We start from the raw sequence: 249473 nt of genomic DNA on the forward strand, positions 1-249473 counted from the left end.
TTCATCTGAATTATTTATTCAGGTTTTTGCATTTTAATCAACCACATTGTAAAGTTACACAGCATTTTTCTTTGCTGTGGGAATTGCAGTAAAAGAAATAAGATATGTATATTGAAAATGGGCGCAAATTGCCTGAGTAACTCAGCGGGACAGGCAGCATCTTTGGAGAAAAGAAATGGGTGATGTCTTGGGTCGAGACCCTTCTTCAGACGGTGCCGCTGATTTTACATTAGCATTTTGTGTCTCTCTTCAGTTTAAAACAGACACAAAATGCCTACACAAGACATTTATATTACTGAGATGTACCTTGTAATTTGATGAACCTCAGTGGGATGTTTTATTTCCCATATTTAAAGGTGCAATTTTAAAGCAATTTTGCTCTTATGTTCAAAACTACAAGTATTTGCAGTGTACATTTAGCTAAGGAGTGATGCATAAAACATCTATTCTAAAAATAGTTGCAGAACAACAGTTGAGGTGGGTCACTCCGCCCCTTAAACCTGCTTCCCCATTCCACTTGGGTAACTTACAACACAATGGCATGAACTGAGCACCTTCGTTGTACACCTTAGCTCAGTCCGCCTTGGCCTATGCGATCTCCCGGTTGCCAAACATTTTAACTCCCCTTCCCATTCTCATCCTGACTTTTCTGTCCTGGGCCTCCTCCACTGTCAGAGTGAGGCCAAACACAAATTGGAGGAACAGCACTTCATATTTGGCTTGGGCAGCTTACAACCCAGTGGTATGATTATTGATTTCTCTAATTTCAACTAACCCATGCATCCCCTCTCTCTCCGTCCCTCCCCCACCCTTGTCGTCCTACTAGTTTCACTGTGTCCTGCTTGGTTTCACTGTTTGTATCTACTCTTTATGTCCTTTTCCGCAACCAACAATGGATCATTGTGGGCTCCACCTTTCCTCTGCCATAGTTTAGTTTAGTTTAGATTAGAGATACAGTGTGGAATCAAACCCTTCGGCCCACCGAGACCGTGCTGACCAACGACGACCCTATACACTAGTTCTATCCTGTGGAAGGAAAGCGGAGCACCCGGAGAAAACCCACGTGGTCACAGGGAAAAAGTACAAATTGCATACAGACAGCACCCATAGTGAGGATTGAACCCAGGTCTGTGAGGCAGCAATTCTACCACTGCGTCACCCTGATCAAGAACCAGGAGACATAGGTTTTAGGTGAGAAGGAAAAGATATAATCAAAGGAGAATGGAAAATAAAAGGTTCATTAAGATTCATATTTGTGCTGCGTGAGTCCTCTCCGCACTCTGGACTCAACTAAGTTACCATAAGGTCATAAGACATCAGGGTGGAATCAGGCCATTCGGCCCATCGAGTCTGCTCTGCCATTTGATGATGCTGATCTATTTTTCCCTTTCGACCCCATTCTCTAGCCTTTTCCCGTTACCTGTGACACCCTTACTGATCACGAACTTTTATATCTCCGCTTTCAAAATACCCAATGACTTGGCCTCCACAGGGCAACACAGTGGTGCTGCGGCAGAGTTGCTGCTTTACCGCACCAGAGACCCGGGTTCAATCCTGACTACAAGCACCGTCTGTACGGAGTTTGTGCATTCTCCCTGTGACCGTGTGGGTTTTCTTCGACATTTCAAAGCCGTGGAGGTTTGTAAGTTAATTGCCTTCTGTAAGTTGTCCTAGTGCGTGGGATAGAAATAGAGTATGGGTGGTCGTTGGTCAGTGAGGACTCAGTGGGCCGAAGGGCCTGATTCCACACTGTATCTCTAAACTAAACACAGCCATCTGCGGCAATGAATTCCACAGTTTCTCCACCCTCTGGCTAAAGCAACTCCTCCTCATCTCCTTTCTAAAGGTACATCCTGTTATTGTGAGGCTGTGCCCTCTGGTCCTAGACTCTCCCACTTGCGGAAATATCCTCTCCACATCCACTCTATCCCACCCTTTGATTATTCAGCCGGTTTCAATGAGGAACCTCGTTATGTCCTTACAAACGAGCAGTGAAATCTCAGCAATTTGTGAATGTGAATAATAAAATAACAGAGTATAATTCAAAGCATCTGAGTTCTTAAAATATTTACGATTTCTGAGGTGGTGTTAGTGATTTTAATGGATTCAGAATGGTTCAGAATGTGTGTGAATTTAATCCCAGTGTAATCTATCTATCTATATTACTAAAAGTCTGTTCTTGACCGGTTTTGGCCATCTGTGCTGCGATTTCCGAGAGAACGCCGCCACCTACGGCCGTCATTTTTGGCCACCTTGCTCAGAGCCCCCCTCCGCCGCATGTGTGCCGAGGAATTTTCCCGTCAATTAAAAATGACAGAGATATTAATGTTTTTACAAAATTCCCCATTCTCTCTGCTGCCCCCGCTGGCAGCAGGGGGGAGGGACTATAAAACCAGGAAGTGGTGTGCCACACAGTCTCTTCAAGATGGAGGAAGGCAGAGGGTCACGTTTCTCTGAGCTGTGAATAACACTGAACACATGTCAACTCAAATGTAAGTGCCCTTAGTGGTTCTAAAATGCTTGCAGAATGTGTCTATTGGTTCTAAAGCTTGCAAAAAATGTCTATTGATTCTAAAGCGTGCAAAAAAAATGTCTATTGGTTCTAAAGCTTGCAAAAAAATGTCTATTGGTTCTAAAGCTTGCAAAAAAAATGTCTATTGGTTCTAAAGCTTGCAAAAAATGTCTCTATTGGTTCTAAAGCTTGCAAAAATGTCTCTATTGGTTCTAAAGCTTGCAAAAAAATGTCTCTATTGGATCTAAAGCTTGCAAAAAATGTCTATTGCTTCTAAAGCTTGCAAAAAGTGTCTCTATTGGTTCTAAAGCTTGCAAAAAAAATGTCTATTGGTTCTAAAATGGTTCATACAAGCGCTCCAGAAAGCGCGCCCACCCCCCCCCCCCCCCCCTCCCTGGTTGGCTTGGCTTGGGTGTGTCTTGAAAGTGAAAGGCACTACTTACTGCAAATGGTGGCATGAAGTTGAAAGGCACTACTTACTACAAATGGTGGCTTGGGAGCTTTGGCTTGAAGTTGAAAGGCACTATTACTGCAAATAGTGGCTTGGTTGCTTTGGCTTGAAGTTGAAAGGCACTACTTACTGCAAATGGTGGATTGGTTGCTTTGGCTTGAAGTTGAAAGGCACTACTTACTGCAAATGGTGGCTGGGGAGCTTTGACTTGAAGTTGAAAGGCACTATTACTGCAAGTGGTGGCTTGGGTGCTTTGGCTTGCAGTTGAAAGGCAGTACTTACTGCAAATGGTGGCTTGGGTGCAATGGCTTGAAGTTGAAAGGCATTACTTACTGCAAATGGTGGCATGAAGGTGAAAGGCACTACTTACTGCAAATGGTGGCTTGGGTGCTTTGGCTTGAAGTTAAAAGCACTACTTACTGCAAATGGTGACAGAGCTTTGGTTTGAAGTTGAAATGCACTATTACTGCAAATGGTGGCTTGGTTGCTTTGGCTTGAAGTTGAAAGCACTACTTACTGCAAATGGTGGCTTGATGCTTTGGCTTGAAGTTGAAAGGCACTACTTACTGCAAATGGTGGCTTGGGTGTGGCTTGAAGTTGAAAGACACCACTTACTGCAAATGGTGGCTTGAAGTTGAAAGGTGGATGTGGCAAGGACTAGAGTGCATCACTTTAAGGTGCGAATGTTTAATAGAGACGTGTGAAGCATAGAGAGTGCCTGGAACACGCTGCCAGAGTAATGTTGGAGGCAGAGGAGTTAGTGGCATTTAAGTGTCTTTTAGGTAGATATGGATGTGCAGGGAATGGAGGGATAGGGATCATATGTAGGCAGAGGAAGTTAGTTTAACTTGGCATTATGCAGGGAATGGACATGGTAGGCCGAAGAGCCTGTTCCTGTGCGGTATTGTTCCATGTTCGTGAATAGAGTGCATAGATAGCATCGTTGTAAGCTCTTGGCAAAACAAATTTGACAACTGATCGATGTTTCTCTTCTGGGAACTGTTTTGCAACAACATTATTGCATCTGAGGAACGGTTCACATTGTCGTTTGTGATTTGAGATACTTAATGTTAATCACGTTCTGAAATCTGTTAATGTAATCTGGTGACTAAAGCTTGCTATAAATATTGGTTGGATCACCTGCTGTAAACTACTGTTCTTGCCCATGGTAGTACATTAGTTTGCTTCTAATTTTACCCTTAATTTGGAAAGAGCTCCTTTGAAATGGATACTGTTACATTGTACGGTTGGATCAAACTCTTTATCCCGTTACTAAAACAAAAATCAAGTATTTTTCTCTTTTGCTTCATCAGACTTCTAAGACGGCAGCGACATTAAATATCCATAGGAACAGATGCAGAAGACTGCACAATATTTTTGACTGTGATGTCGTTATTTCTGTGCAACGAGGCTTGTTCTTTTTTATTGAAGGTCCAGATATTCTTTATGAAATGCCAATATAATTGTATCAACTCCTTTGACTCCAATTTGTGGGTCATAATCAATGAAAATGCATACGTTAATTCACCTGTTAATGGGCGGCGCGGTGGCGCAGCGGCAGAGTTGCTGCCTTACAGCGCCAGAGACCCGGGTTCGATCCAGACTACTGGTGCTGTCTGTACGGATTTGTACATTCTCCTTATGACAACGTGGGTTTTTTCCGGGTGCTCCGGTTTCCTCCCACAATCCAAAGACGTAGAAGGTTTGTAGATTAATTGGCTTTGATAAAATCGTAAATTGTCCCTAGTGTGTAGGATAGTGCTGGTGTACGGTGTGATGACTTGTCGGTGCTGACCCGGTGGGTCAAAGGGCCTGTTTCAGTGCTGTATCTCTGGAGTCTAAAGTCTGATAGAAGTATATAAAATTATGAGAGACACAGATGGGGTAGACAGTCAGAACCTTTCTCCCAGGATGGAAAAATCAAATACTAGAGGGCATAACATGAAGGTGAGAGGGGCAAGGTTTGCAGGAAATATGCAGGGCAAGTTTTTTTACAGGGTGGTGTGTGCTTGGAATGTGCTGCTGCGGGTGGCGGTGGAGGCAAATATGATAAGAGACTTTCGGATAATTTAGCGTAGAATTACAGCATAGAAACAGACCCTTCTGCCCACCGAGCCTGCGCCGACCAGCAATTACCCATACGTTAGTTCTAACGTGCATGCCAGGAACAATTTGGTTTTTACAGAAGCCAATTATCTGACAAACCTGCATGTCCTTGGGAAGAAACTGGAGCACCTGGAGAAACCCCACGCATAGGCATATGGATACGGACGGATATGGATTACATGCATCACCGGCTTTGACCTCCCCACCGTCGAATTGATCTATCGTAGTCGCTGCCTCAAAAAGGCAGCCAACATCATCAAAGACCCACACCGTCCTGGCCACACACTCATTTCACCATTGCCATCAGGAAGAAGGTACAGGAGCCTGAAAACTGTAACATCCAGGTTCAGGAACAGCTTCTTCCCATCAGGCTATTATACACAACAACGAATAAGCTCTGAACTGCAAAAGACTATATTATTATTGCACTATATTTGTTATATATTAAGCTTGTTTTTTCTCTTCGCCCATTATGTACTATGTTTACATATGTTTACATATTCACATATTCTGCAGCAAGTTAAGAATTTCATTGTCCCATTCGGGACATGTGACAATAAAATACTCTTGACTCTCTTGACTCTTGACTCAAGTAGATAAGAGTTGGCCTTGACACCATGTTTGTCATGGACACTGTGGGCCGAAGGGCCTGTTCTTGTGTTGTACTGTTCTATGTAACTACTAAGGTATCAGAGTGGGTTCATCTAATCTGTTAGTTTTTCCTCTCGAAAGGAAAATAGTGTCAATATTATCTGTAATCACTCGATTCTAATGTGGTTATTTAGGTGTTAAAACTGAATATAGGAATTACTAGATGATAAAAGTCTATAATCCATCTGTCTCATTTCGTAACTTCCTGATAATGATAGGTTGCCATGACAACAGAGTTGTTGACTATTCAAGGCAATCAATTTCTATCAATTAGTCTGCCACAGATTCAAACATTGGATGAAAGGCCCCAGAGATGCCAAGTTTTGGGAACGATAAACCCGTCAAAGCCTTCTGTCTTCCCAATCTTTCCTCACTTTAATTATCTTGCATCTGAAATTGCAAAATCTTATTGTTTGTGAAATAAACCCACCTGTTGTCTATAATTAGAAATTAATATTCATAAGCCGCTAATATAATTCCATTTCAAAACTCAAGCTCTGGTGCAGGTTTTCATTGGGGGTAGGGAACAGGGGGAGGGGCAAAGGGAGGGGGGAATGGATAGGGGGCAGGAGACAGGGGGAGGGGGAGGAGACAGAGGGAGGGGACAAGGAACAGGAGGAGGAGAAAGACGACAGGGGGAGGGGGAGGATTGGATGCAAATCCAGGTGGGATACAGCCTCTGGTATCTCATAAATTTTCCCAGTTGTTACAACAGCCTCTTTTGCCTAAATGTCTGTACCCTAGATCCTTCTTGCTATACCTGCCCCTTTTAGCGCAACAATCCCTTCTCCAACTGATCATTTGCTTCAGTTACCACAGAAGATAGAATAGTACATCATAGGAACAGGCTCTTCGGCCCATTATGCCTATGCCCAACATAATGCCAACAATCTTCTCTGGCTTCACATGATCCATATTCCTTCAATCACTACATATCTATGTGCCTATCTAAAACCCTCTATCATAGCTGCAGCCACCACCACCCCTGTCAGTGCGTTCCACGTACCCACCACAATCTGAGTGAGAAAAGTTGCCCCGCATATCCCCTTTAAACTTTAAAACGCTGCCTCGACAAACCCACCAGCATAATCGAGGACCAGTCTCACTCCCACTTCTCCCCTCTCCCATCCGGCAAGAGTTGCAGCAGTGTGAAAACGTACACTTCCAGATTCAGGATAGCTTCTTCCCAGATATTATCAGGCAACTGAAACATCTTCTCATCAACTAGAGGTCCTGACCTGCCATCTATCTCATTGGAGAACTGCGAACCATCTTTAATCGGACTTGACTGGAGTTTATCTTGTACTGAACATTGACCCTATTATTCTGTGTCTCTACACTGTGGACGGCTGCATTGTAATCATGTGTTGTAGTTTTTCCGCTGACTGGATAGGGAACAACAAAAAAGCTTTTCACTGCACCTCGGTACACATGACAATAATAAACAAAACCTAAACTTAAAATGGTTATTAGGTTGTATGCCGTGACTGAGTACTGAATCCGCACATTCCTTTTAGGTTTTTTTACCTAGGACCCACCAAGTCCACGCCAACCATCGATCACCTATTCACACTAGTTCTATGTCCTCTCACTTTCTTATCCATTCCCCACACACCAGAGACTAAGCGTAGGTTGGGCGATCGTTTCGCCGAACACCTCCGCTCAGTCCGCAATAACCTACCTGAACTCCCGGTGGCTCAGCACTTCAACTCCCCCTCCCATTCCCAATCCGACCTCTCTGTCCTGGGTCTCCTCCATTGCCAGAGTGAGCAACAGCGGAAATTGGAGGAACAGCACCTCATATTCCGTCTGGGGACCTTGCGTCCGTATGGCATTAACATTGAATTCTCCCAATTTTGCTAGCCCTTGCTGTCTCCTCCCCTTCCTTAACCCTCTAGCTGTCTCCTCCCACCCTCCCATCCGCCCGCCCTCGGGCTCCTCCTCCTCCTCCCTTTTTCCTTCTTTCTCCCCCCCCCCCCCCCCCCACCCCCCATCAGTCTGAAGAAGGGTTTCGGCCCGAAACGTCGCCTATTTCCTTCGCTCCATAGATGCTGCTGCACCCGCTGAGTTTCCCCAGCAATTTTGTGTACCCTATCACCTCCCGTCTGGCTGCCCCCTTCATCTTTCCACCTGACCACCAGCAATATTGCAGGAAGTTCACACTACCCAATTAAGTCAAAAGGCAATAGAATAAATTTTCAAATAAAGTTGCCAAAAATAAACTTCAAAATGTATTGAATTTGGTGGCAGCACGGCGGCATGCCGGTAGAGTTGCTGCCATACAGCGCCAGAGACCCGGGTTCGATCCTGACTACGGGCGCTGTCTGTACGGAGTTTGTACTTTCTCCCTGTGACCACTTGGGTTTTCTCCAGGAGCTCCGGTTTCCACCCATTACCCAAAGATGTACTGGTTTGTAGGTTAATTGGCTTCTGTAAATTGTCCCTAGTGTGTAGGACTCACTGGGCGGAAGGGCTTGTTTCCACACTATATCTCTAAACTAAAGTTAAGAATAGAATGAAATTGTCAAGTGTAGGATTGTGATTGGGTATGGGGATTGCTGGTTGGCGTAGACTAGGTGGACTGAAGACCCTGTTTCCACGGTCAGTCTCTAAAGTCTGAAGACTAAAATGGTATGATTATTTTCCTCCACTTTCTCTATATGTACCATCTCTTCACTTTATTAACAAACGCTCATATCATAAGGAAAAGGGTACAGGCCATCAACGAAAATATAATAACTGTAAGTTTGTGATCGGGGTGAAGAGAAGTGCCTGCTTTGCTGCCCACATAGTCTGGAATTAAATCCCACTCTTCTAGCCATCGTCATTATCAAGTTACTTTGCACTTCTGGGCAAATAATCACATCAAGGATTTCTCACCCACAGGAAGAAAACTTTCCAACCTTTAGGAGAGAGACATACAGCACAGAAACAGGCCCAACTTGCCCATGCCAACCAACATGCCCCATCTACAGTGTAGGAGCAAAGAGGTCCTTCTGCAGATGTACAGGGCCCTAGTGAGACCACTCCTGGAGTATTGTGTGCAGTTTTGGTCCCTTAATTTGAGGAAGGACATTATTGCTATTGAGGGAGTGCAGCGTGGGTTCACAAGGTTAATTCCCGGGATGGCGTGGCTGTCATATGCTGAAAGAATGGAGCGGCTGGATTTGTATACTCTGGAATTTAGAAGGATGAGAGGGTATCTTATTTAAACATAAGATTATTAAGGGTTTGGAGGCAGGAATCATGTTCCCGATGTTGGGGGTGTCCAGAACCAGGTGCCACAGTTTAAGAATAAGGGGTAAGGCATTTAGAACGGAGATGAGGAAACACTTTTTCACACAGAGAGTTGCGAGTCTGTGGAATTCTCTGCCTCAGAGGGCAGTGGAGGCAGGTTCTCTGGATGCTTTCAAGAGAGAGCTTGATAGGGCTCTTAAAGATAGCAGAGTCAGGGGATATGGGGAAAAGGCAGGAAAGGGGTACTGATTGTGGATGATCAACCATGATCACATTGCGTGGTGGTGCTGACTCGAAGGGCCAAATGGCCTACTCCTGCATCTATTGTCTACACTAGTCCTACATGTTTTAGCCCATATCCCTCTAAACCTTTCCTATCCATGTACCTGTCCAAATGTTTTATAACTGCTTTTATAGTACCTGCCTCAACTACCTCCTCTGGCAGCATGTTCCATATACCCACCACTTTTTGTTTGAAAAAGGTGCCCCTCAGTTTCCTATCAAAACTATCCCCTCACAAACCTATGTCATCTGCTTCTTGATTCCCTACTCTGGGTAATAGGCTCTCCACTGCCCTTTCACCTATTTTCGTATCATCCGCAAAGTTGGCCACAAAGCCTTCAATCCCCTCGTCCAAATCATTAATTTACAAAATGAAGAGTAGCGGCCCCAGCACCGACCCCTGCAGAACTTCACTAGTCACTGGCAGTCAACCAGAAAAAGACCCCTTTATTGTCACTCTTTGGCTTCTGACATCCAGCCAACCTGCTATCCATGCCCTTTGATGCCATGGGCTCTCATCTTCCTTAAGGGCCTGTCCCACTTTCACGACCTAATTCACAACCTTTTTTACTCGTTGACATTTTTCATCAAGCTAGAAAAAACGCCCCGACCTCCTTGATGCCACGAGTACCTACGACTAACATTCACTGACTCTTCTTTGTCTGTCCTGCTATTTACTTCTTCAAAGAATTCCAGCAATTTTGTAATAGGCTTACCCTAACTATTCCCCTCATGATCTTACACATCTCTTTAAGATCACCTCTCATCCTCCCGCACTCCAAGAAGTCCTAGCCTGCCGAACTCCCTATATCTCAGTCACTCGAGTCCTGGCAACATCCTCATACATCTCCTTCCAGCTTGACAACTTTCTTTCTACAGTAAGGTGACCGAAACTGAACACATTATACTCGAATGGCTGTCTTGACAAGGTCTTGTACAACTGTAACATGTTTTAAGCAAAGGCTAATTATTTTTTATTATTTTAAATCATATACTCGTGATAATTATGAGTTAATGACAATCCATGCATTAAATTATTCTTCTCAGGCCAGCGAGGTTATTAACGATGATCTGTGGCTTAGTAAGCTGCTAAAAACTTGGTTACACTTCATTCCACAAGATGTAACATTTTCAGGGCAACACAAAATGTTTTATCTGAATACACAAATAAACAAGGAAGGTATGCTTATGATATGCATTACATTTTCCATCAGTAGGATAATCATCTAAAGAGTCATGGAGTCATCGAGTGATACAGTGTGGAAATAGGCCCTTTGGCCCAACTTGCCAACACCGACCAACATGTTCCAGCCACACTAGTCACACCTGCCTGCATTTGGTCCATATCCCTCCAAACTTGTCCTATCAATGTACTGGTCTAACTGTTGGGATAGTCCCAGCCTCAACTACCTCCTCTGGCACCTTGTTCCATACACCCATCACCCTTTGTGCGAAAAAGTTACCCCTCAGATTCCAATCAATTATTTTGCCCTTCACCTTGAACCTATGACCACTGGTCCTCGATTCCCCCACTCTGGGCAAGAGATTCTGTGCATCTACCTGATTTATTCCTCTCATTATTCCAGGGATGAAGGATTTTAGCAGTAGAGTTAATCGAAAGAAGCTAGAAAAAAAGGAACTGCAGATGCTGGTTTACAAACAAACACAAATTGCTGGAGTAACTCAACGGATCAAGCAGCATCTGTGGAGGACATGGACGTGATGTTTTGGTTTGGGACCCTCTGAGTCTAAAGAAAAGTCCCGACCCGAAATATCACCTATCTATGTCCTCCATAGATGCTGCCTGACTCCATGGTTACTTTAGTTTAGTTCAGTTTATTATTATTATTCACAGTGTAACGAGGTACAGTGAAGGTTTTTTCTGTTGCATGCTACCCAGTCAAGGAAAAGACTATACATGATTACAAACAAGCCATCCACAGAGTATGGACAAAGGATAAAAGGTATAACATTTAGTGCAATATAAAGTACAATAAGGTTTGATTAAAGATAGTTTAGAGGTCTCCGTTGAGGTAGATGGGAGGTGAGTGACCGGGGTGAGACTGGCCCTTGATTATGCTGGTGGTCTTGCTGAGGCAGCATGAAGTGTAGATGGAGTCAATGGAAGGGAGGTTGGTTTATGGTTGGTGATGGTCTGGGCTGCGTCCAAAACCCTCTGCAATTTATTGCGGTTCTGGATGGAGCTGTTCCCAAACCATGCTGTGATGCATCTTGATAAAATGCTTTCGATGGCGCCTTTGTCGAGGTGGGTGAGGATTGTTGTGGAAATGCCTAATCTCCGAAGACTTCTAAGGGAGTAGAGGCGTTGGTGTGCTAGCTTGACTGTTGCTTCAATGTGGCTGGACAAATTGTTGGTGATATTTATTTCTCAGAACTTGCTCCAGCACTTTGTGTTTTTTTTAATTGGTATTGTTTTCTATGGAGAAAGAAAGTTTAATTGAGTGTACAAAATCAGGAGAGGAATGGGCTGGGTAGACACACTGAGTTTCTTGCCCAGAGTAGGGGAATCGAGGACATAGGTTTAAGATGAGGAGGGGGGGGTGGAGATTTAATAGGAACCTGAGGGGTAACCTTTTCACACAAAGGGTGGTGGGTGTAGGGAACAAGCTGCCGGTGGTAGTAGTTGAGGCAGGGACTATCGCAAAGCTTAAGAAACATTTAGGCAGATACATGGATAGATCAGATTTAGAGGGATATGGTCCAAGCGCAGACGTAGGACTAGTGTAGATGAGAGAGGTTGGTTGGTTGGTTGATGTGGGCAAGTTGGGCTTCCACACTCTATGACTGTGACTCTACTTGACAAAGGTGGATAATGTCAAGATCACTTCAGGTGGAAAAGGGTAAATAGATGGGAGATGCTCCCGTAAATAGACGACTCAACACCCAGAGCTTTGTCAGACAACAGACGTGAGTGTGTGCATTCCATTTTGAATGACCATGGAAATCCCTGCAGGCCCTCGAAAATGATCACTTTGAAAGGATCACTTTGACTTTAAGATCACACGAGCAAATCATTAAATTGGTGGAGTTGATAGAATTGGTTTTAAACGAGAGAACTGCTGCCATGGCTTGATATGTCCTCAATTTTATAAATTACTTAAAAGTATAAGCTGGGGGGAGAAAAAAGAGAAACCTTGATAAGAGCTGAAAATGGTGGTCTGACCCAAACAACAACATGCTTTGAAAAATGTCTTCATAACTCAGTGGAGAATAGGAATGGTACAATAATAAAATAAATTGCTTCAGCATTTGACTGTATTTTAGTATTAACAATCTCTGAAAGTTTTTTTTGTAATCTATGTTTTGTAAATGCTTCTGGTACAGCACAGCCCTGCATCAAAGGATTGGAAGATAAAACTGGCAAGTGAAGTCTCAGAGCTCATTGCCAATGATATTAAGTTTGTTATCGTAAATTTTATGATTTGTGTTTCTTTTTGGTGAAAACATATACTTTAAAAATCTGTGAAACGGTTTGCAATGTTCCTCTCAACTGGGCATCTGCAAACCTTTATCCATTAGCAGTATCCATTACCGAAACATTTTGGAATAGAAGGGGGGGGTCTAAATCACAATTAAACACAAGACAAGTCTCCATTTTTGGAAGGAAAGGCATCAACAAATGGGCCTTTCCGTTTTGCTTGCGTTGGTAACTTGAAAAAAACTGATAAATACTTTAATTTTCAGTGCACCTGAACAATTGTTAAGTGCCTTCAGCTGTTAATCTTGCCGTCTTGCTTAATTGCATCTTAATTAAACAATTTTGGATTCTTTTATGCTGGTTTATACACACCAGCTGGCACAAACCTTTCATGATTAACACTGAAGATAGGCACAAAATGCTGGAGTAACTCAGCGGGTCAGGCAGCATCTCTGGAGAAAAGGAATAGGTGACGTTTTGGATGGAACCCTTCTTCATACTCAGTCAGTACTTGTAATCTGGATTAGGTTCAGAACGTCACCTAATCATTTTCTCCAGAGATGCTGCCTGACCCGCTGAGTTACTCCAGCATTTTGTATCTATATTCCTTGTAAATCAGCAACTGCAGTTCCCTCCTACACATGCTTAACATTGTTTTGGTTTTATTGTTGTCCTGTCAGCAATTTGACAAAGTCTAGATGAAGGGTCTTGAACCAAAATGTAGATTGGCCATCTCCCTCCACAGATGCTGCCTGACCCGCTGAGTTCCTCCAGCTGATCTACCTTTTTATTGACAAAGCAGCACCCTGGGGGAAGTAAATCATCTCGTATTCTCTTTATAGATTAATCTTGACGTCAGTCCTTACTTATACTGGAAGGCAAAAGAAGGCAACTGTTTATGACAAAGACCAGTCAAACAAGTCACGATAATTTGAGTCGGGTCACTTAGTCATTAGTGTCATTCATCACAGAAACAAGCCCTTAGGTCCAACTCACCCATGTCAACCAGGATACCCCATCTACACTAGTCCTATCTTCCGACATGTGGCCCAAATCCTTTTCCTAGCTGTCTATATGTCCAAATGTCTTTTAACTGTTGCCATAGTACCTGTCTCAACTACCTCCTGTGGCAGCACGTTCCATATACCCACCACCCTCTTTGTGAAAAATTGTCCCTCTGGTTCCTATAAATCTTTACCCTCTCACCTTATGCTGTACCTATGCCCTCTGGATTTTGAGTCCCTTACACTGGGTAAAAGACTGTGCATCTAATCTATCCACTCTCCTCATGATCTTATTCACCTGTATAAGATTCCCCTTCAACCTCCTGCACCCCAAGGAATGTCCTAGCCTGCTGCACCTCTCCCTATAGCTAAGCCCCACAAGTCCTCGTGAATTTTCTCTGCACCTTTTCCAGCTTAACAAAGTCCTTCCTATAAGTAGGGTGACCAAAACAGAACACAATACTCCAAATGTGGCCTCACCAACGTCTTGTGCAACTGTAACGTAACATCCCGACTTCCATTCTCGAGTGATGACGGCCAATGTACCGAAAGCGTTCTTGACCATCCTATCTCCTCGTGATGCCATTTTCAGGGAACTATGTACCTGCGCTCCTATGTCCCTCTGATCTACAACACTCTCCACGGTCCTGTCATTGAAAGCGCTGCGCTGGTCTGACCTTAAAAATGCAGCATTTTGCACTTAAACTGCGTTAACTCCATCAACCGTTGCTCTTGGAGAATCTTCTTAATTCTATCTGAGCAGCACCAGAGGAGCAGCTTGGTACTTTCACAATAGACAGTTGTGTTTGGCTGCATTTGTGTAATTGGCATTGCTGTTTCCCAAACGTTGAGTAGAAAAGTGTCTTCTCTTCCTTATCTCTCCCAAGGTGCTGTTTCATAACGCTAGAAATTGTTAGGTTGCCGACTTGTGGTTGGCCTTAATGTTAGTCATTGGTTGGGCCCGATGTAACTTAACCAAGAACTTAGGCCCCTCAAGTCCGCCATACCGCTCAATGCAATTATGGTTGATCTGTCAAAGGCCTTATCTCTTCTTCCGTGCCTGTTCTCCAGAGCCTCTCATTTCCCTGATCTTTCAAAAATGTATATACCTGATCATTAACATTTATAATCTAGTCATAGAGATATACAGCATTTGGTCCTCGAGTCTACACTGACCAGCGATCACCCATTTACACTAATCCTACACTATTCCAACCCAATTTTATCCTCTGCATATTGTTATCAATTTCCCCCCCCAGATTCAACCACTCACCTACACACTAGGCGCAGATTATAGTGGCTAATTAACCCACTGACCCACACATCATTGGGGTGGCACAGCGGTAGAGTTGCTACTTTACAGCGTCAGAAACCCGGGTTCAATCCTGACTATGGGTGCCACCTGTTAGGAGTTTGTACGCTCTCCCTGAGTTTTCCCCTGGTGCTCCAGTGTCCTTAGGTTAATTGGCTTCAGTAAAATTGTAAATTGTCCCTTGTGTGGGATAGAGCCAGTGTATGGGGTGATCGCTGGTCAGTGTGAACTCCACACAGACAGCACCCGAGGTCAGGATCTTGGGTGAGGAGGGTCTTTGAAGGACGTGTCTGGGCAGGTGGGTGGGCACTGTGGGTGCAACTTGGAACAGGCTTTAGATTTTAGAGATACAGCGCGGAAACAGGCCCTTCAGCCCAGCCAGTCTGCGCCGACCAGCGATCACCCCGTACACCGGTTCTATTTACCATTTTACCATTTTACCGAAGCTAATGAACCTACAAACCTATACATCTTTGCAGTGTGGGAAGAAACTGGAGCACCCAGAGAAAACCCACTCTGTAGGAGGACGTGCATACTCCGTACAGACAGCATCTGTAGTCAGGATCGAACCCAGGTCTCTGGCACTGTGAGACAGCAACTCTGCAGCTGCGCCACTCTCCCACCCTGGGACAGCAGTCCAAGTCCCACCTAATTCATCTCCTTCAAGAGCCAAGAGAGTTTTATTGTCATGTGTCCCAGATGGGACAATGAAATTCTTACTTGCTGCAGCACAACAGAATATGTAAACATAATACAGAATGGGAGAGAAAGTTCAGTGTGTCTATAGACCATAGACCATATATATACACAATAAATAAACAGATAAAGTGCAATAGTAATAATAGACTGTTATTGTTCAGAGCTTATTTGATGTTGGGTTTAATAGCCTGATGGCTGTGGGGAAGAAGCTGTTCCTGAACCTGGATGTTACAGATTTCAGGCTCCTGTACGTTCTCCCCAAAGGCAACGGAGAGATGAATGTGTGGCCAGGATGGTGTGGGTCTTTGGTGATGTTGGCAGCCTTTTTGAGGCAGTGACCAATAGATCCCTTCGATGGTGGGGAGGTCAGAGCCGATGATGGACTCGGCAGTGGTCACATCTTTCTGCAATCTTTTCCGCTCCTGGACGTTCAAGTTGTCGAACCAAGCCACGATGCAGCCAGTCAGTATGCTCTCTACTGTGCACCTGTAGAAGATCGAGAATGTCCTCCTTGATATACCGACTCTCCGTAATCTTCTCAGGAACTAGAGGTGCTGATGTGCCTTCTTTATAATTGCATCAGTGTGCTGGGACCAGGAAAGATTTTCGGAAATATGCACACCCAGGAATTTGAAGTTTTTTACCCTTTCCACCATCATCCCGTTAATATAAACGGGATTGTGAGTCCCTATCCTACCCCTTCCAAAGTCCACAATCAGTTCCTCGGTTTTGCTGGTGTTGAGAGCCAGGTTATTGTGTTGGCACCATTTGGTCAATTGGTTGATCTCATTTCTATACTCTGACTCATCACCATCAGTGATGCGTCCCACAACAGTGGTGTCGTCGGCGAACTTGATGATGGAGTTCGCGCTATGTCCGGCTACACAGTCATGAGTATAGAGTGAGCACAGCAGGGGGCTGAGCGCGCAGCCTTGAAGTACTCTCATGCTGTTTGTTATCGAGGATGACATATTTCCACCAATACGGCAGAATGTGGTCTGTGGATGAGGAAGTCAAGGATTCAATTGCAGAGGGATGCGCAGAGACCTAGATCCGTGAGCTTGGTAACCAGCTTGGAGGGGATGATGGCATTAAACACCGAGCTGTAGTCAATGAATAACAGCCTGACATACGAGTTTCTGTTGAAACACACGGAAGGTTTTTGTTGGGACGCAGTCCCCCGCACATTTCCTTATGAAGTCTGTAACGACTGTGGCATATTTGTTCAGATCCATTGCCGAGTCCTTGAACATTGCCCAGTCTACAGACTCCAAGCAGTCCTGTAGTTGTTCCTCAGCCTCTCCCGACCAGCTCTGTACTGTCCTCACCTCTGGGGGTGCTCTCTTCAATTGCTGCCTGTAGGCAGGAAGAAGCAGCACCACTGAATGGTCGGATTTACCGAAGTGAGGGCGAGGGATAGAGCGATAGGCGTCTTTGATGGTCGTGTAGCAGTGGTCGAGGGTGTTTGGTCCCCTGCTGCTGCAGGAGACATGTTATGGTGGAAGTTATGGAGTGATTTCTCCAGGTTGGCTTTGTTGAAATTCCTGGCAATGGTGGTAAATGCCTTGGGGTAAGCCGTCTGGTGCTTGTTGACCACGGCGTGCAGTTCCCCCAGTGCCAGACGGACGTCTGCCTGGGGTGGGATGTAGACAATGGTCAGGATGATGGAGGTGAATTGCTTTGGCGGCACTTCACCGGCAGATGTTCGTGGTGTGGAGAGCAGGTGTTTGATAGGACTGCCACGTCTGAGCACCACGCAGAGTTGACCATGAGTCAGACGCCCCCTGCTCTCCCTTTCCCAGATGCCATGACTGATTAATATCATGACCAATTTTCTACACATGCATGGCTTCCTTATATCTTTGATTCCTTTGATATCCCAAAATCTATTAATCCCTTTTGCGAATAAACACAGGAGACAAGGGTGACGCACAGTGAATGATTTAAAAATAATATGTCATACATTTGAAAGCTCCTTTCCTTTGTTTCACTGTGTTAACTGTGAAAATATTTTATGCTTGTTGCTGTCCAAGACGGTGACATAACGGAGTCTGCAAGTCTACATCTAATAAATTTAATTAAATCAAATGATGGGATACCCGATATTTGCGATACATCTTAAGATTCAAAAAAGTATTCAATATAATTGGGTAGCAAGAGGTCAGATGTTTAACATATTTAATATCTGAAGTGAATAAGTTGGCAACAAAGGAATACATTTGCAGCTTAATATCTCCATTTAGACTTAAAAATTGCTAAACAACTTTTTTTTTACCATTGTGGCAATCATTGCTAAATGTTGGCAAAAAGATGGAAATTCTCAAGTTGATGTAATCTTGGCATAAACACTGCAAATGTCACGATGATAAAAAGGTGGTACAATTATTTCTATGCTATATATCTCTGGAGAACATGGACATGATATTTTGGGTCGGGAAACTTCTTTAAACTCTCTTGGTAATGTTTAGGGATTAGGTAGAAACAAGGAACTGCAGGTGCTGGTTTATAAAAAAGGACACAAAGTGCTGGAGTAACTTAGCGGTACAGGCAGCAGCTCTGGAGAACGTGGATACGTGATATTTTAGAGTCGAGACCCTTCTTTAGACTCTATAGGTAATGTTTAGGAATTAGATAGAAACAAGGAACTGCAGATGCTGGTTTATAAAAAAGGACACAAAAAGCGCTGGCAGCATCTCTGGAGAACGTGGAGGCATGATATTTTGGGTCGAGACCCTTCTTTAGGAATTAGATTGGAAATCAGATTTATGGGGTCTATGCATTATGCTAAGTTAACATACATCTTTCATCCTCTGAGCCTGTTTTTGAACCTGACAAGCTGGTGTGATAAAAGTCTGCATAGTTGGGAAAATTGAAGGAGACCATGAGATGAGATTATGCAGGACCAAACCTGGTGAAGTAAACAACATGAAACTGACTTCAGTTGAATATTAGCAATTGGGAATCATGTACAGAGAGGCACTGTGAGTATGCCAAGAGCAAAAATATACACTTGCATTAGTTGGAAGTGGACAACGTGGGTTTAAAATGAGAGGGGCAAGATTTAATGGAACCTGAGGGGCAACTTTTTCACGCAGAGGGTGGTGACTACATGGAATGAGATGCCAGAGGAGGTAGTTGAGGCAGGCACCATAACAGCAGTAAACAGATAGGAAAGGTTTAGAGGAAAATCGTGGACGGCACGGTGGCGCAGCAATTGAGTTGCTGCCTTACAGCGCCGGAGTCTCGGGTTCAATCCCAACTACGGGTGCTGTCTGTACGGAGTTTGTACGTTCTTCCCGTGGCCGCCTGGGATTTCTCCGAGATCTTCGGTTTCCTCCCACACTCAAAAGAAGTGCAGGTGAGTAGGTTAATTGGCTTGGTATAAGTGTAAATTGTACCTAGTTTGCGAAGGATAATGTTTATGTGCGGGGATCGCTGGTCGGTGGGCTGAAGGGCCTGTTTCATAGAAACATAGAAACATAGAAAATAGGTGCAGGAGTAGGCCATTCGGCCTTTCGAGCCTGCACCGCCATTCAATATGATCATGGCTGATCATCCAAATTAATATCCCATACCTGCATTCTCTCCATACCCCCTGATCCCTTTAGCCACAAGGGCCACATCTAACTCCCTCTTAAATCTAGCCAATGAACTGGCCTCAACTACCTTCTGTGGCAGATAATTCCACAGATTCACCACTCTCTGTGTAAAAAATGATTTTCTCATCTCGGTCCTAAAAGACTTCCCTCTTATCCTTAAACTGTGACCCCTTGTTCTGGACTTCCCCCAACATCGGGAACAATCTTCTTGCATCTAGCCTGTCCAACCCCTTAAGAATTTTGTAAGTTTCTATAAGATCCCCCCTCAATCTTCTAAATTCTAGCCCAGTTTATCCAGTCTTTCTTCATATGAAAGTCCTGACATCCCAGGAATCAGTCTGATGAACCTTCTCTGTCAAGAATGTCTTTCCTCAGATTAGGAGACCAAAAATGTACGCAATACTCCAGGTGTGGTCTCACCTGTACAACTGCAGTAGAACCTCCCTACTCCTATACTCAAATCCTTTTGCTATGAATGCTAACATACCATTCGCTTTCTTCACTGCCTGCTGCACCTGCATGCCTACTTTCAATGACTGGTGTACCATGACACCCAGGTCTCGCTGCATCTCCCCTTTTCCTAATCGGCCACCATTCAGATAATAGTCTACTTTCCTGTTTTTGCCACCAAAGTTTCCGCGCTGTATCTCTCAACTAAACTAAGCTAAACTAAACAAACACCAGCAAATGGGACTAGCTCAGAGGCATCTTGGTCAGCAGGGATGGATGGGCTGAAGCAGTTGTTTCCGTGCTGTATAACGATGATTATGGTTGGCTTACACTCGCCGGAGTTTCTGAAAAGCAATTGCAATGAAACACACACGATTCTGAAAGGGATGGATAAACTCTATGGGCTGAAGGGCCTGTTTCTGTGCTGTATGACTGTAAGATCTTCTGCAGTGTGTTAGACGCTGTGTAGGGATGTGATTGTAGTGGTATAAGAGGCGAGGGAGGTCCATAACTTATCTGGCTATGGATGCTGCCAAAAAGCTTCGTTTTCCAATACTTGATGACTCTAACCTGGAGCACAAAATGTAATCCAAAAAAATTTAAATTAAAAAATGAAATTGCTTTCTTTATAAGGAGTAGATAAAAGTGAACCGAGATGTGAACCATTTTGCAGTCGTTCGGTCCTGACAGCGGTATGGTATTATAGGAGGTGGCAGTGGTTGTTTGCTGGATTCAGTCTTAGTATATAGAACAGTGTAGCACAAGACCAGGCCCTTCAGCCCACAATGTCCATGCCAAGCATGATGCCAAGACCAACTCTTACCTGCTTGCACATAATCCATTTACTTGCATATCTATATGCAAAAAGTCTCTTAAATGCCACTATCGTATCTATCTCAGCCACCACCCCTTACAACATCTTTAAACTTTGTCCCTCTCACCTCAAATCTATGCCCTCTAGTGTTTGATGTTTTCCATCCTGGGAAAAACGTTCTGACTATCTACCCTGTCATAATCTTATATACTTCAATCAGGTCTCCATGCAACCTTCGGCATTCCAGAGAAAACAATCCAAGTTTGTCCAAAGAGAGACAGATTTCAGAGACAGACACAAAGCGCTGGAGTAACTCAGAGGGTCAAGCAGCATCTCTTGAGAAAAGGAATAGGTGATATTTCGAGTCAAGACCCTTCTTCAGACAGTGGGTCTCTGCCCGAAATGTCATGTATTCCTTTTCTCCAGCGATGATGCCTGACCCGCTGTATTACTCCTGCACTTTGTGTCTATCTTTGTTGTAACCCAGCATCTGCAGTTCCTTCATCTACCAAGCCTGTCCAACCTCTCCCTGTAGCTAATACCCAGACATCATTCTGGTAAACCATCTCTGCCCCTTTTCTAAAACCTCCACTTTCTTCCTGTAATGGGGCAACTAGAAGCTCATGCAGTACTCCAAATGCAGCCTCACCAAAGTCCTTTCCAAATCTTCCATCTCTCCGTATTGATCATAAGTGACAGGAGTAAAATTAGGCCATTCGGCCCATCAAGTCTACTCCTCCATTCAATCATGGCTGATCTAACTTTCTCTCCTTCCTAACCCCATTCTCCTGCCTTCTCCCCATAACCTTTGACACCCGTACTAATCAAGAATCTATCTATCTCTGCCTTAAATATATCCACTGACTTTGCCTCCACATCCTTCTGTGGCAAAGAATTCCACAGATTCACCACCACAATTTTTTGGAAGAGCGTATGGTAGATAGAAAGTTTAGTCTTTACACAGTTAATTATTGCTTTCATTTGTGGAAAAAATTATCTTTGATGTGTAATGTTTTGAGCCTTTCAAGTTACTGCCTTTTATTAACAGTACTTTTTTGTTTTTATGTCATTCCCACCAGAGCTATAGCAGCAAGAATATTGATTGAAGTCATATATTTTAATTTAATGGCAGACTAACTCTATCACCAGTTATCTGACAGATTTGGCCACAGTAAGGTGAAGTAACTATATGGATCTTGGGTAGGAGATTACAATACTAATGACCTGAATTGTGAGCTGATGTTTAAAACGATGAATCAACATCCTCCTACACCCTTGGTGATGTTCATGAAATTTATAAATCATTGATGATGGCTGGCGTTTGTAATATAGGTCAATTTCTGCAGATTTTTTTCTCTCTGCAGCAGTTTTTTTATGCAGAGATCCCTGATTTTCAAACTATAGTCAACTCCTGCGACTGCCCCTTAACAAATAACATCTGTAATCTGTGCAAAGACATGAACTGCTGTTCAAAAACAAAGTGATTAAAACATCTAATCAGAGAGAAGTAAGTTCATGTTCATGTTCTAGGAGCAGAATTAGGCTGTTCGGCCCATCAAGCCTACCCTGCCATTCAAGCGTGGCTGATCTACCTTTCCCTCTCAGCCCACATTCTCCTGCCTTATCCCCATAACCCCTGACACCCGTACAAATCAAGTATCTGCCAATCTCCGCCTTAAAAATATCCACTGACTTGGCCTCCACAGCTGTCTGTGGCAATGAATTCCACAGCTGTCTGTGGCAATGAATTCCACAGATTCACCACCCTCAACTAAATAAATTCTTCCTCATTTCCTTTCTAAAGGTACGTCCTTTTATTCTGAGGCTGTGGCCTCCATTCCTAGACCCTCCCACTAGTGGAAACATCCTGTACACATCCACTCTCCAGGTCTTTCACTATTCGTTAAGTTTCAATGACGTCCCCCCTGGGACCTCTATGGGCCACTGACACTACTATTCGCACTATGATACCTCAACTACTTGAGATTGTGCCTCACATGAATGCTGTTGAAACTGTAGATACAAAGCTTTATTCTTGTCACAAGTGCCGAGGTGCAGTGAAAAGCTTTGTTTCGCATGCTATCCAAAGAGATCGGATATACCATGCATAAATACAATCAAGGTACATTCAAGTACAATACATAGAGCAAAGGGGAAGATACAGAATGCAGAATATAGTTCTCACATTGTATTGCATCGGATCCACAGACAAAGGCCACAATGTCCACAATGAGATAGAGGTGAATCGGACGGTACACTAGCTTATGGAAGGACCATTCAAAAACCTGACAACAATGGGGAAGAAGTTATTCCAGTGTCTGGTGGTGCGCGCTTATAAGCTTCTGTACCTTCTGTTGGATGGGAGCAGGAAGAGGAAGGAATGACTGGGGTTCGACAAGCGAGCAAAATGTTCATTTTTATAATGTGCATTTAAATTGTAATTAAATTGTAATAATGAATGCTTTGGTACCTCGAAGATCATAATGTTGGAGTATTGACCGTTGGGTTGTTTATTTCAGTATCTGAATTGCAGTCAGTTTTAATACACATATTCCTCATGTCTCTGCCTACCTGTGATGCAACTTTCAGGGAAATATGTACCTAAATCCCTCTGCTCTACAACACTCTCCAGGGACCTACCATTCACAGCCCTGGTTTGACTTCCTAAAATGCGACACCTGACATTTCTCTGCATTAGGCTCCATTGGCCATTCCACAGCGCACTTGCCCAGCTGATCAAGACCTAGCTGTAATTTTTGATAACCATTGTCACTGTGTACGATACCACCTACTTTAGTATCATCTGCAAACTTACTAATTCTGCTTTGTACATTCTCATCGCGGAAAACCTATAAGGTTATAGGGAGAGCCTGCAAACTCCACGCGGACAACACCCAAGGTTAGATTTGAATCAATATTTACTTTACCTAAGTCTTTAGCGATACGGTGCAGAAATGGGCCCTTTGCCTCACTGAGTCCGTGCCGACCAGCGATCACCCTGTATAGTAGCACTAGCTACACACTAGGGATAATTTTACAATTTTACTGAAGCCAATTAACCTACAAACCTGCATGTCTTTGGAGTGTGGGAGGAAGCCGGTGCACCTGGAGAAAACCCATGCAGTCACAGGGAGAATGTCCAAACACCATACAAGCAGCATCCATAGTCAGGATCGTACCTGAGTCTCTGACGCTGTAAGGCAACAACTCTACTGCTGCGCCACCATGCCACCCTGTCGCAGTTTGGTTACCACAGGAGTTTCAATTTCTATCCAATTCACTATAGTGCTTTAAAGATTACTTTGTTTAACCCAGGATAGAGTACAAAACATGAAAATACACTGTAGTTAAGGTTGGATTTGATTAAACTCAATTAAGTTGGATGCGATCCCATCTTAAAAAAGCCCAGATGTAAAATTCCCAAATAGTGGAGCTAGATCCGAGGGAAGTTAGCAGGATAAACAATGAGGAAAGTGTGTAGAACGGAACTGCAGATGCTGGTTCATACCAAAGGAAGACGCAAAGTGCTGGAGTAAATCAGCAGGTTAGACAGCATCTCTGGAGAAAAAGGATGGGTGATGTTTCGGGTCGGGACCCATCTTCAAACAATAAAGAAAGTTGTTATGACAAGAAATGAGATTTTAAAAATGCGGAGGGGCACCGGGAGGATAGCAACAGAACTCCAGTCATGTGGAGAATGTCTGTCAGGCAGAAAAACAGAGCAATCAGCAAGTGTTGGCGAGGAAGTAGATACCAACAGCAATGATGAATGAAAAGACCAAAAATGGAACAATGTTTTTTTAAATGTTTTGGCAACTTCAAAATGTTTAAGTCTAATTATTTAGACTATAACATAATGGGTTTATTGCTCAGTTCATAATCCAGTGAGTGTTCCAAGCAAATAATTTGGCTTTAAACCAGTTTCAGACACTTTTGTACTTCTGCTTTGTGTAAATAAGGAATCACTGTGATATTTTGGAAGCTTCTGATGCTTATGGACGTGAAGTTAAATTTAGTCTGTCTTGCCAATGCAGAGAAGGCACAAGGCTATTTTGGCCATGTTTTGACCAAAATCTCGTTGTTATTTTTCACAACATGTCTCTGAAAGTTACGTAAAATCAAGATTAAGAAACCTGTTGTTGAATGCAGGAGGAAACTCGTTTTGGTTTACGTGCTTCAATTTGTAATAGTTAAGTCATATTCTTTCAGCGGTCGAAAGGAAGAGCACTGGAAAGGTGAAATAAAAATACTCAACAGGTCATGCAGCATTAGTGGAGAGTAAAATAGTGTTTAGTTTACGAAATGTGTAGGAGGAACTGCAGATGCTGGTTCAAACCAAAGATAGACGCAAAATGTTGGAGTAACTCAGTGGGACAGGCAGCATCTCTGGAGAGCAGGAATGGGTAACGTTTCGGGTCTCGACCCCCTCCCCCATCACCCCCTCCCCCACCCCCCTCCCCCACATCCCCTCTCCACCAGACCGCTCCCACACCCCCTCCCCCACACACACCCTCCCCCACACACACCCTCCCCCACACACACCCTCCCCCACACCCCCTCCCCCACACACCCCTCCCTTACACCCCCACTCCCATGCCCCCCTCCCCCACACCCCCCTCCCTTACACCCCCCCACACCCGTCCTCCCCCCGTTCCCCACGCCCCCTCCCCAGAATGGTGGGACATTGCTTTGGGGGAACGGGTTGCGTTTGGGGAACAGGTGAATGGTGGAATATTGCGTTGGGGAATGGGTTGCATTGGGGGGGGGGGGGGGGGGAGAACCAGGCCTCCCGTGTGACTGGGACTCAACGGGCCCCACTTGATCTAGTAGTACAGACTAAATCTGTGAAATCAATACCATCATCCATCTTCTGATTCTCTCTTTAATATGTTTATGAATCCATAGACAACTTAGCTTTTGTGAAATAACTGCTTGGTTGAACTTTGTCTTTTAACTTTGCTTTGCTTTGGAAGATTATAAGATGCTGTCACCATGGAAACCAGAGTGAACATTACATTAGATGCTGGTCCATGTATGCATGGCTTAGACATTATCAGAATACATTTAAATTGACAACAAAGTGTAATTGTCAGTAGTTGGCAATTTTTTCCCCAAGCCCGTTGATGTGAATCTTCAGGTCTTGTCAATGATAACCAATGCTAGTTATGCTTGCAGATCTTATTCTATTCAGTCCCACAATGGTGCAGTGGTAGAGTTGCTGCCTTACAGCGCCAGAGACCTGGGTTCACTCTGACTACGGGTGCTGTCTGCATGAAGTTTGTTCGTTCTCCCTGTTACCCCTATTTCTCTGGGTGTTCCGGTTTCCTCCCACATTCCAAAGACATACAGGTCTGTAGGTTAATTAACCTATAAATTGTCCCTAGGGTGTGAGATAGAACTATTATACAGGTGATCATTGGTCGGCATGGACTTGGTGGGCCAAAGGGCCTGTTTCCGCGCTGTATCTCTAAACACATCAATGCAGTAGCAATGTATCCTGAGGGAAATAATTTATTTATATTGTTCTTATATTACACAGTGGCATAGGTTGGCACAGTGACACAGCGGTAGAGTTGCTGCCTCTCAGCGTCAGTGACCCGAGTTCGATCCTGACTACAGGTGCTGTCAGTGTAGAGTTAGCGTGCTCTCCATGTGACTGCCTGGGTTTTCTCCGGGTGCTCCGGTTTCCTCCCGCTTCCCAGAGACATGCAGGTTTGTAGGTTAATTGGCTGCTGACAATTGCCCCCGTTTGTAGGGAGTGGATGCAAAAGTGGGATAGAATGGATGAGCGATGATCTGCGCGGGCTGAAGGACCTGTTTCCATACATTAATCTCTAAACATAAATTATGATTTTTACATACATTATAAATCATAAATTGAAGATATTACCGGCCGTGGAGGAAACGATTCACGGTTTGCTTTCAAAATCCCCATGAAAAAAATGTTACATCCCCGCTAACTCCTGAAATCACCAGCCCATGATTGCTGAAAGTGAGGAAGGAGCTTTAGGGAGGGTGATAAACTTGGAGAGAGATACGGCACATAATGTGGTTAACCCAGAAAGGGTGCAGAGAAGATTTACAAGGACATTACCAGAACTCTCAGCCCGAGCTATAGGGAGAGGCTGGGATTCCTTGGAGCGCAGGAGTTTGAGGGGTGATCTTATAGAGGTGTATAAGATCATGAGAGGAATAGATGTGGTAAATGCACAGAGCCTTTTACCCACAGTAGGGGAATCAAGAACCAGAGAACAAGTAGATTTAAGGTGAGTGGGGCAGAAAGATTGAATAGGATCTGGAGGGCCACCATTTTTTACAGAAAGTGTAGTTAGGTAAATGGAAGAAGCTGCCAGAGGAGGTTGTTGAGGAAGGTCCTATCAGAATGTTTCAAAAACATTTAACAGATACGTGGATAGGTTTAGAGGAGAGCTCTTTTGGAGAGGGCCAAATGCAGGCAGGTGGGACTAGTGTAGATGGGACATGTTGGGCGGCATGGGCAGGGTGGGCCAAAAGGCCAGTTTCCACACTGTATGACTCTTTGACTATAGAAACAGGCCCTTTGGTCCATTGACTGTGCTGATCATCTGTTTTAAAATTAATTCTCTGATGACCCCGCGCTCCCATCAATCCCACCCTCTTAATCCCAGATCCCAGATTCTATCACTCACCCACACACTGAGAGTGATTTACAATGCATAATTAATTACAAAGCTGCAGCGTTGGGATGTGGGATGAAACCTGGAGGAAACCTATGCATAGGGAGAATGTGGAAACTCCACGCAGACAGCACCACACGTCAGGATCGAACCCAGGTTTAGTTTAGAGTTTGGAGGTACAGCATTGAATCAGACCTTTCGAACCATGCCAACCTTTCGAGCCTAAGCCAACCATTGATCCCGCTTTTGCACTAGTTCTATGTTATCCCACTTTCTCATCCGCTCCCCACACACTAAGGGCAGTTTATAGAGGCCAGTTAATCTACAAACACGCACGTCTTTTGTACCCGGAGGAAACCCACACGGTCACAGAGAGAACGTGCAAAACTCCACACATAGACTGCACCTGAGGTCAGGATCGAACCCTGGCCTTTTGCACTGTAATGCAGCAGCTCTACCAAGTGAGCCACTGTGCTGCACTGTTCAAGGAAGAATTACAGAGCGGGGCTGATGACTGTGCTAGCTAGTACTTCAGTAAAATGGAAAAGAGCAAGTAAGTAGAATATGTCAGGTTACAATTACATCTGCAAATTGGATGGGAATGATTGCCCTAACCCCATAAAGGCATGGTTAATTAAGGAAAACATTCAGAACATTGAGTTAATAGCCTTCACAAATATCAGTGGGGATTTCCACTCTCAGTGTTATTGCAGGATGAAGCTTCTGACATTAGAGCAGCTTCAATTGGATTTTTAGTTTAGTTTTTAGATATAGCGCGGAAACAGGCCCTTTAGCCGAGCGAACAGGCACCGACCGGCGATCACCCCATACACTAGCATGATCCTACACACAAGGGACAATTTACAATCTTTACTGAAGGCAATTAACCTGCAAACCTGTATGTCTTTGGAGTGTGGGAGGAAACCTGAGCACCTGGAGAAAACCCACGCAGTCACGGGGAGAACGTCCAAAATCCATACAGTCAGGATCAAACCGGCGTCTCTGGCGCTGTAAGGCAGCAACTCTACCACTGCACCACCTTGCCGGATGGTGAACTCCAGAAGATGAAGTCAGTCACTGTCAATGTCCCTGTGCAAGTTGTTATGTTGATGAACTTGCAGAAACATCACTTTTGTGATGTGAAATTCCTGCCATTCTCATTCTAACGATGGATGATAAGTTTGCGTCCTGAACCACCAGGAATAATTCCCAAGATGGCGTCCAGGCCAGGTGACTCTCCGCATGCTGGTCACACAAGTGGATCTGCAATCATTCCTTACAACCGCTCCACTGTTTTAAACCTCTCCTCCCACAGCAGATTCTCTTCAATCTTTATCTCTACTCTGTGGATGGCTTGATTGTAATCATGTATAGCCCTTGCACTGAGTGGACGGCACGCAACTAAACTGCTTTTCACTGTACCTCAGTACACGTGACAATAATAAACCAAACTAAAACTAATCTCATCTGATTACACGTGATTCATCACGCCCATCATACCATGTGCCGATCCGAAAGACCCTTGGCAACGAAAACAAACCCTTTAGTCATTATAGGTTTAGATCTATTATTGGCAAATGTACCGAGGTCCGGTGAAAAGCTGTGTTTGCCATGTCATCCAAACAAATCAAATAATACTATACACAAATACAGTCAAGCCAAACTCAAGTACAATAGGTAGAGCAAAGGGAAAGATACGAAATACGGAACATAGATCTCAGCATTGTAGAACATCAGTTCCATGGACAAAGTCTACTGACAATAAACTAAACTGAAGAATAAACTATAATTATTGCTGGAGTACCTCTCTACACTGGAAAAGTACATTTACAAATGTGGATTTTTTTCAGAACTAGACTAAGTGGGACCTGTTGGGTCCCATGTTCACACGGGAGGGCTGGTCCCCCGACGCAATATTCCACCTCTCCACCAATTCCAATATTGGTGGCCAGTGGGGGGGCTTTCTGGAGTGCTGGTATGGGTTCTTGGGGTGGCAGCTCAGTCCCTCAAGCCTGATCTGCTGGCAGCTCACTCACGGCTGGTGGACTGGCAGTTGACATGACTATTCCTTGAAATTCCATTTAAAACAGGGTGCAAGGCATCCAAATTTAAATCCATGTTCCTACCATTTCAAGCAGGGTGCAAGGCCACCAAATTCAAGTGCAGTTTCTTACCACTATGAGCAGGGTGCAAGGCCACCAAATTCAAGTGCAGTTTCCAACCACTTCAAGCAGGGTGCAAGGCCACCAAATTCAAGTGCAGTTTCCAACCACTTCAAGCAGGGTGCAAGTCCACCGAATTCAAGTGGAGTTCCATATCACTTCAAGCTGGATCCAAGGCCACCAAATTCAAGTGCAGTTTCATACCACTTTCAGCAGGATGCAAGGCCACCAAATTCAAATGCAGCTTCATACCATTTCATGCAGGGTGAAACCACCATAAAACCACACAAAACACCAAACTCACAGTTCAGTAGACATTCAGTGTGTGCAGTTGATTCACAGCTCAGACAGAGTCGTGACCTCTCCCTCCCCCATCATGCAGAGACTGAGCCACACCACACTTCCAGGTTTTATAACCCCTCCCCCTCCCACAGGAAAAGGTGTGGCTTTCATGGTGTGATTGACAGGAGAGAGATTCTCAACATTTTTTAAACACTAATAACACTTCTATTTGTCATTGACGGGAAGAATTCTCTGCACCTGCTCAAGCCAAAGCACCCAAGCCACCATTTGCAGTAAATAATGCCTTTCAACTTCAAGCCAAAGCTCCCAAGCCACCATTTGCAGTAAGTAGTGCCTTTCAATTTTAAACCAAAGCTTCCAAGCCACCATTTGCAGTAAGTAGTGCCTTTCAACTTCAAGCCAAAGCACCCAAGACACCATTTGCAGTAAGTAGTGCCTTTCAACTTCAAGCCAAAGCACCCGAACAACCATTTGCAGGCAGTGCCTTTTTACTCAAACAAACCATATTTTCATTTTCAAACCACACTAAGGGGACTTACAGTTGTGTAGACATTTGTTCAGTGTTATTCAGAGCTCAGAGAGACGTGACCCATGGCTTCATCCATCTTGCAGAGACTGAGTGAGGCACACCACTTCCTGGTTTTATAGCTCCTCCCCCTCCCTCCAGCAAGGGCAGTAGAGAGAATGGTGATTTCTTTTAAAACATTGAAAACTCTCTGATTTTTCATCGATGGGAAAAATCCTCCACACCCGTATTGCGGAGGGAGGCTCTGAGCGAGGTAGCCAAAAATGACGGCCGCAGGTGGCGGCGTTCGCTCGGAAATTGCAGCACAGTGGACCAAAAGCGGTCAAGATCAGAGTTTTAGTAATATAGATATGTTTGGTCACAATTTTAAATATATATGCTTTTTAATGTTTTTCTCTGTTATCATTTCCCTTAATCTCTCTTACCAATTTTTAGTTTGTTTCCTCTATAATGGTTGCACAGAGGTTTAGAGGGTAGAGTTGCTGCCTCACAGCACAGGAGATTCGGCTTACATCCGGACTACTGGTGCTGTCTGTGTGGAGTTTGCTCACTCACCCTGTGACTGTGTGGGCTTCCTTCGGGTGCTCCGGTCTCCTCCCACATCCCAAAGGCAAGCGGGTTTGTAGGTTAATTGGCCTCCCTAAAATCGCCCCTAATGTGTAGGGAGTGGACGAGAAAGTGGGATTGCATAGAACTAGTGTGAATAGATGATCGATGGTCGGCGTGAACTCGGTGGGCCGAAGGGTTAGTTTCCATGGTGTATCACTGGCCTAAATTAAACTAAACCATCCAATCTATCTGCTTCACTGACAGGATGAGCTTTTGCCTTGCTGTTTGTCTTCCCCAGATGTCACATCGGATTAGAAGCTTGCCTGTTGACAAGACTATAGAAATCCTCCAGATAGTTGCATGCGATGTGCAAGTGAAGCTCACAGCAAAATCTATTACATTAGCCCTGTTTCTCATTCCATTGCAACAGTCAATTAAGTCAAAAGATTTACCAGTTTTGTTTAAAAACTTCCTTTCCTCTCGCTTCTGCGCAAACTCTTAAGTGCTTGCTTCTTTTGACTTATGTGGGGCGGCACGGTGGCGCAGTGGTAGAGTTGCTGTCTTACAGCGCCAGGGATTTGGTTTTCAATCCTTACTATGGGTGCTGCCTGTACGGGGTTTGTACGATCCTCCCCATCACCGAGTGGGTTTTCTTCGGGTGCTCGGGTTTCCCTCCACATTTCAAAACATACAGGTTTGTCGGCTAAGTGGCCTCAGTAAAATTGTAAATTGTCCCTAGTGTGCAGGACAGTGCTAGTGCAGGAATCGCTGGTCGGCTCGGACTCGGTGGGCCGAAGCCTGTTTCCGTGCTGTATCTCTAAACTAAACTAAAATGTGAATGTGAAGCAGTTTGAATTATTTAATTGAAGGGAAATGATGAATACAGTGATCCCTTCTGTGAATTTATATAAATATTAATGATCATTGTCAGGAAAAATGGTTTAAAGGAGTTTTGGAAATTGAATTGTGTAAAACACCTTGTTTTCATTTAATTCAGCACAATTTTCCAATAAACTATGGTATTACAAGTTCGATTTTATTATTTAATTTGTTCTTTTTGTATAGACAACAAATTAAGCATGACACTAATCAAAAACCCATAAATAATATTGATATGTTCTTTGATTATTTTACTATCATGAAAGAGAGCATTAAAAGTAATGAGTTCACTGCAGAGTGTTTATATTCTGTAAACTTCGATAACCGTATTAACAAGATGGTCAAATGAATAAGATTTCATGAAATTTGAAGACTGCTGACAATGCACCTACAGTTAGCCGGCCATTGGGAAAGGTAATTGCAAATTGACACTTAGTGACAAAGTTTGGCTATTAGTCTGAGTCTATTAGAGTTTTAGATAAGGTGGTTAGTTTTGTCCATCTAAAATCAAAGAAGGTGATGTTGCAAAAGTAAATAAGGTAGCAAGTAATAGAAATGAATATTGACGGTAAGTGTAGCTTCATTGTAAACCATAGCTGCAAGACAAGTGATGTTGGTAAAAATGAGTGAATGAAGATTTAGGACAGATGATGGAAAATTCTTTATCAAGGAAGTATCAGTACGTGGTTTGTGCTTTTGGTGCTGATAGAGTTCCTGTCTCACCACGCCATGGGTTCGATCCTGACCTCTGATGCTGTCTGTGCAGATTTTGCACATTCTATCCGTGGTGGGTTTCCTCCGAGTTTTCTCTCACATCCCAATGACAAGCAAGCTCTTAGGTTAATTGGCCGCTGTAAAATGGCCCGAGTGTGTAGAGAGTGGATGTGAAAGTGGGCTAACACAGAATTAGTGTGAACGGGTGAGTGATGGTCAGTGTGCACTGTTTCAACGCTGTATCTTTCAATCAATCTGTCAGTTGTGGAACTGCAGTAGTGTATAAACATATCTTGAGATTATTTAAAACTTTTGAATACTCTGATGCTTGAAAGGTTCTTCTCAAAGGAGTGAAGGACAGCTAATCTTCTGATCAGTTAATTAATCTACGCTCTCGTAACATCACATTTTGTTGCTCTCATTTTCGTTCAGCAAGAGCTCGTCACGTGGGTAAAGGTTTGCAGTTCTTTCTGCAAGTGAACAGCTGTTATAATATGGCTTTGGAGGTAGTGGAGTATGATTTCATATCCCCTCTCTCGCTCCCCATTCTGTGCCCACTTGGACTCCCAACAATTTAACTCCACCCCTCTTATCTCTGGTCTTTACTTTAGCACTTTGTGTCTTTTTTTTGTAAATCTGTAGATTCTTGTTTCGCCAAAATTTGGGTGGGTGATGGATGATGTTCTGTTCTTCAGACATATCCCTTCTTAAGGGATAAAGCAGGGCTGCCAACATTGGGTGAGAGTTGAGAGTGAGAAATTGCGACGGTGTGGGGGCAGGGTTGTCCCCCCTCCCACTGTAGGGAGCTTTTGCATTTTTCAGCTTGAAATTGTGCAATCTGGTGCATACTATAGCAAGTCTTTTAACTTACACTTGAATGCAACATTTACGCTTCAAATTGGATTAAGTATGAATAGGGTTAGGCTAAATTACATTTCTAATTACATTCCACAGTAGAGCCAGGCTCTGATCAACAGGTGCAGCACATGATGACCTTAGTATATTCATGCATGGAAATCAGATTATAATTCATGCTCCAAAGCAATTGCACCCTTTCTACAACGTCTTACAGCATGGAAACAGGCCCTTCATCCCAACTTGTTCATGCAGATCAAGATGCCCCATCTAAACTAGTCCCATTTATCCACATTTGGCCCATATCCCTTTAAACCTTGTGTGCGTCAGTGTGTGTTTGGTTGTGTGTGATAGTGTGTGTCAGTGAATGCTCCCCGGAGTGTCCGGGGAGCATTTCCCTCACTCCCACCCTATGATTGCGGGCTGGTCCAGGTGCTCTGTGTTCAGCTGGCATCCAGGGGAGGGACCCTTCCCCGGGGGTTCGGGGAAGGTCAGTGACCCAGGGGTCGGAGCGGAGCTATAGCCCGAGATTCATCCCAGCGGCTCTGGAGGCAGCACCGACGCCCCCACTCACCCGGTCCGCTCCTGGCTCCGGGCTGGGGTTAAAACTCATGGGGTATGGACAGAGTGGCCGCCGGACGCAGAGCCGCCGGAGGTGAGGGTGGGAGGTGTGAGCGGTGCCTCGGGGGGGGAGGTCAGGGGGGGGGGGGGTTTGTGCTGGGACCACTGCCGTGTCTCACCTATCACACCATCCGCACAGGAATGTGAATGTGGGTGAGGCAGCATCTATGGAGCGGTGGGCAAAAATGCTGGACAAATGCTTGAGTCTGAAGAAGGGTCAAAATCAGACATAGATGCTGCCTCACCCGCTGAGTTTCTCCAGCATTTTTGTCTACATTGCCATTTTAAATAGTGTGCAATGGGCTTAAGCCAAACAAATTGTTATTTCTTTACGGGTAACCCGTCGACAGAAAACTATTCTCATTGGTGAGTGTGGAGGAGTCTGTCTTATTTATTTTTATATATATTTATTTTTTTTAAACAATTTTTGAGCGTGAGAACGTCTGTCATCAGCGTGAGAGCGTGAGAATTTCATGAAATGCGTGACTCTCACGCACAATGCATGAGAGTTGGCAGCCCTGGATCAAGTAAAAAGCCAGAGGAGGGGAGGGGCTGGACAAAACATGGCAGGTGGACTAGGCGAGGGATGATTGGAATAAAGGCCAGAGGACACAAAGTGCTGGAGTAACTCAGTGGTCAGGCAGCATCTCTGGAGAACAAGGATCCAGGTGATGTTTCAGATCAGGTTCCTTCTTCAGACTGAAGATCTGAATGCTCGATTGTAATCTGCTAACTGGTTAGCATGCAATAATAGCTTTTCACTGTGCCTCAGTACACATGACAACAAACTAAACTAAACTAAGGGTGTCTCAACCCGAAATGTCACCTGCCCATGTTCTCCAGAGATGCTGCCTGACCTGCTGAGTTACTCCAGCACTTTGATTCCTATTGTGTATTAACAAACATGTGCCTTTTTTTTTGTTTCTGCACAGGCTAGAGTATTTTATTTGGGTTGGTTGTGTTCCCACAGTTTCTGGCGTTCAGTTTCGTTTGATAAGTTTGTTCCTTGAATCGTTTTGTTTGGGGTTTCCCAACCTACTCTCCAGTCATTCTTTGTTCATTGTCATCCTTAATTTAATGATGTACATGGTTCGAGCACGTCAGTATGCTGGTCATTCTTTTGAATTGTGTCACGTTGGGAATGTTTCAGCCATGTGAGGATGTCGAGTGTCAGTCTGAACGATGTACAATACTTCAGGTAAGAGATCCCGTTTTAATTTTTGGCAAATAAAATTCAAATCATATCATAACAATTCAACTGGAGATGTGACTAAATACTGCTTATTCATGTTTTGTAAGTTATAGGAGCATAATTAGGCCATTCTGACCCATCAAATCTGCATTAAATCATGGCTGATCTATCTCTCCCTCTCAACCCTATTCTCCTGCCTTCTCCCCATAACCCCTGACACCTGTACTAATCTAGAATCTGTCAATCTCGGCCTTAAAAATATCCATGGACTTGTCCTCCACAGCCTTCTGTGGCAATGAATTCCACAGATTCACCACACTCTGACAAAATAAATTCCTCTTCATCTTCTTTTTAAAGGTACGTCCTTTTATTCGAAGGCTCTGGCCTCTGGTCCTAGACTCTCCGACTAATGGAAACATCCTCTCCACATCCAGTCCATCCAGGCTTTTCACTCATATAATTCTCAAATGCAAAGAAAAACATTCAAACATTTTGGTCAGATGAGGCAAAGTTTCTAAAAAATTAAGTTGTGATAATTCTACATGTTGCAATACTTTTGTAGAATAATATTACGTGTTATATGTGAGGAGAATGATTCATTTTCTTACAAGAGTATTACATGATGAGAATGTGTTCTTGCATGAATTTAAATGTCTTTTTCAATTTTGAATAAAAAAATCTGTTTTAAACCATCAGGCCTTTGATGACTTTATTTTTGCATTCTTTGCTGTGGAGATGGTCACAAAGATGATTGCGCTTGGGATATTTGGGCAGAAGTGCTACCTGGGGGATACGTGGAATCGTCTGGATTTCTTCATTGTGATGGCAGGGTTAGTAATTCACTTTCCCGAATAAAAAAATCAATGTACTGCAAGTGCATGCGTTCATGGAATCTTGTTAGGAAGGTTGGACCTACCATGTGGAGAGCTGGTGGCGCAGACAGAGTTGTTGCCTTCAGAGCGCCAGAGACCCGGGTTAGATCCTGTCTTCTGCTGCTGTTGGTACGGAGCTTGTACGCTCTCCCCTTGACCACGTGGGTTTTCTCCGAGTGCTTCACTTTTCTCCCACGTTCCCAGGACGTGCAGGTTTGTACGTTAATTGGTTTTGGTCAAATTGTAAATTGTCCCTTGTGTATAGGATTAGGGCTATTGTATGGGATTCGCTGGTTGGTGCGGACTCGGTGAGCCGAAAGGCCTGTTTCCGTGCTGTATATCTAAACTAACTTAAACTACCAGATTGTCTTTAAAACTAAACCAGTTCACTAATAGCCTTTATATGACCCACCAATATCAGCTGTTAACTGCCCTCTGGAATGGCTAGCAAACCAATTGATTCAGAAGCACTAAGGAAAGGACATTAAATGCCAACAATGCCACGTCTCATGAACACATTCCTACAAGCCCACATTTTATGCTCTTCACCATTTTTAACTAATGGATTTTAATTCTGTGGAAGGTTCAAAAAGGCAACAGACTATAAATTACATGTTGACAATAATAGCAGAAGAACGATTAACATTTTTGTTTGACATTCCTCTGTCTGGCATTTTGGTGGGAGGACATTAAGCCATTTATTTTGAGTTATTAAATTTGTATTTACAATTCCCTACTTAAGTATCTGTCTCTCTCAGCAAAAGTTTGTTTTTGCCGCAAAAGGCAATATATCAAAAATGCCAGCATATGCAAAAATATAAAATGGACAAACAACTATCTTTTTCTTTATAGCTCCATCAGTATTATCTAAACATAGAAACATAGAAACATAGAAAATAGGTGCAGGAGTAAGCCATTCGGCCCTTCGAGCCTGCACCGCCATTCAATATGATCATGGCTGATCATCCAACTCAGTATCCTGTACCTGCCTTCTCTCCATACCCCCTGATCCCTTTAGCCACAAGGGCCACATCTAACTCCCTCTTAAATATAGCCAATGAACTGGCCTCAACTACCTTCTGCGGGAGAGAATTCCACAGATTCACCACTCTCTGTGTGAAAAAAGTTTTCCTCATCTCGGTCCTAAAAGATTTCCCCTTTATCCTTAAACTGTGACCCCTTGTTCTGGACTTCCCCAACATCAGGAACAATCTTCCTGCATCTAGCCTGTCCAACCCCTTAAGAATTTTGTACGTTTCTATAAGATCCCCCCTCAATCTTCTAACTTCTAGCGAGTATAAACCGAGTCTATCCAGTCTTTCTTCATATGAAAGTCCTTACATCCCAGGAATCAGTCTGGTGAACCTTCTCTGTACTCCCTCTATGGCAAGAATGTCTTTCCTCAGATTAGGAGACCAAAACTGTACGCAATACTCCAGGTGTGGTCTCACCAAGACCCTGTACAACTGCAGTAGAACCTCCCTGCTCCTATACTCAAATCCTTTTGCTATGAATGCTAACATACCATTCGCCTTCTTCACTGCCTGCTGCACCTGCATGCCTACTTTTAATGACTGGTGTACCATGACACCCAGGTCTCGTTGCATCTCCCCCTTTCCTAATCGGCCACCATTCAGATAATAATCTACTTTCCTGTTTTTGCCACCAAAGTGGATAACCTCACATTTATAAATGCTGACCTGGTTGAAAATCACAACAATCAGACTATCACACAAGCCTGACTTCCCACTATTGACTCCATCTATACTTCATGCTGCCTCGGAAAAACAAGCAGCATAATCGAAGAAGGGTCTTGACCCAAAACGTCACCTATTCCTTTTTGCTGCCTGACCCGCTGAGTTACTCCAGCTCTTTGTGTCTATCTTCAACATTATCAAAGACTTGTCCCACCCCAGTCATTCTTTCTTCTCCCTGCCCCTGCCCAGCAAAAGGTACAGAAGCTTGAAAATGTGCACCACCAGACCAAGGAACAGCTTCTTCCCCTCTGTTATCAGACTTCTGAACGGCTCTTCTATAGCTAGGGTCCCAATCCACCTCTACCTCTTTGAGGACATTGGACTTTGTTTTTGGAACCGATGCACCACAATGCTGAGAACTATATTCCACACTCTGTATCTCAAAGATTCAATGATGATTCAATTAACCTGCTCATTTCTTGTATCAACTGAATAGTGCTGCACAACAACAGGCCCGTCGGCCCACAATGTCAATAGACAATAGACAATAGGTGCAGGAGTAGGCCATTCGGCCCTTCGAGCCAGCACCGCCATTCAATGTGATCATGGCTGATCATCCCCAATCAGTACCTGCTCCTGCCTTCTCCCCATATCCCCAACTCCGCTATTTTTAAGAGCCCTATCTAGCTCTCTCTTGAAAGCATCCAGAGAACCTGCCTCCACCGCCCTCTGAGGCAGAGAATTCCACAGACTCACCACTCTCTGTGAGAAAAAGTGTTTCCTCGTCTCCGTTCTAAATGGCTTACTCCTTATTCTTAAACTGTGACCCCTGGTCTGTGCCGAACATAATGCTAAGCCAACCTTTTATTCGTCTGCACATAGTCCATATCCCTCCATTCCCCGCACATCCACGTGCCTATCCAAAAGTCTCTCAAACGCCACTATCGTATCTGGCTCAACCACTACCCCGGCAGCATGTTTCAGGTACTCACTACCCTTTGTGTTTATAAAACATGCCCCGTACATCTCCTTTAATCTTTACCCTACTCACCTTAAAGCTACTCCCTCGAGTACTTGATTTTCCCACCCTGGGATGAAAGATCTGACTGCCCACCCTATCTATGCCTCTCATGATTCTACATACTTTGATCAGGCCTCCCCACAACCGGGGACAAAAACATCCTACTTATCTTTGAAATGCTGTATTAAACATTCCTAGTAGATCCACTTTGATTTTTGTTTAATAGGGGGGAAAAAAATGAAATTGACCTTAGCTTAGAAGAAAATCAGTGTATTCTTTTCTTGTGGTGACTTTTACTGGCATCATTATCCTGAGTATCTGAAACGTTACCAGTCCTATTTATTCATTGTTAAGGAAACAAATATAAGCGACTGCAAAAGTAAATAAACTTTGACTGTCTGTGATCTTGGCGTGCGAGGTCCAAACTGGGTACAAAGTGCCAGAAAATGACCCCTGATATATGGATAAACTTTATTCCCGAGCATTTTAATGGCCAATTATAGCTGCAGAATATCTTGTTAAAAGAAAAGTATTGTTATTTTCTTGTAACTTACTGCATTGTTTGAATGATCTCAAATCTGTGTATTCTTGCTTTTAGGATGCTAGAATATTCACTAGATGGACACAATGTGAGTCTCTCTGCAATACGGACCGTCCGTGTCCTCAGGCCACTAAGAGCCATTAACAGAGTTCCTAGTAAGTTTAGCATCTTTGTTTATTTTCATAATTGATGTAAATTGTTTATGCCTGTTCTAGTTAATAGCGGAGATGCCATTAATTTGTTTGGAAAGTTTTGTTTATGTGCAGCTCACAATACGGGATTAAGCACCAAGGCTGCATTTTCTTCCTTTTGAGGAATAAATAGTACATTTGGCAGTCTTTGATGCAAGAAACTATTGACCCCCGACATTCAATGGCATTGCCCTCTCTGTATCCTCCACCATCTATATTCTCAAGATCACCATGTAGAAACAAGGAACTGCGGATGCTGGTTTACACAAAAGGACACAAAGCTCTGGAGTAGCTCAGAGGGTCAGGCGGCATCTCTGGAGAACATGTTTAGTTTAGTTTAGAGATACAGCGTGGAAACAGGCCATTCGGCCCACCGAGTCTGTGCTGACCAGCGATCCCTGCACATTAAAACTATCTTAAACACACTACGGACAATTTACAATGACACCAAGCAAATTAGCTTACAAACCTGTATGTTTTTGGAGTGTGGATAAAAACTGGAGAACCCTGAGAAAACCCACGCAGGTCACAGGGACAAAAGTACAAACTCTGGATGCGTGACTTTTCCGAACTGGACACTTTTCAGACTGAAGAAAAGTCCCGACCCGAAACGTCACCTATCCATGTTCTCTATTGATGCTGCCTGTTCTGCTGAGATACTCTAGCACTCTGTGTCTATTTCCTAAAGGTTTCCAATGACCAGAAACTCCAAGAGTAGTTTATAGGTTGGGTGAGAGACTCATTTCTTGACCCTCCCTCAAAAATATTGCAACAAATGAATCCGTCCTCTCCCTGAACAACATCTCTACGATCTTCAAGCACGAGCGTCTCCGCTGGTTTGGACATTGCAGACAGGATGGAAAATGGACGCATCCCCAAAGATGTGCTCCACGGGCTGGTCACCAATACACAGAGGCCAAGTGGGAGCTGCCTCCTCACTCGGCCCCGAGCCACTGGTGTCGATGGATGCGGGGTTGTGCAACTCCGACAGGCTTCTGGCCATGGAACCTGACCGGAGTGAGTCCGAGGCTCATCTCCCGCTCATCCATGAAGACCAGGAACCAGAAGGAGGAGATAGTCACTGACACCGGCGGGCACTGGACAATGGGCCAATAGGAGGAGGTCCGGGGGGGTTCATAAGATCATAAGTGATAGGAGCAGAATTAGGCCATTCGGTCCATCAAGTCTACAATGCCATTCAATCATGGCTGATCTATCTCTCTCTCCTAACCCTCCTTGTCTCCATAACCTCTGCACCTGTACTAATCAAATGGGTCTAACCTCGCACACCTTTGCGCAAGACAGCTGGCCTTGAGCACGAAGGGACCTGACAGGGGAGGGGGCTGTCGAGATTAAAGAGGAACCCGGTGTGCAAGAACATAGAGGGACCATCGGGACTAAAATGGGTATTTTGTAAATTTGTTGATGCCACATAGTCATTGAGTCATAGAGTGCCACTGTGTGGAAAACAGGCACTTCGGCCCAACTTGCCCACACCGGCCAACATGTCCCAGCTACACCAGTCCCACCTGCCTGCGTTTGATCCATATCCCTCCAAACTTGTCCTATCCATGTATATGGATATTGTCTTTTCCACATAAATGGTAACTCTTTGCGTACTTTGTGTATTGTATGCAAAACAAATGATTTCACTATACCTTCGTACCTGTGACAATAACTTCGCTACAAGGATATGATTAAAATAAATATGACAAATTTTGAAGTTGGCACTGAGGTGGTGGTGGAGAAAGGACCTCTAGGCGGGTATGAAGCTCCACTACGGCACATGGTTCATGATCCTGGAGGCAAGACACCAACATCACAAAATGGCCGACAGCAACAGCAACACACTCCCCAATCCAACGACCAGCGACAATTTCACCAGTGGCAGCTGTGGGAGAGCCTGCCTGCCTGCCTGCCTGTCAAGGATAGGCCTAGTCAACCGCAGCAGGAAACACAACCGCAGTTGAAACATTCCCCTCTCCAAGCAGAGCAACGTCAAAGCCGCATCATCATCTCTCACAGATGAGTGGATGTTAACACAAAAAATCCAAAGTATTTCATCCAAGTACAGGGTACAAGTCAGGACAGTGACAGGATACTCTCCACCTATCCAGCGTCACAGTGGTAGAGTTGCTGCTAGAGTAGCGCTAGAGACCCAGGTTCGATCCTGACTATGGGTGCTGTCTGTATGGAGTTTGTACATTCTCCCGCATGGGTTTCCTCCGGGTGTACCGGTTTCCTCCCACAATCCAAAGATGTACATGTTTGTACGTGAATTGGCTTCAGTAAAATTGTAAATTGATTTTAGTGTGTGGTATAGTGTAGTGCTTGGGATGATTGTCAGTCGGCACAGACTCGGTGGGCCAAAGGGCCTGTTTCCGCACTGTATCGCCAAAGTCAAAATTCACCTCTCCATATCTCCAGAGATGCTGCCTGACCTACTGAGTTACTTTGTGAATTTCCTCTTAAACATGAACCCTGTAGGAAGTTCCCTTGTGTAATTTAGTACATTTGCTCTGCATGAATCCAGCTGTGTAGGAAGGAGCTACAGATGCTGATTTATACCAAAGATAGACACACTATGCTGATGCAACCCAGCAGATTAGGCAGCATCTCTGGCCAAAAGGGAATGGTGACTTTTCGGGTAGAGACCCTTCTTCAGACTGAGTCAGAGGAGAGGGAAAACTGTTTAAGAAGGAACTGCAGATGCTGGAAAATCGAAGGTAGACAAAAGTGCTGGAGAAACTCAGCGGGTGCAGCAGCATCTAAGCAGCGAAGGAAATAGGCAACGTTTCGGGCCGAAACCCTTCTTCAGAGGGAAAACTGAGTGGGAAACTATAGACAATAGACAATATGTGCAGGAGTAGGTCATTCGGCCCTTCAAGCATGCAACAGAAGCCAAGAATTACTTTGTTTTGAAATTATTTTGAAAAGCAATTTGGAGTTTAATGAAAAAACAATGCAGTCATAATGTTTCTGCTGCAATCTTTTTAGTCAGTTTCTTTATTGTTAGTGAAAATTGTACATGATTTTCATTGTTTGTGGAAATACTGGTAATTATGTTATCCCTTTGATCATTGGTTATGTTAACTAAAAAATGGGCTTCATTTGCAGTGAGAAATGCAATTAAATTGTGGGGCACATGGCGAAATTACATTCAACTTAGAACTTAGTACAATAGAGGACAAAGGAATAAATGAAACATGGGAGATTTTAAGTGTGTGGTTTCACACTTTATGACTAGAATTTGACCTTTTGGTTGAAAGTATATAAATTGTATGTAATTACTACCATTCCAGAGTATTTAGAAATCCGACTCGTTTTACAAGTCTCTTTCACTACCTTATAAAGTAATCAACTTTACCACAGTTCTACACTGGAAAACTGTTCTTCAGCCAGTTTTAGTGATTACAAGCCCATTTCCTGGCACATTTTCAAAAATCAATCATATCATGAAAGGAAATGTAAGGGTTTGTGAGGTTTAATGGTTGTTCAGCCATATGTTCTGTCGGTATGGTTAAACAAGTAGAGATAGAATAATACAGCATGGAAACAGGCCCTTTGACCCACGAGTAACCGCTGACCATCGATCGCCTGTTCACAATAGTTCCGTGTTATCCCATTTTCTCATCAATTCCCAACACATCAGGGGCAATTTATAGAGACCAATTAACCTGCTCACAGGCACATCTTTAGGATGTGGGTGAAGACCAGAGCACCCAGAAGAAACCCACATATTCACAGTGAGAACGTGCAAACTCCACACAGACAGCATCTGAGGTCAGAATAGAAAAACATGGTTTCCTCCCATCCTCCAAAGATGTACAGGTTTGTGCATTAATTGGCTTTCTCCACTACAAAAATGCAACGCATCTTTATAAATGTCAGCGTCTCAAAGGAATTGGCAACAGTACTGTATAAGTACTTCAAGAAGTAAATTAAGACCAGTTTTAGAGCATTTTAGTCCATAGGATATCGGTAAATGTGTAGTTTTTGTAATCTTTCACGCTGTACAGCCAATGACTCCTTTCACAATAGGACTGATTTTTTGCTGTCCACTTGCTTTTTTCTTGTGTAAACGGTCAGATAGGGGGCAGTGGATGGCTGACATTAATCTTTTAAAATAAAGTAGGAATTTTTCTTTTACCATTCCAGTCTGTCGGGTTTCATCTATCCAGTGTAGTAGTGGAATAAATCACATAAATAATGAGATTTAGAACATCTTGTTTGCTTGTGTTATGATTGGACTGAAAACGAGAGCTTCACTTAGTCCTGGTCATTTTAGCCTATAGTTCAAAGTGATCAAATAACCACTCCAGCCTCTGCCTTCTCTTGTGTAACCATTTACTTTAGTCTTCTCCAAGAACCTGGGTTACTGGATGATACCAAGATGATTTGCAACTGAACTGTCCTCTTCATAAACTAGAGAGCGGTCCTGACCTCCCACCCAGACAGTATATGGATAGGGCAGGTTTAGAGAGATATGGGCCGAATGCAGGCAGGTGGGACCATTGTGGATGGGGCATGTTGGTCAGCGTGGGCAGGTTGGGATGAAGGATCTGTTTCCACACTGTATGACTCTATGACTATCAACCTCATAGAGACCATTGAACTATCTTTAATTGGACTTTACTGGGTTGGGGAAGTGTTAGAGGTTTAATGGTGGTAGCGTGGGACTTATGGTGCCATTCAACACCAGGAATGACCAATGATGCTCATCCACCTTCCCTGCCCTCGAGCCAGCCTCAGTCCTGGTGCCAACTTAGTTTAGTGCAGAGTTACAGTGCGGAAAAAGGCCCTTCGGCCCACCGAGTCCATGCCGACCAGCATCACCTGTACACCAGCACTGTCATACACAATATGGACAAATTTACAATTATTCCAAACCAATGAACCTACAAACCTACACCTCTATGGAGTGTGGGAGGAAACCGGAGCTCCCAGAGAAAACCGACGCAGGCCATGGGAAGAATGTACAAACTCCGTGTCACAGTACCCGTAGTCAGGATGGAACCCGGGTCTCTGGCGCTGTAAGGCAGCAACTTTACCGCTGCGCTGCTGTGCCATCCTGTGGATGCCCCAGTGAGTTTCCTGTGGTGTCGGAGACATTGATCGCTGAGAAATATACAGAGGGAAGCCCCCAATCAAAGTTGTTATGTGAAAATTGCCAGACAGTAATGACGGGCCCTTGATTTCTTTATTGCATGTAAAAACTTAAGACAACTTTTCTTTGCTTGGAAGTGTGATGTGCATTCATGTGCACCATTGATGATGAGAATCTGGTGTGTGGGTGCTTGTGAAATGTGGGCATGGATGATACTTTGCCTTGAGGGTGTTGTTTGGAACTACCTATTGAACTGGAGCTTCTGTTGTGCTTAACTTGGCGCATCAGAGCTGTCAACAGTTGTGATTTAATAAACTGGCTACTTTTAAAACATAGACCATACAGTGCTGCCAACATTGTATGAGAGTTGAGAGTGAGAAATTGTGAGGGAGCGTAGCGACTGAGGGGGGGTGGAGGGTGTGGGAGGGGGGTGTACCCCCTCCCACGGTAGGTAGGGAGCATTCGCATTTTTCAGCTTGAAATTGTGCAATCTGGTGCATACTGTAGCAAGTCTTTTAACCTACACTTGAATGCAACATTTATGCTTTAAATTGGATTAGATATGAATAAGATTAGGCTAAATTACATTCCTAATTTCAACAATAGAGCAGGCTCTGATCAACAGGTGCAGCACATGAATGACTATATTCATGTATGAAAATCAGATTATATTCATGCGAAGGAAATAGGCAATGTTTCGGGCCTATACGTTGCCTATTTCCTTCGCTCCATAGATGCAGCCGCACCCGCTGAGTTTCTCCAGCACTTTTGTCTACCTTCGATTTTCCAGCATCTGCAGTTCCTTCTTGAACATGGTGAATATGATGCCAAGTAAAACTAATCTAATCTCCCCTCTGCTTGCACATCATGCATATCCCTCCATTCCCTGCATCTCCTTGTGCCTAACTACAAGCCTTTTGACCACCACTATCGTATCTGCCTCCACCACCACCCCAGCAGTGTATTCCAGGCACCCATCACGTTCTGTGTAAAAACAAAACTTGACCCGCACATCTCCTTTAAACTTTGCTTCACCCGTGGTAAAGCTATGTCCTCTCGTCTTTGGCTTTCCATTTGGAAAAGATAGAAATTCAAATAATTATTTTGCCAAATTATTATTCTGCCAAATGTACCACGGAGTAGCAACCTCTTTATTATCTGATCAAACTTGGGTTCAGAAAATATCGTATGCTTCAGTGCACGCTGTATCTTTATAGAAACAAAATGCTGATAGCTAATTGCGTGAGAGTTAAATGGGATTGCATCAATTTTACAGAACAAGTCCTATCATTAAAGACATTTTCCAAGTAGGTTGAATTCCTGGAACATTTTGCACTTAAATATATTCATATCAATCATCTAGCGATATGTTAACAGTGCAGATCTCAAGGCTTTTCTAGCTGGTATTTTGAAAATTATATATAAACCTCTTTGAGATGACAGATATATTATGAACATTATTGTATTAAGAACATAAACATAATGATCCCGAGTAAATGTCTTTCTGTTTTATTTTTGCAGAATGATTAGTTTATTTTAATATAATTGAGTTCATGACAGCACTGAAATAGAGATCGTGTGAATCCTTTTGAAGTCCAACTTTGTCAAATGTAGTTAATTGTTAACTTTTGAACTGACTGGCCTTGCTGAACCTTGTTCAACCTGAGCGTGTCCCTTTGAACTAAAATCATATTTCAATAGATTCAGCACCACAGGCATAAAAATCATCACAATTTGCTATTGTTCACAAAGCAACACCACTATTTTATACCACGCTGAAAGAAAACGAGGAAAAAAAGATTACGTTTAGAGCCCAAAGGTGTGCGGGTTTGTAGGTTAATTGGCAGTAGGAAAATAGTCCCAAGTGTGTCAGGAGTGGATATGAAAGCGGGATAACGTAGAACTAGTGTGGAGAGACTCGAACACTGGAGTAACTCAGTGGGCAGGCAGCATCCCTGGAGAACATGGATGAAGGGTGACTGCTGAAGAAGGGTTCCGACTCAAAACATCAGCTATCTATAATCGACACAAAATGTTGGAGTAACTCAGTAGGTCAGGCAGCATCTCTGGAGAATATGAATAGGTGATATTTCACGTCAGAATCCTTCTCTAGACCATATCATCACCTATCTGTGTACTCCAGGGATGCTGCCTGTCCCGCTGCGTTACTCTTTTTGTGGCTTCTCTTGGTAAACCAGCACCTGCAGTTCCTCGTTTCTACTTAGAACTAGTGTGAATGGGTGATCGATGGTTGACGTGGACTTGTTGGGACAAAGGGCCGGTTTCCATGCTGTATCTTTCAATCAAGTGGCCAATTCATCTACAGGGTAACTTAATGTCAAATAATGATGTAAATTATACTGATTATGCTTCTCATTCCTATGTTTTACAGGTATGCGAATACTAGTGACGTTACTATTAGATACTCTGCCTATGTTAGGCAATGTTCTTCTCCTGTGTTTTTTTGTTTTCTTTATATTTGGTATCATCGGAGTGCAGCTGTGGGCTGGGCTGCTGAGGAACAGATGTTTTTATGAAGACAGCTTTGCAATGTGAGTAGTCTTTCCAAAGTCACTTCAACTGTGAAACTTCACCGAATAGTGAAAGACCTGGATAGATTGGATGTGGATAAGGTGTTTCCACTGGTGGGAGAATCTAGGACCAGAGGAAACACAGCGTGAGAATAAAAGGATATGCCTTTAGAAAAGGAGCTGAGTAGGAATTTCTATAATCAGAGGGTGGTGAGTCTGTGGAACTCATTGCCACAGACGGCTGTGGAGGCCATCAATGGATATTTTTAAGACTAAAATTGACAGTTTCTGGATTAGTTCAGGGGTTATGGGGAGAAGGCAGAAGAATGGGGATGGGAGGGAAAGATAGTTCTGCCATAATTGAATGGCACAGTAGAGTTGATGGGCTGAATGGCCTAATTCTAGAACTTATGAATTTATGAACGCATGAGCTGTGTGTGGAATGGTTTTTGAAGAAGTTCTGAATTTCTAACATAGACTTTTCCAAAAATCAGAGCCTCTGGTCCAAAATCAATTTGGTTTCTACATGCCTAAAATAATCGATGACATTTCCTCACAGAAATATGTGGGCAGCATCATCTGGTTTGGTTGAGTATTTTCTTCATGATGCCCAATAATCTGTTAATATATATGCATGGAAGTGATGGAAGACTGATTCAGAGTGTACTGAGTTGTACTTAGAACTCACACCATAGAACAGTACAGCACAAGATCAGGCCCTTCAACCCGCAATGTCTAATCCGAACACGATGCCAAGGCCAACCCTTATCTGCCTACACATAATCCATAATCCCTCCATTCCCTGCATATCCATGTGCTTATCCAGAAGACTTGGATTCATGTAGGATTAGTGAAAATGTGCATTGTTGATCCTTTGGGACTTGGATGGTTGCAGTCCCTGTTTTGTGTGGTACCACTCTTTGACTCCATGTCTAATAAATAGTGACCTTGCTCATGTTAAAGTTACACCAATCAATGGGCCATGACATAGATAGGACATGTAATCCTGTAGAAAAAGTTATATTTGAAATGTTACACGATGGAGAGAAAATTTGAACGATAGTTTCAGCGACAGTTTCCAACTTCTGTTTTAAACTTCTTTGGGTGTTATATAACAAAGCTTGTCTTATAAGATTATGTGTGAAGAAAAATTGACTGTCATTATTCTGCTGCAAAATGGGCCATGGGTAGTAAAATTGAACTAAAATGTTTAAAATTTCTCTTTGGAACCTCAGTTGATGTAATTTTTTTTATGAAGCCAATTCCATCATTTTGGTTGAGAAACCATTGGGGAAATTAACTTTGAATTAATTTGCTTATCGTCTTGAGTGAGATTCTTGCTTGGAATCTCAGTGAGCTGTTCCTTCCTATCTTTCTGTCTAGCCTTCGTGTTGGTGGTTACAATTAAAAAGAGTAAGGGTGTGAGGGGCTACGGGGAGATGGTAGGAGAATGGGGTTGAAAGGGAATGATAGATCAGCCATGGCATAGGGAGATTGACCAGGCTAGGACTCTATTCCTAGGAGCGCAGGAGGATGAGGGGTGATCTTATAGAGGCGTATAAAATGATGAGAGGAATAGATCGGGTTGACGGACAGAATCTATTGCCCAGAGTAGGGGAATTGTTGACCAGGTTTAAGGTGAGGGGGAAAAGATTTAGTAGGAACTTGAGGAGTAACTTGTTCACACAAAGGGTGGTGGGTGTATGGAACAAGCATGCAGAGGAGATAGTTGAGACAGGGACTATTGCAATATTTAAGAAACATTTAGACAGGTACATGGAGAGGACACGTTTCGAGGGATACAGGCCAAATGCCGGCAGGTGGGACTGGTGTGGATGGGACATGTTGGCCAGTGTGGGCAAGTTGGAGCTGTTACCATGCTGTAAGACTCTGTAACTCTATGATTGAATGGAGGAGTTGACTTGATGGGCCGATGGACCTAATTCTGCTCCTAGAAGTTATGAACTTATGAAGAGCAGTTATGCACATTAGGCATCAGACCTGGAAGTAATGCATTGATTTTCACCAACAGATGTTAATACACTAACCAGGATCCCAATAGTCTGGCCGACAGTGTGAAATACTTTGACATGTTTTGTTTACCTTAAGGTGCCACCAACCCAGTTCGTGTGTGGGGGCTGAAGGTTTAATTCAATCCATATTTGGAATGACTAGGCTTCGATGAACAGCGTGACTCTGAGGACAAAGGGCAAAATCAGGGACGTATTGAAAAAACATTCACCAACATAACAGATCAGTTCTTCAACATAAACCAGGCTCACGTTAGAAACCTCTTAATGGAGCCATCTATCATAAGCGGATGTTTTAAACATCCATTAGTAAAATCCATCATTGCTGTTCAACTAGTATCTTGCAAAATAGGCATCATTTTTGTTGATCTTTAAACATTAACCATCAACCATCAGACTAGCACGTGAGGTTAGATTTACTTATACCCAAATCCTCATATTTCACTTGGGTAGCTTACAACCCAATGGTATAAAAATTGAATTCTCCAATTTTGACAACTCCCCACTATCCCTTTTCCCCCCTCTCTTCTCTCTGTCCCATCCGGGTGCTCACCCATTTCTCTCATTGATCTCCTTTCCCCCATTATACTGCCCCCTTTCCCCACCCCCATTCTCTTCCACCTATATCTCTTCCCTTGGCTTCACATTCCATCCCCCTTATCTTACACCCTTTTGTCTCCTTTTCATCTCTAGCCTTTGTTCACCCACCTGCCATTTAAGATACTCCTCAACAGTATCCATCTATCACTTGCCAGAGTTTGTCCCACCTCCCACCTCTTTTCCAGACAGGTGGGACTAGGGACCATTGGCGACTACATTGAACACTTTGTAACCATCGTCCCCTCATCCTTCATCACTCCAGCGAGTTCAGACACAGAGCCGCCAAACGCTCATCATACGTTAACCCAATAATCCCGGGATCATTCACGTTAACCTCCTCTGGACCCTCTCCAACAGAAGCACGTCCCTTTTTAAAATTGTTGGATTATTATTTAGTTCAGAATGTGTAGGAACGAACTGCAGATCCTTTTTTACACCATAGATAGACACAAAATGCTGGAGTAACTCAGCAGGACAGACAGCATCTCTGAAGAAGGGTCTCGTCCAGAAACATCACCCATTCCATCTCTCCAGAGATGCTGCCTGTCCTGCTGAGTTACTTCAGCATTTTTTTATATTTAGTTCAGAAAATGACTTAAGGCTAGTGGTATAAAGTAAATTATTAAGTACTCTGCAAAATCCTTCCGAGAGCCAGTCAGAACCAAGGACAAGGCACTCTTCCAGCTTGGACCAGGTGAGATAGGCAGATAAATATATATCTTGGAAATCACATCATTACAGTGAGAAATCGCTGTGAAATTTGAAATGACTGTTTCTCTCTCGATTGATTAACCTCCTCCTTCGTCATCTGAAATGTCAGAATTGGCTGTTGATGTTATCAGAAGAAGAATGCCTAAAATAAACCCAACAACTTGTCAAAATAGAGAAACAATTGAGCGCCAAGCCGATGCATTATGTGTCACTCTGCCGATATGTGTTTGGAGCGCAGAATATGCTGAGTTCATTGCTATTTATAGGAATTAGTGCCTGGGCAAAGCAGAACAACTTCTTTCCTTATAAAGTGGAATCAAGTTTCTTTTGATTTACCGAAGATACAAACATTGCCACGGATAAAAGTTTGGGCAGCGACGTTGAGTTCTCCAATTTGAACGGAATTATCATTGAATTGCAATTTTAGATAACATCCCACCCTCTTTTTTTTTTTCTTTCCTGTTTTTCACCCCTTCGTTCCCCCCCCCCCCCCCTCCCCTGTGGTCACAGGGTGATGTACAAACTTCATACAGACAGCACCCGTGGTCAGGGATGAACCCAGGCCTCTGGCATTGTAAGATAGCAACTCTACCAACTAATATCCTCAATGGGGTAGGGGAAAATTGGACAGTACCCAAACTTATGGAAAGACCATTCCGAAGGCTGATAACAGATGGGAAGAAGCTGTTCCTGAGTCTGGTGGTGCCGATTTCAAGCTTCTGTACCTTCTGCTTGTTGGGGATGGGGAGAATAAGGAATGAAAGTCTTTGATTGTGTTGGTTGCTATTTTGAGGCAGCGTGAAGAGTAGATGGAGTAAATGATGGGAAGTCTAAACTGTGCGACAGACTGGGCTACATCTACAACTCTGCCATTTCTTGCAGTCTTGGGCAAATTTGTTCTCAAGCCAAACAGTGATGCAACCTGGCAGTATGCCTCCTATGGTGGATAGGGTGGAGAAGAAGGCATCAGTCAGGGTATTACGTACAGGAGTTGGAACATCATGTTATAGTTGTACAACACATTGCTAAGATCATATTTGTGTTACCGTGTACAGTTCAGGCCGCTCTGCTGTAGGAAAGATGTCATTAAACTGCAATGGGTGCAAAAAAGATTTGTGAGGATGTTACTGAGTCTGAAGGGTTTGAGTCATAAGGAGAGGCTGGATAGGCTGTGTCTTTCTTTTCTTGAAGCACAGGAGGTTGAGAAGTTGCCGTACAGAAATGTATAACATCACGAGGGCAACAGATAAGTTGAATAGCCACAGTTTAGTTTAGAGGTGCGGCATAGGAACAGGCCCTTCGGCCCTCCGGGTCCATGACGACCATCGATCACCCATTCACACTAGCTCTATCCTACACATTGGGGACAATTTACAGAAGCCAATTAAGCTATAAGCCTGCATGTCTGTGGGATGTGGGAGGAAACCAGAGCACCCGGAGAAAACCCACGCAGTCACAGGGAGAATGTGCAAATTCTGTACAGAAATCACCCATAGTCAGGATCGAACCCAGATCTCTGGTGCTGTATGGCAGCAACACCAATGCCTCGTCGATGTGCCTAAAACAAGAGGCCAGGTTTAAGGTGAAAAATGTAAAAGGCATCTGAGGGGCATTTTTTTGTACTAGAGGGTGATGTGTACCTGGAACAAGTGGCCAGAGGGAATGATAGTGGTGAGTATAATTACACCATTTAAAAGACACTTGGACAGGTACATGCATGGGAAATGTTTGGAGTGATATGGACCAAGTACAGGCAAGTGAGACTGGTTCAGTTAGCCTAATGGTAGCAGGCTTTCAGTTCTGTTCAGTTCCAGAGCGGTCCCTCAAGAATGTTTCCTACTCAGTTTGAGTTTAGTTTATTGTCATGTGTGCTGAGGTACAGTGAAAAGCTTTTGTTGCGTCAGTGGAAATATAACACATGATTACAATTGAGCCATTTACAGTGTGTAGATGCCATAGTTAAAGTAAGAAATGCTGCTGCAGGAATAGAAATTTAAGAGTGTGAAATGATTGGAATATGTGATTGCAGATATGTTTCTGCGGCGGCCAGCAAAGAAATAGTTGCCTAGGTTGGGCGCCATCTTGGAAGCCTTGCTTAAACCGCCATTTTGTTCCGACTTGGAAAACGTATTATTTGTGTAACTTGTGGAAACAATTTATCTGAGAAAGAGGCAATTTTGCCTGAAAAGAGAAAGTAGCATAAAAGATTCCAAGTTTATTTTACATTGGCTTCTAATGAAACGTGCGAGTTCAAATACAGAAGAAGCCTTTTTTCATTTAATTATTGCTGCAGGACTTAGTATTTTCAGTTAAATGGGCATACCGTGCTCCAGGGGGTCTTAGTGTTCTTTCTCAGCATGAAGGACAATTCATCACAAGGCAAATTGTTGTGATGTATCTCTTATATTTTCATTGCATTAGTTCAGTGAAATAGCCGCATGGGACCTGGACCCCTAGGTAGACTTTTTCTACTTAGTTACAAATAGAAACAGCTTAGTTGCAGCTACAGCCATTTATCTGATGGGGTGTATAGATGTGGGGTGGGGGAGCCACTCAAACTCAGGAAACAGGATGTGAGAGGGGTCGTGAAGAATCCTGCGTGTTAACTTTACTGACTGTTGGTCGCATAGGGCAGTGAGAGTTCGGACGGGCAGCTCAATGATTTGTGAGCAGACTTGACCACATTCAACAGGCGGTTTCTGTTTTGCAGGGTGATGGAGTGGAACCAGCTAGTGAAAGAGAAGGTTATTACATTTTCAATGAATGCGTAGTAGAATGTGGTGAGAATGTCTTTGTTAATCCCAAATGACTTCAGCTTCCTGAGTAGGTACTGTCTCTGATGGCACTTTTTAAGGATTTCCTCTGTGTTAGAGGAAAACCTTAGCAGGTTGTCATAGGCTGTTCCCAGGTATTTGTATACCTCCACTATCTCCACTGGCTCCTGCTGGATGATAGTGGTGGCTGCCTCAGCCATCTGTCTCTGTTGGGGGGAAAAGGTCACAATCATGTCCTCGGTTTTGCTTATATTTAGCTCAAGACAAGACTTTTCACACCATACTATAAAGTCCTGCAGGGCTGAGCTGTGATGTTGTGTATGGCTGGGAAGCAGTGGGGTGGGGTGAGGTGAGGTGAGGTGAGGGGTGAGGTGAGGAGCAAGATAATAAAAATGTGGGGTGATTAGGTTTGGGTTTAATACTGTCACGTGTACCGAGCTTTGTACTGCACACTATCTAAACAGATCAGATGTACCATATGATGCTCTACGATATGATAGAACTTTATTAATCCCAGGAGGGAAATTGGTCTGCCAACAGTCATAAAATACAACAAGATACATGAAACTTGAAATTAACTTGATGAGTGGAAAGTCCAGAATTGGGGATGGGGTGGGGAGGGGGAAGGGGGAGGTGGATGGTCACTCTACCCTATGGCAGAAGGGGGGAGTAATTGTACAGTTTAATAGTCACAGGGAATGAAGGATCTCCTGTGGCGTTCTGTGCTGCATCTTGGTGGAACCAGTCTGTCATGTGGGGAGTGAGCTGTATAGTCCAAGATGCTTCACAATTTGAGGAGCATCCTCTCCTTCAAGACCATCTATACATAACTGAAACTCTCATCTTGTTCTTCCGGTTTGCATTGTTTTTACATTTGCACAAAAACGGTACCCGATAGCACTACAAATTTTGCCACCTTACTCACCGTTGTCCTGTGCTGCAAATGCACCAAGTTTTGTTCCGATCGGTGAAATATTTTAAATGTTATTAAGGTTAAAAAATCTTAAAAATCAGGGTACACACATGAAGGGAGAGGAGCAGCAACCTCTAGACCCTGGGGAGGTGAGGAAGGAGAGTGGGGGAGAGGGAGATAGAGGGAGAGGAGGGTGGTAGGGAGGGGAGGAAGGTGTTATGGAGGGAGGGAGTGACTGAGGGTAGGGGAATGGAGAAGGAGAGAGAGGTGAGGGAGGGATTGGGGGAGGGGTGGAGGAGAGGGGAAAGAAGAGGAAGGGGATGGAGTGCTGGTGGATGAGGGGAAATGAGCCGTGCCTGCGCAGTTGGGGGCTATTCAATTCTATTCAATTCAATTCAATTCAATTCAAAGCACTTTATTCGTCCCCGAGGGGCAATTTAAAAAGGCGCATTACAGTAGCTTTTTAAAAAAAATAGGGACACAATCAACAAACATAAGCAGCACGCATACTGCACAATCACACAAGCACACGCATTTCACAGACACACTACACAATCACACAACACACACCGCACATCAACATTCAACACATAGTAATAGTTTTAAAGTGCTTCCTTAGTGCTTCAATTAAAAAGTGCATATAAAAGGTTATTTCATTTCATATGTTCATGAGTCAGTGATCAGCATTAAGAAGCTGGACAGCCCTGGAGATGAAGGTTGCCTTCCTCCTCTGTGTCCGGCAACCCGGACAGTGGAGTCTGCGTCCTGAGGGGAGCCACTCAAACTCAGGAAACAGGATGTGAGAGGGGTCCTGAAGAATCCTGCGTGTTAACTTTACAGACTGTTGGCCGCATAGGGCAGTGAGAGTTCGGACGGGCTGCTCTATGTAGCAATGTTACAAAATTTTGAGATTTTAAAAATCAAGTCTGTAATTTATCCCATCAGATAAAGCATAAAAATAAGTTTAATTTGACACCTAATTCACTTTCATATCTCAAGTATTTAAAAAGTTATGGCCATTTTCATACTCGGAAATGAGCATCTTGTTCCCTATTGATTTTCTATGGACATAACAAAAAAGTTGTGATCGTGAACAGTCAAAAGTCCATAACTTTCTTAAAAATTAAGAGAACTGAATGAAATTTTCAGTTATCATAGATTGAAGCATTCTGAAACAAATATAAAATAATCTTACTTGGATGACCTGAAATTAAAGCATATAATTAGTTAGTTACCTAATTGTAGCTAATTTCAGACTTCAATTACTAGATCTAAACATCTATCCATTTCTTAATAAATTATTAACATTTTTAAATAGCCTAAATGTCCAAATAATATTCACAAATAATTCACAATAAAACATGATTTTTAAATCTCATTTACATTAATTTATAGACCAAATGGAAGGAATTTAGTGTTCAATTGCTGTAAATAAATGCCCATTTAAATCAGCTTTCCAGTGGGTCCCTGTGGAACGCGCTGGTTTAGAACGTTCACATTGCGGTAGATTTGTGCCTCAAATGCCGAGAAAAATACTGCGCGATATAATGGGCCCAAATTGAGCTACTCGCAATATTAAACTTTGTATAAAGGGATCTTTAGAAGCCCTTTTTAATGTAAAAATATACAACCTAACTTCTGCTATTTGCTTTATGAGACCCTGCGGTTGCTGGCGGTCGCGGGTTTAGAGATTGATTTTTAAACTACTATAACTATTATACGAGGCCTTTAAACCTAATAATAGCTTTTGCGACGGGGTCTTCCAGCGATTTTTCGTTAATAATTAACTAGGCTGATCATCTTCGATTTGAACAGCCTAGAGAAAATCGCGTTTTAAACCCGCCCCCTCTAAACGGCGCCAAAATCGCGCACACACGCAGCGGCAGATTTTCAAAGACGCTTCAGGTAGGCTTTGCAACATACCTACTCTATGATTTTTGAGCAGACCTTGACCACATTCAACAGGCGGTTTCTGTTTTGCAGGGTGATGGAGTGGAACCAGCTAGTGAAAGAGAAGGTTATTACATTTTCAATGAATGCGTAGTAGAATGTGGTGAGAATGTCTTTGTTAATCCCAAATGACTTCAGCTTCCTGAGTAGGTACTGTCTCTGATGGCACTTTTTAAGGATTTCCTCTGTGTTAGAGGAAAACCTTAGCAGGTTGTCGAAGGCTGTTCCCAGGTATTTGTATACCTCCACTATCTCCACTGGCTCCTGCTGGATGATAGTGGTGGCTGCCTCAGCCATCTGTCTCTGTTGGGGGGAAAAGGGTCACAATCATGTCCTTGGTTTTGCTTATATTTAGCTCAAGACAAGACTTTTCACACCATACTATAAAGTCCTGCAGGGCTGAGCTGTGATGTTGTGTATGGCTGGGAAGCAGAGACAGGAGGACTGTGTCATCAGCAAATTTTACAAAGTGGCAGTTTGGCTGGGTGGATCTGCAGTCATCAGTGTAGAGAATGAAGAGAAGGCTATGGGTGAGTGGTTGAATATTGCGTTGGGGGATCGGATTGCGTTGGGGACCAGGCCTCCCGTGTGACAGGGACCCCCCACTTAGTCTAGTAAATACATAAATATAACTAAATCGTCACAGTGGCATAGCAGTAGAGTTGCCTTCTTGTCTGTGGCTTCAATAATGTTGGTCCGTGACTGATCATTAGTAACGTCAAGGAAGTTGACCCTCTCAATTATTTCCACCTCCGCACCACTGATACTGACTAGGACATGCGACTCACCACGTCCCGTTTCGATGCTTTTGATGTAGGGGAGGGCTGTGTCTGTGATGGATCGGGCTATGTTCACCACTCTCTGCAGCTTCTTGCATTCCTGTGCACTGCAATGCCGTACCAACCCAGCGTTACACATCCATGATGAAACGGAGACAAGGCCAGCAAACACAAAGCTGTTAAAAGCAATGAATGGCATCAGAAGAGTCGAGGATGTCGATGGTCAGATGTAGGAGACAAAGATATGGTTCAGTCATGATGCAGGCCATAAAGTACACCAGTTATAGGAGCAGAATTAGGTAATTCGGCCCATCAAGTCTACTCTGCCATTCATTCATAGAATCATAGTCATACAGCGCAGAAACAGGCTCTTGGCCCCAACTTGTCCACGCCGACCAACATGTCCCATCTACACTGGTCCCACCTGCCTGTGTTTGGCCCAGATCCCTCGACATCTATCCTGTCCTTGTACCTGTCTAAATGCTTCTTAAGTGTTGCGATAGTACTTGCCTCAACTACCTCCTCCGGCAGCTTGTTCCATACCCATCATCCTTTGTGTAATAAAGGTTGCCCCTCAGGTTCCTATTAAAGCTTTCCCCCCCTCACCTTAAACCTATCTCCCCCTCCCCCTCCCATTCCAGCATCATTCCTTCCTCTAGCTTCACAATTGGCAACTCTTCGATCCTATTGGTCACATCAGTCTTTTCATCTCTGGCCTTTGTTCACCATCTGCCTTTCAAAAATCCCCCTCATCCGTATCAACCTGCCTAGTTTTGCCCTGCCCCTGCTCTCTTCCAACTATCTACCAAACTTGAGTCGCAAACCGAAAATGTCGCCTATCTGTGTCCTCCAGAGATGCTGCCTGACCCGCTGAATTGCTCCAGCACCTTGTGTCTCTTTTATCTCAGCATCATGTTTGGCACAGACATTGTGCACTGAAGGGCCCGTTTCAATGCTGTACTTTTCTATGTTCTATGAAAACAATCCTGACTGTGGTGCATCAAATGTTCCAAGTGCCATGTTCAGCTTGTATGCATTTTTACGTTTATAAAAAGCATTGTAAATTTTTATTTAGCGAACGATGAACGTTATCTGAGGTTTATCTCCTGTCGTGAACGAGGTTCGGTGGAGGATAAATTGTGTGAAAGTAATGCAAATTCATGCATGGTATTAAGATAATTGGAGGAGGGTTCCCATGGTGTGTGAAAGCTATGTCTGAGAGTGGAGCATCATCTAGTAATGAGTCATCTGGTCTGAAGATGCAGCTTGCAAGTGACTTGATATTGGATATTGTTCTCCAATTAATGGGACACATGAAGTAGGTTATCATGATTTGCAAAGACACAAGCACTACATTTGCCTCGAGTAAAAAGCTTCCTTCAAAGGATCTAATATGTAGGCAGGGAATGGTTTAAGTTCACGGACGGATCAGTGACGTATTGATTAATCGAGTGGATATCATCTATCTAGAGAATTTCTGAATTATCGACAAAATCATGAGGGGAATTGATAAGGGTGAACGCACAGAGCCATTTACCCAGGGGAGTAGGGGAATCAAGAACCAGAGGTCATAGGCTTAACGGGTGAGAGGGGAATGATTTAGTTGGACCCTGAGGAGTTACCTTGTCACACAGAAGGTGGTGGGTAGATGGAATGAGCTGCTAGAGGAGCTTGGTGAAGCAGGTACAGTAACAGATACATGGGCAGGTATGGATAGGAACGGTTTAGAAATATATGGGCTGAATGCAAACAGATAGGACTGGAGTAGATAAAGCATCTTGGTCAGCATGGGCAATTTGGGCCAAAGGGTCTGTTTCCATGTTGTATGACACTGTGACTCATCAAATGCTCCAGATTACAGCATCTTGTGTCTTTGGGTCAACTCTGTTTCTCTTCCCACAGATCCACAGAGACTTGTGGGCCAAATGTGGCCGAATGGGACAAGGTTATATAGGGCATCCATGGTGATCCTGGATGAGTTGGGCTGAAGGGCCTGTTTCCGTGTTGTATGACTCAACTGAGGCTGCTGTATATTTTATACCGATGTTGGACAAGGGGCTCCGTGGGTGTTTAAAGATATGGAAGATTTTACTGTGTAGGAAGGAACTGCAGATGCTGGTTTACACCGAAAATAGACACAAAATGCTAGAGTAAATCAGCGGGTCAGGCAGCATCTCTAGAGAAAAGAAATAGGAGACGGTAAGGGTAGAGACCCTTCTTTAGGCCACCTTTCCTGGGGTCATCGGTGCCAGCTCTAATTTGTGAACCGTCTGAACCGTCTCAAACCTCTAGTTTCCATCGCCCCTGACTCTCAGTCTGAAGAAGAGTCTCAACCCGAAACATCACCTATTCCTTTCCTCCAGAGACGCTGCCAGACCCGCTGGGTTACACTAGCATTTTGTTTCTATCTTTGGAAGATTTTAACCCTTGTCTCCGTCAACTTCATTGCTTAAAATGGCACCATTTAGCCTGAGGAAAAATTGTTTAAGATCTTGGTTTACGATTTTTATCAAAACCCGCCTGCTGGAGGTATATGAACAGCGAACATCAGGGACTGATGTTGTCATGGGACCTACACTCAAACAGACTGCACCTGCGGCCGAAGATATCTTGCCCTAACAGGGAACTAAAAGCATATAATTTCAAGCTTCATCACAGACACATAATGCGCAGTGAGGCAGTTTATGCATATTCTTCAATTTCAAATATGCTTTTGTAAAAATCAATGGGGTTTCAGAATTAAAATTCAGTGTACAAATGGTGAAAAAAAAAAGTTATATATGTAGGTGCCTGCACTTTATGACAAAATTCCTATCTCAATGTCTTCAAGACACCGTGGCCTTCGCATTAGTTCGATGTTATCCCACTTTCCCACCCACTCCCACACCACTAGGGGAAATGTACAGAGGCCAATTCACCTACAAACCCACACGTCTTTGGGATGTGGGACAAAGCTGGAGGACCCGGAGAAAACTCGCGCAGTCACAGGGGGAACGTGCAAACCACACAGACAGCGCCCAAGCTCAGGATCGAACTTGGGGTTCTGGCGCTCGCTGTGAGGTAGCAACTCTACGACTTGAAAGAAACCCCAAGCAGTTGTAGTAATTATCATTGCCAAGCACAAAAGGTAGTTTAAAGATGCTTGGAGTAAATGTGAACCATATTGTAGGTATGTTGCAAAGCCTACCTGAAGCGTCGTTGAAAATCTGCCGTTGTGGGTGTGCGCGATTTTGGCGCCGTTTAGAGGGGGCGGGTTTAAAACGCGATTTTCTCTAAGCTGTTCCAATCGAAAATGTTCAGCCTAGTTAATTATTAACGAAAAATCGCTGGAAGACCCCGTCGCAAAAGCTATTATTAGTTTTAAAGGCCTTGAATAATAGTTATAGTAGTTTAAAAATCAATCTTTAAACCCGCGACCGCCAGCAACCGCAGGGTCCCATAAAGCAAACCACAGAAGTTAGGTTGTATATTTTTACATTAAAAAGGGCTTTTAAAGAACCCTTTATACAAAGTTTAATATTGCGAGTAGCTCAATTTGGCCCCATTATATCCCGCAGTATTTTTCTCGGCATTTGGGGCACAAATCTACCGCAATGTGAACGTTCTAAACCAGCGCGTTCCACAGGGACCCACTGGAAAGCTGATTTAAAATGGACTTTAATTTGCAGCAATTGAACACTAAATTCCTTCCATTTGGCCTATAAATTAATGTAAATGAGATTTAAAAATCATGTTTTATTGTGAATTATTTGTGAATATTATTTGGACATTTAGGCTATTTAAAAATGTTAATCATTTATTAAGAAATGGATAGATGTTTAGATCTAGTAATTGAAGTCTGAAATTAGCTACAATTAGGTAACTAACTAATTATATGCTTTAATTTCAGGTCATCCAAGTAAGATTATTTTATATTTGTTTCAGAATGCTTCAATCTATGATAACTGAAAATTTCATTCAGTTCTCTTAATTTTTAAGAAAGTTATGGGCTTTTGACTGTTCACGATCACAGCTTTTTTGTTATGTCCATAGAAAATCAATAGGGAACAAGATGCTCATTTCCCAGTATGAAAATGGCCATAACTTTTTAAATACTTGAGATATGAAAGTGAATTAGGTGTCAAATTAAACTTATTTTTATGCTTTATCTGATGGGATAAATTACAGACTTGATTTTTAAAATCTCAAAATTTTGTAACATTGCTACATATTGAATTGCAGATATGAGTGTTCACTTTATGAAGCATAAGTTATTAAGTAATGATGTGATTGTTGGTCATGGCATTGTACACAGCATACACCGTGTGGGCCGAAGGGCCTATTCCTGTGCTATACTCTTTCACGTTCTATGTTCAATGTTCTATTGTGGATCTTTTGAGTTGAGTTTAGTTTATTGTCACGTGTACCGAGGTACAGTGAAAAGCTTTTGTTGCGTGCTAACCAGTCAGTGGAAAGACAATACATGATTACAATCGAGCTATTTACAGTGTACAGATACATAATAACTGTGAATAACATGTAATAATCTTTTTCTCCTGTCTGTGAAATACATGCCTTTTGTACTTGAATTTATGCTAACGGAGTCACAGGATATGGGGAGAAAGCAGGAACGGGGTGGTGATTTTGGATGATCAGCCATGATTATATTGACTGGTGGTGCTGGCTCGAAGGGCCGAATGTCCTACTCCTGCACCTATTTTCTATGTTTATCTCTGTAAACTATAGTGCGAAGAGACTGAGCATTGCCTAATTGTCCTCTCGTTTTATTTCTAGGTATTACAATGTTTCTTTACCTCAATATTACCAGAATGTTGGGGATGAGATGCCATTCATTTGCTCCCTGCCGCGGGATAATGGCATGCAGAAATGTCAGGAGCTTCCAAATATGAAGGAAAATGGAGCTGAATGTTTTCTTAGCTTAGATTCTAACAACCACCCAAATTACGGTGAGGAAGTGAAGAACGCCAGTGGCTGCATAAACTGGAATCAATATTACAATGTGTGCAGAACAGGAGACGTCAACCCGCATAAGGGCGCCATTAATTTTGATAATATAGGATATGCCTGGATCGCTATTTTTCAGGTAAGGTCCTGGATCGATATTATATGTATTTGTTTGCTTGTCCAGTTCCATTTCAGGCAATAAGTAGAAAAATTATTCATGTTCCAAATTAATTCATTGTCTTTGTTTGAAGCTGTTAGCTACAAGGAGATGCTGGACAATCCTGGATTGTTCTCTCTGAAACGCCGGATGTTGAGGAGAGACCATTAGTTTGGTTTGGTTTAGTTTAGCTTAGTTTAGTTTGGTTTGGTTTAGTTTGGTTTGGTTTGGTTTAGTTTGGTTTAGTTTAGTTTAGTTTAGAGACAGAGCACGGACACAGGCCCATCAGCCCACCAAGTCCGCGCTGATCAGCGATCCCCACACATTAATACTATCCTGCACACTCTAGAGACAATTTACAATTTTACCAAGCCAATTAACCTTCAAACCTGTATATCTTTGGAGTGTGGGACGAAACCGGAGCTCCCAGAAAAAACCTACGCAGGTCACAGGGAGAATGTACAAACTGTATACAGGCAAACCCATAGTCAGGATTGAACCTAAGTCTCTGGCGCTGTAAGGCAGCAAATCTACCGTGGCGCAACTGTGCCGCCCAGTCTAAAGTCTAAAGTAAAGCCAATTAGCTACAAGGAAATGTTGGACAAATGGATTGTTTGCTCTGAAACATCAGAGGAAAGTTCATGTTCATAGGTTCACAACATCTTGAAGCAGAATTACGCCATTCGGCCCATCAGGTCTACTCCACCATTCAGTCATGGCTGTTGTATCTTTCCCTCTCAACCCCATTCTCCTGTCTTCTGGTTGAAGTATATAAAATTATGAAAGGCTTAGATCGGGTAGAGAGCCAAAACCTTTTCTCCCAGGGTGGAAAAATCAAAGACGAGGGGGGCATAATTAAGATGAAAGGGGCAAAATTTCAATCCTGACTATGGGTGCCATCTGTACGGAGTTTGTACATTCACCCAGTGGGTTTTTCCTTCCACACTCCAAAGACGTTCAGGTTTGTAGGTTAATTGGCTTCTGTTAATTGTAAATTGTTCCTAGTGTGTAGGTTAGTGCTAATGTAGGAGGGTCATCGCTGGTCGGCGTGGACTTGGTGGACCGAAGGGCCTGTTTCTGCACTGTATCTCTAAACTAGGCTAAATTACCATCAATTTGAAGAAAGGTCCTGTCCCAAAACATCGCCTGTCCATTCCCTCTCCAGATGCTGCCTGACCCACTGAGTTTCTCCAGCTCTTTGTGTTTTGCTCAAAGCTCCAGCACCTGCTGTTCTTTGTGTCTCCAAGAGATGACCACTAGTTTAGTACAGGCCATCAGCTCATATTGCTTCAACTCCCTGAGTATAACCTTTCCCAAGGTCTTGAGTGGTGACCAGAGAAAATACTGTAACATTGCATGGCAACATCCAGTGCTGTCTCACAAATTCTGTTGCTTCCCAATTAAACTCTCAGCAATGTGTTCTCTGGCAAGTTTGGTTTGGTTTAGTTTAGTTTAATTTAGTTTAGCAATACAATGTGGAAACAGGCCCTTCAGCCCACCAAGTCTGAGTCAACCAGCAATCACCCCGTACGTTACCACCATCCTACACACTAAGGACAATTAATAATTTTTACCAAAGCCAATTAACCTACAAATTCCGTATAGACATCACCCATAGTCAGGTTTGAACCCGGATCTCTGGCGCTGTAAAGCAACAACTCTACCAGCTGTGCCACTGTGCAAACGTAGGGGGGTGAAAGCTGGAGAAGAGAAATAGCGGAGTTAGTGTTCAACTCTTAGCAGAAACAAGGAACTGCAGATGCTGGTTTACGCAAAAGAACACAAAGTGTTGAAGTAGCTAAGTTGGTCAAGCAGCATCTTTGGAGAACATGGATATGTGATATTTGGAAAGATTAACAGCAAAAGGTTGTGTGACAGGGTTGATGAGTTGCGAATTGTGAAGTCAAATGTTTCCCACTGTGAGGGAAGGCACCAAAGTCGGTCATCTTCCTCTAATGTTCCTGATGTTCACCCATGGTCAGGGGCTCCCGAGCCCTCTGCTCTCGCTGCTCTGGGCGGCCCGATGTTCAGGCCCGCTCGCCGAGATGATGGAAGTCCGACATCGGGACTGGAGGACCTCCTCAGCGGCTTGGACATCCGAGTCGGGCACCTCCTCTCTTAATGCCTGACTACAGAGATAAGAGAAGTCTGAAGGAGGGTCTCGACCCGAAACGTCACCTATTCCTTCGCTCCATAGATGCTGCCTCGCCCACTGAGTTTCTCCAGCATTTTTGTCTACCTTCGATTTTTCCAGCATCTGCAGGTCTTTCTTAAACAGAGATAAGAGAGATTACTTTGCAAATTATTTGTTCTCCTTCAACATGTGCGATAAATAGTGAAAATGAGCTTCTCTGATCCTTACCTCTGGAAGATTACAGCAGTTAATGTTCTATTCTGACCTTCCGTACTGTCTGTGGCAACACAAGAGCTCAAGAAAATAGGGGTTGGAGTTGAGTGCTTGTATTCCTTGTGATATATGGATGCACTGGCTTCCTCCCACACGTGCCAGAGATGTGCCGGTTGGTTACTTTGCTTCTGTGACTAGTCCCGAGTGTAGGCGGTTGTAGAAGGATCAGCGATGACGTTGAAAGAGTTTAGATCTTTAGAAATACAGCGTGGAAACAGGACCATCGGCCCACCGAGTCCGCGCCGACCAGCGATCACCCCCTACACACCAGCACTATCCTACAGACCAGGGACAATTTATAATTTTACAGAAGCCTATTAACCCACAAACCTGTATGTCTTTGGGATGTGGGACGAAACCGGAGCACCCGGAGAAAACCCACGTGGGCACAGGGAGAACGTACAATCTCCGTATAGACTTCATGCGTAGTCAGGATCGAACCCGAGTCTCTGACACTGTAAGGCAGTAACTCTACCATCGCGCCACTGTGCCACCCCTAATAATTCATGGTTATCAGGGGAAAAAAGGTTACAGGGAAATAAGTGGTAAAACGGGTTCTGATGGGATTGTTCTGCTTGACTGATGGTCTGAGTGGCTGATTTATTTCATAAGAACACATGTTCCTGACATTAATACTGGTTGCTTTTGACACAGAAGTCCTTAGAATTTCTGTACTCCAGTGGCACGGTGATGCAGCTGGCAGAGTTGCTAACTCATGGCGCCAGAGACCCGGGTTCGATCCTGACCTCGGATGCTGTCTGTGTGGAGTTTGAACGGGCTCTTTCTGGCCACGTGGGTTTCCTCGGGTGCTCCAGTTTCCTCTCACATCCCAAAGCTGTGTAGGTTTGTAGGTTAACTGGCCTCTGCATATTGCCCCTCATGTGTAGGAATGGATGCAAAGGTGGGATAACATAGAACTACTGCGAATGAGTGAATGGCCTCTTCATAAGGGAAGATGCTACTGATATAAATACTGGTTGTTTTTGATACAGAACTTCTTGTAATTTCTCTATTCCGAATGGCCTGTTGTCATGCTGTATCGCTAAATAACTAAATAAGCTAAACAAATTGAGTAAATTTGATTCAGATATTTGCACAGAGGAAATCAACTTCATCAATGGTTGAGGTTGTGTTTACTTCAAGTAAAAATGGGGCAGCACAGTGGCGCAGCGGTACGGTTGTTGTTTTACAGCGCCAGAGACCCGGGTTCGATCCTGACCACGGGTGCTGTCTGCACGGAGTTTTGTATGTTCTCCCCGTGACTGCGCAAGGTTTCTCTGGGTGCTCCGGTTTCCTCCCACACTCAAAAGATATGCAGCTTTGTAGGTTAAACGACAGTCTGTAAATTGTCCCTAGTGTGCAGGAGAGAACTAGTGTATGAGTGATTGCTGCTCTAATTTGTATTGCACCTTTCCATACCTCTAGTCACCCTCTCCCCTCAGTCTGAAGAAGAGTCTCGACCCGATATGTCACCTATTCCTTTTCTCCAAAGATGCTGCTGACCCGCTGAGTTACTCCAGCATTTTGTGTCTATCTTCGACGTAAACCAGCATCTGCATCTACACACAAATGGTGATCATTGTTCGGCGTGGACACGGTGTGCCGATGGGCTTGTTTCCACGCTGTATCTCTAAAAAGATACTAAAAAAAGTACAAAGCACTAAAAAGATTGGTTAAGGTAACTGAGCATGAAAGTGATCAAAGGTACACAAAAATGCTGGAGAAACTCAGCGGGTGCAGCAGCATCTATGGAGCGAAGGAAATAGGCGACGTTTCGGGCCGAAACCCTTCTTCAGAAAGTGATCAATGTTTAAATTCCCCTCAAAGGGCCCTGATTGTGAGTAGCTGCATTGAATAACACTATCGGTGGGGGCGCTGCAATGGCGGCAGCCCTGTCAGCAGCGCGTTAGTTTTTTCAACTTTTTTTATTTTTTTTAGTATGTTTTAAAGTATGTTTTTAATGTTTCTTTGTGTGTTTTGTGTGGGGGGTGGTGTGGGGGGGTGAGGGGGAATCCGTTTTGGCCGCTTCCTCCATGGAGAGGCGACTTTTTCCAGGTCGCCTCCCCCGTGGCCTAACAGCAAGGATCGGCGCGGCCTTTCCCGGAGACGCGGCCGGGGCTTCAGCGGCGGGCGCAGCGTGGACTCTCGGCGTGGAGCGGGTGAGCCCTCGCTGGGGCTCGCTGGAGTGGAGCGCTCCGTTTCGCTGGCCCGGGGCAGCCGGCAGCCTGAAGCCATGCGCGGTCTGCAGAGTTCCAGCTGGCGCGGCGTCTACAGCCCGGGATCCCTCATGGGGAACCCGGGGGAAGAAGAAGCCATCACTGCCGGCCCACGGCCAACTTCTACCGCGGGCGCGGTGGCGACTTACCATCACCCCTGGAGGGGAGCTTCGACCGCCGGCCCTGCGATCTGCGGTGCTTCTGGCTGCGGCGCGGCGGGAACTTTAGACTTTAAATCTCGACCGCCGGCCTGCGGCCTACACCAACTTAAAGCCACGGTCTCCGGTGGGGAAGAGCCGATCCTGGACTTACCTGGACTTGTACCTTGTCCTTTTACCATCTGGACGCCCGCAGCAACGGCTGCGGAGGGTTGAGGTCCCGACCACGGGCGAAAATGGAGGAGGACTGGCCAAATTGCGTGCCTTCCACCACAGTGATGAATGCTGTGGTGGATGTTTATGTTACATTTTTATTGTGTTTTTGTGTGTGTTCTTTATCATTGTACCGTTGCTGACATATTCATTTCACTTGCACTTTATGTGCAATGTGACAAATAAACCGTATTATATTGTATATTGTATTGTATTGAAGGGAGCAGGTCCCCAATTGGGATCTTTGTTGATTCTGAGCTGCAGTGACAAGTAAACTACTTCACCTTGGACTGGCCACATGAGGAATTAAGATTAAAATACTGGGGACGGTTCTTCAAAGAATTCTTCCCTCTGAAAAGCACCAAAGCACCATGAATGGTCAAAGGCGTGTAATCCATGTAAAATTTAGAATGTGAGTTTGTTTAACATTGACAGTAAAATGTTGCTGAGAAAAGACACAAAGTGCAGGAGTATCTCAACACGTCAGGCAGCATCCCTGAAGAACATGGAACGCTGACAATTTGGATTGGGACCCTTCTTCAAACTGATTGTAGGAGGAGGGGGTGGGGGGGGGGGGGGGACTCTATTCCTTGGAGCGCAGAGGATGAGGGGTGATATTGTGGAGGTGTGTAAAGATCATGGGGGGAATAGATAGTATAGTACAATCAGTATAACATAATCAGTCTGAAGAACGGTCCCATCTCAAAACATCATCCATCCATGTTCTCCAGGGATGCTGCCTGGCCCGCTATGTTACTCCAGGACTTTGCCTCTTTTCATGGTAAACCAGCATCTGCAGTTCCTTATTTCTAAATGCTGCTCAGGTCCTTGTTGAATTTGAATGCTCCTTGGATCACTTTAAACTCCAGGCAACAAACCTGTAGTCTTTCGAGGTAGTCTCCATCCATGTGCCAACTATGTCTATATAAGTTGGGATGTTATGTTACAGTTGTACAAGGCTACATTTGGTGTACTTCTCATTTACGACCGAGATGAGAAAAACATTTTTCACACAGAGAGTGGTGAATCTCTGGAATTCTCTGCCACAGAAGGTAGTTGAGGCCAGTTCATTGGCTATATTTAAGAGGGAGTTAGATGTGCCCCTTGTGGCTAAAGATATCAGGGGGTATGGAGAGAAGGCAGGTACAGGATTCTGAGTTGGATGATCAGCCATGATCATATTGAATGGCGGTGCAGGCTCGAAGGGCCGAATGGCCTACTCCTGCACCTATTTTCTATGTTTCTTTGTTTCTATGTTAAGTTTTGGTCGCCCTGCTATAGGAAAGACATAGTTAAGGTGGAAAGAGTGCAGAGAATATTTCCGAGGACAGAGGGCATGAGCAGGCTAGGACTTTATTCCTTGGAGCACAGGAGGACATGGGGTGATCTTATAGAGGTGTATAACAACACGAAGGGAAGAGATACAGTAGATTCACAGTGTCCTTTACCCAGAGTAGGGGAATCGAACCAGAGGACATAGGTTTAAGGTGAGAGGGGAAAGATTTAATCAGATCCTGAAGGGCAACTTTTTCCACACAGTGGTTGGTGTGTATATGGAACGAGCTGCCAGATGAGGTAGTTGAGGCAGATACTATAACAATATTTAAAATAATTTGGACAGGTACATGGATAAGAAAGGTCCAGAGGAATATGGGCCAAATGTGGGTAGGTGGAACTTGTGTCGATGGGGCTTTTTGGTCGGCATGGACAAATTGGGCCGAAGGGCCTGTGTCCACGCTATATTGGTGACTTAAATATTCATATGGACTCCCCCACCTGCAAGCTCGCATCTGAATTCGCCTTTTTACTTGACAACTTCTCTCTCACTCAGCACGTCACCTTTCCCACCCATGACAAAGGTCACATCCTTGACCTGGTCTGCTCCACAAATCAACCGGTACTCGACCTCCATCCATGCCTCTTCCCCCTCTCTGATCATAAGCTTATACGGTTCACCATCCCTTCTCCGACACCTCGCCCCCGCTTCCTCCGAGAAATCACCTTCCGTAATCTAAAATCCATTGATCCCCACCATCTCTCTGACCTGCTCTCCACCACTCTCCCCCTGGACTCAACCCATATCTCACCTGATGATCTCACAAACCATCTCAACTCCACCTTGTCTACCTCCCTTAACACTCTGGCCCCCCTCAAAACAAGAACCGTAACTTTCAACACATCCTCACCCTGGTACACACCTGCACTTCGTAAGCTGAAACAGACTGGTCGCCGACTTGAACGACTCACAAATAAATCATCTCTCACAGTCCACCTTGAAGCTTACAAACTCCACCTCACTGACTACAAAGATGCCCTCATTGCTGCAAAATCTGCCTACCTCTCCTCCATATTCACCGACCCCTGCCAAAACGCAGAACCCTCTTCTCCACAGTGGGCAACCTCCTCAAGCCTCGAGCCAACACTCTCCCTACCTCTACTCCGGATCTCTGCAACTCATTCCTCCACTTTTTCGCTGATAAAATCAGCACCATCTATCAATCGTTATCCCCTGTACCCGACTCCCCAGCATTTACTCCACCACCTACCAAGGCCCCTCCTTTCAACATCTCCACTGACCTCCTTACCCCTCCTCCACACTGCTTCCTCTCCCAGTTTGACCTGGTCACCCCTACTGAAATCTCCAAACTCATCAGCTCTTCCAAACCCACTACCTGCTCCCTCGACCCTCTCCCCACTCCCCTGTTGAAGTCCTGCCTCCCCGTTCTCTGCCCCTACCTCACTAATCTCTTCAACTCCTCATTGTCCCAAGGAATTGTCCCCTCCGCTTTCAAAACTGCTGCTGTCACACCAATCTTAAAGAAACCTGGTCTTGATCCCTCCTCTCTCATTAACTACCGCCCAATCTCAAACCTCCCCTTTCTTTCAAAAACCCGGGAGCGTATCGTTGCGTCACAACTTCATTCCCACCTCCTTGCGTATAACCTACTTGAACCCCTCCAATCTGGCTTTCGCCCCTCCATAGCACAGAAACTGCTCTCCTCAAAGTCCTCAACGTCCTCCTCACCTCTGCTGACACTGGTTCCCTCAATATCCTCATCCTCCTCGACCTGAGCGCAGCCTTTGATACAGTGAACCATAACATCCTGCTCACCAGACTCAAAGACCTCGGCATTGAAGGCTCTGCACTCAGCTGGCTCTGTTCCTACCTTTCCAACAGATCCCACTTCATCTCTCTCCATAACCACACCTCTGCTACAGCCACAGTCACTCAAGGCGTTCCCCAAGGCTCCGTACTCGGCCCCCTCCTCTTCATCATCTATATCCTCCCCCTTGGTCAGATACTCCGCCACTTCAACCTGGACTTCCACTGTTACGCAGATGACACCCAGATCTACCTCAGCACCAAATCCCCCCATAACCCCCCCCCCCCCCCCCCCCTTCTCCCATATCAACTCCTGTTTGTCAGCTATAAAAATCTGGATGCAACATAACTTCCTCAAACTCAACAGCGATAAAACAGAATTCCTCCTCATAGGCTCCAAATCCACACTCAGCAAAATCAATAACCCCACTCTCACCATCGACGGCACCACTGTCTCCCCATCTCCCCAGGCCCGCAACCTTGGTGTGATCTTTGATTCCACCCTCTCCCTTGAGCCTCACATCCGCCATGTCATTAAAACCTCCTTCTTTCATCACCGCAACATCGCCAAACTCAGACCCTCTCTCACACCTCCCGCTGCTGAAAGACTCATCCATGCCTTCATCTCCTCCCGACTGGACTACTGCAACTCACTTCTCCTTGGCATCAGCTCCACCTACATCAACCGACTCCAACTGGTCCAGAACGCAGCCGCCCGACTCATCACCCACACCAAATCCTGGCATCACATCACTCCAGTCCTCAAACAACTTCACTGGCTTCCCATCTCCCACCGGATACCTACAAAATCCTGGTCCTCACCTACAAAGCCCTCCACCATCTGGCCCCCCCATATCTCACTGACCTCCTCTCCCCCTACCAACCCTTACGGTCCCTCAGATCCACATCAGCCGGTCTCCTCTCCATCCACAAGTCCAACCTCCGCAGTTTTGGGGACAGAGCCTTCTCCAGGGCAGCTTCCAGGCTCTGGAACTCCCTCCCCCAATTGATCCGCAATTCCGTGTCCCTCACCATCTTCCAGTCCCGCCTCAAGACCCATCTCTTCACCTCTGCCTATCCTTAGCCCCACGTCCCCCTCCCTTTTCATCTGTGCTTGAATTGCCTCATATTGTGTTTTGAATTGAATTCTGTCTTTAATTTGTGTACTAGTCATGTCTCTACTATTTATTTCATTCCCCTTACATGTTTTTCCTCTACTTGCTAAATTTTTGTAAGGTGTCCTTGAGACTCTTGAAAGGCGCCCATAAATAAAATGTATTATTATTATTATTATTATAATTATTATTATTATTATTATATGATTGAAAGAAACATGGCCAAAAGGTTGCATATTGACTCGATGGGTTTGCTTCACGATTCATTAAGATTACAGCTGTTCTAATTTTGGCTGTGATCGAATGGCGGAGTAGAGTCGATGGGCCGAATGGCCTTATTCTGCTCCAACGACTTGTGAACTTACTTCCATCCTGTCAATTCCTTAGGCTTCAATAAGGTCACTTCACATTCTTCTAAACTCCATTCGGTATAGACACAACCCCCTCAGTATTTCTACATCTGACAACCCCTTCAACCAAGGAATCAAGCTCAAGAACCTAAAAAGGACACAAAGTGCTGGAGTAACAGTTAGATCAGGCAGCATCTCTGGAGAAAATGGATAGGTGACGTTCTCCCAGAGTGCTCCAGTTCCCACGCACACTACAAAGGTTTGTAGGTTAATTGGCTTTGGTAAAAATTGTCCCTAGTGTGTAGGGTAGTGTTAACGGGGATCGATGGTTGGTGCGGACTCGATGGGTGGAAGGGCCTTTTTCAGCGCCTTATCCCTAAACTAAAAACAAAACTAAAATATTGGCAGCAACTTGTGATAGCTTTATCACGACTGCAACAGCTCCAGAAGACAGCTCACAGCTACCATCTCACAATGAGTAATAGTAGCTAACCAGGAATATCCAGAAAAAAAACCCAACTGCATAAAGTGAACTTAGATTGAATCCTTTTTGTTGATTCCTGGTGTTGGAATGTTACTTTTATCCTTTGAAGGTGACAGAACACACAGTGAGATAATGGCGTGCAGAAATGTCAAGAATGTTCGAGTCTGAAAGAACTGTTGAATCTGTCTGCTTTCTTTTCAGTGAGTCTACATTTGTCTTGTCTGTTTTTGCACCGTAGGGATGAAGTTTATTCGCCCCACGTAATAAAAAGCCCGAATAAATGCTCCTGCGTTGGCATCTGAACTCTGAATCCCACAACACACTTGAACTCAGGCCTGGTTGACTGTGAGAGACCGATTCCGTTAATGTAATCATTCACAAATACCCTCAGCGGTCGAAAGCAGACAAATCGTCTACCAGATATTGGTGTTTTTCTGTTAGCCTTGTTTATCTCAGGTTAATAGAGGACATTCCAACCTCTGAAGACAACAACAGGAGATGCAGAGAGAAAGAAAAAAAACTATATCCCTGCCTGCAGAATAGCAAACGCTTACAACAGGGCTAATGATATCTCTAGAACTAAAACAAAAAAACAAAAATAATACCTTCTATAATTCCAGCCTTCATAGACTGCACAATTCAAAACTGACATTTAATAAGTCCTAGTCGTAGTTATGTTCAGTTGTTGGTTTGTTGCGCTGTGAAAAATGAATACCTTGAGTTTCAGTCTGATATGGTTTATGATGTGAATACGTATGTGTTATCATCAAGGTCAACATCCCAGTCGGGGTCACAGGAGACTTTAACGTAGAAATTGAACATTTTTAGGTTGATTAGTGGCCATCGGGAAAATGGCTACAGTAGTTCCTGATGCTCTTCCCTTCTATGTTGTTCACCCTTGCCCTGTGCCAGTTCCTTGGAGATGCAGTCCGCTGGTAGCTGAAATCAGTGCTCCTGTCAGAAAGAGGTAGCCCAGACTGTCACACAAACCAAAGGTACACAAAATTGCTGGGGAAACTCAGCGGGTGCAGCAGCATCTATGGAGCGAAGGAAATAGGCGACGTTTCGGGCCGAAACACTTCTTCAGACACACTGTCACACAAACCAACCTCCCTTCCATTGATAGTCACAAAAAGCTGGGGTAACTCAGCGGGACCGGCAGCATCTCTGGAAGAGAAGGACTGATTGACGTTTTGGGTCGAAACCCTTCTTCAGACTAATTGGGGAAAGGGGAAACAAGAGAGATATAGACGATGATGAAGAGAGATAAAGAACGATGAATGAAAGGTATGCAAAAAGGTAAAAGCCCTGTCCCACGGTACGAGTTCATTCCAAGAGCTCTCCCGAGTTTGCCCTGATTCGAACTCGGAGATTTACGGTAATGGACGCTCGGCGGTACTCGGGGCTCTCGTGGACATTTTTCAACATGTACAGATACAACATGTTGAAAAATCTTCACGAGTCTTCCCGAGCTTACCTGCCGTAAGTGAGTCTTCCCGAGTACCTGCCGTTAGCGTTACGAACCGCTAAGAGACGTCCCCGAGCTCTGACGTACCCTCTATGTTCATTCTCCGTGCTTACCACGAGTTTGATCTTTTTTTAATTCGGGAGAGCTCTTGGAATTAACTCGTATCGTGGGACAGGGCTTTAATGATGATAAAGGAAACAGGCCATTGTTGGCTGTTTGTTGGGTGAAAACGAGAAGCTGGTGTGACTTGGGTGGGGGAGGGATAGAGAGGGAGGGAATGCTGGGGTTAGTTGAAGTTAGAGAAACCAATATCCATACTGCTGGGCTGTAAGCTGCCCAAGTGAAATATGAGATGCTGATGCTCCAATTCTCCTCCCTTCCATTGACTCTATTTACACCTCACACTGCCTCAGCCATGCTGCCAGCATAATCAAGGAGCTGTCTCACCCCGGCCACTCCCTCTTCTTCCCTCTCCCAACAGGCAAGTGGTACAGACATTGAAAACGCACATCTCCAGATTTGGGAACAGCTTCTTCCCAGCTGCTATCAGGCAACTGAATCTGGTTCTCGATTCCCCTTCTCTGGGCAAAAGACTCTTTCCCAAGCTATTGCTCTCATGATTTTGTACCCCTCATCTTCCTGCACGCCAAGGAATAAAGTCCTAACTTGCTCAACCTCTCCCTGTAGCTCAGGCCCTCACGTCCTGGCAACATCCTGGTAAATCTTCTCTGCACCTTTTCCAACTTGACAACATCCTTCCAATATCATGGTGACCAAAAACTGAGTAAGTGATTTGTCTGTGACACAAAGAATGTTGCTATCTGCGTTCTCACAGCCGAACAGGAGTACCGGTTACAAACTAGATGGACAGCGAATCATCATCAGTTATGTGGAATGGCAGTAATTTCCGGCCTGAATCCCTCGGGTGGCAAAATCACTTGGGGATGAAGTGCGTACAGTGTGCATGTTTAGCTGTACCTTCATTCTGTCTTGCCAGCTGTGGTACTGGTTGAATTTCCATCCAACAAAACTACAGAACGGCTTACATGTTCTCAGTGAGAACTATTTCCTGGTTAAAAATAGAATCCAAAACAAACTTTGGAAGCACTTAAGATGGCATGTTTAGTTTAGAGATACAGCGCGCAAACAGGCCCTTCGCCCAACCGAGTCCGGGCCAAGCAGCAATCCCCGCACACTAACGCTATCCTACACACACACACTGAGGACAATTTTACAATTATACCAAGTCAATTAACCTGCAAACACATACGTCTTTGGAGTGTGGGAGGAAGCTGGAGCCCCTGGAGAAAACCCACGCAGGAGAACGTACAAACTCCATACAGACAGCACCAGCAGTCAGTATCAAACCCGGCTCTGTGGGGTTGTGAGGCTCCAAATCTATTGCTGCACCTTCAAAGAGGTATTCATAAATGAAGATTATAAAATGGAATATTTTTGAGCAGTGTTTATTTTTGTAGGTAAGAAGGTACCAGTCTGTATATTGTTATTTTTCCCCTTAACGAGGAGATTTTATTCAGTTAATCACCAGTACAGTATGATTCGGACAGAACCCTTAACTGACCTGGACCCATGAATGGCCACCTTGACCAGGCCCAGGACCGACCCTCCCCTCTCCATACTGGGTGACCAGATATCAGGAACGTGGGGCTGAAATGCAGCCAGAATCTGAGGAGCAGCCCCTTCAGATACACAAATGAGGAGTTGCACACTCCATATACACATGGAACACGGTCTCTCCTACGTCACAGAAATGAGATGAACGCTGGCTCATTCCCTTGCTGTTGGTGTCCATGGCAGATCATTGTCCATATGAGCTGTTGAAGGGCCTGACCGCCTAACAATAAATAAATCTTACTTTTTAAACTTTCCACTGGATTTTTAAACTATTGTTTTCTCTGGAAGGTCGGAGGTTGAACCAATTAGAAGTATATAAAATGATGAGAAGCAAAGACAGGGTAGACAGTCAGAACCTTTGTCCCAGGGTGGATGGGCATAGAGGATATGTGCGGGGAAATTTGTTTTTAATCACAGAGGTTTGTGGCGGCCTGTAACCTGCTGCCATGGTCGTGGTGGAGGCAGATTGGCACAAGGCGTTTGTATAGGCATGTGGATCTGCAGGGAATGGAACGATATGGATGATGTGCTAGCAGATGAGATTTGTTTATCTTAGACTAATACAGCACGGAAATTTGCCCACATCAGGTTCATATCCCTCAAAACCTTTCTTATCCATGTACCTGTCCAAGTATGTGTTGAGTGTTGTTATAGTACTTGTCTCAACTACCTCCTCTTCCAGCTTATTCTATATATCCACCACCCATGTGTATTGGCATCATGTTCGGCATGGACATTGTGGGCCGAAGGGCCTGTTCTTGCGCTGCACTTTTCCATGTTCTATGTTTAGTAATCTTTTTGTAATATAAAAAATTCTAAAAATTTGAAAAACTTTGAAAAGGTACCCGTACACCATACAAGTGTTAACCATCATAATAAAAAGCACTGGTTTTCAGCGCAGATGCTGTTATAATATGGGCAGTAAGCAGCCATTTTATCTTATGAACACCAATACCATATAAACCACTACAAATGGGGGTTAAACTCAGAGCCCCTGAATGAAGCAAGGATGCGATTGAAACATAACTAATGTTTAACTATGGTCATAAACCTAATGCATCAAACAAACTAGCAGCTTTAGTTTAGTTTAGTTTAGTTTAGTTTAGACATACAGTGTGGGAACAGGCCCTTTTGGCCCACTGAGTCTGTGCTGACTAGCAATCAACCATACACTAGTTCTATCCTACATATTAGGGGCAATTTACAGAAGCCAATTAACCTACAAACCTGCATTTCTTTGGTATGTGGGAGGAAACCGGAGCACCCGTTGAAAACCCACACGGTCACAGGGAGAACGTACAAACTCCATACAGACAGCACGCATAGTCAGGATTGAACCTGGGTCTCTGTAGCAGTAAGGCAGCAACTCTACTGCTGCGCCACTGTGCTGCCCCAAATCCCAGAGGTTAAATGAGGATCCTTTAAAGCAAGGATCTGTTTACTCAAATCCCACACGAATTCCTTTGTAGTTTCAGATTTTACAGTTAATTAAAAACACTATTGTTTGTGTTAAACCCAATGACCTGGAAATGTTTACCTAGGAAATTCGGAAATAATTGACTTTGGTAATGCCACATTTAGCACTGAATGTTCCAGTGAAGATGGAATACCAACATTTTAATGACCTCTGGTTAATAAAAATAAGGATAAACATCACCGTAAACTTGACTGAGCAAGAGTGTGAAAAAATACATCAGAATTGATTAAATCCTACTCATAAACAAGATAGTAGAGATTGGCCAATATTAACAATTATTAAAGTTATAAAGTGCATTGATCTAAAGCACCAATTTTATAGTAAATGCAGAGAGTGCTCAAACAGCAACTTTCATAGAATCATACAGGGTGGAAACAGGCCATTCGGCCCCACTTGCCTACACTGACCACCATGCCCCATCTACAATAGTCCCACCTGCCTACACTTGGCCCATATCTCCCCAAACGTATCCTATCTATGTACTTGTCCAAATGTTTTTTTAACGTGTGAAAGATTGTATTGTCTAATAGAGCCATTTTAATCAGGTCCTTAAATGAAATGAAACATTTAGACTGGTACATGGATAGGATAGCTTAAGAGGGATATGGGCCAAGCGTGGGTAGGTGGGACCAATATATATGGGGTAAGATGGTCGGCATGGGCAAGTTGGGCCGAATGGCCTGTTTCCGTTCTGTATGATTATGGCTCTAAATATTTCTAAATGACAGTAATGGATGCTCATGTTGGTGTTGGTCTTGTACGGTTTTATACACGTGCATTGTTTTAAACTTCAAACACTCTATTTCACGTGAAGAAATGTAAATTTCCTCCGACTGTGTTTGCTGAATATTCAGCAGTTTTATTGCATAATTACACTTGCTGATAAATAATTAGTGACCACCCACAGGGTGCCATAATTCAACTTGATTTGTTAAATAGTGTTTGCGAAAGTTAAGAAGATGTGTTTCCCGTGGATCTTAAACATTTTACAAACCAGCAGGAGGGAGTGATGCTCATACAGAGGCGGGAGCCTGTAGGTATTTAGGAATAATTCACTTCTGCACAAGTTGGATAGATTCCACCGAACAGCAAAAAGCGTCAGCGTGTCGACACAATCACCTCCTCTGCTGGAGACTCCAAAATCATCTGTTTAATTGTTTGGCTTTTCCCTTGCCTGTAGTTGGCGGCGCTGCTTCAACTCTCCGGCACGATGGCGCAACGGTAGAGTTGCTGCCTTACAGCGCCAGAGACCTATCTCTCCTTATTGTTAATGCCCCTGATCCAGGCAGCATTCTAGTAGATGGGGACGAATTTCTTCACCCAGGGAGTGATGAACCTTTGGAATGTACTCTCAGAGGATCATGTCAGCTCAGCGCTGAGTACATCCAAAATATTTTGAGATATTAAGGGAATCAAGGAATAAGGGGTTTGTGCAGAATAGTGACACCACGGCAATCATTCTTGAATGCCAAAGCAAGTACAAAAGGTCCAATGGCCTAATCCTACTTTTATTTCTTATAGCCCTTGAGCAGTCTTAAAACAAACTAGAACTCAAAGTAGAGTCATCGAGACACATAAACCTACACAGCATCACACAGGCCCTTCTAGGAAATCAGGGAACATCACAGTGGGTGGCACAGTGGCGCAGCGGTAGAGTTGCTGCCTTACAGCACCAGAGACCCGGGTTCAATCCGGACTATGGGTGCTGTAAGAATAAGGGGTAGTACCATTTAGAAAGGAGATGAGGAAACACCTTTTCACCCAGAGAGTTATGAATCTGTGGAATTCTCTGGATGCTTTCAAGAGAGAGTTAGATAGAGCTCTTAAAGATAGCGTAGTCAGGGGATATGGTGAGAAGGCAGGAACGGGGTACTGATTGTGGATGATCAGCCATGATCACAGTGAATGGCGGTGCTGGCTCGAGTGGCCGAATGGCCTACTCCTGCACCTATTACCTATTGTCTGTACTGTTTTTTACGTTCTCCCTGTAACCGCGTGGGTTTTCCCCGGGTGCTCCGGTTCCCTCCCACACTCCAAAGACGTACAGGTTTGTGGGTTAATTGGCTTCAGTAAAGATTGTAAATTGTTCCTAGTGTGCAGGATAGCACTAGGTGTACGGGATGGTTGCTGGTCGGCGCGGACGCAGTCGGCCAAAGGGCTGTTTCCGTACTATATCTTTAAATTCTATTGTCTGTTGTTTATTTGTATATATACTGATATATATATATAAGCATGCTGCCTCACTAAAACTAAACTAAGCTCAATCTCTCGGTAGCTGCTAATTAAGGTGCAACTCAACGGCAACCAATATTCACCGAGACTTGAAAGCACCCTGTGATGTTTCTCTCCTGAACTCCTTGCTAATGCCGACAGAAAATGTGTGAACTATGAAGTAGGCTGTGGCTTTCCAAAACCCCAGGTTTCAGTGCCGCCCACTAGGGATTAGAAACATGACAGCAGACCCACTGAATAAATAAACGCAACCTGCTGTGAGGATCTGAAGTGGTTTTTTTTTAGCAAGAGCTGTAAACAGAATGTAGGCACCTGTAGTGACAGCCTGAATGGTCTCCATCGCGATGAAAGTGTGCTGGAACAGCTTTGACATTATTTCATCAGTGGTCCTTATTTTTTGTTTAATATGCTATAAACGAAGGGATTGGCAGTTTATTGTACAGGGGATGGATTCCCTTATAAAACTGAGTCAGAGGATATCCGCCATTGAATTGAATTGAATTGAATTGAATTGAATGACACAGCATGGAATTAGGCCCTTCGGTCCATGCCAAAAATCCATCACCCGTTCGCACTAATATTGGATTGAATTAGTTTTTAATTTAATTTAGTTTAGTTCAGTTTGCTTTCCTATACTTTATTATTGTCACATGTACTGAGGTAGAGGGAAAAGCTTTTGTTTGCGTGATATCCAGTCAAAGAAAAGACTACACATGAATACAATCAAGAATTAAATTAAATTGAATTGAATTGAAAGACACAGAGCCAACCGAGCCCACGCCGACCATCGACCACCCGTACACACTCGTTCCATGTTATTCCACTTGCCCCCCACTCCCGACACGCTAGCGACAATTTACAGAGGGCCAATTAACCTGCAAACCCGCACATCTTTGGCATGTGGAAGGAAATCAGACCACTTGAAGAAACCAAGCGGCACGTTCACAGGGAGAACGTGCCAACTCCACACAGACAGCACCCAAGGTCAGGATTGCACTTGTGTCTCTGGCGCTGTGAGGCAGCGGCTCTACCAGCTGCACCACAGTGCCACCCTATTATTTGCCACTAATCTGCACGCCATTATATTGGCAAAAGGAGTTGGTTGGGAAAGAGTTAGGTTATAACTTCACTTCATGGATTGGTAACTGGTTCTGGTTTGAGAAAGGAGTTGGTGCATAGCAGGAAATGTAGTAGCCCAAGGCTATGGTTTAATGATGTGAGTTACTGCAAAAAGGTGGTACTTCTCAAGGGTATGTATGTCCTAAGGTTTTAAATGTCTTCTGTGACCAATTTGAAAAATGCCACCAGAATTCACTTTTAAGATCTTGCCTTAGCTCATGTAGCAAGCATTTTCTGCTAATATTGTTGGTTTCCTGAGCTCTCGATTTGTGTGCTACTTGAAGCTTTTCTCTCTGCAAGTTATAAAGAGGGGGGTGGAGGTTACGGACAATTGATCACGCCCCTCTTGCATCTTCATTGGGTGTTATGTAAAATAACAACAGCAAATTACCATAGAACATATAGAAGAGTGCAGCACGGGAACAGGCCCTTCGGCCCACAATGTTCCTGCTGAACAGGATGCCAAGATAAACTAATCTCTGTCTGAACATGATCTAAATCCCTCCATTCCTTGCATATCCATTGAAAAGCCAGCTACCACCGTACTGTATTGGCCTCTCCCAACATCCCTGACATATTCCAGGCACCTGCATCTTTCCAAAATAATCCTGCCTTGCTCATCTCCTTTAAACGTTGCCCCTCTCACCTTAAAGCTGTGCCCTCTAGTCTTTGACACCGTGGGAAAACGATTCTGACTGTCTACCCATGAAACATTTGTATATTTCATTGGAACTTGCAATGTAGATTGCTTACAATATAGTAAGATACAAATCTACTGCCATAATTAAGTTATCTCTTAAAAGAAAGCATGAACACAGCTGGTAACACACTAACTTTGCAATCTCGATCACTGAACTGAAATTGCTCAGTCTTCAAGGAATAGTGGAATGTACTGATTGAACCAGTCTGTCGTGTGTTTAATACTTGTTTGTGTTGCTTGAATCTACGGACATTCCATCAGCTAGGGTACAGTCAGATTCACTTCGACTCCATTGGACTTTGTCTATGAACTGTGATGGTATTTCTGTATACTATCTGAACTGATTGACTGTCAGGCAAAACAAACCTTTTCACTGTACCTCGGTACTCGTGACAATAATAAGCCTAAACCTAAAACCTAATATGAGGCGGTACAGTGGCGCAGCGGTAGAGTTGCTGCCTTACAGCGCAAGGGATCCGGGTTCAACCCTGACAATGGGTGCTGTCTGTACGGAGTTTGTACGTTCTCCCTATGACCAGGTGGGTTTTCTCCGGGTGCTCCCGTTTCCTTCCACATTCCAAAGATGTACAGGTCTGTAGGTTAATTGGCTTCGGTAAAGAGTTGTGAAGTGTGTAGGATAGTGTTAGTGTACGGGGTGATCGCTGGTCGGTGCAGACTCGGTGGGTAGTGGGGCTTGTTCCCATGCTTTATATCTAAAGTGAACTGTTTCACCACTATATTATGCACTCTGTATCTTCCCCTTTGTTCTTGATGTGATAGATTATTACCTGATTTATTTGAATAGCATGCAAAACAAAGCTTTTCACTGTACCTCAGTACTCATGACAATAATAACATAAACCTAATCCTTGCAATTACACTCAATTGAGAAAATGGTCAGTTTAAATGTGCTACTGATTTTGAAGATTTAGATTTTTAGTCTGAAGAAGGATTCCAAACTGAAACGTCACCCAACCTTTTTCTCCAGAGATGCTGCCTGACCCGCTGGGTTACTCCAGCACTTTGTGCCTATCTACTGATTTTCCCTTAATGTGATGTGGTGTTAATTCAGATTCATAGACTATGGAAACACATTGAAGTAGAATCTCATTGTCAATGTCATGAAAGCAGGAACTCTGATTGAGCTGATGGTTTTCAATAATTTAATATTACATTTTCTTTCTTTGTATTTTATCGTCAGTCTGTCTAACAGTCGCCTCCTAAACCGAAACTGCTGATAAATTGAACTGTTACCTCATTATAGGTTGAACAGTGTAGTTTGAATAAACACTTGATTTAATGAACTACTAATTGTATTTCGAGGCAAGTTTTTGTTTTCATTGCTCTGGTTTCTTATTCACTGAGTGTTCCACTCAATTACTGGCCTGTAAATCAGATACATTTGTCGAGAACAGTGGAATCCCTGGGAAGTTTTCTTTTCCCATGTTGACAAACTATAGAAATCTTGAGTGATGTTCAAACAATGTTACCATTTGAAAATCATTTTAAAAGTGATGGCTCAATGGTAGAGCTGCTGCCTTACAGCGCCAGAGACCCGGCTTTGATTCTGACAACGGGTGCTGTCTGTATGGAGTTTGTACCTTCTCCCTGTGACCGCGTGGGATTTCCCCGGGTGCTCCGGTTTCCTCCCACACTCTAAAGATGTACAGGGTTGAAGGTTAATTGGCTTCGGTAAAAATTGTAACTTGACCTTAGTATGTAGGATAGTGTTAATGTACGGAGCGATCACTGGTTGGCACAGACTCGGTGGGCTGAAGGGTTTATTTCCACACTGTCTCTCTAAAGTCTATTGTCTGTTATTTTATATATAGACGGAACTATATTTTGTTGTTTATTAAGGGTTTTACAGAGTAATATCTGCTACAATTAAGAATTCTATTGTTCCATTTCGGGACATATGACAATAAAAACATTAACCCTCTTGGCTCTAGAACGATGCTTGGATTAAGGAGTATTAACTACAGAGGGTGCTTGGATAGACTTAGACTGCTTTCTCTGGAATGCCAGAGGTTGCAAAGAGTATATACAATTATGAGAGGCATAGATAGGGTAGACAGTCAGAATCATTTTCCCCCCAGGATTAAAAGATCATATGCTAGACGGCATAGCTTTAAAAGTGAGAGGGGCAAGGTTTAAAGGAGATGTGCAAGGCATGTTTTATACACAGAGGGTGGTGAGTGCCTGGAAAGTGCTGCCAGAGGTGGTGGTTGAGACAGATATGATAATGGCATTCAAGAGACTTTAACATAGGCACATGGACATGCAGGGAATGGAGGGATGTGGATGATGTGGAGCCAGATAAGGATTGGTCTTGGCTTCATATTTAGCACAGACATTGTGGGCCGAAGGGCCTGTTCCTTGTGCTGCAACTGTTCTTTGTTTGCAAAAATGTCACCGATCTTTCAAAAATGCTCATTTCCACCAGAATGATTTATCTTACCTTATTTTGATCATAGGTGAGTTCAAATAGGGAATTGTCAAGTGGATAAAAATGAGGCAAATTCACAGTTCACATTCTGCCCACTTTCTTCCCCCACTGTCGGTATCAGGTGGTCTTTATCTCATTCCTCAGTTGGCTCGCTCTTTCTTCAAATAGAACACTGCTACTATTGCAGCAGGTCAAGATTGAAACTGAGTTATGGAAACCATACTTTTGATGGGGTTGTTTCAATTAATTGGTTGAGAGATTCAGGGATAGTTGCTTCCCAGCTGTTATTATGCAACTGAACCATCCTCTCACCAGCTAGAGCGTGGTCCTGATCTCGCATCTACCTAATTTGGGACCTTTGAACGATCATTATCGGAGTTTACTGAACTTTATCTTGCACTAAACATTATTCCCTTTATCCTGTCTCTGTACACTGTGGATGGCTTGATTGTAATCACGTATGGTCTTTCCGTTGACTGGATAGTACGCAACAAAAACGTTTTTCACTCTACTGCACATGACAATAATAAACTAAACTAAACTAAGCTCTGTTTTGTCGTGTGAAGTGACTCAAAGATACCGGAGATACCTATTTGATCAGCACGTGTGGAGATTCCTTTGCAAGTCATTTTCATGAGAAGAGCAAGAAGAAAATGGCAGGAATGTTTCACTGTTAAAGTACGGAAGGAGTGTAAGGTTGAAGGTGAGAGGGAGAAGATTTAATAGGAACCTGAAGGGCAACCTTTTCATTCAGAAGGTGGGAGCTATTATGGAACGAGCTACCAGAGGAGGGAGTTGAGGCAGGTACACCAGGTACTGTGAAGGGCCTGTTTCCACACTGTATGACTCGGTGACTCTATTGGCAAAACGCTTGTAAACAGGACTAGCGGAACGTGAAAAAGTGTAAAAGACTGAGGAGGAATAACATGTCAAAAACCTGTATTAATCACATCACATTTTTCATAAATTTATGCAAAATTGAGCAGTTAATAAAAATCTGTGGCTGATTTACATCAGATTATTAATTATCTTTGCCTTCATCTGAAGATATTATACAAAATTGAATATGAAAGTGACCGTTATATATTGCCTAGGTTATTTTTCTCAAACGTTATTTAAATAGTGTCAGAATAATGTAACATGCGTTTGTTTCCTTCACAGGTGATTACTCTGGAAGGATGGGTGGATATCATGTATTATGTTATGGATGCACATTCTTTTTACAATTTTATCTATTTTATACTGCTTATAATAGTAAGTATCTCTCATTTAAGGCCTTACATTTCTTTTGTTTCTCTGAATAATGAAGATTTCCATATTGTACCATGTCCAAAATGTGACTTCAGTTTAGAATGTTAATGTGGGCTATAAACTTCAGATGATTTTTTGTGACGTCCAATTAAAAAAATGACAAATCATTATTTTAATTTTAAAAAGACTGTTAAGGTTTAAAGTTTCAAAGTGCTGGAGAAATTCGTAGAAACAAGGAATTGCAGATTTAAAATTAAAAAAGTGCTGGGGTAATTCAGCGGGTCAGGCAGCATCTCTTGAGAATATGGATAGATGACGTTTCGGGTCGAGATCCTTCTTCAGACTGTGAGGGTGCTGATGGGTCCCGAGCCGAAACGTCACCGATCCATGTTCTCCAGGGTTGCTGACTAACCTCCTGAATTATTCCAAATAAAAATAGCGGAGTCAGGGGATATGGGGAGAAGGCAGGAACGGGGTACTGATTGGGGATGATCAACAATGATCACATTAAATGCTGGCTCGAAGGGCCGAATGGCCTACTCTTGCACCTATTGTATATTGTCTATTAATCCTAAAATGGTTGTGTGTTTTGTCTTTAAATATATTGTTCAACGAAACTAATGGCAATTCAATTTCCCATGCAACAATGTGACCAAACATGGGGCGGCACAGTGGTGCAGCAGTAGAGCTGCTGCCCTACAGCGCCAGAGACCTGGGTTCGATCCTGACTATGGGTGCAGTCTGTACGGAGTTTGTACGTTCTCCCCATGACCATGTGGGTTTTCTCCGGGTGCTCCGGTATCCTCTCACATACCAAAGAGGTACAGGTTTGTAGGCTAATTGGCCTCTGTAAAATTGCCCTTAGTGCGTAGGGAGTGAATGAGATATTGGATGACCTAGAACTAGTGTGAACGAATGATCAATGGTATCTGTTGACTTGATGGGCCAAAGGGCCATGTTTCTATGCTGTATCACAAATCTAAACTAAACTAAACTGAACTAAAGCTGTCACATATTATCCAGTTTCCTGGAACTCTGAGGTACTAAGAATCATTCCATATGTTGTGCAAGGCCAGCAGTCAGCTAAGTTTGGCCAAACATGCCAGAAACACGCAAAAAAGGATAAGCATCATGCTCAACAACAATTCATTGTTCAGTTCGAGTAGGAATTCAATTGTGCTGATCATAGAGTCATAAAGCCTTTCTACCCATCCCTTCAATGCAGCCCAAGATACTCCTTCTACGCTAATCCAATTTGCCTTGCTTTGGCTCATACCGCTCCAAACCTCTCCTATCCATTTACTTGTCCAGTATTCAAAAATATTGTAATAATACCTGCCTCAACTACCTCCTCTGGCAGCTTGTTTCATATACCCCCCCCCCAACCCACTAAGTGAGAAAGGTAACCCTCAAGTTCCTTTCTCCTTTCATCTTAAACCTATGTCCTTGATTCTCCTACTCTGGGTAAAATACATTGCACATTCACCCTGCATATTCCCCTTATGGTTTTATACACCTCCATAAGATATCCCCTCATCCTCCTGCAATCGTAGGAATAAAGTCCTAGCCTGTGCAACCTCTCCCTATAGCTCTGGCCCTCGAACCCATCACAGATAGTTGGATGCAAACATTTATTAAAATGAAATCGGAAAAACTGGAGTATCATAATGTTTAATATTTCAAAGTTGGTAACCTGAATAAACAGAAATGTATAAATGGAAAAATAGCATATTTAAGTTTGAAGCTATATTTCAGATGCAAATGCATTCATCCTGCTGAAAAATCAATATGAGGCCAATATAATTAAAATAACACATCTTATGAACTTTAATACAAAATACTTCCTCCATTCACAAAACAGTCAATGGAAGAACTTTTCTAGCTGCAAATTCAATTCCAATAAAATAATATTCGTTGAATATGCTGAGTCAGAAATTATGAATGTAACATTTGTTCAATTTAATTTTATGAGTTCAATATTTTTTTGAAGGGCTTTTATATTTATAGAATGCATTCTGCTATAGTGACTAAAATTGCCTTTTAGCGTGATGGTAGTAATAATAATCAGTTTTAAATGTTTCCTATAAAGAACTGATCTTGAATTTTAATGCTCTGTATTGTTCTAAGACACTGCAACTCTTGGTCTGCAAAAATAGAGCTTATATTTTAAGTTCTATGAGAAGCAAATTGAGCTCATTTTTCCTGTGTCGTTTAGTTGGCTTTAGCATGGAGATTTGCTGTCATCAAAGGTCCATTTTTGGAGCTCTTTGAGTATCTGGATTCTATTTTCTGCTCTGTGGATTTTTAGACTTTAGTCTTTAGAGATACAGAGCGGAAACAGGCCCTTCGACCCACCGAATCCTCGCCGACCAATGATCACTCCGTACACTAGCACTATTCTACACATTAGAGACAATTTACAATTTTACTGAAGCCAATTAACCTACAAACCTGCACGTCTCTGGAGTGTGGGAGGAAACCTGAGCATCCAGAGAAAACCCACGCGGTCACAGGGAGAACGTACAAACTTCATACAGATATCACCAGTAGTCAGGGCCAAACTTGGGTACGTGGCGCTGTAAGGTAACAGCTCTACCGTTACGAGGGATATTGAACTACTGTCCTGCAGATTTCATGCAGATTTCTGTGGACATATACAGGCAGTCAAAGCCCAAGTGTAAAAGTAATTCCAAGAAAGGACCGAGAAGTATAAGAGAGGAAAGGAAAGGTTAAAAGGGATATGGGCCAGGCGCAGGCAAGTGGGACTAGCTCGAATGGGCTATCTTGGTCCACGGTATTGGACGAATTGGGCCGAAGGGCCTGTTTCTGTGCTCTATAACTGTACAGGCAGGAAGACAACTGTGGAGGTCTTCACAGACAGGTTGAAGCATCCTGAGGTTTGGGTTATAAATAGGAACAATAAGATTAGAATTTCGGCAGCACAGTGGCGCAGCGGTAGGGTTGCTGCCTTACAGCTCCAGCGACTCGAGTTGGAGCTGTAAGGCAGCTCTTGCATTTTCTCTGGAGCTCCAGTTTCCTCCCACATCTTAAAGACATGCAGATTTGTTGGTTAATTTGCTTCTGTAATTGACCCTGGTGTTTAGGATAGAACTGGTGTACAGGCAATCGCTGGTTGGTGTGGACTGGTTGGCCCGAAGGGCCTGTTTCCATGCTGTATCTCTGTAACTAAAACCTAAAAAGATGCTGGAAATACTCAGCATAAACCTTAGGTAAACTGTGACACTCCTTTCCTCACACTTTAATTTTAACCCCCTATGTTATCTTTAGCAATACCCAAATACCCTAAGATACCAGGAATTAAATTAAAAAAGCAAACATGTTTCCTTGATTCCATTGGGCTTATCCGTCACTGCTTACCATTTTCCTATTCTTTAAGGATATGTTTGAGATATATCATTCTCTCTTAGCAAAAGCTTGACAAGTTTTTAATTTATTCATTCTCAAGACATAGGAATTCTGCCAAAGCCTGCTTTAATAGTCCATCCTTAATACCCCATGTTGGGAAAGTAGGAAGAATCAAATAGGATTAGTGTGAATGGGTTTGATGGGCCGAAAGTCTTGTTGGCATGCTGTACGACATTATGACTTTATATGCACTTGAGTAGCTGGTGGTGAACTTTCTTTCTGGGGTGGGAGATTGCAACCTTCATGTGGTCCGCCCTGTTTCGACGAATGCAATCAACCTGGCGTGCACAATCAAGTAAGATCAAATAGAACAAATTGTCCTACAACTTTAGGCTGTGCACGCCATACGCAAGAAGAAGAAGAAGAAGAAGGACTTTCTTTCTTGAATGCCTCCAAATATTTTCTGTAACCGTGCTCCTTGGTGTTGCCATATCAAATTTAACTCAGAGTCAATCACATTATTGTGGGTCTAGTTTCACATATAAGGGAGATGTGCTCAGTTTGACAGATGAAAGAACATAAAGAAAAGAACAAAAACGTGCAAACTCCACACAGACAGCACCCTAGGTCAGGATCGAATCAGGGTCTCCGGCACTATTAGGCATCAACTCTACTAGCTGCGCCACTGTGCCGCTCTGAATATTTATTCCCTCTTGAGAGTGTTTGATCATATTTTAGTTTTTTGCAATAAAAACATTTGAGCTTCAGAACACAATGGGGGGATTGTTGTAATTGTACATTTTCCTTTTTACAACTTTAAGACTGATTGCGTGTATTTTTATCTCCTAAAAAAAATTTCTTCAGGTTGGTTCATTCTTCATGATTAACCTGTGCCTGGTTGTCATAGCAACGCAATTTTCAGAAACAAAACAACGCGAAAATCAATTAATGCAGGAGCAGAGGGCTCGTTTCCTGTCAAACGACAGCACGATTGCAAGTTTCTCTGAGCCAGGAAGCTGCTACGAAGAGCTGCTGAAGTACATCTGTCACCTGTACAGGAAGGTAAAGCGACGGGCCTTGCGGCTGTACAACACCTGGAGGAACAAGCGGCGAAAGAAGGTCAGCTCGGTCAGCTCCAACGGGCAGGAGAGGACGTGCCGGACCAAGGGGCGGGTGAAGTCAATCCATCATCTGATTCACCACCACCACCACCACCACCACCATCATTACCACATCAGCAATGGCGCTTTGAGGGGACAACGGGGAAGCCCGGAGCTCTACGACATGGAGATGAAGACGCTACGAGTTGACAATAGGCTCGTGGTCCCTTCGCCCGCGCTCAACCATCAGACGCCACTTTCGGGAGCCGAGTCCGTCCACAGCATCTATCACGCTGACTGCCATTTAGAAGGTCTTCAGGTGGCGTGCAAGTCTTCCACTGCTGCGAACGTCAAACTAATGGGCAGCTTTATCAACCAGCGGGGCATGAACTACCCAACCATCGTCCCATCTGTGACCGGCAAGGACAGCTCCACGCCAAAGCCAAAGGACAAGAGAAGTGGTAACACATCCTTCACAGTGGACAAAGCAAAACCGAAGATGAAGCTCACAGATTCCTTTGGCAAACTGCCCTACTTAGTGGGAGACAATGGTAAGAAACGTACCTGTTCCATCGTCACCTCCAAACTCCCTCAGTTGTGTTAAAAGCTTCACGATTTCGTTTTACGTAGGCACAAGGAACTGTAGATGTTGGTTTTCCAAAGAAAGACACTAAGTGCTGGAGTAACTCAGCAGATCAGGCAACATCCCTGGAGAACATGGATAGGTGACATTTTGGGGTGAGACCCTTCTTTAGACTGATTGTGGTTGGGGGGGGGGGGGGAAGAATGCTGGAAGTGAGGAGGTGCAGGACAAAGCCTGGTGAATGATAGGTGGATACACGTGAGGTGGGGGTACTCCAGCACCTTGTGTCTTTTTTGTAAACCAGCATCTGCAGTTCCTTGTGATGTGCAGCACGGGCTTAGAACAGAGAACGTAGAATAGTACAGAAATGAAGGACACGGGTCTCCACCTGAAACGTTATCTATCCATGTTCTCCAGGGATGCTGCCTGACCGGTTGAGCTACTCCAGCATTTTGTGTCTTTTCTAAATTAGCTTTACAATTGCTCAGATATTTAAAACCCATTAAAACTGGATAAACAAGGAGATTAAGAATATTGCTATATTTACAACTGATTTCCTGCATTAAGCAGCTGTTCTGATGGGATGAATTGATTGAGAAAAGTTCAACAGTAAGTGAAACTCATTGTGCCGCAGATGATGGAAAATTTAAATAATGACTAAAAATGCTGGAAGCGACCAACAGATCTGGAAGGAGGAACAGTTAATGTTCAGGTCAAAGGCTTTTCTGGAAAATCGAGAAAACAAATTAGTTTTAAGTTTGATTGAAAAGCCCTTCGGCCAATTGAGTCCACGCTGACCATCGGTCATAAGGAATGGGAGTAGAATTAGGCCATTGGGCCCATCACGTCTACTCCGTCATTCAATCATGGCTGATCTATCTCTCTCTCCTAACCCCATCCTTCTCCCAATAAGCTCTGACACCTGTACTAATCAAGAATCTATCTATCTCTGCCATGAAAATATCCACTGATGGCCTCCACAGTCTTCTGTGGCAAAGAATTCCACAGAGTCACCACCTTCTGACTAAAGACATTTCTCCTCATCTCCTTCTTAAATGAGCGTCCTTTAATTCTGAGGCAATGACCTCTAGTCCTAGACTCTCCCACTAGTGGAAACATCCTCACCGCATCCACTCTGTCCAGGCCTTTCACTATTCTGTACGTTTCAATGAGGTCCCCCGGAGCCCCCTCATTCTTCTAAACTCCAGCGAGTACAGGTCCAGTGCCGACAAACGCTCATCATAGGTTAACCTGCTCAATCCTGGGATCATTCTTATAAATCTCCTCAGGACCCTCTCCAGAGCCAGCACATCCTTCCTCAGATATGGTGCCCAAAATTACTCACAATATTCCAAATGCGGCCTTTACGAGCGCCTTATAGAGCCTGAACATTACATCCCAACATTACAACATCAGATCTAGTTATCCCACTAACAGAGATATTCCCTGTATTCTCTCCGCCTGTCTGCACCCTGCCTGCCATTTAAAACTAACTCGTCTTGTCTCCAATCCCATACATTAATTCTGTTTCGCTTTCCACAGTGGCTGCCTGACATTCTGAGTGTTTCCTGTATTTTCTGTCTTTAGATCAATGTTCAAATTGTTCATAGCAACTCTAAACAGAACCCTCCTACCAACAACTAGAGTGCGGTCCTGAACTAGTATCTACCTCATTAGAGACCCTTGGACTATTTTTGATCAGACTTTATCTTGCATTAAACGTTATTCACATTATCATATATCTGTACACTGTGCACGGCTCGATTGTAATCATGTATTGCCTTTCCGCTGACTGGATAGTACGCAACAAAACTCTTCACTTCATGGTGCACGCAATAATTAACTAAACAAAACAAAATTAAACAAAACTAAACTACACTTTGAAAATATCAGTATTGTTAATCATATCCTGCACTGTATAAAACATTTTGATTTCAGTGAAGTTAGCTTAGCTCATCCAAAGCTGGGTATAGGTCTTGTCGCAGATATGTGTAGCCAGCATTAGTTACCAGCTTGTTAAATTATAACGGTATTGGTATTGGTTTATTATTGTCATATGCCTCAAGATGCAGTGAAAAATATTGTTTTGTGAGCTATCGGAATATACAGAAGCTTGAAAGCACACACCACCGGACTCAGGAACAGCTTCTTCCCCTCTGTTGTCAGGCTTCCGAACAGTCCTTCCATAAGCTATGGTACTGTCCGATTCACATCTATTTTATTTAGTTTAGTTTTGCTTAGAGATACAGCATGGAAACAGGCCCTTCAACCAGCGATCCCCACACATTAACACGATCCTACACACACCAGGCACAATTTACATTTATACCAAGCCAATTAACCTACAAAACTGTACGTCTTTGGCGTGTGGGAACGTACAAACTGCGTACGGACAGCAACCGTAGTCGGGATCGAACCCGGGTCTCTGGCGCTGTAAGGGCTGTAAGGCAGCAACTCCACCGCTGCGCCACCGTGCCACCCTTGTGGACTCTGTACTTTGCCAATGGAATTGGCGTGCAGTAATGCAGAGAGTTTTATTCTCCCCTCTGTGTCTTTCCCCTCACTCCACCTATTGTCCTTTGAGTTTGAATTAATTGTTTTTATGTATAGGATTATCTGATTTGGTTGGATAGCCTGCTAAACAAAGCTTTTCACTGTACCTCGTACACTTGACAATAATAAACTAAACCTAAACATTCATGTACTACACAAAATAACTTACAGAGACCAATTACCAATCCGCACTTGTTTGGGATGTGGGAGGAAACCGGGGCACTCGGAGGAAACCCAAACGGTCACAGGGAGAACATGCAAACTCTGCATCGACAGCACCTGAGGTTAGGATTGGAGCTGTCTCTGGAGCTGTGAGGCAGCAGCTCTACTAGCCACTCCTCATGTCATCATTCTATTTTGACCAAAGCACAAAGACCTTTCCCCCACTATATCCACCACTGTGAGAATCAGATTAGATTAGATGCTGAATGGGTTTTACAAGGACGGAGCTGAAAGCCAGATAAAGAAAAATGGAAGACTCGAAGCGTTAATTTAGACGTTATCTTCGAGTTTAGAGATACAGCATGGAAACACATCCTCCGATCCACCGAGTCTGACCAGCGATCGCCCCGTATATTAGCACTATCCTACACACTAGAGATGATTTACAATTTATAGAAGCCAATTTAACTACAAACCTGTACGTCTTTGTAGTGTGAGCGGAAACCGGGACACCCGGAGCAAACCCACGCGGTCACAGGGAGAACGTGCAAACTCCGTACAGGCAGCACCCGTAGTCAGGATTAAACCCGTGTCACCATGGCCCCCCTCCCCTCCCCCCCCCACCCCCACCGTATAACTAACAGTGAGAAACAAGTTCGATTATTTGCTGTTTGGGTTTTACAAGGATGTAGCTCACAACAAGATGAAGAAAAATGAAAGATCTGAAAAGTTAATTAAAAAGTCAACTCAATTGGAAAAAATGGAACATACAGGGACAGAAGACGAGCCCTTTTGTTAACAAAAAAAGGCTTGAGAAAGAAGAGAACCAGCATTTGAAAAATAATTTTATGATTAGTATTTCAAAGTAAATCACCCTTGCAATAGTCAACTCTGGTGTTGCGAGGATCACCCATTACAATTAATCCATGCAACCAATTGTTTGGCCTTTGAACATACCACAGGAAGCAATTTAGGTTAAGTGCTGTGTGGATCTTACATAGTTTGATTCTGCTTTTAGTACCGTTGCCTCAAATAGATGAAATGAATACTCCATAACACCCCAATACTCCGTCAGTTATAACTTCACTGCAATCTGGGATTATTGACTAATTTCCCCGCTTTTCCGTGATTTTAGTTTAGTTTCGCGATACAGCGCGGAAACAGGCCCTTCGGCCCACCGAGTCCGCACCGATCAGCGATCCCTGCGCACTAACACTATCCTACACTAGGGACAATTTTTACACTTATACCAAACCAATTAACCTACAAACCTGTACGTCTTTGGAATGTGGATGGAAACCCAAGTTCTCAGAGGAAAGCCATGCTGCCACGGGGAGAGGGAAGAAACTCTGTACTGACAGCACCCGTAGTTGGGATCGAACCCAGGACTTTGGTGTTGTAAGTGCTGTAAGGCAGCAACTCTACCGCTGCGACACCGTGCCGCTTCTACGGCATATGATGCGTCTGCTCACATGCACATCGTAAGCACACTTTAAAACTAGACAATTTATCTTATCGACTTTTCAGGCAACTGATCCATCCTACCAACAGCTAGAGAGCAGCCCTGAGCTACTATCTACCTCACTGGAGATCTGTGTTCGGGCTTTATGAACTTTATCTTGCACTAAACGTTTTTCACGTCATTCCCTTTATCGTGTATTTATACAACGGATGGCTCGATTGTAATCATCTATTGTCTTTCCACTGACTTTCCGATCCGTTAACACACAGCTAAAGCTTTCCACTGTACCTCGGTACATGTGACAATAAACTAAACTCAAACTCAAACTAAACTGCACTAATTTAAGGAAGAGAGCTCTATTGTCAGAGACAATGTTGAAATCCTACTCTTGTTCCCGATAAAATGCTTGACCATTTTGTCATGCATTTATGCAGTGGATTCTCCCTGATTGAAGTATTCAGTATTTAAAGATTTTCTTGGCTGTATAGTGACATGTATATTGTGTTCTGTGGAGGTGTAAAGCGTGTTCTGTTCAAGGATGTAATGCTGAGGCTTTATCGGGCACAGGTGAGGCCACATTTAGAATATATTATGCGCATTTTGTGCCCCATATCTGAGGAAGGACCTGCTGGCGTTGGAGAGGGCCCAAAGGAGGTTTACGAGAATAATCCCAGAGATGATTGGGTTAATGTATGAGGAATGTTTGAAGGCTCTGGGCCTGTAGTCGCTGGAGTTCAGAAGGATGAGGGGACACCTCATTGAAACCTACAAGATAATGTAAGGCCTAGATAGAGTGGACATGGAAAGAACCAGAACAAAGAAGAGTCTAGAACCAGAGAGCACAGCCTCAGAATAAAAGAACAGACCTTCAGATTGGAGATAAGGCGGAATTTCTTTAGCCAGAGGATGGTGAATCTGCAGAATTTATTCTCACAGACGGCTGTGGAGAGCAAGACATTTGGGTATTTTCCTAAGGCGGAGATTGATGGGTTCTTGATGTGGAAAAGCATCAAAGTTTATGGGGAGAAGGCTGCAGAATGGGGTTGAGAGGGAAAAATAGATCAGCCATGATCGAATGGTGGAGAAGACTCTATGGGTGATTGGACTAACTCTACTCCAATGTCTTATGGTCTTATGGTGAATCAATTTGTGAGGCCACAATTATGGGGAGAGTGAGCAACTGTTTGCCGCTTTTGTTGAACGATAGCGTAACTGTATTGAAGGAAGGATATCTGGTAAATCTGCAAATGTTGATCAACAACAGCCAGGAAAATAAATCTCAAAAGTGGTCAAATTTTTTGCCAAATTTGGGATTGTCGCTGATAAATCTGAAATTCTCTGCATTCTCGCTTCACCATGCGGCTCACAAATGCATAGATTTAGCGTTTGTGGACGAAGTATGATACCAGATGTCATATTTTACTACTTTCCCCTAATATGGAGTGATTTTTCAAGGAAGAGATTATTTTAGCTTTCTGTTGCAACTAAAGATTGTTAGAAGTCCTTTAAAATTGTGCTTAAATACAATGGGGCCAAAATAGGACCACTTTATCGCCATGGTAATTCTATCTTTCCACTAACAAAGATGTTCTCAATATTTTATCTGTTTTCACTTTTTAACTGCAGTCAAAATTGTACGTTTAACAAGACACAAGTCCATTCCTATTTTTCATGCAAGGAACTTACTGAATCAAGTCGCAAATAATTCTTAAGGAGATACAATTTAGGTTTTATTAATTGTATATTTTAATTAGCTTTCTTGATATTCACTGCATTGAAATGAGCTGTTCAGTCATACCTGCTCATTTGGCGAATGGATTGTCTGCCCCATAAGACTAAATGAATGATAAGAGGAATATAATATTCAAGAATTGCTTTTGTCTAATTTCAACTGTGCTTCTGAAATAGATGAACAATTGATGCCATTAAGTTGGCAGTCTAAGTGAATTCTAGATGTATCTTGTTACTGCCATGTCTTAAAAATAATGAGCTAACTTTATTAAGATTTGCAGATAAAGGACACCCCAGTGTTGCAACTGGTAGAGCTGCTGCCTCACAGGGCCAGAGACCCGGCTTAGATCCCAAACTCGGGTGCTGTCAGTGTGGAGTTTTTACCTTCTCCCTGTGACCGTGTAGGTTTCCTCCCCGTGCTCCGATTTACTCCCACATCCCAAAGACGTGTCAGTTTATAGATTAATTGGCTTCTATAAAATTGCCCCCAGGACATAGTGCGTGGGATAAGACAGAACTAGTGTTTAGTTTAGTTTATTGCCACGTGTGCCGGAGTACAATGAAAAACTTTAGTTTGGTCAGCGGAAAGACTTTGTCAGTCTTGTCCGTAGTTGAGGGAGGTATTATCTTGATGTTTAAGAAGCAATTCGACAGGTACATGGAAAGGGTAGGTTTACAGGGATATGGGCCAAACACAAACAGGTGGGACTAGTGTAGATGGGACATATTGGCCGGTGTGGACAAGTTGGGCCAAAGGGCCTGTTTCCACACTGTAAGATTCTATGACTCAATCCATGACTACAATCGAGCCATCCACAGTGTATCAAACGTTTGCGCCCAGCACACAAATAGTCACCTGGCTTGGGTGCCATCTTGGATCAAAGTCCGGGTGTTGATGGGTGATCAAAGGTCAGCGCGGACTCGGTGGGTGGAAGGGCCCATTTCCACAATGTGTCTCTGTAATAAACAAGTGATGAATTTGCAGTTATGTACATTCCACTGTATTTGATAGTGCTGTCTGGGTGTCTTTCTTGCAGGAATCTTTCGGGCTTCAAGCAAGTTATCAGGCCTCAATATACCGTGTTCAAGTTCCGGCCCACAGGTTGGAGACTTCACCTACGAGCTTCAGAACTGCCCGTACTGCGCCCGTTTGTTGGAAAACCCCGAGTTTGAGCTCCGCGATTCGGAAAGCGGCGACTCCGATGCCGACGCCGTATACGAGTTCACGCACGACGTCAGACAAGGCGACCAAAGAGATCAGATACAGAAGAACAAAAATAAACCAAAGCAAAGGAATAAATGTGTGCTGCTCGGAATATTGGTGTCTGAAAAGATGACGAAAATAGTTGAGAGCAAATATTTCAATCGTGGGATTATGATTGCCATTCTCATCAACACACTGAGCATGGGGATTGAATATCATGAACAGGTTAGTGTTGATCTATCTTGTGGCTGGAATCTCCTGCGGCTGCATGCTTTTTTGACCCGGTCATACTTTTGTGCTATTTTGCTAAGTAAGCTTTGAAATTTAATTGGAATTATTTTTTTCTATTAATGCTGGAGTAGCAGTTGAGTTGCTGCCTTACAGTAATTCACCTGACTACGGGTGCAATCTGTTCTCCCTGTGACCACGTGGTTTTTCCCCGTGTGCTTCTGTTTCCTCCCACACTCCAAAGGCGTACAGGTTTATAGGTTAATTGGCTCCGGTAAAAGTTTGTAAATTGTCCCTAGTGTGTAGGATAGGACTACTGTATGGGGATCGCTGGTCAGTGTGGACTCGGTGGCCCAAAAGGCCTGTTTCCGCACTGTATCTCTAAACTAAGCTCAACTAAACTAAACATTATTTGAATGGGATCACTTGCAATTGAAACCCAATTGTCTTGCCAAGGTAATTGCTGGAGAAACTCAGCGGGTGCAGCAGCATCTATGGAGCGAAGGAAATAGGTGACGTTTCGGGCCGAAACCCTTCTTCAGACTTCTTCTTGCCAAGATTGAGTGCAGGAGGAAGCGATTGAGGTTTAATCTTTTTAAACCAGACATTAACTGATTTATGATTAGTAAGGGTGTCAAAGGTTGTGGGTTGAAGGCAGGAGAATGGGGTTGAGAGGGAAAGATAGATCAGCCATGATTGTATGGCGCAGTAGACTCGATGGACCAAATCACTCTGCTCCTAGTATAACTTATGAACTTATCTTATCGAGGTCTATAAGATTATGATGAATATATGGGGTAAATGCAGTCTTTTCATCAGTCTTGATCACAGTGAATGGCGGTGCAGGTTCAAAGGGAGGAATGGCCTATTCCTGCACCTATTGTCTATTGTCTATTTTAGCCAGAATAGGGGAATCAAGAACTTTAGAACATAGGTTTAAGGTGAGGGGACAAAGATTTAACAGGAACCTGAGGGACAACATTTTTCACAAAGGATAGTAGGAGGTAGTTGAGGCAGATACTTTCAGAGCATTTAAGAAACATTGGACAGAGACATGGTTAGGATAGGTTTAGAGGAACACGGGCCAAACAAAGTCAGGTGGGACTAGTGTAGGTGGGACATGTCGGTCGGCATGGGCAAGTTAGGCCGAATGGGCCTGTTTCCACGCTGTATGACTTCATGACTCAAAATGCTGCAGAAATTCTGTTCTCCACAGATGCTGCCAGACCTGCTGAGTTACTCCAGCACTTTGTGTCCTTTTGCATATTAACCAGCACCTGCAGTTCTTTGTTTCTCCAATCTGTTTTGCCGAGATCGTTGACCATTTTAAGTCAAGTAACCTTATAGACAAGCCAGTAAAATTATCTTTCGGAGTAACACAAATTTGTTTGGGCCACTGTTACACTGCATTTAGAGTGGGGTCTCGGTGTGGAATAATGATAGAAAATACAAGGAACACTCAGTAGGACAGGCAGAAACTGTGCAAAAATAAAGTTAATTGATCAAGTGAAGAAACATTTTCCTTTTTGCTTTTTGTCAGAAATCTCGAGTGGCACAGTGCTCCCACATCCCAATGACGTGCGGGTTTGTAGGTTATTTGGTCTCTGTAAACTATCCCCAGCATATAGGGGGTGGATGCATAAATGGGATGACATAGAACGAGCGTGAATGGGTGATCAATGGTCAGCGTGGACTTGGTTGGGCTGAATGGCTAGTTTCCATGCTGTAGCTCTAAACAAAACTGAGTGATGTGAGTTGTTAAAGCACGAGAAGAAAATATGTTTGGTCATCAATTCTTAAAATATATCAGAGATGACAATACAGCAGATTGATTTGTGGCTGAGATATAACATGAGGCCTTCAGTAAAAATAATTTCTTTGATTTTAAGTCTTGTTTATGGTTTGGTTGTCAACTTTATTACAAATTTCAGATTGGCGGAGCAGTTCGTATTAAGACTCAATTTTAGGAAAATGTTGCCTTATATTTGGTCACTATTATAGCAAGTTATCAGGATCCAAGTGGAAAGTTTGTTGTAATATTATATTTCCTATAATGAGATCCAACTGTAGAATACACAGGGGCAGCACGGTGGCGCAGCAGTGGAATTGCTGCCTTACAGCATCAGAGACCCGGGTTCGATCCTGACTGCGGTGGTATCTGTATGGAGTTTGTACGCATAGGAAAGAACTACAGCTGCTAGTTTACACTGAAGATAGACATAAAATGCTGGAGTAACGCTGGACAGGCAACATCTCTGGATAGGATGAATGTGTGACGTTTCGGGTTGAGGGCCTTCTTCAGACTCAATGGGTGAAGAAGGGTATGAAGAGCAGTCTCGACCCGAAATATCACCCATTTCTTCGATCCTGAGATGCCGCCTGTCGCGCTGAGTTACTTCAGCATTTTGTGTCTACCTTCAGTGCTTGTACGTCCTTCTCGAGTTTTCTCCGGATGCTCCGGTTTCCTCGCACACACCAAAGATGTGCAGGTTTGCAGGTTAATTGGCTTTGGTCAAGGTTGTAAATTGTCCCTAATGTGCAGGACAGTGTGAGTTTACGGAGTGATCGTTGGTCGGCTCGGACTCGGTGGGCTTAAGTGCCCTTTTCCTGGTGAAATATCGCTAAAATCTAAAGAACATTTCAAGTGTTAAGATACAGAAAAAATCAATACTAGTTGTTCTCCACAACCTTACGAACTTGGTTTAGGAAATGACTTTATGATAATCCACTCAGTATTGTCTTTGTAGGATGTTAAACCATTATTAATATGTTGCCAATTGTAAGCAAATGTTTTATCAGGAATATCCTTTTGTCTCCAAACTTGAATTGGCTTTTTTGTGCTCAAGTATACTTACAGTAACATGTAGACTGATAAAGGATAATGGATTAATTCTGCTGGAAGGAGATAATTTTATGGTAATTATGTTTTATGGTAATTATGTTTAATGGTTTGACAACTTGCTTTAATAAAGTATTGTACAGTATTTCAAAGTAGGACATATTCATTATCTTTCACATATTGCAGTTCCGTGGAGAAAATCACCAAGCAGTTTATTCCATTTTTTGCAGTATTTGTCGTTTCAATTGACTTCCTCTTCCCATCTATTATCTTTAATGTAACACCTCATATAATCCAAAAATTTAATTTATTTTAGAATGTAAACTTAAATTTAAATACAAACTTTAATGTAATGCATGGCAAAATTGGATTATTAAATGTTCAACATAGCAACTAACATGTCGAGTGAAGGTGTTATGGGACTGTCCCACTTAATGGCCTGTCCCACTTTCACGACCTAATTCACGACCTTTTTACTCATGGACATTTTTCATCATGTTGAAAAAATGCCCCGACCTACTTGATGCCACGAGTACCTATGACTAGCATCACGACCTGCTACGACTTACCTACAACCTCCTACGACATCATGACAACCATGCTGCGATTATGAGTCAAGGGCAAACTCGGCAAAGATCGTGAATTAGGTCGTGAAAGTGGGACAGGCCCTTTAGGCGATTTTTCAGCGGACTGCCGGCGACTGTCAAGTTGCCGACAGTTGCCTGAAAAACCGGGAACGGGAACGGCGACTGTCAGAGTGGAATACACACACACACACACACACACACACACACACACACACACACACACACACACACACACACACACACACACACACACACACACACACACACACACACACACACACACACACACACACACACACACACACACACACACACACACACATCGCAAAGGCAGGGGCCAGGGCAAGCGGGGGGAGCGCTGTCTGAAATTCACACGGTGCAAAGCCAAGGTGATACAGGCACACACCGCGATGAACAGGAAGGTTAAGACGGGTAGCACAGTGCACGGTAAGTACTTTAAAAGAGGAGTGGGGGGAGAAGGGGGGAGAAGGAGTGGAGACACTTTTAAGAAGCCAGACAACTTTTAATAAGCCAGAGATACACAGCTGTGAAGTTCGCCGGACATTTAACATTACCGGTCGGTTATCCTTGGTTCTGAAAACACATGCTTACGTTTTTTTCCCAATGAGCTAATGAAAATGACCGGTCAGCAAAGCTGATTAACTAAAACTACCTACGACTACCTCGACTATCCATAACTACATGGCAACCCCACTACAACTGCACCTACGGCTACAGGATTATCGATTTTCTCCATGGCGACCAATTTTTGGGGCAACCATACTGAGGCCGCGACTAGTTCCCAGAATGCGGAAACTCCTTGCGACCATGAATGAGACTCACCAGAGATCACCAGCGAACATGTGGCGACCATGTGGCAAGCGCAGAGTCTCCTGCACTCGCTTAAAAAAGTCACCTAAAGTTGCCAAAAATTGGTCGGCATGGAGAAAATCGGTACTTTTGTAGTGCAGTGATAGTGGGGTCGCCATGTTGTTGTAGGTAGTCGAGGTAGCCATAGGTACTCTCCTTTGCTGACCGGGCATTTTAATTGGCTCAATGGGGCGAAAAAAACGTAAGCACGAGTTTTCGAAACCAAGGAAAACCAATGTTAAATGCCCGCTAAACTTCACAGCTTTGTATCTCTGGCTTATTAAAAAGTTGGCTGGCTTCTTAAAAGTGTCTCCACTCCTTCTCCCCCATTCTCCCCCCCCCCCCCCCCCCCCCCCCCCCCCCCCCCCCCGCTCTTTTAAAGGACTTACCGTACACTGTGCTAGCCGTCTTTAACCTTCCTGTTCATCGTGAGTATCACCTTGGCTTTGCACCATGTAAATTTCAGATAGCACTCCCCCGCTTTCCCTGGCCCCCGTCTTTGCGATGTGTGTGTGTGTGTGTGTGTGTGTGTGTGTGTGTGTGTGTGTGTGTGTGTGTGTGTGTGTGTGTGTGTGTGTGTGTGTGTGTACGTGCATGCGTGCGTGCGTGTGTGTTCCGCACGGACGGTCGATCCAGCTCGCGGTTTTTCAGGCGATTGCCCCCGAGCTTGAAGGTTGTAGACAGTCCGCTGAAAAGTCACGTAAGTGGGACAGGCCCTTAAGGACAATTTACAATTTTACCAAAGCCTATTAATCGACAAATCCGTGTGTCTTTGGAGTGTGGGAAGAAACCGGGACACCCGGAGAAAACCCACGCCGTCACATGGAGAATATATAAACTCTGTACAGACAGCACCCAAAGTCAGGATCGAACCCGGATCTCTGGCGCTGTAAGGCAGCAACTCTACCGCTGCGCCACTGTGCTATTTTTTTTATGTAGCTATCCCAACTAAACACACCATACATACAAAGTTATCACATTCACCTCCAATCCTAAAACATTCCAACTAACGAATTATTTTTGACCAGAGATGCTTTAAATTAGAGTGTAACTAGGTACTGGCCATTTTCTCTTCACATACTCTGCATTTGAGTATCTTGGTGAATGATACTAACATTATCAGAGATTTTATATCTTTTGACTAGTAATTCTAATTACAGATACCATTTGACATTTCAATATCTGGCATCCTGAACTATTGTGCTGAACTGCGTCAGCAAATAATTGCAGAGGCCAATGTGCATTGTGCAACCAAATAATATAGTATTTAGTCGAATTATATGTCTGATTTTTTTCCCCCTTCGCTGTAGTCTCTTTGTGTGAGACATTGGCAGTCGATTATTGGTATCAAAAATGATCTTTGTTGGATCTCAAAATAATCTTCTCGTTGTCTGAATAGACACAAAGAGTGCACAGAGTCTTTTGCCCAGAGTAGGGGAATCGAGAACAAGAGGACATAGGTTTAAGGTGAGGGGGGGGAGAAGTATTTAATGATCAGCCATGATGCTGGCTCGAAGGGCCGAATGGCCTACTCCTGCACCTATTGTCTATTGTGTCGGGACCCTTCTTCAGAATGAGTGTGTGGGGGTTCTAGAAGCAAGTCAGAGCTGGCAACAGATGACTTCAGGCAGGGTGGTTCCCTCCTATCCCAAAATACAATATAGCAATATATACTGTACTATATATACTATACAACAACACTGGGTTTGTAGGTTAATTGGCTTTGGTAAATTGTCCCTGGAGTGTGGGATAAGGCCCGCTTTCACCATGTATCTCTAATTTAAGCTAGACCAAAACAAGCTTAAACTAATATGCGGGGATGGCACAGTGGTGCAACGGTAGAGTTGCTGCCTTACAACGCCAGAGACACGGGTTCGATCCTGACCACGGTCACTGTCTTTGTACATTCTCCCTGTGACCAAATGTGTTTTCTCCTCCCACGCTCCATAGACCTACAGGTTTATAGTTAATTGGCTTTGGTAAAATTGTAAATTGTCCCTAGTGTGTGTAAGATAGCGTTAGTGTGCGGGGATCGCTGGTTGGTGAGGGCTTGGTGGGCCGAAAGGCCTGCTTCTGCGCTGTAACTCTAAACTAAACTAAATGAAAAGATATTTGACCATATAGTGTGCATCAAAAGTGCTTGCTATAGTTGAAATATTTCAACATAAGTCCAAGTTATTTCTCTCCACATATAAGCTGGTTATTTGTGGAGTTTAGACATAAATATAAAATATATGTACCTCAAGTGAAAGTGAAAATATGACAATGCTTTCTGCTGAAAGTGTCGAACGTGTGGAAGAGACTCTCATTAGAAGTAAATAACTCCATTTGAAGTTCCCTTGCTCTAAGGAATGTTGCAAGCGCAAAATATTTTAACTAAACATAAAGCATGCTGTAAGTATCCTGCGAATAACATTATTTTTTTCAAAGTGATTACTGAGTCATCGAGTCTTAACACATGTACCCTGATTAAAGGTAACCCTATTTTTGTGATTTAAGATATCGATGTACCTGCTGTTTATTTCAAACTCTATTCCTCAATGCAGGCTATTTTTCACTTGAGCTTTTGGGATTTAATGGATCAGCTATCCTTACTAAAGGTTATCCTTATTTATAGAAGATGTGCAGTATTGTACTTCCTTTGCATTCCCCCCATTGTGTCTCCTTATTGAAGGTTAAAGTATCATTGAACTGACAGCAAAAATTGTCCATTGTTGGTAGAAATATTTGGAAAATTATCCCCGTGGATTTTAATGTAAAGAGCAGACTCGGATGTTTCCAAAGTCCCATTTAATGGCTTCAGTTATTGTCAATGGTTTGGGAAGACCCAGGACAATTTGGGATCACCAATTAGCTCTGACTAAAGCACACTAGAAAAGATTGATGGTATGTGGCCAATGATTTTTTGCAATTTGTGAAAAGGAAGAAGTGAAACATTCACTGATTCGCCACATGAAAATTATTAGAGAAACAAGGAACTGCAGATGCTGATTTACAACAAAAAAAAGTGCTGGCTTAACTCCGCAGATTTAATTTAGATTAGTTAGAGATACAGCACGGAAACAGGCCATTCGGCCCACCGAGTGCGCGCCAACCAATGAAGCCAATTAACCTGCAAACTTGTATGTCATTGGAGTGTGTGGGGAAACCGGAGCACCAAGAGACCACCCACGCAGGTCACAGGGAGAATGTGCAAACTTTATACAGACAGCACCCAGGTCGATCACGGGTCGCTGACGCGGTGAGGCAGCAACTCTACCGCTGCACCACCGTGCCGCCCCTTGATGGCCATTGATTTTCTGTACTTTGTGAAAAGGAAAATGTGAAACAAAAAAAAAAGGGAACCAAGTGCTGGAGTAACTCAGGCAGCATCTCTGGAAAACATGGATAGGTGACTTTCGGGTCAGGACTCTTCATCGTTTTCGGTCAGGAGCCTTTAGGCGATGTTTCCGGTTGGGACCCTCAGACCACATTTCGGGTCGGGATCCTTTCTGAAGAAGGGTCCCAATCCGAATAGCGTCACCTATCCATGTTCTCCAGAGAAGCTGAATTACTTCAGCATTGTTTGTGTTTACATAAAATTATTATGTTTTCGTTCCAGTTGTTGCCTTCCATTGTTTCCCAATTTCTAAAGGTTTCATTAAAAAATAAGAAATGTTAATTGTTGGTAGAATAATATTAAATCATCCCCATGGATTTTACTGCTAAACTGCAAATGTTGGTGTCTGAGGATGATAAGATCATTATTAAGGTACCTGTTGTGCTTTTGGGAAGATTAACAACAGTAACTTGCTTAACCACAGTAAATATGTGTCTTTAGTAATTGAATTTCCTGGAAGACATCTTTATCTTCCATTTGACAAAAACCACATCAGTAAAATCACCGCTGGCTTTGAGGATAAACTGAAATATCATTTAGCTACTATCATTCTCCAGACAGTGGGAAGCTGTGGCAAATGCTATGACCATTATTACAAAACTCTTTCATCCAACATGAAAATGTCACAAGCTATTTGGTGATATACTTAACCTGCGTATGCTTCCTCCAAACAGTAATGCGCCTTAAAAGCTGAAACGTCAAAATAAATTACTCCGTATTTCTCCCAGGAGATGACCTTATCTGAACATTAGGGAATGTTACTTCCTTGCAATGAGCCTAGCTTTGGTTTATTGCACAGTGTGCAGTACTTTAAAGCAATTGCTATTCTTATAGAGGTGATGCATCACTTAATTCTAATATGGAGCGGCACTGTGGCGCAAGGGTAGAGTTGCTGCCTTACAGCGCCAGGGACCTGGGTTCGATCCTGACTATGGGTGCTGTCTGTATGGGGTTTGTATGTTCCTCCCGTAACCACGTGTGTTTTTTCCAGGTGCTCTTCCCACACTCCAAAGACGTATGGGTTTGTAGGTTAATTGCCTTCAGTAAAAATTGTGACTTGTCCCTAAAGGGTCTGTCCCACTTGGCTGTCATTTGCACGTCACACAGATGGCGCGCAAAGACTTTGTACATCACAAAATCCTGCGACGCCGCACGCAGCCACGCGTCACTGCCTATGTCATCACGCACCATGCGCGCGTCACTGCCTATGTCATCACGCACCATGCGCGCGTCACGTGCGTGTCACGACACACGCGTCGTGCATTGTGGCGCGTAAATGATGTCGTGTAAATTACGCGCAAATGGCGGCCAAGTGGGACAGGCCCTTAAAGTATTGGACAACGCTAGTGAAAAGGGGTGATCAACAGTCGGCGTGGACTCGGTGGGCGAAAGGGCATGTTTCCTCACTGTATTTCTAAAGTCTAAACTCTAAAGTGTTCTTTGTTAATCTATTGGACTAATTCATCACTTATTTCCAGAATTACAGTACAGTAGCACAGTACAGCACAGGAACAGGCCCTTCAACTCACAGTGTATGTGCCAAACATGATTCCACGATAAACTAATCTCATCTGCCTGCACATGATCCATATCCCTCCATTCCATGTGCCTAACTAAAAGCCTCTTAGTCGTCACTATCGAATCTACCTCCCCTGCCACCTTTGGCAGTGGGTTCCAGGCACACCCTGTGCCTCACCTGGACTCCCACCTATTTCTCCCTCCAACCCCACCCCCCTCCTAACTTTCCTCCCTCTGACTTCATAATCCGCAACTCTTCAAATCTGTCTCGCAGCTTCCCCCCTCCCCACCTGCATGGACCTATCAACCCCCCCTCCCCACCTGCATGGACCTATCAACCCCCCCTCCCCACCTGCATGGACCTATCAACCCCCCCTCCCCACCTGCATGGACCTATCAACCCCCCCTCCCCACCTGCATGGACCTATTTATTACCTGCCATGCTTTGTCCTGCCTCTCCTGTTTTCCAGCTGTATTCACTCCCCCTACAATCAATCTGAAGAAGGGTCACGAGCCAAAACGTCACCTATCCATGTTCTCCAGAGCTGCTGCCTGACCCGCTGAGTTACTCCAGCACTCGGTGCCCTTCAAAATGTTGTAGATCTTTTTAAGACTTTTTTTCACGTATTTTGTTAAATTAAATGTTAAAAAAATGTCCAAAAAATGTTAAAAAATCTTTATTTAAGAGGTAAAATGTGATCATGTAGTTTACTCAGTTTTCACTGATGGTTTCTAAGTCACCCACTTCAATGGATGTGACAGGTAGCCTCCAGCACTGTAGGCGAACTGCTATTAAATAGAGGTTGACTTATTGAGAGTGGGTGTTTGTCATGGAAACAAAGCAGGACGTATGGCACTAAAATGACTGTGTAAGTCTTTCTTTTGTAAAGTTGCCTGATCTCAAAAGAATGAATAAAGTGACATCTCGTCCTTTAGTTTAGTTTGGTGATACAGTGCGGAAACAGGCCCTTTGGCCCACCGAGTCCACACCGACCAGCACATTAACACTATCCTTCACACACACTAGGGACAATTTACACTTATACCAAGTCAATTAACCTACAAACCTGTACGTCTTAGGAGTGTGGGGAGGAAACTGAAGATATCGAAGAAAACCCACGCAGTCACGGGGAGAATGTACAAACTCCGTGCAGACAGCACCCGTAGTCGGGATCGAACCCGGGTCTCTGGAGCTGTAAAGGGCCTGTCCCACTTTCACGACCTAATTCACGACCTCTTTTACTCGTGGACATTTTTCATCAGGCTAGAGAAACGCCCCGACCTACTCGATGCCACGGGTACCTACGACTAGCATCACGACCTACCTACGACCTACCCACGACCTCGTGCCGACCATGCTGCGAGTATGAGTCAAGGGCAAACTCGGCAGAGGTCGTGAATTAGGTCGTGAAAGTGAGACAGGCCCTTATATCCTTATCAGAGGTTTCATGAGATTTGTTTTGTGGATTTAGATGCATTTATTTTGTCAAGGAAAAAAAATGTTTTATTGAAAAATATTTTGATTTGTTTTGTTGCAAGATGTTGCCCAATGTTCCCCTCAAACACACAATATGGCAAGCTTTATTCTGTTAATATTGGCATCAATATTAATGTTGGTGGGACAAAGCCTGGCAAGTGATAGATGGATACAGGTGAGGGGGTGGGGAGGGGGGGTTGATTGGCACCCCTCCCCACATATACTAGAGATGAGAAGGAGACAAAGGGAAGAGAAGATAAGGGAGGAGAAGAGGCGTGAAATGTAAAAACCAGAGTAAGGGGTGTACGTGGAAGTGGATGGAGGTGGGGAAAGAGGGGCAGACAGTGGGAGAAATGGATGTCCATCGGACTGGGGGTGGGCACAGGGAAGAAATGATTCTCTCTGTTCGCGAACACCAAAGCCTTAAAAACTGAGAATAAAAAGAAAATGTATTCCACTGAGAAGAATGAGGAGCAGTTAGGAATTTCAGAGACAGACACAAAGTGCTGGAGTAACTCAATGGGTCGGGCAGCATCTCTGGAGAAAAATGACTCATCTTCAGAAGGGTCCTGACCCGAAACGTCATCCGTCCTTTTCCTCCAGGGTTCCTGCCTGACCTGCTAATTTACTCCAGCCCTCTGTGTCTATCTCTGAAATTCATAATTGCCTCTCCTTCTTCCCAGTGGATTCTATATTTTTCGTCTATTTCAATCATTTCAAATCAATTATTTAATTTGATTTCTCGTGGTCTCTTCTTGCTTTCAGTCCACCCCCCACTCCCTCCCCTAACAATCAGTCTGAAGAAGGGTCCAGACCCGAAACATCACCTAAACATGTTCTCCAGAGATGCTGCCTGACCTGCTGAGTTACTCCAGCACTTTGTGTCTATCATTTACCAACCATTTGCGATCACAGAAACATACCGGGCAAAAAGACAGTCGGCCCATTGCACGTATCTTCTAATTAAATAGGGCCATCCAGTTAATCCCAACCCGTGCCTTCTCCCCAAAGCTAACTTGAAGTGTCGTAAAAGAGGCGGCACGTTGGCGCGGCGGTAGAGTTGCTGCCTTACAGCGCCAGAAACCCGGGTTCGATCCTGACTACGGGTGCTCTCTGTACAGAGTTTGCACGTTCCCCCAATGACTGCGTGCGTTTCCTCCCACACTCAAAAGACGTACAAGATTGTAGGCTAATTGGCTTTGGTAAAATTGTAAATTGTCCCTAGTGTGTGTAGGATAATGTTAGTGTGTTGGGGATCACTGGTCGGCATGGACTCGGTTGGCCGAGTGGCCTTTTTTCCGTGCTGTATCTTTAAACTCTAAACTAAATTAAATAAAGTTAACTGTTGTACCAGTCTCCAGGCAGATCACTACAAGTTGCAGCTTTAAAGGTTTCTGCCACATTTGCCTTCTGCTTGTTTGCCACTTGGCAAGGATTTAATTACAGCAGTGTGAATCTCGAGTGCATCTTTCAGTTCCGTACCTTCCAAACGATGTGCCGTCAAAGTGAAGGAAAAATAACTCCAAACACTGCATGAAGCAACCAACGTCTGTTACCAGAATACTCAGCTATGATCTCCACTAAATATAACTGTTTTGGATAAGGCACAATTATAAACCGCCAGCTTCACTGACAGCCATTGTTTTAGCGAAGTGATTGTCAAAGGGGATGGCTTGGATTCAGATATAGCAGGATATTTATTAAGATGATCATAACTTGATATGTCATTTTATTCTGATGCGTTCAAAATGTGGCATAAAATAAACAATAATCTATACCTCACGCTGCCTCGGCAAGGCCACCAGCATAATCAAGGACGAGTCTCACCCCAGTCACTCCCTCTTCCCCCCTCTCCCATCAGGCAAGAGGTACAGAAGTGTGAAAACGCACACCTCTAGATTCAGGGACAGTTTCTTCCCAGCTGTTGTCAGGCAACTGAACCGTCCTATCACCAACTAGAGAGCGGTCCTGACCTCTCATCTACCTCATTGGAGACCTTCAAACTATCTTCACATAGATTTTACTGAGCTTTACCTTGCACTAAACTATATCCTGTATCTGTACACTGTAGGTAGTCAAAAGTGCTGGAGAAACTCAGCGGGTGCAACAGCATCTATGGAGCGAAGGAAATAGGCAACGTTTCGGGCCGAAACCTTTCTTCAGTCTGAAGAAACGTTGCCTATTTCCTTCGCTCCATAGATGCTGCTGCACCCGCTGAGTTTCTCCAGCACTTTTGTCTACCTTCGGTTTTCCAGCATCTGCAGTTCCTTCTTAAACCCTCTGCACACTGTAAACGGCATGAATGTAATCGTGTATAGTCTTTCCGCTGACTGGATAGCACGCATCAAAAAAGCTTTTCACTGTACCTCAGTATACTTGACAATAGTAAACTAAACTAAACTAAGCTAAATCAACTAGTGGGATTGGATCTGGTGAACATCTTATGTCCTGCCAACTGAGACTAATTTCCTCTGCCAATTTTCACGTACCTGAGTATGCAGTGAATTGTTTATTTAAACAGAAACGATGGGAGAAAGCTCATTGTTCATTGTGATGAACAGAAGTGTGTTACATGTGTGTTTCAAGCTGTGCTTCAAAATGTTATTTCTTGAGCAAACCATTGATTGCAAGAATTTTTGGCATTCTTTGCACTTGTACTGTGTGTGTACCACCATGTCAGAAATTCTGCTTTTCATTTAATTGAGGCCCTGGTTGCTTTTGGAAGTGAGCAGGAGAGATCCCATGCATCAGTTCACACTGCAGTAGCTGTGTTATGCCCTGTGTTTTGCATTAGTTTAGAGCTACAGCATGGAAACAGGTCCTTCGGCCCACCAAGTTCATGCCGGCCAACAATCCCCGTATACTATTTTTATCCGACACTCTAGGTACAATTTACAGAAGCCAATTAACCTACAAACCTGCACGTCTCTGGAGTGTGGGAAGAATCCAGAGCACCCGGAGAAATCCATGTGGTCACAGGGAGAACGGGGTGGAAGATTGCAACCTTCACGTGGTCCGCCCTGTTTCGACTAATGCAATCAACTAGACGTGCACAAACAGAAGATCAAATAGAACAAGTTGTCCTACAACTTTAAGCTGTGCATGCCACATGAAAGAAGAAGAAGACAGGAAGAACGTACAAATTCCGTACAGAGAGCACCTGTAGTCAGGATCGAACCCGGGTCTCTGGTGCTGTAAGGCAGCAACTCTACCACTGTGCCACACTTCATACCCATTGTAGGATGACCACATTACTGCCACTTTGACATGATGAGCATATTTCTGGGTTTGAAGTTTTGAGATGCAGCGTAAAAATAGGCCCTTCGGCCTGCTGAGTCCATGCCAATCAGCGATCCCTGCACATTAAATCTATACCACACACTCCAGGGACAATTTTTAAGATTTTTTTATACAAAGCCAGTACCTGTACATCTTTGAAGTATGGGAGGAAATCAAAGATCTCGGAGAAAACTCACAGGGAGAATGCACAAACGCCGTACAGACAGCACCCATAGTCGGGATCGAACTCGGGACCCCTGTAAGGCTGCAACTCTACCGCTGCGCCACCGTGCCGACCGTGTTCTTTGAATAGTCTTTCCCTCAGATAGTCAAAGCTTTCATCTTGACATTACTTGAGCCAAAAAAGTATTTGGTTGGCTGTAAGTCCTGAGAAGGTGAAAGGCATTAATTAAAATGTACATTTGTAATATTCTGCTACTTTGCACTTTAAAGAATGTCATTCTACCGAGACTTGTTCTGCATTTCCAGTGTACTTCCTATAATCTATATAAACATAGCACAATCATGACTATTGGCCTTGGCTTTGGTTCCGCTCCACAATAGACTATTATCAGAAAACAACTGTTAAGTATCTCAACTAGACTATCCTGATAAGATATAACGATTTATTGCATAGTTCTCACTGAATAATTTATTGATGAACCATACAGATGTTTGTTTGTGTGTGTGCGTGCTTGCATGTGTGGTGTGTTTAAGTGCGCGCTGTGTATATATTCCCATTGCATGCCAGAGTAACACAGTAGTGCAGCAGGTAGAGCTGCTGCCTCGCAGCGCCAGAAAACCAGGGTTCAATCTTGACCTCGGGCATTGTCTGTGTGAAGTTTGTATTTCTGTGACTTCATGGGTTTCTTTCGGGTGCTCCGGTTTCCTGAGGAAACCAGACAAAGTCTCCTGCAGTCGCCTAAAAAGTCACCTAAGTTGGACAGGCCCATAAGGGTGATCGATTGTTGGTGTGAACTCGGTGGGCCGAAGGGCCTGTTTCCATGCTGTATCTCTAAAACTGCAAAACTAAGAACAGATTTTCCACCAAACCTCCTCGACTACAACCCAGACTGGTAACCAACTTGCTTTCTCTCATTTACCTGCTAATGGCATAACATGAAGAAGAGCGGCACAGTGGGGCAGCGGTGGAGTTGCTGCCTTACAATGCCATTGACCTGGGTTTGATCCTGACTTCAGATGCTGTCTGTGTGGAGTCCTCCCTGTGACAGCCTGGGCTTCTTCCGGGTGCTCCATCTTCCACCACATTCCATAGACATGCAGGTTTGTAGGTTAATCGGTTTCTGTAAATTGTCCCTAGTGTGTAGGATGGAACGAGCGTAAGGGTGATTGTCGGTCGGCGCGGAATCGGTCAGCCAAAGAGCGTTGCCATGCTGTATCGCTAAAAACTAAAACAAACTAACTCTCCATATTAAATAGGTAAAGCTGATTCTATTGGATGCCTCATGGATGCTTGAGGCTTATAATACAAGATTAGGGAGATGGTGCTCAACAGACAAGAGACGAGATATTTATTGTCACATGCACCAATTGGTACAGTGAAATTTGTGGTCTCCATACAGCCATACGAATGAAATAATGAACACAGAACACGATAATCTTTAACATAAACGTCCCCACACAGCGGTATCAAAGTTTCCCACTGTGAGGGAAGGCACCAAAGTTCAGTCCTCCTCCTCTGTTGTCTTCTGTTGTAAACTATTTTTAAATACAAGGATCGACCACAGTGAGAGTTTAAGAAGGAACTGCAGATGCTGGAAAATCGAAGGTACACAAAAATACTGGAGAAACTCAGCGGGTGCAGCAGCATCTATGGAGCGAAGGATATAGGCAACGTTTCAGGCCGAAACCCTTCTTCAGACTGATGGGGGGTGGGAGGAGAAGAAAGGCAAAAGGAGGAGGAGGAGCCCGAGGGCTGATGGAGAGGTAGGAAGGAAACCGCAAGGGCTAGCAAAATTGTGAGAATTCAATGTTCATGCCACTAGGATGCAGACTCCTCAAGCGGAATATGAGGTGCTGTTCCTCCAATTTATGGTGTTGCTCACTCTGGCCGCGGAGGAGGCCCAGGACAGAGAGGTCGGATACGGAATCCAGCAATAGATGCTGCCTCACCCGCTGAATTTCTCCAGCATTTTTGTGTACCTTTGATTTTCCAGCATCTGCAGTTTCTTCTTAAACATAATGTTGTAGGCGTGTGGAATTCATCAAAGTACCTGAATGAACATTTGAGGGGCTGTAATCATCCTGGCTATGGACAACAAGCTAACGCCAATTTTTGGCTAGCATGAATGCGATGGGCCAAATGATCTTTTCTATACCATAGTTTTCTATGATTTTATGAACACCTTGGGCATTGTGTGAATAGAACACTGTAAACAGGCCCTTATACTAAGCATGCAATGGTACATCTAACACTATGTTTAATATACCCAGTAGCATTGTATTAAGTGATTGGCATAATTTTGTGATTCGTATTTTATTGGACGTGTTAGTATATCAGTAGGTGCTGAAACCATCTTTCACATGATGCATAGGAAGGAACTGCAAATGCTGGTTTAAACTGAATATAAACACAAAAATGCTGGAGTAACTCAGCGGGACTGGCTGCATCTCTGGATAGAAGGAATAGGTGACATTTCGGGTCTTGACCCGAAACATCACCCATTCCTTCTATCAGGAGATGCCCTGTCTCGCTGAGTTACACCAGCATTTTGTATCTATATTCATATAATGCATTCCTCAACCCTAATCTTCAGTTGTGATCGTTACACTAACAAAACATTGCCGTTCGATTTAGCTTAATGCTTTCATTAGTCAATAATCATTTACCTATGCTTAATCTTGGCAGTTTCCTCCAGAACTACTTCTGAAATGGAGTTTGCAGAAATTAAATTTGTATTCTAAATATAATATGGAAAATAAATCAATTATCCTCTGTGTTAATTATGATGAAGTTGTATATATAACTTTAAGGTTCCTCAAATAGCCTACGCCAATTTGCACAGCAACTGTAAATATAGCAATGTAGTGTTGAAGAAAGCTAGAAATATAGCAATAACTCTAAATATAACTTGCATCAGCATCAATGTGTTAATATGGTGAACAATCACTCCTCCCTGTTGTGGTTCATGATTTTAAAATCAGTTTCAAAACTGTTTTCATCACACCATGTAATTAATAATTATGAGGTTTATTTTTATATGTTAAGTTATTGTTTCAAAACCTTCCTTTCCATGGTCACCTGACCCAGTCAAACTTCGCGGTGAGTTGGTTGCTGCGCCACGGATTATGAGTTGTTTTCATTATTTGTTACATTCTTTATTCAGAATTTGTATGTCAGCATTCAATGATGAAAATTGATATAACTTGCAATTCTATTAACAGTTCAGAGTCGTACAGTCGCCTTTGGCCCATATCCTATCCACGTAACTGTCCATGTGTCTTTTAAAGAGCAAAGAAAGACTAGGAGTGACCAAATGCCTGGGAGAAGGAAGAGTTTTATATGGAATCTTTAAAGAGCGCTTTGCGGAGTTTGCTTTAGATTTTAGACATATGGTGCGGAAACAGACTCTTTGGCCCATCGAGCCCACGCCGATCGGCGATAACGTCTTTGGAATGTGCAAGGAAACTGAGCACCCTGAGAAAACCCATGCGGTCACAGGGAGGATGTCCAAACTCCGTACAGACAGCACACGTAGTCAAGATTAAACCCAGAACTCCGGCGCTGTAAGGCAGCAACTCTCCTGACCATGTGCCGCCCCAGTTAGGGACCATTAGCTGTCTGAACTATTTCAGAGGCTAATTTACACTCACCCAAATTTCCACGGATTTGGTGTCACATATAAAACAAACCATCATGATGGCAAATTTCATTCCTTCGTAATAGATGATGACATGGGTGGATTTTTATTGTATTCCATGATGGGATCTTAATAGACAAAGACACAGCCAGATTTTCCAAAATAAGGGAATTACTGTAGCCCATTTCCAGTGAATCCACCACTGCTTTGCCTGGATCCATTCCTTGGGAGAAAAGGTGCTCTTCTATCTACACAGTCACAATCCTGATGTTGATGTTTGGAAGTAGCTTGCATTGGTCATCCGGATTACCCCTTCCACATGTATAGCTAAAGCAGGCTGTAATTTAACCCCACTGGATATTTTCCTTTAAAAGACACCCACCCTCCCTTCTGAGCAACTTGTGGGAATCCACAGACTTTTCCAACTACAGTAAGTCAGTTTCAATGAGCAAAAACTCAGAGGCCAAGGCAAGAGTTTTTGGTCAAGAACCAAATTATCCGCTGTTTATGAACTGCCTTCAAAATCTTTCAAATGGACCTTTCAAAATTATGGAACTATTTACAAATGATGTCAAAATCTGAACATTTAAGCATCTGACATCAAAGGTAGCTTCCTCACAGTGCAAAGATGAAAAGAAAGCTTGAGGTCTGAATATGACTCATTGGTAGCCAGTGAGGATGAACCAATTATAAATAAAGCCAAGTATTAATGCTATGAATCTTCCCAAGGACCTTTAACTGCAGGACCTTTAACGTGGGTTTTCTCCGGGTGCTCCAGTTTCCTCCCACACTCCAAAGATGTACAAGTTTGTAGGATAATTGGATTTGGTAAATTGTCCCTAGTGTGTAGTATAGAGCTAGTGTATGGGTGATCGCTGGTTGGTGGTGACTTGGTGGGCCGAAAGGCCAGCCTCCATGCAGCATCTTTAAACTAAACTAAAAGCATTGGATAGTTAGATATAAAGTACATACATAACAACCATCAGTCTGAAGGGTCTCGACCTAAAACGTCACCTATTCCTTCGCTCCATAGATGCTGCCTCACCCGCTTTGTCTACCGGCACCTGCAGTTCTTTCTTAAACAACCATCTTAGTTTAGTCACCACAGTGGGACTATAGTGCATGATTGGGAGGAGTGTTATCTGATAATCTCTCCCTGGTCATTACGTTGTTATTGCATCAACTAAACCAACAGGAAGGAAAAGTTGTAGCTGATAAAAGTTAGCATAAAGCAAAAATATGTAGAATTTGAAACCATGAATCATGAAAACTCTAGAAATAAAATGCAGAAAGATATGCGGGCGGGACAGTGGCGCAGCGGTAGATTTGATGCCTTACGGCGCCAGAGACCCGGGTTCAAATCTAACAACAGGTGCTGTCTGTACGTTTACCCTGTGAACGCATGGGTTTTCTCCGGATGTTCCTACACTCTACAGATGTGCAGGTTTGTAAGTAAATTGGCTTCTGTAAATTGTCCCTCGTGTGTAGGATAGTGCTGATGTACGATCAGATCGCCGGTCAGCACGGGCTCGGTGGGCCGAAGGGCCTGTTTCCACACTGTAAATCTAGAACTCAAACTATGAAGAGAGAAATGGGAAATTAAAGTGCCACTTGAAAATAATCAGATGTTGTCGACGTTCAGGAAGGCATTTAAAAATAAATCAGAACAGAGTGAAGATTGCATGCAGAGTCTGCATTAAAATCAGTGTTAAGCCTCCTGACTCTCACAATTACATCAATGACATTTCCTCCCACTCTGTGGCCTATTAGGTCACCAATCTTCCCTCCCTGTGACTGCCTTCAGTTCTGGTGGTGCCTTCAGTTCTGGTGGTGCCTTCAGTTCTGGTGGTGTCTTCTTCCATACCAATGGTTCTGACATTTCTTCACAGAAAGATAAAATGAAAATAACGAGAAACATTGTGCGCGCTTTAAATCTGAGATAAGAACACAAAGTACAAGAAACACTCAGCAGGGTGAGCAGTCTCTGGGAAAAGAGTTTGTAAGTCACAGGAACAGAATTAGGCCATTTGGCCCATCTAGCTTACCCTCTCAACCCCATTCATAAGGCATATACAACACAGTGGCACAGTGGCCATATCACTGGCACACCAGAAACATGAGAACCACAATCAGGGTCTGGAGCAATCTTACACAACCTGGGTGACACAGTGGCACAGTGGTAGAGTTGCTGCCTTACAGCGCCAGAGACCCGGGTTTGATCCTGACCACGGGTGCTGTCGATACGGAGTTTGTACGTTTTCCCTGTCATCACGTGGGTTTTCTCCGGGTGCTCCGGTTTCCTCCCACACTCCAAAAACGTGCAGGTTTGTAGGTCAATTGGCTCTGTAAATTACCCCTGATGTGTTTGATAGAATAGAATGATCACCCATTCATTAGTTCTATCCTACACACCAGCGATCATTTACAGAAGCTAATTAACCGACAGTCCTGTGCATCTTTGGAATGTGGAAGGAAAAACGGAACACCCGGAGAAAACCCATGCAATCACTGGGAGAACGTACAAACTATGTACAGACAGCAACTGTAGTCAGGATTGAACCCGGGTCTTTGGTGCTGTGAGGCAGCAACTCTACCACTGTGCCACCCCAATATGGAATCCATTCGGGCAGAGGAGAATAGTACAACGTTGCATCATGTTCAGCATGGATGTTGGGGAGTGAAGGGCCTGTTCCAGTGCTGTCCTGGTCTGCATTCTGCTCTAAACCCATCATCTAAGCAGTTTTCTCTAAAATTATGCCTTTCATGTTTGGTCGCTGCTCAAGTCAATGGTCAAGTGTCAAAGAGTGTTGAATTGTCACATGTGTGAAAACAAAACAATGTGATTCTTACTTACTGCAGCATAGCAGGTCTGTAAACACAATACGCAATAGATAACATCATAAAACAAACAGTAAAAGGTTCAATAAATTAAAAAAAACAATATTAGTACAAAACAAAACAAAAGCCCCACCTTCCTAGTGCAACCAGGACAGTTCATCATTCGGAATTTAATTGGTGTTTGGTGTTCAATAGCCTGATTGTTGATGAGAAGAAGTTGCTCCTGAAGCTGGAGCTCACATTTTTCAGACTCCTATACCTTCTACCCCATGGCAGGAGTGAAATGAGACCGTGGCCAGGGTGGTGCGGGTCCTTGATGATGCTGGCTGCCTTTTTGAGGCAGTGCCTCTTATAGTTCCCCTCAATGGTGGGGAGGTGAGTACCCATGATGTACCACATTCATCCCTGGACGTTCGAGTTGGCGAACCAGGATGCCATTTGCTTGGTTAGTTGTGTGATGATAATAGTAGGAGTTATAGTGGAGCTAAAGATAAGTTCATAAGTTATAGGAACAGAATTAGGCCATACTGCCCTTCAGGTCTACTCTGTCATTCAATCATTCTCCATTCAATCGCGCCATCTCAACCCCGTTCTCCTGCTTTGAGGTAGGCCATTTACGACTGAGACGAGGAAAAACTTATTCGGCCAGAGAGTTGTGAATCTGTGGAATTCACTGCCACAGAAGGCAGTTGAGGCCAATTCACTGGATGTATTCAAGAGAGAGTTAGATATAGCTCTTAGGGCTAATGGAACCAAGGGATATGGGGAGAAAGCAGGAACAGGGTACTGATTCTTGGTGATCAGCCATGATCATATTGTATGGCAGTGCTGGCTCAAAGGGCCGAATGGCCTACTCCTGCACCTATTTTCTATGTTTCTATGTTTCTCCCCATTACCCCTGATAACTGTACAAATCAAGAACTTGTTAATCTCCGCCTTAAAATACCCAATGACTTGGCCTCAACAGCCTTAGGTGGCAATAAATTCCACAGATTCACCACCCTCTGACTAAAGAAATTCCTCCTCATCTCCTTTCTAAAGGTACGTCCTTTTATTCTGAGGCTATGGCCTCTGGTCCTCGACTATCCCACAGGTGGAAACATCCTCTCCATATCCACTCTAGTCAGGCATTTCACTATTCGGCAAGTTTCAATGAGGTCTCCCGCTCATGCTTCTAAACTCCAGCGAGTACAGGCCCAGGGCCGTCACACGCCCATCATATGTTAACCCAATCATTCCTGGGATCATTCTTGTAAACATTCTCTGGACCCTCCCCAACGCAGATTCCAAAGGTTTCTAACAAACCATGGAAGGTTTACCCCTGATCATTCACTGTTAAAATATCAATGAACTGTTGCCAAGTTTCAGTCCAGAAGTGGAGATTGTAGGGGTTGGGTGGTTTGGACAATAACTATTTCACTAAATGGATTGCAGAAGTCTATAATTAGCAATGGTTCAATCGATAGTGTTTGGGAACTGTAACTTGGTTACACATAACTACTTTTCCTCCCATGGGGTATTAATCAAGCTTTTAAAAAGATATCCACTTAAAAAGAAAGATGTCCTTGCTTCCAATTCTGTATATATTTGGACAGTAGAATTCCCTGGCCGCTATTAAAATATACACAAATGTTGCTGTGTGCTCTGGAGAGTTGAAGACTGTGAATAAACAAGGGTTTACACCAAATTTTCTTCATGCGTTGCATATGGTGACTGAAGTAACGGGTTGAATCTGAGATTAATTTTTTAGTAGCAATTCAAGACATGCCATCTGCTTCCCAAATTAATTATCTACAGTAACAACGGGAGGTAATTGTTTGTGTTGAAGCAATTTTGTTTTACAATGCCTCAATTTACACTTTGAAGGAGATTTTAGCTGTTTTCATTTTTTTCCAACTAAAATGACAAGCAGATCAAAGTGTTAATGCTCAACATTTTAGCATATTATAACATATTAAACATGTTAAATGCAATGAGTGTGAATGTATTAAACACACCAAGCAGCATTGTGATATTCGGGGTCAACCCAAAACTTCACCCATTCCTTCTCTCCAGAGATGCTGCCTGTCCCGTTGAGTTACTCCAGCTTTTTGTGTCTATTTTTAGTTTAGTTTAGTTCATCGTCGAGGCAGTGCACTCCCTCCCGGGTCTGCTTACCAGCCCTCCATCTGACTCCTTCCTCTCTGGGCGAGCGAGCCGGGCCTTGTCCGGTTCCTGGTCCTCGGCAAAATTAAAACAAATAAAAACACTGGAAAATACCCAACTAGTTCCGCAGCCTCTCTGTAGAAAGAAACAGAGTCACTGACCTTTCATTTACTGCAGAAAATGAAAATCCAAAACAGGGTGCGGCACGGTGGCGCAGTGGTAGAGATGCTGCCTCACAGCGCCAGAGACCCGGGTCCGATCTTGACCACGTGTGCTGTCTGTACAGAGTTTGTACGTTCTCCCTGTCACCTGTGCGGATTTCCTCCGGGAGCTCCGGTTTCCTCCCACACCCCAAAGCCGAACAGGTTTGTAGGCTAATTGTAAATGGTAAAAATTGTAGATTGTCCCTAGTGTGTAGGATAGTGTTAGTGTGCGGCGATCGCTGGTTCCTGTTTCCGCGCTGTATGTCTAAATTAAACTAAACTAAAAATGCCGAAAATAATCAACTGGTCAAGCAGCATCGGTGGATGTCAATCGCAACTTGTTTCTATCACCAGGGATGCTGCCTGAGCCGCTGAGTACTTTTGGCTATTTTTTTCTGCTTCTATTGGACAGATAATTTTTTGCAGAAGTATAACGCTGTAGGACAGAAAAGTAGTCCAAACATCAAATCAAGCAGTTTGAGTTTTCTTCCTGGTTCCTTCCTGGTTATTGTTTTATAGAATAATGCCAGCAGGGTATTGAAGGGGGTTACTAAAGTATAACAGTTTTCAGACATTGAATTAATGTATATTGGGTTGAATGACATGATTGTTAGGAACACTCTGGGTTACTAATTCACTTCTGTCACATGCAAAGTGCAGGAGCCCCTCCTGGGATATTTCCCTCACTGACATTTCTCGAGCTTATTTTTTACACAATAAAAATGAGAAATAATCTCTACAGAATATTAAAAACTCAGACTTTAAATAGGAAGGCTGATAGTAATTGTTACTCCTTCAAGTTTAACTTTAGACTCCAGAATTTAGAGATGCAGTGTGGAAATAGGTCTTTTGGCCCGCCCAGTCCCCGTTGACCAGCGATCACCCTGTACACCAGCACTATCCTATGCACTAGGGACAATTTACAATTTACAGAAGCCAATTGACCGACAAGCCCGCATATCTTTGGAGTGTTGGTGGAAACTGGAGCAGCCCAGAGAAAAGCCACACGGTCACAGGGAGAAGGTACAAACTCCATACAGCCAGCACCCGTGGTCAGGATTGAACTCAGGACTCTGGCACTGTAAAGGGCCTGTCCCACTTGGCGATTTTTTTTCGGCGACTGCCGGCATCATTGACTGACGTATAACGCCAGCGAAAAATTTGCGGTGTGATGCGGCCGTGACGCGTCGTGATGACGTATGGCGCGCGGCGCTTTTTCAAGTGTCGCAACATTTTTTTGTTGCCGCTGGATTTTGAAATTTGCAAAATCTTTCGCCGACACTGATAGGGTTAGTGTGGCAATAAATAGTGTGGCAACTTAGGGTTGTGTGGCAATAAATTCTATCAATCAATTCTATCACATGACACCGGCAGTCGCCGAAAAAATTGCCAAGTGGGACAGGCCCTTAAGGCAGCAACTCCACCACTGCGCCGCCCCAATGTATGCTAAATGTGCATATACTCTGGAAGGCTGCAAATTCATTGAATGCTTTAGAGCTGAGAGATACAGCATTGTAACAGGCCCTTCAACCCACCATGTTCATGCTGGCCATCGATCACCACTTTCACAACAGGGGCAATTTACAGAGGCCGATTAACCTACAAACCCATCGATGTCTGAGATGTAGGAGGCAACCGGAGCACATAGTAATGGGGAGAATGTGAAAACTCCACACAGACAGCACCCGAGGTCTGTGCTGTGAGGCAGCAACTCGACCAGCTGTGTTACTGTGCCACTCACCACTGTTACCTTGTAATTACTTTTTTTGGTTTTCTGTTTAATTTTGGTGCACGACAACAGTTTTCTTTATGCTCTCAACTAGTATGATTATTATGAACATCTAATCATGAAGCTAACTTCACTCATTGTTGCCGCCTTGTGGCAATTATTTATCATTAGTCTGGACCTGAGTTACTGGTCTTATTATTGTATCTAGTTCCATGAACATGTAAGTTATGCCTCACCAGCAATGAAACATTTATTGTATAAAGTAATTGCGTTAAATGTTAAACATTATTGCCATCATAAACGTCTGTGGTTTATTACACAATATTTTTTAATAGGCTTTTTCAAAAGCCTTCTCTTCCATTAGAACAGCTCAATGCTGTTACAGGAATATGTTCCACAGGGATTTTGGAGGAAGCACAAACCATTGATGGCCCCTTTCCCCACACCTTTCATATTTTGCTTTGTCGTATAGTTCATACTTCATTATTTCTCGTATCATAACGTTAACTAATTCAAATAATTCAGAATTTAACTAAGACTTGTTAAAACACAGAACACAGAACACAGAATGCAGTGCAGTGCAAGAACAGGCCCTTCGGCCCACAAAGTCTGTGCTGAACATGTTGCCAAGACCACATCTTAGCTGTTAAAGTGATACTTGTATTGAAATGTTTGCATTCCATATTTGTATGGGATGAGATACAAAAATAATTTAATTATATCTTACGTGTAAACGATTGGAAATGGATTGAGTAAAAATGAATGGTGAGGTGATGTATGTGGTGGGACCTTTAAAGATGGTTAATCCATGTGTGTGAGAACATTAATATCCTTCCAGGGACCAGACAGTCTTTCCAGATGAGGCAGAGGTTTACTGGCACCTCCTCTAGCCTCATCTACTGTATCCATTGTTGTTGGTGTGGACTCCTATATATCGGTGACAAGACTCGGTAATCATTTCGTTGAGCACCCATGCTCAGTCCGCTTTGGCCTACACGATCCTCCGGTTGCCAATCATTTTAACTCCTCTTCCCATTCCCATACTGACCTTTCTGTCCTGGGCCCCCTCCACTGTCAGAGTGAGGCCCAGTGCAAATTGGAGGAACAGCACCTCATATTTTGCTCGGGCAGCTTACACCCCAGCGGCATGAATATTGATTTCCCTAATTTCAAGTAACTCCTACATTACCTCTCTCTCCCTACCCTAGTCAACCTGCTAGTTCCACTGTTCGTTTCCCTTCGTTATCACCTCCTCCACAGCCAACAATGGACAATTGTGGGCTCTTTGGTCATCGGTGCCGGCTCTGCCTTGTTCTGTACCTTTTCATACCTCTAGTTTCCCTCTCCCCTGGCTCTCAGTCTGAAGAAGGTCTCAACCCGAAACCTCACCAATTCCTTCTATCCAGAGATGCTACCTGACCTGCAGAGTTACATATTTTGTCCATAGGCATTTTGTGCCAACCTTCAATGTATGAAGGCTCTGCATTCCAATATTATACCTATGACATGAAATAAACAACATGATATGACATACAATATTATACATATGACCATTTGGCCCAACAAATGTGTGCTAGTGCTCAGAATAATCCCATTCCCCACATATCTCGCTGTAACCTCTTCTCTCTCACAAGCCCATCAACTCTAACCTGATTCTCCTGCCCCCCAACCTCTACTTCCATTTCCCCTGATTCTGTGTCTAAAGAAGGGTCTCGACCCAAAACGTCTCCTATTCCTTTTCCCCGGAGATGCTGCCTGACCCACTGAGTTATCCAGCATTTTGTGTTTATCTTGAGTGTGTGGTGTTTCATTTTGGGAACTCAAGCCAGGGTAGATACTTCAAAGTGAACGTGTAGGCATCCTGCAAGTGTTGTAGAGCAGAGGGATCTCAGAGTATTAGTACATGGTTCTCTGAAACCGGTGTCACAGTTAGATGGGATGTGAAGGAGGATTTTTGAATGCTGGCCTTCATCAGTCAGGGAACTGAGTACAGAAGTTAGGATGATAGTCACAAAAAGCTAGAGTAACTCAGCGGGACAGGCAGCATCTCTGGAGAGAAAGAATGGGTGACGTTTACGGTTGAGACCCTTCTTCAGGCTGCAAGTCAGGGGGAGAGGGAGTCTAGAGATTTGGAGGGTTAAGGTGTGAAAATGATAGATCAAAGTAGACGATGGTAAGAAAATGTAGAATGGTTCATTGTTAGCTGCGGGAAATATGAAAAAGAGGCATACAATCTGCAAAATTAATCAGAAGGATAATGAAACTAGTTGGAGAACTAGGGTGGGGGAAGGATGGAGAGAGAGCAAAAACAAGGGTTATTTGAAGTTAGAGAAGATATATTCATACCACTGTTATGTCATCCAACTTTGTCAATCACTCTATACACACTGGGGCAATGAATTAACCTACAATCCCATATGTGTAGGAAGGAACTGCAGATGCTGGTTTATACCAAAGATAGACACAAATTGCTGGTGTAACTCAGCGGGTCAGGCAGCATCTCTGAAGAAAAGGAATAGGTTGAGATTTGAGTTGGAACCCTTCTTTAAACAGTCTGAAGAAGGGTTCTGACCCAATTCGTCACGTATTTTTTTTCTCTAGAGATGCTGCCTGACCCGCTGAGTTACACCAGCGTTTTGTGTCTAACCTGTACGCCAACACGTCTTTGTAATTTGGGAGGGGCCCGGAGAAAAACCACGGGATCGCAGGGAAAATGTACGAACTCCACACAGACAGTTACCGAGGTCAGGATTGAAAAAGGGTGTCTGCCGCTGCGAGGCAGTGCCTCTACTGGCTGCGCCACTGTGCCCTTCTTAAGGGTGCAGCAAGCATTTCTGGATGCGATCTGAAGACTGGTGCAGAGACACATTGTTGAAATAGTTTAGAAAACGTTTCTGTGGATTTCAGCAACATTTGTTGTTAACCGGTTGTCAATAAAGTAGATAGTCTGTTTTATGAGGAATAAAGTGACCTTTTAAATCTTGCACAGGGTCTAGTTCACCCTTTACCAATTTTGGTCACAGCTTCTTGTGCCTGTTGAAATAATGATATAATAATGAATAAATCTGCAAGTCCCTGCATTAACATTATTATATATTTCTCTGCAATTCAAAAGACAGTAAGACCCATCCGGTGTTATCTGCAGTTTGCAAAAATACAGCCATAACATTTCAAATACTCGGTTTTGATGAGATGATTTAACAGTTTGTTTTAGCCCAGGCTGGGTTTTTTTCATGTGATAAATCTGTGCTCTTTGACTTTTGAGTTTTTCAGCATGTGCTTATACAGTGTGTGCTGCAGGCTTGGCTGATTAGCTGTGATTAGTACTTTTACTGTGATTTAGAACAGACGTTATTTGGAATTTCTTCCTTTGGTGATTAAAAGTCAGCCCACCCCTTCTCCACAAACCCAAGCAGAAGTAATGTTGTTTCTCGGCTTAGCATTCTGCTGCTTATCGATACATTGACAATTGCCAGTTACAACATGCTCACTGCTGAAAGAAGCCACAAAGTACTGGAGTAACACAGCGGGTCAGGCAGCATCTCTGGAGAACATGGATAGGTTACGTTTCGGGTTAGGACCATTACGGGACTGAAGAAGGGTCCTGGCCCAAAATGTCACCCCTATCCACGTTCTTCAGAGGCGCTGCCTGACCATTTTGAGTCGCCACAGCACATTTTGTCTTCTTTTATATACCAGCATCTGTAGTTTCTTATTTCTTATTTCTACATCAGTACGCATGAACTTTGAAGTATGGGTGAGAGTTTTGGTCATTATGTTAGTTCATAAGTTCAAAAAGCTCCAGGAGCAGAATTAGGCCATTCGGCCCATCAAGTCTGCTCCACCATTCAATCATAGCTATCTAACTTCCCCTCTTAACCCCATTCTCCTGCCTTCTCCCCATAACCCCTGACACCCTTACCATACCTGCCAACTAGTCCGATTTTATCGTATTTGTTCCGATTTTTAAGTTAAAAAAGTGTGAGAAATCGGAACAGTACGATTTTGAAATGACGGGGGAAAAAAATGGATTTTTCCGTATTTTGTACGGAAATGCGATAAGAATACGGATGTATGATGTTGCGTTGTTAAATACAGATTTTTTTAAAGTCCGTATTTAACAACGCAAAATCGACCATAGATAATCGTAACAACGAGTCTCTCTCACTCCCTCTCTCTCACCTTCTCGCCTCGGCATTCCCGGAGTGGGGGGGGGGGGAGGGGGGGGGGCGTGGGCCATGGGGGTTGGGGAGGTTGTAGGTTAATTCTGTGAGTTGTCCCTAATGTAGCTGCCAAAGCCTGCTAGTCTCCAACTTGCTAACCTCACTCCTTTTCCCATTCCCACATCAACCTTCCTGTCCTGGGCCTCCTCCATTGCCAGAGTGAGGCCACGTGCAAACTGGAGGAACGCACCTCATATTTCGCTTGGCCAGCTTACAACCCAATGGTATGAACGTTGATGTCTCTAATTTCAAGTAATTCCTGCATTCCCTCCACTCTCTCTCCCCCACCCCCCCACCATAGTCGTCCTTCCTGTTCCACCGGTCACATTCTTGTATCACTCTCATTAGCACACCTCCCCCAGCCAACAATGGGCCATGATGGCCTCCACCCTTCCTGAGAACATCTGTTGCCGGCCTGGGTTTGTTCTGGCCTTTTCTCGCCTCCAGTTTATGTCCTCCCCCCACCCTTCTCAAACCTCTTTTCAGTCTGAGAAGGGTTCCGACCCGAAACATTATCTACTCCTTTTCTCCAGAGATGCTGCCTGACCCGCTGAGTTACTCCAGCACTTTACTCCAGCGGTGTAAACTTGCATCTGCAGTTCCTTCCTATCACCAGGATTTTTCATGTCCCCATCTCTCTTTTCCAGCTTTCTTCCCCCAACCACCATCGGTCTGAAAAATAGTCCTGACCCAAACTTGACCTCTCTCCATTCCATCTACAGATGCTGCCTGGCCCGCTTTGTTCCTCCAGCACTTTGTCTTTTGCTCAAGATTCCAACATCTGCTGTTTCATGCATTGTCTTTTACCTATTGTGTGATTTAGCATAATGCAAAGTTGCAGACGTCCCACACCGTATAATTATATTTGAACAATTTGAAGACTAGTTCTTGTTTTGTATTACTGGCTGTGCCCCCATAAATTCTGATTAAAATTGCTTAACATTCCCTGAACAATCCTTAACAGGGAGCTTCAGAATTTTAAATAAAGCATTGCTTTATTCTTCCTTTATTGCTTTGTGCTAATGAATATTAACAAAGGCTATTCTAACAGTCAAAGCTTTCAAATACCCTGCAGTATTTATATTTCCCACAGATGAAGGCTATTATTGTAATTGTCAAATCTTGATTTTATTTTAATTATAACACAATATCTACTCGGGCAGTCTTGTGATGATGCCTGCTAAATAACTCGAAGTGATAACAGTTAGTGATCAGATTCATTGTAAAATTAATTTAATGCAAACGTATTCAACATCCAGAATTGTTTCCCTCTGTGAAGGTGAATTTTCTTAGAGGATTATTGCCTTTTATCTCACACACTTTAAAGAGATCCAAAATCCATTTCTGAAAGAACAAAGGTATGGCATATCATTAAAGTTGATCAGCTTGAGAAGTATATAGTTTCATAAAAATGAGTACATTGGCATTCAGTACTGATACAATGCATTATTGCTCTGTTGTCTAAAGAGGGAATACATTACTGTATATTATTTTTAATTAGCTGGCAACTTACAACCATGTTACATACAAATTAATTTCATCCTTGCAATAACTATCATTCTATGAACCACAATTCTCTGCACGGCGTGAGTCTTCATTGTGTTTTGAAATTGTTTTAAAGCAAATGTTTTTTTTACTGAAGACAGACACAAAATGCCGGAGTAACTCATCGGGTCAGGCAGTGTCCTAGAGAATTCAGTCTGAAGAAGGGTTCCGACCTGAAACGTCGGAGATGCTGCCTGACCCGCTGAGTTTCTCCAAGCATTTTGCATCTATATCTTTGGTATAAACCAGCATCTACTGTTCCTTCCTACATAAATGCCTTTTACTGCTACATTGGTGACAACATGTACACTCTGCCAAGTAGAGGGAGGTTGTGTTCGGAGATGGGGATACAGGAAGCAGCGAGCAGGAATAAATAGACTAGCCTATGAACTTTGAGGATGTTTTTAGACGGAATAGAGGTGTCAAAGATTATGGGGAGAAAGCAGGAGTATGGGGTTGGGAGGGAAAAATTGATCAGCCATGATTGTGCGGGGGAGCAGACTTGATCGGCCGAATGGCCTAATTCTGTTCCTATGTCGTATGTCTTATGGTCGTACGGAAATTCTCACTCATCCTGGTTTAGTTAAGTTCAGTTTAGAGATACAGCGAGGAAACAGGCCCTTCGGCCCAACGAGTCGACACTGACCAGTGATCCCCATACACTAGCACTACCCTACACAGTAGAGACAATTTACAGTGTTTACTGAAGCCAATTAACCTATAAACTCTGTAAACAATAAAAAATAAAGGGGGAATAAACAGTGTTTATATAGTGCAGGTCAAATAACTTTGTCCAATCCAAGTAATACAAAGTCTATAATAGTTTGGTGCTGTGGTAGGGTTGTGATCAGGGTTTTAGTTTAGTTTTTAGCTTACCGTGCCGGCCAGCGATCACCTGTACTCTTGTTCTATCCTACACATTAGGGACAATTTACAGAAGCCAATTAACCTATAAACCTGCACGTCTTTAGAATGTGGGAAGAAACTAGTGCACCCAGAGGAAACTCACAAAGTCCCAGGGAGAACGGACAAATTCCTTTCTGACAGCACCCATAGTCAGGATTGAACCCGGATCTCGGCAACTCTGCCACTACGCCACTGTGCCTCCTGGTTTATGTAGGATGGCTCGAGTCGAGAAGCTGTTATTGAACCTGGAGAGTGTGGATCTTATGTTCCTGCTTGTCGCAATGAGAAGAGGGCATACCTAGTGCGGTGAAAGTCTTTGGTGATGCTTGCTGCATTCTTGAGGCAGTGCTTCTTGTAGATCCATTTGTTAGGGGGAGATCCATACCTGCGATGGACCAGGACATTATGAGAAGGCGGAGGAAATGTATACTCGGGAATTTAAGCAGCCTGGACTGGCACATTATGTTGTAGGAAGCAACTGCAGATGCTGGTTTAAACCAAAGATAGACACAAAATGCTGGAGTAACTCAGAGGGGCAGGCGTCACCCGAGGTCAGGATCGAACCTGGGTCTCTGGTGCTGAGAGGCAGCAGCTTTACCACTGTGCCACCCACTGTTCAATGTTACTCCTGTATTCCTGCTTCACTTTGTGAATTTGTATTAATTTAAATAGTCAATCACTAATCAATTGCTTGTTCAACAAATGAGTCTCGTATTGAGTTCACCAATTTCAGGTCAGATGTTAGCTGCAAGTTTAATTAATATTGGCAATCTGCATTTGCTTAGTTGATGGAAAGATCAATGAGAAGCAGAAAATCAACCCAGGGATTTCATGAATAAACCTGTGAAGAATGTAACCAATTCTCCAAAAGATTTCAGTATGTCCGAGAACTGTAAAGCCCCCTTTAATCTACAACCAATTGTGCAATATGCGAGGATGGTGCCAAGATTTCAGGGCCTGAGTTATAGGGAGGGTTTGGGCAGGCTAGGACTTTGTTCCTTGGAGAGCAGGAGGATGAGGAGTGACCGTACAGAGGTGCACAAAATTCTGAGAATAGAGAGTAGATGCACTGTGTTTTTTACCCAGAGAAGGGAAATCAAAAATCAGAGAACCTAGGTTTAAGGTGAAAGGGGAAAGATTTTATAGGAACCTGAGGGTTATATTTTGTCACACAGACAGAGGTGGGTACATAGAATGAGCTGCCAGAGGAGGTAGTTGAGGTCAGTACTATAACAACATTTAAAATACATTTGGCAGTTACATGGATAGGAAAGGTTTAGAGCACAGGAGGAAATGGGGTGATTTTATAGAGGTGTACAAAATCAGGAGAGGAATAGTTTCTTGCCCGGAGTAAGGGAATCGAGAACCAGAGGACATGGGTTTAAGGTGAGGGGGCATAGATTTAATAGGAACCTGAGTGGTAACTTTTTTTGCACAAAGGGCAGTGGGTGTATGGAACAAGCTGCCAGAGGAGGTAGTTGAAGCAGGTACCATTGCAACCTTTAAGAAACATTTAGACAGGTTCATGTTTAGGACAGGTTTAGAGGAATATGGGCCAAACGCAGGCAAGTAGGACTAGCGTAGATGGGGCAGCTTAGTCAGCATGGGCAAGTTGGCCGAAGGGACTGTTTCCGTGCCATATGACTATAAATATTTACACCAACAACATTCCTGTCTGTTCCTTTGGCATTCATCACAAGCTCTCTCTTCGACTGAACATTGCGTTAACTGCACAGCCCTTGTTTATCACTTTGAGTGGCTAATTGTCAAAGGAATTGTTCCATTTTTAGGATTCAAAATTATAGGCTGTAACTAACAAGTACCTGGAGCGAAAATGAGACTCGCTCATAACTTCCGCACCAGAGGACATTAATAAACTGTGGAGTTGTGCTGTGTAGTTGGTGACGATGCCATATTCAGCAGCTAACGTGGCCTCTTATAGACTATTTTAAATGAAGGTTTCTGGAGCAAGCATCCACTTTAATGGAGAGGCTCCACTTTATCACCTGACGGACTGTTTCTAATGTGCAAGATATACTTGTGTGCCACTGATTTCCCCACTGCTGTTCAGAACAAAATCATGTAATTGCAAAACTATCAATTACTTTGTTTATCCATTGGGGTAAAATGGTAGAAAGAAGGAACTGCAGATGCTGGTTTACACCAACGATAGACACAAAGTGCTGGAGTAACTCAGCAGGTCAGGCAGCATCTCTGGAGAACAAGATGAGTGATGTTTCAGGTGGGGACCCTTCTTCAGACTTTCACCCCCTACTTTAAGTCTGAAGAAGGGTCCTGTCCCGAAATGTCACACATCCATCCTTTTTCTCCCGAGATGCTGCCTGGCCCACCGAGTTACTCCAGTACTTTGTGTTGATCTTTGGGATAAAATGGTACTCTAGCGACACAAAGGTGCAGCTGCTGTCTCACAACGCCAGAGACCCCGATCCTGACCTTGGGTGCTGTCTGGGTGGAGTTTGCATGTTCTTACTGTGGCCTCGTGGGTTTCCTCCGGGTGCTCCGGTTTCCTGCCACATCGCAAAGAAGTGCAGGTTTGTAGGTGATTTGGCGTATGTAAAATTGCCCATATTATGTAGGGAGTGGATGAGAAAGTGGGATAACGGAAAACTATCAAGAATGGGTGATCGATGGTCGGTATGACGAAGGACCTGGTTCCATGCTGTATCATTAAATAACAAAAAAAACTTCATCCTTTGGAGTATTGTTCTAGAAATATGGGTCTAAAATATGGGGCTTGCGACATACCCCCAAAAATGGTGCTTTACAAATAAAAATTGGGCCAATGTAGAAAAGAATAATTTGGTGTTCATTTCCTGTTGTCTTCACCTAGAAACTGCATAAAATTGAATTCAAAGATAGATACAAAATGCTGGAGTAACTCAGTGATGTTTCAGGTCGGGACCCTTCTTCAGACGAAGAGTCTCTGGAGAACATGGATAGGCGACGTTTTGGCTCATGACCTTTCTTCAGACTTTTCAGACTCACATTCATATATTGGTTTTAATAAACTACTAGTAAAAGAGGTTCTGAAATGCAGCCATAAGGGAGACATTATCTGATAATTTACTGATAATGAAACCTTTAGAAATTAGGAAGCAATGGAAGGCAACAACTGGAAATAAAACATAATTATTTCACGTAAAGACAACCAGTGCTGGAGTAGCTCAGCATCTCTGGGGAACATGATAGGTGACGTTTCAGATCAGGACCCTTCTTCAGAAAGGATCCTCACACGAAATGTCGTCTGAGTGTGCCAACCTATAGGCTCCTGACCCAAAATGCCACCTAGTCTGAAGAAGGGTCCCTTCCTGAAAGTCGCCTATTCATGTTCTCCAGAGATGCTGCCTGACATACTGAGTTACTGCAGCACTTTGTGTTCTTTTGTGCATCAACCATCATCTACAGATCTTTGTTTCTACTAAATAACCCACTGATTCCTTTCTGATATACAGTATATTACATTAAAATTGTCTAGCGCCATAGTACTAGGTGAGATCACTCCAGTCTATGTGAAGGATGATATTGTTACAAGTGGGCAATAATAATTTGCAATTTTGTAACTCAATACAATCCTCTTATTGAGTGTTAAATGAAATGTTTCAACTTCTCTTCTAGCCTGAGGAGCTGACCAATGCTTTGGAGATCAGCAACATTGTGTTCACCAGCATGTTTGCACTGGAAATGATCCTCAAACTTCTCGCCTTTGGTCTTTTTGGTTACATTAAGAACCCGTACAACATCTTTGATGGGATTGTCGTCATTATCAGGTAGATTTGCACGGTCTTTTGTTCACCCTCTCACTGTTTTTTTGGAATGCAACAACACACGAGTGGCATTGTGGCGCAGCGGTATAGTTGCTGCCTCACAACGCCAGAGACCCTGGTTCAATCCTGACCTCGGGTGCTGTCTGTACACTGTTTGTACGTTCTCCCTGTGACCACGTGGGTTTCCTCCGAGTGCTCCAGTTTCCTCGCGCACTCCAAAGACGTGCAGATTTGTAGGTTGGTTGGTTTCTGTAAATTGTACATTGCCCCTAGTGTGTAGGGAATGGATGCAATAAGTGGGATAAAGTAGAACTAGTGTTAACCAACGTAAACAGATGGTTGGCTTGGACTCAGTGGGCCAAAGGATTAGTTTCCATGTTTAGTTTAGTTTAGAGATACACCGCAGGAACAGGCCCTTCTGCCCACTGAGTCCACTCCGACCAGCGATCCGCGCACACTAACACACTCCTACACACACTAGGGACAATTTACACATACACCAAGCCAATTAACCGACAAACCTTTAGGTCTTTGGAATGTGGGAGGAAACCGAAGATCTCAGAGAAAACCCACGCTGTCACGGGGAGAATGTACAAACTCCATACAGACAGCGCCCGTCGTCGGGATCGAACCTGGGTCTTTGGCGTTTCACCACCGTGCCAACGTTGTACCTCTAAACTCTAAGCACCAACCTCTTCCATTTATATAGCAACTTTCGTGAAAGATAGGATGGCCCGTGACATTTCACATTTCACAGCCACAGAAAAGGGATATTAGGACAGGTGTTGAAAGCTTGGTCAAAGAGGTTTTAAGGAGCATCTCTCCCATAAGATGGGAGAAGGAAGCAGCTAGATTTAGAGAGGAGAAATCAAGAGTTTTGACCTTGTCAACTGAAGGCACAAATACCAGTGGTAGAGGAAGGAGCTGCAGATGCTAGTTTACACGAAGGATATATGCAAAATGCTAGATTAACGGCGGATCTGGAGAAAAGATGACATTTTGGGTCAAGACCCTTCTTCAGACAGAGTCAGGGGAGAGGGAAACCAGAGGTATGAACAGGTACATTAACTTGGGTATGAGCTGGGTGTTGCTAAATGACCACACTATCATTCAGCTGGATCTCAGCTGAAATGTATCTTTATTGCACTTACCTTAATGACGAGCAAAAACTGTAATATGACCCTCAGCTGAAGATGACCAGGCCTTTAGTTAGGTCAGATCTGGCGTTCTGACGAAGCTCGAAGGACCTGTTTTCACGCTGTATGGCCCTGTGACTATGACTATTCCTTAAAAATTACCCTTTCCTGCAATTACTATTCCTTTACACACTCCAACCTCAAGAAATGCAAAATTATTCCACAAATCCCCCAGGTGAACACAAAGAGTCAACTTACCAGCCTTGAGCTATTAAACTGACATTGAAACAAAACACAGTGCTGGAGGAACCCAGCGGATCTCGCAGCATCTGTGGAGGGAATTGACCGGTGACGTTTCTGGTCAGAACTGATTGCACTAGAGGGAGAAAGCTGGAAAATTGAGGTGGGAGTGGGATAAAGTCTAGTAGGTGATAGGTGGACACAGGCTTAGAGTTTATACTTCAGAGATACAGCGTAGAAACATACCCTTCGGCGCACCGAGTTCGCACCAACCAATGGTCACCCATACACTAGTTTGTTCCATCTTGTTTTCGTGTCCATCTTGTTACAAATGTTGACCTCAAGGTCATCGTCCGTCCTGAAAAGGACGCAAGCTCCGGCGACAATCAGTGGGACGCATCACTTGTCGCAATAGATGATGGTGGTGGCAGAATTAGCTCAGGATACTTCCAGTTTCCAGTCCTGCGATGTGGATGCTACTGCAATGGGGCCAGTTCTATCCTACACAATAGGGACAATTTGCAGATGCCAATTAATCTACAAACCTGTACGTAAGAGGGAAATGAGGACGTGTGGATGGGAGATGAATGTACAAAGGAATGGAAAGGAAGACTTTGGTTAAACAAGTGTTTCGTAGAACAAAAGAACACAAAGTGCTGGAGTAACTCAGCGGGTCAAGTAGCATCGCTGGAAGACATGTAAAGGCGATGTTTCAGGTCGACTTAGAATATAGAACATAGAAGAGTACAGCACAAGAATGGGCTCTTCGTCCCACACTGTTTGTGCCGAACATCATGCCTAGTTAACCTGATCTCATCTGCCCGTACATGATCCATATCCCTCAATTCCCTGCACCAACTAGTGCCTATCTAAAAGCCTCTTAAACACCACTATTGTACCTGCCACCACCACATCCCCTGACAAGGGATGGGACTTTTCTTCACACTTCCAAATGTCTGGTGTAGGGTGCTGATCTGAAACGTCCCTATCTATGTCCTCCAAAGATACCGCCTGGCCTGCTGAGTTACTCCAGCACTTTGTATTTTGCTGAAGATTCCAGCATCTGCAGTTCCTTGTTTCTCCAAGTCTTTCATAGAGACAGGTCTCACCGCCCATTCTCAATGTAAATGCGAATAAAGATGATTTTTTTGTTATTAATAGCATTTGGGAAATTATCGGCCAGTCTGATGGTGGCCTCTCAGTGCTGAGAACCTTTAGGCTCCTCCGGGTTCTGAAGCTGGTCCGGTTCCTACCAGCCCTGAGACGTCAGCTGGTGGTCCTAATGAAGACTATGGACAACGTGGCAACATTCTGCATGCTGCTCATGCTGTTTATATTTATCTTCAGGTGAGCTCGGACACTCATTTGAGTGCCAATTCAAGTCAAGAGTGTTTTATTGTCATATGTGCCAGATAGAACAATGACATTCTTACCTGCAACAGCAGCACCACAGAATATGTAAACATAGCATTCGGCATGAAGTATGATTTATTTAATACAGCTAATTTTGTCCTACTTGCTGTACTGCTGGCAAGGCATCAGAGAGGAAGAAGCAGCTTTATAGGACTTTGGTTCGGCAGTATTAGGGGCATTGCGTGCATTCCTGGCCACCCCATCCCAGGAAGGATGTGAAGGCTTTAGAGAGGGTGCAGCAGGGGTTTTCCAGAATGCTGTCTGGGTTAGAAGATATTAGCTGTAAGGGGACTTTGGATTGTTTTCTCTGGAACGTCAGAGGTTGAGGGGAGACCTGATAGAAGTGGAGGTTTAAGGTGAGGGGGAAAATATTTAATAGGAACTTAAAGGGTAACTTTTTTACACAAAGGGTGGTAGATGTATGGAATGAGCTGTGGGAGGAGGTAGTTGAGGCAGGTACTAGTGCAATGTTTAAGAAACATTTAGATCGGTACATGGATAGGATGTGTTTAGAGGGATATGGACCAAATGCAGGCAGGTGGGACGAGTGGGGCATGTTGGTCGGCGTGGGCAAGTTGGGCCAAATGGTCTGTTTCCACACTGTATGACTCCATGACTAAACCAAAATAAACGAATGTAAAGGCTATTCTCCTTTGACACACAGTATTCTGGGCATGCACCTTTTTGGATGTAAATTCAGCTTGAAGACTGAGACTGGAGACACTATTCCCGACAGGAAGAACTTTGATTCATTGCTGTGGGCAATTGTCACTGTGTTTCAGGTGAGACTACCTCAGAAGCTTGCAAGACAGAATTGCTCTATCATGAGTAATGGATTGAATTTAGATATGTTTAAATATACTACCTTCTTGTGATAAATCAAGACGGATATTTGTAAAGGTGCTATCTATTTGTGATAAATTTGCAATCAATTGTTGGGCAGCACGGAGGCACAGCTGGTGGAAGATTTACTACCTCACAGTGCCAGAGACCCGGGTTCAATCCTGACTTCGGGGCTCGGGTGCTGTCTGTGTGGAGTTTGCACGTTCTCCCTGTGACCGTGTGGGTTTCCGATTTCCGGGTACTCCGGTTTCTTTAGATTTTAGTTTAAAGATGTTAGACTTTAGAGACACAGCACGGAAACAGGCCCATCGGGTCCGCGCCGACCAGCGATCACCCCGTACACTAGCACTATCCTACACACTAGGGACAATTTACAATTTAACTGAAGCCAATTAACTACAAACCAGCACATATTTGGAGTGTGGGAGGAAACCAGAGCACCCGGAGAAAACCCATACAGTCCCAGGGAGAACGAATAAACTCCGCATAGACAGCATCCGTAGTTCTTCCCACGTTCCAAATACATGCGGGTTTTTAGATTGCTTGGCTCTCTGTAAATTGCCCCTAGTGTGTAGGGAATTGATGCAAAAGTGGGATAACATAGAACTGGTGCGAACATGTGATCATTGGTCGGCATGGACTCGGAGGGCTGAAGGGCCTGTTTCCATGCTGTATCTCTAAACTCGATGAAGCAATTTTTCCAGTTTGTTGTGTTGCCATTACTTACTCAGAGCAGCTACTCATAGAAAACATAGAAAATAGGTGCAGGAGGAGGCCATTTGGCCCTTCGAGCCAGCACCGCAAGTGTTGTTTACTCGTTTATCTTTAATTATTTAATCTAATTTTGTTATAGTGTCATTTTGTGTCGTTCTATTGTTAACGATACATATGTATACATGTGATGTATATGTAGCAGTGCCTGACTGTAATATTCACCCAGTGCTACTGCGTGTTGTGCTGGCTATCCAGAATAGGAATACTGAGATATCTCAGACAACTCAATGGTAATGTTAATATCTCTGTCCTCAGATCCTTACACAGGAAGATTGGAATGTGGTCCTGTATAACGGAATGGCTTCCACATCACCCTGGGCTGCCCTCTACTTTGTGGCATTAATGACCTTTGGCAACTATGTGCTGTTCAACTTGCTGGTTGCTATCCTAGTGGAAGGGTTCCAAGCAGAGGTAGGTTGTTTAGTAGACTTCATCTTTAGACTTTAGAGATACTGTGTGGAAACGGGCCCTTCGGTCCACCGAGCCAGCGCCGACCAGTGATCACCCCATCCACTAGCACTCTCCTATACGTTTTGTACAACTTACAATTTCTTTACTGAAGGCAATTAGTAAGATTAAACGAGAACTTACCAGTTTGAAGTTTGATCTGTATTTTATGAGGAGGAACGTTGAGGGAATACGTGAAGAACCCGCTTCCAACGCATGCGTGTCATTCTTCAAAGCAGCGGTGTGAGGTCACAGAAACTATAATGACCTAACATAGTAAGATTATCAAAGAGATACCAGTTTTGATATGATCATAGGAGGGTGGGAGCGGAGGGCACATATTCCCTCAACGTTCCTCCTCATAAAATACAGATCAAACTTCAAACTGGTAAGTTCTCGTTTAATCTTACTATTTTACTTCGGAGTCACGTGAGTGACTACGTGAAGATTTCAAAGCTCTGTGACCTCATGCCGTGGAACGAGTCCATGCTTTGGGTATTGGGAGAGAGTATCATTAGCAATTTTAGACACACTTATACAAAGACTTGTGTGATATAACGAGAAAATAAATTTATTAATTGAAATCATAGCCCTGTAACCCTTCGGGCAAATTATAATATTGAACGTAAAATGCTTTCCGAAAATGATGATGGCTCCAAAACTGGTTTATTATAAAACCTTTGGAAAGTCCTTTCGGATGACCATCCTGCTATTCTGAGGATTTGGTCCGTGGGTACCTCCAGAATTTTTGCTGCGGATGTTGCTGCAGCCCTGGTGGAATGAGATTTAAAAACATTAGTGTCTATTCCTGCCATCTTTAGGACACATTTGAGCCACCTTGAGATAGTTTGGGTCGTGACCCTTTTGTGCGGTTTCTTGTAAGAAATTAACAGAGCCATTTCCTGCCCTCGAATGCTCTTAGTATATTCCATGTATAATTGGATATGTCTTGCTATACACAGACGTTTGTCAAATGGATATGCCATAAATTCAATCACTTGACCCGATGAGCCTGGTCTGTTTTGTTTTATTAACTCATGTATGACAAACACCAGTTTCTCGGGTGAGATGATCAAGGAGTCCAGGCTCAGTTTGCTTAATGACTGGACTCGTTGTGCAGAAACTAACGCCATGAGCATAACCATCTTCATGGTCAGTTTCTGAAGTGATAATGCTGTTTATGGGCGACCAGCTCCTCAGCATGTTCAAAACGACACCCACATTCCAAATTTTGGAGTACCTGGTTTTAGGGGGATTTGCATTGAATATGCCCCTCATAAGTTTTGTTACCAGGGGGTGCGTTCCCACCGTGTGCCGCTCCGTTCCTTGTGATAGGTAATTGGAGAGTGCACTTCTGGCACTATTGATGGCACTGTAGCCCAATCGTTTGTCATAATGGAGGTTTGTTAAGAATTCCAATACGGCCGGAATGTTCTTGGCTCTTTGGTCGAGGTTGTTGTCAAAGCAGTATATGCCCCATTTCTTGATGTGTCCGAGGTACTGCTTCCGTGTTGACAGTCTTTGTGCGGATGTGATGAGATTCATCGTCCTGTCTGACAGCCCCATGCCGTGTAGTGGGTCTTTCAGACTCTACAAATCAACAGTCTTATGGCATGGGTGACTGCCCCCCAGTTACTGGATGAATTAATAAATTCGGGCTATGTCCAATAATGGAACATGGTTCTAACACCATCCCCTGTATGACCGAATACCACGGTTGAGTAGGCCAATCGGGTACTATGATAATCCCAGATGCCGAATATTGTTGAATTTTCCTTAGTACCCGGTTGATGAGGCAGAATGGGGGGAAAGCATAAAAAACGCCATTTCCCCCAATGCAGTGAGAAAGCATCTGTAGCTTCTGCCCCAGGGTCTGGTTTCCAGGAGACATACCTTGGTAATTGGTGATTCAACCTGGACGCAAAGATATCAATATCTGGTCTACCATATTTTGCTGTAATTTCAGCAAATACATTTTTATTTAACATCCATTCCGTGTTTTCATTAAATTTGCGTGACCTGGTGTCTGCCACTGAATTTAGCTTACCTGGTAGGTATGTTGCCGATATCCAAATGTTTCTTTGGATACACCATTTTGTAATACCATAGACGGGTTGTCCATAATGATGGGGTTGGAGCAATACCTAATGCTATGTTCCCACCACTGTAGTTCAATTATAGCTTCCGTAGGCAGCTCCATAGGTCTATCAAAATGACCTTTGTTAAATTTGAGTGCTCTAATTTTTGCTCTTTGCAAATTTTGATAATGTAATGGCCCAAAATGTGTGGCCGGGAATGTAGCCACAATCTTACCAATTATCCGGCCTACCCTCTAATGGAGGGTCTGTTGTTGTTTAAGAAGCTCGCTGCAATCCTCCTGTAGGGCTGCGGCTTTATCTATTGGTAAAGTTACTAATATATTGACCGTGTTAATGGTGAATCCTAGATAATCCATATTAGTTTCTGGTATCAATTTACACTTAACTACCGTCTGTGTTCCCCTCTGATGGGTACTGTATAGTATGCATCTTTTAAGTCAATGCTTGTCATATAGAAACCAGCTGATACTAATTCTTTAGCAGTGATAAAGGTATCCATCTTAAAATGAACATATTGAACGAATGTGTTTAGGGTTGAAAGGTCAATGATAATCCTGCAACCCCCATCTTTTTTATTTTTAATAATATGTTTGATACAAATTTTAATTGTTCATGAGTAGTATGCTCAATCACACCTTTTGTATACAATCGTTGTAGCTCCATGTGGGCTTTAGATTGTTCGGTTTTTATAAGGACGAAATGCCTTTCTGGTGTATGTTGTACTGGAGGTTTATTGGAATGAGTAAATTCTATCAGATAACCCTGAATACTGCTTAGAATATACGAGTGTAGTGATTTTACACCATTCATAACTGTCGTATTGCAACCTCCCACCCCCCCGTCGTGGGTCCCTTTTTTACAAAAGAACCCCACCCACGTACCTCCATGGTTACTGGTGGTTGTATTATTTTCTTGGTTTTTTGAAAAAGGGGGGTTCTGTTTTTATTGATTGTGTTCGAGGTTGTACTGGAGGTTGATGCTTCCGCATCTTCCAGGGTGGCCGTCCCTGGCCATACCCTAAAAAAGGCTGCTGTGGGTTGTATTGGTTTCTGGCAGTGCCACTGGTATGAGCCACACTTATCGGTCTTACATGTGGCTGGTACCGTGATCCAAAATAATCCTTCGTGCTGGCTTTGATGAGCCCCAATGTCTTGGCTTCTTCGTCCAGTTTCTTGACCTGTTTGGACAAGTCTTGCCCAAACAAAAGGGTTGAGGTTTTAACGGCTCTTTGTTTGCAAATTGTTGCGTATTTGCGATCCAGTGTCGGCTGAATAGCAGCCTTCCGCATGCTATTCAGCTCATATTGTACATTACAAAACAGAGCTAGTGCGTCTTGGTGGTCTTTAGTTAGCTCTGTTTTGTCCAGGGTGCGGGTGTAGGCTGTGATCCCTGCCGTAAGCCCCTTTAAGATTTTCTGGATTTTGAGGTCCTGGTTCCTGATGTCCCTCCCCATATGCTTCCAAATGCATTGGTTGACACTGGGGATTTGTAATGCATCACAGTTACCAGATGGCAGATGTCTGGCCAGTGTCTCTGTGAATATTTGTTGTTGGAGTTGATGGTCAGACATGTAGTTAATACTGGCTGCCATCCTGGAATCCAAGTCTCCCCCTGTTTGACTTGGTTTGTAGTAATCAGCCACCATGTCCAGCAGTGTATGTTTTTCTGCAGATTCAGGATCATGGGAAGCTGTGTGATCAGGGTCTGGCCCATCAGGGTCCTGCCCACTCTCCTCCGAAGAGGTCGAGATTTCAGGGGGTCCCTCACGGGGTACCCATATGGGGCTTGCCTGCCCACTGTGGCTAGTCTCCACATTCATGGGACTGCCACTGTGAAGGAGCTCCTCCAGCAGCTCCTTTAGACGGTCTTTGTGTTGAGCTGCACTTGCTATTTTTGGCTGCTCCCATTCCTGCAGTCTTTCAGCAGTGTGCTGCTCTTCTCTGTATCCCCGCTGTTCCCGTCCCCGGTACTCACGGGTGCTGGTTTGCGGGCTTTCCTCGTCCCGCCGCTGGCCACACCGGTCCTGACTGTCGGTCCACGTCTGTTCCCGGTCAGCTGTTTCTCCTGGCTGCTCCGTATGCAGCCACTCATAGCGGGTTTGTTCCGTCTGCCGCACCCGTTCAGCCCTGGTCCGATATTGATACGGGCTGGTCGCCCGCTGCTGCTCCAAGTCGGGCTCTGCTAGATGGTGCGTTTTCGTTTGATCTTTGCCTCCCGGCCGGGAAGTAAGTTTCGTCGGTGCCAGAATGATTTCTGGCACAGCTGATTCCTCTACCGAGGCATCTAGAGCCGACGGCTGCTGTCTCTGCCGTTCATCCACGTTTACAACGCGTTTCTCGGGCAGCTTTTTAGCAGACCGCTTCCTTTTTACTCTGCCCATTTGTAAACTAAAAATGCAGAGTCCTTACCTGCCTTTTGCTGGTCCTTTTTTCTTCTCCCGTTACTGGGGGATGTCCTCCCCCCTCCTGTTGACTCGTGCAATGCGTGTAGCGATATGACACGCATGCGTTGGAAGCGGGTTCTTCACGTAGTCACTCACGTGACTCCGAAGTAAAATAACCTACAAACCTGTATGTCTTTGGAGTGTGGGAGGAAACCAGAGCACTCGGTGAAAACCCACACAGTCTGAGGGAGAATGTACAAACTCTGAACAGATAGCGTCCATAGTCAGGATCGAACCCGGGTCTCTGGGTGTAAAACAGTAACTCTACTGCCCTCACCTGTCTGAGCATTTCTGGAGAACATGGATAGATCACATCTCAGGTTGAGACCTGTCTTCTGTCCGATCAATCTGAAGAAGGTTCTCGACCTGAAATGTCACCTACCCATGTTCTCCTGATATGCTCCATGACCTGCAGAATTACTCCAGCACTTTGTGTCCTGGTGTGTATTAACCAACATCGGCAGTTCTTTGTTTCTTCATCTGTCTGATATCACTGGACAGTTTCTCCATGAGGTTCAGGTACTCGCTCTACAATTTCTGACTGTCTTACAATGGTGACTGCACATACAGCCACTGGAATTCCACTTTTTGAAAATTTCTACCCGTTTCCTTCCTATCTGCCTTCATAAACCTGAGATACATGGATAGGGTAGACTTCTCCCCCAGGATGAAAAAGTCAAACACTAGAGGGCATCGCTATAAGGTGACAGAGGCAAAGTTTAAAGGACATGTGTGGGGCAAAGGGTGGTGGGTGCCTGGAACTCAATGCCATGAGTGGTGGTTGAGGCAGATATGATTGTGGCATCTAAGAGACTTTTGGATAGGCGCATGGATATGCAGGGAATGGAGGGATATGGATTATGTGCAGATAGATAAGGGATGGTCTTGATGTTTGAACATCATGTTTAGCACAGACATTGTGGACCGAAGGGTCTATTCTTGTGCTGTACTGCTCTATAAACCTTTGGTGAGATATTGGATCTCTTGATATTAAAGCAATCAAGGAATAAGGGGTTGGCACCATAATGGGTTCGTTACCGAGCATTGTATTGTTAACTACTGTATATTTATTTATTATGGTGTTTTATTCAAGTGCCTGTAAAAGCTACAGAAAGGAAGAATTTCATTGTTTTGTTCCCAATGCATATGAGTCTCCCTTTACTCTTTTGACTCTTGGCAGAGTCTCGGAGAGTGGGTTGAGCGAGAAAGATCAGGCAAGATGAGGAGCAGGTGGAAAATTAATAGGAGATGTGTGGGGGAAGTAATTTTACACAGAGGGTGGAGGATGCCCAGTATGTGCCGCTAGAATTATAGTCATAGTGATACAGCGTGGAAACAGGTCCAACTTGCCCACATCGGCCAACATGTCCCAGCTACACTAGTCCCACCTGACCCATATTCTTCCAAACCTGTCCTATCCATGTAGTATTTTCCGATTTTACTTGAAGTTAACTATATCCTTAAAAGTGGAGTCACAGGCAGATGGAGTGGTCAAGAAGGCTTTTGACACATTGCCCTTCATCAGCCAGAGTCTTGAGAATGAAGGAACTGCAGATGCCAGTTTATACTGAAAATAGACACAAAATGCTGCCGTAAGTCAGAGGGTCAGGCAGCATCTCTGGAGAAAAGCAATAGGTGATGTTTCGGGTCAGAATCGTTCTTCAAACTGATAGATTGAGAAGCCAGAACAAAACAGGGCCGGCAACAGATGCCCTCGGGAAGGGTTAGAGTCCATAATGGCCGATTGTTGGCTGGGGAAAACGTGGTAATGACAGGGATACAAGGATACGAACAGTGGAACTAAGTTCCAGCATTTTTTGTGTCTATATTGAGGATAGAGGTTAGGAGGTCATGTTTCAGTTGTACAAGACATTGGTGAAGCCACATTTCGAGTATTTGGTCACTCTGTTATAGGAAAGATGTTGTTAAGCTGGAAAGGGTGCAGAGAAGATATACGAGGATGTTACCAGGAGCTAAAACAAGAAGTTGAGCAAGCTAGAAGTTTATTCCTCAGAGCGAAGTTGAGGTAGGAGTCATCACAATGTTTAAGAAACATTATACATGGATAGAGGGATAAGGTTATGGGCCAAGCACAGGCAGGTGGGACTAGTGTAGAGAGGGCATGTTGGTCAGCGTGTGCAAGTTTGGCTGAAGGGCCTGGCTCAGTGCTGCATGATTCCATGACTATGCGTCTCATTAACATCATGTAATCATTTCATGTTTCAGGGTGACGCCAACAGATCAGAGTCGGACGAAGAGAAAAATTCAACTAATTTTGAAGATGAGTGTGAACGACTTAAGGATCCTTCTTCGGGTGAGAGTTGTTATTGATTCTGTGCCAAGAAACCTCCCGCTCTTGACGGCTGCCTTTGTGTGAATACCTGTTCTACCTTCCACAGAACTAAAAATGTATTCAGTGGTCATGGCATCAAACGGACACCTGGATTCTCGAAGCAGTATACCACCGCCAATTATCATGCGAACCGCTGCCACACCTATGCCTACACCTAAGAGTTCACCCTACATGGATTCAGTTCACACCTTCGCAGACTCCAGAAGGGGTAGCAGTACTTCCATTGATCCCATGAACTACGACCAGAGATCTTTGGTAAGCTGCTGACTTGCGGATCACTGTTGGATCTCAGAGTTTAGAAATACGCAGGCAAACGGCCCCTTTGGCCCACTGGGTCTGTGTCACCCGTACCCTATCCTACACACTAGGGACAATTTACAGAAGCCTAACTAACCTCCAAACCCAGATGTGGGAGGAAACTGGAGCACCCAGAGAAAGCCTATGCGGTCACAGTGAGAACGTACAAACTCCGTTTAGACAGAGCCCGTGGTCAGGATTGAAGTCTCTGGCGCTGTAAGGCAGCAACTCTAATGCTGCCCCATTGTGCCGCTCATATTCTTTATCTCCAGAGATGCAGCCTGACCCGTTGAGTTACTCCAGCATTTTGTGTCTATCTAAGAATGAAAGTGTCTTGTGGTCCTAGACTCACCCACTGGTGGATACATTCTGTTCATATCCACTCTATCCAGGCCTTTCATTATTCAGTAAATTTCAATGAGATCCCCCCCTTTATTCTTCTAAACCCCAGTGACTGCAGGCTCAGAGCCATCAAACACTCATCATACATTAACCCAAACTGTGTTTCCATTAGTGGGAGAGTCTAGGACCAGAGGGCATAGCCTTAGAATAAAAGGATGTGGCTTTAGAAAGGAAATGAGGAGGAATTTATTTAGGTCAGAAGGTGGTGCATCTGTGGAATTCATTGCCACAGAAGGTTGTGAAGGCCGGATATTTTTAAGGCGGAGTTTGGCAGATTTTTGATTGATACAGGTGTCAAGGATTATGGGGAGAAGGCAGGAGAATGGGTTTGAGAGGGAAAGATAGATCAGCCATGATTGGATGGCAGAGTAGACTTGATGGGCTGAATGTCCTAATTCTGCTCCTCGAACTTATGAACGTATGAACAACCTGGTACTAAACCCAGCAATGTATTGCAGTCAAAGTAATTAGGTGAAAGTCCACGTGCGGTTGTGTAGCACAGATGCATTGATAATTGTTATTTCAGCTTCATTCTGTCAGTGTTGAGCTCAGAGACACCTTTGATTGTTAGCAACATCATCAAAGGAAATCAGAATAAGTCCGTCTGCTATTTAGTGCTACATTGCACCCCAGAAATGCCTCACGGCACATCACATAATAAGTTAACTGGAGTTGTGCGAATTGTTCTCACATTGTCAACTATACCACACAAATCATACAAGGTGCTGGAAAAGTGGAATAAAAGCAGAAAGTACCTGTACAGGAAATATTTAATTCAATTTAGCTTAGAGACAGCGTGTAAACAGGCCCTTTGCGGCTCACCGAGTCCACGCAGACCATCGATCACCCGTACACTGGTTCTATCCTACACAATGGGGACAATTGACAGAAGCCAATGAACCTACAAGTTTGCACGTATTTGGAATGTTTGGGTTTAAGTTGCAGTTTATTTTATTGTCATGTGTACAGAGGTACAGTGCTTTAGCGCACAGCCTTTGTTGTGTGATGACCAGTCAGCGGAAATACAATACATGATTACAATTGAGCCATCCACGGTTACGAATTTGATAAAGGGAAAGAACATGAATAACGTTTAGAGCAAGATAAAGGCCAGTAAAGTCCGATCCAAGATAATCCGAGGGTCTCCAAAGAAGTAGATAGTAGCTCATGATCAAGAGCGGAACTCGCTATCAAGACATGGAGGGGACGGGGGACACAATTTTTTATCGGCCACGCGCGCATGCGCACACTCACACACACGCGCGAGGCTTCGGAGGCTCAATCCAGCGCTAAAAACGGAGATTTTAAAATCGGGATCACAAAAACTTGGGGGTGCTGTCCCCCACATCTCAAAACATTGGGGGGACGTGTCCCCTCTGGCCCCCCCCGGGTTTTCCGTCCTTGCTCATGATGCTCTCTAGTTGTTGGTCGGATGGTTCAGTTATAGTGAGAAGGCAGGAGAATGAGGTTGAGAGGGAAAGATAGATCAGCCATGATTGAATGGTGGAGTAGACTCAATGGGCATAATGGCCTTATTCTGGACCTATGACAGTGGAATTCATTGCCTGGGCTCTGGCGCTATAAGGCAGCAACTCCACCACTGCACAACTCTGCTGCAATTTAACGCATGAAAAGAGAAATGGAGCTAATATCCCAGTTCAATAGATCAAAACTCATGAATGATCCATAGATGGGAGTTAATCTGTCCTGAACTGTATGGTGAAAATTTGAGTAGTGCTGTCGGATGGTCAATGTACACCCAACAGCGTTGTGTAGGAAGGAACAGCAGATGCTTGTTTAAACTGAAGATAGACACAAAAAGCTGGAGTAACTTAGCGGGACAGGCAGCATCTCTGGATAGAAGGAATGGGTGACATTTGGGGTCGAAACCCTTCTTCAGACCAGTCAGGGGAAAGGGAAACGATAGATATAGATAGTGATGTAGAGTGATATAGAACAAATGAATGAAAGATATGCAAAAAAGTAACAATGATAAAGGAAACGGGCCATTGCTAGCTGTTTGCTAGTTGAGAACAGGAACCTGGTGTGACTTGGGTGGGGGAGGAATGGAGAGAGATGGAACAGGGGTTACTTGAATTTAGAGAAATCGATCCTCATACCACTGGGTTGTAAGCTGTCCAAGCGAAATATCAGATGCTGTTCCTCCAATTTGCGAATATCCTCATCTGACAATGGGAGAGGCCGAGGACAGAAAGGTCAGTGTGGGAATGGGAAGGAGATTTAAAGTGTTGGGCACCTGGGACAGGAGGTAGTTATAGGCAGACTGAGCGAAGGTGTTCAGCGGTTGTTTCGCTGTCTCTCACACACTCACAATAAGTGCTCAAATTTCAGATGTGCGGAATGGGCACGGTGGGCCGAATGGGGCCGATCGCCAGAGACCCGGGTTCAATCCTGACTTTGCATGCCGTCTATATGGAGCTTGTACATTCTCCCCTGCGCTCATGTGGGTTTTCTCCTGTTTTCCTCCCACACTCCAAAGACGTGCAGGTTTGTAGGTTAATTGGCTTCTGTAAATTATCCCTAGTGCATAGGATAGAACTAGAGTACGAGTGATTGTTGGTCGGGGTGGACTTGGTGGGCTGAAGGGCCTGTTTTCACGCTGTATCTATAAACTAAACTAAACACTGATCCCATTTCCCTGTATTGCTGTATTCCCTGTGCCTTGCCTATTTAAGTGCCTGTCTAAATGCCTCTTAAACGTAGGGCTTATCTGACATTGTGTTCAACCACTCAGTATAAAAAAGCTTTCCCTTCATATCCCTTATAAAACCTCTTTAAACCTACTGTGTTTTTTGATATCCCTACAGTGGGACATAAAGCTGACTATTTGCGCTATTTCTCCTTCCAAGAAGTTTCTACACCTCGACCACTTTAGATCCAGCAAACGTCGGGCTTTGATTTGCATTTGCACGATATTGCTTTTTTTTATTTATTGAACTTTCATTCAGGAAAAGTATGTTTATTGACATTATGACCTCTTTCTTTAAATGTTTGCCATTGTAGTTTAGAAAATACAATCTGCAAAAAGAACACGCCATTTGGCCCACAATGTCTGTGTCAAACAAGATAATCTAATCTCAGCTGCCTGTGCAAGAGCATATAGCTCTTCGGGCTAACTGAATCAAGGGATATGGGGAAAAAGCAGGAGCGGAGTACTGATTTTGGATGATCAGCCATGATCATATTGACTGGCGGCGCTGGTTCGAAGGGCCGGATGGCCTACTCCTGCACCTATTTTCTAAGTTTCTATGATCCATATCCACCCATTCCCTGCATATCCGTGTGCCTATCTCAAAGGTTCTTAAACGCCTCCACCGTATCTGCCTCCACTACCATCAGGGCAGCAAAGTGGCACAGCAGTAGAGGTGCCACCGCCTTACAGCACTAGGTTTGATCCTGACGAAGGGTGCTGTCTGTGCAGAGTTTATACGTTCTCCCCGTGCTCTGGTTTCTTCCACATTCCACAGATCCACAGGTTTGTAGGTTAATTGGCATCAGTAAAGATTGGAAATTGTCCCTAATGCATGGGTTAATGTTAGTGTACAAGGATCGCTGGTCGGTGCGGATTCGGTGGGCTGGAGGGCCTGTTTCTGCGCTGTTTCTCTAAACTAATCTAAATAAACCATCCCTGGTGGCGGGTTCGAGGCATTCATCACCCTCTGTGTTAAAGAACTTGCCTGCACGTCTCATTTAAACATTACTCCTCTCACCATTATTGCCGTCACGTCTTTCAATATAATTTCTTCACCTACCTCAGCGAAATTACACCTCGTGCCCATATATTTTGCTAGTTAAATTTAATGACCCTGGATTTGTCCTAACTATAATACTGCAAAACCTAATATAAACTCATCATTTAAAGATCACACAACTCTGGAAAATCATTTACTATGATTACTAATTAACCCTATCTCATTACACAATACTGAATTTAAAATAACCTATTCCCTTGCACACTTTAAAAAACCTTGCTGACTTTTGCAAAGATTTTATACGTAAGGTAATATGTGCAGCAATTCTCCAAAGACACTTCTAGTAGTAAGGATGTAATCTTTCAAAATTATTTGCTCCTCACATAATGTCATTGCGTAGGATTAATCCTGACATGCACAGGATATGAACTTCAAAACCTAATTTTGTTGTTGCTTAATATCCCTCATTTCCTGCATTTCCATCTACCTATCAAAAACCCATCTTCCTTCACCACACCCCTGCCTTCATGTCCCAGGCACCCCTTCCCCTGTGTGTAAAAAAAAAAAACCTTGGTCCACGCATCTCCTTTAAACTTTAGCCCTCTCACCTTAATGCACCTTAAGAACCAGACCCCAGTATAGGTGTGGAAGTTAAGAGGAAAATGAATGAATCGGGAGGGAAGGAGAACAAACAGTTAGTTTAGCAATAAGAATAATGGAAAAGTCAATGGCTTATATTGCAGTTTGTTCTATTTACTTTTTCACTCTTCCACTGATAAAATCTACCTTTGTCTTCCAGTCCAGCATTCACAGTTCCCCTTGTGCCCCCTGGAACAGTGGCAGTAACTGGGGCAGTCGTCGCTCAAGTTGGCACAGCCTTGGCAGGGCGCCCAGCCTGAAAAAGAAGAATCAGTCAAGTGAACGGGAATCTCTCCTTTCCGGAGAAGGTCACGGGAGCTGCAATGAAGATGAGTCAGAGCATTTCAAGTCCAGCAAGGCCGGCAGCCTGAGCGGTTGGAGTCTGCAGCATCGGGCAGAATCGTTGGACACCAAAGGGTCCTTGGACCTACCTGAGTTACTTCAAGTCCCAATCATGCGTCATCCTGTCACAGTGAACCCCATGAACATAACACCGTGTGATTATCAAGACTGCAATGGCAAAACCTTACATGTTCCAAATGAGGTCTTCCTTCGTGTGGATAGCCACAAAGATGACCCGAGTGATTATGAAGAGGACATGGACAGTGTAAATCAATTGATTCATCATTTTGCAATTGGGGAGATACTTAATATAGGCAACATAGAATTAGATAAAGGGTTACTTTATATCTTAGAAGCTTACGAGAAAGGAAGACTTGAGGGTTGATCTAATGGATATCTCTAAAAATGGTCAAAAGTTGACCGGGTTTAGTTTAGTTTAAAGATACAGCGCGGAGCCAACGTGTCCATGCCAACCAGTGTGCTGTCACTAACATACACACACTAGGGACAAATTACTATTATACCAAGCCAATTCACCAACAGACTTGTACGTCTTTGGAGTGTGGGAGGAAACCAGGGATCCTGGAGAAAACCCATGCGGATCAAGGGGAGAATGTACAAACTCCATACAGACAAGCACCCATAGTCAGGAATGAACCTGGGTCTCTGGCACTGTGAGACAGCAACTCTACTGCTGTGCTACCATGCCAAGTTTAGAGAGAATACTTTCACATAATGAAGGCCATCAATATAAGACAGCACCAAAGAAATAAAATAGGGAAGTTAGAAGCATAGGAAAGACCCAGGATTCTGGAGTAACTCCATGGGTCAGGCAGCATCCCTGGAGAACATGGATAGATGACGTTTCAGCTCGAGACTGCTTCAGAATTATTCAGACTCCAAACAGTCAGATAATATAAGAGAATAGAAAAATGAGATTGGTGTCGGTGGATCCTTGATGGTTGGTGTGGATTTGTTCCCTTGCTGTATGAATATATCACTAGACATATGAGTTTTTGAAATCATTTGTAGGTACTGATATGCCTTCAATGCTAAACAAAGAAAGGCACACAGTGCTGGAATAACTCAGCGGGTCATGCAGCATCTCTGAGGGACATGGACAGGGACCTGGAGAAGGAAGGGTCAGGACCCTTCTTCAGAAATACCACCTCTCCATGCCCTTCAGAGATGCTGCTTGACCCGCTGAGTTACTCCAGCACTTTGTGCGTTTTCTTTTTTGTAAACCAACATCTGCAGTTCCTTATGTCTTCAAAAAGTAACCATTCTGTTTTTTTTTTCTTTCCTTTACAGAGTTACTGTTATAGAATCCGTAGATTCTTGGAGCCTTATAAACCAAATTGGTGTAAAACCCATGAGGAGTGGGCTTTTTATCTGTTTGCTCCTCAAAACCGGTAAAACATAGAAACAAGGAGTGGTGGGGACCTGGAATGCATTGCCAGGGGTGGTGGTGGAGGCTGATATGATAATGGCATTCAAAAGACTTTTAGATAGGAACATGGAAGGGCAGGGAATAGAGTGAATGGATCATGTTCAGGCAAATAAAATCAGTTTAACTTGGCATCATGTTTAGCACAATCATTGTGGGCCAGAGGGCCCTTTCCAGTGTTGTAATGTTCTATGTTCTTAATCACTTCACGTTCTTCTAAACTCCAAAGGGTATAAACCCAACCTGCTCAATTGTCCCCCATTAGACAAGCTTTGCATCCCAAGACTCCATGAGTCATGCTGCACCTACCAATGCAATGCCACAGCCATAACAAGAACCCTATCTCCAATACATTGGATACCTTTGTCCTTGTAACATCAATGAGAGGCAGGCAGATGGGATGAGTATAGATGGGACATGTTGGTTGGCGTGGACTAGTGGGTCCGAAGGGCCTGGTCCATGCTTGTGCATGCCAACCAACATTTCCCATCTATACTATCTATGCTGCATGCCTCATCTATACTAGTCCCACCTGTCTGCCTCTCATTGACATTACAAGGACAAAGATATCCAATGTAGATGACTCTATGGGATTGAATGAGAACATGCGGGGTGATCTCGAGACCAGAATGGAATGGAAGCATTGAGCTGCATGGCATGTTTAATGCAATGTATTCTCGATAAAATGAGTAACTTGTCCTTATTTTCATTCCCTTAAGGCTCCGCATTATGTGCCAGAAGATCACAGCTCACAAAATGTTTGACCATGTGGTGTTAGTGTTCATATTTCTGAACTGCATCACCATTGCTCTTGAAAGACCCGCGATTGACCTCGGCAGTACAGTGAGTACCTCTTATTCCATTGCTGCTGACTTTTATGTGTTTATGTTGCTTTTATTTTGCGTACAACTAATCGCATTCTTTGCCGGCACTTTTAATACTATTTTAGTAATATTATCAGAAAATACTCTTCAAATTGTAGGTTGCGTCACAATTCACTGCTCATTTTTCTGTCTAACGCAATGGTGCAGTGGGTAGAGCTGCTGCCCAGCAGTGCCAGGGACCTGGGGTCGATCCCGACCTCAGGTGCTGTCACTGTGGAGTTTGCATGTTCTTCCTGTGACCGCGCGGGTTTCCTCCGGGTGCTCTGGTTTCCTCCCCTATCTCAAAGACACGAGGGTTTGTAGGTTAATTGGCCTCTGTAAAATTGTCTCTGGTGTATACGGAGAAGATGAGAAAGTGGGATAACATAGAATTAGTGTGAATGGGTTGGCGTGGAGTCGGTGGGCCGACGGGGAATTTTCCATGTTATATCTCCAAACTAAACTAAAACTTCAGAACATTATTACTTTTTTTTCTTTCTCAACAGGAGCGGATGTTTCTGAGCGTCTCTAATTATATCTTCACTGCCATTTTTGTGCTTGAAATGGCCCTTAAGGTAAAGTCCTTTGTATGTGTCTGTACGTACTCACTTTGCCCATGCAATTATCAATTGGATGCTCGAATGAATCCAACCTTTTATAACCAATGCTGGAAACATTTGGCGGTTCAGACTGTGTCCATAAAAAAAGAAACACAACTAACATTTCATTCAGGTCACTGAAACTCTGAGGTATAATACAAGTTGGAAGATCAAGGCTTGAATAGAGTGGATGTGAAGAGGATGTTTCCACTAGTGGGAGAGTCAAGGACCAGAGGTCATAGCCACAGAATTAAAGGACGTTCTTTTGGAATGAGATGAGGAGAAATTTCTTTAGTCCGAGGGTGGTGAATCTGTGGAATTCGTTGCCACAGAAGGCCGTGGAGGCCGTCAGTGGATATTTTTAAGGCAGAGATAAATAGATTGATTAGTACAGGTGTCAGAGGTTATGGGGAGAAGCCAGGAGAATGGGGTTAGGAGGGAGAAATAGATCAGCCATGATTGAATGGCAGGTTAGACTTGATGGGCCAAATGGCCTAATTCTACTATCACTTATGACCTAATGACCATATGATCAAGAGAGATAGAGTGTTTCCTTGTCATATGAAATTCTTACTTGCAGCAGTACAACATGTGACCATAGTACGCTGTAAAACCCATAATAAACAACAGCGGCAAAGATCAGTAAATGTAATAAAAACAAACAAATAAATAGACAATAATCGTGCAAAGTCAAAAATAACGCCTCCATGTCTACATGGTTCAGAGCCTTTGTGGAGGTTGTAGTTTTTAATAGACTAATGGTTGTAGGGAAGAAACTGCTCCTGAACCTGGACGTTACAGTTTGCAGACTGACAAGATAATTTAGTGATAAAAAAGCTTAGCAACAAATCTTGATTTATTCTTTACAACTCATCAACTTGATGGAGCATTCAAGTTTTTTCTTGAACGCCTTTATCATCCTATATACATTCCAGTTTTTGGCTCTTTAGTTTAATCTCCAATGAGTTTTAAGTTCAAGTTCAAGTTCAAGTGAGTTTAGTGTCTTGTGTCCCTGATCGGACAATGAAATTCTTGCTTTGCTTCAGCACAACAGAACATAGTAGGCATTGACAACAAAACACATGAAGAAATAAACTGATAAAGTGCAAATAACAGATAATGGGTTATTAATGTTCAGAGTTTTGTCCGAGCCAGGTTTAATGGCCTGATGGCTGTGGGGAAGTAGCTATTCCTGAACCTGGTCGTTGCAGTCTTCAGGCTCCTTTTTATTATTTATCTTTTGCATTTGTTGGAGATATTTTGCATTGTCTATAGGTTTCATCTTTTAATGTAGACCTCACAGTACTGATAATGACAATTCTTCCACTGCATTCCCTGCTAATATTTCTATGCACCATTTTTGCAACGGTAAGACGTTGTCTTATTGATAATCTGCTATGTCCCCAGGTTGTAGCACTTGGCTTCCTTTCCGGTGAGAGTGGTTATCTGAAAAGCAGTTGGAATATTCTGGATGGTATCCTGGTCTTTGTCTCCATAATTGATATCATCGTTTCCTTGGCTTCGACGGGAGGAGCAAAAATCCTCGGCATTCTCCGGGTGCTCCGGCTCTTGAGAACCTTGCGCCCTCTCCGGTAAGGTTAGCCTTGACAACGCAGGTTGGCACAGTGGCGCGGCGATAGGGTTGCCGCCTTAAGATGCCGGAGAACTGGGTTTGATCCTATCCTCGGGTGCTGTCTGTGTGTGGAATTTGCTAGTTCTCCCTGTGACCGCGTGGGTTTCCCCTGGGTGCTCTGGTTTCCTCATTACAACGTGTCCATCTACCTATTTTCATATCATCGGCAAACTTGGAAACCCCACAGTGGTGCGGCTAGTAGAGCTGCTGCCTCACACAACCAGAGATAGAGGTTCAATGCTATCCATGGGTGCTGTTTGCATGTTCTTCCTGTGACCACGTGGGTTTCCTCCAGGTGCTCCGGTTTCTTCCTACATCCCAAAGATGTGCAAGTTTATAGGTTAATTGGCATCTGTAGATTCCTCCTAGTGTATAGGGAGTGGATGTGAAAGTGGGATAATGTAGAACCAGTGCAAATGCACAGTGAAATCATTTTCTTACAAACAGTCCAGTAGAGTATTGCCTTATCTAAGCACATCCCCAATTAGCAAATTGCACAGAAATAGTTCCACTGATCCCGCATGCAAGAGGCGCCATGTTTTGTCGACATTTTCAAAGTCCAGTCCGCGCTCTAGGTATTATGAGCGATGCCCGTTCCAGGCGAGCCCCAGGCTGCTGCGGGGCCTCCAGCCGTCGCCATCCCATGGACGTGTGGATCGACCGGTGAACCCACGTCCCTCTCCTCACCCGTTCACCTTTGTTCCCCGGTGGGTGGGAGCCTCCCGCAGCCGACCTCAAGGGTGGAGTAGGCCAGACCCTGGTTCCCTCTCCTCCCCCACCGGCCTCGCTCCTCGCCTGTCACATCCATCGTCGCTGGTCCCTCCTCCCATCTTCGGGGGACGAGTAAGGCTGCCTCCCCCTTCCATTTGGCGCGTGGTGTGTATGTGTGTGTCTGCGTGCATGTGTGTACACATGCATGTGCCTGCATACTCAAAATCATTTGCGTGGTGATCATGTGAGGTGCCCGTGTTTGCATGTGTATTGTGCGTGCACACGTATGTGGAATGCGCATTTCATTGTATCAAAGCGATCCCTGAAAGAACAATTTTAAGTAAAACTTAAAAAGGCTCATCTCTCTTACTTCATGCCTTACCTACTCGACATCTTTAATTCAAATGAATTTAATGCGTTTTCCAAAATAATTTTCAAAATCATTCAACTCAAAATAATTTCCTGCCACCTGTTGGTTTTGTGCTGGTTTCTGCCATCCATGAAATAGATGAAATATTGCTGTTTGAACCAGAATTAAATTGACTCTCCAGGCTTTTTCCTAGCAAACCTACAAACTAATTGTTGACATAAAGCTTAATATTAAATTCACTTAATAAAAATCTCTTGAAAGTCAAATAGAGGAATCTAACATCAGAGAGTATTTCTCTCCGTTTATTCTGTGGGAGAACTTTCTTCACTCAGTTCTTCCACTAAACCTGGAGATATGTTTGCAAAGAGGTTTGTAGGAAGGAACTGCTGGTTTACACCGAACATCACCCATTGCTTCTACCCAGAGATGCTGCCTGTCCTGCAGAGTTCTCCAGCATTTTGTGTCTCTCAACCCAAAACGTCACCCATTCCTTCTACCCAGAGATGCTGCCTGTCCTGCTGAGTTGCTCTAACTTTGACATAGGTTTTTTACATAGGATCCCACATACCAACCAGATCTATTCTCCATGTTTCCCTGCCTCGATGCTGCAAGTGACATGAATTCCATTTTGTGAAATAAAATGCAGCGATGGTAAGATAATTAGAGGGACTAATATCTCCTCCAAACTTTCAAACTCGAAAGGAAACTTCAATGTAGTTTGCTTTAGCTGATCAGTGTATCATTACCCAGGAACTCCACAGGTCAGGCAGCATTTCTGGGGACACGGATGGGTGACGTTTCCAGTCGGGGCCCTTCTTCAGAAACATCACTTCCCAATGTCCTCCAGAGGCGCTGAAACGAGGAACTGCAGATGCTGGTTAATACGCAAAAGGACACAAAGCGCTGGAGTAACTTAACAGGTCAGGCAGCATCTCTGGAGGAAAAGGACACAGAGTATTGGAATATCTCAGCAGGTCAGACCTCAGTTCCTTGGGTCTGTGGCCCAGCACATGTTTGGTGAAGGAGACGGTGTGAGTGGGAAGTGGATGGTGATGGATATCTTGCTGTATTATGCAAACCTCCTTGTCATTTTACTCAGTGGGAAGATAAGTGGAAAAATCGACAACTATTTATTCATAGTTACCTGTAACGTTGGGGACTTCTCTTTCCCTAGACCATGATTATTTACTGACATGTAGTTTCCTCTTTTGTCTAGAGTCATCAGTCGAGCCCCAGGTCTTAAGTTGGTTGTGGAAACTTTAATCACTTCCCTGAGACCCATTGGGAATATTGTCCTCATCTGTTGTGCCTTCTTCATCATCTTCGGAATCCTAGGGGTCCAGGTATATTTAATTTAGTTTATTATGATTGTCACGCATACAGAGCGAACGTGAATGTTTTTGTCTGCATGCTATCCTGTCAAAGAAAAGACTATACATGAATACAATCAAGCCGTCCTCAGTGCCTAGAGAAAGGATAAAGGGTATAACATTAAGTGCAAAGCTATAATGTTGAACCAGATGTTCAAGAGGAGGCTGTTGTTCTGGCACCAGAGTGCCAGATCAGCCACCTCCTCCCGGTAGACCTTCTCATCGTTGTCTGAGATCAGGCCCACCACCACAGTGTCATCAGCAAACTTGATTATTGAGTTGGAGCTGAACCTAGCCACACAGTCATGTGTGTACAGGGAGTACAATAGGGGGCTAAGGACGCAACCCTGGGGCGATCCTGTGGTCAGGATGAGGGACTTCGATGTATTCCCTCCCATCTTGACTACCTGGGGCCTGGCGGTGAGAAAGCCCAGGGCCCAGGCACACAGGGGGGTGTTGAGCCCTAATTCCAGTAGCTTCTCGGCCAGTCTGGTGGGGACTATCGTGTTGAAGGCTGAACTGAAGTCTATGAACAGCATCCTCACGTAGCCCCCCCTTCTGGCTGTCAAGATGAGAGAGAGCGGTGTGCAAAACCTGGAAGACTGCATCGTCCATGGATCTGTTCGGACGGTAGGCGAACTGCAACGAGTCCATGTTGCGAGGGAGGAAGGCGCAGATGTGTTTCTTCACCAGCCTCTCAAAGCATTTCATGACTACCGAGGTAAGGGCCACTGGACGGTAGTCATTCAGACAGGCTGGGGAGGCATTTTTTGGTACCGGTACAATGATGGATTTTTTGAAGCAGGCAGGGACCACGGACTTGTCCAGGGAGAGGTTGAATATTGTAGTGAGCACCGGAGCTAGCTGCGTAGCACAGGACTTGAGTACTCGCCCCAAGATGATTAAAGATGGTTCAAAGGTCTCCAATGAGGTAGATGGGAGGTTAGGACCACACTCTAGCTGTTGAGAGGACCTTTCAGCTGCCTGGAAGAAACAGTCCCTGAATCAGGAAGTGTGCGTTTCCAAACTTCTGCCTGATGGGAGAGCAGGGTGAGACTGGACCTAGAGGTCAAGGCACTTTGTTACCTTCCTTACCGGCAGCTCACACCCCAAACCCATCCCCACCAATCAAGAAAAATGGCTTTTAGCTGACTAACACTACATGCGCAAAAAGTTGTTTTGTTTCACCACTACTGCCTTCTGTAAACCTTGTCAAACCTTTTAGCTACAGGTCCTATGACTTATGAACTTATCGGGGGGGAAAGGCAGGAGAATGGAGTTGCGAGGGAGAGATAGATCAGCCATGATTGAATGGCGGAGTAGACACGATGGGCCGAATGGCCTGTTTATGCTCCTGTGACTTCTTTTTGCAATGGTTAATCACAGTAACACTGTTCAAGGTGTGCGGAGAAAACTCACCCCAACCATAAATGTGGTTCTGGGTAAAATCTAGAGCAGCTCAGCTTACTAGGGTATATTGTTATTGATGATAGTTGTCAGATCAGCCTTGATATTAAAGGATGGATCCAATAAAGGTGAATGGCCAAATCCTGTTCCGATTTTATCTGCATGTTAATAAATGCTGGGATAAACCCTTGGATTATGAATTGGATGGGAGTGATTGAGGTGGGAGTGGGGGGTGGTCAGTAGGTGTGGAGCACAGGGTTGTAGGGGCGATAGGTCCTGATTGTTTTTAACCTTGCTGTCGTTTGAATTGTCTAAAGTTGTTCTTTCTAATCTATGTTTCTTGCAGCTGTTTAAAGGCAAGTTTTACCACTGTGCTGGGCATGACACCAGGAACGTCACAAACAAGTTCGATTGCTTCCAAGCAAACTTCAAGTGGGTTCGTCGTAAATATAATTTTGATAATCTGGGACAGGTATGTGGAAAGCATGTGTGTTTAGTGGAATGCTCAATTGGAGAAAACATTAATGGTGTCAGGTTGGGACAAGGGGAAGTACAACGAGATCTGGGGGTCCTTGTTCATCAGTCAATGGAAGGAAGCATGTATGTACAGCAGGCAGTGAAGAAAGCGAATGGCATGTTAGCCTTCATAACAAGAGGAGTCGAGTATAGGAGCAAAGAGGTCCTTCTGCAGTTGTATAGGGCCCTAGAGAGACCACACCTGGAGTATTGTGTGCAGTTTTGGTCTCCAAATTTGAGGAAGGACATTCTTGCTATTGAGGGAGTGCAGCGTAGGTTTACAAGGTTAATTTCCAGGATGACAGGACTGTCATATGTTGATAGAATGGAGTGGCTGGGCTTGTATACACTGGAATTTAGGATGAGAGGGATTCTTATTGAAACATATAAGATTATTAAGGGTTTGGACACGCTAGAGGCAGGAAACATGGTCCCGATGTTGAGGCAGTCCAGAACCAGGGGCCACAGTTTAAGAATAAGGCATAAGCCATTTAGAACTTTTTCACACAGAGGGTTGTGAATCTGTGGAATTCTCTGCCTCAGAAGGCAGTGGAGGCCAATTCTCTGGATACTTTCAAGAGAGAGTTAGGTAGAGCTCTTATAGATAGCGGAGTCAGGGGATATGGCGAGAAGGTGGGAACGGGGTACTGACTGTGGATGATCAGTGAATGGCAGTGCTGGCTCGAGGGGCCGAATGGCCTGCTCTGCACCTATTGTCTATTATATATGTATGGAAACATGATGCATTAGGAACAGCATCTCATATTCAACTTGGGTAGCTCACAACCCAATGGCATGAACATGGAATTCTCCAATTTTAGATAAGCTATAATTACTCCTCCTCCCCCCCCCCCCCCCCCCCCCCCCATCTCCCTTCTTCCACAACCCCCCTCCTCTCCCCTGGGCCCCACCTGGACTCACACCTATTTCTCCCCTCTCCCACCCCTTCCACTCACATTCCTTCCTCTAGCTTCACAACTCTTCAATCCTCTCGTCTCACACCTTATGGCTTTTCATCTCGGGTCTTTGTCCAACCATCCCCATCACCTGTATCAACCTGCCAGGCTTTGTCCTGCCCCCCTCCTCTCTTCGAGCTTTCTTACCCCCTCCCCTTAGAATCAGTCTGAAGAAGGGTCCCAATCAGACACGGCACCTATCCACGTCCTCCCGAGATGCTGCCTGACCCACTGAGTTACTCCAGCACTTTGTGTCCCTTTTATGTAAACCACCATCTGTATTTCCTTGTACATCTCTGTAATGCATTAGGTAATGTCAAGCCTTTCTCATGAAACAATAAGATGCAGTAAAATGAGGCTGTTTATATTGCTGATATAAACCTTCTCTGTACAACATGAGGTATGGAATTGGAGTAATAAAGTCTACCAGCTCTCAGATGTAATAACACATTCTTACTTTTGTCATTCAACTAATGCGTACAGAGAACATGGCTGGCAGTTTCACCTCCATTATCATTTGCAAGTAATATTTGTATCCTTTGTTGACTCGGGCAAGGGAAGCCAGAATTTTTAACAGTGATAATATGTTGTTTCTTTTGTTTGTTTTATAGGCATTGATGTCTCTCTTTGTTTTGTCCTCGAAAGATGGCTGGGTAAATATAATGTACCATGGTCTCGATGCTATCGGAATAGACAAACAGGTAATGTTGAAACAGTGATCATTTCGCTACCTCTATTAACAGTTTATTATTGCGTTCTATTTCATAATAAATTTAAAGCTACCAGAATAGCACTTTCCTTTAGTTTAGAGAAACGGTGTGGTAACAGGCCCTTCAGCCCACCGAGTCCACGCTGACCAGCAATCACCCATACACTGGTTCTATCCTACACACTAGGGAGAGTTACAGAAGCCAATTAACCTACAAACCTGAACGTATTTGGAATGTGGGGGGAAACCGGAGCATCTGGAGAAAACCCACGCAGTCACAGGGAGAACATGCAAACTCTATGCAGACAGCACCCATAGTCAGATCGAACCTGGTTCTCCAGTGTAAGGCAGCAACTCTACCACTGCACCACTTATCCAAGGAACAGTATCTGTTTGCAGAATTATTGAATTGAATTGAACATGAATTGAACAACACAGCAAGGAAATAGGCCCTTCAGCCCACTGAGTCCACACTGACCATCCTGATCACCCGTTCAAACGCATTCTATGGTATCCCACTTTTGCATCTACTCCCTGCATTCGAGAGGTGATTCACAGAGACCAATTAATCTGTAGACCCGCACACCTTTGGGATATGGGAGGAAACCGGAGTAGCCGGAGAAAACCCACGCGTTTCAGGGAGCTAACTCCACGCAGGCAGCACCAGAGATCAGGATCGGAGCACTGTGCCACCCTCGATGATGAGTGCTTGCATTCATCCACTGGGCCGGCACGGTGGGGCAGCAGGGTACCATACGACATGGGAGCAGAATTAGGTCATTGAGTCTACTCCACCATTCGATCACGACTGGTCTATGTTTCCCTCTCAACCCCATTCTCCTGCCTTCTCCCCGTAACCTATGACGCCCTTACCAATCACGAACGTATCAATCTCTTCTTTAAAAATACCCGATGACCTGGCCTCCACAGCCGTCTGTAGCAATGAATTCCACAGATTCACCACCCTCTAGCAACATCAATTCCTCCTCATCTTCTTTCTAGAGGTACGTCTTTTTATTCTGAGGGTACATCCTCCCCACATGAACTCTACCCCTGCCTTTCACTATTCGGTAAGTTTCAATGAGATCTCCCCTAAACCCCAGTGAGTGCAGGCCCAGAACCATCAAATACCCAATGTCTTGGCCTCCACCGCTGTCTGTGGCAATGAATTCCCCAGGTGGAGGGCACAACTGTGGGATTTAGGATTGGTTTAGTTTAGTTTATTGTCACCGAGGTACAGTGAAAGATTTATGGTGGGGTTTTGCTGAGTGCCGGCACATGCTGCATAGGCTAAACGGCCTCCCTCGAGCGGAATGCCACATGGCCAGACGTCCTAACTCTGTCCTTTGCCTCTCTCACAGCCCCAGAGGAACCACAACCCCTGGATGCTCCTGTACTTCATCTCCTTCCTGCTCATCGTCAGCTTCTTTGTGCTCAACATGTTCGTGGGTGTGGTGGTGGAGAACTTCCACAAGTGCCGGCAGCACCAGGAGGCCGAGGAGACCCGGAGGCGGGAGGAGAAACGCCTGCGCCGGCTGGAGAAAAAGCGCAGGAGTAAGGAACTGTGCCTAGCTGGTCGGTAGAACGTTTAGTCTTTCTGAGCCGTGCCTGCTTCCAAACTGGGAAGGATTTGCGACCCCTCCCTTTCCCCATAGCATGCCATGCACGTCGAGTCCACCTTGCATGAGGATCTACGAAGGCTGGTTGCATTGCAATTTTATTTTGAAGAATTTTTTTCCAAACATGATGAAAAAAATTCCTGACCCTTTCAGACAAAATATAGCCCGCATTTCTGGTGGGACTAAGGGTGGGCCGAGATACAGTGGTTTAGAAGCGATGTGGGTCAAATATTGGCAAATAGAACTAGCCAACTAGGTGGCTATCTTGGTCGGCATGGGCAACTGGGGCCGAAGGGTCTGATTTCTATATTGTATAGCTCTATCCTTTAATAATGTGTACTTTGAAAAAAATCTACAGATACTCTCCGACGTACGCAAAAGGCGACTTACATAAACTCACACTTACCTAAACAATTCTGGCAGTTTATCATTTCCGCAACACTGTACGATCACTCAAGTTTGCATCGAAAACAAGTGGCGGCGCTGTTACCCAGAAGATCGTGTGCCGCTGAAAGTGCCCCAATGGTTCATGTTCATAAATCATAGCTGCAGAATTAGGCAATTTGGCCCTTCAAGTCTGCTCTGCCATTTCATTCTATCCTTCCCCTTCAACCCCATTCTCCTGCCTTCTCCTCATATCCTTCAACAACAGTACTAATCAAGAATCTGTCAACCATCGTTTTAAAAATACCCAATTAACAACTTGGATGAAAATCAATGATTTGTTTGGAAATGTGTAACAGTGGTAACAACAAACCTCAAGCCATCAATGGCGGCGTGCTTACCCAGAAGGCCGCGTGCTGCAGAAAGTGCCCTGGGTGTATCCAGATGCTGCTGAGACAGTTTATACTCTCCGTGACTCACACAAAGTGTTGGAGTTGGAGTAACTCAGCGGGCCAGGCAGCATCTCTGGAGAACACAGGATAGATAATGTTTCAGGTCAAGACCTTTCTTCAGACTCAGTGAGTTATGTCAGGCAGGGGATAGGCATGGTGATTCTGACTTACGTAAAATCTGACATATGTAAGAGTTCACAGTACGTAATCCTTGCGTCCGGGAGTGCCTGTATTAATTAGTACTAATACTAATTAAAAATCGGTCCATTGCTTGTTTCAATCTATTTGCGAAAGTGTACTTATAGAACAACTTATTTGAGGAAGAAGAAACCAGTCTCTCGGTAGTTGAGATGGAAGAAAGGTCTTGACATGAAACGTCACCCATTCCTTCTCTCCAGAGATGCTGCCTGTCCTGCTGAGTTACTAGCATCTGCAGTTCCTTCCTACACATCTGGATAGTTGAGATCGTTCTCATCTCCCCCAAATAAATAATTCTACAACCACACTTTCTCAAATACATTAAAACGTGGAATGAACCATTTTTTAAATAGATTCTTCCCAAAGTATAAATTATCAAGGCATACAATACGGTAAACAGGCCCTTCGGCCCAACTCATCCATGCCGACCAAGATGCCCAAGTAAGCTAATCCCATTTGCCTGCATTTGACCAACATTCCTTCTGAACTTTTCCCATCCGCATACAGTCCAGCAGTCTTTTCCCCGATTGCCATTTGTAGGAAAATCAACATAACATAGCACATATTTCATGAGGATATAGGGAAACGGAGAAAGGAAGCTTGATTGTAAAAACATTTTGTTTTCCATTGTACACTTGCCACGAGCACTCATTGTGAGCGGTCCCAAGGTTTTGGTTGAATGCGGCAGACTCAGAAAGATGTGTAGTGTGTGCTGTACATTTAGTCCTGTCTTGATGTTGTAACCTGTTTATCAATCAATAAAGTGCAGGTACTGTGGCTGGAGGGAGTATGTCTTGTTATAACTCTGCTCACGGTTTAGCTGAAGAATTGTGAAATTCATTCATGTATTACCCTCTCCTGATATAATGATCCTCAACCTCTCACAGCCAAGAGGCTACGATCTACAGTTCAATGTTCAATGAGTCATTGGTATGTTATTGTCACATGTACCTAGGTACAGTGAAATTCTTTGTTTTCAATACAATCCGATGAAATCATATTATAGATAAGCACAATTGTAGATAAAAGTACAAAAGTGCAACAATTGTAGTGTAAGAATAGTAGACTTCACCGAGACAGTACACAAATAGTCGCCATGGTTCTGGTGCTAACTTGTGCCCATCATATTTCAAAGTTCTTAATGGTACAGAGTCTTATCTTGGCCTTAAAGGCCCATTGTCCTGGTGGTGGCACTGGGTCAGTGTTGCAGGGGTCGGCCTGGCCCGGCGGTACTGTCAGTGACCCCCACCACTGCTCCGCACTCCATGCTGCTGGAGGCCACATCTGATCTGCTCGCTTGGCCACAGTTAGCAGTTGTGCTGTTCATAGAAACATAGAGAATAAGTGCAGGAGTAGGCCATTCGGCCCTTCGAGCCAGCACCTCTACTCAATATGATCATGGCTGATTATCCAAAATCAATACCCCGTTCTGGCTTTTTCCCCCATATTCCTTGATTCCCTTACTAAGTCTCTAAATTTAAGTCTCTCAGAACAACTTAGCTAAGCTGTCAATTTTGATCCTTTCCTTAAGAAAACAGAGAAGTCTGCAAATACTCAACAGGTCAGTCAGACTAGTGTAAAGAAAAGATCGATGGTCTGTATGGGCTCGGCGGGCCGAATGGCCAGTTTCCATGATGTAACTCTAAACTAAACTCCGTTGATTAAAAAGGCACAAAGTGCTGGAGTAACTCAACAGGTCAGGCAGCATCTCTGGAGAATGTGGATAGGTGACATTTCATGTTGAGACCCTCACCCAAAACATCACTTACCCACTTTCTCCAGAGATGCTGCCTGACCTGCTGAGTTACTCCACCACTTTGTTCTTTTTTTTTGTAAACTAGCATCTGTAATTCATTGTTTCTAAATACCATTAAAGTCTCTCATCTCTCAGGAACAGTTGACCACCCCCTGGCCACAAAACTATCCCACAAAGCTAATTAAAACTGGCTTTGTGTCACCAACTTGGTGCATTTGAGATTATTGGGCCTTATTTGCCTGCTTATACTTTAACCAACTCCCTCACCTTTGCCAGATATTTCATTTGTATCATTAACAGAAAAGGGTATTAAACTGGTTTGTAGACTGCAGAGGATTAACATGTATAGTTACAGCGTGAAAATTAACTATGAAATTGATAATAATAAAATAATAACAATGAATAGATGTACAACAGTTTCTTCCCAGCTGTTATCAGGCAACTGAATCATCCTCTCTCCAACTAGAGAGCGGTCCTGAGCTACCATATACCTTATTGGAAACTCTCGGACTACATTTTATCCGTCTTTACTGGACTTTATCTTGCACGATACATTATTCCCTTTATCCAGTATCTATACGGCCCTATGTGTAGGAAGGAACTCCAGATGCTGGTTTAAACCGAAGATAGACACAACAAGCTGGAGTAACTCAGCGGGACAGGCAGCATCTCTGGAGAGAAGGAATCGGTGATGTTTCGAGTCGAGACCCTTATCCAGTATCTATAAACTGTGGACAGCTTGAATATAATCATGTATAGTTTTTCCGCTGATTGTCTAGCTTGCAAAAAAAAAAGTGGTTCGTTGTACCTCTTGTACGCGTGACAATGAACTAACATAAACTAAACTAAACTGAAAAACAAAACTAAATTTATTTACGATGACAGATAATGAATATAACTATTATGTCAATAAAATGCTCATTTATGACTGGCCAAAAAAACCCTTACTACTTCTTGCCTGAAGTGGGAAGAATTAAATTAATAAGAGCAACAACAAACCTAAATGTTACAGCGGACATTTTAACAACAGGGAAGAATGAAACACCTTTGAGATGAACAAGGGAGAAAGTAGGATCTACTTGTAGGATCTACAAGTGAGAAAGTAGATCAAAGTATCACTGGCATATTTTAGAGTGGCAGCCTGTTACAATGACATATGATACCAGATGAAGGTCTCAACCCGAAATATCGACTGTCCATTTCTCTCCACAGATGTTTAGTTTAGTTGTGTTTATTGTCACGTATACTGTGCTACAGTGAAAAGCTTGTTGTAGCGTGCTGTTCAGTCAGCGGAAAGACTATACATGATCTGCACCGAATTTTACAATTCAGTGTACAGATACAGGATAAAGGGAATAACATCCAGTAAAGATAAAGTCCAGTAAAGTCTGATCAAAGATAGTCCAAGGGTCTCCAATGAGGTAGATGGCAGATCAGGACTGCTCTCTAGTTATTGATAGGGTGGTTTAGTTGCCTGATATCTAGTTGTCTGGGATAAAACTGTCCCGGAATCTGGAGGTGTACATTTTCACACTTATGTACTTTTGACTGATGGGAGAGGGAAGAAGAGGGAGTGACCGGGGTGAGACTGGTCCTTGATTATGCTGGTGGGCTTGCCTAGGCAGTGTGAAGTGTAAATGGAGTCAATGGAAGGGAGGTTGGTTTGTGTGATGGTCTGGGCTGTGTCCACAATTCTCTACAATTTCTTGCGGACTTGGATGCAGCTGTTCCCAAACCATGCTGTGATGCATCCTGATGAAATATAATTGTTGGGAACATGCCAAACGTCTTAAGCCTTCTAAGGAAGTAGAGGCATTGGTGTGCTTTTTTGGCCATTGGTTTGATATGGGTAGTCCAGGAGAAGTTGCTGGTGATATTTACGACGAGGAACTTGAAGCTTTCAATCATATCTACTTTCGCACCATCAATGTATAACAGGGATAGACACAAAATGCTGGAGTAACTCAGTGGGACAGGCAGCATCTCTGGAGAGAAGGAATGGGTGACGTTTCGGATCGAGACCCTTCTTCAGACTGAGGCTTTGTTGCGTGCTATTCAGTCAGCAGAAAGACAATACATGATTACGTCTGAAAAAAGGTCTCGACCCGAAACGTCACCCATTCCTTCACTCCAGAGATGCTGTCTGTGTGGCTCAGTTACTCCAGCTTTTTGTGTCTATCTTGGTTTAAACCAGCATCTGCAGTTCCTTCCTGCACAATGTATAACAGGGTATGTGTAGCGCTTCGCTTTCTGAAGTCGATCACTACCTCCTTTGTCTTGCTGACATTGGAGAGAAAGCTTTTTGTCTTGATACCAGGTCACGAGATTCTCAATCTCCTGCTTGACCTGTTGAGGTCTTCCAGCCCACTCTTGGTTGGCCACATGGTACGAGCAAGTCAGGTACTTCAGTAATGAAAAGGGAGTGCAAAAATTCTTCATAGTTATGCGTTAAAAATAGACACTGAGGTGGGAAGGGATAAGTTTCTTCGATTGGCGTTGCGAGTTTTGCAGCATTGTTTTCTGTTCTCTCAGCTATGACTTCCCTCAGGAAAATCTCTCCTGACCTAGCACTGTGCAATGCAACAGTGCATGGTAAATGGCATGTGTTAATGCAAAAAAACAAGCATGCAGGATGTGCATGGCATTTTTCTTAATACTTTCAGTGGAACAAGTTTGACCCAGATCGTGACCAAGATATACTTGTGACTGTCGGCACGCCTTTAGTATGTTTAAGACCTTTATCGTTGTCTTTGTCCCGAAATTTTGCAACAAAGATTTTTTGAATGACCAACGTTAATTTGGTAAATATTAATGTGAATAACAATTATTGGCTTCTCATGTCACTATTATATTATATATACACATATATAATATATGAGAGGCACGATGTTGCATGTGTGGAGTTTTACCACTGACACTTTCATTTCTATGATTTTTCGAAACATTCATCCTCTCGCTGTGAATCATGGGCTCAGATGTTCCTGTGTATTTGGAGACAAGACAAGAGACATTGTCACATGCACCATTTATTTGGTACAGTGAAATTTGTGGTCACCATACAGACACAGAACACGATAGGTGGAGGAGGTGTTAAACTCATTGGCCATGCATTGTGTGTAGATTCCCTGCTGTTCACTTGGAGGTTAGGATGCTCAGAGGTGATGTGCCACACCTGGTAGCATCATTCCCCTAGAACATAGAACATGGAACAGTACAGCACAGGAATGGCCCCTTCTGCCCACAATGTTTCTGCCGAACATGATGCCTAGTTAAACTGATCTCATCTGCGTGTACATGGTCCATATCCCTCTATTCCCTCCATTTCCATGTGCCTATCCAAAAACCTCTGAAACACTATTTAATTATTATATCTGCCTCCACCACCACTCATGGCATTGCGTTCCAGGCCCCCTCCACTCTCTGTATAAAAACACTTGCCCTGCACATCTCCATTAGACTTTTCCCCTCTCACCTTATAGATATACCCACTAGTGTTGGACATTTACATTCTGGCAAAAATGTTCTGACTGTCTACCCTATCTATGCCTCTCATAATTCTATATACTTCTATCAAGTCTACCATCAATCTCTGACGTTCCGGAGAAAACTATCCAAATGTCTTCAACCTCTCCCTGTAGCTGAAATCCTTTAATCCAGGCAGCATTGTGGTAAATTTCCTCTGCACCCTCTCAAAAGCCTCCACATCTTTCCTGTAATGGGGCGACCAAAACTAATCCTCCTTCTCACACTCTCTGGTATTTCCCACCTTGGTGATTTAAAAAAGATCGTAGTCTGGTCATGGGAATATCAGCGACAAGTTACAATTAAACTCTGGGCGTTCTGGTCTGTTTCACAGTGAGAAATGGCCTATGTTACAAATCACATCTAGTCAACCAGAACGTGATATTATTTGAGAATGAGCTGAGTCATATTTTTACTTCAAAAAACACAAAGTGAGAGAGTAACTCAGCATATCAGGCAGAACCGCTGGAGAGTACGGAGAGGCGACGTTATGGCCCAGACTAGTTTAGTTTAGTACAGTTTGTATATTGTCGCATGTAATGAGATGCAGTGAAAAGCTTCTTTCGTTGCGTGTTATGCAGAGAACAGTCTGAAGAAGGGTCCCGACCCTAAAACGTCACCTGTACATGTTCTCCAGAGATGCTGCCTGGTCTGCTGGGTTAGTCCAAACACTTTGTGCTTTTTTGTTCACGATTCCAGCATCTGAAGTTCCTTGTGTCTGTAATTTGATGTGATCAGTTTTACATAGCATAACACGTGCGTATATGTGAAGGTAAAGGTTTATTATTTACCCTCTGGAATGTAATTAAGTTTCTGTTCTTTGCTCTTGTCTCCTCTGCAGAAGCTCAACGTAGACCATATTACGCTGACTATTCCCCCACTCGACTTTACATCCATAAATTGTGCACCAACCACTATTTGGACCTGTTCATCACATTCATCATTGGCATCAATGTCATCACCATGTCAATGGAGCACTATCACCAACCAATTGTAAGTGGACCAACACCCATGGCCTTCTTTAAAAATGCTTCTCATTGCCCATGACCACCACCGATTTTCTGGCAACTGGTGGTCTACCCACCCCTTTAATCCAGACTAACCCCCCCCCCCTCCCGGAAGTCCCCCCAAAAACACGGTGCCTAGACCCGGTGAGGCGTCCGATCACGACCAACTTCCACGGCCGATCGGCGGGTTGAATTTGCCACCTGCGGTCGAGGACTGGGATTCCCATCGCCGACTTACATGGCCGACTTTGTGGCCGGTATCTTGGCCCTTACACCCCCCCCCCCCCCCAAAGACGTGGCCTTGGTTGGTCCGGCAAAATGGATAATCCAGAGAGACTCTGGAACCAAGGGTGCCGGAAAATCGGTGGTGGCCCTGAACAACATTCCAGTTTCATTAATAAAGATGGTAAAGTAGCACAGTGATGCCATCATAACGCTTCATAGTTCAACTTCCAATAAGTGCATGTTTTAAAAGAAATGTTTCTCTTTGTGAATTTTATTTTATTACGATTATCAGCAATTGGAGCAGGATCGTATGATCATAAGAGCAGAATTAGGCCATTCGGCCCATTGAGTCTGCTCTGACATTCAATCATGGCTGGCATATTTTACCCTTTCAATCCCATTCTCCAGCCTTCACCCTGAAACCTTTGGCACCGTTCCTAATCAAGAACCTATCACTGCCTTAAAAATACCCATTGACAGCCTCCATCACCGTCTGTGGCAAAGAGTTCCACAGATTCACCATTCTGTGGATAAAGAAATTCCTCCTCGTCTCCATTCTAAAGGTACATCCTTTTATTCTGAGGCTATGCCCTCTGTTCCGAGACTCTCCCATTAGTGGAAACATCCTCTCCACATCCACTCTATCTAGGCCTTTCAGTAGAAATGTGGCCCTTCAAGCTTTCTGCAAATTTAATCAAATTTCATCAAAATGGCAGATGTATTGATCCTGGAATCAACTCCATCCCATAACCCTTGATGCCCCCTCAGGTCAAATTTCTATCCATCTCAACCTTAAATAGATTCAATGATTCAGCCTCCATGACTCCCTCAGTGTTGAAGAACTCCAGAGATTCAATTCAGCCCTCATCACAAGATGAAGGAAGAAATCTCTCCTCATCTCAGTCCTAAATGGTTCCTTTGAGAACCTGACAGATAACTTGGGAACCTGAGGGGTACCTTTTTCACACAAAGGTTGGTGTGTGTATGGAATGAGCTGCTGGAGGAGGTAGGTACTATCGCAACTTTTAAGTAATATTTAGATAGGTACGTGGATTGGTGAGGTTTAGAGGGATATTGGCCAAACACAAGCAGGTGGGACATAGTGTAGATGGGACATGTTGGTCAGTGTGGGCACGTTGGGCCGAAAGGCCTATTTCCAAGCGGCATGATTCTATGATTATGACTTTAAATGGGTGGAAGCTATAACTCCTGTTTCTAGATTCCACGGTAAGAGCAAATATAATTCAGCATCTGGAAAAGAGTAAAGGGGCTGTCCCACTGCGGTGACCTAATCCGCGAGTTCAGAAGAGTTTGCCCTCGACTCATACTCACAGCATGGTCATCACAAGGTCCTAGGAGGTCTTTGTAACTCTCCTTCATGCTTGAGAGTAGTCGCCGCGTACTCGAGACCTCAGCTAGGTCGCGGCGTATTCTTCAACATGCTGAAAAATGCCCGTGAGTAACAAAATCGATATTTTTTTACTCATAGGTTTAGTCGAAGTAGGTCGTAGTAGGTCGGCATGTTAATTGTAGGTAATCGAGGGTAGTCGAAAGTAATCGAATGTAGTCGTATATAGTCTTCAACATAATCGAAGGGAGGTCGAAGGAGATCGAAGGATCGTCTTCACTCTCCACTATTCGGTGTCCAATTTTCCCATAGTTAGTCGAAGCTAATCTTTAACATAGTCGAAGGAGGTCTTCAACATGACACCTTTTCAAACTCTCCTAAACTCTTCTAAACTCGCCAATTAGGTCACCCCAGTGGGACAGCCCCTTAAATGCCAGGGTGTTAAAAACTTACATTTTAGAGGCTTGGTTACGAATTACCAGGTCAAGTGACTAAAGACGGATCATGACCCGAAACATCGTCTGTGTGTTCCCTCCACAGATGCTGCCTGACCCACTGATTACCCATGTTGTGTTTTCCCTGGGCCTACTGTATAGGTAGGGTTCATAGGGCTTAGAGTCATGGTGTCATGCAGCAAAGAAACAGGCCTTTCAGCCCAACTCATCCATGCTGACCAAGATGCCCCATCTAAATTCGTCTCATTTCCCTGCATTTATAAAACTGATATAGAGGTTAACTAGACTGATGCCTCAGACGTACCTTTCTAATCTCACTGTAGCGCCTTGGAAAAGTACTAGGACATAGAACAGTACAGCACAGGAAGTGGACTTTTGGCCCACAATGTCTGTGTCAAACATGGTGCCAAGTTAAACTGATCTCTAATTTCCCTGTACATGATCCATATCACTCTATTCCCTACACTTCCATGTTCCCATCTAAAAGCCTCTTAAACCCTGCTATTCTCTCTGCCTCCTCTACCACCCCGGCAATGCGTTCTGGGCCCACACCACTCTGTGTAAAAAAACGTGCCCTGCACGTCACCATTACTGGCAACATAAGATGGTTACAGACTGTTAACATAAAGACAATCTTCCAGCCCATCAGTGTAGACAATGAAATTCTTGCTTTGCTTCAGCACACAGAACATAGTAGGCATTTGCTACAAAACAGATAAGTGTGTCCATATACCATGATATAAATATATACACAATATATATAAATATATACACACATGAATAAATATATTTTATGGTATATGGACACACTTATCTGTTTTGTAGTAAATGCCTACTATGTTCTGTGTGCTGAAGCAAAGCAAGAATTTCATTGTCCTATACAGGGACACATGACAATAAATTCACTTGAACTTGAACTTGGACTAGTTTGAATTTACATTGCCGAGAGTATACGCCCCCTCTTTTTGCAGGGTAGCTCATTATTAATGTCACAAAATTATATTGGGACGGCACAGCGGCACAGCTGCCTTACAGCGCCAGAGACCCGAGTTCGATGCTGACCACGGGTGCTGTCTGTACGGAGTTTGAACGTTCTCCCTGTGACCTGCGTGGGTTTTCACCAGGTACTCCGGTTCCCTCCCACACTCCAAAGATGTGCAAGTTTGTAGGTTATCTCTAGCTCCCCTTTCCCGTGACCCTCAGTCTGCAGAAGGGTCTCAACCCGAAACATCACCTATTCCTTTTCTCCAGGAATGCTGCCTGTCCCGCTGAGTTACTCCAGCATTTTGTGTCCCTCTTCGGGGTATCTGCAGTTCCTTCCTACACAGGTTAGTAGGTTAATTGGCTTCGGTAAGTTGTGTAAAAAAATTGTCCCCAGTGTGTAGGATAGCGTTAGTATACAAGGACTCGGTGGGCCGAAGGGCCTGTTTCCGCACAGTATCTCCAAAGTCTATACCTTTGGGTATTATAAATAAGATGTCCATTTGCTCTCTTGGAAAATTTGGGACTGACGAAAATCACATTGTACATTTTGCCAGGGGAGTCATTTGATTGCTGATGTAACATGCTTTTGTCTGACTGAGAAATGTTAATAATCGATGTGTTATATCCCACTAGGCACAATAATTTGCTGTTAGTATGCTAACAATGTCTTTTCCATCCCTTGTTCTCCTCAGTCCCTTGAAGAGGCTCTGAAGTATTGTAACTACGTGTTCACCATTGTCTTTGTTTTTGAATCTATTCTCAAGCTCATTGCCTTCGGCATCAGGAGATTCTTTAAAGACAGGTGGGTCACAGTGTTTTGTTCTCTCCTCCCTGCTTCTACACCATGTTCCCAGGTTTAGATTTTTAGTTTAGCGATACAGCGCGGAAACAGGCCGTTAAGCCCACTGAGTCCGCGCCGACCAACGATCCCCGTACACTAGCGCTATCCTACACACACTAGGGACAATTTACAATTTTACCGAAGCCCATTAACCTACAAACATGCACGTCTTTGCAGTGTGGGAGGAAACCGGAGCACCCGGAGAAAACCCGCAAAGTCATAGGGAGAATGTTCAGACTCTGTACAGACAGCACCTGAGGTCAGGATCGAACTCGGGTCTGAGGCGCTGTAAGGCAGCGACTCTACCGCTGTGACACTGTGCTGTGCGGTGATAAATGTTTTACAGATGTCCATTAGTCAATTTTGTCCATAGGTCGGAAAATACCCAAGAATCAAAGGGAAGCACAGTGACGCAGCTGGCAGAGCTGCTACCTCACAGCGCCAGAGACCTAGGTTCGATCCTGACCTTGAGTGCTGTCTGTGTGGAGTTTGCACGTTCTCCCTGTGACCTTGTGGAGTTCCTCCAGGTGCATGGGTTTTCCCTCATATCCCAAAGACGTACAGGTTTGCAGGTTAATTGGCCTCTGTGTATTGGGATAATTAGTGTGAATGGGTGATCAATGGTCGGCATGGACTTGGTGGGGCCGAAGGGCCTGCTTCCATGCTGTTTTTCTGAACTGAACTGAACTAGTCACAGGGCAGCACAGTGGCGCAGCTGGTAGAGCTGCTTCCTCGCAGCGTTAGATGCCCCGGTTTGATCCTGACCTGGAGTGCTGCATATGTGGAGTTTGCACATTCCCCCTGTGACTGCGTGGGTTTCCTTTGGTTTCCTCCTGTGTCCCAAAGCGGTAAATAAATTGCTCCTGTCATGTAAGGAGTGGGTGCAAACGTGAGATAACATGGAACTAGTGTGAACAGGGTGAATCGATGGACAGCATGACACAGATGGCTGAAGGGTCTGTTTTCATCAATTCAATCAATCACTAACATTGTAACCATGCCTCCACAGTATTATAATGAATGACGTCCAAAGCACACAAGACTGATAAGCAAGGTTAGTTATGTCCCCTTGTTGGACATCACATTTACGAGTTGCCAATCCTTTGGAACTAACGGCTGCCATCTTGTTTCGATGTCCTTTTCCCCAAGAATTAACGTGAAACTCTCTGCAAGCTTAACAAAAATGGAAAGTAGAAACATCACAATACAATACATTGAGGAGGAATGAAATGGATAAAGAAATTTAAATTTGAGGAACGATCGATAAAATATATTAAAAGTAAGTTATCTTACGTGGCAGTAAAATGGGAACTATTAACACCGAACAGATAGAATTGTCAATTTGTAGCAACAATGAGATATTAAAAAGCACTTTCTATTAGTTGTTGCTCAAGAGAATAAAACGAGAGGCAAGGTGAATCTTAAAGTGGCCAAATGTTCTGATGTTATGATACGGAAAATAATTTTATTCGGATGTTTCTTTGGCTAAATGAAATGAAGAATAACTGAAGATAGACTTAAAAAGCTGGAGTAACTCAGCGGGACAGGCAGCATCTCTGGAGAGAAGAATGGGTGACGTTTCGGGTTGAGACCTTTCTTCAGGTTAGGGATAAGGGAAACGAGGGATATAGACGATGATGTGGAGAGATAAAGAACAAAGAATGAAAGATACGCAAAAAAGTAACAATGATAAAGAAAACAGGCCATCATTGTTAACTGTTTAAGAAGGAACTGCAGATGCTGGAAAATCGAAGGTACACAAAAATGCTGGAGAAACTCAGTGGGTGCAGCAGCATCTATGGAGCGAAGGAAATAGGCAACGTTTCGGGCCGAAACGTTGCCTATTTCCTTCGCTCCATAGATGCTGCTGCACCTGCTGAGTTTCTCCAGCATTTTTGTGTACCATCATTGTTAACCGTTTGTTGGGTGAAAACGAGAAGTTAGTGTGACTTGGGTGGGGGAGAGATAGAGAGAGAGGGAATGCCAGAGCTACCTGAAGTGAGAGAAATCGATATTCATATCACTGGGCTGTAAGCTGCCCAAGCGAAATATGAGATGCTGTTCCTCCAATTTGTGTTTAGCCTCATTCTGAAAATGGAGGAGACCTAGGACAGAAAAGGTCAGTGTGGGAATTGGAAGGAGAAGTCAAGTGTTTAGCAACTGGGAGATCGGGTAGGTTCAGGTGGACTGAGCGAAGGTGTTCAGCAAAACGATCGCCCAGTCTACGTTTGGTCTCGCCGATGTATAAGATTTCACATCTTGAACAATGGGTACAGTAGATATAACTAAGTTTAGTATTTAGGAAGGAACTGCAGATGCTGGTTTACGCGGAAGTTAGACGCAAAATGCTGGAGCCAGCAGTGGGCCAGGCAGCATCTCTGGAGAGAAGGTATGGGTGACATTTCGGGTTGAGACCCTTCTTCGGACTATGTCATGGGAATTCGCTCTCATCCTGGTTTACTTTAGTTTAGTATAGAGATACAGCACAGAAACAGGCCCTTCGGCCCAACTATTCCGTGCCAACCAGCGATCCTCGCACACTAGCACTATCCTACACACACTAGGGACAATTTACAATTTTACCGCAGCCAATTAGCCTACAAACCTGGGCATCTTTGGAGTGTGGGAGGAAACAGGAGCACCCGGAGAAAACCCACGTGGTCACGGGGAGAACCTGAAGTCAGGATCGAACCCGGGCCTCTGCCGCTGCAAGGCAGCAACTACCGCTGCACCAGTGTGCTGTGCGGTAATAAATAGGTTCTTTTTTTTACAGATGGCCATTAGTCAATTTTGTCCATAGGTCAGAAAATGCACAAGAGTCCTAGGGCACCACACTGACGCAGTGGTGACACGGTGGCGGTGCTCCGGATTCCTCCTACCTTCCGAAGACGTGCAGGTTTGTAGGTTAATTGGGTTCTGTAAATTGTTCCTAGAGTGTGGGATAGAACTAGTGGACCGATATATTGGTTGGCACAGACTCGTTTGGCCGAAGGGCCTGTTCCCAAGCTGTGTTTCTAAACTGAACCTTGCATGGGGAATGAAATAGAAGTCAGGCACACTGAAACCAGGAGTACATCGGTTCAGTGCTTATGTGACACCCGAACTGTCTTAACTAGTAAGTCCGATAAAGAGTTGTCCGTGAACTCCGAAGAATGAAGCCTGCAGAAGCTTCTGTGAGCTGTCAAAATCAAAGTCAAATGTATAATTTAATAAAGAGACTATCCTTTCGTCAACAGTGGAGAGAGTATTAAAATGTCAGTGTGCACAGGCATCAGAATGGCGGGTGAATCCAGGATCATTTATAAATCCCCTTATATCCTGAAAGAAAGAAAATAGCTGCACCAACTCTAACTTGGAAAATAATTATCTGTTAACTATTAACACTATTATTGATCTGTAATTCATCTGCACAGTGATTCTAGGTGTTAGAAGAGATCACAAATGTCCAGACTTGCTGTTCTATGTACGTCCCCTTCCAAATTCTTTGTGGAAATACTAACCGGTTCTTAGCTTTCTTTATTTTTCAGGATTTAGTTTAGTTTAATTTTGAGATATAGAGCAGAAACAGGCCCTTCGGCCCACCGGGTCCGCGCCGACCAGCGATCCCCGCATATTAACTCTATCCTACACACACTAGGGACAATTGTTACATTTACCAACATACTGTACCTGCACGTCTTTGGAGTGTGGGAGGAAACCGAAGATCTCGGAGTAAACCCATGCGGTCACGGGGAGAACATACAAACTCCCTACAGACAGCACCAGCCAGGATCGAACCAGGGTGTCTGGCGCTGCAAGCACTGTAAGGCAGCAACTCTACCGCTGTGCCACCGTGTTGCACATTAATTTTTCATTCAACTTGCTGCAAATAATTAAGGCTGGTAATTCAGAGCAAACGTCCCCTTATCAATCATATATTCATCATTAATACCTACATAGAACAGGGAACACCACTGCACAGGATCGGGTCCTTCGGCCACAATATCTGTGCCAGACAAGATGCCAAACTAAACTCATCTCATCTGCCTGCACATAACCCATATCCCTCCATTCGCTGCATGTCCATGTTCCTGTCAAAATTACTCTTAAACGTCAATATTGTATCTACCACCAACCCTGGCAGCACCTTCCAGGCAACCACCATCCTCGCTGTAAAAAACATGCCTCGCACATCTCCTTTAAAATTTGTCCTACTGACCTTGAAGCTATGCTCCCCAGTTTTTGACATTTCCACCATGGGGAAAAGGTTCTGACTGTCTACCATATCTAGGACAAACGACAAAGGATATTTATTGTCACATACAGCAATTGGTGCAGTGAAATTTGAGTTACCATGCAGCCCACAAATAAGATAAACACAACACTATAGAATTTAACATAAAACCATAAAAACATCCCCCTCACAGCAGAATCAACGTTTCCCACTGAGAGGGAAGGCAACAAAGTTCAGTCCTTTTTCCTCTTGTTCACCCGTGGTCGGGGCCTATTGAGGCCTCTGCAGTCGCCGCAAAGGTGGCCCGATGTTTCAGGACCACTTGTCGGAATGATGGAACTCCGGCATTGGGACGGAAGAACACGGAGAAAATGTAGGCATCCCATAATACTATATACTTCCAATGGCTTGTCAATAAAGCACTCCGACAAAGAAAGGGAATTATTTAAACCTGTCTCATTCCCTCAGGAGGTACAAGATTACGTAAAGAAAGTAACATTGTAAATCCTCCAATTACTTTGCATCCCTTTTCTCTCATCTCCCACACTTTAACTCTTTCTTCACCTGATTTGATTCTAATTCACCGCCTCTAATTCAGTTGAGTTTCAGTTTAGTTTATTGTCCCGTGTATCGAAGTGCAGTGAAAAGTTTCGGTGCGTGCTGACCAGTCAACAGAAATACAATCCATGTTTACATTCAAGCCATCCATAAAGTACAGATGCATGATAAAGGGAATAACGTGAATAACATTAGTGCTAGATAAAGTCCAGTAAAGTCCGATGAAAGTAAGTCCAAGGGTCTCCAATGAGGTAGATAGTAGCTCAGGACTGCTCTCTAGTTGTTGATAGGATGGTTCAAGTGCCTGATAACAGCTGGGAAGAAACAGGTTCAGGCACAATGAACTGCAGATGCTGGTTTACCAAAAAAAGACATAAAGTGCTGGAGTAATGCAGCGGGTCAGGCAGCATCTCTGGAGAACATGAATAGGTGATGTTTTGAGTCGGGACCCTTCTTCAGCCTGATTTGATGTTAAATTTGATGCACAACACGAATTAAGATATTGAATAACCGAAATCTAGCGTGCCAACCACTTTTAATGATTTTCTCTGCAACCCAATGGTGACCGGATTGATTGAAACTGTATCTAAAATCTGTAGAAGCTGTGTTTCACGTGGTGTTGTCAAGATTAATGTTTTTTAGAAAGCAGCTCTGAACAGTTTAGATTTTCTAGTGCCTGCATTGCATAATGCCTACGGTAATGCCTTCAAATTGCTTGCGTAGGTTCAGTAAAACATTGTGTTTTCTTTATTTTACTTTAGACTTTACTTTAGAGATACGGCTTGGAAACAGGCCCTTTGGCGTACTGTATCCGTGCCGACCAGCGATCCCCGCACACTAGCACGAGGATTAACACACTAGGGACAATTTACAATTTTTTCTGAAGCCAATTAACCTACAAACCTGTGTGTCTTTGGAGTGTGGGAGGAAACCGCAGCACCCGGAGAAAACCCACGAGGTCACGGGGAGAATGTACAAATGCCGTACACACAGCACCCGTAGCCAGGATTGGACCCAGGTATCTGGCGCTGTAAGGCAGCAACCCTACCGCTGCACCACCATGCCGCACTTGAGCCTTATTTCTACCAGTGTATCCATGTTAGTAATGTCCAAGAGCAAGGCTGCGGGATTTTTTTTTCAATTAGAATTAAATTAAATTTAATGTTTTGAATTACAATGATGGAAATATTTCATAGAAAGGATACGCCCAGAGTATTTGACAGGTAAACAGAAATTATTATTCAGTGACTACAGGGCTCATTCTTGCAGTTAGTCCCTTAATAATTACGCCTCTAATTACACACCATTACAGTAACAGCTGGTTAGTTGATTCAAAGCTATCTCAAAACGGTACAATTTTGTTTCTATCCAGGCTCAGGGTGTTGTTTTCTCATCTCAAGTTACATACGTGTGCAAGGAAGGAACTGCAGATGCTGGTTTAAACTGAAGATAGACACAAAAAGCTGGAGTACCTCGGCGGGACAGGCAGTGTCTCTGGAGAGAAGGAATGTGTGACGTTTCGGGTCGGTCGGAAGAAGGGTCTCGACCCAAAACGTCACCCATTCCTTCCCTCCAGAGATGCTGCCTGTCCCGCTGAGTTATTCCAGCTTTTTGTGTCCATCTTCGAGTTTATAGGTGTTCATTTGGAAGTGGGAGATGTTTATTGCACCAAAGAGTAATTCTTCTGGGGGCTTTCACTGAATACTATGCATACCCCATTGATTCATTCTATAGTCTATGTGTTTCAACAGACACATGAAGCATGTGGATGGACTCTATTGCCTCTTAATTTTTGGGTCAGAGCACATTTGTTGAGGGAATGGACGAATGGCCTTTTGGATTAGTACCCTTCTAAGGTAGGGTAAGCGAGATAGGTTATCTATAAGACTGAGGTGCTTTTCTTTCTTACTTGATTGATTGATTGAAAGGAACATGCCCTTCGTCCCACCGTGTCCACATTGACTATCAGTCCCGACACGAAACGTCGCTCGTCCTATTTCTCCAGAGAAGCTCCTGAGGTCCCGCTGAGAGTTACTCCGTCATTTTGTGTCTACCTTGCGCCCTATTTCTGTTTGATAAAGTAAATTTAGAAATATCTACGACCAGCTTAGATTACACGAGGAAGAAGCTATGCATTTACTGGTATGTCGTGTGACGTTGGGAAGGATTGTTTAGTTTAGTTTAGTTTACAAACACAGCGCAGAAACAGGCCCTTCGGCCCACCGGGTCCGCACTGACCAGCGAACCCCGCACATTAGCACTATCCTACACACACACTGGGGACAATTTACACATACACCAAGCCAATTTACCTACTGTACATAGCTGTACATCTTTGGAGTGTGGGAGGAAGCTGAAGATCTTGGAGAAAACCCCATAGGGTCACAGGGAGAACGTACAAACTCCGTACAGACAGCACCCGTAGCCGGGGTCGAACCCGGGTCTCCGGCGCAGCAAGCGCTGTAAAGGCAACAACTCTACCGCAGCTCCACCCATTGGATGGAGTTCGGTTCCCAGCATGGGAGCATTTAATGTGTCAATTTATCATGAAAGCCACTTCGATGCAACACTTAGCACCTAACTGCTGTCTTGTGAATTACCACCCGTGGTGGGAAATAGAACACTGTTGTCAGCGCTGCATATTTATATACAATTCTTCAATCCAAACCCCAAAGTAAAAATGCTGCAAATATTTTGATCTCATGATTTTTCTGCAAATTCACTTAAATTTTACCAGTCTGCCCTTTTCTCCACTTCTTGTTAAAACAAAAACAGCATCTTGTAACTTGCAATCTCCTCATTGCTCATCTCTGAACGTTGATTGCATCTCCTCCCACCTCTTTGTTAATCACAGGCAGGCATTTTGGAGACGAATCTTCAATGAGTTTAGCTGAGAGATACAGCGCCGAAACAGTGGAGAAAGGAACTGCAGGTGCTGGTTGATACCACAGATAGACGCAAAGTGCCGGAGTAACTCAACGGGTCAGGCAGCATCCCTGGAGAAAAAAGATGAGGGAGGTTACAGAAGTCTGAAGAAGGGTCCCGACCTGAAACAACACCAGTCTTTTTTCTCCAGAGATGCTGTCTGACCCGCGGAGTTACTCCAGCACTTTGTGTCTATCTTCAGCATGGAAACAAGCCTTTCCGCCCATCGAGTTCATGCAGACCATCGATCGCCCGTTCACGCCAGGTCTACGTATCCCACTTTCGCATCCACTGCCTACACGCGAGTGTTTTATTGTCATATGGGGCAATTTAGACTTGGGGCACACGTGGGGAAATTTACAGAGGCCAAATAACCTACAAACCCACACGTCCTTGAAACGTGGGGGGAAACTAGAGCACCGGGAGCAAATGCCGTGGTCTCAAGGAGAACGGTCAGGATCGAACTCTGGACTCTGGCGCTGTGAGTTACAGCTGATCAATGAGGATTTCTCTCACTGAATGTTAAGCAGGCCATTAAGCTCATCGAACATGGCTGATCTATTTTTCCTTCTCAGACCCATTCTCCTGCTTTCTCCTCATAACTAATCAACAATTTATCAATCTCTGCTTTAAGAAACCCAATGACATGGCTTCCACACCCGTCTGTGGCAATGAATTCCACAGATTCACTCATCCTCTGATTAAAGACATTCCTCCTTATCTGCGTTTTGAAGATAGGGCCGTTCATTATCTCACTTCTTCATTTCGTTCCCCATTTATATCGTCTTAAAATTTGTTTTATCTTTAACTTTCCTGTTCTGAAGATAAGATATTGACTTAAAACGTTAATCCTTTTCCTTTCTCCATAGATACCACCTGACACAGAAAGCATTCATTTCTGGCAAAGATAGACCATCCTTTTAATTAAAAGACAATTCTGGCATTTTGTTTTACCTCTGTGATCTTTTATATATTTCAGGTGGAATCAACTGGATTTGGCTATTGTGCTTCTGTCTATAATGGGGATAACCCTGGAGGAAATTGAAATGAATGCCTCGCTCCCCATTAACCCGACGATCATTCGCATTATGAGAGTACTACGGATTGCAAGAGGTATCGCTATCTCTTATGACTTTTAAGGATTTCTTGTTTGTGTTAGAAACTTTCTTTTAAAAGCATTGGGCACCCAGGCAGTTAAGAATCCTCTTCCAGATCAAACATAATATGAACAATTGTGCATGCAATAAACAGTAATTAAATAACTCAGAGGAAAAAGCTTGTGGCATTTTCAACATCGTCTGAGCATGAGAATCAGATGGTAGTTGCTGCCATAATTAACTGCAAATGGTATGGTTGATTTGTGTGCGTTCCCCTTGGGCTTTGAACTGTGTCGCTGCCACTGGCAACTGGTAGAGCACGCATTTAGCCCCCTTCAACAGCCAAGTGTTTTATTGTCACATTTCCCGAAACGAAAGAATGAAATACTTACTCGCTCAACTTACTTACTTATGTCACAACAAAAGAGTAGAGGTAATGCGAGATAATTGAATTGTTTAAGCAGAAGGGAAGTTAAGTGGGTTTTACAATGAATGTGTGACTATCAGATTTCCACGTTGGGGTTCCACCATAAGAAGTTTCCGCCCAGGCCAAACACACAGCAAAGCAATACCGATACATTGAATTACACAGCTAAGCACTGTTAATTTAATTGAGTTTAGTTTAGTATAGATATACAGCCCTGCAACAGGCCATTCGGCCCACCGAGTCCGCACCGACCCTATAGGGGCTTTCCCACTTGAGCGACCTAATTAGCGAGTTTAGAAGAGTTTGAAAAAATAACATGTTGAAGACCTCCTTCGACTATGTAGAAGACCTCCTTCGACCTCCTTCGACTATGTTGAAGACCAGCTTCAGCTAGCTACAACTAACTTCGGGAAAATTGGACACCGAATAGTGGAGAGTGAAGACGACCTCCTTTGATCTCCTTCGACCTCCCTTCGACTATGATGAAGACTATCTACGACTACCTTCGACTAACCTCGATTACCTATGACTTACATCCCGACCTACTACGACTTACTAAGACTAAACCTACGAGTAAAAAAAGTATTGATTTTTTCCATGGCGACCTTTTTTTACTTGCGGGCATTTTTTAACATATTGGAAAAAACCGCCGCGACCTAGCTGAGGCCCCGAGTATGCAGAGACCACTCTCGAGCATGAAGGAGAGTTTCGAAGACCTCCTACAACCTCGTGTCGAGTTGCGAGTATGAGTCGAGGGCAAACTCGCCGGAACTCACGGATTAGATCGCCCAAGTGGGGCAGACCCTTAACATTATCATACACACACTCGGGACAATTTACAATTTTACCGAGCCAATTAGCCTACAAACCTGCACGTCGTTGGAGTGTGGGAGGAAACTGGAGCGCACGGAGAAAGCCCCTGCAGATCATGGGGAGAACGTACAAACTCCGTACGGATAGCACCCATAGTCAGGATTGAACCAGGGTCTCTGGCGCTGGAAGGCAGTAACTCTACTGCTGTGCCACTCTCTGCCCCTTTATGAGGAGAATAAAAATAATGATTAATGCAAATGGATAATGTGAGTCAGTGTGGACAGTGGACAGGGGCCTCTTTCTCTGCTCCATGAGAAACAATATGAAGTACATTTTGTTAATTTTCTGCTCTCTTAGTGTTGAAGCTGCTCAAGATGGCAACTGGAATGAGAGCCTTACTTGATACAGTCGTTCAGGCTTTGCCACAGGTAAGCGCTGTGATTTTAAAAATACCTAAGAAGTTATGTTGCTAATTTCATTGTCTTAAATGTAAGCATGCTTTTTACAAAGTGATTTTTGAGAGAAACACAACTCTGAATAACGGGAGCATAAATTGCCAGCTTCCCCTCACAAACTTTGTCATGTAAGTAAAGTTTAAACGTCATTTTTGTGTTGGCAATTCTGCCTGACATCCAAAAATGTTGATTGAAAGATGTGTAATTACCACTTTCTGAAGAGGTGTGGATTGAAAGAACTCCCACATTCCAAAGATGTACAGGTTTGTAGGTTAATTGGCTTCTGTAATTGTCTCTAATGTAGATAGGAAGGAACTAATGTACAAGTGATTGCTAGTTGGTGCGGACTAGGTGGACTGAAGGGCCTGTTTCCATGCTGTTATCACCGGCGGTCACTCAAAACAAGTATGACTGTCCTCTCATGGAGGACGCCTGTGCGTGACTTTGTTTAACGTGGGGAGACTGGTGCACAGACAGCCATCACACAGCCGTTGACAGATCTGGGCTAGAATCCAGTGGCATGGAATCCAAGACGACTGGAGACCCTTTCTGCTGCAGCCTTCATCTGCCTTCCCAGCCATTGTGACGCGCCACTAAAGTCAGCCATCATCCTCCGCCTGTTCCACCGTTGACGTCTTGGTTGGATTGCTCTTTGTGAGAGACCTCCCCCTCGACCTTACCGCCAGGGGTGACCCTACCAGGAACATAGCTCCAGATGGCATCGCTCTCAGGATCGCAGGACCACGCATAAGCTTCTCCACCACGACAAGGTGACAATCCACGGAGAAGTTCCATGCTATATCTCTAAACTAAATAATATTTTTGTGTGAGGGGAAATTGAATGTGGAGCAAATTTGGATTTCAGAAATTTTCCGTGTGTTTCTGTTTAAAAAGATTCAGCTCGAAGTAGATTTAGTTTATTTTAGTTTAGAGATACATCACAGAAACAGGCCCTTTAGCCCACGAGTCCGTGCCGACCAGCAATCCCTGCACATTAGCCTACACACTAGGGACAATTGTTACCAAAGCTAATTAACCTACAAACCGGCATGTCTTTGGAGTGTGGGAGGAAACCGGAGCACCCATAGAAAACTCATGCGGTCACACGGAGAACGTACAAATTCTGTAAACCATATAACCATATAACAATTACAGCACGGAAACAGGCCATCTCGGCCCTTCTAGTCCGTGCCGAACATTTATTCTCCCCTAGTCCCAGATAACACCCGAGGCCAGGATCGAACCTGGGTCTCTGAGATAGCAACTCTGCCGCTGCACCATTGTGCTGTCCTTAGATGCTACCCACAAAACTGCTCCAAGCTTCCAGCTGAGTTCATTCATGTTGAGTTTCCACCATTTATATGCCTTCAGGAGGCTACAGAAATCAAACCAGAACATTTGTCGGAAGGACATTCATAGATAATACTTGAAAAGCTTTGTTTGAATTTGAAAACTGGTCGTGGGTGTTTGTAAATGTCACTGGTTTTATATACTTATCAAATGTCACTTGTTCGAATGACATTACACTAGTCAAACTTTACCAAGCCCTCAGTCCTAAATAGATCAAGATATATTTTTATGGCAAGATTTTTTAAAGAAACAAGCAGACTGAAGATGGATCCTGTCCCAAAACTTCACCTATCTTGCAGCACAGTGGCACAGCGTTAGAGTTGCTGCCTCATAGCGCCAGAGTCCCGGGTTCGATCCTCTCTACAGGTGCTATCTGTACGGAGTTTGTATGTTCTCCCCCACCGCATGGGTTTTCTCCGGGTGCTCCAGTGCCCTTCCACACTCCAAAGACTTGGGTTTTTTCGGATTAATTGGCTTCGGCAAAAATTGTAAATTGTCCCTCGTGTGTCAGACAGTGCTAGTGTACGGGGTTCGCCGGTCAGCGTGGACTTGGTGGGCCGAAGGGCCTTTTACCACGCTGTATCTCTAAAGTATCCGTGTTCTGCAGAGATGCTGCCTGACCTGCCGAGATTGCACTTTTAGACTTTGGAGATGCATCGTGGAAACAGGCCCTTCGGCTCACCGACTCCATGCCGAACAGCGACCACCCAGTTCACTAACACTATCCTACACACTGGGGACAAACCTACACCTACAAACCTACACATGGGAGGAAACCAGAGCACCAGACAAAACACACACGGTCACAGCTAGAACATACAAACTCCGTACACACAGCACCTGTAGTCAGGATCAAACCCAGGTCTCTGGAGCTGCAAGGCAGCAACTCTACCATTGCACAACTGTGTGGGACTAGTCCAGCACATTGTGTCTTTGTTTTTAAAACCAGTAGATCAGCCATGATCAAATGGTGGAGCAGACATAATGGACAAAATGGCCTAATTCTGCTTCTATGTCTTATGGTCTTATAATCTTATGGTTCTGTGAACAAAGTGATTGGCTTCATTCATTACCATGGACTCTGCTTCAATGGTACTTTATTGTCACATGTACCTAGATACAGTGAATTTATTTTTTTCCATGCAGTTCAGTAACAATCTTAGTATACATTATGTATACATAGTACAAGAGTGTAAGAGAGTAGATTACACTGAGTACACAAGAGTTGCCACGTTTCCAGCACTATCTCGTACCCTTGAAGTTCAAAGTTGTTAAACATTTTAGAGTATTAACTTGGCCATAAAGGCCCGTTGTCGTGGCGACGGGACTGGGTTGGAGTTACAGGGTCAGCCTGGCCAGGCGATGTGTTGATGTCCTCCTCTGCAGCTCTGCTGCTCCCTGCCACTGCAGGCTACATCTGATCCATGCGCTTGGCTATTTGGAGTGGCTCCTGATCTAACCGAGCCCCAGGCGGCTGCAGGGCCTCCAGCGGCCCACTCTGCTGCCGCGTCCTTTGAGTTAGGGACAACACAGTGGTGGAGTTGCTTCTTTACAGCGCCAGAGGCCCGGGTTCGATCCTGACCACGGGTGCTGTCTGTATGGAGTTTGTACGTTCTCACTGTGACCGGGTGCTGAGATTTCCGCCCACACTCCAAAGACGTGCAGGTTTGTAGGTTAATTGTCTTTGCTAAAATTGTAAATTGTCCCTGGTGTGTAGGATAGTATATGGGGATCGCTGGGCTGAACAGACTCGGTGGGCAGAAGGGCCTGTTTCCGCACTGTATCTCTAAAATCTAAAGTAAATAGTTCAATTCTCTATTAGCTTGTTAAAGCTGAGATCAACCCTCAATGTGATCGTTCACACAAGATGAGCTTCTGTCTGCACACCCCAAATATCCCTCGGGCATTTGAATCTGTGAAGATGCCAAATAAATACAAGTTGTTGCAATGTCAGAGCTCTGCTTTGCCAGAGATTGAAATGCCTTTGTGTATGTCAGCGTTCAAAGGGGAAATCAATGAGTCTAATCTTTTAACATGAAATTAAATCACTACCAAAATCCCTGAAACTATTCTCTTATTGCCACGTAATGAAGAAAAACACAGTAGTTCGGCCTGTGTAATGTTATGTTGCTCTCAGGGTTAGTCATCAAAGCAATCTCTGCCTGGACTGCCTGGACTGCCCTCAGCCAAAAGCATCTTCCATTCTTTGATTACATTGCCCAGCATATGGATCTCGGAGTTAACCAGCATTAGATCAATTTATTGTATTGCACATTTCTGACACAAAATATTTAGTTCTTAATTAAGACTTTTGACAATCCCATTCTTTCTGCTGATGCTGTGAACAAATCCCAGATTCAATACTCAAAACAACAGCGTGGCACAGCTGGTAGTGCCGCTACCACACAGCGCCGGACTCGGTTCGATCCTGATCTTGGGTGCTGTCAGTGTGGAGTTTGCACGTTCTCCTTGTGACCTCGCGGGTTTCCTCCAGGTGCTCTGGTTTCCTCCCCCTTCAGATAGACCTGCGGGTTTATGTAAATTGCCCTCTGTAAATCGCCCCTAATGTGTAGGGAGTGGATAACATAGAACTAATGTGAATGGGTGATTGATGGGCGACGGACTCAGTGGGACGAAGGGCTGTTTCCATACTGTTTTCATCTCTAAAACTAAACAGCTCGCAGTAATTTCCTGATGTACTGTGTTAATAGAGGCGGCTATAACTCAGGCACAGGCAGGGCTTGGTCTGGAGTAAAGTGGGATTGGGACCTGCGTTAATCAATGGATTCATCAATGTAAACCACATCACCTTAAAGCCTGTTAAGAATATGTTTTTTTTTCAACATAGCTCTCCAAATTACATGATATACAAGGAACTGTAGATGCTGGTTTAAAAAAAAGGTCCAAAGTGCTGGAGTGACTCAGTGGGTCAGACGGTGTCTCTGGAGGACATGGATAGGTGATGCTTTGGGTTAGTTATAGACACTCATAGAGTCAGACAGCGTGGAAACAGGCCCTTCGACCCAACATGTCCACGCCGACCAACATGCCCCATCCACACTAGTCCCACCTGCCTGCGTTTGGTCCATATCCCTCTAAACGTATCCTATCCATGTACCTTCATGCACCGTCAGCATGGCCACCCGCATAATCAAGGAAGAGTCTCACCCTGGTCACTCCCTCTTTTCCCTCTCCCATCAGGCAAGAGGTACAGACATTTGAAAACACACACCTCCAGATTCATGGTGGACAGTTTCTTCCCAGCTGTTAGTTAGGCAACTGAACCGTCCTCTCACCAGCTGGAGAGCGGTCCTGACCTTCCATCTACCTCATTGGAGACCTTTGAACCATCTTTAATCGGACTTTATTGGATTTTATCATGCACTAAACATTAAAACTTTTATCCTATATCTGCACACTATGGATGGCCTGATTCTAATCATGTATAGTCAATTTGCTGGCTAGTTAGCATGCAACTAAAAGGCTTTTCACTGTATCCTGATACACCTGATAATAATAAACTAAACTAAACTGAAAAAAACGTGGCCTCCTGGTTTAAAACACCATCTTCTCAACTGAACAGTACAAACAACAACTGATATATGAGATTTAGAGACAAAGAACTGCAGCTGCAGGTGTATGCCAAAGATAGACACAAAGTTCTGGAGTAACTCAGCGGGTCAGGCAGCAGAGAAAAAGGATGGGTGACGTTTCCGGCAGAACCCTTCCTCAATTAAACTATGAACTGTCCTGGGTGCTTTAAGGACTTCAGATGTTTTGCACTAATTTTGAGGTTTTAAATTAATTGCAGTTTTTTTTCCTTTCTTATGTTATCTATGAATACTGTATTTACAGGTATGTTCTGTTGCTGTAAGTGAGATTTTCATTATTCCATTGTCAGTACATACGACAATTAAACACTTGACTCTCGTGATTCTTAATCATTGTGTACAGGTTGACCTCTGCATTTTTTAAGAGATCTTTTCTTCTTTTACATTTCAGGTGGGAAACCTCGGTTTATTATTCATGCTTTTGTTTTTTATCTATGCCGCTCTTGGAGTTGAACTCTTCGGAAAGCTGGGTGAGATTTTAATTGGCCGATCTCCTCATTACCTCCAGTGAGAAGGAAGAAGCAGTGTTTGCTAGTTAGACACAGAGTGCTGGAGTAACTCAACGGGCCAGGCAGCATCTCTGGTGAAATGGAATAGGTGACGTTTCGAGTAGGGGCCCTTCTTCATGCTTCTGCTTGTGACGTCTGAGAAGGGTTCCAACACGAACTGTTCCCTTTCTCCAGAGATGCTGCCTGACCTGCTGAGTTACTCCAGCATTTTGTGTCTATCTTCGGTATAAGCCAGCATCTGCATTTCCTTTGTACAGTGTTTAGCGTTTGTGTGTTTTACTTAAAAACAGATGTAACTTATCCTGATGAACCGTCTAGCAGGGTCTGATTGAGCCTAGAATGCTTCATTCTAAATGTAAAATGTGAAAGTTCACTTCATTTGCTTGCGCTGCCTTGGAGTGAATCTGATCTAACGGTTAATATGAAACAAGAAATGTTAAAATAAAACATAAGCCATCATTAACACAGCGGCGCAGCTGGTAGAGCTGCTGCCTCACAGAGACCCGGGTTCGATCCTGACCTCGGGTGTTGTCTGTGTGGAGTTGGCATGTTCTCCCTGTTACCGCATGGGTTTCTCCGGGTGCTCCGGTTTCCTCCTGCATCCCAATGACGTGCGGGCTTGTAGGTTAATTGGCCCTCTGTAAATTGGCCCTAGTGTGTAGGGAATGGATGCGAAGGGTGGGATAACATGGAGCGAGTATGTATGGGGGATAGACGGTCGGCATGCACACAGTGGGCCAAGGGCCCTTTTTTACATCCTGTGTCTACAAAAGTTAAAGCGTGGGGATGTGTTGGTCTTCAATTAATAGAATTGGATTGTTTTGCCCTTCAGTGTGTAATGATGAAAACCCATGTGAAGGCTTGAGTCGGCATGCCACGTTTGAGAATTTTGGGATGGCATTTCTTACTTTATTCCGAGTTTCAACTGGTGATAACTGGAACGGAATAATGAAGGTATGTAATTAATTCCACTGAACAGGTTAGTTCGAGCATCAGTAATTCACTGAGGACCTGTGCATTAGAAAGTCCTGACAGAAACTAAATCACACGCTCCAGTATTTACATTCAAGTCACTCTGCTTTGTTCATTTGTAATTATTAATATCTACTTAAAAATACATTATAAACCAACAGAATACTGTCCTCAATTTCCTCAGATAGACATTTGGAATCAAATCATCAGATCCCCGACTAGGAGTGCGCCAACTAGAGGAGAGAATACTTACAAATTAAATGACGACTTTGCATTTTCATCCTTAGCCGGGAAGTTCGTTGGATGACAACCCAGACTGAAGCTAATTGCTGGTCACCAGAAAAAGCATAGAGAGTATATAACATTACGAGAGCCATAGAGAGGGACAGTCAGAACCTTCTCCCCAGGGTGGAAATCTCAAAGACGAGAGGATATAGTTTTTTAAGTTAAAAGTTTCAAGGAGATGTGCGGAGCAAGTTTTTTTACACTGAAGGTGGTAGGTGCCTGGTACACGCTGCCAGGAGATGGTGGTAGAGGCAGATACTAAAGTGGTGTTGAAGAGATATTTGGATAGGCAGATGGATATGCAAGGAATGAAGGAATATGGACGTGAAGGCAAGGGAGTTTACGTAGAAACATAGAAATAGGCCATTCGGCCCTTCGGGCCAGCACCGCCATTCAATGTGATCATGGCTGATCATCCGGAATCAGTACCCCATTCCTGATTTCTCCCCATATCCCTTGATTCCATAAGCCTAAGAGCTATACCTTACTCTCTCTTGAATGCATCCAGTGAATTGGCCTCCACTGTGGCAGAGAATTCCATTCCAGCCCCCGCCATCCCGGGAATTAACCTGGTGAACCTACGCTGCACCCCCTCAATAGCAAGAATGTCATTCCTCAAATTAGGAGAGCAAAACTGCACACAAAACTGTCCAGGTGCAGCATCACCAGGGCCCGGTACAACTGCAGCAGTCAACAAAATAGAGAGAGTACAGAGGAGATTTACTAGAATGTTGCCTGGGTTTCAGCAACTAAGTTACAGAGAAAGGTTGAACAAGTTAGGGCTTTATTCTTTGGAGCGCAGAAGGTTAAGGGGGGACTTGATAGAGGTTTTTAAAATGATGAGAGGGATAGACAGAGTTGACGTGGAAAAGCTTTTCCCACTGAGAGTAGGGAAGATTCAAACAAGGGGACATGACTTGAGAATTAAGGGACTGAAGTTTAGGGGTAACATGAGGGGGAACTTCTTTACTCAGAGAGTGGTAGCTGTGTGGAATGAGCTTCCAGTGAAGGTGGTGGAGGCAGGTTCGTTTTTATCATTTAAAAATAAATTGGATAGTTATATGGATGGGAAAGGAATGGAGGGTTATGGTCTGAGCGCAGGTATATGGGACTAGGGGAGATTATGTGTTCGGCACGGACTAGAGGGGTCGAGATGGCCTGTTTCCGTGCTGTAATTGTTATATGGTTATATGGTTATATGGTTATCTCCTTGCTCCTATATTCAAATCCTCAATAATCCAAAATAGTTTACTTTGGCATCATGTTCTGCACACATACTGCGGGCTGATGGGCCTGTTACTGTGCTCTATTTTCCGGTGTTCTACTGATGGGTGTGTAATGGTTAATATGAACATGGTGGGCCAAAGAGCTTGTTTCTGTGCGGTACGACTCTAGGGCGGCACTGTGGTGCAGCGATAGAATTGCAGATACAGAGATCTGGCTCGATCCTGGCTACGGGTGCTGCCGGTATGGAGTTTGTATGTTCGCCCTGTGACCGTGTGGGTTTTCTCCAGGTGCTCCCGTTTCCTCCCACATTTCAAAGACGTGCAGGTTTTTAGGTTAATTGGCTTCTGTAAATTGTCCCTAGTGTGTGGGATAGAACTAGTGTACGAGGCTATCGTTGGTCGGCGCGGACTCGGTGGACTGAAGCTGTATCTATAAAGTTAACACTAATACTATGAGATCAATGGCAGCTGGTGACTGTGTTTAGGTCTGAATAATAATTCCAGCCACACTGTAAAGATATATTCCCCTCATCCAAATAAATCACTGACTAATTCATCAATGGGTTTTTTTGGCAGGCTTCCTGCAACATCTAGCTATGGGTTGTTTAAAATGAGTTAAGCTTGCTTTTGTGGAGTTGACAGGAGTACAAGTTCAAATAGAGAATTACTTGCCGCTGGGATTCTACCCACAGTGAACAGGAATTCAAATAAACCAACCAAGCATGGTGGATAGGTTGTGACCTCGATGGGTGTTTAATCACTGAAGACACTATAACGGCCACAGGGAGCAAGATACTGTTTTCCTACCACTTGAAAGCCCAAATAAAACTATTTTTTATATTTTTATGTTCTTCACCGTATATTTCAATTTATCATTCATACATCGGCCTTAATACTGAGAGATTTAATCATACTCTGCTTTTGAACAGTGGCCCAGTGTTAGAGTTGTTTCCTCATAGCACCAGAGACCTGGGTTCGATCCTGGCTGAGGGTGCTATCTGTGTAGAGTTTGTACGTTCTCCCTGTGACTGCGTGGGTTTTCTCCAGGTACTCCGGTTTCCTGCCACACTCCAAAGGCGTAGAGGTTTATAGGCTAATTGGCATTGGTTAAATAAAAACGAGGATGTTTCCGTAACCAGCTTCCGTCTCCACACTAGTATCTTTGTTCCGCTATGGGATCTTTGGTGCGCAGACGGAAGCCGGTTACGGAAATGGGGCCGAAAATTACCCATGAATCTGCCCATGACCGTACTACGTCTTTTTCGTCGAGTGATCTATCTTGCTTGCTATAGGATCTTTGCTTAAAACAGGTAGAGTTGATAGTTTAGTTCATTCACATGCACCGAGGTACATTCAAAAGTTTTTTTGTTGCGTGCTATCCAGCCAGTGAAAAGACTATACATGATTACAATATGTAAGAAAGAACTGCAGATGCTGGTTTAAATCAAAGGTAGAGACAAAATGCTGGAGTAACCCAGCGGGTGAGGCAACATCTCTGGTGAGAAGGAATGGGCGACGTTTCAGGTCGAGACCCTTCTTCAGTCTGAAGAAAGGTCTCGACCCGAAACATCACCCATTCCTCTCCAGAGATGTTGCCTCACCCGCTGAGTTACTACAGCATTTTATGTCTATCTATACATGATTACAATCAATCCGTCCACAGTATAAAGATACAGGATAAAGGGAATAACGTTTAGTGCAAGATAAAGTCCAGTCAAATCCGATTAAATATAGTCCGAGGGTGTCCAATGAGGTAGATGGTTGGTCAGGACAGCTCTCTAGTTGGTGATAAGATGGTTCAATTGCATGATAACAGCTGTGAAGAAATTGTCCCTGAATCTGGAGGTGTGCGTTTTCACACTCTGTACCTCTTCCCTAATGGGAGAGGGGAGAAGAAGGAAAAACCAGGTTGCCGAGGCAGTGTAAAGTATAGATGGAGTTTAACATTTAATACACAGTACATGACGCAGTCATTTTGAACAAATAACCTCTTTTCAAAATGATAGCAGTTGCATTTCGCAGAATGTAAAAGGATCTTAACATTTAAAAATGCCTGTGGTCACAGTAAAGTTATCATAATTCTGCTTGAGCCGAATACAGGAGCATCGGGAGAGCAAATTTACAATTGGTCAATTTAATTCCTTAAGGAAATAAAGGGAATAGCAGTCAGGAGTCACCTCATAGAAGGGGAAATCTAGTAGGTTTTTGAAAGAGAGTCATTGCTGAACAATACTGACTAAAGAGCAATTATAGACTGTTCAGAATAGTCAATGTGCTGATTTTATCATATGGCTTTGGCGAGGAAAACTGTGATGAGGTGCAAGTGGTTTATCGGACTCATCTGTACCTCAGAGTTATTTATAAGACTCACATTGTGCATGTTATTTATTCCTAAAAGGTGTATTGCAATAAATGTAAATCTTTGCCACACTCAGTAAAATGATTACATTCACTAAATAGTCTATTGACAAACTAAGTGTGAATTAAAGCACCTCCTATTTCACATTGAGAGCATTATTATTAAATTGTGATGAAAGACTAAATAGGAGCGTAGACCTTTATACTTTTGAATGATGTACTGAATATTTCCAACATTTTCGTTCTCATTGCATGTTTCTAGTGTGAATTTATCATTCTTCGTTCTTAACCCGTGCATTGAAAATCCAACATCCCCAACCCTTTTCCAGCTTTTAAATTAGTTAGGAGATGTAGCATGGAAACAGGCCCTTCAGCCCACCGGGTCCACGCCGACCAAAGATCACCCTTACACTAGTTCTATCCTACACACACTAGGGAACATTTACAGAAGCCAATTAATCTACAAAACCTGTACGTCTATGTGATGTGGGAGAAAACCGGAGCACACTGGAGAAAACCCACGCAGTCATAGGGAGAACGTACAAATTCCATGCAGACCGCACCGTAGTCAGATCGAACCCGGGTCTCTGACGTTCTACGACAGCTACTCCACTGCTGGGCCACTGTTCCTGTATACATTCATTCTGAAGAAGGGTCCTGACTTGTCCATCTTCTCTAGAGATGCTGTTTGACCCACTGAGTTACTCCAGTGACAGTAACTCTGACTTTGTGACTTATTCTGCAAACCAGCATCTACGGTTCCTTATATGTGCGTATAGGTATCCCTCACTAAACCAGGCTTCCCATCCCAACTCACACAGAATTCTAAATCACTAGTATCATTCGGAAATTCTTACTCAAAATGTCACCAGCCCAGAGTGTTTATCTCTCACCACTTCACTCTAGCACTTTATGTGTACCTATGGTGTCATAAAGTCATTGCGTCATACAGCGCGGAAACAGACCTTTCGGCCCTCTTGCCTGCACCGATCAACATGACCCATCTAGTCCCACCTGCCAGCGTTTGGCCCATATTCTTCTAAACCTGTCCTATCCAAGTAACCATCCAATGTTTCTTAAACTTGTGTTAATGCCTATCTCAACTACCTCCTTCAACAGCTTGTTCTATATATATATATACCACCTTTGTGTAATAAAGTTAACCAAAAAGGGTGGCTACGGTGGCTTAGGGGTAGAGTTGCTGCTTTACAGCTCTTGCAGCACTGGAGCCTGGGTTTGATCCCAACTATGGGTGCAGTTTGTACCTTCTCCCCGTGACCGCGTGGGTTTTCTTCGAGATCTTCGATTTCCTCCCTCCCTCCAAAGACGTACAGGTATGTAGGTTAATTGGCTTGGTGTATGTGTAAAATTGTCCCAAGTGTGTGTCGGATAGTGTTAGTTTGCGGGATCACTGGTCAGTGCGGACTCAGTGGGCTGAAGGGCCTGTTTCCATGCTGTATCTCTTAACTAAACTAAACTAAATCAGGTTCCTATTAAATCTTTCTCTCCTCACCGAGGACCGAGATGAGAAAAACATTTTTCACACAGAGAGTGGTGAATCTGTGGAATTCTCTACCACAGAAGGTAGTTGAGGCCAGTTCATTGGCTATATTTAAGAGGGAGTTAGATGTGGCCCTTGTGGCTAAAGGGATCAGGGGGTATAGAGAGAAGGCAGGTACAGGATACTGAGTTGGATGATCAGCCATGATCATATTGAATGGCGGTGCAGGCTCGAAGGGCCGAATGGCCTACTCCTGCACCTATTTTCTATGTTTCTATGTTTCTATCCCACTCCTCTCAGGTCTTTACCTCGTTGATGTTTGTGGAATCGCCCTATCTATTCCATTAACGTTAATCGGTGTTACTAAACACTGACACTTTACCCCTCTGCATTTATTTTGCAGGATACTTTGCGGGAATGTGGGAGCGAAGATAAGAATTGCCTCACCTACCTTCCCATCTTCTCCCCCCTCTACTTTGTCACGTTTGTCCTGATCGCTCAGTTCGTGCTGGTCAATGTTGTGGTGGCCGTACTCATGAAGCATCTGGAGGAGAGCAACAAGGAAGCCAAAGAAGATGCCGAACTCGACGCTGAAATCGAGCTGGAAATGTTACGTGCGCGGGGAATGGCGTCCGATAGCTCCGGACCTTCCCCTAACCCCGATAGCAGAGCCTCAGGCACCGGCCTGGATTCACCAAGACTTGAATCCCCAGGACACCTACAGCAATTAACAGTGAGTGTGATGGACATAAAATGCTGAAGTAACTCAGTGCGTCAGGCAGCATCTCTGGAGTACATGGATAGGTGGCACAGCGGTAGAATTACGGCCGTACAGCGACAGACACCCAGGTTCGATCCGGACTACGGGTGCTGCCTGTACTGAGTATGTATGTTCTCCCTGTGACTGCATGGGTTTTATCCGGGTGCTCCGGTTTCCTCCCACACTCAAAGACGTGCAGGTTTGTAGGTTAATTGGCTTTGGTAAAATTGTAAATTGTCCCTAGTGTGTAGGATAGTGCTACTGTATGGGGATCGTTGGTTGGCGCGGACCCAGTGGGCCGAAGGGCCTATTTCCACACTGTAATCTCTATAAAGTTTAATGGCCATTCTTCGGACCTGACTTGAAGCGTCACCTACCCATTTTCTCCTGAGATGTTGCCTGACCCTCTGAGTTACTCCAGTACTTTGTGTCTTTCGTTGGTATAAACCAGCATCTGCAGTTCCTTTTTATTACAGTGTGATTTTGTTTGAATATTTTGACATAGGTTTGACAGTCTGATCCTTATTCCCTGGGTGGAAATATTAAATACTAGCGAGCGTAACTTGAAGGTGAATGGGGCAAAGATTAATGGGAATGTGCGGTGTAGGTTTTTTTACACAGAGGGTAATGGTAGCGTCTGTGTCAAACATGATGCCGTTAAAAGCATCTCTTATATCTGGACATGATCCATATCGCAACCCCCCTCGGTGCCCAGCGGTCCCGGAACTCCCTCAGGGTGCCCGTAGACAGGGCGTATTCCCTTTCCATCCGCACCCGGGCACGGACGTATCCCCGGAAAAGGGGCAGGCAGCCGGCTCGGGTAGAGCCCTCCAACGTCTGGTGCCTTGACTCACGGATGGCCAGCTTGGCCAGGCCCAGGAGCAACCCAACCAGGACATCTTCAGCCCTACCCTCTCCCCTACGCACAGGGTGTCCAAAGATGAGGATGGTGGGTGAAAAATGCAGCCAGAAGGCAAGGAGCAGGCCCTTTAGGTATTGAAACAGTGGCTGCAGCCTCACGCACTCCATGTACACATGGTACACAGACTCTTCCAGCCCGCAACAGTGGCAGGCGGCTGGCGAGTCTGTGAACCGCGAGAGAAACAGGTTGCAGGGAACACCTCGATGCAATACCCTCCACCCCAGGTCCCCAATGTAGAGGGGGACCCACCACCACCTCTGGCAGCATGATCCAGGCACCCACCATTGTCTGTGTAAAATGCTTGCCCTGCACATCTCCTTTAAACAGTCTGAAAAAGGGTCTCGACCCAAAACGTCACCCATTTCTTCTCTCCAGAGATGCTGCCTGTCCCGCTGAGTTACTCCAGCATTTTGTGTCTGCCTTCGATTTGAACCGGCATCTGCAGTTCTTTCCTACACATCTCCATTAAACTTTGCTTTTCTCACCCTAAAGCTATGGCCTCTAGTCCTTGACATTTCCACCCACGGAAAACGGTTCCGACTGTCTACCCAATCTTTGTATCACATAATATTATACATTTCTATCAGGTCTCCCCTCAACCTCCAGCGTTACACAGAAAGCAATCCAAGTTTGCCCAACCTCTACCTATAGATAATACTCTCTGCTGCATTCTGCAAAACCTCTCCTGCCCCCTCTGCAAAGCCTCCACATCCTTCCTGTAATGGAGTTAACAGAACTCAATACATTTCTGTTGGCAACATTGATTTGTTCTTGCCTTTTCTCACCAAGAGTCCCCCCCCCCCCCCCACCTCCCCCATCTCTACTTTCAGTCTGATGAAGGGTTCCAAGCCAAAACATCACCTATTCCTTTACTCCAGAGATGCTGCCTGACCCACTGAGTTATTCCAGCTTTTTGTGTCTCTCTTCGGTATTAACACAAAGTGCTGGACTAACTCAGCGAGTCAGGCAGCATTTCTAAAAACGAGGGTATCGACCAAAAAAGTCGCCTATCCATGTCCTCCAGAGATGCTGCATGACCCGTTGAGTTGCACCAGCACATTGTCTTCTGTGCATCTGCAGTTCCTTGTGTCTACTCCATTGAATATACCTGTGCTACATAATGCTTGTATAACATTGCACGGCACAAATGATTTACACACCTGTCTTGTTATTTTATTTTAAACAGGAGAATCCTCTAAGTAGCAATTCTGGAGAAGGGAAACAAACAGAAAACTTGCTAACAGTTCGAAAAGCCTCAGTATCTCGAATGCACTCTCTGCCAAATGACAGCTACATGTTCCGCCCTGTTAGATCAGCACCAACTCATTTCCCACTGCCTGAAGTAGATCCCTGTCAGATTATATCACCCACAGGTAGGTATTTCCTTATGAAAATATGGTGCTGGGACGTAGATCAAAAGTTTGCAAAATTGTGTTTTTAGTCATAGGAACAGAATTAGGCCATTTGGCCCATCGAGTCTACTTTGGTCATTAGAGATATGGTGCGGAAACAAGCCCTTCAGCCCACCGCGCCGACCAGCGATCACCCCGTACACTAGCACTATCCAACACACGAGGGACAATTTGCAATTTTACCAAAGCCAATTAACCTACAAACCTGAACGTCTTTGGAGTGTGGGAGGAAACCAGAACAGCCGGAGAAAACCTGTGGACGCACAGGCTTGTCGGTTAATTGGCTTTGGCAAAAATAGTTAATTGTCCCTAGTGTGAAGGATATTGCTAGTGTAGGGGGATCGCTGGTCGACATGGACTTGGTGAGCCAAAGGCCCGTTTCCAGACTGTATCTCTGAAGTCTACAAAGACACTTCACCCACCTTTGCCTGTGTGTGAATGTGTGTGAGTGTGTGTGAGTGATTGGTGGTGGTTGGAGATTGGCAGCCACGCTTCCGTCAGTCTGCCCCAGGGCAGCTGTGGCTACAGAAGTAGCTTACCACCACCGAGTGTGACTGAGGAGCGAATGAATAATGCAATGTAAAGCGCCTTGAGTATTAGAAAGGCGCTATATAAATCCCATCCGTTATTATTATTATTATTACATCTCTAAAGTCTAAAGTAAAGAAATAATCTCTTTTTAGTTATTTAGTTGGTTTCTTTGTTCTCTGACTTATTTCTCTGATGATAGGCTCGGTGACCTCATTGCATTCTCAGCCCAATGAAGTCCCTGCTCATCTTGGAGTTCCCTCGGAAGGGATTCACCGCAGCTCTGCATCGACCAGCCACGTCACCCTCCCCAAAATCCCACCTCCACAGAGAGTGCCGCGGTCACCCAGTATAAACAGATTGCTGCATAGACAGGTATACGATATATGATAGAACCTTATTTTTCCCAGGAGGGAAATTAATCTGCCAACAGTCATAAAACACAAAATGCATGAAACATGAAATTAAAGTGACGAGTGGAAAGGATTGGGGATGTGCAAAGATTGGGGGGGGGGGGGGGGGAGTTTGTCTACCCCACGACATAAGGGGGAGGAGTTGTACTGTTTGATAGCCACAGGTAAGAAGGATCTCCTGTGGAGTTCTGTCCTGCATCTTGGTGGAACCAGTCTGTTGCTGAAGATACTCCTCTGGTTGACCAGTGTGTCATGGAGGGGGTGAGCTGTATTGTCCAGGATGCTCCCCAGTTTGAGGAGCATCCTCCCCTCCAAGGTCACCTCTCATGAATCTAACTCCGCCCCCAGGACGCAGCCGGCTTTCCCGATGAGTTTATTCATTCTATTGGCGTCCGCGGCCTTCGCCCTGCGGCCCCAGCGCACGGCAGCGAAGAAGATGGCACTGGCTAGAAGTTTAAGAAGGAACAGCAGATGCTGGAAAATCGAAGGTAGACAAAAATACTGGAGAAACTCAGCGGGTGAGGCAGCATCTATGAAGCGAAGGAAAAAGTCGACGTTTCTGGTCGAGACCCTTCTTCCGACTGATGTGAGAGTGGGGGGGGGGGTGGAGGGGGGGGGGGAAGAAGAGATTGGTAGAACATCTGCAGCATCTTACTGCAGATGTTGAAGGAGCAGAGCCCTCTCAAAAAGTACAGCCGGCTCTGTGCCTTTTTGTACATGGCCTCAGTGTTCCTGGACCAGTTGAGTTTACTGTCCAGGCACACCCCAAGCTATTTGGCACTCCCCGGTGAACTGCATACCCACACCCTAGATGGAGACAGAGGACAGGGGTGTTCCTCTTCTCCTAAGGTCCACCACTAAGTCTTGTCGGTGTTGAGCTGCAAGTGATTCAACCCACACCACTCAACAAAGTCGTCGACTACACCTCTGTATTCAGCTTCCCTCCCCTCATTGATGCAGCCCACAGTTACAGTCATCTGAAAACTTCTGCAGGTGGCAGGAGTCCGAGTTATATCTGACGTCCGAGGTGTTGATGGTGAACAGGAAGGGAGAGAGGATCATCCCCTGTGGGGCCCCTGTGTTGCTCATCGCCATGTCTGAGACACAGTTCTGTAGCCTGACATACTGTGGTCATCCAGTCAGGTTGTTGGTGATCCAGGACACCATTGGAACATCCACCCGCATCTTTGTCCGTTTGCTCCCTAGCAGTGCAGGCCGGATGGTGTTAAAAGCACTGGAGACGTCAAAAAACATGACTCTCACAATGCTTCCCAGCTTATCCACGTGATCATAAGAACGACGGAGCAGATGGATGATGGCGTCCTCAACCCCCATCTTTGGTTGGTAAGATCAAGTTATTGATAGATCTTAGTGCCGGGTTGGTGTCAATGCGAGGTCCTGCTGGTGTCGGCACATCATTATTGATAGATCTTGCTTAGCAAAATCCTTCAGTAGTTCTACCAAGACATATTGGTTCAGCTTAGGACAATAACCAATGGCATTTGTTCCAATATGTGCTCAGTCTGTTTTGCAGCACGTTTCTTGTGAATTCATTCTGATACTGGGAATTGTTTTAACAGCGGCACAGTGGGGCAGCTGGTAGAGCTGCTGCCTCACAGCGCCAGAGACCCCAGTTCAATCCTGACCTCGGGTGCCGTCAAAAACACTATTATCCCTGCACATTACCCTGTGACCGTGTGGGTTCCTCCAGGTGCTATGATTTTCCTCCCACATTGCAAAGACATGCAGGTTTGTATTAAATTGACCACTTTAAATTGCCCCTTAGTTTGGAGATGCGGTGTGGAAATAGGCCCTTCGGCCCATCGCGTCTGCGCCGGCCAGCGATCACCCCGCACATTAATTCTATCCTACACATTGGGGACTATTTACAGAAGCCAATTCCCCTCCAAACCTGCACGTCTTTGGAATGTGGGAGGAAACCGGAGCACCCGGGGAAAACCCACGCGGGCCACAGGGAGAAGGAACATCTTCTCCCAATGCAACACCTCACGTTTTTCTGTGTTGTATTCCAGGCGTCTATGAGGAATGATTCTGTGGATTGCTTGAATGCTGATACTAAGACCAGCCTGCAGAACCAGCCCAGTGACGGCCTGCACCCAAACCTGTCGCCTGATTGCGTCTTGGTTCCGCCGCTGATCCACCCCACGCCACTGTCGCCCAAGGTCAGCCCGCAGCCCTCGCCCATGCTGGCGCAGCGTGGCCGGCAGCCCAGCGTCCGCACACACAGCCAGGTGTACAGCCAGCGCAGTACCTGCAGCCGCTCGCCCAGCCACGGTAGCAGCAGCAGCGGCAGCTGCAGCCCGGCCCCCTCGCTCTTCAACTCCGGCGACGCAGCAGACGAGGAGGTACGGCGCATCAGCGACGGGGCCCGGGGCCGCCGCAGGCAGTCTCAAGCCGCCAGCCTCTCCCTCTCGCCTTTCCTCTCCCCCGCCACGTCCGATGCGGCCTTGAAGAACTCCAACAGCTCCACCCACGTGGACGGAGTGGCCGGGGAGAAGGACCTGAAGAGGTTCCTTAGCATCGACGCTCAGGGGCTGTTGATGAGACCCTTGTGGGCGGTGGACTCCAGGAGACACTCCATCGAGATCTGCCCATCCACTGACCAAGACGACCAAGATGATGCCCGCTGGGTGCTTGGCTGGGAGTCTCCAGGTGAAGACAAACCAGAGCCGTCTCTCCATCTTCAGCGAGATCCTGACTATGTTCTCGGCGCCCAGAGGAAGGAGAAGTCGAGTCCGCCTTGCATCTCAGTGGAGCCTCCTGCACAGAGTGGAATCGGGCCGCTTCCTCTCAACGCAGAGTCCCAGCCAAGGATACATTTGCGTAAGCGCACCCTCTCCAGTGAATCTGTGGTCCACAGGGATTCTTCAGAGCCGGCAGACGCCAGGCCAAGCGACCCGGCAAACTTACCAGAGCGCCGATTCCCCCCCTCTAGTCAAAGGAAGCACCTCACCGTCCCAGACTTCTCGTTCGATCACCCCGACCTCAGTTCAGCGAGCAGTTTGTCCAATCTGTTTTCCGACAACATTCCCTCAACTCCCGGGGTCTCTGCAGACTCCCAGGTGGAATTGATGGCCACTGAACCGAGGAAGGGAGACCATTTCAGAAAGCCCGGTGAAAGCCCAGACCCTCACAGACCCGAGACAAGTAAAGACATCCTCAGCGTCAACAGAAGCCCCCTTAAGAAGCGGGGACTCACCCGAATGGTTAGCACACGAGACGACCCAGATGATCTTGTGGTATAGCTGGCATGGGTACACACACACACACACTGGGGGCAATATGTACTCCATGCCCAGCAACCAATGCAAAGCAGAGACAATCACTCTGGCTAGTGGTACGTGTTGTTTGATCGCTTGTTGAGGCTTCACTGAGTTTGTGAAGGGATGCAAAAACAAAAGGGATATGCAAACATTTTTTGAATGGAACTTGATTAGCTCCACATAGCTCAATCACATTGATTTGAGTCAGAATACTGGCACTTTATTGTGGAAATCCACGGTATACAGAAGTGCAGAAAAGATCAGAACTATACAATGCTGTAATGGTTGCAATGTACATACAGATAATTACGTATTAGTGACAAATAATTTAATTATGTCTTCATAATGCACATATTTTTATATAGAACAGTAATGTTTTGCACACTTCAAATCAAAATCAACATTGAGTGGTGTTTTCTGGTGTTTGAGTGGAATGTATAATTTAGATTTTGTTTTTGTTTGTTTTCCATTTCTGCTTGGTCACATTAGCCGTATATTCTAAATGTTTACTTTTACTTTAAGCATAAACCTTCTTTACCGAGAACCAAATTACTACTGGATTGTAGTCAGTGCAATAATAGATTCATTCATTGTTCAGTTTTTACTTTGTTTTAAACGATCGTGTTTTCAACCAGTCTAATTTGCAATAAATTAAGGAGACTATAGAGATTAATAAGACGTACTAATAACGAACAAAAAAAATGTTGAAATTAAACGGCAAATTATTTATTCAATTGCATATTTTCGTTTGGTAAGTTATTGATGGTATTTGTAACGTTACATGCATTTCCTGGTCAGTGGTGTTACATGTGTGCTTTAAAAGCAAACCTATTTCCGTTTACTATACTGCATCTATCATGCAAGGAATAGCTGTGACTTCATTCCGAAACACCTTTTCTGTGCTCAACTTTTATTTGAGCTTTCTGCCGATCTGTTTCACATACAAAATATGTTAAAATTGTTTTTAAATGTACAATAAATCAACGCTTATGTCTTTCAAAGAACTCTGCATTTTCACTGTAATACTGGGTGTCAGCAATAACTGATTTCCAGAAAGAAGGAACTTTTTAGGTACTATTATACATCAATTTTTCAGTTTGAAAGAGAAACAATACTGACAAAAATGCAAAGCGTTGCAGTAACTCAGTGGGTCAGGCAGCATCCGTGGAGGCAATGAATAGGAGAATTCAGATCTGGACTCTTCTGACGTCTGAAAAGTCGCTGATCCATGTTCTCCAAAGATGCTGCCTGACACGCTGAGCTACTCTAGACTACTATCGCGGAAGACAAGTCCAGTCCCAAAACATCACTTGTCCATTCCCTCCACAGTTGCTGCCAGACCCGCTGAGTTACTCCAGCACTTTATGTCTTGCCCACCATTCCAAGATCTGCACTTTCTTTCGTGGCTCCAACAATACTGACAGAAAGCTTTCCCAAAATTCTTTGTTTCTGCATACAATACACAAAGTGTCGCCACGTATCTGGCATCGACAAAGTTACTGCTGACGAAGGTACAAAGTGCTGGAGTAACTCAGCGGGTCAGGAAGTATTTCGGGAGGACATGGATAGGCGACGTTTTGAGTCAAGACCCTTCTTCAGACCTTTGCTTTCAGGGGGTTTTATAAGTTTTGGGAGTTTTACATGGATAGGACACGTTTGGAGTGATATGGACCACACGCGGGCAGGTGAGACTCGTGTAGGTGGGACATGTTGGCCGGTGTGGGCAAGTTGGGCTGAAGGACCTGTTTCCACACTGTATCACTCCATAACTCTATGACTCCAAGTCTGTGGCCTGGGAAATCTCAACCCAGAGATGACATAACTTTATCTAAAATGCCATCACAAAATGTGATTAGCAAAGTTGTGCCATGTGTGAATTCTGTATTTCAGGAATGGTAATGCAGGCACGAGGCACCATATGCGTACATGCTATGCATAGATGATTTTGGGTCGACTGAATGTGGGGCGGGGGGGAGAAGAAAGCTGGAAAAGGGAGAGGCAGCACCTGGTAATAGGTCGGCATGGTGGGGGGGGAGGGGTGGTTGAGAGGCAACTGGTTGGAACAAAGGCGGGAGGGAGGGAAGGAAGGAAGGAAGGAAGGAGGGAAGGAAGGAGGGAGGGAGGGAGGGAGGGAGGGAGGGAGGGAGGGAAGGAAGGAAGGAAGGAAGGTGTGGAACAGGTTTGAAGAGTTGCGCATTGTAAAGCTAGAGGGAGGAAAGTGGAGGGATGGGGGGGGGGGTGAGTGGAGGGGAGAAACAGGTGGGAGTCCAGGTGGGGTACAAGGAAGGGAAGTGGGGGGGGGGGAGAAGAGAGGGTGGAGGATGTGGGGGAGAAAGGTGGGGTTTGTGGGGGTACCGCAACCTGAAACTGCACACAATGTTGGGATCATCATGATGTCCACCTTAGATGGTCCACGTCAATCGCTCAATGTCCCATCATCTATTGACTTGAAGATCCTATCTACAACAGCCACCAGGGCTAGATGCAAGATTAAGCCCATTGCTTTGCCTGTTCCTTCCATCTTCAATAGTCAACAGGGTCAAGAATGTTTTATTGTCTTATGTCCTGAAAAGGAACAATGAAATTCTTACTTGCAGCAGACAACAGATATGTAAACATAGTACTCTCTAAAACCCACGGTAAACAACAAAAAGAAGTTCAGTATATATTTAAAAAAACAAACAAATAAAAAGTCACTAGTAGTGCAAAGTCAGAAATAATGTCCCAGAGCCTATATAGTTTGGAGCGTATTTGGAGGTTGTGGTGTTTAATAGCCTGGTGGTTGTTGGGAGGTATCTGCTTCTGAACCTGGACGTTACAGTTTTCAGGCTGCTATATCTTCTTCCTGATTGCTGGAGTGAAATGAGAGCGTGGCCATTGTGGTGCGGGTCTCTGATGATGCTGGCTACCTTTTTGAGGCAGTGACTCCTGTAGATCCCCTCGATGGTGGGGAGGTCAGTACCCGTGATGAGCTGGGTAGTGTTCACCACTTTTTGTAATCTTCTTCATTCCTGGGCGTTCAACATGCCGAGCCAGGCCGTGATGCAACCAGCCAACATGCTCTACTGTACACCTGTAGAAGTTCAAGAGGTAGAAGTTCTCCCTTTGACTGCGTGGGTTTTCTCCGGGTGCTCTGGTTTCCTTCCACACTCCAAAGAATTACCGGTTTGCAGGTTAATTGACTTTGGTAAAAATAGTAAATTGTCCCTAGTGTGTAACATATTGCTGGTGATGGTGGATTGCGGGTCGGTGCGGACTTGGTGGGCTGAAGGGCATGTTTCCACGCTTTATGTCTAAACTAAACTAAAGTAAACTAAACTAAACAGCCAATGAGACAAACAATGGGCACTTCATCACAGTTCGTGCTTTTCCAAGTTGTGTTTAACAGTAAGAAATCTCAACCCCATAACTTGCAATAATAATGTGCACAATAGTAAAATAATGTTGGAAGTTTGGACATTGTTTATTTTTCTTTCAGACTCACTTTCAAAGAAATGTATCAAACTCTTGTTTGAAGATTTAGAAGCTGTGTCAAATTTAAACGTTTTCCGTATGTCGTGGAGAACAATTGATGCACTGGGTTAGAATGTTGTGTATGTGTCTCCTATAACATCCCAACAAAATGAAAACCTCCTCTATTTCACCAAGTACAAAGTGAAAGGAGTAGTTTGGCTTGCTCCACTTTCAAACAGGCTGAGAGCTGTTCGCAGGTTGGCATTAATTGGAACTGATAATGTTAGTATTTTTAAAAAAGGGCAGAAGGATTGCTCTTCAGAATGATACAGTCATGAGTGTTTAGGATTAAGGCTCATTAACGGTGGAGAATGAATTTATTCTGCTTTTATCTCCATGAAGCTGACCTGGGAGTGCTTGTTAAAATTGAATCATTTTTTTTCCATTTCTGTTTCACTGTGAGCAGCAGTGACAAAGAAATCGTTATTTTAAATTATTTCTAATGGGCTGCATTTCCAGGGCATAATCCAGGATTTGAGTTTCTTTTGCTATTCAATGAACAGTAATGACTTTGCTGTTTCTGAATAATGCGTTGACATTTGAAAATTCCCACTGAGAAGCTTGGTGTTTCAAAGAATAGTCAAAAGCCTAATTAATTTAGTTGATACATTAATGATTTACACTTCTGCAGGAGGTTAATGTGCTGTTGTGTTTAGCGTCATTCCTGTGGAGTGCCGACTGTTTAATTATACGCAGGATCTTGGTCCAAGTTTATTTCACAGCCTAGGGGCTGATGCTGGGAATTGAGCTTATTATAGCTTGGTACATGATTGTCGACATGCATGTAGTGGGCTAATGGGCCTTTTTCTGTACTCTTGGTTCTCTGGCTCTGGTTATCACTACAAATAACCATCAAACAGACCAGACTCCCCACCATTGATTCCATCTACACTTCACGCTGTCTTTGGGAAAGCAGCCAACATAAACCAGGAAGGAACTGCAGATGTTGGTTTATACCGAAGATCAACACAAAATGCTGTAGCAACTCAGCGGAGCAGGCAACATCTCTGGAGAAAAGGAACAGGTGACGTTTCAGGTCTGAAGAAGGGTTCCGACCCGAAAAGTCACCTGTTCCTTTTCTCCAGAGGTGCTGCCTGACCCGCTGAGTTACTCCTGCTTTTTGTGTCTATCAAGGACACAAAGTGCTGGAATAACTCAACAGTTAAGGGGCTGTCCCACTTAGGCGACCTAATTGGCGAGTTTAGAAGAGTTTAGGAGAGTTTGAAAAAATGTCATGTAGAAGACCTCCTTCGACTATGTTGAAGACTAGCTTCAACTAACTTCGGGAAAATTGGACACCGTATAGTGGAGAGTGAAGACGATCTCCTTCGACCTCCCTTCGACTATGATGAAGACTATCTACGACTACATTCGACTACCTTCAGCTACCCTCGATTACCTACGACTAGCATGCCGACCTACTACGACCTACTTCAACAAAACCTACGAGCAAAGAAATATTGATTTTTTCCATGGCGACCTTTTTTTACTCGCGGGCATTTTTCAACATGTTGAAAAATACGCCGCGACCTAGCTGAGGCCTCGAGTACACGGGACTACTCTCGAGCATGAAGGAGATCTCCTACGACCTCATGTCGACCATGCTGAGAGTATGTCGAGGGCAAACTCGCCAGAACTCGCGGATTAGGTCGCCCAAGTGGGACAGCCCCTTTAGGCAGCATCTCTGGAGAACATGTACAGGCAACGGGTATAGGTTCAGCTCGGGGCACCTCTTCAGGGGAGGGGGGGTGGGGAAAAAAGCTGGAAGAGGTGGGGATAGGACAAAGCCTGGCAAGTGATGGAATTTGAAGAATGGTCCCGACCTGAAATATCACCTATCCATGTACTCCAGGGATGTTGCCTGATCTGCTGAGTTACTCCAGCATTTTATGTCCTTTTTTGTCTATCAGCACCTGCAGTTCCTTGTTTCAACATAATTAAGGGACTTTTTTCACCCCACTGATTTCTGCTTCTCCCCGCTCCCATCAGGCAGAAGATACAGAAACTCAAAAGCACGCACCACCTGACTCAGGATAACTTCTTCCCCTCTGTTATCAGACTTCTGAATAGTCCTACCATTATCTAAGATATAGTCCTGATATTCCAATCTACCTCATGGTGAACTTTGTGAAAGTTGGACTTTTTCTAATTGTTAACTAGCACATTAAAAAAAAAAATTCTATTCCTCTCATGATCTTATACATAATTAGTCCTTTAGATTTTTTTTAATATTTTAAGCTGTGTTTTACTTTTCTGGTTTTCCTTTGACTGATGTGGATCGGAAAGGTTCAGAGTGATACGGGCCAAATGTGGGGAAATGGGACTAGCTTAGATGGGGCATGTTAGTCATCGTGAGCTGAAGGACTTGTGTCTGTGCTCGATGACCCCATGACATTCAAAAAAGGTTCCTAAAAGGTTGACATTTGACTTTGTTTTGAGCCCTTGCCTTTCATTGGAAGAGCTACTGAATCTTGACTCTGGTGTTTCACTGCGACGTGTATTGTACCAGGGTTAATTGTCTATGTTCTGTGCTTTTGTTAAGAACAGCGCGTCACCAATATTCAGAGCAAACGCTGTTTGTTGTTCTGGATTGCTACATTGAGACGACCTGCATCATGTTTCTGCACAAAGGCCTTGGTACTCTCTGAACTTCAGACAGATGTGTTGGTACTTTTTTCTCCAAAGATATACCTTTTATTTCATTAGTGTCCCTGGGCATAACAAATGTAAAGCATTGTAGATACACAGTGCTGGAGTAACTCAACAGGTCAGACATAATCTCTAGAATACATGGATAGGTGATGTTTCGGGTCAGGATTGTTCTTCAGACTCCACCTATCACTTGCCAGGCTTTGTCCCATCCCCACCTCTCTTCAAGCTTTCACCCCCCCCCCCCCAGCCCCACCTCCCCACGACTATCTGTTCCTTGTTCCGATGTATTATGACCTTTAAGTAACCAGTAATTTAACAAGGAAAATCGACACTGCAAGTTCCTAATAGAAAGGAAATTGTCTATTGTCTATTGAAATAGAAATAGTCGTAGTTGTAATGGGTATAGCTTGGACCCAATAGCAGCACAGAATCAGGCAGGTATAGTTGGTAATGAACTTTATTACGATACTGTAACACAGAGTAGTAACACAGGAATGGGTACACCGTACTCACACAGAGGCTCAGGATTGAGCGAGGGTTCCGAAGAGGGTCAGGCAGGAGACGTAGTCGGGAAATCGCTGGAGAGTCTTGCATGAATGCTGAGAACAATCTGGCCCTGTGTGAACGGTGAGGAGAGTCTATATTACGGGTTAATTGGTGATCAGAGGCAACTGAGTGCAACAGGTGAGGAGAGTTGGGCTGATGAGAGGGGAGTGGCAGGCAGGCAGGTGAGGAGAAGGAGGGACTGGTGGAAAAGTACTGGGAGGTGAAGTGGATGAGAATGAGGAGAGGGCAGACTGTGACAGAACCCCCCCCCCTCAAGGGACGGCTCCTGACGTCCCAAAACAAAAAAACAAAAAAGAAAATAAACCCAATCCCACGCAGAGTTGGGTGGGAGGAGGGGGACCGGAGGAGGACTAATATTCGTCCGAGACATCCATGTCCGCATCCTCCTCCTAAGCATCAGAGGAAAGCTCCATCTCGTCGTCACTGGGCACCTCAGACGGAAGAGGGGACAGAGTCTCAGGGGCGGCGACCCCTCTAAGAGTGGCGGACTTGGACGGCTGGTCGGGATGACGCCGGTGAAACTCCCTGATGAGGGAGGCGTCCAGGATGTGTCGAGCAGGAAACCAGGACCTCTCCTCTGGACCGTAACCCTCCCAATCGACCAGGTATTGGAGACCCCTCCCGCGATGGCGGGAGCGCAGGAGGCAGTGCACCGTAAAGGCGGGGCCTCCGTCGATGAGACGAGGAGGAGGGACTGCAGGGACCAGGGAGCTCTCCCGGACTGGCTTTACTCTGGACACGTGGAACGTAGGATGGACCCGCATGGAACGAGGCAACTTGAGCCTCACAGCCGCTGGGTTGATGACCTTCTGGATCTCAAAGGGACCGATGAACCTTGGGTGCCAACTTCTTGGACTCCACCCTCAAGGGAAGGTCCCGGGTCGACAGCCACACCTTCTGGCCCGCGAGGTAGGTGGGGGCCTGGGTGTGGTGACGGTTGGCAGCCGTGGCGTAACGGTCCACGGAGCGGAGAAGAGCCGCCCTGGCTTGGGTCCACGTCCTGCGGCAGCGACGAATGAAGGCCTGGACGGACGGGCAGGAAACCTCTTTCTCCAGCGCCGGGAACAGTGGAGGCTGGAACCCGTAGGCACACTGGAAAGGGGAGAGCCCAGTGGCCGAGCTTGTCAGGGTGTTGTGGGCGTACTCCACCCACAACAACTGCTGGGACCAGGAGGAGGGATGCTTGGACACCATACACCGCAGCGCCGTCTCCATCTCCTGATTCTTCTTTTCAGTTCAGTCTGACGGAAGCTTGGGCAGGGGCACGAAGTGAGCCATCTTGCTAAATCTATCGACCACGGTCAGGATGGTGGTGTGACCACTGGATGGGGGCAGGCCGGTAACGAAGTCCAGGGAGATGTGGGACCATGGTCGATGGGGTACAGGCAGTGGAAGCAGATGACCCGCAGGAGCTTGGTGCGAGACCTTGTACTGGTTGCAAACGGGACAGGCGTTGACAAACTCCCGAGTGTCCTCCTCCAGCGATGCCCACCAGAACCTCCGTAGCACCATCTCCTTGGTCCGCTGAATGCCGGGATGACAGGCGAGTCGAGAGCTGTGGGCCCATTGAAGGACGTCGGACCACAGGGCAGAAACCACAAACAGGCGATCAGGAGGGCATGCGCTGGGTCCCGGCTGGTTCTCCAAGGCCGCCTTGACCTTCTCCTCCACTTCCCAGGTGAGGGAGGCAACCCTGTGCGAGGACGGGAGGATGGTCTTGGGGCCAGAGGCAGGCTCCTCCTTCGCCAAGAACTGTCGAGAGAGGGCATCGGGCTTCACGTTGCGGGACCCAGGTCGGTAGGAGAGGGAGAAGTTGAAGCGGGTGAGGACGAGAGACCAGCGGGCCTGACGAGAGTTGAGTCTCTTGGCTGACTGGAGGTATTCAAGGTTCTTGTGGTCAGTCCAAACCAAGAAAGGCTGCTCGGTTCCCTCCAGCCAGTGACGCCATTCCTCCAACGCCAACTTAACCGCCAACAGTTCTCGGTTGCCAATGTCATAATTCCTCTCAGCAGGGGTCAGGCGTCGGGAGAAAAAGGCGCATGGATGGAGCTTCTGGTCCCCGGCAGCCCGCTGGGGACAGAACAGCTCCACCCCCACGTCGGAGGCATCCACCTCCACCACGAACTGTCTCTCTGAGTCCAGGAACTTGGAGGATGGGGGCCGATGTAAACCGTGTCTTGAGTGTCTGAAAAGCTTCGTTGGCCGCGGCAGACCACCGGAACGGAATCCTTGGAGGAGGTGAGTGCCGTGAGGGGTGCGGCCACAGTACTGTAGCCACGGATGAACCGTCGGTAAAAAATTGGCGAACCCCAGGAACCTTTGGAGCTGCTTGCGGGAGTCAGGAACAGGCCAGGTGGTGACAGCAGAGACCTTGGCGGGTCCATCTTGATGTTCCCTTGGCCAACGATGTATCCTAGGAAGGAGACTGACAGGGAGTGAAGCTCGCAATTCTCAGCTTTAAACGAAGAGCGAGTTCTCCAGGAGCCGATGTAGAACTGCCTGGACGTGGTGTACGTGTTCCTCCTGGTCCGTGAAAAGATGAGGATGTCATCAAGATAGACGACACGTACTTGTTCAACATGTCTCTGAGAACGTCATTGACCAAAGCCTGGAAGACGGCCAGGGCGTTGGTGAGGCCAAAGGGGCATCACCAGGTATTCATAATGTCCCGTGGGGAGTGTTTTGAAGGCGGTCTTCCACTCATCTCCCTCCTTGATGCGGACCAAGTGGTAGGCATTGCGTAGATCCAACTTCGAAAAGATGGTGGCCCCCTCCAGGAGCTCGAAAGCAGAGGAGATGCGTGGGAGAGGGTAGCGATTCTTCACCGTGATGCCGTTGAGCCCCCGGTAATCTATGCAGGGACGCAGAGATTTGTTCTTCTTCTCCACGAAGAAGAACCAGCCCCAGCAGGAGACGAGGAGAGACGGATGAGACCAGCAGCCAAGGAGTCGTTTATGTATTTCTCCATGGCGCCTCTCTCAGGGGCGGACAGGGAGTAAAGGCGACCCCTAGGAGGAGCGGAACCAGGCATGAGGCCTATGGCGCAGTCATAGGGCCGATGAGGAGGAAGGGAGGTGGCCCTAGACTTGCTAAAAACCTCCCCAAAGTCATGGTACTCGGCTGGGGACCCCAGTCAGATCTGGAGCAGAACGGAGCAGGTGGCCGGTTTGAGGAACTGAGGCTTGCTTCAGGCACACTTGGTGGCAGGAAGGGCTCCAACCCAAGATGACCCCGTCCTCCAGTCAATGTTGGGGTTGTGTCGCCGAAGCCAGGGGTAACCCAGGATGAGGGGAAGACGGGGAGACTGCAGGATGTGGAACTGGATGGTCTCATGGTGATTACCAGACAGGAGCATGCGCACTGGGACCGTCTGGTGAGAACAGTCCCCAGGAGATGGCCGTCGAGGGCGTTGGCGGGAACAGGTTCAGGCAGGGGAACACAACTGATGCCTAGCTGGCGTGCTAGTTCCTTGTCCATAAGATTAATGTCACAACCAGAGTCTATGAAGGTGGCGAGGGGTGTGAGAACCATCAGACAACAGCAGGACGGGCATGACAAAGAGGGCGTCGGGCAGAGGAAAGTCAGAGGTTCGACTCACCAGTAATTCCTCCGTTACTGGCGAGTCTGGCCTTTACTGGACACTTGGAGATGTAATGACCCGCCAGGCCACAGTAGAGACAGAGGTTCCCCCGACGCCGACGTTCCCGTTCCTCGGGGGTGAGACTGGTGCGACCCACCTGCATGGGTTCGGGTTGCCTCGACGGTTGCCCCGACGAGGGTAGTCCAGTCTCCGGAGGAAAACGAGTTTGGGTGGATAGCTGGCGGTCCGCCTGTCCCTGTCGCCTCTCCCGACGTCTCGCCAGGATGCGTCGGTCCAGACGGGTCGTTAGCTCGATAAGCCCATCCAGAGAAGAAGGAAGGTCGTGGGACACCAACTCATCCTTGATATAGTCATTCAAGCCCAGCAAGAAAGCGTCACACTGGGCCGGGGCATTCCAATCACTCGGACGGGCCCTGGTGCGAAAGTCGATGGCGAAGTCAGCGACGCTCTGGTTCCCCTGGCTCAACCCCAGCAGACTTCCCGCAGCGTCCGGACCCATCGAAACCTCACCGAACACCTTGCGAAGCTTCGCGGCGAAGGCCTGGAAAGAGGAGCAAGCCGGCGTTGCGTCGCTCCCATTCAGCCGTTCCCCACAGCCGAGCTCTACCAGTCAGGTGATTAATGGTAAACGCCACTCTCGCCGCTTCCTGGGCGAAGGTGTAGGGCTGTAGGGCGAAGAGAATGGAACAATTTGTGATGAATGGGTTGCAGCCGGGTCTCCAGCGTAGCGCTCCGGGGTTCCCACCCGGGGCTCAGGTGATGGTCCTGGCGGACCGGGAGCTGGTGCTGTCGGAACCGGAGGCGAAGCATGGGGTGTAGCCTGGGCGAGGGTGGTCATCAGCTGTTGGACCTGGGTGGCTAGTGCAACCAATGCTTGCTGCTGGTTTGACACAGCCTGTCGAACCTCGGAGTTGGAGGCAGTGAGCATAGCTTCGTGCTGCAGGAGCGTGTGCTCAATCCTCTCGAAGCGGTTTGACGGAGACGTTGTGTGCGCTGAGTCCATTGTTGGCCAGATTGTACTGTAACGGGTATAGCTTGGACCCAATAGCAGCACAGAATCAGGCAGGTATAGTTGGTAATGAACTTTATTACGATACTGTAACACAGAGTAGTAACACAGGAATGGGTAGACCGTACTCACACAGAGGCTCAGGATTGAGCGAGGGTTCCGAAGAGGGGCAGGCAGGATCGAATCCGTGTAGGCAGTCGGGAAATCGCTGGAGAGTCTTGCATGAATGCTGGGAACAATCTGGCACTGTGTGAACGGTGAGGAGAGTCTATATACCGGGTTAATTGGTGATCAGAGGCAACTGAGTGCAACAGGTGAGGAGAGTTGGGCTGATGAGAGGGGAGTGGCAGGCAGGCAGGTGAGGAGAAGGAGGGACCGGTGGAAAAGTACTGGGAGGTGAAATGGATGAGAATGAGGAGAGGGCAGACTGTGACAGTAGTGTTTAATAAACATAATGGTTGCAGGGAGGAAGCTGTTCCTAAACCTGGACGTTGCTGTTTTCAGCCTCTTAGATCTTCTTCCCAATGGCAGGAGGGAAATGAGAGCGTGGCCATTGTGGTGTGAGTCTCTGATGATGCCGGCTGCCTTTTTTGAGACAGCGACTCCAGTAGATCCCCTCGATGGTGGGGAGGTCAGTACCGATGATGGACTGGGCAGCGTTCACCACTTTTTTGCCGTCTTCTTTGCTCCTGGGTGTTGGAGTTGCCGAACCAGGCCGTGATGTTACCAGTCAATATGCACTTACAGCACACCTGTAGAAGTTCAAGAGAATGCTCTCTGACGTACCGAATCTCCGTAATCTTCTCAGAAAGTAGAGGTGTTGATGGGCTTTCTTTACACTGCATTTCGTTGTCTCTGTACTGTACACTGCACAATGACAATAAATTTGAATCTGAATCTGAATCTGAATAATTGTACCAGTGTGTTGGGTGCAGTGAAAATCTTCTGAGATATGCACGGCCAGGAATTTGAAGCTCTTGACTCTCTCCACCATCGTCCCATCGATATAATTGAATACATACAGGAATATACGTCCATATCACTGCGAACGGATGAAGGACTTCCTCAGTGGCAATTATCCTGCAAAGTTGCAACAGTTCCATATTGTTGCATCATTAAACCTTAATGAACCTCCATCAATTACGAAAGCTGCCATCTGGAGAACTCGATACTTTGGGAGAGATAATCGAATTAACACTGGAATATGAAACATCATGCGTCCTGTGGCTTCATTTCAGCATTTAATGACTGAGTGGCATAATCAAACTTTTGTAGTGGGTCCCTGTCTTTTTAAACAAGTGCAATCCTTATTAGAGGAGGAATGGGACCCAAAGGCACAATAAACCACTTGATGTGAAGTTGCAATCATTATCCAGCACGATGTTGTGACAAATCTGCTCATTTAATCATCATCTGGGACATAAAAGGAGACCGAAAATGTAACAAGCATATGACAGTGAATTTTGACCCATATTCATGATGTACCCAATGCCATTGTAAAAATTAATCATTCTGTTGGCTTATTAATGGACAGAGGCAACTATGATTTATCTCTGGTGCTGCACACTGGTAATGTACGACATGGGGAAGATGGCTTGCCATTTGTATCATTATGCACAGACTGTTCCAATTAAAAATGACACTGACTAAAGTGTTGGAAAATTCACAGTTATTCCAGCAATAAAAGAAACTTCTTGATGTACGTGATGAGCGAAAGGGGTGTCCTGCTGGCTCGATGCCAACTAAACGAGACACAAGAAACTGCAGATATTGGAATCACAAGGTGCTGGAGTATCAGGCAACAGAACCGTCCTGTCACCAACTAGGGAGCAGCCCCGAACTACTATCTGCCTCACTGGAGACCCTCAGACTATCTTGAATTAGATTTTACTGGAGTTTATCTTGCATTAAACGTTATTCCCTTTATCCTGTATCTGTACACTGCGGGCGGTTTGATTGTAATCATGTATAGTCTTGGATAGACTGGGTAGCACGCAACCAACAGCTTTTCACTGTACCTTGGTACACGTGACAACAAACTAAACTAAAACTAACTCAACGGGTCAGGCAGTATCTCTGGAGAACATGGATAAGTAGCGTTTCAGGTCAGGATCCTTCATTAGACTGATTGTAGTGGGGGGGGGAGAAAGCTGGAAAAAAGAGGTTGGGAGAAGTGTGGAGGGATAAAGCCTGATGAGTGATAGGTGGATACAAGTGAGGGGTTGATTGGCAGGTGGGTGTACAAAACCTCCCTCACCTGTATCCAGCTATCACTTGCCAGGATTTGTCTCATTCCCACCTCTCTTTCAGCTTGCTCCCCCCACTGCAATCCGTCTGAAGAAGCGTACCGACCGAAAGTTTGCATATCTATTCCCTCCACAGATACTACCTGACCCACTGAGTAACTCCAGCACTTTGTGTTTTAACCAACAAAATGAATACTCATTATTTAGACACAAGGAACTCCAAATGCTAGTTTACAAATGAAATGACACAAAGTGCTGGAGTAACTCAGCAGGTCAGGCAGTATCTCTGGAGGACATCGGTAGGTAACATTTCGGGTTGGGACCCTTCTTCAGACTGATTGTAGTAGGGGGGAGAAAGCTGGAAGAGGGGTGGAGGTGGGACAAAGCCTGGCAAGTGATAGGGTAAAGGATTGGCAGGTGGATGGACAATGGCCAGAGATGAGAAGACAAGAGAAGCAGATGAGAACTCATTATTTGGCAAGAATCATTCTCACAGATTTACAAAAAGTGCTAAAGGATCTTAACCCATTGATTGCAAATGCTCTCCACATGGACTGTGCATCGACTGACTATGTCGGCAGAAGATTGAGTGTACAGTTTTCCAACTGCAGATATGGAGACAAACATTTTCGTTCAGCTTGGCTGTTAGATATCAGTGATGGAAATTATAAGGCCGGTACCTATTGTTATAAGTATTTTGGGCAGTAGAGTGACACAGCGGTAGAGCTGCTGCCTTACAGCTCCAGAGACCTGGGTTTGATCCTGACTACAGGTGCTGCCTGTACAGTGTTTGTACATTCTCCCTGCGACCTGCGTGGGTTTTCTCCAGGTGCTCTGGTTTCCTTCCACACTCCAAAGAAAGTAGTTTGTAGGTTAATTGGCTTTGGTTAAAAAAAGGTAATTGTCCCTAGTGTGCGGGATAGTGCTGGTGCATGGCGTGATCGCTGGTCGGTGCGGACTCGGTGGGCCGAATGGCCTGTTTCCGCTCGATATCTCGAAGGTCTAATGTCTAAAGTCTATTTATTATTCAAGGGCGTATAACAATGTTCTGACTTTTCAAATTTCTATCTTTATTTTTGCACATAAATAAAAATGCTAGATTAGAAATTATTTATTGATGGATTTTTGTAATGAAGTTCTGGACTGGTAATATGCAATCTATTCAACATTAACAACAGCAAAAGTTTTGGAACTTACCTATTAATCTTTCCTTTGTTTTTTTTGTTTATTCTACTGTATCCCAGGGATACGGCTTTCAATTAACTCTCTGTAAATCTAAGTACAGTCTACCCTTGTTATTAAGGACCTCTTTGTCATGGATTTTGGTTTGAGCGGACAAAATATATTGTAACCGATACCATATAACCATATAACCATGATACTTCGGTTCGTATGGGGAACAAAGGAGCGGGTTCGTTGATTCACGGAGTCACTACTAGATGGTTGGAGTGAAGCTTATCTCTGCTCGGTTTTACCGCCAGAGCTGGAGGAACTCCAGATGCTGGTTTAAACTGAAGACAGACACCACATGCTGGAGTAACTCAGCAGGACAGGCAGCATCCCTGGAGAGAAGGAATGGGTGATGTTTCGGGTCGAGACCCTTCTTCATTCCATCTCTCCAGAGATGCTGCCTGAGTGTGCTGAGTTATTCCAGCGTGTAGTGTCAGAGCATTGTTGTACAGTCCACCACTGATTTTCTGGCACCCTTGGTTCCAGAGCCTTGCTGGATTATCCGTTTTGCCCAACCAACAGCCTGTCGTGGGCAATGACACATAACATCTCCTTGGACATTAATAAATCCGTGATGGCCAACTGAACCATCAATGCTTTTGACATTACGATGTGCACAGGACCAGTGTCACATTCCCGTGATCTCTGCAGCCGAGGAAGAGATAATACTGTGAGTTACTTTTGTACCCTAAAAATTGCCACGTGTGGCACCACAGGGCAATACTGCCATCCTGAATATGTTTGCATTCAGAAAGATCCAGGGATACATTGATTCTCTTATTAAATGCTCTCCCTCTCTCTCTCCTCCTCCCCCTTCCCCTCTCTTTCCCCCTCTTTCTCTCTCCCTCCCCCTCTCTCACCTCCCTCTTCCAACCTCTCTCTCTCCCCTCTCTCTATATCTCTCTCCCCTCTCTCTCTCACTCTCTCCCCCCCTCTCCCCCCTCTCTCTCCCCCCTCTTTCTCTCCATATCGCTCTCACCCCCGCTCTCCCCCTCTCTCTCCCCATCTCTCTATCCCTCTCTCTCCTTCCCTCCCTCTCTCCCCCATCTCTCTACTCTCCCCTCTCTCTCGCCCCCCCCCCCTCTCTCTCCCCCTCTCTCGCTCTCCTCTCCCCCCTCTCTCGCTCTCCTCCTCTCCCCCTCTCTCTCTCTCTCCCTCCTCTCTCCCTCTCCCCCCTCTCCTACCCTCTCTCGCCCTCTCTCTCTCTCTCTCCCTCCCTTTGTCTCTCCCTCTCCCCCTCTCCCCTCTCCTCTCTCCTCTCTCTCCATCTCTCTCTCTCTCTTGTCTCTCTCTCTCTCTCTCCCTGAGTAGGGGAACCAGAGGACATAAGTTTAAGGTGAGGGGGGGGAAAGATTTAATAGGATCCTGAGGGGTAACTTTTTCACAGAAAGGGCGGAAGAAGCTGCTGGAGAAGGTACAATGAAGGTCAACATTTGTTTCTCAATGAACAATTCCCCATCAGATGATCGCGTAGCTATTTATGGGTGCTTGCTGTGCCAGGCTATTCCCACATGCAGGGTGGCGCAGCAGTAGAGTTGCTGTATTTCAGCGTCAGAGACCCAGGTTCAATCCTGACCACGGGTGCTGTCTGTGTGGAGTTGTACGTTCTCCCTGTGACCGTGTGGGTTTTCTCCGGGTGCTCCGGGTGTTGTGCTAATTTGCCGCGTCATACAAAATAAAAGTGGGGTAGAGTGAAAAGACAGCGTTCTTGTGCACACTTCAATGGAAAAGAAAATCAGGCAGTAGCGAAAAATCCGCAGTCTCACATTTCCAAAGAAGGGTCTCGACCCGAAACGTCACCCATTCCTTCTCCCCAGAGATGCTGCCTGTCCCGCTGAGTTACTCCAGCTTTTTGTATCTATCTTCACATTTCTGAACATTGCCCACTGTGAGCCCCATGTCAAAATTGTTAACGTCTTTCAGGAATTGCTCGCTCTCCTGATAACACGTCTAAATCCACTGATTTCATTAGACGTCTCCCTTGGCTCCCTCTGATTGATCACCTCTGATCCCGTTGACGGTCTCAGATTGATGTTGTTACCTGAGACCTGAACCGTGGCCGCGCTGCAGTGTTTTCCCACAGCTCTCTCATGCGGGCTAACGAAGTCGGCCTTCATTTAAGTCAGCCCAGTCAGTCTTTCACACAGATGACAGCAGCAGCTGCTGTTTCCAAGCGACAAGGGTCCCCTTCCCACATCCTGCCGCCAATATCACTTGATCTCTGCCGTCTCGGAGATGAGGATTTTCGAATGATATTTCGCTGACATTTTAAAGGGTCGGTCTCATCATTAGCCCTGACTTGCCGCAGGTAGACCTCATCTTTAAAGGACAGTCTTGACTGCTGTGGCAGGGATAGGAGAAAGAATCGTGTGGGTAAGAGCTCACAGGCTGCTTATCATTGCTGCTGTGCCATTTAGGGTGTTTTGAGATCATCTGGCCCTTCAATGCAAATTCACAAGATTAGCAATGGAAGTGTAAACAGCAGGTCGATTAGCTTCTGAAGGAGGAAGATTGCATTAGAAGCTGGAAGGGAAGAGAGAGAATGGGATGGTATCAACCCCAAAAGAACGCAAAATGCTGGAGTAACTCTACAGGTCAGGCAGCATCCCTGGGGAACATGGCTAGGTGATGTTCCATACAAACAGCCCAGTAGAGTATTGCCATACCCACCAATGCCCGGTTAGCAAGTGTACGTAAATAGTCTACTGACCCTGCTTGCGAGAGGCGCCATGTTTTGGCACAATTTTCAAAGTCCGCGCTCCTGTTCTTATGAGCGGTGCCTGCTCCAGGCAAGTCCCAGGCTGTTGCGGGGCCTCCAGCCATCGCCTTCCTTGGGCACCACGTCCCTCTCCTCGCCCGTCCACCTTTGTTCCCCGGGGGGTGGGACACCTCCTGCAGCCGACCTCGAGGGCGCGGTATGCCAGACACCGGTTCCCCCTCATCTCCCACCGGCCTTGCTCCTCGCCCGTAACATCCATCGACGCTTGCTCCATCTTCCCGGTTTCATCTTGGTCGGCAATGACGGCTTGGGCCGAAGGGCCCGTTTCCATTCTGAATGTCTCTATTATGCTGAAGAGACAGAAATGTCAAGGACATGGATGAAACAACACGGAAACTGTTCCCTTGCCCCACTGGGTCTTCACCAACCAGCAAACATCCACTTTTACACTAATCTCATTTTAATTCTTCTCACATCCCCATCAACTCTCTCCAGATTCTATATGGCCTACACACTCGGGGCAATATAGAGAGTCCAATTAACCCACCAAACCAGAGCACCCAAATGGAAGCCTATGCACTCACAGAGACAACATGCAAACTCCACGCCCACAGTGGTGCAGCTGGTAGAGCTGCTGCCCCACCTATGTTTTATGAAGTTATGAAGACGCAAGAACAGGAGAATCTTAGAACATAGTGCAACACAGGAACAGGCCGCCGGCATCTGAAGATGGGCACGTTAAGCTAATCTTCCCCCGACTGCACAATATCCATATCCCACTAGTCCATGCATATCCATGTGCCTCTTCAATGCCACTCTTCCTCTGTGCTTCCAGTACCACCACTCCTGGCACCAGGTTCCACGCACCCACGCAGATGTAACCCTGTACATCTCCTTTAAACTTTCCCCTCTCTCATCATAAAGCGATGCCCACCAGGTCTTTGACATTTCCACCCTGGGGGAGAAAAAAGCTCTGACTACCTACCCTGTCTATGATTCTCGTCATTTTCTAAACTTCTATCGGGTCTCCCCTCGGCCTCCGATGCTCCAGAGAAAACAAACCAAGATAGTACCGACTGGATTGTTTTACAAATATGAAGATAGACGATGGGCAGAATCAAGTCATCAGCATGTGTGCCATAACAGGTCGATCAATGCTGCCGTTGTGTAATGTATTGCCAGTTAGAGTGGACACCAGACCAAGAAATAGTCCTCGATAAATCCAATAAGGAATTCAGGAGAGACATCTTTTTCAAAGGGTTCAAAGGATATTTTATTGTCACGTGTACCAATTAAGGTAGAGTGATACTCGATTTACCATCGGAGTAAACATGTCAAGAGTCAAGAGTGTTTTATTATCATATGTCCCAGATCAGACAATAAAATTCTTACTTGCTGCAGCACAACAGAATATGTAAACATTGTAAACACACATGCACACATACTCAATAAATAACAAATATAGTGCAATAATAATAATAATCTGTTGTAGTTCAGAGCTTATTTGTTGTTGTGTTTAATAGCCTGATGGCTGTAGGGAAGAAGCTGTTCCTGAACCTGAACATTACAGATTTCAGGCCCCTGTACCTTCTTCCCAATGGCAATGGTGAAATGAGTGTGTGGCGAGGATGGTGTGGGTCTTTGATGATGTCGCCTGCCTTTTTGAGGCAGCGACTCCGATAGGTCCCTTCGTTGGTGGGGAGGTCAAAGCTGGTGATGGACGCTATTACATCAATGAATTCTACAGTGCACAGAGTTTCAGGTAAGTAACAAAGGGAAGAGAGATGGGCACATGATGGAAAAGGGAACATATAATAATCAAGTGTCAAGGATATTTCATTGGCAAATGTACAGATAATGGACCAATGAAATTCTTACCTGCAGATGCATTACGGGCCTGTAATCACAATACACATAGATCACATATAAAAGACAAGACAAAAATCAATAAATTAATAACCCTAATACTAATGCCGTAACCCCAGAAGAATATTCTCTGGTTTAGGTAGGGTTAGATGTAAATGGACGGGAAGATGTTTGGGACAGTACAGTGGCGCAGCGGTAGAGTTGCTGCCTTACCTGGGTTCGATCCTGACTACGGGTGCTGCACGTACTGAATTTGTACGCTCTCCCTGTGACCGCATGGGTTTTCTCCAGGTGCTTCAGTTTCCACACACCCTCCAAAGATGTACAGGTTTGTAGGTTAATTGGCTGCAGTAAATTGTAAAATTGTCCCTAGTGTGCAGGACAGTGCCAGTGTACAGGTGATTGCTGGTTGTATCGACTCGGTGGGCCAAAGGGCCTGTTGCCATGCTGAATCTCTAAAGTCTATAACATGTAATAAATGTTTTAATTGTATAAATTAATAACCCCATTGCTAGTGCCGCAACCCCAGAAGAATAGTCTTTAATTTCAGTAGGGTTTGATTTGAATGGATGGGTGCGGGTTTGCAAGGATTACAAATTCCAGCATAGACCTTTAGGGCTGAATGGCCTGTTCCCATACACACTGGAAGCCTCAGCTTGAAGTCATCCCTGATGCTTAGGCAGGCACTGCTGAAGGTAGGAATAAATGCAATTCGTGTCATTCATTCCATATATTAATTGCCATCTTAATTTCATTTTGCATTAAAGCAGTGGAGAAATGTCAAAGTGTAATTGCAATATTGTGTATTCAAGGGAAAATGTGACTGATCTATTTTCAGATGTGTCGCTCCTGCCAGTCACAGCCATTCTGGGAGATTCTAAATGAGGAATGTAATGAGCCTTTCATTTCATGTCTTTTAATTAGTGGCAAATAATAGTAATGACATTGTTGCAAGTATTAGGTAGAGGCTATCTGTCTTACTAACCCTTGCATTCCCCCCTCTCTCCATCCATCTCCCACCTGCCATACCAGATTCAAAGTCATCTTGTTGAGTCTCATTGTCTATACTTGTTTTCATTTAGGCCACAACCAACATTGGCCTGTTTCCTTTATCATAGTTACTTTTTTGCATATCTTCCATTCATTTCTTCCATATCTCAGTACATCACCGTCAGTATCTCGTGTTTTTCTTTCCCCTGACTCTCAGTCTGAAGAAGGGTCTCGACCAGAAACGTCACCCATTCCTTTTCTCTAGAGATATTGTCTGACCCACTGCTTTTGTGTCTTCTTTCTTACTGATTCTTCTTTCCAGAATTTGTGGTGAACTAGACTGTTATTTTCTTAAATGCATTATCACATGTGAAATAGTTTAGTGAATTCCTACCAATAATAACAACATCACCTGAGCTGGCCTTTGGACAAAACTTAAAATTCTTAGCAAAAATGAAAGCCTTTTCTTTTCAGTAGCAAATTGTTAGGATCAGGAATCAACTTGCTGGAAGAACGATCGCTGAGATATCGTGAAAAACTTTGTTTTACATGCTAACCAGGTAAACTATGCCATACCTGAGTAGACTGCTTAGTCCAAAAATTGAAAGGAAACATAGTTTCAGAGCAAAATATAGTGTTATAGCCACGGGAAAAGTGTGGATTTTAAAAAAGTGCAAGGGCCGCAACAAGATAGATTGGAAGATCGGGAATATATCTCTGGCATATCTCTAGCATATGCTTGGTAATTTTCAAAGAGGGAAATGGATATATACTGACATGGAAATATGAAAATTAGCAGTATAGAAAAGAACAGTAGACTCTTGCATGAATATTTCGATATATTCCTGATCTTCCAATCTACCTCGTTGTGGCCCTTGCACTTTTTTAAAATCTGCACTTTTTCTATACCTGTAACAAGAAATTCTGCGCTCTGTTTCCTCTCTCTTTTATGGACTACCTGATTTACTCAGGTATGGCATAATTTGCCTGGCTGGCACATGCAACATTATTTCGGTTTTTGTGACAATAAATAATGGTGAGATTATTTGAATATAATAGCTTTTAAAAAAGACTCCCTCTGTCAAGGATATTCTAAAGCAATCTTGTTGGGCAGACTGAGGTGGTAATTCAAAAATTAGAAACTGATTTCACATGTTTCACACAGAGTTTGCACGTTCTCCCTGTGACCCCGTAGGTTTTCTTCTGGGTACTCCAGTTTCCTCCCACATCCCAAAGACTTGTATGGATTTGTGGTTTAATTGGCCTCTGTAAATCACCCCAGGATGTGGGGAGTGGGTGCAAAAGTGGGATAACATAGAACTAGTGTGAACGGGTGATCGATGGTCGGCGTGGACCCAGTGGGCCATAGATTGTAGGAAAGAACTGCAGATTCTGGTTTAAATCAAGGGTAGACACAAAATGCTAGGGTAACTCAGCGGGACAGGCAGCATTTCTGGAGGGAAGGAATGGGTGATGTTTTGGGTCGAGACCCTTCAGACTTATGTCAGGGGAGTGGGCGCTACAGAAATAAAATGTAAATGTAGTCGGAGACAGTAAGACTGGTGGGAGAACTGGGAAGGGGGAGGGATGGAGAGAGAGGGAAAACAAGGGCTACTGGAGTTTAGAGAAGTCAATGTTCATATCACTGGGGTGTAAGTTACCCAAGCGAAATATGAAGTGCTGTTCCTCTAATTTGCACTGGGCCTCACTCTGACAATGGAAGAGGCCCAGGACAGAAAGGTCAGATTGGGAATGGGAGGGGGAGTTAAAATGCTGAGCAACCGGGAGATCAGGTAGGTTTAGGCGGACTGAGCAGAGGTGTTCAAAGTCAAAGTCAAAGCCAAATTTATTTGTCACATGCACCTGAAGGTGCAGTGAAATGAATTTGCCAGCAGTGATACACTTAAAAAAAGAACACACAATACACAATAGTATTTTACACAAACATCTTAGAATAAAGAGGAGGTCATTTAAGACTGAGGTGAGAAAAAACTTTTTCACCCAGAGAGTGGTGAATTTATGGAATTCCCTGCCACAGAGGGCAGTGGAGGCCAAGTCACTGGATGGATTTAAGAGAGAGTTAGATAGAGCTCTAGGGGCTAGTGGAGTCAAGGGATATGGGGAGAAGGCAGGCACGGGTTATTGATAGGGGACGATCAGCCATGATCACAATCAATGGTGGTGCTGGCTCGAAGGGCCGAATGGCCTCCTCCTGCACCTATTTTCTATGTTTCTATGTTTCTAAAGCATTCGTCACCGTGGTGGAAGGCAACAAAGTCCTCCCCCTGTGTTCATCCATCTTTGGTCGGGGCCATAAACCCTCAGTAGTTGCCGCTATGGACGGCCAGATGTACAGGCCCTCTCGTCGGGATGATCCAAACTCCGACATCGGGACGGTCAAACACACTCCACGGCTTGGAGTGCCCGAATCGGCATTTTCCTACCGGAGACCGTGGCTTTCGGATGTTACAGGCCGCAGGCCAGCGGTCGGAGTTCTTCTCCGGCGATCCCCGGCAAGGGACCCCAGACTCCGCTTGGTAAGTCCACGCCCCACCCGCGGCTAGAAATTCTGCAGACCACAGCCCCATGATGCCAAAGTCACCAAACCAGCGATCGAAGCACTCCTTTCCGGCGACCCCCAGCAAGAGTTTGCCCCGCTCCGTGATGGAGGTCCCCGCTGCTGAAGCTCTGGGCCCGACTCCAGGAAAGGTCACTCCAATCCAAGCTGTTAGGCCACGAGGGAGGCGACATGGAAAACAGTTGCCTCTCTGTCGAGGAGGCGACCAAAAGTGGTTTCCTCCTCCCCCCCCCCTCCCCCACACAAGACACACCAAGAGACACCTAAGCAAACATTTAGACACACACAAAAAAACGAAAAAAGTTGAAATAACGAACATGTTGCTGGCAGGGCAGCCGACTCGCAATGTCCCTAAACCGACCTGTGAAACAATCGCCGAATCTGCTCTTGGTCTCACTGATATACAGGAATTAACACCTGGAACAGTGGATACAGTAGACGAGGTTGGAGGAGGTGCAAGTGAACCTCTGCCTCACCTGAAAAACCTGGCGGGATTCTTGGACGGAGTTGAGGGGGGAGGTAAAGGGACTGGGGAGGGGGTAGTTTGGCTGGGGACGAGTTGACTAGGGATTTGTGGAGGGAACGGTCTCTGCGGAAAGCAGAAAGGGGTGGAGATGGGAAGATGTGGCCAGTAGTTGTATCCCGTTGGAGGTGACAAAAGTGTTGGAAGATTATATATTGTATGCGACGGCTGATGGGGTGAAAGGGGGATTCTTGTTACGAATGGGGGGAGGGGGAGCAAGAGCGGAACTGCAGGATATCGAGGAGACCCTCGAGAGAGCCTCATCTCTAATAGAAGAGGGGAATGGGGGGTTCCCTAAAGAATGAGGACATCTCCGATGACCTGGTATGGAAAACCCCCATCCTGGGCACAGATGCGGCAGTGGGCCAAAGGGCCTGTTTCCATGCTGTATCTTTTGATCAAATCAATATTTTTTTACAAAGCTTTTCAAAATATGAAACCTTATCAAAATATGTTTTTAAAAATAACCGTTAAATATAGATGGAACTGCAGATGCCGGTTTACAAAAAAAGAACACAAAGTCCTGGAGTAACTCAGCAGGTAAGGCATCATCTCTGGAGAATACAGATAGGTGACATTTTAGGCTGGGACTTCATGTCTTGTTAAGTAAAGACTGTTTAGCTGAGTTTTTTTTATTGTTTCGTGTACCAACATGCAGTTAGAAGCTTTTGTTTGCATGCTATCCAGTTAAAAAAAAGACTTTACAAGAATACAATCAAGCCGTCCACTGTGTAAAGATAAAGGGTACAACAGTGCCATTTGCCATTTCAATGTTCAATTCATAAATTAGACAATGTTCAATTAATCAATTGCAGCAGCTTTGATTAAGATTTATAGACCTGGTTCCATTGCCACTTCACACAGATGAAAGAAAGCCTTGGTTGAACGACAGGTTTCTATTTATTGAAGGTCCTTTTGCTGTGTGAAGATTGGCAGCTGTTAACACCTCCGCTTATCACCCACTCCTTTATCTGCGCACTGAGAGATGACTGCTACATCGGGCACTGCCACGTTCTTGCCAGTTGCTGTTATTGCCGGTCGCTTTGGACTTTTAGATTCATTTAGGTATCACTCTGATGGTTGGATACATATTAACAACACAGGTATTTTAGCCTGCGGCGTAGGCTGCCTCCGCTCCTGTCAAAATGATTGGAATTGGCAGGCATATGCCGTGTGCTCTGTGCTGGGGTTTAGTGGGGGTGGGGGAGAGTAAGGGACTGTACAGCGTACATTGTGGAGTAGGCCCTTCAGCCCGTTTTCTGTGTACTGTCCATCCAGCACCCATTTTTATTCCGATCCTGCTCTATTGCAGGAAGTCGTGGCGTAGCCCAGACCATGTTGCAAACCGAACCTCCCTTCCATTGACTCCATCTGCACTTCACGTTGCCTCGGCAAGGCCACCGGATGTGAGGCAGTGGCTCTACCAGCTGTGCCACTGCCACTAAGTCCTGAATAAGGCAACAAGAATTAAGCTCTTGAGGAAAACCAGGTTAACGTCAGGCTCAGAAATACAATCAGAGAGTATATTTAGAAAGAAAGTCATAAGGTCAAAAGGAATAGGAGTAGAATTAGGCCATTCGGCCCATCAAGTCCACTCTGCCATTCAATCATGGCTGGTCTATCCCTCCCTCCTAACCCCATTCTCCTGCCTTCTCCCCATAACATCTGCCACATGTACTAATCAAGAATCTATCAATCTCTGCCTTGAAAATGTCCACTGACTATGTTAGGCGTGAGTGTCTCCATACATGGAGACACTCACGCCTTACATACATCCAGTTACATCACGTGCATAAGATGTGCACATCCCCAGCCAACAATGGGCCATTATGGGCTCCACCCTTCCTTGGACATCTTTCAGCAGCCCTGATTTGTTTGGCCTTTTCCTACCTCCAGATCCAGATCCAGATGCACCCCCCCCCTCCCCTCCCCCCCCAACCCCCCACCTCCACTTTCAGTCTGAAGAGGGGTTCTGACCTGAAAAGTCCACCCATCCTTTTTCTCCAGAGATGCTGCCTGACTCGCTGAGTCACTCCAGCACTTTGTGTCTATCATCACATGCACTTCCGCACACACTACTTCATTATTTTTAGGGGCGGTACCGTGGGGTAGAGTTGCTGCCTCACAGCGCCAGAGACCCGGGTTCGATCCAGACTAAGGGTGATGTTTGTACAGAGTTTGTACATTCTCCCTGTGACCATTTGGGTTTTCCACGGGTGCTCCGGTTTCCTCCCACACTCCAAAGACATACAGGTTTGTAGGTTAATTGTCTTTAGTAGAGATTTTAAATTGCCCCAAGTGTGTAGGACAATGTATACGGGGAACGCTGGTCAGCGCGGACTCAGTGGGCCGAAAGGCCAGTTTCCACGCTGTATCTCTAAACTACATTTTCTCATGAGAAAATGACTACTTTGTGTGCTTCAATGCCTTATAAAACATATCTGCGTAAAAATATGCAAGCATTTGGAATTTCGTTTTACCAGTTTGAACTATTTGAATAATCTGAATGTACAAAACAGTTCAAAGCATATTTTTAGCTCTGCCAGCTGAGAGGTCCAACTTTGAGCTTCCATACACAGATTCTTTACCATATAAGTTACTGTTGAGTTCTGAAGTTTGGCAGAATGGGTAAGTTATGTGAGAGGTCAGTGATTGCCTCACTGTTGTCAACAAAGCACCAGCAATTCAGCTGTATAATGTGAATCTATGTCCTGTGGAAAATGATGAGAATGACCTCTAGAAGGTCAGGAGCAAAGAAAATTGTGCAAGGGAAGACTCGTAGCCTTTGAGTCATTTCTCTAGGGATTCTAATCCCTCGACTCTTTGCCACGGGAAAATGCTGCCCACTCTCAGAATAAAATCCTGGAATTCAAGTGAGTTGCAGATCTTGCTAGTTCTAACGTGCGTGTAGAAAGGTCTGGGTTTTCATAATCTCGGTGAATCTACTAAAACAAAACCAGAATCAATGTTGTGAACGTATTCATTTTTACTGATGTTCATACAATGGTTTCGTTTTTAGTTTAGTTTAGATATACTGCGTGGAAACAGGCCCTTCGGTCCGTCGAGTCCGCGCCGGTCAGCGATCACCCCGTACACTAGCACTATCCTACACACTAATCGACAATTCACAATTGTTACTGGAGACAATTAACGTACAAACTTGCACGTCTTTGGAATGTGGGAGGAAACAGGAGATCCTGGAGAAAACCCACACGGTCACGGGGAGAATGTACAAACTTCGTACAGCCAGCACCCGTAGCCAGGATCAAACTTGGGTCTCTGGCGCTGTGAAAGGCAGCAACTCTACCGCTGCACCACCGTGCATGAAAAAACGTTTTTGGATGCAATCAGTAACAAAGATAGAGCATAAAAACAAGGACTTGAGGTAACTGATGAGCTCAACGCGTGAAGTACAGACCATTCCTGGAAGTCTGGAAATTTTGACTTGCACCTTTCCCAGGAATCCTCAACCACTTGAAATGATTTGTGAATGGGCCTGGGAATTTCGGGTCACTCTTGCTGGACAAATGGGAATTGCAGCCATCACAGTTAGACGATGGTTCTAGCTGAACACATTGGCGCAGCGGGTGGAGCTGCTGCCTCGCAGCTCATTAGAAACTCCTCCCTCTCTTTTGGTGACCCTCAGACTCTCGTTAATCGGACCTTACAGGACTTTACCTTCCACTAAATGTTATTCCCGTTATCCTGTATCGATCTGTACACTGTGGACGGCTCAACTGTAATCATGTATCATCTGTCCGCTGACTGGACAGCATGCAACATAAAAGCTTTTCATTGTACCTCGGTACACATGGCAATTAACAAAACTAACATTAAATTCCTCTCTCACCACTCTATCTATCTATCTATCTATCTATCTATCTATCTATCTATCTATCTATCTATCTATCTATCTATCTATCTATCTATCTCTCTATCTATCTATCTATCTATCTATCTATCTCTCTCTATCTCTCTATCTCTCACTATCTCTCTCCCTCCCTCTCTCTTTCTATCTCACATTATCACTACCCCACCCCCCCCCCCCCCCCCCCCAAACATCACAACCCCCACCTCCATTCTTTATTTCGCTCTCTATTTATTTCACTGTGTCTGCAAACTATATTGAAAGAGTTCTGTCACAGGCTCTGACTTCCCCACCATCGAAGGGATCTACAGGAGTTGCTGCCTCAAAAAGACAGGCAACATCATCAGAGACCGCTGGCCACACTCTCATTTCACTCCTGCCATCGGGAAGAAGGTAGAGGAGCCTGAAAACTGTAATGTCCAGGTTCAGCTTCTTCGCCACATCCATCAGGCTATTAAAAATACAAAAAGTTTGTTTTTAATCAACTTGATTTTAATATTGATAAATGTATTGTGATTTTATGTCTTGTAAGGTGTCCTTGGGTGTCCAGAAAGGCGCCAGCAAATAAAATGCATTATTATTATTATTATTATTAACCTCCATTAAGCTCTGAACTACTTAGACTTGGGGGCATTGGTTTTGTCTTTTTTCACTATTATTGTTTGTTTGTATTTTATGTGTACATGTGTGTGTGTAGCTTCTTCCCTGCGGCTGTTACACTACTCAACACTGTACCTCGGTGATTGCCAATCACCCCCCCCCCCCCTCCTCCGGACACTCCTCCCACCGGGAAAAAAAAAACTATGACTGCATGCACGTAAATAGATATATTTATTGCTCATATCTATGTCGCTCTTCTAGGGAGATGCAAACTGCATTTCGTTGTCTCTGTACTGTACACTGACAATGACAATAAAGTTGAACCTGAATCTGAATATAGGTGTGTGTATTCACTTACTGAACTTTTTTTTCTCATTTATTATATTGTTTACTGAGTGCATGTATGTTTACATGTTCTGTTGTGCTGCAGCAAGTAAGAATTTTATGGTTCTATCTGGGACATAGGACAATAAAACACTCTTGAAAGAGTATTTCGATAAAGATTGGCATTCCTTACCTAGATGATTTACCGGCTGGATAAATACCGGAGACAAACAAAAAATATGTATCTACAAAGGTACTGTTATTTTATTGAAAATAAATCCCACTATTGTTAGAAATTACTATCTTCTTGGAAAGTGGGTGAGATTATAGTGGTACAGTTTGTTCTGTACGATCCACAACAAAGACAAATAGGTTACCAGACACACAATGCAACACCACAAGAGAAAAAAATCAATCACGGTTCATGTATCTACTGCTATTCCATTCCTTCTGTAAACAAAGCAATTTGAGTCTGTCTTTATTCCACAGCTTTGAGTCATATTTTTTAAGATTATTCTGCCATAACAGTGTTCGCAGATCCTCCATATTATTTTTTTCCAGTGTCGGAACATATTCTGTTCAGATCTCAAGACAGGCAATTCCCAGAGATATGATCAGGTCCGATTGAAGATGTTTATCTTATTTCCCTCACCACATAATTATCTTTGCACTTCTCCCTAGTGCATGACACAGGAGCAGTTCCTAGCTAGCTGTCAGCTCTAAATTGTCTCACTCAAAGATGGCCAATTTATAGGGACCTGGAAATACAGTATTCCCTTTATCCTGTATGGTGTGGGTGGCTCGATTGTAATCACCTATAGTCTTTCTGCTGACTGGTTAGCATGCAACAAAAGCTTTTCACTGTAACTATACTGTACCTGCACGGCACACATGAGAATAAACTAAACTAAGCCCTCTTTATAACGGGCCCCTTTATAATGGATTTTGGTTATAGCAGATATACTGATATATATATATATATATATATATATATATATACTGAGAGATTATGTATATAAGATATATATATATATATCTTATATACATAATCTCTCGGGTCGACAAAAATGCTGGAGAAACTCAGCGGGTGAGGCAACATGTATGGAGCGAAGGAAATAGGCAACCCTTCTTCAGATTGATGTGAGGGTGGGGGAGGTGGGGGAGGGGCGGGATGAAGAAAGGAAGAAAGGAAGAGGAGGAGCCAGTGGGCTGAGGGAGAGCTGAGAACGGGAGGAGAAAGTAAGGACTACCTGAAATTAGAGAAGTCAATATTCACACCACTGGGGTGAAAACTGCCCAAGAGAAATTTGAGGTGCTGCTCCTCCAATTTACGGTGGTCCTCACTCTGGCTATGGAGGAGGCCCAGGACAGAAAGGTCGAATTCGGAATGGGAGGGGGAGTTGAAGTGCTGAGCCACCGGGAGATCAGGTAGGTTATTGCGAACCGAGTGGAGGTGTTCGGCGAAGCGATCGCCAAGCCTACGCTCAGTCTCACCGATGTAGAGCAACTGACATCTAGTGCAGCGGATGCAATAGATAAGATTGGAGGAGATGCAGGTGAACCTCTGCGCACCTGGAAAGACTGTTTGGATCCTTGAATGGAGTCAAGGGGGGAGGTATATATATAAATCGAAGGTGTATATATATATATATATATATATATAACACAAAAAGCTGGAGTAACTCAGCAGGAGAAAAGGAATAGGTGATGTTTCAGGTCAAGACTCTTCAGACTATATAGTCTGAAGAAGTACGAAGAGCTGGTCATAGACTGCCGCAAGCAGGGCTGGAAGGCATGATGTATGCCCATCGAGGTTGGCTGCAGAGGTTTTGCAGGGCAATCGCTCTACAAAGCCTTGAGTGCACTGGGCATCAACGGAATGGCGAGGAAAAGAGCCATTAAGAACACCACAGATGCAGCGGAGAAGGCCTCAAGATGGCTCTGGATCAGGAGAGAAGGTCCATGGGGAGGAGCGAATGTCACCTGAACACAAGTCATGGTCTGATCAACCACGGCTGGGTCGCCTGGGTGAGGGTGTCTGATGTTGAAAGACCCGAAACACCCAATGACCCCAGGTTACATCACTGATGATGTGTTCAGGAGCATCTATAGATGTATTTTTATCAATCAATATACAGTGCCCTCCATAACGTTTGGGACAAAGACCCATCATTTATTTATTTGCCTCTGTACTCCACAATTTCAGATTTCTATTAGAAAAAAATCACATGTGGTTAAAGTGCACATTGTCAGATTTTATTAAAGGCCATTTTTACACATTTTGGTTTCACCATGTAGAAATTACATCTGTGTTTATACATAGTCCCCCCATTTCAGGGCACCATAAGTTTGGGACACATTGGTTCACAGGTGTTTGTAATTGCTCAGGTGTGTATAATTGCCTCATTAATGCAGGTATAAGAGAGCTCTCAGCACCTAGTCTTTCCTCCAGTCTTTCCAGCACCTTTGGACACTTTTATTGCTGTTTATCAAAATGAGGACCAAAGTTGTAACAATGAAAGTCAAAGAAGCCATTATCAGACTGAGAAACAAGAATAAAACTGTTAGAGACATCAGCCAAACAGGCTTACCAAAATCAACTGTTTGGAACATCATTAAGAAGAAAGAGAGCACTGGTGAGCTTACTAATCGCAAAGAGACTGGCAGGCCAAGGAAGATCTCCACATCTGATGATAAAATAATTCTCTCTATAATAAAGGAAAAAACCCAAACACCTGTCCGACAGATCAGAAACACTTCAGGAGTCAGGTGTGGATTTGTCAATGACCACTGTCTGCAGAAACATAGAAACATAGAAATTAGGTGCAGGAGTAGGCCATTCGGCCCTTCGAGCCTGCACCGCCATTCAATATGATCATGGCTGATCATCCAACTCAGTATCCCGTACCTGCCTTCTCTCCATACCCTCTGATCCCCTTAGCCACAAGGGCCACATCTAACTCCCTCTTAAATATAGCCAATGAACTGGCCTCGACTATCCTCTGTGGTAGAGAGTTCCAGAGATTCACCACTCTCTGTGTGAAAAAAGTTCTTCTCGTCTCGGTTTTAAAGGATTTCCCCCTTATCCTTAAGAAGACATCATGAACAGAAATACAGAGGCTACACTGCAAGATGCAAACCACAGGTTAGCCACAAAAATAGGTTGGCCAGGTTACAGTTTGCCAAGAAGTACTTAAAGGAGCCAAAATGAAAGGTACGTCTATCGGGAGGAAACACTGGGCTACAATTGGAAAGGCACAGAGGTGGCGTTTTGATCGAAGTATAATCACAAATAATTTCTTCACGCCTTTTCCTGGCCATTAAAGGATTGAAAGCAACACATTACTCCGCCCTGCATCACAAATAATTAATATTCACTTTCCCGTTATGCATATTTTCATATCAATTGGACTGCATCACAGATGGGATTCAATTATAGGAATAATTTCCTCTTGTACCAACTTTGTATTAATTTGCAATAAACATAAAGTAATCACAGTACAATAATTATATCGCAATCACAAGTCCTATTATAAATCAGCAGCTTGAGAAAAGGCTGCAAGTTTGAGATCGGCATTTTGTAATTTTATCTACATTGGATAATGATGTCAAGAGGTCATCTTGTGGATGCAATTTATTGTCAATAAAGGTAAGAATTTGCAGAGCAGGATATACACGAGACCGTCTGAAGAAGAGTCGTGACACGAAACGTCACCCATTCCTTCTCTCCAGAGACACTGCCTGTCTAGCTGAGTTACTCCAGAATTTTGTGTCCAGCCAGAGGAGATAGTTGAGGCAGGTACAATCGCAATGTTGAAGAACCATTTACGATACGATACTATATGATATAATTTACTTATCCCAGGAGGAACCGTGGTCTGCCAACAGTCATAAAACACAAGATGCATGAAACATGAAATTAAAGTGAAGAGTGAAAAGCTCAGGATTGGGGATGTGCGAAGATTGGGGGGGGGGGGGCTGGAGGGGGGCTAGAGGGGGGGAAGGGGAATCAGTCTACCCCACAAATGTAGGGGGAGGAGTTGAACAGCTTGATAGCCAGAGGGAAAAGGGATTTCCTGTGGCGTTGACCAGTGACCAGTACATGGATAGGACAGGTTTAGAGGGACATGGGCCAAATGCAAGCAGGTAGGACTCGTGTAGCTGGGACATGTTGCTCGTTGTGGGAAACTTGGGCTGAAGGGCCTGTTTCCACGCTGTATGACTCTGTGACTATTTCTGTGCTGCATAATAACCAGATGACCAAATAAAAAATCTGCACATGATTCAGGACCGAAGACTTAAAACGGCGATCAGTTCTTCGGGAGAACAAATTGCCTGGTGCCTAGGAAGAGTGTTCGGTGGAATCTAAGAGAAGTTATGAATCTTTTATTCTCTCCGGGGATGCAAACATTGCTGAGAAAGCCAGTGTTGTTAATATCAATAGCTTTTCCCTTTGGAGCGTAGTTGGGAACCGCTTAAGCCACTGCTGGCCTGGTGGTGTAGGTACTCCTACATCCTGATAGAAAGTGCCAGCCTACAGAACCATCAGTTAATGCAAACGAGGAAGGTCTGTGCATGCAAAGTCTCCATCATCAAACCCATCGATTGTCCATCCCGCTGTGCGGCACTACTGCTGAACCAGATCCACATCAGAAAGTGTCTGAAGAAGGGTCCCGACCCAAAATGTCATCCATTCCTTCTCTCCAGAGATGTGTTCTCCAGGGTACACAAAAATGCTGGGAGAAACTCAGCGGGTGCAGCAGCATCTATGGAGCGAAGGAGATAGGCAACATTTCGGGCCGAAACGTTGCCTATCTCCTTCGCTCCATAGATGCTGCTGCACCCGCTGAGTTTCTCCAGCACTTTTGTCTCCCTTCGATTTTCCAGCATCTGCAGTTCCTTCTTAAACAACATGCTGTCTGTCCCGCTCAGTTACTCCAGCATTTTGTGTCTATCTTTGGTGTAAACCAGCATCAGCAGTTCCTTCCTACACACTACAGATCAGATATTGCAGGTTCAAACTATTAAAGAAAACTTTAAAGCACACCACACAAAGATCGGGCAAGGCAATCAAGACTTTATTTAAGAGCGCCTAATACAACGACCATTGGGAACAATCTAGTAGATTGTTTACATTGAACAAAGATTCGTCGGCCTCTTACGTACAGAATGTTCCTTTGATGTATTCTTTATTGTTGCAGGCACTTAAGCATTTTTTTTCTTCTTCAGAATGGTCTTATAACAATAATAAATCATGTATCTCAGAAATACATAGATCAACAAACACAGCTCAATCCCACCGCCTTGCAGATAAACTGATGTCCTAATACCCTCTCCACCCCATTTTATTGTTTTATGATTACCAGTTGTCCTGTCACAAAACTGTCGACAACATCAGTATTGTTTTCCATCACAATCTGTAACCTTGTGGTAAACTGTCTCCCTCACACTGCATCTGTTATTATAGATGAAAAGTCTCGGAGTAGCATCAGGCAGCATCTCTGGAGAACATGGATAGGCAACATTTCAGGTTGGAACACTTCTTCAGACTGATTGCAGGTGGGAAGTGGAGGGGGGGGGGGGGGGGGGCGGGAAAGAAAGCTGGGAGAGAGGAGGGCAGGACAATGCATGGGCTGTAACAGGTGAACAAAGGCGAGGGGGTTATTTGATAGGCAGATAGTTGGAGAAAGGCCAGCGATGAAGAGACGGGTGTGAGGCAGAAGGATCAATAATAGCATCTTCAATAAGATAAAATCCAGCACTTTGTGTCTATCTTTGGTATAAACCAGTATCTGCAGTTCCTTGTTATTCCATCTTTAGACTTTAGAGATACACTAAGGAAACAGCACAGTGGAGCAGTGGTAGAGTTGCTGCCTTACAGCGACAGAGATCTCAGCTGCTGTCTATCTGGAGTTTCTACATTCTCCCTGTGACCGTGTGGATTTTTTCCCGGTGCTCCAGCTTCCTCACACATCCGAAATATGTGTAGGTTTGTAGGTTAATTGGCTTCAGTCAAAACAATTGTGAAATTGTCCCAAATGTGTAGCATAGTGCTAGTATATGGGAAGATCTCTGGTCGGCACAGACGCGGTGGGCCAAAGGGCCTGTTTCCACTCTGATATCTCTAAAAGTCTAAAAGTAAAAGTTTTAAAAAAGTGCCTGGAATGAATATAAAAGTGTGACACAAAATGCTGGAGTAATTCAGCGGGTCAGGCAACAACTCTGGAGAAAAGGAATAGGTGACATTTTGGGCCTAGCGATTTGTGTCTATCTTCATTGTAAAACCAGCACCTGTAGTTCTTTCCCACACGTGTAAAAGAGTGACTTGGCTAAATGACACTTTGCAGCACAAGGTCCATCGCTCTGCAGCTTTTCTCTGCTCTACAACCACATCCAGGCAGCACTTAAACATGATCAAGCAGCAACTACACTGAAGCTCCATCATGAAACTCACAGGAGACCAGAAGGTGAACTCTGAAGACAACATGTCCTTTTTTTAATCAGTGCCCTTTTATATCAGGTTAAAGAAGAAAGAAGAGCTTGCATTTTATAGAAAATGTCTCCTGGCTCAAGGATGTTCAAAGGACAATACATGTGCAGTGGTACAGTTGCTGCCTCACAGCGCCAGAGACCCGTTCGATCCTGACCACGGATGCCGTCTGTGTGGAGTTTGCACGTTCTCCCTGTGACCGACCGCAGTGGGTTTCCTCCAGGTGCTCCGGTTTCCTCCCACATTCCAAAGACGTGCGGGTTTGTGGGTTAATTGGCTTCTGTGAATTGCCCCTAGTGTGTGGTGGGATAACTAGTGTAAACGTGTGATCAATGGTTAACGTAGACACAAGGACCTGTTTCTATGCTGTATTTCTAAACTAAACTGAACTAAACTAAGCTAAACTAATCTCTGTAAGAAACCATGGATCTTCTTTGTTTCAATCAAGTATCCCTTTCACCTCTGCCCATACCAATGAGTGCAATCCTATCCATGCCAACCATCGATCAACCATTCACACCAGTTCTATGTTATCCTACTTTCGCATCCACTTCCTACACATTAAGGGCAATTTACAGAAGCCAGTTAAACTCCAAACCCGCACGTCTTTGGGATGTGGGAAGAAACCGGAGCACCTGGAAAAAACCCACCCAGTCACAGGGAGAACATACAAACTCCGCACAGACAGCACTCGAGGTCATAATCGAACCCATGTCTCTGGCGCTGTGTTTCAGCAGCATTGCTTGGTTATAAAAGGCACATCTGTTATCGTGATAGTGAGTTACGATTACACCATACTAGGGTCATTCTACATAACACAGACAGGATGAAGTGGGTCCCTGAGTCATATAGCAGCTGCAATCACTCCATAGCCTCAGTCGACAGTGATTAAATACATCGTCACAAAGATACCTGTCAGATCTTACTGTTCCCGGCAACAGTTGCATTTTTGTTATTGGTTTGCACTTTAAATATTTATTTGTGATAACAAGTCCAATTAAACGAACAGCAATTGTAAGAAAATAAAACACCTGTTAAATGAACCTAAAAATTACTCTGTTGTAGCACGCTCATGAATTTCACAATAGTCAGGCTGAGATTCCGTGAACTCACAGCCATCTAGTGGGGAGATGTTGCAAACTCGGTTTGTTCAACCGAGCTTAAAGACTTTAGACTTTGGGAATACAGCGCGGAAGCAGGTCCTTTGGCCCTCCATGTCCGCGTCAACCAGCGATCAACCCGTACACTAGTACTATCCCACACACACCAGATCCTGACCTTTAGGGGCGGCACAGTGGCGCAGCGGTAGAGTTGCTGCCTTATGCCCCTGTCCCACTTAGGAAACCTGAACGGAAACCTCTGGAGACTTTGCGCCCCACCCAAGGTTTCCGTGCGGTTCCCGGAGGTTTTTGTCAGTCTCCCTACCTGCTTCCACTACCTGCAACCTCCGGCAACCACCTGCAGCCTCCGGGAACCGCACGGTAACCTTGGGTGGGGCGCAAAGTCTCCAGAGGCATCCGTTCAGGTTTCCTAAGTGGGACGGGCATTACAGCGCCAGACCCAGGTTGGATCCTGACCACAGATAATGTCTCCGTGGGGACAATTTACAATTTTACCGAAGCCAATTAACCTACAAACCTGAACGTCTTTGGAATGTGGGAGGAAACTCGGAGCCCCGTAGAAAACCCACGCAGACCCACCTTATCTGCGGTCAGCTTCAAACCCGGGTCTCTGGCGCTGTAAGGCAGCAACTCTACTGTTGCACCACCGTGACTAATGTGACAGTTTTTATGGTACCTACTGTATGAGCTAAACGGCATGCAGGGAATCACTTGTGAAATACTGAAGGCTTTTGCTTTTGGATGCAACTGATTGCTTTAGTAAAGGCTAGGAATCAGACTGCATCTCACGATATGAAGCTTGTTTCATCTCATTTTTATTCATTTGCGGCCAAAGTTACAAAGAAAGCTTGGCATGAGTCGTCAGGCGGCACAATTTGTGCAAACGTGTTAAGCTCGGGAGGAATAAAGCGGTCTGTGGATGGCCTGACGAGATGAGTGATTAGCACTCAGCAAGACTGCCGGCTGTGCACTCTGAGGGCCCGACAAGTCGCAGCATCCTAGCCAGCCCAAGAAGAAAGGGGAAATCAAATCTCTTTTGAATTATTCAATGCAGACTTGAAGTCCTGGGTGCATTGAGGAACAAAGCTACTGTGACCTTTGTTCAGTTCCGTGATGTGTCTCATTCAGCAGTGCTCTGTCAAGATTGATTACAGAAATAGGCCAACAGGGATGGTGAGCGGCACGGTGGCGCAGCTGGTAGCGATGCTGCCTCACAGAGACCCGGATTCATAGAAACATAGACAATTAGGTGCAGGAGTAGGCCATTCGGCCCTTCGAGCCTGCACCGCCATTCAATATGATCATGGCTGATCATCCAACTCAGTATCCTGTACCTGCCTTCTCTCCATACCCTCTGATCCCTTTAGCCACAAGGGCCACATCTATCTCCCTCTTAAATATAGCCAATGAACGGCCTCAACTATGGCCTAAACGATCCCGACTATGGATCATGTCTGTACGGCGTTTGCGTGTTCTCCCTCCGATCGTGTTTCCCCCGGGGACTGCAGTTTCCTCGCACATCCCAAAGGCATGCGGGATTGTAGGTTAATTGGCCCTCTGTAAAATTGCCCCTAGTGTGTTGGGAGTGGATGTGAAAGTGAGATGACTTAGAACTAATATGAACGATTGATTGTTGGGCAGTGTGATCTAGGCACTCCAAAGACATACAGGTTTGCAGGTTAAATGTGTAGGAAGGAACTGCAGATGCTGGTTTAATCCAAAGATTTGAGATAGACACAACATGCTGGAGTAACTCAAAAATGCTGGAGAAACTCAGCACCCGCTGCTGCACCCGCTGAGTTTCTCCAGCATTTTTGTGTACCTTCGATTTTCCAGCATCTGCAGTTCCTTCTTAAACATGCTGGAGTAACTCAGCGGGCCAGGCAGTATCTCTGGAGGGAAGGAATATGTGACGTCTTCGGAACTGAAGAAGGGTCTCTCAACCCGAAACGTCATCCATTCCTTCTCTCCAGAGATGGTGCCTGGCCCGCTGAGTTACTCCAGCATGTTGTGTCCATCTCAGGTTTGCAGGTTAATTGGCTTGGTAGAATTGAAAATAGTTCCCAGTGTGTAGGATAGTGTTAGTGTATGGGGGTCGCTGGTCGGCGCAGACTCGATGGGCCAAAGTGCGTGTTTCCATGCTGTATCTCTAAACTAAACTAAACTAAACCTCTGGCAAAGTTCCCCACCAAGATCAAGCAATGACTGCACTGTGGAATTTCCCTGCTGTCTTTTCTGTTGCCATCAGGCATAAATTCAAAAGGATCCCTGGCATCCGGTAGATGTAATATCATCAAACTGGCTGCACCTTCAGTAACAATGAAAAGCTCTCTCGTCTTATAAAGGGGTTGTTAGAGGTTAACTAAAATTGGAAAATTCAGTGTTCATACCATTGGGTTATAGAGTCATACAGTGTGGACACATGTCCTTTGTTCTATGTTCATGCATTTGCTCCAAGTGCACTTTAACCCTTTCCCATTCCCATATTGACCATTTTATCCTGGGCCTCCTCCACTGTCCTTCATTGTCAGAGTGAGGCCTTTTGCAAATTGGAGGAACAGCACCTCATATTTCGCTTGGGTGGATTCCAACCCAACAGTTTGAATATTGATATCTCCAACTTTGATTAACCCTTGCATCACTCTCTCCCTGTCCCCCCTCCCCCACCCTAGTTATTGTATTAGCTTCACAGTCGTCCTGCTGAGTTTCACTATTTGCATTAACTCTACATCACCTTCCCCACAGCCAACAATGGACCAGTGTGGGCTCCACATTTTCCTGATCATTGTTGCTGGCTTTGATCTATCCTTTTGCATATCCTTCATTCATTTGTTCTATGTACCTTTTCATATCTCTCGTTTCCCCTCCTGACACTCAGTCTTAAGAAGGGTCTCGACCTGAAACATCACCTATTCCTTTTCTCCAGAGATGTTGCCTGACCCACTGTGTTACTCCAGCATTTTGTGTCCATCTTCGAGGTTACTCCCATAACTCTGTATCAAGAAGCAGATGGTGAACGAAAACACTCTTGTAAGATTCCAGCCAAACTACAGAAGAGTTGGAAGGTCTCTCAGAAAGATTCAGCCAAGATTTCTGCTTATATTTTGCTTAGATCTGCATTCTTGTGACATACTCTCTTGATCTGTGCTTCAAGATAATTGTATCTTGCATTAACTTTGATATTGTCAAGTGTAGCATAGCTGGTACCTCGTCTGCCTTGGAGTCAAATGTCGAACTTCAGTGACTTGAATTATGAATGAAGGCTGAGGTTTTATTGCTGTGCTTTGCATGAGACAGTAACCTGAAGCACTGTCAGTTTTCCCTGGTGGAAGAAATCATCACACTGGTGATGATCAGATCAGATTTTCCAAAAGTTCATAAGTTCTAGGAACGGAATTAGGCCATTCGGCCCATCAAGTCTACTCTGCCATTCAATCATGCCTGATCTATTTTTCTCCCTCAATCCCATCCTCCTGCCTTTGCCCCATAACCCCTGACACCCTTGCCTGCATTTGGCACATATGCCTCTAAACCTGTCCTATCCATGTACCTGTCTAAATGCTTCTTAAACATTGCCATAGAACCTGCCTCAACTACCTCCTCTGGTAGTTCGTTCCATACACCTAACAACCTTTGTGTAAAAATGTTGCCCCTCAGGTTCCTATTAAAGCGTTTCCCCCTCACCTCAAACCTATGTCCTCTGGTTCTCAATTCCCCTCCTCTGTGCAAGAGACTCAGTGCATCTAGCCGATCTATTCCTCTCCTCTCAAGCCTTTACCTCATCGATGTTTGTGGAGTCTTGCCGTGCGTTATTTGATGGCTCTATGTGCCACCTAGTAACAGTGACCTCAGCTGAAAAGACTTCATTGGTTTTGAAGTGCATTTGGACAACCCAAGGCTCTGAAAAGCTCTGCAGAATCAAAATGGACACCTCTTTTCATGTGTAAGAAGGAACTGCAGATAGGTTTAAACCGAAGATAGACACAAAAAGCTGGAGCCACTCAGCGGGTCAGGCAGCATTCTCTGGAGAATAGGATTAGGTGACGTTTCAAGCTAGACCCTTCTTCATATGCTTTTTGCATACCTTTCATTAATTTGTCCTGTGTTACTTCTATATCACTCGTTTCCCTTTCCCTTGACTCTCAGTTTGAAGAAGGGTCTCAACCTGAAACGTCACCTATTCCTTTTCTCCAGAGATGCTGCCTGACCCGCTGAGTTGCTCCAGCTTTTTGTGCCTCTCTTTCCATGCTAGTGCCATCTTGCATGCCGGGTAGCTCGCAGTGGCCAGCAAAACCAAGGAAAGCATTCGGAGCGCCAAAATCCTGTTTTTCTTTCCTCTAACTTTCTCCTGCGCTTTCACAGTTTGTTGCCATTAATGCACTTGGCGCGATTCTGTTTTAGTTTTCAATCCCTGCACAATTGCGCTCGGCTTCCTGACTGCTTGAGGTATGTACAAAAATGCAAGGAAACCACTTAAAGACTAACAGGAAGCTTTTAATCCTTCAGATTGTGTGTTTTTTCTGCTCAGTCTTTCATACTCTGTTCCACAAATGTGCTCAAGGCTTCCCTTATATTTTTCTTCATGAATAATTAGCTTGATTCCATACTGGGCTTCTGACAGTCTCTCTAAGACAAGAATCCAGAGAGCACATCTACTCTGCCAGTAATCCCTTCATCACTTCTGTTCAGTCGGGTTTTATTGTTTTAAATGCACTCAGGCATCTTATACTCCCTAACAAGTATATCATTCATTTGTGAGACTACACTGCTGTTGACTTGTTCTTTGGAATAAAAGATCTCGGAGGAGGTTTGCAGGCACCTTGAAGTGCGCTCACCTGATTTAGAGCACGAAACATAGAACAGTACACAAAATGCTGCAGTAACTCACTCAGCAGGTCAGGCAGCATCTCTGGAGTAAAGGAATAGCTGACATTTCGGGTCAAAACCCTTCTTCAGACTGGGTTGAAGATCGGCATGCACTCGGTGGGCCGAAAGGTCACAAGGAATAGGAGTAGAAATAGGTAATTCAGCCCATCAAGTCTACACCACCATTCAATCATGGCTGATCTATCTCTCCCTCCTAACCATATTCTCCTGTTTCCATGTTGTATTTTTAAACTAAACTAAATGCTGTTAGAGCAGGCGGTGGTCATGTTCAATACCATGTTTAAGAGCTGACCAGCCCGTTTCTCTGAGGTATGAATTTATATCAAGTGATCAGGCTGTCTGGACAGGTAGATACAAAATGTTGGAGTAACTCAGCGGGACTGGCAGCATCTCTGGAGAGAAGGAATGGGTGACGTTTCGGGTCAAAACCCTTTTTCAGTCTGAAGAAGGGTCTCGACCCGAAACGTCACCCATTCCAGCATTTTGTGTCTACCTTCGGTTTAAACCAGCATCTGCAGTTCTTTCCTACACAGGCTCAGGACGTGTTTACTTCAGCACCTGGGCAGCACAATGGCGAAGCTGGTAGAGCTGTGCCAGAGACCCAGGTTCAATCCTCGGGCGCACGTTCTCCCTGCAACCCCATGGGTTTCTCCCGGGTGCTCTGGTTTCCGAAGACTTGCGGGTTAGTAGATTAATTGGCCCACTGTAAATTGGCTCCAGTGTGTAGAGTGTGGATGAGAAAGCGGGATAACATGGAACTAGTGTAAACGGGTGATTGACAGTTGGCATGTACTTGGTGGGCTAAAGGGCCTGTTTCCATGCTGTAATCAATTCAATCAATCAACTCTGTCAAATCTGGGCTGGTCATCTTGTTACTGTCAGGACACAAAAGAGTCAAGAATATTTTTATTGTCATATGTCCCAGATAAAACAATGAAATTCTTACCTGCTTACTAATTAACAAACTAGCAGGCATGATTTTTTAGGAAGAATGTGAATGCCTGCAATTCTATACAAATAGACTCTGCAGTTCAGTTGCACTTAAACAGTGTTGCTGTCATCTAGTGGTTTATCAGATGTATTGAGCCAATGAGCCTATTTCAAACACTTGGATTGTCTTTCTGCTGACTGGTTAGCACGCAAAGATTTTCATCGTACCTAGGTGCATGTGACAATAAACTAAACTGAACTGAAACTGGACAAGTACGTGGATTGGAAAGGTTTAGATGGGTGATATGGATACAAGGAACTGCAGATGCTGGTTTACTAAAATAAAGACACAAAGTGCTGGGGAAACTCAGCAGGTTAGGCAACAGCTCTGGTGAGCTTGTATAGATAGGTGACGTTTCGGGTCAGGACCCTTCTTCAGACTGACTGTGTGAGGGTGGGGGGGGGAGGGGGGTGGTAAAGAATGCTTGAAGAGAGGTGGGTTAAGACAAAGCCTGGCAGGTAATAGGTTGATACAGGTGAGGGGAAGGTTTAGATAGGCAAATAGTTGGACCAAGGCCAGTGATGAAAAGACTGAAGATGTGAGACGAAAGGAGTGAAGAGTTGTGAATTGTGAAGCTAGAGGAAGGAATGTAGGTGGAAGGGAAGGGGGAAGGAAGAAATATGTATGTTTGGGGGGGGGGGGGGAGGAGAAAGTGGAGGGGGAGGAGAGGGCTGTTGGAGGTTAACTAAAAGTGGAAGATTCAATGATCATACCATTGGGTTGTAAGCTACGCAAGGGGATTATGGAGCGGTGTTCCTCATGTTTGCGTGGGAATGGGAAGGGAGGTAAAATGGTTAGCAACCGTTAAATCCTGGCCTTGTTAGCGACGTTCATACCACATTAATCAATGATACTCGGCTTTCTTGTCGGAAATGCCAGATTGATGATATGAATGTGTAGGAAAGAACTGGAGATGCTGGTCTAAATCGCAGACAGACACAAAATGCTGGAGTAACTCAGTCTCGACCCAAAACATCACCCATTCCATCTCTCCAGAGATGCTGCCTGTCCCGCTGAGTTACTCCAGCGTTTTGTGTCTTTCTTCGATGATGTGAATGTCGTATGCAAAAGAATAGAAAAGATAGATAGAAAGAAACTTCTCTCCATTGAGTTTAGTTTTGTTTAGTTTAGATTAAATTCTGATGAATACCTAGCTCTCAATGACAATTCTCCCTGTATTTTCAAAGAGGCTGCAGTCAGCTATTTTGAGGACTTCCATCACTTTCTGCTTTATTCTTGTCGGGACACTCGGCCCCGAAGACCGGGGAGTCGAAGAGGAGAGAGCCGCTAGTGACGACGGACGTGAGAAATGGACAGGCAGGAGAGGGTTGGCTGCAGGAGGAGGTGCCCCCTGGGATACAGAGGCGGTTGGACGATGAGACGTCGGTCCATGGGCCGAGTCGGTCGAGGGTGATGGAGGAGGCCCTGCAGCAGCCTGGGGCTGACCTGGATCGGGAGCTGCTTCAGTACATCGAGCACGTGTATGACTTTGGACTTTTTGTAAATGACGCCATAATATGGCAACTCGTCCTCCTGTGATCTGTGCAAATATAATTACACCGTGCAGTGCACATGTTACCACAAGCACCATTGAACATTGGGGGGAAATAAAAAATTAGGAGAATTAATTTTGACATTCTTCAAATTGGAAAAGAAACAACTTTGTTGGAAGTTCAACGATTGGTCGATATTAAACAAAACTCTCGAGAGAACAACACCAGTGAATCTTGTTCCTTCAATGCTGTAAAATAACTGGTTTGATTTATCAAGAAAAGACAACATATTTTAACACAGATTGTTCTTTGTGTTCTGGCATTTCAATTAGTTTACTTAAATTGAAAATTATTGATTGAAAATCTGATATTCTCCTCCGGCCACAATGCACCTACATTCAGTCTTTATTAATACATGTGATACATTACAATCTTGACTACATCTCAAAGGTGATTAATTTGGCTGTAAAGCACTTTGGAACATCTTGAAGGCATGAGAATCCTATATTAGTTTCTGCCATTCTTACTTTCACACTTCCTTTCTCTGGGTATGTCATTGGCTATGCAGAGAATGGAGGAATATGGATCACGTGCAGGCAGAGAAGATTAGTTTAGTTTGGCATCATGCTCAGCACAGACATTGTGGGCCAAAGGGCCTGTTTCTGTGTTCGATGTTCTCCCAGTGAATCTGTCAAGTTTAAAGGGAGGTTTAGGGGCTACACGGTAGCGCAGCGGTAGAGTTGCTGCCTTACAGTGGAAGAGACGCGGGTTCGATCCTGACTACGGGTACTGTCTGTTTGGAGGTTGTATATTCTCCCCGTGACCATGCGGGCTTTGTCCAGGTGCTCTGGTTTCCTCCCACATTCCAAAGATGTGCAGGTTTGTAGGTTAATTGGTAACATTATCCCTGTGTGTGTAGGATAGAACTAGTGCATGGGTGATCACTGGTTGGCGTGGCTCGGTGGGCCCGAGGGTCCTGTTTAGACACTGTATCCCTAAGCTTAACTAATCTAAACCAAACAAGAAATGTGTGACTGGTTATTTAACAAGAGCTCAGGAACCGGGGCTTCAGTGCGTTAGAAGCGAGCGCATGAACTGAGGCCTCCGTGAAATGGAAGAGGGCGTGGATATCAGAGTTCTGAGTCGTTGAGCGGCACGGTGGCGCAGCAGTAGAGTTGCTGCCTTACAGCGTTTGCAGCGCTGGAGACCCGGGTTTGATCCCGACTAAGGATGCTGTCTGTGTGGAGTTTGTACATTCTCCCCGTGACCGCGTGGGTTTTCTCCGAGATCTTAGGTTTCCTCCCAACCTGTAGACGTACAGGTTTGTAGGTTAATTGGCTTGGTGTATGTGTAAATTGTCCCTAGTGATTGTAGGGTAGTATTAATGTGCGGGGATCGCAGATCAGTGCGGACTTAGTGGACAGGAGGGCCTGTTTCCGCGCTGTATCTCTAAATGAAACTAAAGTTAGAGGGGAGTGCAGGAACTGGAGCCATGACGAGTTGGAATGGAGCGCAGGAATGCTCTAACCTACCTCACTGCAGACATTGAACTTTGTCTCTGGAACTGTTACCCTACAAATATGAGAAACTGTATTCTACACATTGCATCCTCAGCTTGAGGGAAGAAGATTATACTTTATTGCCTTCCATCACAGTGAGGAATGTGGGGAATCTGCTGTGGTGGATGTTTATGTTAACTTTTATGTAGTTGTGTGTCTTGTTGCTCTTTTTAGTATGTCTGTATGGTAATACGAATATCACTGTACCTTAATTGGTACACTTGACAATAAAAGACGGTTGAAACCTTTGAAAGCTTTGATTATTGCTCCAATATTGTAGATAGACACAAAATGCTGGAGTAACTCAGCGGGTTAGGTAGCATCTCTGGGAAAAAGGAATAGGTGACATTTCAGGTTGATACATTTCATCAGACTCAACCAGACCTGTAATGGGCTCGAATATTGTACAGGTTTAGGTGGATTGCAATCATGTATAGTATTATCTGCTTTGACTGGGGGAGAACACAAAATGCAAAGCTTTATAATTTCTCATACTTAAAAATATATACTAAAACTAATCTACTTGTTTCATATAATGTTCCTTTCCATTTAACTTAAAACGCTACTTATACCGTATGAGACTCCTTTTTAACTCTCATCCTACCCCGGTCATTCCTTCTTCTCCTTGTTTCTATCTGGCTCAATGTATGGAAATTTGTAAGAGTGCACCACCAGATTCAGAAACAGATTATTCCCCTCTGTAATCAGGCTTCTGAACGGTCCTTCCATAAACTAGGCTAAAATCTGAATCACTACTACCCAACTGCGGACATTGGACTTTGTCTGGGAAACCGATGAGCTATAATGCTGAGAACTGTATTCTGAACTCTGTATCTTTCCCTTAACTCTACCTATGTACTTGAGTTTATATTGATAGTATTTATATATCGTATTTTCTGATTTGGTTGGATAGCATGCAAAATAAAGCGTTTCACTGGTACACATAACACTAATAAACCTAGATAAATCAAAGAGCAAAACCTCCAGATGATTTTGAACACAGCTCATGGCAGTGAGGAATCAATTCCACTATGATCAAACTGCCTGCCTGTCCTTTGCAAGTTGCTTTGTCTTTGAACCCTGCATCTTTATGATGCAAAAATCACACCAGTGACATTCTGATTATTGCAGTCTGCAGCAGTATCTTCCTCCCACCCCTTTGATCATATCAACTTTATCAAGTCTGTTTGTTATAAATCCCTGAATTGATTGATTTATTGAATCAAAACCATGTTTTCAAGGAAATGTTATTCTGCTTCATAACTGATCATCATTGTGAATATTTGCTTTGATTTACCTTTAGAGATACAGTATGGAAACAGGCCCTTCTTCAGACTGAGAGTCAGGGGGAGAGGGAATCGAGAGATGTGCAAAGGTACAGAACAAATCAGAGATGGCATCAATGGCCAAAGAGCCCACAATGGTCCATTGTTGGCTGTGGAGGAGGTGATAATGGGGGGCTATGAACAGTGAAGCGCATCCCTCTGCAACTGGATCCTCGACTTCCTCGTCCACAGACCACAGTCTGTTCGTATTGGTGGAAATGTGTCAGCCTCAATAACAATCAGCACGGGAGCACCTCAAGGCTGCGTGCTCAGCCCCCTGCTGTACTCACTCTATACCCATGACTGCGTAGCGAACCACAGTGCGAACTCCATCATCAAGTTCGCTGATGACACCACTATTGTGGGGCGTATCACTGATGGGGATGAGTCAGAGTACAGAAGAGAGATCGAGCAACTGTCCATATGGTGCCAGCGCAATAACCTGGCCCTGAACACCAGCAAAACCAAGGAACTGATTGTGGACTTTGGAAGGAGTAGGAGGGGGACCCACAGCCCCATTTATATCAACGGGTCGATGGTTGAAAGGGTCAAGAACTTCAAATTCCTGGGGGTGCACATCTCTGAAGATCTTTCCTGGTCCGAGAACACGAACGCAATTATCAAAAAAGCTCATCAGCGCCTCTACTTCCTGAGAAGATTACGGAGAGTCGGATTGTCAAGGAAGACTCTCTCTAACTTCTACAGGTGCACAGTCGAGAGCATACTGACCGGTTGCATCGTGGCTTGGTTCGGAAATTTGAGCGCCCTGGAGAGGAAAAGATTACAAAAAGTAGTAAACACTGCCCAGTCCATCATCGGCTCTGACCTTCCTTCCATCGAGGGGATTTATCGCAGTCGCTGCCTCAAAAAGGCTGGCAGTATCATCAAAGACCCACACCATCCTGACCACACACTGATCTCCCTGCTACCTTCAGGTAGAAGGTACAGGAGCCTGAAGACTGCAACAACCAGGTTCAGGAATAGCTACTTCCCCTCAGCCATCAGGTTATTAAACCTGGCTCGGACATTGAATGTTAATGTAATAAGAAGGAACTGCAGATGCTGGTTTACACCAAGATAGACACAAAACTCAGCGGGACAGGCAGCATCTCCAGAGAGAAAGAATGGGCGACGTTTCGGGTCGAGACCCTTCTTTAGACTGAGAGTCATCATGGGAAAATGACACGAGAGATATAGACGATAATAATAATGTCTTTATTTATATAGCACATTTTTAGTCAACTTGCATTGACCCCAAAGTGCTTCACACAATTACTTCCATACAGACAGGCAAAGGTGGGTGAAGTGTCTTGCCCAAGGACACACACAGGCAAAGGTGGGTGAAGTGTCTTGCCCAAGGACACAACGACAGTATGCACTCCAAGCGGGATTCGAACCAGCTACCTTCCGGTTGCCAGCCGAACACTTAGCCTATTGTGCCATCTGTC

The 249473-nt window shown here is 44.5% G+C and overlaps 1 protein-coding gene across 1 annotated transcript; it reads left to right on the forward strand.

Annotated features, from left to right (window-relative positions):
- Nucleotides 1-34911: 34911 nt before the first annotated feature.
- cacna1h (calcium voltage-gated channel subunit alpha1 H) lies at nt 34912-202815 on the forward strand. Its single transcript, XM_033040491.1, has 33 exons — nt 34912-35019; nt 35710-35843; nt 39202-39299; nt 46835-46994; nt 61504-61813; nt 84119-84211; nt 88439-89225; nt 96203-96594; nt 131593-131744; nt 134279-134464; nt 135195-135312; nt 136403-136558; nt 143363-143450; nt 143536-143744; nt 148701-149147; nt 150194-150294; nt 151049-151172; nt 151699-151767; nt 153199-153383; nt 155722-155848; nt 157629-157754; nt 159366-159455; nt 160825-161017; nt 168236-168387; nt 172106-172215; nt 180930-181063; nt 182645-182715; nt 188095-188173; nt 189045-189166; nt 194958-195287; nt 197423-197609; nt 198379-198551; nt 200623-202815. Exons 1-33 carry the CDS (start codon nt 34927-34929, stop codon nt 201853-201855), a joined length of 7029 nt encoding a protein of 2342 aa, XP_032896382.1. The 5' UTR covers nt 34912-34926; the 3' UTR covers nt 201856-202815.
- Nucleotides 202816-249473: the final 46658 nt, after the last annotated feature.

Source organism: Amblyraja radiata, chromosome 22 (genome assembly GCF_010909765.2).
Source record: "Amblyraja radiata isolate CabotCenter1 chromosome 22, sAmbRad1.1.pri, whole genome shotgun sequence".
In the NCBI taxonomy this organism is placed as follows: Eukaryota; Metazoa; Chordata; class Chondrichthyes; order Rajiformes; family Rajidae; genus Amblyraja; species Amblyraja radiata.

Coding starts and splice junctions, on each gene's coding strand:
- cacna1h (XM_033040491.1), top strand. CDS start 34,927: ATGCTGGTCATTCTTTTGAATTGTGTCACGTTGGGAATGTTTCAGCCA. Junction 151,768..153,198: donor TGCTTGAAATGGCCCTTAAG/GTAAAGTCCTTT, acceptor CTATGTCCCCAG/GTTGTAGCACTTGGCTTCCT. Junction 198,552..200,622: donor ACAGATTGCTGCATAGACAG/GTATACGATATA, acceptor GTTGTATTCCAG/GCGTCTATGAGGAATGATTC.